The sequence below is a fragment of the Notamacropus eugenii genome, chromosome 4 (assembly GCF_028372415.1).
Source record: "Notamacropus eugenii isolate mMacEug1 chromosome 4, mMacEug1.pri_v2, whole genome shotgun sequence".
NCBI lineage: Eukaryota > Metazoa > Chordata > Mammalia > Diprotodontia > Macropodidae > Notamacropus > Notamacropus eugenii.
In genome coordinates this window covers 177,456,550-177,728,537 of record NC_092875.1, presented here as the reverse complement: position 1 = coordinate 177,728,537, position 271,988 = coordinate 177,456,550, and the positions used below count along the sequence as shown (strand labels likewise).

The window sequence follows — 271,988 nt, the reverse complement described above, 5'->3', positions numbered from 1 at the left end:
AATCATACATGAAATCTGAAACTCAAATGAGTTCCCATCTTTGCGAGTCACTGTCGATAGCATTAGCTGACATTGACCTTACATTCTCTTATGTACAAAAACAAGATAAAATACTGATATTCTGGTATCACCAAGAACAGCCAAATAAGTACTTAGGTGAAAAATCCTCAGGAAAATCAAAGCATTATTTACAATGAGAGTGGGACACTCACTGTGCAGAAGATAATTTGAATATTTGCAATGTTAATTTGGTCTTTGTGAAAATGGAAAGAGATACCAGTTGGACCTCTAAAGGAAGAGAAAGATCATTGAGCCATCTCTATCCACATAGGATCAAAGGATTTTTAAATAGAAATGATCTTAGAGATCAATGAATCCACCCTTCCCACTTAACCGAGAAGAAAACTGAGGCCCAGAGTCATCTGCCAGGTCATCTGCCAATGTTACATGAATAATCACGTTAAATGAACAAAATTACCGTTGCTAGGAGAATCCTTAAGTCCCAGATGACCTTGAGGCTTTATTAATCAACCTACAAATGTTCATCAAGAGTTTATTATTTGCTGCATGTTGTGCAGTACACCAAGAAATGTTCCCTCTTAGAGGGAACAAGTCCTCTTGGAGTTTATAATGTAATTGGAGAGGCAACACACAAACATACAAAGATATAAAACTAAAGTTCTACCCCAGAAACTTATCATGGGATTAAGCTAACCCTGAGCTCCTAAAAGGTGTATCAATAGAGTACCAAGCTTGAAAGGTTTCACGTATAGACTTGGTGTCCCTCTGTATGTGCATGGGATCACCTGCACATGTGAACACCACCAAAAGTCAGGCTAAGGTGAAGACTCATCACTGGAGAGTTAGGCACAGATGATAAATTGTGTAAGCCATGGCAACTAAAAAAAAACCTACAACAATGTGAAGAGGCAGGTCTGTGTGGGTAGAATGAGTACAGATTCTTAAAGTACATGTAGCTAAGTACTGAATGATGAATTACAGACAATTCATGCTATAAAAATACAGAGAATCATAGAATTGGAATGCTGGGGCCAAAAGAGTTTGGAGATCATCTGGTCCAATCTCCCCTCATTTTACAGATGAAGAAACTGAGGAAAGAACACTATGATCTAAAAAGACTGAGAAGCTCATGGAATTGAGACCCAAGTTGTGTTGAAGGATGAGACAGATAGGCAAGGAAGAAGTCTAAGAGCATTCCCAGGGAAGGAGAACTGTATGTGCAAAGATTCAGAGACATGGAAAGTTTTCAAGTCTAGCTGGAGTAAACCATTCATGTAGTGGAGTTACAGAGGTAAATTGGGATGAAGGAATTTGAATTTTATTTAAATAAAGCCATTGAAGGTGTTTGAGCAAGGGAAAGGAACAATGAAAGTTGTATTTTAGGAAGGCCATTCAGTGTAGTATGCAGGATGAAATTAGAGCTTAATATGATTGTCCCCGTAAGACTGAAGCTGGGATTGGTCCCCAAACGACTATTACTGGCCAGCAAAGTGCTAGTTTAGGTGTGAATATCCATCCATATATATCTAGTTTAAAAAAATGGCTGAACATCTCAGACAGTATATAGAGTATGAGAAACTGTGCAGTGACTTACACCAACTGTGTAATACTTTTATTTTGCCACAGATAAGTGATTGTTATCTGTATTCCAAGTGTAGGCTGTTCTTTCTGAAGGAGAAACTAGAAGGGACTTGAAGAATGCCTTGCCACATCCCAGGTTTTTAATGGAAGCAAGAGTGAAGTTTCAATAGAAGATTAGTAGAAAGACATCTTAGATGAAGGAGGGGAGACTTGAACCTTCTTAGGAAGTTGGAAGAGATGTTACACAGAAAAGAAAAGGAGGAGAAAAGGACAACAGCACAATTAAGTCTTGGAAATAGATTTGAGGTTCTTTTTATTTTCTTTTTTAAATTGTAAAATGTTTTTTCTAATTACGTGTAGAAACAATTTTTTTAAATTTTTTAAATTTTGAGGTCCAAATTCTGAGAAGGCAAGTCATTTGATACAGACTATACATGTTCAGTCATGCAAAACATATCCCCACATTAGCCATGTTACATGTGAAAGAAAATATAGACAAAAAACCCAATAAAAAATACGAAGAAAAATAAAGTTTAAAAAAGTATGCTTTGATCTTCATTTTTACTCCATCAGTTCTTTCTCTGGAGGTGGATAACATTTTTGATCATAAGTCCTTCAGAATTGTCTTGGATCATTGTATTGCTGAGAAGAGTTAAATCATTTACAGTTGATCATTGTACAATAGTGTTATTACTACGTACAATGCTTTCCTGGTTCTGCTCACTTCCCTTTGCATCAGTTCATATAAGTCTTCCCTAGTTTTTCTGAAACCCTCCTGCTCATCAATTCTTATAGCACAATAGCACCATTATAATAACATACCACAACTTCTTCAGTCATTCCCCAATTGCTGGGCATCCCTTCAATTTACAATTCTTTCCCACCACAAAAAGACCTGCTATAGATATTTTTGTACATGTAAGTCCTTTTCCTTTTCTTTTCTTTTTTTAAATCTCTGTGGAATATATTCTTAGTAGTGGTATTGCTGGGTCAAAGAATATACACAATTTGATAACCTTCTAGTTATAGTTTCAAACTGCTCCCAGAATGTTGAATATTCCACCAACACAGTACATTAATGTCCCAATTTTCCCACACCCAGAGGCTCTGCTTGATGAGGAGAGAGTTAGATGTTCTGAGGAAGAAGAAAGTACTTTTTCTCCAAAGAATCATATAGTGGAACCATAGAATCTCCCAAGTGAGAGATCCTTCAGTAGGGGTCAAAGAAAGAAGAGAAGTAGGAGCTGGTGATTCCCTTCTCAGGGATACTGAGGCAGCAATTTGTTAAACAGATAACAATAATAGAGAAGTGTTATTTTCTAAGAGCATGTATCCTAGATATAACAGGGTATTTCCCAAGACTTATCCTTGGATGATGACTACCCATATCTGGTGGTTCATGTGGGCACAAATGGGACTGCTAAAAGAGCCCTATGAAATACTGGCAACCATAATTAAATCTGAGATAAGAAACTGAAGACCAAAGGAGCATAAGTTGTGTTTTTCTTACGGCAAATGATGCAGAAGAGAAAAATATAATTTGAGAAGTGAACAGCTGGTTAAGAAGGTGCTACCTGAGAATATGATTTGAACTATGGCTTAAAATGTAGGGATGATATATTACTGGTCAAATGGGGTAGACTGAATAGAGGTTGATAAGAATGTCTTTGATGTCTTACAAACCTAATCAAAAGAACTTTAAATTAAAAAGGATGCGGGAAGGGGGGTGAGAAGATTTAAAATTTAGTCAACAAACAAGAAAAACTAGAGGTCCTAATGGTAGGAGACAAAATTGAACTCATAGGTACCACTGAAATTTAGGACTGGATCATAACTCTGGAGGGGTATATCTAATTCAAAAGACAAAGGGTATGTAAAAGGGAAGAGGAAACATTGTATATTGAGGTGTACTCATGTGAGGAAATCCAGGAACCAGAGGTGGGGATACAAGAGAATATTTGAGTGAAGGTTCATGGAGGGAGACACTGAAATAATTTTATTTCTGGAGTATACCATAGATCACCTCACCAGAAAGAGGAAACAGAAGGAAGTTTGGGAGATAGATCACAAACATGACACAGAGGAAAAATACAGTAATGACGGGAGCTTCAGTTATTTGGAAATATTTTGGAGTTTTCTGCCAAAAGCAAAGAAGCTAATAACCTTCTGAGTTGTCTTCATGATAATTTCAGCTTTGAACAGGTAAAAAAAATCCTAAATGGGAAAATTCTCTTCTTGATCTGATTCTCATGAACTTGGAGGAACTGATTACTGATTACCTTAGGATGTGGAAATAATGGGAATATAGGGAAGTGAACACCCTCCAGGTATGGTCTGGCATGCACCCTGGATTTTGGAAAAATACATTTCTAAGAGTTCAAAGGCAAGACATGTAGGAACCCATGGATGAAAATAATTCAGAAAAGTCAACCCAAGAAGTAAGGAAAATGCTCAAGAATGAAATTCTAGAGACAAAGGAAAAAGAGGAAAAATGGTATTTGTCAAAAGAGACCAATGTGGATGCACTAGGAATGCAATAATTATCTTAGATATTAAAAATAAATGTGTAGAATAAGGAATGAAGCAGATAGTGGCTCTGGGGATAGAGCATGAGGCCTGGAGTCAGGAAGACCTGAGGTCAAATCCAATATCAGACACTAGCTGTATGACCTTGGTCAAGTCACTTAACCTCTGTTTGTCTCAATCCACTAGAGAAGTAAATGGCAAACTACTTCAGTATCTTTGCCAAGAAAACCCCACGGACAGTATGGTCCACAAGGTCACAAAGAGTTGGACTTGACTGAACAACAACAAAGAATAAGGAAGCAGGTTCAGATAAAAGAGGATTACTATAGGAGTAATTAAGATGCCCCAAATAAGCTGAGAGTACTGAGGAAGGTTGAGAACAACCAAAAGGGTTGGAGAGATGTAGATGGATTCAGAACTGGTTGGATGGCTAGACTCAGAGAGTGAAAGGAGGTCTCTAGTGGGGTGTCCCAGGGCTCTGTGCTTATCTGTGTGTTGTCTAGCATTTTTATCAATGACTTGGATAAAGGAATAAATCGAATGCTCATCAAATTTGTAGATAAGGAGAGTTAAGTAACATACTGGAAGATAAAGTCAAGGTTCAAAAAGACCTTGACAAGTTTTCAGAGTATTGGGCTGAATCTAATAAGTTGAAATCCAGAATAAATATAAAACCTAGGTACCAAAAAATAATTAGCTTCACAAGTACAATATGAGGTACAGTATTCACAAGTCCATGTTTAGACAACAGCTCTGAAAAAGATTTGAGAGTTTTAGTGGGCTGCAGACCCAATGAGTTAGAAGCATGATATGACAGCCAAAAAAGCAAATATAATCTTGGGCTACCTTGGGAGGGATAAAGTTTACAGAATTAAGGGCAACTAGGTGGTACAGTAGATAGATCACTGGGCCTGGAGTGAGGAAGACTTGAGTTCAAATCCTGACACAGACATTTACTAGCTGTGCGACCCTGGGCAAGTTACTTAACCCTATTTGCCTCAGTTTCCTCATCTGCAAAATGAGCTGGAAAAGGCAAACCACTCCAGTATTTTTGCCAAGAAAACCTCAAATGAGGTCATGGAGAGTGAGATGTGACTCATCAACAACTACAAGAAGTTTACAGGATTAGCAATTTACAGGATCGTCCCACTGTACTCTGCCCTTGTCAGATCTCCTTTGAAGTATCTGTGTTCAGTTCTGGGGACCTCAGTTTAAGGGTACTGATAAACTGGAGAAGTAACCAGGATGATGAAGAGTCTTGAATACATGTCATATGGCATTAATCCATAATTGGCTCTCTTCTCTGTTGCTAGGGAGTCATAGCTCCAACTAGTTTAAAAAAAAATGGGCATGTTTTAGCCTGGAGAAAAGAAGGCTCAGGGCAATAGTACATTCATAATGTATTTTTGCTTATTGTCAATGTAATTTTGCTTCTTAATGGGAAGATCTTTCCCATCCATTAATAGACCCATGTGACCTGCTTATATTACATAGAAACCTGAGTCACGAGTCTAAATCACATGGAGCAGGAAGGGTGGAACAGGAAGAGGAGGGGCTAGGGCAGAGCTGAGAGAGAATTTAGTCAGAGCAGACAGAACTGAGAGAGAGAGAGAAAACAGGCAGCTGGCTGTGAGTGGGAGGGCTGGTTTGTGGGAAGCCTAAAGGATAATGTTGCCCTCTGCATTGTTATTGTGTAGATTTCTTTGTTAATATGATGAATTTGACTTTCTGGTGTCTGAATAAATGTTTTAGTTCTGTCTTCCATGTGGTGAGTCTGTAATATTTTGTGATTCAGAGTAGTGCTGCATATTCTGGCTGCCATAGGCGCTATAGCACATTGGTGCTACAGATAGGATAACTAATAGCCTTGTGGAAGAGGGAACTGACTTGTTTTGTTTAGCCCCACAAAGAAGAACCAGAAGCACTGAATGGAAGTGACAAAGAGTTCAGTTTAGTCTAGGTGTCTACACCTTTGAGAGGTGGGAGGAGGGAGGGTTTCCCTGCCTTGGAGGGGATGGATGAACACTTGTCAGTTTTGCTATACTAGGGTTTTCTTCTGTGTAAGGGCTGGACTGCTTCACTGCTAAGTTCCCTTCCAAAATCTACTTCTGTAATAATAATAAATAGCATTTATTTATAAAATTTTTATAAATTTTAAAATATATAATAATAAACTATATAAATAAATTTAAAATCAATTTTTATATGTAAACTAGTGCTTTAAAATTTACAAAACACTATATATGTGTAGGGCCCCTTCTAGTGGTAGCCTCCCTACACTTGGGATTTGAAGTTTGTTCCTAGGGTGGGATCCTGGGTTTTACCCCCAGGTTGAAGGGTCCTTTGTAGGTCCACACTCCAAAAATTGTAGCTCTCAAGCCTTCACCAGTGTACATACTTTTAATAACTAATAGACACAATCAGTTCAAAGCAACATCATTACCAAGATGGTCTAATAAAAATAGTAGCTACACAACATTCCCCAGATAACCTTGGGATCTATCCTCCCACAAATAGCCAGCATCAGTAGAAAGAGTGGGCACATATACAGGGTATACACTGGTCATGAGAGGGTCACATGGTCAAGGCAAGTTACACCTCTGACACTGCTGGACCTTAAGATTCTTTCTCTTCTGCTAGTGTCCTTACACTACCTCCTGGGTACAGCATCTTGACAAGGAAGGTCACTTAGCTGGGCTCTCTAAGCCTGGTCCTCTCTGCAGTCTGACTCCCAGCTGCTAAATGTCTCATTAATCCAGAGTTAGCTCTCCTCTCTGTTGCCAGGAAGCCATACTCCAACAGCCACCTCCCTCGATTCTTTGTCTTTCGGCCAGCTCTCTGCTGGATGTGTCTCCTGCTGGGCAAATGGCTCTACTGCCATATTGCTTAGCAGATGAAGGTAGGTGGAGAAGAGAGAACTCCTCTCCTCCCTCAAGAGGTGAAGAAAGGAGGGAATTCCCTCCCAGGAGCTCGGTTCTTCCATGGTTCTCCTTTAAACTGTGAAAGTTCTTACTCCTTGAAGCTGCTTCCTGCCCTGTCTCCAGAGCTGGCAAACTAGCTTTTTCTGGAGTATGAGCCTCATCTTCAATCAGCCAATGGCAAGCTGTTCTCTAATGCTGATAAAGAAAATTTCATACTTAGTGAGTTGATAACAAAGTGAAAGCACTTCTTTTCATTTTAACACATTAATACCTTGATGTTTCTGTATCCTGCCCTTCCCAATCAATTGGTCTGATCAAGTCCACCCTCACCCCCACCCCCTCCATACACAAACATATATATTATTTCATTTGGGCCTCACAATAACTATCCTTGTGAGATATTACAGGCACTTTTTTTTTAAGCCTGGGTCTCTCCATTTCACCCAGGCTGGAAGGACAGGAGGTCAATAAGCCAATCCCAGTACAGGTCAACCCAGAGGCTCTAACCTGCACCATTTCTGACCAGTTTGCCTCTCATTAGGCAACCTGGCGGCTCCTTCTGCTCACATTAATGCCAGACTTAATATGGATAGAAAGGCTTAACTCACTGCAGCTCAGAGCTCCAGAGCTCAGAAGATCTATCAGCCCCAGTCAGCCTTCCTAGTAGAGATTAGAGGCACATGCCACCAAACCCGCTTCAGGAACTTTTAAAAATTAAGAATTTATTGATATATTTTGTTTTTATATCACCTCATTTCCCAATGTATCTTTTCCCTTGCCTCCTTCCAGATAGCAATTTCTCACAATAAAGGGAAAAAAAATCAACAACACGAACACATCAAAAGAAGGAGAGATGAAGGGGGAAAGAGGAAAGACAACTAAATGGTGCAGTGGATAGAGCACCGGGTCTGGTCAGAAAGACCTCAAATCTCAAGTCAAATCAGGCCTCAGATACCTACTAGTTGTGTGAGCCCGTCCAAGTCAGTCCATTTCTGTCTACCTCAGTTTCCTCAACTATAAAAATGGGAATAATAACAGCACCTACCTCCCAGGGTTGTGGGAATCAAAGGAGATAATACGTGTAAAGGGCGTAGCACTGTGCTAAAGAGTAGGTATTTAATAAATGCTTCTTCTCTTTCTTCCTTCTCATAAATCTTGGGAGCCAATCTTGGTCATATAATCTCACAGTAGTCAGTATTAATTGTTTTCTTATTGTTTCCATGTACCCTGTTGTGACCATTGTGCATATTGTTTTTTTTTAAAAATTCTGCTTCCTTCACTTTGCATCAGTTCATTTAAGTCTTCCCAGGCTTCTCTATACTTATCATATTCATTGGTGCTTATGGCACAATTGGTGTTGCTATGCAGTTGTTTTCAGTCCTGTCCAACTCTTTGTGCTCCCATTTGGGGTTTTCTTTGCAAAGATACTGGAGTGGTTTGCCATTTCCTTCTGCAGCTTATTTTACAAATGAGGAAACTGAAGCAAACAGGCTTAAGTGACTTGCCCAGGGTTACACAGTAAGTGTCTGAGACTGTATTTGAACTCATGAAGATGAGTCTTCTTGATTTCAACCCCACTGCACCACCCAGTTGCCCAACAATTGTTGGCACAATTATTTCCATTCAATTCACATACCACCACTTGCATAGCCTTCCAGAGAGTCAGAGAAATAAGTAAGCACTGAATTCAGGATTTGAAGACACATATGACTCCTGGGCCAGCACTTGGCATACCAATCCTAAGAGTACAGTAAAGTACTGTACGTCTGGATTGTCCAATAAATTGCCTTTCTTCAGCTTGATTTTGCCCTTAGGTAATTCCCATGCAAATAAAGAAGTCACTTTGACCCTTCAGAAATAGCTTTCAGTATGGCAGAGTAGGGGTCAATTCCTTGGTCATAGATCTAAGAGTATGACTGGAGTAATTAAATATATAAGCAACTTATCTAAAGCATTTGCTTCCTTTTATCAAGCCCAGCTTAACAGCTATTCTACCATGAGCCCCACAGCAAAGAGAACAGATATTCAGTTATTGGTCCTGTCAACAGTTTTTATTTTTTAATTAATTTATTTAACTTTTAACATTCATTTTCACAAAATTTTGGGTTCCAAATTTTCTCCCCATTTCTCCCCTCCCCCTCCCCCTCCCCCAAAACACCAAGCATTCTAATTGCCCCTATTACCAATCTGCCCTCTCTTCTATCATCCCTCCCTTCCCTTGTCCCCATCTATTCTTTTGTCCTGTAGGGCCAGATAACTTTCTATACTCCATTACCTGTATTTCCTATTTCCTAGTAGGAAGAACAATACTCGACAGTTGTTCCTAAAACTTTGACTTCCAACTTCTCTTCATCCCTCCCTCCCCACCCATTCCCTTTGGGAAGGCAAGCAATTCAATATAGGCCATATCTGTGTAGTTTTGCAAATGACTTCCATAATAGTTGTGTTGTGTAAGACTAACTATATTTCCCTCCATCCTATCCTGCCCCCCATTGCTTCTATTCTCTCTTTTGATGCTGTCCCTCTCCAAGTGTGTTGACTTCGAATTGCTCCCTCCTCCCACTGCCCTCCCTTCCATCATCCCCCCCACCCTGCTTATCCCCTTCTCCCTCACTTTCCTGTATTGTAAGATAGGTTTTCATACCAAAATGAGTGTGCATTTTATTCCTTCCTTTAGTCGAATGTGATGAGAGTAAGCTTCATGTTTCACTCTCACCTCCCCTCTTTTTCCCTCCACTAAAAAGTCTTTTGCTTGCCTCTTTTATGAGAGATAATTTGCCCCATTCCATTTCTCCCTTTCTCCTCCCAATATATTTCTCTCTCACCCCTTAATTTCATTTTTTAAGATATGATCCCATCCTCTTCAATTCACTCTGTGCACTCTGTCTCTATGTGTGTGTGCATGTGCGTGTGCATGTATGTGTGTGTAATCCCACCACGTACCCAGATACTGAAAAGTTTCAAGAGTTACAAGTATTGTCTTTCCATGTAGGGATGTAAACAGTTCAACTTTAGTAAGTCCCTTATGACTTCTCTTTGCTGTTTACCTTTTCATGCTTCTCTTCGTTCTTGTGTTTGAAGGTCAAATTTTCTTTTCAGCTCTGGTCTTTTCATCAAGAATGCTTGAAAGTCCTCAATTTCATTGAAAGACCATTTTTTCCCCTGAAGTATTATACTCAGTTTTGCTGAGTAGGTGATTCTTGGTTTTAGTCCTAGTTCCTTTGACTTCTGGAATATCATATTCCATGCCCTTTGATACCTTAATGTAGAAGCTGCTAGATCTTGTGTTTTCCTGATTGTATTTCCACAATACTTGAATTGTTTCTTTCTAGCTGCTTGCAATATTTTCTCCTTGACCAGAGAGCTTTGGAATTTGGCCACAATGTTCCTAGGAGTTTCTCTTTTTGGATCTCTTTCAGGTGGTGATTGGTGGATTTTTTCAATATTTATTTTGCCTTCTGGTTCTAGAATATCAGGCAGTTTTCCTTGATAATTTCATGAAAGATGATGTCTAGGCTCTTTTTTTGATCATGGCTTTCAGGTAGTCCCATAATTTTTAAACTGTCTCTCCTGGATCTATTTTCCAGGTCAGTTGTTTTTCCAATGAGATATTTCACATTATCTTCCATTTTCTCATTCTTTTGGTTTTGTTTTGTGATTTCTTGGTTTCTCATAAAGTCATTAGCCTCCATCTGTTCCATTCTAATTTTTAAAGAACTATTTTCTTCAGTGAGCTTTTGGACCTCCTTTTCCATTTTTGGCTAATTCTGCTTTTGAAAGCATTCTTCTCCTCATTGGCTTTTTGAACCTCTTTTGCCAATTGAGTGAGCCTATTTTTCAAGGTGTTATTTTCTTCAGCATGTTTTTGGGTCTCCTTTAGCAAGGTGTTGACCTGCTTTTCATGCTTTTCTTTCATCTCTCTCATTTCTCTTCCCAGTTTTTCCTCCACCTCTCTAACTTGATTTTCAAAATCCTTTTTGAGCTCTTCCATGGCCTGAGCCCATTGAATATTTATTTTGAATGTTTGGGACACAGAAGCCTTGACTTCTGTGTCTTTGCCTGATGGTAAGCATTGTTCTTCCTCCTCAGAAAGGATGGGAGGAGATATCTGTTCACCAAGAAAGTAACCTTCTATGGTCTTATTTTTTTTTGGGCATATTCCCAACCAGTTACTTGACTTTTTGGGTCCTTTGTCAAGAGTAGGGTATACTCTGGGAATCTGTGAGATCTCAGTTCCTCCAAGGTGGCACAATCAAGCGTGTACTGGTCTGGACGCAGAGAGGGATTTTTATGCCCAGAATCTTAGCATTTACCTCTCCACAGCCACCTGGCCTCCAGTTCTGCTAAGTCAGCACTGGGGGCTGATTTTCAGATAAGCTGGATGGGCAGTGTGAGATAAAGACTAGCTGGGCCAGAGCCTCCACCCAGGGCTGAGGTAAGACTCAGCTCTTCAGTGCCCCCAGGGGTTTTTACGCTCCAACAACAGAGCTTCCGTATGGGCTGCTGTGTTGCCTCTGTGGCTGCTGCCTGCTGCTGGAGATATAGGAAGGCCCTTCTCCCTTCCTGGTCAGCTGATATAACCCTGTCACTGACCTTTGGCACCTGTGGGTTGAGGGATCTGAGGACCTGCTGCTGGGACTGGAGATTCTGCCCCTGAGGTGTCCTCCTCCCAGAGTCTCGTCAGGCCACGCCACTTGGCCAAGGCTGGGCTGGGCTTTGTTCTCAGCTCTGCGTCTGGTGCACCCGACGTTTCCATGGGCCTTTCAGGTCACCATGGGCTGGAAATCTCCTCCACTCCATTGTTCTCCACTTCTGCTGCTCCAAAATTTGTTAAGAGTCCCTCTCTACAGGTTATTTTATGGGCTGTGGGGGGAGAACCTGCGTAAGTGTGTCTTTCTAGTCTGCCATCTTGGCTCTGCCCCCTCTAAGTCTAATTTTTAAAGAATTATTTTCTTCAGTGAGTTTTTGTACCTGTTTTTCCATCTGGTTGATTTTTTTTAAAGAGTTTCTTTTTTCTATAAATTTTTGTACCTCTTTTTCCATTTGGCCAATTCTGTTTTTTAAGGTGTTACTTTCTTCAGTATTCCTGTGTCTTTTACCAAGCTATTGATTCTCTTTTTATAATGTTCCTCTATCACTCTCATTTCTTTTCCCAATTTTTCCTCTACCTCTCTTATTTAGTTTTTTAAATTCTTAGGATTTCCAGGAATTCTTTTGGGACCTAAGACCAGTTCACATTTTTCTTTGAGGCTTTTTGTGTGGCTATTTTGATATTGCTGTCTTCTGAGTTTGTGTCTTAATCTTCCCTGTCAACATAGTAACTTTATGCTCAAGTTCCTTTTTTGTTGTTTACTCATTTTTTCAGACTATTTCTTGACTTTTAACTTCATGTTAAAGTTGGGTTCTGGTCCAGGGGGCAAGGCACACTGTCTCAAGCTTCAGGTCTTTTGTGCTGCTATTTTCAGAGCTAGTTCTGGGGGTCTGTAAGTTTTTAGTGCTTCCAAGGCAATGATCCAAGGAGAGGTGAGGTCCCTGCTCTCCTGGTTTATACTCTGATCTTTACCTAGGAAGGCCCCATGGTCACCTGCAGCACTGTAAGTGCTAGTGCTCCCCTTGGCCCTGAAACTGACCATGTCCCTCTGTTCTCCTGCGCCTGAAAGTGATAATGCTCCTCTCTGCCTTGGGACTGCAACCAGGGGCCCTGCTGTCCTGAAGCCACAAGGACTAGTGATCTTCTTCACCCTGAAACTGCAACCCAGAACTGCACAAAGGTGATACAACAGGGTCCTAGGCCCAGTGCCAGCTCAGGGTCCCTTGTAATCTCTGACCAGTTGCCCTACTCCCTTACCATTTATGGGCTGAGAGTTCCTGACACTCCCAATAGGCCCCTACTCTAGTGTCCAACTTCCTAAATTGTCCTAGGCTAGAAAAATGTCTCATACTCAACTTTTGTAGGCTCTGGAATTCCAGAATTCTATCTAAAGCATTGTTTTAAAGTTGTTTGGAGAGGAATGTTGGAAGAGTCCAGCTAGGTTGCTGCTTCTACTCCACCATCTTGGTTCCACAACTATTTCTGATAGATACTCTCTTTTGGAACTACAGGTTACCAGGTAATCCCCACCTGTTCCTCCCCTCTCCCCACATACACATTCAGTGTTCCAGAGCTAACATCATTGAGTCCCTCTCTGAGGGCATTTTCCTTGTGGTCTATGATGGAAATGTGCTTATACAAGTAGACAGACTCATAATTGTTAGTGAAATTAAATGCTTACATGAAGCCTGTATACTTCATTATGACTGCACTTTTTTGGTGAAAATGATGCAGGTTTGAGGAAAAGGGTCTGCCATATTTAGAAATATAAGACTGGGCAGAGTCCAGTGATTCCTGGCCAAGTGCTGCCCAGTCTCTTTCTTAATTTTTTTCATTCTTTCTTCCCTTCCTTCCTCCTTCCACTTCTTTCTTTCTTCCCTCCCTCCCTTCCTTCCTTCCTTCTTTCCTTCCTTCCTTCCTTCCTTCCTCCCACCCTCCCCCTTCTTTCTTTCTTCCCTCCCCTTCTTTGTCTCTTCCATCTACCCTTCCTTCTTTCTTCCTTCTCTCTCACCCACTCTTCCGTTCTTTTTTTTAATCTTTTTAATGTTTTATTGTTGCTTTGCCTTTTTTATACATCATTCTTTTCCTGATTACTTGCTCATCCACTTATAAAACTTTCCATAATTAATAATACTACTACCTAGGATTTATACAGTGTTTTATGGATTGCAAAATGTTTTACATATATTATTTGATCTTCATAACAATCCTATGAGGTAAGTGTTCCTATCTCCAATTACACAAATAAAGAAACTGTCACTAAGAAAAGTCACTTGCTCTGACTTACGCAGCTAGTGTCAAAAGAAGAATTCGAACCTGTGTCTTCCTGGCTCGGAGTCCAGTCCTCTCTACTGCGTCTCCTGGCTGCCTTTTAACAAGAGAATCGTTATTTATATAGCACTTCCTATGTAGCAGGCACTGTGCTGAGCACTTTTGACAAATATCCCATTTGATCCTCACAAAAACTCTATGAGGTAGGTGCTATTTTTCAATGAGTAGGTGCTATTGATTTTAATAAAGAAGTAGTTATGCAAACCAAACACAGTGGGGATATCTGAGAACTCATATCTCATTTTGCACCTAGAGCGCCCCACTTCTCTGCCAAGAGGTGGGAGGCACGCTTCACCACCTGTCCCCTGAAGTTGCCAGGACTCCCTCATCCCAGCCTGCATGCAGTTGTCTAAGGGAGGAATCAGGAAACAAGTAGTTCCCTTACAGGTGGCCCCAGGCAGGAGCACAGAAGCTCTGCTACTGTTGACAACAGACCCAGTTCTCAGAGTAGATACAAAGGAAAGAATCTCAATGATTTCAACTTGCCCAGGGCTCATTGCTATAATATCCCATCAGCTAAAGTTTATCTTTAAACCAGTGCCAATCCATATCCTGGATGTATGTGCCATTTTGTAATATTTGTGGTCATCGGTCCTAGTTCCAGTGAGGCCACGAGAGACTTTGGGCATCTGAGCCTTCCTTGTACTATGGTGATCACAAGCTCCCTTTCTCTATCTGACAGCAACTTAAGGAACAACAGTAAAATAAGGGACTTAATACAAGGTACATATACAGACAAACCAAACAAGATAGAAAAACAAAGGGGGCTGAGAGTGTATATAATGTAATGTAATGTAATGTAAAGTGTAATGCCTGAGAGTGTAAAACAGACGGAGGCCTCTTTGCTCAAGGCACGGCGTAGCATTGGCAGAAGGAGCGATCACTGTGGCCTTTGAATGGAGGAAGACACCCAGAAAACCAGTCATCCTTTCCCATTAATGCTGAGCAGCAGCTGGAGTCCCGTGAGCAGCAAAGGCTTGGGATGTGCCTTCTGACACTGGGCTATTGTTTCCATCTTTGCCAAGGAAATGCATGCCCCTTTTGTTTAGGACAAACACTGGCCTTGGTGGCCTAGAAGTTCTAGGTATTTTGCACTTGTATAATCGCAACCTCTCGCCTAAAGTTTAAGGTGAATTCAATCTTATCTCAGTGGTTTCTCTTCCTTCCTCCAACAACTTGAGGTAAATGACTGTAACGGGATATTATTGTACTGTAAGAAATGATACAGGGGACATTTTCAGAGAAAACTAGGAATACCTGTATTAATTGATGTGGAGTTAACTGAACAGAATCAGAGAACAACTTACACAATAGCATTTTAAAGAAAAACAGTAAAGACTTAAGAACTTTGTCCAGCAAAATAAACAACCATAATTCCATCATGCAGAATAAGCTATACATTTTTGGACATAGCCAACGTGGGAAATTTGTTTTACTTGACTACGTATGTTTGCTACAAAGTGTTTTTTCATCTTTTTTTCCAATGGGGATGACTAATTAGGAAAGGGATAGGGGTTAGCAATAGAAGGAAAGAAGGAAGGAAGGAAGGAAGGAAGGAAGGAAGGAAGGAAGGAAGGAAGGAAGGAAGGAAGGAAGGAAGGAAGGAAGGGAGGGAGGGAGGGAGGGAAGGAGGAGAGAAGGAAGGGTAGGAAGCAGGGAAAGAAGGAAGGAAAGAAAGAAGGAAGAAAGGAAGGAAGAAAAAAGAAAGGAGGGAGGGAAGGAGGGAAGGAAAGAAAGGAAGAAGGAAGGAAGGGAGGAGTGAAGGAAGGAAGGAAGGAGAGAAGGAAGGGGGAAATAGGAAAAGAGAAAGAAAAAGAGAGCAAAAGGAAAAAAGCAATTGAAGCATTTTTTTAAATGCACAGAAGAAAACACCAGAAGGAAACACAGGGAAGTAGGAAAGCTTTGAAAGTTACATTTTGAATGTATTATATATTTAAAATAAGTAAGTTGTATATAAAAAGAACTCCCAGCTCCACATATAGTCTTGTCTGTTCTGCTATGTATGTGGAAATACTCATTTTATTTGATGTTAAATTCAGAATTCAAAAAAAGTTAAAGAACACTGGCTCCGCAGTTAGAGGATCTGGTTTCAAATCCTGCCTCTTTACTACCTATGTGACCTTGGGCAAAGCATTTAACATCTCCTGGGCCTCATCTATAAAATGAAAGGCTTGAACTAAATGATCTTTGAGATCCTTCCTAGATCTAGGTCTGTGGTCCTTTGATCTTATGACTTGAAGACTGTACGATGCTCTTGGTGACACTGTCCACGTAGCCGTAAGTTGGAATTCTTGTACCTGGGACAAGGTGGGTGTGGAACCTGGGGAGAGACCTCAAGACTTGTCACAAGAAGAGACCAAGGCAGAGGCACACCTGGGAAGACCTTGCCGAGGGTATTGGAGACAAGCTTTGGGTTTCACCTCCACCTTTGTTGCTCATGATTGACCTTCTTGTGAACCACTTGTGGTGGACTACAGTCAGATGGTAGAGGGGCAGCCTGTTCCTTCATGGAGTGTTGCCTGTGCCTTTGGCTCTTCCCAGCTCCAAGATGAAAGGACAGAGGAAGCATAGCAGTCAGCTCCTTTGACTCTGGAACATGGCAAGCACACGCAGACATGGTGGGCAGTGTACACTACACAGCTGGTTAACCAACAAATTCTGTTCCTGCATCCCTAGCATCTCTCAGATGTGTCATAAAATTACAGGTTTAGAGCTTGAAGGAATCTTAGAGGTCATCTAATCCCACCCCTTCATTTTATAAATGAGGAAGTAAGCACTGCGAGGTGAAGTGAAGTGTCCAGAGCCAGGATTTCAACTCAGGCCATCTGATTACAAACCCATTGCTCTTTCCACTTCCATTGCACCATCCTAGCTCAGGTCCTCATTTCTCCCCTAGAGCACTGCAGTCTCCTCACCACTGGTTTCTCAGGTTTCCAGTTGTCTTTTCTCTAATCCACAGGTTCTTAATCTGGGGTCTGTGATGGGTCTGTGAATTTGAATAGGGGGAAAGTTACATATGTGTTGTCAGTAACCTCCAACTGAATTTAGCAATTTTTCTCTTCAACTTAAAATTTCACTTAAAAAAAAAAAGCTTAAACTGAGGCATGTAGGTGGAACACTGAATAGAACACTGGCCCTGGAGTCAGGAAGTGAGTTCAAACACGGCCCCAGACACTTGACACTTACTAGCTGGGTGACCTTGACCAAGTCACTGAACCCCAATTGCCTTGCCATCCCCCTTACAAAAAAAGACAAAAACTTAAATATAAAAAAAACCCCAATAGAATATTTTCTCCTATTTTCCAGACTGGAAATGGGGTCCATCACACACACACACACACACACATACACACAATGGTTAAGGACTACTGTTCTAATCAGTCCTACATACAAATGCCAGGTTATTCTCTCACCTTGTAAGCCTCATTAAGTTAATAGCCTTCTCAAAATTCCTCCATGGGTCCTCATTAACTACAGAATTAAGTTCAATTCCCTTCCCTTGGCATACAGTGGACTCCACGGGTTGGCCTCAACTTACTTTAAAGCCTTTCAGTTGATCATCCCTAGACTCCAACACCCCAGAAAAATTCAAAGATCCCCAAACCTAAGTCATACTTCTATCTCTCCTTCATTTGGCTTACATCTGGAATGTCAGTTCTTCATTCCGCTTCCCTCATTTTTATCTTCTTCTCATAGCTATGATCTAGACATTAAAGAGAATTGCAAAAATAGGTGAAACAATGCACTCTTCTCACTCGATTTTGTTTTGGGAACAGTTATTTTTTCATAAAAATATGTTATTTATGTAATGGTACCTGCCTGACCAGTTCCTACTTTTCTTAAAGGTCCAGTAGTTAAAAGTAATCTTTCCTTCTCCTCTTTTGAACTTTTATTATGTTTTTGGTGTGTCCTGAGGCTGCCAGGTAGAGCAGAAAGGAATGGGACTCAGAATCCAAAGACCTGGCTTTGACTTAGCTCTACTATGTATTAGCTGACTAACCTTAGGTAAGTCATAACTTCTTTAAACCTCAATTTCCTCACCTGTAAAATGGCAAAAATACTTACACTATTTATCTCATGGTAGTGTGAGACCAAATGAGAATATATGCAGGACATTTTGTAACTTTTAAAATAAAAGTACATAAATGCAAGTTGTCTTTATTACAGTTTGTATTATGCTATACATCATATATGTTATATACGGGTGTAACAGTTTGTATAAAGTTGTATATATAATACGTATTATGTATGTATCATAGTAATACGATTCTTTTCCCATCTCTTAGGCCAGCAATTTTCAAAGGGTACTCTGCAGACCTCTGGGAGTTCCCAAGACTTTTTGGGGAATCTATGAAGTAAACACTATTTTCATGATAATATTAATATGTTATTTCCCTATATTTTAATGTTATTTCCTCCTCTGTTTAACAAATACGTATGTGAGACTAGATTTTCTTCATATACTTTACCCAAAATAATATATCACAACAGGTTGAATGTAGAAGCAGGATGTGAGAATTCAGTTATCTTCTAGACACTATGGAAATTTGCAAAAATATGTAAAAAAATGCCACTTTTTTTTGCCAAATTTTCTTTTGGAAAAAGTTATTTTTTATAAAAAAATTATATATCTTAATATGTAGTGATTTTCTAATTGTATTTTTAAAATTACCTATCTTGATTTCTAATATATAAATTAATATACATTTTTTAAAATTACCTATCCATTTCTAATACAGTAAATACTGATAGCTATAACCCACAGAAACAAAAGCTCTGTGGGATCCTCAATCATTTTTAAAGCATGTAAAAGGATCCTGAGACCACAAAGTTTGAGAACTGCTGTTTCAAACTGAAGCTTATGAAGGATGGGGAATATATTTTCTTTACATTCTACACAGGGTCTAGCATTTAAGCATTTATTAAAAACCATCTAATAAATATTTGTTAAGCAAATGAATAAATCTGAAAAGAGCTACAAGCCTGAGAAGAGAAGCATTATTATTGAGGACCCTGTAACTTCTGAGGGCCATGAGTGTGGGCAGCTTGAATTAGCAGCAGGAATCTGGGGACAGAAGGCAGAAGGTTAAAAGATTGCCCATTGTGTTCTATAGGTGTACACAGGTATGGAGATAAAATACAGCAACTTAGCTCTGTTGTCCTCAGACACGTATAATAGAAGGTAGGAGTGTGGCCTAGGTGGGCAGAGAGCAGTGGCCTTGGCTCCTTAACTAAGGTTTTGTTCAGACAGATTCCCTGGCATGCTAAATCAGAAATTCTGGAAATATCTAATGCTAATGTGAGGGGATTGTGGGTGAGGTATCCAAAGGAAACATAAACGCTCAAGGATTGCAAATTGGGCAATTAATTACGCCCAGACAAGCAAACACTTAGCTCTGTAGGCCTGCAGTCCCACAGGCAAGCCCTTGGAGATGGTTCAGGCAACAGATGAGGATGCTTACACCAGTCAAGAGCTCAGAACCCAGTCTCTCTGTCCTTGTATCTGATTGCTGTTGCTGGGTAGACTCACAGGGACTGAGAGAGAAGAAGACCTTAAAAGAAGTCAATCAGCAAGTGGTAGACTTCAGACTACTCCCACCCCCAAAAATTACTTATCGACCACAAGGGCATTGCTAATTAAGAAAGTTTACTAAACTGATTGTGATCAAGAGAGCCTAGCATATTTTGCATACCTTGATGAGACGAAGTTTGCTAAACGGATTATGATTAGGAGAGCCTTGAAGACCTTGGCTAAATGAAGTTGACTTAAAAAAAATACTGGGTACAAAGGAACTTCCCATTGTTGGGTCATCAGTCATCAAACATAGAATCACTAATGAGCCAACCCTCCTGCTCAGTTAGATAGCTATCTCTAACAGGTGACATTGATCCACCTGACAGGAATTTAAAAAAAGGAAAGAATTTTAGCCTGGGGATGCTCACCTTGACTTCACTTAGTTCCCTGTGGTGACTGTCTGTTCTTCAGAAGAGATACAAGTCACTCTAACCTGGTCATTTGGAGCTAAGATGGCCAGAGGGTGGCCCTGAAGCAATGGTATGGAGTAAGCAGGGAACAGCCATTTGAGAAGAGTTCAGTGAAAACCCCATTAGACATTGGTGGCCTTGGGATGTTGGAGGCATGAGGTGGTCCTCCATACTGGCTATGTGCTCCTTATGCACGAACCCCACAGATGTGATCCCTATTCACTTCCACTCAACCCACTTCTGTCTCCTTGTGGGACAGTGTGCTCTAGATTTACTGGGGGCAGGGGAGGATGTTCTCTTAGCATTTTTCTTGTTTTGTTTTTTCATTAAATGCTTTTACGTTGACTAGAGGAAACAAGTAAACATATTGATGCAGGCTCGTGTTTTTTGTTTTTCTATGATCATTCAACACACAGAGAGCATCCCTTAGGGTAGCTTCATGTGTTACATATACATAAACTTTAGAGCTTAAAGGGTCCTGAAGCACTCACTCCAATTCCATCATTTTAAAGACAAGTAAACTGTAAAGTTAAGTGACTTAAGAGGGACAAACAGCAAGTAAGCAACTGAAGAGCTCTGAATTCAGGTTCAAGGAAAGTCGAGCCTTCTTTTCCAAGACAGTATGTCCAAAATGGAGCTTGTCACCTTCCCCCTATATTCTACTCCTCTTCTAAATTTCCCTGTTTCTTTCAGGGATCCCACCATCCTTCTAATCACCTGGCTCCAAGCTTGAAGTTTTCCTTGACTTTTCCTTCCTCCTTCACCTCAATATGTCCAGTCAGTTGCAAGATAGAGTGCTGGGCCTGTAGTCAGGAGATTTATCTTCCTGAGTTCAAATCTGACCTCAGACACTTACTAGCTGTGTGACCCTTGGCAAGCCACTTAACCTCTGTTTACCTCAGTTTCCTCAACTGTAAAGTGGAGACAATAGTACAGGTTTTTATGAGAAACAAAAAAAGATATTTGTAAAACACTATGTAAATGTTAGGGGTTCTTCTTGTTGTTGTTGAACACTCAAGGATCAGAGATAGCACCCCATCCACAGCACCACACTGCCTAGGACCAGAGGTGGCAGATTCTCTAATGGCCCCATGTTGGCTGTACTTGAAGGCTTTCTTGGGGCTCAAGCTGTACATCTTGAGCTTTTTCTGAGCTCTGCTGTGTGACTGCACACACACATTCATTTTAGGAAAGACTCCAGCCATGCTTCCCCTCATTCTTGCCATGACTCTTCTCTTGGCCTGGATTGTTCCCCTGCCAGAACAACTGCTCCCCTCCTCATCCCCCACTTCCTCACAGATCTCCTTGACATGTTGTAAGGTCCTTAAGGTTAGGGACTGTCTCACTTGCTTTTCTCCTCCCAAAGTTTATCATAATGTCTGGCACATAGAGGAAGGGGTTAGGAAATGCTCTTGTTCTCTCTTAGATCCCCGAGATCCCAGTGTACTGGCTCAAGACTGGCCTCTTCCCTAGACAGAATGATCAGTCCCCTAATGTGGAATGGCTCCAAGGGTATTATGGCTCAAGTTCCATTACGAGAGTCTGTCACTTGTGATGTAAAGGAGCCCTGGTCAGAATCAAAACACCGTGGGCAAGGTAACACATTCAGTTGTTAACCAAACAAACATTTTGGGTAGGTATTTGCTCAGCAGACTTATATCAGCCCAATAGACAGTTTAGGTGACTGTTTAGACTGTTTAGTTTAGACTGTTTAGTTTAGACTGTTGCTACTGTTCATTTGTTTCAATCATGTCGGATTCTTCATGACCCCATTTGGGGTTTTCTTGGCAAAGATATTAGAGTGGTTTGCCATTTCCTTCTCCAGATCATTTGACAGATGAGGAAACTGAGATAAACAGGGTGAAGTGACTTGCCCAGGGTCAGTCACACAGCTGGTGTCTGTAGCCAGGTTTGAACTCAGGAAGAAGAGTCGTCCTATCCACTTCACCACCTTGCTGCCCATGTTTAGTGGAATATCTGCAAGAAAGGCACATTGTGAGTAGGCATAGAAGGAAGGGAAAAGAAAGAAAGGCTCAGTTAAGAGTTTCTCCTTGGAAGTCTTCCAAGTGCTTTAATAGGGTAGGGGATAGAGTGTTAGATTTGGAGGAGAGAAGAACTGAGTTTTGAATCCTGACTTATTATGTATGACTGAGTAAGCCACTTACTCTTAATCTCACAAGAAAAATGGGTTCAATACTAGCTAGCACTTACCTTTTTATGCAGATCCAATGAGATATGGATGTGAAGCACCATTGGAAACCTATCTAAATGTTAGCCATGACCCTTCAACAACCTCTGCTCCATCTGTCTCCTCTCTACTCCCACGGCTACCACCTGGGTTCGTGCCCTCAAGACCCGTTCCCACAGCCTCTTAAAACAGTCTTCTGGGCTCCAACTTTAAATATCTCCAGCATAAAGGCATCAACATAATCTTCCTATCGCAAAGCTCTGACATGATACTTCTTTCAGCATGAAAACCCCTAGAGCCTTCCTATTGCCTATAGGGTAATAATAATAACTAACATCCTCATAGCACTACTACTATTTATATAGCAACCACTCTGGGTCACAATTTCCTCACCCACAAAATGATAACAGCTAGCATATACACAGTGTTTTAAGGACTGTAGTGCATTTAGATATAATCACAACAATCTTGGAAGTTAGGTGCTATTACTACTGCCAGATGAGGAAACTGAGACAGAGTTTATGATTTACCCAAGTCAGATCCACTGTGCCACTGACTATCCATTTGAAGCTTTCTCTAGTCTGCATCTAAGTTGTCTTTCCAGCCTTATTTTATACCACTCCCCTTCTCCCATTCTTAGGTTCTGGTCAAATTTTCCCAGTCTCATCCTGAACTCATCTGCTCTCCTATCCTTGAGGAAAAGTGTCAAGAGACCTAGTTGGTCCTGTGTCCCAAAGTCACTTCCTCCTGTACTGGGAGTCTATGACCTCCTACTTCACTGCCTAATGTCTAGTTGCAGGGGAGAAGGGGAGCTGGACATTGTTCTGCCCAAGTGCCCTCCTTCTCTGGCTTCCTGTATCCCCTGAAGGAAGGTAGTCAGGGGCAGAGCTGGGCCAATCATGAGGAAACTTCCACAGTGTAAACAAGAGAGAGTGACCTTACCTTTGACCTTAAGCCTTCCACCTCTTTCAGCTCCTGTCCTTTGAGGGAAAAGGAAGAGGAAAGTCAATGAGGGGTGGACCTTCCTTTGGCTGTGCAGGTTTGACTCTCATCTCCCTCTGTGACCTTTACTGCCTAATTTCCAGCCTTCTTAAGGAAGAACAGTGAAATGGGGTCTCCCATTTGATCTTGTGTCTTCCTTCTCATGCCACACAGTGGGTCTCCAGCATCCTTTGGGAAAAGTGACCCCTTCTGCTCAGTGATGAACATTCTTACACCTGGTCATATCTTACACATCACAACGACTCTGAACTCCAGTAGTCATCACCCAAAACCCATTCTCCAAGCCCAACCACTGCATTCCTCATTCTCATTCTCTTCAACCTTCCCAGTACGAAGTTCCAACCAAACACTACTCTCTCTTCCTTCCACTGTGCCTTCTGGAACGTCTGTTCCATAGGCCACAAACTTCCCTTCATCCTAAAGCTTTTCCCCTCTCACTCTTTCCTTCCTCCAACTACTATTGAAATCTAGGGTCCCCTGATGAAACAGCCTCCCTGGCCACCCTTTCCAGTAGTGGATTCAATGTCCATCGTTCCCTTCAGCTCATGGGTTGAGGCAGTGCAGCTGGAATACTCCTTGCTCCCCATTGCCTCCTCACTCTTCCCCCCAACTCTTCCCACCTTTTAACATGTTTCTGTAGGGGGCACTACTTGGGTGGATGGGGTGTTCCAGTAGATCTAGCATCTCTGGTGTGGTGGCTTACCAAGGCCTTTTCAGGGCTGCTCATCCATCTCTGACAACTCTTATCCGTGACTCTAAGAAACTGTAGCATGCACAGTGGCCACACCCCAGTAAACTGTCTTGGCAGACAGGCTAAACCAGGTTGAGGGAAACTGACAGGCCTCAAAGCCATCACTGAGTTAGGGGGATGTCTATCCCAAGCATGTGAAAACTTCCCCTGACAGAATGGGATGATGAGAACAATTTATTCCAATAGCCATGAAGGTGGCTGAAGCAGGTGCTGTGTAATGTTTAGAACTTGGTCACGCATTGAAGATGCATCCACTGCATCCTGGGCCATCATCAGTCACCTTGACTTTGTCTTGCTGCTGGATTTTGATGACTCTGGGAGAGGGAGGCTGGTGATTTTGTGCCAGTCTGCCTCATTTCAATCCAATTACACATAAATCAAGCGTCATTGGCCTTCTTCAAGAAGACAGAAGACACTACAATTCTTCCAATCCCTCAGGTTCGCAATCTACATGTCATCCTCAACTCTTCACTATTTCTCACCCTATCCCCTACCATATATCCGACATATTCAATCTTGTGCCAAGTTCTACCAATGTTACTTTTGCAACATCTCTTAAATGCGCTCTATTCCAGTGTTTCTTAAACATGACCCACAGTTTAAGAAGCACTGAAGGGATCTTGAGTGGAAAGTTTAAGAAGTCACACATCATTTCCTGACAATCACTTCACTGATGCAAGCCTTTTATCACCTCATGCCTTAACTACTTTATTAACTTGCTTGTTATGTAATGCCAACCTCAGAATCTCCCTTCACCCCAATCCATCCTCCATTCAGCCTCCCGTTATTTTCCTAAAGCCTATGTTGGGATTACCACCAGACACACTCAAGTAAGTCCCAATGGCTCCCTACTGTCTCCAGGATCTCTTACTCTCCACTATATATTCTTGGATTCGGTGACACTGGTCTTCTTACTGTCCCACAAACAAAATGCTGTTAGCATTTTCACTGGCTATGCCCATGCCTGGAATCTCCTCCCTCATCTCTGCTTATTAACTAAAATCCCACCTTCTACAGGAAGTCTGTCCCAACCCCTCTTAATTCCAGTGCCATCCCTGTTGCTTATTTCCAATTTATCCTGTGTGTAGCTTGTTTTGTACATATTTGTTTGCTTGTTGTCTTCCCCTGTGATTTTGGGATGTTTTTTGCCTTTTTGTATTCCCAGCACTTAGCATAGCATCTGGCACATAGTTCGTGCGTGCTTAATAAATAGTTAGTGACTGACAGACACATTCTGTCTTCATATTTACTTGCTTCAGCCCTTCTCTTCTGCAGGTGCCACTGTGTCTGTGAAGGTTTCTATGACCTCACCTATGCATCACTCTGACATCCCAGGTAAGAAAGTGAACTACGAACCAGTGCCGTCTAGCAACGGCAGTGCTTGTAATTTATGAGGAATTCCAAGGTCAAACCTGTAGTTGAAAGAAATGTAAGCCAGCAGTGGGAGAACCACTAAAGAATTTCAGAACCAAGCTTCTTGGACCCAGCAGAATTCCTGAATAACACAAGTTCCTGGAGCACGAATGAAGTGGAGCACACTTTCAATCAACCAACAAGCATTTATTAAGGGCTATTATGTGTCAGGCACTGGAGATACAAAGACATCCTGGGCCTCAAGATTACCTCTTATCAGGGCAGACAGCATGTACATATGAGTCACATATAAAATACTAGGTAGTCTTCAAGGGTAGAAAGGTGTCTCACTGATGGTGGCGCTTGAGCATTTTATAAACAATAGATTCTAAGAGGCCAAGGGGAGGGGGCACACATGTTGTGTATGGGGGATAGAATGTGTAAAGGCACAAAGAGGTATAGAAGAGGGCCCCTCTGGATAACTTGGCAGTGCGTGGAGTAACAAAAGGTTACAAAGCAAAGTTGGGCCAAGGGTGTCTATGAACCTAAATGTCAAAGAGTTTATACTTGATCCTAAAGGCATGAAAGTTTATTAAGACATAGCCAAAGAAGAGCCTTAGAAATTGCTTTAACAGTTGTGAGGATGGATTATGAATGAGGAGAGATGAAGCACAGGAACTACGGAACTAAAGTAGTGACTGAGGGGAGAAAAGAGGAAAAGATGTAGAGAAGGTAAAACCACCAGCTGGGCATGCAACTGGTGAAGTACAGTGGATGGGATGTGGATGATGAAAGGAAAGGAGGATGAGGAGTTAGGCAAGAGGGGGAACCAAGGGAGAACGGTGTCCTGAGATCAAGACACAGTGGCCAACAGTGCTGAACGTAGCACTTAGGTCTGGAAGAATCAGAACTGAACAAAGATGTGAAAAATTAAAAGGTCACTGGTAATGGTTGCAGTGCAGTGATAAGATCAGAAACTGTAAAGTGGAGGAAAGGAGCACAGGAAACCTGCGTTTGCCTGTGAACAGAATGAGAAATATCGGACAACAGCTAGAGGAAACAGTAGGGTGCAGTAAGTGTTCTTTGCTTTGAATCAAGCAAGCAAGCAAGTGTGCCAAGTGCTGAGGATTCAAGAACAAAGAATAAAAGGAGCTCTCTTCGTAAGGGGCTTATATTCTAATGGGGGGAAAGTTCCTACGTAAGAACACATAGCATCGTTAATACAAACATGTATAAAATAACTAAGCACATGGTTATGGAAGGAAGGCACTAGCAGAGAAAGATAGGCTTAGGATAAGGATGTGTACGGCTTTCTTTACAAACTTGAGTTTACCAATTAGGAAGAGGCAGTAGCTCTGGGTGGACAGAGGGAGTTAAATTAGAAATAGCAAAGGGAAAGAGAATGAATTGTTTTGAAATGCCCAACAGGCGACTGACTGGTGTGGTACTGAAAATCAAGGGCGAGACTTGGGCTGGATACATCAATCTGGGAGTCAAATTTTTAGTGATACTGATAATCTTATTAGGGCTGATGGGCTTATCAAGTATGGGAAAGCATAGAGAAAAAAGCCTTGAGCAAAATCTTGAGGAACATTCTGTTAGGGAGTATAACATAGATGAACCAGCAAAGGAGAAATAATGGGACAGGTACCAGGAGAGAAATTAGGATGAGTCATGGAAACTCGGAGAGATTATCTAGGAGAAGCTGGTCAAGTGTCAGATGTATGTGACAAGTCAAGAAAGATGAAGACAAAGAAAGAACATCAGGTTTGGTAATTAAGAAGACATTGGTAACTTTAGAGAGTAGTTTCAGTTGATTGATGGATGGCAAAGGATTGATAATAGAAAAATAGAGGTAGTAAGGATAAATAGTTTGTTTTAGGAGTTTGAGACAGGGCAAAGAGATATGGAGCAGTAGCTTTAAGGGATGACAGGGTTCCTTAAAGCTGCACTTCTTAAACTGTGGGTTGTGACCCGGGATTGGGTTGGGGAAAAATTGACAACAGCAGGTTTCTGAATGTGAAATGACCAAAAATTAAAGATCAAATGCGTAATGAATTTGAGGTGTTTCTGGCACTGCACTGTGGCCTTGGTTCTGAACACAAAGTGTGCACACTTTGCATTGCCCAGGCCGCCACTCCACTCACCACCAACTGCAGCAGCTGAAATGCAAAAAGGGGTTATGAGTAGAAAAAGTTTAAGAAGCCCTGCCCTAAAGGATGGAAACTTGGGCTTGTTTGAAGGTTGTATGTGAGATGATCGAGGATGCAATCTGCTGGAGGAAAGGGGATCAAGTGCACATGCAAGGATGATCCTGGCATAGCAAAGGGCCAACTCTTGGGACCAAGGGAAGAGTGGGAAATGTCAAGAGGTTTTGTGATGAAGAAAACAGATCACCACAGCAAATGGATGGGGAAGACCTGGGAATGTTGGTAACCTGCAGAAATCAACAGCAAGAGGAGAGATGGTTGTGGGGAAGTCTGCTGAAGACTGAAAGGGATGGGATAAAGTGTATCTGTAGAGGAGCAAGTTTTGGCAAAAAAGGCCAGTTTCATGGGATGTTCATGTAAAGGAGAAAATTAGCTGCTCATAGTCAACATGTCTTTTCTCAGTAAAGTACGTGCTATGGAAGGCTAAGGACAGCTTCTGTGGTGGAGAGAGACAGGGAATCATTTAGGGAGGACTAAAAATATTTCCTTGTCAAGCTGAGATTAGACAACGTACTTGTGCAATGTGCCATTTTATGATTTCATTGAGACCAGTTCCATTCAGCAGAATGAGGAGCATTAGAAGCAGATGAGGCTAATTCAAGGTGGGCCTCTTGTTAGCACTGAGAGGACCTGACAGACAAAGGACTGGAGAATAAAGAACGGTCATGGATGATGTCTTGGGAGTTTACTAATTAGTAAAAAGAGATTAGCATAATATACAAGATCAAGTCTGGACCATTCCCTTCCTTGCTCTCGCTCAAAGAGGTGTACCGTGCAGACCCAGGGACAACCACAGTGCCTCTTAAGTCATTTCCTAGAAGGGAGTATCTTATCCTGAGGGTACTATGAAAACTCTGAATTGACTGTATAAAGCTACTGGAGGTGGGGGAGATGGCACAGGGTCTGACCCTACTGAAGAAAGGTCTAGGGGTTTAGGTTTAAGGTTTTTGTATGTATTTCATTTGTCCTTTATTTGATAGTTCAAATGCTTGTAGGAGAACTGGGGGCCTTTTACCCTTTCTGTAAAGATACGTAGTCAAACTTTGATGTACTCAGAGCAAACAATGGATGGGGATGGATAAGAGCCTTCATGACTGTGAAAAGCTTCTGATATTGAACTGCTTACTGTAATCCCAGAGTTTCAGTTCTGGGTCACAAGTTATTAACGTCACTTTATATTCTTGATACCTCCAAGTTCTTTGAGGGTAGAGATTACAGTCAATTTTATTCTCAGTGCTTCTGGGACTAAGGGTTTCATTTTATTGTTCCAACTGGTACAACAACATACAACAATTCCACAGAGAAGTTTTAAGGGCTCCAGTCAGGACTCTTCTAAGAGACCACCTCCAATGGAAGCTATTTGTGTAAAAGTCAGACATTCCTACCTAAGAAAGACACCACAAACTTGGATGGAGCAATGGGGCTCTACAGGTGAGAAACCGTGTACATGAGTAAGGGCCATGTCAGTCTTTCAACAGTGCCCATATTTTGGTTCTCCTCGGGAAGCTTAAGCTTAGAACATAAAAGAGTAGGTGGCCTAATTAGGGTAAACTTTCAAGAAGAGTCTCATGAATCTGGTAACCTGTAATTTTTAAATATAACATTTTATTGCTTAGATGGTTCAATACAGAACAGCTTAACTTTCATTCTGAATTTGGAAGTACTGTACAACTAAATAAAAAGAGGAATAAAAAGTACCAAAACAAAACTTGTGATTCTCTGTTCATGTGGCATAGACCAGTTTTGTACACAACTTGTAGCAGCAGTTTTAAGTTCCCTTTAGAAAAATATGAATTCTACACATTTATTATTGTTTCCTGTTTAATGCATGGGCTGAAATCACTAAGATTAACTTCCTTCTTGAAGAAAGAGAGGGAAAGAAGACACAGACAAACAAGAGTCAGAAAATATGATGAATCTTTCTGAAACTGGCATTCGACTGTCATGTAGCTCCCCAAAGCTATTAGAAAAAATAGCCCCACAGAGTTTTCTCTGCTTTGCTTCACAGTCAAGTGTTTAATGTAGTGATTGAATTATCTCAGCATTAAGTCCATTAATCAAAAAACAAAACAAAAAAAACTTGCACCTCAGACACAAAAAAAATTTCAGAAGATCCATTTTTTTTTTTGTAAAAGCCCTGAGAGGAAAAAAAAAAGAATCAAACAAAATGAAGAGACAAATTAGCTGAACATGCAAACTAAGTCTAAGATTCACCCATAGTTTAAACACATTATAAACTTCACAGTTTAATAATTGGAGGCGGGAAGGGGGAAAGGGAAGGAGACCAACGAACAACGACAAAATCTTCAAATTCAACTAATAAAAATGTCAAAAAAAAATGTGGCAAGACTTTATCATCTACTAAAATATAAAGACTAAGTAAAGCTTTAGATCAATAGTGATTATTGCTAGCTGTCGTCCCGGCGGCACTGCTGGGAGCCGATGATCTGCTACATCTCACTGCAGCACAGAGATTAGTGATGGCTTTCCCCCCACAATATTGCGCAGTTTAGTGTGGAGAGTCGCAAAAGAAACAAACAAACCGACACACACACGCACACACAAAAAAAACCCACAAGAAATCCCGAACAGTAACATCAACAAGCAAAGTAAAAACAAAGGGAGGGTGTGTGAACTGGATTTTGATTCTATAGCTTAAGTTGGAAAAGGAATCATTGGTTCTGATTTGTTTTTCTCTGGAGTAAAACCTTGTTTTTAAGCTGATTCAGACATCCTCAATACATTTTTTTTCACATATTTCACATTTCACATATCTCAACCTTTTTTCTTTTCATATCACTCTTCATTACCTCAACCACATTTATCTTCCTTTGTAAAGTCTGGGCAGTTCAGTTTCCACCTCCAGGAATTGGTGAAGAATTAGGGGACAAAAATTTAGGGGTTAAGAAAAAAGGATGTATACTTATGTGTCTACATATATACAAACATGGGAAAGAGGGAAGGTGATTTAAGGCCAAAAAGAGGAAGGAATCTTAGAAAGGAAATGAAGGAAGATGAGGTGGGAAGGGCTGCAGCTGTAGGTGCAGTGGGAGAGGGGAAAGAGGGTTCAAGTGGAGGAACGGCGCAGGGCATCCCTGGCAATACTATTGGCTCTATGTCCTAGAGGTCACGACTGAAGGACAAAACAAGACGCTGGGCATGAGCTCAGCTACAGTAGGATACATTTTTTCTACCCCCTCGGTGTTGGTGGCTGCAGTGAATTCCACCGCCTACATGGGGGATACCTCTAAGAAAATTCTTCCTCTCTGCATCTAGGGGTTCAGATTCTCGAGAGGGAATCAGAAACGACATATTCATCTTCAAGCACCAGCCCAAACTGCACTTGGAGTTTTATTACCAGTAGTAGTATTTCCTTGCTTTGCAAACAGGACAGTAGCAAAAGTGGGTTAATTAAGGCTTGCATTTCATTGAGCTGGAAGACTGAATACCTTATTTGTGAGTAACAGATTTCATCACTGCCTTTCTTTCCACAAAAATGCTTTGCAGTGCTTTCCTGATGCACTTGGAGGTCCCTCTCACCCCAATACCTCCATCACCTCCCCATGGGAACACTTTGGTTTGCATGCACACACATACTCCAATGAGCACGCTCTCATGCTCTCACTCACTGCTGAGATATTCCCCTGTACACTGGTGGTGATGACTGGTTGACCTCCCCTTTATTTATTTCTCCAGTCACTAAGGAAGGAAGGGTTCATTCAGGTTCAGTAGAAGAACTGCCACGTGAGGGCTAGTGAACTAGTGAAAGCTGAAATCAGACATTTACACAGGGATCCAAAGCTGCGTCATAGATCTCCGCGGACAAATATTGCCCATTGGTTTCTGCTGACTGCAGAGACTAGCAACTGATGAATTTTAAAATAATAATATAATAATAATAAACAATAATAATAATAATACATATATTGAAGCAAAAAAAGGAAAATCAAACATATGACAGCTGTGCATCATTTCCATAGGTTAAGTTGCTAAGGTAACTCTTCTCTGTATGTTCAGTCCAGAAAAAAAACATCCTAAAACATTGAACAATAACACCAATTCTAATGCCGAAAAGAGCGGAAACAAGTGTGAGGTTGAAGCTGGCATCATTCCTGGTTTTGGCTTGAACCAATTTTGACTACCTTCATCAACCACGTGTCTTAATACCTGGAACCAGATCAGACCTCCGTCATGTAGTAAGCACAAAAATGTCTCTGAGAGATTCACATCTCATCCAAACGTTCCTCTGGGACATGAAATTCACATCATTTTCTTCCAGTTATTAGCTGTGGTATCCAAGGGCATTGGTTTCTTTTCCCCATTTCCGGCTCACAGAACAAAACACGGCAACTATCAAAGTTCCACGCGAACAGGCTCACGCACACCGATACAAAAAGGTAACATTAATGCTTAAATGAAAAAGGTCCTCTCCAAATAATTCATTAAAATATATATTTTTAAAAATCATTTTGAAAAAAAAAAAAGGTCAATGATACCAAAAGATTTAATAAAGTAGTAAGGCACTCGGAATCAGTATATCCTGTAGTCTCTTGCATCATTATACTGAAAGGGCTATGGCACTGGAGTCAGGCTGCCATACTTCTTCCTTTCCCTCTCTCGCTTCCACTCCCCGACAACTGGAGTCACTGAGGAAATCCAGTGCGCTACAGATTTGGGGTACTTTTGCTCTTCTGGCTTTAGTCTATGTGCTGGGGACAGACAGGTGACTGGGTCACTTCCCCTGAGTCATTCCATTCCCACAAGTTGGGGTGCACTATCTGAAGAGGCAATAATGTGGTTTGCAGGAGGCCTCTTGCTGTGCATGTCCAACAGATCCTGAATGAAGCCCGATGGGCCCTCAGGATCTGTGCTACCCTGAGACTCCTGCTCCTTTGTGCTGGCCCCCGTGACCAGCTTCTGGGCACTTTTACTGGACTCGGCTAGACAAACACCAGTCGTCCTTCCACCTGATTTCTCTTCCTGACGACCCGAATCCTTGGCTGCATTGGCCAGGGTCTCTCTCCGGCTTCGAGTAATGGTGGAATGGCTGTTAAGATTTGGAGTGGAGTCTCCCTCATTTTCTGAGAGTGGATTGTTGCCACTGTGGATGGACTCGTTCTCACTGTCATCTTCACCCCGATCTTCCTTGTCACTTTCCTTCCCATGGTGCCTTGTGTTTTTTACTTTCTGATGGATACGCTGATGACGAACCAGGCTATGCTTCAAGGTGAAGGTCCGCTCGCAGGTCTGACATTTATAAGGTCTTTCCCCTGGAGTAATAGGAGAAAAGGAATTAATTTCCACTCACAGTAGTCTTGCTCTAAGAACAACATCCTCATGCTGTATTACAAAACATGTCAATGTAAAAGGCTGAATATCTACGATCCCAATTCTTCTGATGCAGACAATCTTAATTTAGGCTTCCAAGATTAATGTCCTACTGAGAATAAATACTGAATGGCTCCAAGTAGCTATCTGAGAAGCCTATGGGAATATATGCCCCTTCTTGTCCCCAGGGCAGGCACTAATGTTAAAGGCTCAAGGAGAATGCACAGAAATTACAAGTAACATTTAATAAATAAGGTACTTCCTGGGAAACACTCGTAATAGAACAGCTGCATTTCTTAGCCTCTACTGAGCAGCTGAGGACACCACCTGCTCAGAAATCTAAGAATATCTCCTCTGAAGAGGTTCACATTCCATAGGCCTTTAAAACCCCTCATGAACAAGCAGGAATACTAGGGTTTAGTTCATCAAGCATGAACTTAATGCGAGTGTGTGTGGAAGAGAGAGAGAAAAAGCAATATACAGCAAAGGTGACCTAGTCTAATTCTATGAAACTGAATCCTTTATCTTGGGGGTTTGTAATAAAAGCATCAGGGTTCATTCTACTTGTCAAAAGAACTAATTTACTAGATCTGACCATGATTTATTTGAGGATTATGGTATAACCTTGATAATGAGAGCCAAGAGGAGTGAGGTCACAAACTTATACAAACACCCCCATAATAGAATTATATGTTCTGTTGCAGACTTCCTGAAAACCCTGCTGGGGGACAAACATAACAGTACATCAGGCCAGATCAGCCACTTCCACATTCAAGAAAGCAAAGAGCCTAGATGCCCCAGGTGAACAGTGGCAGAAACTTCCCAGTGAATTTTCCCAGCTCCTTACAAGGGATTGCTGGTATTCCCACATCAACATACTTTTTTGGGAATATGCAGGAGGGGAAAGGCGTTCACCCTCCACACACACTAAGCCAAACTGTGCACTGGACCACCAACACTGGCCTTGGGGGTGGGATATTATGATAGAGTGGAAAGCAAACCAAGTTTGCTAATAATTCTCCTGGAAAAGAATAATGATAAGCTAGCATTTTGTGCTTCATCACTGACAAAATACTTTCAAACACACAACTTCATTTGATCCTCTAAACAGTCCCTATTACATAAAGACATTATTCCCTTACACTGGGGTCAGGGAGAAATCTTATTGCTAGAGAACTGAACTCTTATCAGAGTCTCTGTATGATCAAACTCACTTCACTATCAATAAACTGAAGAGGTAATTTAAATTGAAAATGGCGTGTGAAATGTTAATACACAGCACACAAAGATTTGGGGAATGACAACATAGGAGTGCCATCTTTGAGCCTGGCAGCACCGTTGCCACCTGACTGCTGTTCTGACTGACCCAATTCCAAATGAAGGGACAAGAATCAGCTCGTTTCTGTGGCAAACACAATCAAAAGTCTGAACTGGAGTGGTGGGTAGGCCAATTCTTCCCAAGAACACAAACTCTGCCACCGTCCCAAGGAAACACAGTGAGAGGGAATTTATCAGAAGTGCCCTGGAAGAGGGTGAGCTGAGTCCTTCTCAGGGACGGCCCTGTTCTGTTCATACTTTACATTTTTTGAGTCATTTCGTACTGTCGTTCAGATTCAGTGTCTTTACCTGTGTGGGATCTCATGTGCCTGGTCAGGTCTTGCAGGGACCAGAATCTCTTGTTACACACAGTGCAGACCTTCTTCCTCTTGTCGGCCTTGGTGATGATACTCTTAGTCCCATTTGTCTTTGGCTTCTTGTCATCATCGCTCTTCTCAGAAGACTTCCTCTCTGAGGCACCCTCCCCTTCGGAGACACTCTCGCTCTCCTCATTTTCCCTCCCACCGGGGGCTTCACCCCCAGAAGGGGACTCTCCCACCTTCAAATCCATCGGGCTTTCATCCTGGTCGAGGGCCAGCTCGGCAGCGGCTGGGCTGGCGGACTCCTCGGCACTGCCGCTCTTGCCTTCCTCCTCACTGGCTTTCTCCTCCTTTTGCTCTTCATGAGTGTGGGCTTTCTTGTGTCGCGTTAAGGTTCCAGGAAACTTGAAGCTCTTGCCACAACTCTCGCAGGCGTGCTTCTTGTCCTGCTCAGAGGGGCTTCCACCACCAGGGACTCCAGGGTCACTCTCGGCCAGCTTGAAGTCCATCAGCTTGCTGGCAAAGTTGAGGTCCAGACTTTTGTTGCTGACACAGTCTTCCTCGAGGCCTTCTGGATCCTCCTGCTTTTCTTCCATACCCTCCTTCTCTTCTTCTTCCTCATCTTCTGCCTGTTCATCCTCTTCTCCCTCCTCTTCTTTTGCCTCAGGTGAGGATGTTTTCTCCTTCACCTCCTCTGTGGCATGGCCTTTGGTTTCCTGGCTGTGTTCAGGAGCACCCTCTGATGGCTGCTGCTCTTTCTCCCTGGAGGTGAGGTCAAGCACTTCATTGCCTAGAACTGGGATCTCTGGGTCTGACTGGCTATCTGTATGGAAAAACACAGAAGGAAGAGGTTCAATGAAAACGTGGGCCAAGACAAGATCCCTTGACAAGGGCCCTGGGGGCCGTAGCTGGTCTTCACCAACAGACCCACAGTCCCAATAAAGCTATTTTCCTTCCTCGGCCCTAGTCCACCTCTGCTGGTCCATTGAAGGCCAAAGCATGTAAATTCTTCAAGGCCAGGTAAGCTCCGTTTTCAGAGTTAGTTTGACAAGGAAGACAGATTAGTCAGTACTTCTACACAAACTGTCCTGTCTCCTCCACTGCTAATTCTTGACCCCTAGCACTCACAACTCCCAAGATTGCTTCACACAGGAAGCCTGGCTCCCAAAGGTGGAAAATCAAGGAAGGTGTGAGTAACTCAATGAAGACAGAGATAGTGGATCTGTAAGAAAGGAAAGCTTTGTGCATTCAGGATAGTCACAGCTTTGGGGTTACTTAGTAAGTGTAGTTTAAGTTGCTTCACCAAGCATTCAGATAACTCAAGCATGCATGCACAAACATATACAAATCCTCTTCTCTCATCCACCAAAAATGCTCACATACACATTTGCATAAGAATATTACAAAAATGAACACCCAGTATGTTTTCTGAAAGTCTACTAAAATAACTTATCTACAAGGCACTCTAAATGATAAAATCCCGCTGCCAAATATTCAGAGGTAAAAGTAGACAACAGTGCCTCTAAAAAGCATCTCATTGCTTTTAAAAATACATTTATGCAATGTGTGCCATAAATCACACAAGAATAAAAATATGGGAATTACTTTGGAGTTAATAATGCATTGTGATAATCATTTTGTCATGTGAAAAGGGGAGGAAGACTTGACTGGAGTAAGGATGCACAAAATGCTGGAAGAGTGGTTTTGTGAAGCATGTGGTAAAATAAAGACTGAAAATTTTCTGGGGCTAGAGAACTTCTGGCTGAGCCCGGTACACAGTTTTGGGAGTCCCCGTCTAAGTGTCCATTTCTAATTAGATACACAAGATGAATTAAAACAGCACTGGATGCCAACCGTATCTGTAAATGATCCTGATGAAAGAAGCCTAATACATTTTATTGTGGGGCAGCTCAGTGACACAGTGGGCTTAGGGTCACAAGACTATAGCTCAAAACTCACCTCCAAAACCTCCTACCTACAGGACTCTGGGCAAGTCACGTAACCTGTTCGCCTTAGCTTCCTCAGCTACAAAATGTAGATTAAAAACACCTGCCTTCTGGAGTTGTTATGAGGAACAATTGTGCCAGAAATGTCAAGTGCTTAGCACAGGGCCAGGCATACAGCTGGTGTAATATGAATGCACGCTGCTCTCAGTACTATTATTGTCCTTATTGCTTCACTAAAGAAGTGATAAGTAACAGCCAAGAAACAGCACCACCTGCCCACAGTTAACGTGTACTTACATCATCAAATTATTCATTCCAGCATCTATGACACAGAAACAAAGATGCTGAAAATGCTATGCTTAATACAGAAAGATGTGCTATTTAATTAAATTGCTAATGGCTCAGTTAAAGCACTATCAGATTTTACAAACTGCTGGGATAAAGGCTTAGAGAAATTCTCTGCAGTCAAATAAACATTAGGTTACGTCTCTTAAAACTCTAAATATCTTATAGGTTTTCCTTTGTCAAGATGAGGGTTTAACAGTTCTAAATGTTATTATAATGTAAAAACATCAAAATGCCAAGAACTGTAATTATGTATTTTGATTCTAAATTGTACTTTCTTCCTCACAGTTCTTTGCAGCTGAGTAACACAAATTCCAAGGCATTATCACAGGATTGGCCAATTATGTTTTATAATTGAGGCTTTTTACATGAGTAGATTATGAAAGGATAATATAAAAATTACAATTAAGCTCATAGCTATCATTCTTTTAAGTTTCACATCCTGTATTGCTTATCACCCAGTCTTGTTGCGATGGGAATGAAAAATTCATGAACCATTCCTTCCTTGTATTTCAGTGATTTTCATGTATCTAGGGACACATAATTATTAATTCTACAAATATGTGTCAAGGGCTTATTATGCTCAACACATTTAATGTGTTTCCACTTAGCCCTGGAATCCAGGTAGCTTAAAGTCAGATGTCAGATGGACTTCCCATCTCCTACATGGACTTAGGAAAATCAAAGTGTGACTTGCTGAAAATCTTATTTAAATTAAATATGACTAGCTTTCCATTTTACTCTTCTTTTTTGGCTAAGCTTTACGGGAATATCCACTTTTGGGGAGAATTCTAATGCGTATTGGGAATGTACTGGTATATGTATAATATTTTGAGAATGATTTTTTTAAAAAAGAATTATTCTAATGTATGAATACCCTGGCCCAGGTCAGTGTTTGCCTCTGTGCATATAAATCAATGTTAGCCATACTGACTGATCAAAGAGGCTCCCCTCTATTTGAAACATACTAGGAAAAATTGTAAATTTAGTCAATATCCCCTTCTACCCCCCCCTGCCCCCAAAATTCCTCTATGCTCAACTGTCAAATGTTGACCTTTTCAACAGGTTCGATAGATGGTGCCTTTGTAAATATTATTTCTAAACTCAGGTTACTTTTCTTCTATCACTTATAATGTGTCTAGGCTCTCATTTCCTATTGTCACTGATGCTTTAATTTTTTTTATCATATTTAAATAACATCACCACTTCCTGTCACCCCCTCAATTTTTTAAGGGAATCTTCTGTAAACAATAAAAATTCCAGAATCAAAGATTAATACATTAACTGTGGGTAATTCTCATTGGTGTCACTCCATCATCATAGATAATTTAGTATACTCTAAATATTCTAAAACTCCAGATAACACCCACTAAAATAAAGCTTATACTAAGCAGGAATGTTTTAAAGCAGGGTAACTAAAACCAATCCTCTTAAGGTTATTGTGAGTCTAAGCAACCAAATTATTTTAACAATTTATTCATCTGATCAGATCAGTCTCCCCTACTCCTCAAATATCTAGCCTTCACCTCTATTTTAGCAATCAAATTCTGCTACGACGCCTCACAAGATCACAAAATCACAAAATAAGGAAATCACTGGTTCAGAGTCAATATGTTCTAATGTTCATCTTCCCTATTAGACTCTAAGGTTCTTGAGAGTTTTTAGCCCCAGCCCTCAACACAGCACCATGACACATTATATGCATTATATTTTATTTAATTGAAAAGTTGCTTTAAAATATTAGAAATCAATTCCCAGTCCTCTCTAACAATATTTCTTAAAAACATTTTTCTCCAAAGTCACTTTAGCTTGGTAACTCATGTGAGGATAAACCTATAGTTACTCAAGATGTGAAGCAAAGGAGGCTTCTGGAGTCACTCCAATTTTTTCTAAATTTCTGCTGTTCACTGTAAATTCATTAAACACCAAGACAACCTACTATGTAGCTTGTAAAAGTTCTTTGTGTCTGTACTTCACCTAATTTGCTCAAGTTCTTAAAAAAAGAACAAAAACACATTTCCTGAGTGAGAATGCTAAACTTACCTCAGGGAAACAGTAGGGGAATCAGTCTATCAGCGTAAGGAAAACAAGCTTCCTATTCACAGATCTCAGAATTTTTAAACACTTGACTCGAAGAGTGTGCACCTGAATGTCGTTAGCCACTCATATTCTCTAGTACTGACGTAGACTGATCCTTTAGCATGTCAGAGAAAGATCACTGATCATCGAGGGTAAACTTAAACCCAACTATCTGTTTAACTTTGACTTAGTCCAATCATTTTAAAACTACATTTTCCAAAGTTTTATTATTGTTGTTGCTTTCACTTTCATTAAAGGGGAGATGGGAGGCAGAAGTGGGAGAAGACTTGGACATCAACTTTTTTTTTAAACATCTGTTTATTTATCTTCTTACATTATAGTAAGTTTCAAACTCAACTATAAAATGCATATTTTGGAAATTCATAAAAATTATCTAGTTGATAATGTAGACAACAGGCAGTTTAGAAATTCTTAAGCCTTCCCTACCATAACATTTACAGCTCCTTCCCAAAGTTCCACTTGACAGAAATTCGGAGACAGAGTCTGTCTCTTCCACTGCCATTACCTTGCTTTTAACATCCTGTGTGGAACCTCTGAATTTTACTTCTCTGACCTCCTTGCCTTCTTCTAACCTCAGTTATCTTTTGTACTATAGATGATTACCACTATTAAAGCAAATACTTAATTTCTCTTCATTGGCTTCCCTATGTCCATCTCAGGGTCACAGTTTTAAAGGGGAGCTGTCATATATCAGGATAAACATGCTTTGGGTGGAAAAATTTAGAAACAAAACTTGCATATATCTATAACTTAAAAATAAAAACACCTTAAAATTTGCTAATTAAAATTGAGATCTACTTTTAAACAATCATGTCAGGCTTCTATTATTAGAAGGTTAAAAGTGCCCTTGCTGCATATTAAGCAATTTAATAAGAAATCTATCTTTAAAAACCAAGGGCTTCTTTACCATGCCATGTAACAGCTGAATTATCCACTGGAACTACTGTTTGTGAGTGACTTCAGAGGATCCATAAGCCATGAAATATGGAATCAGCATGAGGGCCAAAAGGTAAACATTAACACCTGCAGCATTCTCAGGGATTTCCCGGAGGATGAAGTGCAGACCAGGCTACGAGGCTACTTTTACTTTTGGCTCCTGAGGAATCCAAAAATGAGCAAAATCCCTGAATCTGTTTGTACTATGCATTAATGAAAGCTAGCTAGTCTTCCAATATAAAATGCAATTAAGCAGGAGTAAGAAGGGAATGAAGACAAAGCGTAAAAATTTTTTAGCATAATATATATAAAACATAAAATCTAAGTGGGAGTAAAGATAGGATAAAAGGCACAGCATTATGCCTGTAACGTTTAAATAGTCAGGAAGCCTAAATCTAAACCACTTTACTTACACAGTGAACTTTACTCAGGCTAGGGCAGTGGGAACTACGCACACAGAGAGTCCAAGATTCTACTTGCCTTTCCCTTGATTATTCATTCTTGTAGTACACACAAAGAATAACGAAGAGTTATTTCCGACCCTATATCTCAGTAGCATCTCCCAAGAAAACAGAAAACGTTGTTGATTGAGAAATGGGGCCCTTCCTCTCCTCCTCTTACCAACGGATAAGACTGCAGTTTCTAGGAAGGACCAGTCTGGTCTGGCCTGCTGCACATCCCGTGCTTCCAACCCCAACCAACATTCAAACCTTTATGCCCAATCAGATAAAGAAAAAGCAAGGACTATCAAGAGTCCCCAGGCTACCACTACTACTGAAAATCATTACATTTTATGGATAAAGGTGAGGACTCCCAGATTTCCGGCCAAAGGTTAAAGGTCAAGGATTTCATGACTAAAACAGTTGGAAAACTTGTATCCAGTTCTTGCAATACAAAAATAACAGAAATATTGTTACTAAACAACACCCAGCCATATTCACCGAGCAAATCTGTACCGACTTTTGGTGGGAGGTGAGGAGCAAAGAGGAGAAGGAAAGTATACGTGGTGATGAACCAGGGAAAGCAAACACGAAGGCGATCAGCAAGCTAAAGGGTAGAACTGCGCAGCCAGTAATGGTCAGGGAGGGGCTGGAAGAACAAAGCACATGTCAGCACTAGGTACCTAGTTCAGGTTGAGCAGAAAAGGGATTAAGGAAGAAAGGACATGCAGAGTGCTCTAAAATAACTACGCAGTTTTGCACTGAAAAGGGGGTTGAGGGGGAAAAAACAAACTCTCCCCTCCTCCCCCACTTGGCCAAGTAGCTTAAGCATCCCTCCAGTTTGCAGGTTCTGACCATATATTGACTCTCCTGGTACAGGGTTCACCTTACATATCCTAAAAGATGGGGAACACTGCTGAGCTAGTGTTAAAGCACACAAGCCACCTAGGCCAGAGTAAAACTTCTATATTTTTTATCTACATGGGCAAAAAAAAATCAAACAAAAACAAAACAAAAAACCAGAAATAAATATTTTACACCTTCTTTCATGAGTTATATAAAATCTCCCTTTCAAGTGCCTGTAGCACTGCTATTAGCAAGAGCACTGAAAAAAATCATAAAAGGAACTTGAGAAATCATTTCCAATCGTGCCCTGGCTTCCAGGCCACTCCTTATCCTTGTTCAAGACAGGTCTGGTGGCTCTGTCTCCCTCTAAGTAGCTTATACTTTCCTGACCTGGTATCTCTGAGGCCCCTGACAACCAGCCCCAGTGTAACTTGCACTGGCTGGTGACTTTCTCTAAAAACCTTAACCATATGCACATGAATGGTCTTTTTTTTTTTCTTTCTTTCTTTCTTTCTTCTGAACAACCTGAAAGAACTACCTGTGCTATCATGAGATCCAACATCACTTTCTTGGGACTGGGGGATAAGCCCGTTTCTTCTCAGGGAGCAGTTGGCAACTCCGTGTTTGCGCAATTGGTGCCGTTCACAGTTAGATTTGGTAGAAAAGAAGGCGTCGCATTTTTGACAAGGGTAGGGCTTCTGACCTGAAGCAGGAAAAAAGACAGATTTATCTGGCTTTCTAATGAAAGGTACAAGCCACTTTATTCTGCTGGGCAACACTGGTAGTTGCCCCCCATCCCTCTTACTTTGGTTGAATGTCGGTAAACTTTTAAAAAACAATGAAACATCTAATATGTGTCAAAAACAGAAAAAAGCATGCTTTTATTCTTTATAGTAATGAATGAAATATTATTGCACAATTAAAACATTTTTGTTTTGCCTTTGTATGAGGGGACTCCCAGTATGGAAACAAATTCTTACCACAGCTTACAAATGCCTGCTAAAAGGGTCACATAGCCAATATATGCCAGAGACAGGAGGGATTGAACCCAGCACTGCTGGACTCCAAAAGTTAGCTCTAACTCCATAATACCATCCTACGACACAGAAAATCTACTTGGAAATTATCATGTACCTGTAGGAAATTAACATTTAACTAGCAAAACAAGAGAATGTTACTTCAGACGATAAAGAACAAATGCAACTGAATTAAATACTGTAAGGAATTTCTAAATCTAGCCAAAAAAAAGATTCTTTCTCCTTCCACAGGATAAATGGACCATAAGACATTTTTCTACAACTAGAGAATATAAGAAAATATAGGAGAAAAGGGAAATGAACAGTGACTTTCAATCAGATAAGACAAAATATGATGAGCTCCTTTAAGACACCAAGGATTCTCTGGCCCCAGATCCGCCTCTGGCAGCAAACTCAGAAGAGCAAACAGGAAGCAGACAAACCACCTTGTTCCATATGCCCTTGACACCCAGGCTCACGCAGAGCGGGTCTTCAAGAGGAAGTGAAGACAGGTTGCAGAGAGATGCTGCCCTTTCAAGTGAGTCGACAGGACTGATTATCCTTGCTCTCAAAAGGCTAAGTAATAATATCTGCTGATCTGCACTTTGAGAGTATGACACTGACTCTGTCGAATGGCCCCTAAGAGGGATGCCCCCTCTGCCTACTGGGGAAAACTCCTGCTAAATCCTACTCCAACTTGAGTCCTGCCCTTTCTTAGCCAATTTTCTGTTTTGCTTTAAATCTCCAAAACACACTGATGAAAGAAATAGGTCATTCACACCAGTTATATATGTCATTTGGCTTAAAAAGGTCAGGTTATCCCACCTTCTCTTCTTATTTAGATTTTTAAAATACTGTAAATACAGTCTCTCAAAGTCCAAGTCAAGGTCTCTGTGACATAACTGTCCATATGCTAATACTTGTCTGGGTGTACGGGGTAGGGAAGGGAATATAGAAAAAGAACAGGAGTAGGAAAGCCAAGGTGGGCTTTTGATTGTGGTGGGGTGGTGACCAACTTCTAAGGTCACAGCCCCCAATCTGCCAAGAGGGAAAAGTTTCATCTGACTCTCTTGGTAACAAATACGAAAGCTTTAACAGCTGCAGCCCCAAAGCCTTTTGTCCTGTAGCCCTGGCATTGTTGGAACCAACGTACAACTCAAGCACAACGGTCTTCTTGCATCGCTTTTCTTGACACAAAAAACACAGGGGACCTTTGTCTTTACTCATAGTCTTGGATTAAAAAGAAGTGACTCCTTCCTTAACAAACAGAAGCTCAGACACTGCAGGATCTCCTGGAAATGCCCAGTTTGCACAGTTTATACAGTTCACAGAGCCAGAGCTGGTGACAGAATACTACGTATCTAAGTCAGAGGTCAGTCACCCATATAAGGGGCAGCTACAGCTGAAGTTACTCATCTTTGTAAAAAATTATTTTCATTTATTTGCTAATTCTTTCCCAATTATGTGAAAGACATTTTCAACAGTCATTAAAAAAAAAAATTCGGAGTCCTAAATTCTTTCCCTCCTGTTCCTCATGCCTTAGAAGGCAAGCAATTGGATTTCAATTATGTGTAAAGTCATGCAAAGCATATTTCCACATTAGCCAAGTTGCAAAAGAAAACATATAAAAAGCAAGAAAAAGAAAGTAAAAAAGTACACGTCAATCTGTGCTCAGAGCTCATCAGTTCTCTCTCTAAATGTGGATAGCATTTTTGGTCACGGGTCCTTTGTTGTTATTGTCAATTGTCCTGGATCACTGTCTTGATCAGAGTAGCTGGGTCTTTCACAGATGACTGTCTTTACAATACCGATATCACTATGTACAATGTTCTCGTGCTTCTGCTCATTTTACACTGCATGAGTCTTACCAGGTTTTCCTGAAACCATCTGGTTCATTCTGTCCCTGCTCTCTACAGCCTAGTCAGTGTTGGGGGAGAGGGAAAAGGCTAGCACCACCTGAATTCTTATTAAAATCATGAGACCTCCACTAGCTCCTAAATGAAGCCAGTTTTCTCAGGTTTTCTCAGGTTCAGTAGGTGTTTTATGACGTCTTTGTGTAAAACACTGTAATATTTGCTACCCATCTTCAATCAAATAAATCAAATAAAATGATTTCCTCCTCTGTAAGATGGAGTTAATATCAAAGGCTGATGTGCAGCTCCAGTGAAATAAGGTACATTAAAATGCTTTACAAACTCTGAAGCCTTATCTAAAAGTTACTCTTACACATTCGTGCACAGATGAGTGAGCACACCTTAATTTTTAATTAGTTTCATTTCTTCTTAGATACTTCAAGTTCATTTGAAGAAGAAAAAATGAACAGAAAGGGGCCAATTTGGCAAATTTTCCTTCAAATTTCAGTTACTGGAGTAAATAGATGGTGGCTTCAAATGAGAGGCCTTATTTTTTTAATACAGTTCCCAAATAAGCAGTGATATTTTTGTATCAAAGACCTGTGATATGGTGTCTCCCAATGTAAGATTAAAATAAATGGATATTTGGTTTTGACTCTCTCAGAAAAGCAACTAGGCTAAGAAATACTCTGATGCCGACTGAGGACTGGGTTCATCCGACATGTTATCACCTAGACATAGTCCTGTGCTCAAGAGCTTTTGGGTCACTGCTCCTGTAATTCCCTGCAATGTCCTCTTCACTTTTCCAATTCCTGCCCTTCCTTAAAAGCCCAAGTCCAATGAGATGAGGTGTCTCCCGGGGCCCCCTCCCTCAGGCCTTTTAGAGCATTTCTTATGTAATATGTACGTTATAGTTATGCTTGTGTTTGAGGCCAGTAAGGAAAGGGATTCTGTTTCAATTCTAGAGCCCAGCACAGTCCTCTGTGCACAGGAACTTACTGCTCTCTGAACAAATGCTGAGTGTGGAAAAGGATTTGTGTTGAAAATGCTAATTCCACAGGCGTTTTTTCCACAAACCCCAGTGTTCCTGAATGAATGCTAAATTTGAAAAATTCTATTTTTCCAAAGATGTTTTTTCCACAAGCCCCAACACTGTTAGAGAATTAAGTCTCCCAAAGTAAGCAGATAATTCAACTCTTAGTTTATTAAACTATACAAACTAGACCAAGTCTTTTGTTTCTGTAATTTTTTAAAAATAATAATGAGAATTTCCTAACAAAAAGTTAAGGGTGAGTTGCCTATCAGTGAAGAGTTTCCAGACTGTGAGGTCCCTATCCTGATGACCAGGGGCCTACACAAAAACAAATATAAATTAATATTTAAAAAAATCCAGGAGTTAAGGAGTTCATGAATTAGTTCCTAACTATGGCCTTTTTTAAACATACATGATTTCTTTAAAAATGTAAGCATAACACTAGTGCTCCTTTCTCTATATATTCAATAGTCTAGTCTTACCTTTCTATGTAGACATACTTATCTCCTATACCTGGAAAAGGTCAGGAAGGAAAGATTTCTAAGTACCTATTATGTGTCAGGCACATACACACAATATACTTACTGCCTACTAAAATATACTTACACTTAACTTCTCATTTAATCCTCAATACAGCCCTGCAATGTAGGTGCTATTATTATCCCATTTTGCAGTTGTGGAAACTGAGGCAGAGGGTTAAGTGATTTGTCCTAATCACAATAGCTAGTAAGATGTCCAAGGCTGATTGTTTTTCTTCTTTTACGGACCCATTTGGGAACCACTTCTTTTCTACGAAGCTTCCCTTCATCCCACCAATTAGGGATTCAGAACGTGGAACAGAGCGATACAAAATCATCTTGGAGTTTTGTCATTTCTGTCGGGATTCCTGGTAAATGTCCCTCCACCTACCAGGCAGGCAATATTTCTTAAATAGTTGCTTGGGGCACTAAAATACTAAGAAATTTAGTCGCCTAGTTACCATGTTAGAGCTAGGGATGGAACCCAGATCTCTTTGACTTTCTCTCTACCATGCATATGTAAAAAAAATATCGGTTGCTAATATACTCTGCAATTCTTCTTCTTAAAAACCACTTTTACTTGTATTCAGGTCCTAGTATGGAATAAATTAGGAGGCAAGGGTAGAAGAAAGGAGGCAAATGATGCCTTTATACTCAACATGGATGGTAAATAATTGCTGAACTGGACAAGTGAAAGAAGAAACAGGCTGGTTATGGAAAGACTAGTAATGTATTTTTTTTTTTTTAAAAAAGGGAAAACAAGCCAAGTCACCGGCTTCCTGTTTGGTAAAGGAGGCACTGATTCCTGGTCCTTAGCTTATGGAGCCACCATGTTTTCCTTGCCATGAACATCATGACTGAGAGAAGAGTAGATAACATGTAACTGCATTAAGGGTCCAGGAGGAGGCAAAGAACTATTCTCAACACAGGTGCTGTCAACATAATGTAATAATCTGCACAAGTTTGGCCGTTGGTTTGATTTTCAAAAATTTAAAAGCAGATTTAAATAATTCTTTATTTGTAAAACCTTGGCTTTTATAATATATTTTAGAACATAATCTTAATTTCTATACCCTAAAAAGCAGTGGGGCACAGTGGACAGAAGTGGTCTTTGGAATGAACACCTACATCTGAAAGTACTGATGCCAGGACCCCAGACAAGCCTTTTAATGTTTCAGGGCTCTAGGCAACTTCTAAGATGAAGTTTATACTAGAACGGCTGCTGAGCTCTACGTGAAGGAAGCTTTCTACCTTGACATTACAGGCTGGAGCAAAAATGGTATGGATGTATGTATATGAGTACACACACACACACACACGGCTTACTTCAAGGCTAGCATAGGGACTGAAGCATGCTACATTATGAAGTTTGATCTTTCAATGTTGAAGGAGTAGATTTCCCCCATCAAGAAGATAGGATAGTCTAAATGCAATGACAAATAAAAGTAGGAGTTTAAAAACTGAGATAATAAAATAGTACAATGCAACTCACAAAAAATAATTAAATATTATTTTATTATTGCAATTGTATAATATATTAAAAATTATTAAATAAAAGATTTTCAGAGGTAGCTTCTAAAGAACCCTGGATCCTAGTTCTTCTACACACTAGTTGTGTGACCTTAGGAAAGTCCTTTCCTCTCTAAGCTTCAGTTTCTTCCTCTAGAAAATGAGGGCATTGGGTTAGAAGACCTCTAAAGTTCCTTCCAGCTTTATTTCCTATGACTATGCTGATCCTTTGGCTTGGTGCTAAAATTCAGTTTATTTTGGAACTATGTCCAAATAAAAAACCAATCTCAGCAAAGTTCCCACTATATGAGCTTAAACTCTAACACAACTGAGTACATACATGAGTACTTCATGAAGGCTATGATGATTCATACTGTTCTGCTCTTAAACCACAGATTCTAAAGTCCTTTGAAACATAAGAGATTTTGCACAACACTTTGATGAGCATATAACCTGTGTGTATTCACACAGAGAATAGTAAGAGTTCAACACCTTGATGAGAATAATTCATTTGGGGAGACTAAGAAATGTAGTTGTCACCATTTGTGATAACCTCCCCAAAACATCGATCAGATCATCACTTCAGACTTTTCTGCCTATACAGAGCATAATCAACCATGAAAACTCAGCATTTGTATCACAAGAAAAGCTGAGGATGTCATGGACTAATCAAAACATTTCACCTCCAACAAACCTTTATTAAGGTGTCTATGCCAGTAGTGTCAAACTCAAAGAGAAATGGATCCCTACGGGTCACATACAATCTGGCACCAGCAGGGAGTTTGACAACTATGATTCACAACATAAAAGTCACAAGGGAATTAACAATGAAATCATGAAAACGTTTATTGAGCTTGTCCTTAACTCAGAGTTGTAAAGGGATGAGATGTGTATACTAGTACAATCCAAATGAGAATGAAAAAGGTATGAAAGATTGAAGAGGGAAAAATATCTTTCACTAGGGGATGGAAGGGAATGTGTGTGGACAGACGTCACAAGAAAAGGAAGCCCTTGAGGAAGGAAAAGATTTCCATGGGTATAAATATGGAAGGAGTCAATCAGAGACCTGGAAAAAGTCTATATAAATGCACCAAGCATATAGAGAGAACAATGAGATCTGGCTGGAAGGTAGGGTATATGAAGAGAAGGAGCAAGACATAAAGTTGGAAGAGTTTTCCAGAGAAGACTTGAGTCCCAGAGAAAGGAATTTGTCCTTTTTACTTCAGGTAGCAGGGAACCAGTGGAAGCTTCTAAACAGTGTGATCATAACACATACATTGAACTAGCAGCTGTGTTAAGGATGAATTTGAAAGGAAAGAGATGAGACAGTATAACTATCACTATAATAGGCTATATACACACACCCATACTGTATATAGCAAGAAAAGAAGATGCTTCCATTAACCTCTCTGTGCCTCAGTTTCCTCAACTCTAAAAGGAGGGGATTGGATCTGACAACCTTTGAGCTCCTACCCAGTTCTAAACTGGTGATCCTATGTCTTTCCGTGTAATCACTGACTCATTATAAGCCAAGGTGACATTTTGGCATCTAGAGTCAAACAATCGAAACCAACCTTGATTCACACCTTTCTAGGCAAGTAAGGACAGGTAACTTGCACCTGCACCTGCAAAGACATAAGCAAAACTCCTGAAAGGAGATGCTGGCTGCTGTAGTACCTCTGCCTACAGAAGAATGGTCAAAGGTAAAAAGTAGCTTTCACAAGGAAATGTTTTTTAATACCTACACCAAGCAAAAGATTCCTAGCTGGAGACAAACAGGTGACACAGAAGAAGCCCATCAGATGTGGTGGTATTTAACTATGACAGTGAGGGAGATGGGAGAGAAAGATGAAGAAAAACAAATGCCCATCCAGAAACTGAGTTAAATAGTCAGACCAGTGCAGCAATCTGCCTTGTGAAATGTGGAAACATGCTTCTCTGAAAGACCTACTTCTCAATAAACTGTACAAGTGATAAGGAGACTGTCATACAAAATTGCTACAGAGTGAGAATGCAGTACGTATCATATAGCATTTAATACTTCTTACCTTATCATGCCTAAATTTCACTCTTCGACGGAACTATTATTGTACTGTCAGATAAATTCCTTCGAATGGAAAGTTAATAATAACCCAAATTCAGCAGAAACCTTCATTTCATGATGAACCAGGAAACTTTTAAGTACCACGTATTCCCACCAGAGAGCGCTATACTGACAGGTTCTCCTACTGTCTCCTTGTTGCCCAGATCTGCAGCTCTTCAATCCAACAAAGACAGAAAAATGCCAATGAATGGTTGGTATAAATTCCAAGAACAGAATATGATTAGACGGAAAATATTTCCATTCGAGTGGCAACAGGGCCACTGTCCACAGCACTGCGGAGCTTTAGTCCCTGGCCCCTCCTAATGCAACCTCCTCTATCTCTTAACCCCTAGTGTGTCCATCTTTAATGTTCAGGCAAAGCTCTATCCCTCCGCACGATCCTAGATCGCTTTAGTTAGTTGGTCCTATGAGGTGGGGAAGTTGGTGTATACTGGCTCCTCTTTTATGAGTAAGGAAAAGTGAGGTTTGGGAAGATCGAATAACTTGTGGAAGGTAGCAGGTACATGTGGTGCTGCTGAGACTGCAACCTAGGTCTACATGTCCTTTCTGCAACACCCCAGTGCTCTTCTATTACTGATATCACCTCAGCCATATACGACTATCGTGCTAAGTCTACTCCACTCCCAAATTGCTGCCCTCTCTACCCAGCCCCTCCGGCTTTATCATTTGCTCCATCTGCTTCACCTCTTCCCTTTCTCTGATAGCCATCCTTCAGACTTCCCTATCATGTTCATTCTACTATCTTTTCTCATATTCTCTCTCCACTGAAGTCCCTTCTCCCCTTCCAAGACAAATGCCTCCTTAATAAGCCTTTTCTCAATAGCAACAAGGGTGTGGACTCACCTCTAACCCCAAGCCACTGCTGTTTCCCCATACATTCTGCAATCACTCATTCTACCCTAGGACTCCCGAGACTTTGAATTGTCTCAAAGGCAGGGACCCCCTGCCCCCTCCTGGGACAACAACTCAGAGCTGAATTATGGATTCTAGATGCGCCTCAAGTTTACTTTTTTATTTTTAAGGTCTTCTAAGAAGAACTAAAGTAACAAGAACAAGAACAGCCTGAAATATACTTCCCAAAGTTCTTCCAAATAACACTGGGAAATGAATTTTCTTTTTACTCCACACTGCAGGAAGCTGTTTTAGTCTTACTCCCCTGGTTGCTTTCTTTCTTTCAAGTGACACTCAAGGTACTTTTTATGGATCAAGAAGCTTCACTCTTTCTTGGTATTTGGAAGATTAACCATGGCCCAGTAGGAATTTCTCATTAGTAACAAGCTATGGCACATAAATGTAAAACAAAAGAATTCTGAGTCATAATGAAAATGATGGATAAAAGAAATCCAGAGGAACATGTGAAGATTTGAAGGAAGAGAGAAAAGGACAAAAACAACGACGGCAACAATCTGAATAAAGTCAACATGGAGAGGCAACAAAACGGGTAAAATGCAGTAGTCGGCCGTTCATATCTTCCTGTCAAAGCTAAAGATCACAACTCTCCTTTCTATTAATAATCATCAAATTCTTTTCTTGGGAGAATCTGAGGTGTCAAAACAAAATCTAGCAATACATTTACAAGACAACTAAAGGATAGCAAGGGGAAAAAGAAAGCTCAACTCCCTGCTCAAAACCTGGTAAAGGACTCTCGGATACAGTGTCTCATATAATGTACAGAGTTAATCATGCTTCAATACCTTACTACAAAGTCTCCTTTCAACCTGATTCTCCTTGTTTAACTCAAGCAATTAACATCAATAAATTCTCAAGCGAGGAATTCAGGCAAATCAGAAAGGAGATATTGCAGATTAGTGTGCAATTACTTTCACCTTCCTATACTTTGATAAGAATTTGGCATTTCACATCAGCAAGAACAGAACTGGAAGGTGTTGGACCTAAGGGAAGAAAAGTGGTCACAGTCTGAAAACAATCTTGTGGAAAATAGGATGAATTGTCAGGCAAATGCCTGGCTCTTTAGGACGTAGGAGAGAAAAGAGGTGAGGATTTGGAAAAGGGGGAAGAGGAGTCACAGGGGCATGCTCCAATATTGCCCAAAGCTTCCCTTATAGGGAAAGAGAGGTATTTATGGAGAATGTTTGCCTCGGCTCCTCTTAAAATTTCAAGATACTATCCTTCAGTGGCTCAGGGTTGGGCTGAGGAAAACAGATGGACAAATAGATAGAACGCTCTTACCAGTGTGTGTAAGCATGTGTCGCTGGAGGGAACTGGCCCATGGAAACACTCGGGGACAGTAGGGACAGCTGATTTTTTGCAGGCAGGTAGAGTACGAATTCCGCTTCCCCCTTAGGAGCTTGTCATCAGAACCATCCTGCTCATCATCACTAGGCCCATTCTGGTCAGTAGGCATGGATTCCTCTTTGACATCATCTTCAGCAGATTGGAGGAATGGACTAAACTTGTTGGTATCTGTGGTGGCCAACATCTTCTCAATGCTGGCAAATTCTCCACTGGACTCCAGATCCACACTGCCACTGCTTGTCTTAGGCCGGTTCTTGGTCCCTCTCTTTCGACCCCTCTTCTTTGACAGACTAGCTGACCCCTGTTCCATGGAAGAGGTGGCACCAGGACTGGTAGCCTGGAGAGACGGGTCACTGGACTCTTTGGGGCTGCCTGTGATGGAAATGGCTGCAGCCTTCTGCTTTGTGCCTCCTAGCTTCTCAGGGACCATAGGATTATTGGTGGTCTTGGGTGTGGGATCTGACACCTCAGTTTTCAACAAGGCAGGGGCTGATGACACGGATGAGATTATCTGGGCAATGGAAGCCAGAGGTGGCAGCTCCTTTGTCACAGGGGGCTTTGGCAAGAGTGGGGGTGGCTTGGGTCGGAGAGGGCGTAGCAGGGCTGAATTGCTGAGAAGGGCTGGGGAGATGATTGGGACAGCAAGATGGAGGGGGGCCTGAAGGGGCTGGGCAGGATGTGGAAGATTGGTGGTGGCAGTGGCAGTCGCTGCTGTTGTCACAGCTGGCTTCTCCAAACTCCCATTGGCTCCAAAAGTCACAGGCAGGGTGGGGCAAGGTGGTGGACAGGCATAGAGCTGGTCACTACAGCTGGGTCCTGGCTCCTGCTTTTTGGCTTCACCTGGCACTGTTGTATCCTTATCCCGCCGAAGGCTCTTGGGGATGGATAGATCAATGGGTTCCATGGAACAGTCATAAGGAGAGGAACCAAGGAAAGAGGGGTTCTCTTGCTTCACTTGGACCAAGGCCAAGCCCTTTCCTTTCTGTGAGAAGTCAAGAGGCTCATTGAAGTCCATCGAGAAGTTGCTTGCAGGTTCCAGCTTGATGGAGATGTGGGGAGGCAGGGACTGCTGAGTAGCCCCTCGAAGGAATCCATTCTGGGGCTCCAAGAAGGCAGTAAGGGGCTTTCGATCACCATAGGTACCACAGCCACCATCCTCGAGTAGCATTGAGGTCTCTGGGGCCTGGGCTTCCCGGGGACCCCCACCACAGTCCACTGCAAGGACATAGTTCTCGATCTCTCGCTCCTGCACATGAAGATGCTGTTTGAGGATATGGTGCACACAATTTCGCTTGGTAGAGAAGGCAGTACCACATTCCTTGCACTCAAAGGGCTTCCGCCCCTTCTGGCAGCCCGCTGTCCCTCCACTGTGGGTTCTCATGTGGATGCGCAAGGCCCGGTAGTGCTTCAGGTCCTCACCACAGAGGCGGCACACCGTGTCCGGGGAGCAGAAGGCATCAACCATCTCAGCGGCATTGCTGGAAACGTACTCGATGTTCTTCTCAATATCCTTCCGGGTGGCTTTGAGGTGCTTTTTCCTCAAGTGACGCTCACAATTGGCCTTCACGGTGAAGGGATAATGACAGATCTTACAGATGTAAGGCCTCTCTCCACTGTGGGTGCGCAGATGCCGGATGAGGGCCGCTTTATCAGCAGCGATATAGTCGCAGATGTTACACTGATAAGGGGAGATGCCCAGGTGGGAGCGGACATGGGCACGTAAGACCCCAGAGAAGGCAAACACTTGGTCGCAGAAGCGACAGGGGTAAAGGACCTTGCGCATGGCTTGTGTCTTCTTGCTGGCTGCTCCAGCAATGATGGCCTTGAGCTCCCCCTCAGTTACTTCCTGCTTGATCTTGGCCTCCATGTTCAAAGGCAGCAGGGCCTCAATGATGCTGTCCTGCTCCAGCTGAGTCTTCATCTCTGGCTGACCTGATGCCTCTCCTCGAGGCTGTAGGAAGAGCTGTGAAGATGGACTCAGCTTGGCCCCGGACTTGGACTGCAGCAGGTGGGAGTTGGAGGCCGCTTCCACCGAGTTTTTGATCAGCCTCAATGGCGGAGGGGGAAGGCTGGGGCTGATACAGACTGGAGAGGCCTGCTGGGCACTGATCAGGGGTGGGGGTGTAGAGGTGGCAACAACTGTCCGAGGAGTGACCAGGGGCTTTGGCTTCAGTGGGGGCATGTGTTTGAAAATAGACTGCATGGGGGCAGCAGGGGCCTTCGAGAGAGGCGGAAGACTAATCTGGGGAGGAACTGAGGACGCCATCTTCAGGATTTGCTGGATATCAGCCAGCTCGATGGCGGACTCACTGGAAATGGGTTTGACAACAATACTACTGTCAGGCTGGATGATGAATCCCTTCTGGAAGGGCTGCAGGGAGAGATGCTTCATGTTTTCCTTGGTTGGAGGGAGGACAGTGAGAGAACCCCCCAGGGAAGCTGCAGCAAGAGGGGACAAAGTGAGCAAGCCGGTGCTGCCAGGCTCCTGAGGTAGGCCGCTCTTCAGGGTTTCGAGCTGTATTGCTTGGTTGTCATCTAGCACGGGCTCCTCCTGGGCAACAGGCTGGAGGTCTTTGGTGCACTGGAGGCCCAGGGCTGCCATGAAGGCTTTCTGATCAAGGCTCTCATCAGTCCAGGGCTTTGACTGTACTCTCTGCTTTTCGCTCCCCTGATCTCCTACTATGTGGGTTTGCGTGTGTAGTTGAAGTGCAGAAAGCATGGGGAAGGCCTTATTGCAGGTCTCACAAATGAAACGATGAAATTCACTGAGGCATCTTCGCAAATTTGTTTCACACCACACCTGTAAGAAGCATGGAAAAACAAATCACAGTTGGGAGGACAAAACTAAAATGAATCAAAACTAAGTAGGCCAAGAACGGGAGGAGGGAAGGATGAGTTTTAGCTCCAATCCAGATGTATTTTTAAAGCATGCACATTTTTAGACTTTAGAAAGCTTCTTAATCCTTGGCATGTGTAGTCAGAGAACTCGGGCTAAAAACCTGGCTAGTGCTCAGTACTACCTGTGACTGTGGCCAGCCTCTGGGTTTCAACTTTCTCATCTATTAAATGAAGGGACTGAACTCAATAATCTTTAAGATCCCTTTTTAGCTCTGAATTTATGATTCTACTAATAAGGAGAGACCTTTTATATTCTTACCCCCTGCACTGAACTTCCTGATATACTGAGTACTGGGGTGAGACAGGGTTTCCTGCCTGTGATATATGATCAGCCCACTGGCAAAGCGTGGGCAAATGACTTAATCCTTTTTGCCTCAATTTGTTCAACCTGGAAAATGAGCAGGTTGGAATAGGTGATGTCTAAAGCCTCTGTGAGTTTTCTAATTGACCTTTTTAAAAGTGTTTTTGCAAATAAATTTCTCTCTTATTATTTTAGTTAGCCCTCTACATTTGATAGTGTGATTGGCAGAGCACTAAGCCAATTTAAAATTTAGATAGTATGTGGCACAGCTTAGCCATGAAAACCTCTCTAATAATTTTGGAAATCTGGTGACACCTCTGTAGCCCTTCTGAGAAAAAAATGTTTTCAGATGCATAAAATAAAACATGCAAGATTACAAAAGAAACCAACTATATTGAAATAATTATCAAAAGAGTAAAAAAGAACAACAAACCCAGGTTAAGAACCACTGCAATAGAAGGATAAGAAAAAAGCCAGAGAGGGAGGATGGCTTTTAGCTTCAATTGAGAGGCACTGTTTTAAAACTATAACCACTTAAGAGAGAGTAGGCGTTTGAGGGGAAAAAAAACACATTATATTTCATTTACATTAAGTTCTGATTTTCATAAACCTGCAAAAATATTTTCAGGAGCAATAAAAATTAGAACTTGTCTAAAAAAAAAGTCTCTAAACAAACCACACAACGTTTGTTTTCTCAGAAAAAAGCTTCCAAATGAACAAAAGCCAAGATGGAAATTAAGTTTAAATAACTGAACTTCTATTTCTTAAGGCAAAATTATAATTATTAAGGCAAAATACCTGAGAAATGCGAGGAAATTTCCTACAAGAGAAGTCAGTGAATCCTAAATCATGGAAGCCAGCAGGAATTGAAGGATTGTTCTGAATAAAAGGCTTTCCTGTTGGGTCTCTTGGAAACTGTTTGTGGATAACTGCATTATGACGCAGCAATCCCCGATGTGTGCGGAAGGTAATACAGCAAATATCACACCTGGAGACAAAAGAGGAAACATATTAGAAGGCTTTCCAGTCACTGTTTTCAAGTTACACATACGCATTCATAGAAACCTGAGAACCTTGTTTTATGTACTTTTGGGTTTTTTAGAATTTCACAAAAAGAAAGATAATGTAGGAACATATAGTACCGCTGCGCACTCGTCTGGTTCATCACAACTTTACACCAACAACTTCTATACCTTAAAACTGCAAGAACTGCAAAAATACACCATGATGTGCATGCCAATGGGTGGCAGACATCAGAAAGGCAGGTGAGGATCTAAATGCCCTGCCACATTTCTTAACCTGTCCTCACTGAACCGCAAAATGTACATGGATAATTTTATGCATCTTCTAACTCTCTCTATAAATGTTAACGCTGAAGAAGACACACATCAATTCAAAGATCAAAGCAATCAAATTAACACCAGTGACATCTCACACGTAAAGAAGACTTAGAATCATTCTCCAAATGACCTGGAAGCAAGTGATAACAAACCATAATGCTAATGCATTAAATAAAGTTACAATAATGTAATCAGATTCCGTCGATATAGAATGCCTTCACTTTACTACCTAATTTAACACTGTCCAGCTTCTAAGATTCAGTTTAATGCCACCTCCTCCAAGAAGGTTGCTCTTCCCTCTCCCCTCAGCAAAAATGGCTTTCTCCCTGCTCTAATTCCCATAATGCTTGCTAGGCATGTCATGTCTGACCACATACGATAAATTATTTGTGTCCATCACTAAGTTAATCTCTCCTAACAAACTGTAAACTCCTTAAGTTTATCAATCATGCTTCATTCATCTTCATTATCATCCATAGTGTCTAGCACACTGTATCAGTCAACAGGTACTCAATAAAAACCTGTGGAATTGAATGTATTAAATTGGGGAAAATCTTATTTTTATGTCCCTGCCCACTTGTGGGATTTTCTCAAAACTACTTCCAGGTATAGAGAATGATTAAAAAAATGAAAACATATGCAAATGGAGCCTATCGTTTTTGCATTTTGCCAATACAAAATGTATTTGCTTCTCTGGCAACATTTAAGTCAAATCTGTCATGTATTACAGTCCTGTGCTGAAGAGAGTTGTTTATATATACCTTCCACCGCTTATATTCACCACAGTTGCTTATGTACAACGTACTGAAACGCTTATCAAAAGAACTATGGCGCTCATAGAACTGAAGAAGTCTCCAATCCTATGGAAAGAGTTCTACTCTCCAAATGTTGTATATGAGAAGATGAACCTATGCAGCCAACATCAATAGAACGCATACTTTGAAAATTGCTTTTTTCCAAGAAGTAGTGATGGGTTTGCATCAATCTACTGTTACTCCCCATGTGACACTGGCTAGGCAAAAGAGAAAGAATGATGCCTGACATGCAAAAATGTTCTTTGTATTCTACTGCTGCTTCTCAAGACAGCCCCTGCATTGCTATGGAAAACCTCGTGTTTTTGCTTTTAAATCCCCCGCCCATGGAAATAGGCAACAAAATACTGAAAAAAGCAGAAGAACTCATTTTCATCTTATTGCTGAGAGAAATATCTCTAGTTGGCGTTAACTATTCCTCTTCTCACTACGGAGTAAGACAAGACAGAATATTATTCTCTTGAACATTAATCTGTGCTCCTTCTGCAATTTTTATCTTATCCTCATTGTTTTGTCAGTATCTAATTCCATTTAGAATAACAGGAACCCACAAGCCATTTAAGACGTAATTTGAGGTGGAAGAGATTTTGCTTGGATTGTCACTCCTCATGTATAATCTTATGGCAAATATTAAATACAAATAAATCAGAATAGCTTAAGTTTTTAAAAATTACTATAACTTTTTACACAAATTACATATATTTTATTCCTTAAATTAATCTCCATATGACTGGCAAGGTTGAAAAAAGAGGAAAATGGCAAATGCTGAAGGCAGTGTGGGAAAATAAGTGGGTAGAGTTGTGCACTGGTCCAGCCATTCTGGAAAGCAATTTAGAACTATTCCTCCAAATCTATTAAATGTGCATATACGCTGACTGAACCTGATCAGTATTAGGTCATATCCCAAAGGAATCAAGAACAAAGGAGGACCCAAATGTCCAAAAATATAAAAGAACTTCAGGGTTGTCAAAGAATCTGTCGAATGCTGGAAAGGCAGCATAGTGTCATGGTATAATGCCTTGGGAGGCAGGGAAGACCTGAGTTCACACATCATCTCATCCTACTTGTATGGCTGATCTGACCACATGCCACGATTCTTAGTTACCATCCTCTGTAAAATCAAGCTAATAAAACTGTCCTGGAGATTTGACAGCTTTATTGTGAGGCTAAAAGGAGATAAGGTAAATGTAATATTTTTACACAAACCTCATACAGCTTTATAAAAGACAGCGATTACTACTACTGTTATGGCTGCCATTATTATTAGCAATAAAAAAAAAAAGTGGGACCTGGGCTTACACAGGCAGGAGGACCTCCCTCCCTCTATGTAACAATAAGCTCATTTCTGTGGTTTCTTTCTACCACATTTGCAAAGGGATTCTGACCACTGTCCTTTGTTATCTGAAGCAATAGGTGATATTAAGTAATTTCAAACTGCCTAGAGTCAAAGTATCTGTTGAGATCATAAAGATTCAGAAAGAACCTCTGTTTGAGGAGGACTGGTAGCGTACTAAACTAAAACGTGCAGATTTTAGGACATTTCTTCACAGAATACATTCCCATGGAAGGGAGTGTTGAAAGAGCTCTAGATTTGCAACCAAAAAATTTGAATTCTAATTGCAGCTTTGTAACTCAGTCACAAGGCCTTGGAAAGGCGATTGAACCTTGAAGCATAATTTAAAATTGAAGAAGACTTAAGATCTAAAAAAGGCTAAAAATTTTTAATTAAACCCCCTCACTTTAATAATTAGTTAAAACTGAGGCCCAGAGGTTGTTAGACACACTTTCAAGGGGAGAAAAAGGGAAAAGGACCAGCGTGCCATCTTTTTGTTAAGTACCTGTGTCTGCTTACAAGGGCAGATATTCTTTCTCTCCTGCCTGGGATATCTCAGACAAGCTAAGGCCCAGCAGAATCACCTTCAAGCACTTCTGCTGAACTTCAGATCCTTCCTAGACTCTCTGCTCCTCTACTCAAAATAAATACACTCACTTAAAACATGAGACTTTACATGGTTTATAAACATACCAGATAAATTTTGGTCAGAGGAAATAAAGAGGCAGTTTTGAAAATAAAGTTGTTAACCAATCATATGGGGGTAGGGAGAGAAGGTTATATCACTAATGATTTGCAAATAATATGCAATGGTACGCAAATGAAAGCAAATCTGTGGTTTCACTCCACTGCATCAGATTGGCCAAGATGACAAACAGGAAAATGACAACTGTCACAGTAGCTACAGATTCATTAATGTACTGCTAGTGGAGCCACGAAATGGTCAGGTCCTTCTGCAAAGCAATTTGGACCTACTTTTCTCTCCCTCCCACCCCCATAGAGGCCAGCAAAATACATTTCTGAAAAAATCTGAAAACCATCCTCAGTTCTTGGACCATACAAAAATAGAGGGCCAGATTTGGCCTTCAGGCCATAGTCTGCTGACCCCCCTATACTTAAAAGAGACTGAAGAAAAAGGAAAAGGACAAATTATTTAAGATGTGAGACCAAATCCAGCCTCTGACAAAATTTTTAATGGCTGTGCAACCCTGAACAAGGTAGGGTCACCTCTGCCGGCCTATTTCCTCACCTGAAAAAGGGTCACATAATGACTTTAGTATATTTAAAAGAAGGCAGATACTATATAGTGGAAAGTTTGAGCTCAATCAGCTTTGGGTACACCATTAACACCAACCACTGTTTTTCTGTATCCTTTAAATCTTCTGGTCAAGAAGAAATCCTGAATTCTTAAAAAGTACGCGTTAATAATGGCTTAGGAGCTCAGACAAGCCCTACACCAAATTGGAAATGCTTCAGAGATTGGCCTGGTAATACTAATGTGTGTCTGCTGTCATCCCGCCTGGTTTTGGGGAGACCACGAGTCACAAAAAGTCAGGTGTGCATTGTAGACTAAAGTATAAGAGGGATTCCAAGGAGTGAAATAGGCCCCGTTGATCAATAGGCATTTAAGCATGTGTGATGTGCCAGGTGCTGTGCTGAGGTCACAAAGAAAGGCGAAAGACAGACCTGCTCTCATGTTCAGTCGTTAATGGAAGAGAACAGGTCAACAAGAATGTACAGACAAGACACGGAGAGGATTTACATTAAGGAGGTTGGGAAGGGGATAAGCTTTATCAAGTGTCTACTAGGTGTCAAGAACTAAGCTAAATGCTTCACAAACATCCTCTCATTTGATCCTCGCAACAACTGAGAGTGAGATGCTATTATTATACCCATTTTACAGAAGAGGAAACTGAGGCGGAGATTAAGTAACTTTCCCAGGGTCACTCAATTAGTAAATGCCTGATGCTGGAGTTGGAATCTGGTCCTAATTCCAGGCCCAATACACTTCCAGCATTTTGAAGGTGCGATTTCAACTGAGAAGGAAGCCAGCAAGGAGCTCAGGATCGCTGATATGAATGCTCTAAGAGCACATCTGGCTCCCCTTCAAAAACAGCGGCAGCAGTAAGAATAGCCTTGTCTGACCAGCAAACTCTGGCAAAGAGGGTTATTTCAAAAATCCTAAGTAAAAACTAAAAAGAATATATCTAGAAGGGGAGGAAATAAATACTAAAAGAAACACCTTTTCACTAAATCTCATTTCCCACTCAATACCTGTTGATAGAACTTAAATAAAAGTAATGTATTAAAACAATCACCCCAGAAACACTCATAGAGTCTTTATCAATTCGAAAGCTACTCAGCACTCCAGCAAGCCACCCCCAAGGCCTTGGGGCAGAACTGGCTGGAACCTTGTGTCTAAGCAGCTCTCCAAGGACAATGGAGGTCATTGTAAAGCTGATTGTGATGCTGAAGGATACAGAGCATGCTGCAGGCTCACGGTTCTCAGAGGATTTGCAAACCTCACTTGGACTTGTCAGTCTTCATCAGGACTTTAAACTGTTAACCATACTGAAAGCACTGGGCCAGAACAACTTCATCCTAACATCTCTAGGAACTAAAATATCTACAATTCAGCAAGAATTTATGTTTAACAGAACTATTAGGAATGTATATACTATCTACACACTGGGTAATGGAAGAAGCAGTAATAGGAGACAGGACTTTACAAGAAGGTACCCAGAAAAGGACTGCAGGACCATTTCATTCGCAATGGATTTTGACAATGGGCCACAAGGAAAAAGACTGATTTGGTGCCTGGGGAGAGCCTGCTTTTTTGTTTCCTGGGAGTAGAGGTGATCATCTTTTGAAGAACTGATACAAAATAATTTTTCTAAGTAAAAACCAATAGTAGCAGTCATGTGTGTACAAGAGAGGGATACAGAGAGAAAGAGAAAAAGAGAAGGTTAAATAAATGTGTTAAAATTCCCTTTTCCAACAAGTTTTTTCAGACCAAAATATTTTATCTCATGGCAAAAAGTTTACCTCACAGAGAAAAACAAAAGAAGCCTCGCTCTGTGGAGCCCAGGACAAAAGATGACTTAAAAGGTGAAATCACTGCTTATTTTAACAAAAAAAATGGGATGACTATCCTAAGGCTTCTCATCACCTATTTCATTCCCACAGAAGCCCTATCTAATCTCTTAAGCTATTAGGCAACTAGGTGGCGCAGTGGATAAAATGTCGGGCCCAGAGTTAGGAAGGCCTGAATTCAAATCTGACCTCCGACACTTACTAGCTGTGAGACCCTGGGCAAGTCTCTTCACAGTATTGGCAAGGAAATGGCGAACTACCTCCATATTTTTGTCAAGAAAGCCTCATATGGGGTCAGGAGAGTCAGGCAGGACTAAACAAAACTTAAGTGTGTAAAACAAAACAGCTAAGGATTGCTCTACCTACAGGTGTCCCCCAGTCTGTTAAAAGAGTTGGTTGAATTCTAAAAATCGGAAAGCATTTCCTCACAAAAACAATTTTAAAGATGGTAACTCAGTTGCCAGATCTATCCTAGCAAAAGTCTATTACACCACAAGGTCACTGGAGCACAGACACGTACTGACACAAGCTTTCCACCACCTCTGTAACGCTTCTAGGGACGATGACAGAAAAGCTCCTTTCCCTAAACCCCAGGCACGCAGTGGGCAGAAATCTGAGAGCAGCTCAAAATCACCAAAGGAACGATAGCCTGGATGCAACGGTTCCAAGGGGAAGTTAGGGTGCTGGGAGGGAGCGGAATGAGCCTCCAACTTAGTGCAACCAACCTCCAGGGGTCCCTTGTTTGGAGCCCTACCCCACCATGTCTTCTTCCTAGACTCTCAAAATTGTCCTCAGTGCTTCCAGTGGCTTGAAACTAGGATAAGTCAGTAAATAAACATTTACTAAGCACCTACTATGGTACCAATACTATGCAAAGCACTGGGGATGCAAACAGATAGCCCCTGCCCTCAAGCAGCTCACCATCTAAGGGAGGAGACAACATGCAAAGAATGGACGTAGAAATCATATGCAGGGTAAGTAAGAAATAATTAACAGAGGGAAGGCCCTAGAAAAGGGAAGCCAGGGCATTCCCGTCATGGAAGATAAGCAGAGCAAATGCCCAGAGCTAAGGGATAGGAGTCTCTTGTTAGTACAACAGTAAAGAGGCCAGAGTTGATGGCTAGAGTTAATTGGAGGGGGTGACACAAGTTGGGCCTGCATTTAGGAAAAAAAATCATTTCGGTGGCTGCACAGAGGATAGATTAGAGTGGGGAGAGATGATGCTGGTGTCTTGGGGTCTCCATTTCCCCGGTCCACTGCAGGAAAGCAATCTCTCATTTTACTTTCCTGTCCCTGATGCAGGTCCAAAAAAGAGGAAAGAAGATTGAGAAGGTTCTGACTGCTAGAAACATGGGCAGTAGGTTTAAAAGGCTCATTCTGACACTTTCCCTCAGTTGGAAAGACAAAATCATACTAAATCCAAATGACGGGACTATGCATATTTACAACCTCTAGCAAAGTATGTGATTCCAGCAGCCTCAGTTTCTTTAGTGATAAAATTAGGGGATTAGACTAAACTGTTCTCTCAAGTCCTTTCAGCTCTGAATTTAGGAGACTCAAGTAGTCTCGTTTCGCAGGGAAATTCAAGTTTGTATTATTTTGGGCATCTCCTCACATGAGCTAGGGGTGTGTGGCTGGGGAGGTGGGGAAAGATGCTTCCACGGATCTCCCTCCCCTCTCCACCCCCAAGCAGCCTATCAATCACACCTCTCCTTGGGAAAGAAGTAGAATCAAGGGAATCTGCAGTCACAAAGTGAAAGGGGAGTCTTAGCAGTGGAGAAGAGAATTCTGTGGGCTTTGAGACAATTGGCTGGGTTTGCTATTTCTATGTTGTGGATATGAAGTCAAGAACCATAGGAGTCTAGATCTAGAGTTGGGAGGGACCTATGAGATCATCCAGCCTCAAATCCTCATTTTACAAATGACTCAGAGAGGTTTAAGTAACTTGGCCAAGGTAGTTTAAAGGCAGTAAAACTGACTCCAAATCCATTGTTCTTAAGACAGATAGATGCCACAGTGGATTGAAGGGCTGGGCCTGAAGTCAGGGACCTGAGTTCAAAATGAGCCTGAAATACTTGCTGTATCTGTGTGCCTCATTTAATAGCTTATCTCCCAGGGTTCCTGTAGGAATCCAATGAGATGACTTTTATAAAGGACCCAAGAGACAATTGATAAATGATTCCCCTTCCCCCTACCCCACTGAACACCAACTAGTCAAATAGTCCTGGTGCATCTGCTTACAAGTTTTCCACAAGGTCCATAATGATGGTACAATCTCGGTTGTGAAACTTTTCATTCACAGAGGCTCCTAGGTGATGCAATGGATAGAGAACAAACTCTGGAGTCAGGAGGACCTGAGTTCAAATTAATTAATAATTAATTAACTGACAGCTGTCCAAATAATTAACTGATAGCTGACCCTTGCCTCCAAAAACAAACAAATACAAACAACAAACTACATTCATGAGATCTTTTATTTTTTTCTACCCACCAAACGAAATATATACTCTACAATGACAGGAGATTTCAGAACAATGGCCTCTTGACTGTGACCCTTTTGTTTATGGCCAGAGTTTAAGAACAGGCCGTTAAAGTCAAACTGAAGAGTGCCTTTCCTGTAGGGTCGCAGACATGAATAATCTCAGCCAGTCACTCATATTCGTGACACTGGCCACGAGGAGGCAGAGGAAGTGTGGAACCGGCGGGCAAACCTCTCACTGAGAACCAAGTCATCCTTTAGCCATCCTCAAGGTCTCCTAATACACACAGAGGATAACCAGTAACCTCCATCTGCTGACATTCTAAGTTACCAATAAATTCACTTAAAGATTTACTTTAAATTCACTTAAAATTTACTTAAAGTCGTAAGCTTCTTATTCTACTGTGCTTGACTGAGAGAAACTTTCTGACCTGTTTCTTACAGAAAACAGCATGCAGGTGTACTGTACTGCAGCCTTGGAAGAACAGATAGGTGGGAGACTTGGTCAACCTTCCACTTTATCTGCTGCCTTGACTGAAATCCCTCTTACCCATGCAGAAAGAAGTGAAATCTCTGGTCTTTTCTACATGCAACATGTCTGCATGAAAACAAAGAGTGCTGATGTGCAGTGAGAAACATGATGTGGGGCAGGAGAAAGGAAGGGTAGATGAATGGGCAGCAGGATGGGCCTGACTTAGAATGGGACCTCAGTCACTGGGTGACCTCTCTGGGACTCAAGCTTCTTCACCTGTATATTGAGGGGGACTGGATAAGAAGATGTCCAAGATCCCTTCAAGCTCTCAATCTACGATCCTATGATACTAATTAGATTCAGGAAGAATTCGGTCTCATCACAAAGTAACATTGAAGCAATCAATGTAATCACTAAAATGCTTTTATAAATCACAAATCCTAAATAATTTCTATGCTATAACATGTTTGTAGCCCTGGCACACTCATCTCAGGTTCCTCCAGAAATCTTCTCCTTCCACTATTCTCTTTATGTATTTATACATAACATATTTATGTATATTATGATTATGTTTATATATTTTTACATATTTCCAATCATGTGGCATAATGGATAAAGAGCCAACCTTAGAGACAAGAAAGACTTAGGCTCAAGTCTCATTTCTGACATGTTCTAACTGTGCGGCCCTAGAGGAATCATCCATCTTCTCTCAGGCCTCCAGGAAACAATATATAGCAGAGAAGGTACCACCCTCCCATTGGTGGGAATTTTCTTCTCAATCAGGGAGTTCCTAATGCCAATGAAAACCATGTGTCCAATCCCTACCTCCATCCTAATTAATGTTCAGCACAGCCAACCTTTGTATGAAATTTTCAGTGCCTATGAGAAGGGCAAGAGAGAGGAAACAAAAATGACCATACCTAGGGCCTGTTTTTCGTCTTCAACTGTTCAAATGTGTGCCAAGGTGAATGTGAAAGCAATGGAAATTACAGAAATGAAAAATAAGAGTATGCAAAACTCTATTTGTACGTGGCAGCTTAAACAATTTAAATCTCTAACTCACTTACCTCACTAAGAGGATCTCATCTGGGCAGATAAAAGGTGTCACAAAATCTAAACACTTAGAATCTGTATTTCATTTATTTTATGTAAAATAAGAAACCTGATTAACTGGTTTCAGAGTACAGTACATAAAAAGTAGCAGATCTGAAGTCAAGGGTCCTGATCTATCAAAATGCTTATACCACAAGTCACAGAAGAAAAGAGTGAGTGGTGGAGCTGGAAGAAGGAAAAGCCTATGTTGAAATACAGTGCTCACCTCAGCACAGCTAGATGAGCTTTTTTTAGCCTCAGTTTCCTCACCTGTAAAATGGGAATCATCATAACTGTGGTAGTGACTTCACAGGGTTAGCGTAAAGATAACAGTGAAATCATGTATGGAAAACAACTTCACAAATCTGAATCTGTGACAGTTGGCTATGGGAATGATAAATAAAAATAAGACAACTCCAAAAAGCTTAACTGTCACAGGAAGGGGCAAACAACATGCCACAAAGCAACTGCTGAACTACTGTGAGCACAGAAGTGCAGTACAGTCACGGATACCCATGAATACGGCCCATGAGAAAACTAAGTTTTGCTTTGGTATGCTCAAGGCAGGGGAGAAACAGATTGTAGCATAAAAGGTCTTGGAGTGAGAAACCCTAAGTTCATGTCCAGGCTTACATTTACTGGTTGTGTGGCTGTCAAATCACCTAAAATTTTATGGGTCTCAATTGGTTCATCTGTAACATGGGAATAATATAGTATGTACCTTACTACCTTTCACAGGGTCACAAAGTCATACAGCACTATAAAAAATGTGAGTTACTACTGTTTATATTTTAAAAACTTTTTGACATTTAAATTGCAATTTTCATTTACCTAGAAAATTCATTTCTCCCTAGCACTACATTCTTTAACCATGCAAGATCAACTGCATTTCTATACTGATGGCAACTCAAACAACAAATATCTGGCTTTAGCTCATATGTTCCTAAAACAAGAAACGCTGACTACAGACAGATGCACCCATTTTTTGCAGAACTGTCCCCCTATAAAAGTAAAATATTAAATAAAAGCTAGTCTTTCCAAAATGTCCACATCAAGGAATGAAAAAGGAAGTCCTTTCAAGTTCTCCCAAAAGCCTCATTTCTCTACTAACAGTGGAACAAAAGAAAATGTCTAGATACAGAAATAAGTATTGTCATTTAACATGAATCACCACAGGGCTTAGATCCAAATTCAGGTGAATTGGAGTTATTACTGAGAAGTCTTAACTCTTTAGCATCGTGGATGTCACATCCCCTAGAGCCAAGATGCTGGTCAGTGACTCATCTGTGGATGTACAAGGAGGAGAGGAACAGGGCAGCTGTTCCATTACCATCAGTCACAAGCTGGTCCCCACATCACCAAGTTTTTAGCATTCTCCAATTACTTCTTTAAGAAATTAAGGGTATTTTTTAATGAAGAGATTAGGATTTTAAGAGGATATTTATTTCATGTTTCATTTTATCTTTTCCCCAGTCTAGAGGAAGAGACAAGGAGTGCTAACGATTCCCCTCCTCTGTAGCCCCACCCAGTTTTCGACATTCTTCTCTTTACAGAATCTGACCCTCCCCCATTCAGCTCCCACTCTCTCCTATCCCCTCCTCCAGCTCTGAGGACAGACATCAAACAGCTGCACTAATCTCTCTTTCCCAGTTGCTGGTAGAGATGGAACAGCAATAACTCCCTAGCTGCCTGCCTCCAGGGGATCCTAGGAATCCACTCCAAGCTGCACACAGAGTTCTAACACCCAGCTGGATTTTTCAACCTCAACTCAAAGTGGCATCAAGAGTCTGACCAGTTTCACAAAGAGCTCATGTAAGCATGAGCACAGAAACTGGCAAAGTTAGAGGCCTTACGCCTCCGGTAGCAAAAGAAACCAGGAAAAAGGCTCCCTTTCCAGTACAGAGAACCCAGGATGTCTGGCATCAGACAAAAATAAATAAATATCTTCCAGGTACCCAGCTTTTTTTGGCCACTTCCCTCTTTATATTGCCCATCCGACCTCCAACTTTGCCCCACTCCCTAGATGATGGTAGAGGCTTAAGAATTCTTCACTCTATTTCCTCTATTTTTAGGATTTTGCTTTAAGTAAGGGCACAAGGCTGTGTGTGTTCCCAATACCACATTAACTTGCTTTGTACTCCAATCAATCTGCAAATTTAGAGGGGGAAATAGAAGGATGGGATCTCTGGCTGGCTACAGGAGCTGCTTCTGGAAATCCCACCTTGGGGCTCCCCCAGTGCTCATTTTCATTGTAATTTAGGAGAATCTAGGCTTCTCTGAGGTTCTTCAACTTCATAGCTTCTCTCTACCTTCTGATATAGCAACTTTTCAGCCTTGAGTCCTAGCCTAACTCACCTTTTCTGAGAGGGACTGATGAAAGGAAAGGCTGAATAAGCCCTTCTCCTCCTCCTTTATCACTTAGCCCAGGGGTTCTTAACATTTTATGCATCACAGATCAAAAATAATGTTTCTAAATTCATAAAACACATAAGATTATAATAAAAACCATTAATGTGGAAATGCAGTTATCAAAGAAAAACTTCTAAGCTCATGGTCTTCAGTTTAAGACCTTCTGACTTAGATGGACTGAAGCTTTTGTCTGAAAATTTCATCTCTCAGAGACAAATAAGATGCATCCAAAAACATAAAAATAAAATAAAGCCTTAGAACAGATATCACATGAATCTGGCAGATAACTTTTTTTCCATTAAAGGTCATGGTGCAAGAAACCACAAAGGAAATAAGTTCACCAATAGCCCTATAGCATATAAGTTCTGAACAGCCCTCAAATTAATAAATTAATAAAACATTTAAATACCAATAAACTGTTAACAACCCCAACACAGAGACCTTTGGACAGCTGTCCTACATCACAGTCAAATTTTTCATAATTCCATCTTCCACTTCCTAGCCACAAGAAAAAAAGATTTCTATATTAGTGCTGATTTAAGACATCATACCTCCTCCCTGTTTACCACCCAGACACCTAAGCCAGGTCAGCAGCAAACACAATGGTTCCCCAGGTGAATTTAGCTCTGGACATTTCTACCATAGCAATGCTTGGCCTGTCACCATCTGGTCTATTCTCATAGCCATGCTTGATATCCAACAGAAAGTACCATGTCCAACACAGCGGGTGCCCTCTTTTGCATGCACTTGCACATTGAAGCCTCTCATTCTAAATGTGAGCCCTCTGTCTGGCCCATCTATTTGTCTCCCCTTTTCTTCTCGGGCTGGAAATCAATTGCCACTCACTCCTGTGCACTGTCTATGATATGTAACCAGGTGGCCCACTAACACCAGAGTGTTTTTCAGAGTATATAATTGGTTATAACATACAAAAACAAGAAACTATGTAGTAATAACACGCTGCTAATGTGCAACGCAAAGAGGAAGAAAAAAACAGGCTCCACACTTAGCTGGGCTTGAGTCATTCCTCACATTCTGCGTAGACTTGAATTGTCTACGGATGATGGACTCCCACTGCCATGCGGGTCAACTAAAATTCTCCATTTAAACTTATCTCACTTCCTACTTGTTATTTCCTTTCTGCACCCCTAAAAGTGGTTCATTGCTTAGCGGTTACTAAGCCACCCACTCTCTGCTAAGGCTACCCTCTTAAAGCAAATGTATTAGGCCAAACAAAAGCAGTCAGTGATGAGACTTAGGGAAACTAAAGGACGGTTCTGTAATTAAGGACTCCTCTTGCTCTGTGCTATTATACAGCCGACTCCTACTACCTAACAACACTTGTCTAGAGGTTGCTTCTAACAGAAAGAAGGCTCCCCCTGCTCTCATCATGGGTAGGAGCCAACCTGCTTCCACCTAGGCAAGGACAGAAGAAGCCAGGGTGTGGCTTCCAGGGAGTCCAACAGGATGAAAGACTGCCTGGAGGGGCCATATCCATGAAGAAGCCACAATGCTCCTTCAGTCAACTCTTCAAAAACAATGAGCCCCATTATAATGTAGCTAAGGGCACCTGTCCCTGTAACCATCAGACAGATAGCCATGCAGAACTGGAGACTGCTCCTAACCCTTTTCTTCCCAGGGCCAAAGGCAGCTGTCCTTGAGAGCTCTTTTTCCTTTCTACCACTGTCCCTGGCTCCACCACGGGATGATTATCACAAAGATTCACATCAGAAAGCTGTTTATAATGTGTTCACAACAACCTTTTAAAAGGAAGCGTGGTTTGGTGGGAAAGGCTAGGAGACAGAGGATGGAGACTGGGATAGAGTCACCTGGGTGCCTACGGGCAAGTCACTGAAACTAGAAGTCTTAGTTCCTTCAGCTAAAAAAAAAAAAGACTGGACAAGATTACCCCTAAAAGCCCTTTCACTATCATTCGTTATACCCAGGTCTCTCAAACCCAAGTCCATTGTTATTTCTACCACACTTAGTTATGGCTCTTCTGGATGTGAACCACAAAGTGGATTTTCCCCTTTGATAGTTCCAATGGTTCACTTCATGAGCACATCGAGAATGGTCAGCCAACATGAACACATACACACTGTTTAATGTCAGCAGTCATGCTGGTCTGGGCACTTCCTTCTGCCCTTATTCCACATGCCTCTGCAGACTCAACCAGCCCATCAGCTCAATATCCATAAAAATGAAGCACTCCTTACCACCTTCCAGTACCTTACGTTCTGTCAAAAAAATTTTTAAAGGTTAAAAGAGATGTAGGAACAGACATCTTCCCTAGAAAGAAACCAGTGGGACACAAACGAAGTGATTTTTTTAAAAAAAGTTTTAACTTCCATGAAGTTTGTTTTTTAGCTACAAAACAGGGACTCAGAAAATGAGAGTGCAGTCAACTAAGATAATGTTTCATTCACTAAAAGATATGATATTTCTGTATTTATAAACAAATCACACCCAATTTCTCTGATATTCAACAACTACCTGACCCATGAGGTTACCCACATCAAGTGGATGTGGGTAGCAATTTTCAAGGCAAGGGAGGCTCTTTTGCTTGAGCTCCTCTGATAAAAACTACCTAAAATAAAAGTGTGCAACAAAAGAGTAGAACGCCCACCAGGAGAACTAACTTTAGCTCAGACAGTCATTTCAGAATGAATGGACAGAAGTGGAATCAGGAGTGTTATGCTCTGTTTTTGTCTTGCCACTCTATGACATTAAGCTAAGGCATTGTATCTCCTTGTGCCTCAAATCCTCCAGTGGCAGAATTATCACAATATTTACAAACCACCTTCCTACCTCATGGGGACGGGGAGTCTCATGTTCTCTGACTCCCCAAAAGGTCCTAAGTACAAACAACTATAAATATAACAAGGAAAAGATTTTCTTTGTCAAACCTGTCACTACTGGGGAATAGGTCACACAACATGGTTGGAAAAATTTGTTGTCCCCCTAATCCTGCCACCTTCCCCCGCCCCCTTATGGAAACTGATGCCCAAAGTAGGTAAGTGGCATTATCTTATTTTTCCTCATAACAAAGAAGCAGTATGATATTGTGATTAAGGATAATAATGTCTGACATGGTGCTAAGCTTCTATATAGTCGATCTTGCTTCAATAGCAAACAGGAGTTAAAAACTTTTGTAAAAGCTTTTCATTTTTAGAACTATGATTAAAAATCTATCCCCAGAAATAAAATTTTGTGAGAATACTGACTGGGAAACAAACCAAAAAACCCTGAGACATCTACTTTTTCACATGCATAAAGCTACATCCCAAGAAAATAAAATAAAAATTTACAACTACTTGTAAACATTTGCCATCTTTTCTGCTTCACTTGGTTTCTGATTTTCAAGTTGCCTGGCCCATTTCTCAAAACTATATACCTCTGAGCAAAGAGCAGTCCACCTGACAATTGTTTAAAAAATCTTCCATGGGCTAGCAAGAACCTACCCACCCTAGCCTCGGAATCGAATACTATTCCTCACTATGTAGCCTATATTGCCCCAATGTAGTTCACAATCCCTCAGACTTTTGTGCTTTCCTGTCCTCTTCTGCTCAAGATCAACACTATTTCCAATGCTCAAAGCATTTCTCGTATGCCACTCACTCTATAAAGCCCAATTCAAATGCCTCCTTCTCTGCAATGCTGCCCTTCCTGGACTCCTCCCTCAGCTTTTCCTGAATAGAGCTCAAAGCTCAAAGTTTTTGCTAGCTCTCCTGCATTTATTTTGTACTGCAATCATTTGGATTTGGGCTAATTCATTCTATTCAACTATTAAATACAGAATCAAGGATTGTGCTTTATTTCATTTCTGTATTATTCCAGGGCCTAATACAGTGCTTTGCACATGGCAAGTGCTTAATAAAAAAGCTGTTAAATCAACATTTCTGTGAGCTTGAGAAATTTAACGTAAGTATGTATATATGTGTACATGTACATTCATATATTCTATAAAACAAAACAAAAAACCCTGCAAGAAGAACTTAATACTACTGCCAATGCTTCAACATAAAATTCATTCCTTTTTTTGTTGTTCTTACACATTTAACTAAGAGTTTTGCTTCCCTGGAATAGGAATATTCAGGGGAAAAAATGCGGATGCTACCTCCAAATCAGTGATGGACAACATGAAAGAGCCTACTGACAAAGTAGTCAGTTTCAGAAGGGAACTGAAGAGAAGCTCTTTACTGAAAACTGATGAAAAGATCAAATGAGTATTTGTTACTTAATTATCCCTTCCTCCTCTTCTCTCTCCTATCCCTCTCTCCCAGCTTCCATGTTTCTTCTAGTCTTTGCTTAAGAAACAAAGAAGCCCCCTTGCCTCACCAAACAAAACAAAACAAAACAAAAAAACAGACACACACCAAAAAGAAGCAGTTTAAGCAAATTTTGGGCAAAATGGTATCTGTGGCACATGAAAAATATCATGTGAAGAAGCCAGGGTCTAAATAACCAAAGGTTAACACATGAGATGGTTTTCCTACCTCAGGGAGTTATCTGGATGGGTCTCCATGTGAGTCTCCAAGCCATACTTGCAAACAAATTCCTTGAAACATACTGGGCAGTGAAAAACTTCATCCATTTTCTTTTCTGCGTCACCTGACTGGGAATCTTCTACCACCTTAAAAAATGAATAAGAATCAAACATAAGCCACTTCTCACGGAGTCTTCTCAAGCAAGTCTACTTGCTTCAGAAATGACCAAGGGACATTAGCTGACAAAGAAAGCCAATCTATTTGATCTTCTCCTCTACTCTGTGACTGGATTTAGCCTAACTCTAGAGACCAAGATGATAAAGTAGGTGGTAAAGAAGTTCTCACTCATATTTTTTCTCTGTAAGGAGAACTCCCCAGCAACAGTCATAAATAAGGATGAAAAGCCAGAGAGCAAGACTGAATTAAAATTTAGGCATGTTAATTGTACTGTGCAACACAAGAGACCTTTTTGGCAGGTGTTAGCTCTTCTTTCTCCGAGTCAGCCTCGTGACTTAGTTTCCTTTTGGAGGTCATCCGCCTGCGTTTCAGTGGGGATGGGGGTGTTGTGGTCGTGGTACTGTTGGGATCCTTCTCATGAATCTTCATATGTCTGAAGAGAAAAAACCCCCAAAATTCTGTTATAAACCACAAAAATTCACTTCAGATATCATTTTCTAATTTTAAATTCTTACAAAGGAGTATTAAAATGTTTTACAGTCAAAGTCCAAATACAATTAATTGAAGAATTTTCAACATAATTTACACATGTGCTTTCATTTATTTCAAACTCAGAAACTTTGGTAGCTCTTTCTGTGAGCTTCCTTCCCTTTCTACTTGTTGCAAAGCTTAAACAAAAGCTATGGAATTTCTTGCTGTATGTGAGATGTTACTCTGGAATGCGATCAGCACCAACAATGTAAATAAGTTAGTTTTGTATTTTTTTAAGCAGGAGACAGAACAGACTTTACTGACATTCAAAATTAACATTAATTACTGCTGTCCTGAGGAAAAGGGGGAAACATGCTGAGATGGAAAGATGGAAAGAGAATTAGTCTTGGAGTCAAAGGGTGCAGGTTTGAGTTTAGACTCCATTACTTGCTACCTTGATAACTCTGGGAAATTCCAGGAAGAAAAATTTAAACTATTTCAAGAGATCTAACAGCATGCAGCTAACCAGAATGAGGACATTTTTTTAAAATGTATTTTTTATAAAAGTCATATTACTCAGCAATTTCCAAATCCAAAAGTTGTTTAAATAAAGATAAAGTATAGAATTAAACTAAACATATCAGTTTCTGTAAAAACCAGACAAAGATGTGAAAATGCTCTATTATTTCAAAAACGAAAGCTTGAGGTTGGGGCAGGTGATTGGTTAAAGTAATTATACCTACTGTTCTGGTCATTTGAAGATAATTCTGACCATCAGTAGGGATATGCTCTTTGATGGTTTTATGTTTGAAATCATGTGGCGGTTTTGCTTTGATCTGTTCATATTCTATCATTTGGCCTCTCTTGACCACGGGCGGGCAGGCAGGCAGGTGGGCCAGCATTCAGAAGAGTCTATGCATACATGGAGCACAGTAAAGTATAATATCCCATAGAGTTATCAAACATGGGCCCATGGCCCCAACAGCATCATGTGGTAACTATAATTGAGAAATGTGATTTATGTTCAGCTGAAGCCAATAAGACACAATTCAGAGTATTCCAAGTTTTCTCATCACCAGCACCCAGCCATCTCACTTCACTCCACAATATATCCAAATTCTACCTCTTACCCACATTTACACTTGCCAATATCTAACTTTAGATAATTAACAACATCTAGCCTACATTCCAGGTAGTATATATGTCAGGCCTATTAAAAACAGTTCAGTTATGGCCATTTCTTAAAGGAGCCAGCCTGCATAAGCTATTTGGCCAAAGTGTTGCAAAAATGGGGAAACCAAAACTCTTGTTCCCATGTGACATCAGCTTTTAATGTATAGTAATCTGTCTTCCCACAGGTATTGGATGTGTACCAAGCACAGAGAAGATCTCTTAAGTGTAATTGTGTAATTGAAAATCTTAACTCCTAATTGTGGGGAAGGCAATATTAGCCAAATGATTTTTTTAAACAACAGTACAATCTTTCCATACTTCTCACTTTACTCACAGAATCGTGTGGATCCAATATGTATAACACAGAAAGTGACTATGAATCGAAATCTACTGACATCCTGATCATCTATGTTACGAGAAATACACAATTATTTACTTTAAAAGAGCTCCAAACAAACAGTTTCAGGTTACACCACTGGAGTCTATAGACCTCTGGGGGTGATCTTATCCTTTGGAAGACTTGGGCAATGGACTTCACTTCATCAAATGCCAAAAGAAACAACCCAAGAACAACAAGATCCAAAGGTGTATACAGAAAGGAAAAGGAATCTCCATCTTCCCACACTGTAGCGCCAAAATGGTTTTACTTCCTGAAAAGCCCTGTTCAACTGGCACTAAACAGCACCAGAAACAGGACTATACTCACCATCTTTTCTTAGAAATTTCCTTTGTTAGAAGGGGGAGATCAGGGTCTCTGAAAAGCAGGTCAGGTGAGAGTCAGAGAGACAGATCAGAAGACAGATAAACAGCATTGCCTTCTGGAGGGAGAAACAGACAGACAGACACACACACACACACACACACACACACACACACACACACACACACACACACACACCAAAAGACTAAAAGACAGAGAAAGTGTGTGTACATAACAGGTGACCTTAAGCAAATCACTTAAAACTTGTTGGGCTTTATCTCCTTCATAAAATAAGAGAACAACGGTTGTTTAAGATTCTTTCCAGTTCAGAAGTCCTACAGATCTAGGTTTCTCGTTCTTAAACAATTTAAGTTCTTAGTGTGCTGCCATGCTTTGTTTACCTACCCCCTCCCACCTCTCCTTTTAGAGAGCTTAAAAAACTAGCTACTGACAAAAAGACTAATGAAGCGTTTATTATTATTAATGCCCCTGCTTTCTATTGTGCCAACATGTGTGGGTGACATCAATGGCAACCCCACAGGGCCACTTGTAATAATAACAAAGGGCAATCAATAACAGGAACTGACATTTATCTAATCCTTTTTTTTAAAAACACAAAGCACTTTCACACACTGGCCATATATGTCATTTTGAACCTCACAAGAGCCCTGTGAGGTCAGTGTTGTTATGAGCTCTAGGAAACTATTTCAGAGAGACAGAATAACTCGAGATAGGATTTAAACCCAAGTGTCTCATGACTCCAAGTCACGTGTTCTTTATACTTTTCCCATGCTTCCTATGGCAAGCTTCAAAACGCTACCTTTTCTTCCTCCCTGGCAAGACCACTGTCCCCTTGATAGAGATGGATGGAGTTGTACTATGGCCAAGCCCCTGCTTCATTCCATAAAAGCTGTGCATTTCCCATCATAAGAACATCATAAAGCAAAGCTGGTCAAACTCTTCTTTTTCAGACGTCATATCATCTTTCCACTTCCACCTTTAGTGTCCCTTTTCTTAGCTCCATAAAAATTAAATATTCATTTGGTCTAACATATTTCTTTGCCTTACTAAGGGGAAGGGGGAGGAGGAAAGGAGATGTTATGTGTGTGTGTATGGGTTAGGGTAAGATGTGAGGAAGCGAACGAAGGAGGAAAAGAAAAAAAAAAGGTTTCGGTATTTATAGGTTTGGCAAGCTCTGTACTGGCCAGAAAAAATCTTGATACTCTCCTCCAATTCCCAGTTATGCCCTAGTGTGGTTAAGTCCCCAGCTGTTTGCTAAAACATGCAATCGGTTTTTTCAAATGTTTCCAGTCCAACAGCAGCAGCTACTTTTGTACATCTAATTCACTCAACATGGGCCAATTTTAACTGCTAAGATCTGTGAGTTTCAGTTAATTCTGAAATCAGATCTGCTCCAATCTGTCTTAGGAAACTGATCTCCCTTACTGTCCAGCTATCTCCTTATAGTTGGCATACCAACAACTGTTATTCATATCCTTACAAAATATCTACAATAAACGGGATAAAGACATTATTAGGGTGCTAAGTAAGAATGGTCAGAAGGAAGAAAGAGAAAATTAGAAAAAAAGAAAATTCCATCAATTGAATTAAAGCTTCAGGTCTAAAAGATGTGTTCCCCAAATTTGAGGTGTTAAATCATGTGGCATCAATCCAATAATTGTGGCTCTTTAGAAACCTATCTAAGCAGCTGTGAATCCACCTAATCATGCTATCATCCATCATCTATAAGATAGGAAAGCTGGTCTTGAAATCCAATCTTTTTGCAGCCCAAGGTTGACAATCTGTCCACAGTGATAAGACAATTTTGTTGAAAGGCTTTGCTGAAATCAAGATAAGACTATTGAGCTTGTGGCATTCTCCTGAACCTAACAGTCTAACATATGTATATAAAAGTAACACTATATATAGAATGTAACAATTGTTTTGCATATTCTTAATGGATTCATGTTAACTACTAGTGACTCCTTCTCCATGCTCACAAGTCACTTGTCAAATTAAACAGATCCTAGAATTCTGTCAGAGATTACTGTCAAGTATGCAGCGCTGTAGGAGGATGGATTCCATGAATGTTCCCCAGCACTTACTCCTAAACTGGAGGTCTTTGCTCAAGTCATAATGCACACTCAGCAGTCTTCATGATTCCTCAAAAATATCACTGACAGGAGATCTATGATACCATCAGCAAGTTTTCTTTTTTCTGCCCACTGCCTTGGAACTAAGTCTAAGTCTGGAAAAATAACTCATTTAAAACAGCTCTAGAATATCCTCAACTATCTGAGACTCTGGTTTCCACTTAATGAGATTTGCATTACCTTCTATAACTGAAGTTCGTTTTCCTTAAGGCAGAAAATGTCAATAGTAATTAAAGGGTTTTCCCTATGCCATTTGTAAATATTATGTTCTTTCACTTTTCATTTGGAGCAAGGGTACCTAAGTGTAAGCTTCCTGTATGAACTCTGGCAAACCTCTTTACTTCTTTGCCTCAATTTCCTCATCTGGAAAAGGAGTTGGACAAAATAAACTCTCAGGTCATTTCTAGCTCTAATTCATGATACCCTTGCTCAGAATTTAACTTTGAAAAAGTCATCTTGGCAACACTTTCTGATAATTTGGGTCTTTAGCTTTCCTGAATCTATTCTTATAGTTAATTCGGTGGCACTCTTTTATAAGGCTGACCATGAAATCATACATACATATTTTTTATTTTAGTCAGTGCAACCCATGAAGCCACATTTCATAATAGGGAAAGACTGTATTCTCAGGAATTAAGGGAAAAAAAAAGGAACATACCATCTCTGCCCTCAGAGAGTTTACTTTTGACACAATACTGATTCTGCACACTCTCTCTTGGATTTGTGCATTCTTCACTTCTGCTACCACTCTAGTCCTAGCCTATACTGCCTTACTCACAATTTACTAGAGCCTCCCTAACTGGTCTCTTTTCCTTAAGACACTTCCTACTGCAATCAATATTTGGTGTACCATTCTTAAACTAATGGTCCCCAATCACTACTTACAATGTAAATGGAAGCTCTTAGAATATTTTCCCACTCAATTCAATAAATATTATCCTGAAGAACACAGAGTTTCCCTATTAGAAATAAGTTCAGGTTATCCAGTCCAACTAATAAATAATGATGAAAATGCCTGATAAAGGAATTAACATAATTTTAATTCTCCTTAAAAAGAAAAAAAATTCCCCCCTTTATATAACCTAAATATCTTAGGACCATTTCCTTCTATTCTACCTTCAGTGGAAACAGAACATTTAGTCATCTGCATAAAATCTTGGAATGACTGGGATTCAGCACCACTCAAGCTGAATGAAAATAATAAGCTGATCGCCTAAATACCAAACACACCATGTGACAAGATGGAATGGCTGTTGCCTGGAATCCTAACCCAGTCCCACTGTTTTCCCCATTACAGACCACAGGATCAAAGATTTGGAGCCAGAAGTGTCATCACAGGCCATCTAGTCCTTACAAATGAGAAATGGGAGGTCCATAGGGGTTGGCTGACTTGCACAAGGACATAAAGGTCAGTCAGGATTCAAATCCAAGTCCTCTAATTCCAAACTGAGTGAGCACCCTTTTCCACTGAATCACACTGTTCAGCATACAGCTGATTCAAGAAGACAATAAATCTCAGGGAAAGATATATCTCAAGTAATTTCACATTACTTAGTTCTCTGGGCTGAAGTATATACAGCATTTAAATCCTTACTTCCAGGAACAATCCATCAACAGTTATTTTTTTTGTGTAGAGGCCCTTCCCTAAAGCCAGAGGTTCTCAGCTTGGGATCTGTGAGACAGAAAGACAGACAGACTTACATAAAGACAATTTTTCATTGTAATTCGTTTCCTCTGCAACCTTATATAGTGTATGTATTTAAACACATTATTTTGAGAAGGGGTCCATTAGGTATTAGACTGACAAAAGGATCCATGCCACAACACATAAAAGATTCAGATTCCCTCTTTCACTCCCCGACCCTTGGCATTATGGTAAGGGAGAGGCTACTACCATCTCCACCTTCCCAAGCCTAAATATAGCTCTTAGCTGTAGCTCCCCATTTAGCCTCTCTCTCAGAAGTCAAGGCTTCTCAGTCTGGTTCCCAGGCACACTCTCACTCTTGGGCCATGCTTCTGTGTTTTTACCTAATGCACTCTGCATTAGTGCACACTGGAAAAGTCAGTATACAATCCCTACATGTTCTTATGGGCTCTTTACAACACTTCTCTCTCTGACTCACATCTTAGAGCTGTGTCACCTAGACAGTTCACCTAAGTAGTTCTCCAAGACAGAGATGGCCCCTATCTTAAGAGAGAACTCATTCCCTCATGATAAACTCTTTCCATATTTCTGGATACTGCTGGCAATGACAGCAGAGAAGTAGGAAGGAGTGAAAAACTGCATAGCCTTAGGAAGCTGTAAATCAATTCAATATAAAATTAAAAGGGATATACTGAATATACTGAAAGTATATATATATATATATATATATATATATATATATATATATATATATACTGAGTATACTGAAAGGGACCTGATCTTAACCTCTAAACCCCACCAAAAACATTCAGTGACTGGTCCAAGGTCAGATTATTATCCGAAGTAGAATTTGAAACTTTACAGTTTTGGCCTCAAAATCCATTGTTCTTTACACAGTCAAGACAGACAGAGACAAGCAGGCCTTGTCTTCCCCATCCATTTTCCAGTGAGGAGTATTCCTCCCTCAACTGTGTGATTCTATTATCTTTCTCTAACCATTTATACGACATGAAACGTAGCGTCACAGTTTTAGAGCTGAATGGGTTCCAAAACTTCATCTAGTCTACTCTCCTCATTTTACAATAGTCCCAGAAAACTTAAAATTATTTGCCCAAGGTGACAGGGAGCAAAGCCACAATTTGAACCGAGAGACTCACACTGCAAATCTAGCATCCTTTCTGATAAACCTCAAATTCCAGGCTTCAAGATACTGTGTAGGAATTTCCACCCTCACAATTGCTTTTTTGGGAATATCTTTCTGCCGCATTCATTATCAGGATTCACAAATACACCAAATTTGTAAAGTAAATGCAAAGACAACAAGGTCTAACAAGGAACACCATAATAACCAACCAATTGTTCCTAGATCCTCAAAAATAAAGATTTCTTTTTGTTGTTTTTTTTTTTTTGCAAGGGGAGGACAAGATAGAAAGTAATAAGTTCTATTCACCACTGTCAGGAAAAACTTCATCAACAAATGCTTAGAAAGAAGTGGTATCACTGTTACCCACAAGTGTTAAACCTATTTTTCAACTCAGTAATCTACTAAGTTACCTGTACAGTGTCAGTGTCCCTTACCTCAACCAATTCAAGTTCCTTAAAGGCAGGGGCTTGTCTCAGTGCCAGGAACATGGTAAGTACTTAGTAAATGCTTGCGCTTGCTTACTGACTGACTAATCAACTTTTAAGCCATGAGTAGAATGCTACAACGAATTTAGTCAAAGCCGTACATCATCCTGATGCATTCAATCAAAATGTTATAAACAAATATGTACCACGTATATTCCAGATTAACTTTTCCTTCAATCATCAGACTAGAACATGTACATTTTTTCAAACCACAGTATTCACCACTGAATTCTCCCTTTCCCCAATGTATGGGGGGGGGGGGGGGGGGGGGGGAGGAACTGGGGTTAAGTGGTTTGTTCAAGGTCACACAGCAAGTAAAGTCACATTTAAACTCAGGTCCTTCTGACGCCAGGGCCAGTGCACCACCTAGCTGCCCCTTGCCCCAATCCATTCTTCAGGCCAGGTACCAAACAAAAAGAAAATAGCAAAGTTTCCTTTTCAACCAAGACAACAGCAACAAAACTGGGGAGGAGACGGATGCTGGAAGAAAGTAGAGTCCAAAAGAAAAATCCCTTGGACACTTTGGGGGAATCTAACATACTGCTAAGAACAGGAATCACTCATTAGAAATTGGTCCTGACAGTAGATTCTCAAAATACTTCTAAGTTGTCATCTAATTACAACCACAGGCCGAATCTCAGAAGACAGCCAGATAATTCCAGTACCTGTGAACCTTTTAGGTCATAATTTCCTTACGGATGTTACCAGAGGTGCAATGATTTTATTTATTTTGAGTGGCACCATCAGGAAGTTAAAAAAAAAAAAGCTCCATTTATCATCAGTCAAGATATATACCACATGACAACTGAGCAAAAAACTGTACAACTGACCCACTGAGCTGAATTCAACAGGTCCAAACAAGTTTGAACAAATTATAACTACATTTCCCTTTCCATTAGGCAGTAACTTCCTCCTGGGACCCCTTCCCCAACAAAGTCTTTTGATAACATTAGGAGAGGTCACGTGAATATGAGAATAACAAAATATTTTATCCATACAAGCTACCTTTCTGCCCATAGCATAGAGCCTGTGGTGAGAGTCAGCATATCTTTTTGAAGAAAAGTTTCTGAGATTACAGGTGAGGACAGTGGAGAGGCGCGGTTTGTGTGAAATGCTTGGTTAAAATCGAGAACAAATGAGATGGAGTTGCCACTAAGAAGAGGTGAGGAGAACAGCCTGAGTCGTGAGGGGGAGGGGAGGGGTGGAGAGGGGAGAATGGCAGTCAAAGAAGAATTTCCCAGTGCTGCTCCACCTATGCTCTCCAACTGACTCAAAGGCACCTTCTAGCAATTCAAGAGCTGTGCTAGTCCAGTCATGCTCTTCCAGCAGGCAGGTCAGTCTGGCAATGCGAAGATTTTTAGCTATGACGTACACTACTCTGATGACTAAAAATCCAGAAGTCACCCTAGCAAGATGCTGTAAATCCCAAGGAGAGATTTCCCTGCCCTTTGGCTGTGTCTGATTGCTATGCGTACGGGGCTCTTTGTGGGAACATCTCTGCTAGTCAATTGGCTATGATGATACTGGAAATATTCCCTTGGATAATGCCAGTGAATTAAACTGATCTCAATCTTGATCCCAATTTAAAAAAAAAAAATTGAGACCCTGGCAAAATTCATAAGCAGGCTAGATGTGTCATTCATTTCTGGCTTCATTTCCTGCAACACAAAATGGAGTGTGGAACAAAGCAGGGATCAATCTACAAATGTACTTCTCTACAAAATGAGGGTTAAATGGATTAAATGATCTCAAGTCCCTTGTAGCTCAAAAGAGTGAAGAGGAAATTCTCTCTCAAGCATGAATCTCTAGGTCCTTGCCTTACCCCACTACCTCTGTCTTTAAGGGCAATGGAAAAAGTAGAGAGAGCAAGAGTCCTCTGCCATTGTGTAGATTAATGTCCGACACATATGCCCAGTTCAAGTGGACAAGGAAGCCTTGCGGGAGTGTCAGGGAATCTTGGGTTACAAGCTAGACTTTTGAGGCACACCATAAATTGAACTGCTTCACAAGAGTTATACAGAAAGCTGGCTAAACAATAAAAAACTGACGGCAGCTCAAGAAGCTTATGGTGATGTCACATCACTTCTGGGGTTTGCTGTTAGCCTCCAGAGGAATAAAATCTTTTCCTTCAAGGACTTTGGGAAGACATATTCTGGCTTCTGAAACTATTATTACTATGCACACTGCGCCCTCCCCCCGCCCCATCAGCTCCCTCAGGTGGTCTCCTCTTGGCTTCTTCCCTAGCAACCCAATTTTCCTCTCTCTTCCCAGTCCCCAAACCTTCTTGGATCCGACCCTGATTTGAGCCCACAGACAGTTCTGTGACAAGCTGCTGATGGCTTTCCTTCTTGAAATGCCAAAGATGGTGATTGTAAAAGAAGGGCTCAATGACTGCTTTTAACTTTGCAAGAGCATGGTGGTAGAAATGATTGTCGGAGCAATATGAGAAATACAAATCAATATGAACTCTAGGGACCATCTCAAAAATAGTGAAGAGGGGACTGGGAAGTAGCAACTAGTCCCAAATCACCTTATGGTCCATTTCTAGGATGCCGACCTCTACTACTTAGTAGTATTCATCACATTTGCACTTCACCGGCTTGAATTCTCCTACTCCTGCCCTTTTTTAACCTACCTTTGTTTTCTGTAAAAATATTCCATTTATTCTACATATCTGCCACTCCCTTATCACTAGCCTGCTGGGAATCAACATCACAATACTGGAAGATATGGAAGAATCCGTAAATGTCATCTTCAGATTAAAACTGAGCCCACATTCAAGACTGGTTTTTAAATCAACCTTCCACACAACATAGTGTAACAAAATCCTCTCTACAATAACCTTGTCGCACTATTTGAAAGTGATATACCTCAATGGTATATACTTTGGATCCTAACATTCCTAGATAACATGGTAAGGCTTAATTGAATAAGGCACGAGAAATTGTTGTTTCTACTTTTTTCCCCTTTTTGAAAAATCCTGAGTGTCCCAAGTTTCTGACCTCTTTTCTTCCTGCGATGCCATAGATAAGTAGTTTTGGCAGTGGTAGAGGGGGATGATTTTAGCCTTTTTTCAGCCAAATTTTAGACTCTGACTTTACATTCTACTTGAATGCCTTTTATTTCTTTCCCTTAGTTCTATTGCCAGTACCCTCAATACAACTTGTAGTATTAATGTATAGAGGCTGGCTTAATAAATACTGTTTCTAGCAAGGGGAAACCTCATTCTACATGGAAAGCCATTCAATTATCTCTCCTGGTTCCATGGGTTAGCAATATGTCTGCTTATAAAAAAGTTCAGTCTTTGCACTGTTCTCCCATTTTTATAGAAGTCTGGACTATGGTTGTAGAATACTATACAATGCTAAACTCAGCTGGTGTGCTATTTAGTTCTGCGGAACTTTTGTTTTTAATATTCTGTTATAAGAGCAGATCTTGGAGAAAAATGAGGGACAAGTTGAAAAATGAGTTCACATAGTAACAAAATAATATACACATGCCTTCCCTATAATTTATAGAAATCATACTTTTAAAGTAGGGGCCTTTCTTGGTGTCATGACTCACTCTGCAGAAGTCTATGGACCCCTTCTTAGAATAAGGAAAATGTGTAAAATTTGACAATAATTACATATGTAAAAATATATAATAAAAAGATTGCAAAGGAAACTAATTATTCTTGCGTAAATATAATTATCAAAAACCTTTAAAAAAAAAAAGCTTATGGACCCCAGGTTAAGAATCCCTGGCTCCAGAGCAACACAGAAGAAGTCCACTCTCTTACTCCTTACGACAACCTTACAAATACCTTAAGACTGTTATTATGTTCCCTACTACAGTTTTTACTTCTCCAGGTTAAACACTTCTTTAGTACCTTCAATTAATCCTCAGGTCAGTTTTTGGACCTTGGATGCTCTTTTAGAATGTGTTCAATATCCTCTCTCAGACTGTGAGGACAGAACGATGGAAGTTTTGTCAGAAGACGTGGGTCCAAACGTTAGTTCAGGCACTTAATATTCAGGCAAGTCACTGTATCTCTCTCTATACCTCACTTTCCTCGACTATAAAATGGGCCTGCAACTGCAGAGGAGTCTCACCAGGGAAGAAGACATGTAGAAGATTATTCCTTCCACTGAATCTAGCTTGTTGCTCAAAGTGCTCTAAGGTTTTTAGCATTCATTTCATTCATATGTGGACAATTACAAGTGTCCTCAGGAAAATCATTTTAGTTTCCTAAACCATAAAATGAGAAAGTGGCCTAAGTGATGCCTGAGGTGCCCCTCTTCCCACTTTGTGATGGTTCCCCATATTTGTACAATTGTCTTGATCTGCACTGGACACAATTACTTGTTAGTGATGGGTTTCCACCCTAAACTCACAGAACTCATTTAGAGACAGAGGAGACCCCCAAAATTTTAAGTCCTTTATTTCATAGGTGAGAAGTAAAGTAAGTAAAGGGAATATCCCAAGGTAACATTAAAGGTAACAAGTAGGAAAGCCAGGTAATGGAAGTCTGGTGGACTGAACACAAAAGGTACTTGGTGTACATCTTTAGCTTTTTCTGTTTTTGTGATACCAGAGCTAATACTAACTGAGGAACTTTCAGCCATATTTATCCTATTCATATCATATTCAGCCATATTTAAGTAAATCATCATGCCTATGCTTTATTTACCTATGCATTTATCAAGACTGAAAATTAAGTCTCAGAGGACAACTCTACCTTCAAGGTAAAGCAATTTACAATTTGTAAAAAAAAAAAAAGAAAGAAAGAAAGAAAAAGAAAAAGAAAGGAGGAACCATGTAGCTACATTCAGAATGGTAGGAGAGAAAAGGAGGAATCACGATAGGTTAAAAAAAAAAGAGGGGGTAGGGGTAGCCTTGACTAAGAAACTGGGCAATGCTCACCAATCTTTTTCCCGAGAAATATTTGTGCTGAGCTACACAATGACTTGACACATGACAGAGAGAAAAAACACAGAATACAAACCATCAGTGAAAGTACCTAAGCTAGTGGATGGAAAATGGCATGGGAAATTACATCATATTAATCACGGGGCAAAAACAAAACCCCAAGAAAGGGTCACAGGTCAGAGAAGGGCAGGTCAGCTCTCCTACCTTCAGCCCCTCAAAATGCAAGCGAGCTTGCCAACAAGACACAGCAAGTAAGAAGCTGATGGGCAACAGCAGAAAGCTGACAAGGTTGGAGAAAAGCCTAGTTCCAGCTCTGGACCTTCAGCAAGTCACTCAACCACCATGAGACTGCTTTGAGACCTTGATAAAACACGGAGATTACAGACACAATTTCAAGCATCCTTCCAGTTACAAAAGTTCTTATATTCCCCTCATAAGAATGTACATTACATGAGGCAAAGAGGGCCCTTGGGTCCTTTTTTCTTCACAGAAGGCACACTGCCTAAAATGATACCCCCCTGTGCCTGGGGAATGAGCCACATGGAGCTCCAAAAATGAGGGTGTGAAAGGAAATTAAGGGCACTTTAAAAGCCCCACTAAGTAGAAAGGCAAAGCAGGCAGTCAGGAGGCCCCAGATAATGGTTTTAGACCCCCAGTGACTCACTTTAAGACCTCAGGTTAATCCCAGTTAACACCTGACAGGACCTCAGTTTTGCCACCTGTAAAATTAAAATAAGACTAAGGACACATCTGAACGAACTGTTATTCAAATACAAAGACCTACTACTGTACAACAGTCAGATCCTGGCACAAGCCCATTATATAACTATACTGCCAGTTTACGGAAATGTGAATTTTTCCATACTGTAGGCCAACAACCTCGGCTTAAACAGCAGAGTTCTCAGAGAAAGGAGAGGAAAAATATTCATTAGATATACTTGTGTAAGGTCAAATGGGACTCCAATTCCACCAAATAAAATGCTAAGACTGTATCTTATGCCCCCTTAATTGGGGAGGGGGAGAAGGAGAATGTTAGATGAAGAATTTTTTGCTTCTAATGACCTTTCTTAACAAACCAGAGGGAAAAAAAGCTGACAATGAGTGGGTACATTTTGATATTTGCTAGCACTAGCTTGTTCAGCCCAAACAGGTTGGACAGGTTGGATATTTAAACAAAGGTAGTGGTGGTAGGAGGGAAGGAGGGGGTAGGGAATCCAACTCATAAAGCAAGACAAGTATGTGGTAAGGTAGAATTGAAGCCAGTCTACTGAAAAGTTTCTGACCTAACACGGAAAACCAGGCTCTCCTCCTATGGTAAATATCTATTGTTAAGCTAAACCAAATACACCATCAGGAACTTCAAAATTCCCAGGACATCAAGCAACTGGAATGATGGGGGAAAATAAGTGGGTGTGCTATACACTGAATACTTGCCAACAGTCATCATCCATCATCCCTACCCCCAAACACACACCTTTCACTGACCTGATTTCTATCCTGCACAGTTGGCCAGGTGTTCAAGTACCAGCAAGCACTTGTGCTCTAGATACTGATGCCGTGTCACAAGAAGTTTTACTGCTGTACCTGGTGCTAATTACATTTAAAAAAGTTTCCCTAATGTCTGCCAAAATGTCCATAATCTCTATTCAAAAAGCTAATTTTGCTACCTCTCTTCCCCTGGGGGGAGAGATTCGTGTGTTTGGTAGGGAGGAAAGAGAATGTGAGGCAGGGGGACATGAGGAAAAATAAATTACAAACACTCTTGGCACATTCTAGATTTATCATGTCAGGGGATGAAGGACAGTGTTTAGTTATAAACCAAGACTGAAATCTGTGAAGTAATGGTAGAAACCAAAAAAATCTGACAAACTTCAAAATCATGTGATACCATGGAACATCTCTGGGAATCTTTCTGAAACCTAATTACATAGGAAGCTCACTAAATGTCAACACCAGCTATAGATACATAGAGCAAAAAGGGTTTAAAAAAATATATTGAATGGGCCACTCCAAAGGACTGAAGATAACGAAAGTAAAAGATCATTCAAACATAAGAATGAACCAACCACTACAGCAAGTGGCAACTAATGTAGCGGAACCCTTCACTTCCAAGGTCAGATACTGATAGAAAGCTTTTCATGAAGGAACAAAACACTGTAAAATTCTTATCTAATCCATTGTCCAACCCTCAATGAGTATGGGTAACATATCATCTAGTTTTGAAATATGAGAAGGATTATTCTAAACTATCATACGCTGAAAAGGATGTTGGAATAACATTAGACCATGGAAACAGTCTGACCCTTTGGCAAGGTCAATCAAGTCAGGTCAAGGTCACACTCCAGCAAAAAAAAAAAAAAAAAATTGAAGACCCACTATGGGCAAGAAAAGGGAATCAGATTCAGGGCACCAAGTCTGCTCAATGAAAGCACACTGGGGATACTTGGTAAGAAGAAAGGTGTCCTTTTTACAAGTGCAGAGTTTAATAAACTTTAACTCCTTGGTCCTATATCAAGCTCAAACTACTGAGAACATGTGCTTCCACTGTTTGACTTTCCCTGACTAAATGGTTTTTTAAAAAGGCAAATAATATCCCCCCCCCCCCAAAAAAGCAAAACCCCAACATATAAAGTACCAAAGCACAGTGGAATGAGTGCTAGATTTGGGAGTCAGAGGGCCTAGGATTCTAACTCTTCTGTGTCACTTGCTACCTGCGACAACCTAAAACAAATGTGGCTGGATAGGGGCCCTCTACGATCCATTCCAGCCCTTATCCAACGGGTCTTTTAAGTCGCAATATACATTGTGTCAATGTATTTGGTATACAATCTCTAAGTCTCACAGCTTTCATAACTATAGATACGACAAAAAAATAGATAGGAAAAAGCACAATAACTAAGAAATTAATAAACATTTTCTATGGAAAATAAAATTATATCTTTCTATTCTCTTCAGAGAGAACTAGTTATCAGGTGTGCTACAACTAGATTCACCAGTATGATTCAATTGCTAATGAGAAAAACACATGGGATTCCCATCCTTGTCACACAAAAAAGGTACCCACATACTCTGGTTAGCGGAGAAACCTAAAGCAACTCCAGTTTGTCTGTAGTGCCTCTATCTTGTCCTTGTATGTATTGCAGTCCCCTCCCCCTGAATGCATTGCACCCTTCACCCTTAATGCTCAAACAGCAAGGGCAGTCCTATCTACCAAGGCAGGGTTAAAGAAGATAGCTAAGGTAAAGAGGAGCCTTTGCTGTTACTATCTCCAGCAACAGGTCTGTCTCATCAAAGGATACTACCTCCTCTGTTCCTATCCAACTAGCCCCCAGTAACAGCCCGGTACAATCCTAAAGTATCCAATACCTAATTCATCTCCAGCCTAAATGGAAAGCTACATAAGCTTGGTCCTTTTGTTCTTTCAGCAGTCCCCACCCCTACGGGTGGGGCTCCCTTGCTGGCAAACTCAGTCACCCTCACTGGTTCCTAAATTTCTGGTATTGGGTTTGGGTTCTGGTTGCCTCAGTAGACTGTCAGTTACACTGCCTCAAGGTCATCATCCTGAAATTAAATTAAACCAACAAACACTAACTGAATGCCTACTATCTTATCAGGCAGTGTCAAGCACTGAGATTACTATTTACTTATTTGTGTATACACACAAAACTCTGATCAACCAGAATTTGCTTAATGAACATAACATAGCTCTATAAACAAAATTAACTTTCTGATGAATGTGGGTGTGAGACCCAAGACATCACTTTTTGGAGTGATTTGTCTCTTCTTAAAGAATAACACAAGGAAACAAAATTCACTTACTCAAGTTTTACTATTATCTAGAAATTAAATTGCTTTTAAAGTTAATTTGCCATAGATTCTCTCCCCCACCTCCTCATTTTGAAAAAATCAACTACATAAATGGGGAAGCCCTGTTAAATGACCCATCACCTTTTTTTTTTCTTTTATAAGCAGAAATGTTTTTCCCCTTGTGGCTAGACCTGATTCATTCCCTCAGAAACACATGGTAAGTGAATCAAGGCACCTGATGATTAAGAGACTCTTGTTTCAAGATGCAATTGATGGGGACTATTCAGTGGTCATCTCCACCCTTCAGAAACACGGAGTACCAGAACAAGTTACAGGCTGTCCTCACTTGTACTCAGAAACTTAGTATTACTATAATGAGTTCACAAGGCCCTTACTCACTATGGGGATTGAGGGCAAGGAATGACTATCCACTTCTTTTGCAATGATCCTCCTTGGCTGCTCCTACGTCCAGAGGATGTCATTGTTCATCAAAATGATGAAGGTAGCTCAGTTTCAGATTTGGCCAATTCTGTGCATTCAGTGGGAGGTGGGTGTGCTCAAGGCAGACTCTCAACAGTTATCATCAAATAGGGCAAATATTTCCTCTGAACACCTAAGTCACCATTCCTACCCACTCTTACCATCTACTTGCAACCTTCAGGCCTCAATAATTATTACATAATTAGAAGTTCCAAGACATTTTTCCTTCCTCTTTATTCCCTTCTGATGAAACAGTGGGAGAGAGAACAAGTCTTTCTTCCACAGAGAACAAAACTGAGAAGTCAGTTGTGGTTGACTGCTACTGCCAACATCCTTACCATTTCTCTAGGTTGGTTTTATCTCCCCCTTCCCACCCACAGCTCATAAGTCTCATATTTTAAAGGGGGCAAGATGAATATAAACTACTATTTCTCCCTTCACCATATAAAAATATCCAAAAGAAGATACCACCAAAAAGATTTATGCCAAGTTGTTTCTCTCTTTTGTGCTGCTGTCTCTTGATGGGCCTACTGCCTGACACAGTCTCAGGAGTTTTGTGAATTAAAAATATTTTCAAACTAGACCTTGCTGTACTTTCCCTTTAAAATGACTTTTGCCAAAGGGTACTGACTCAGTTTCTCAAGTTTGTTTTGGAAGACCAGTATCATTAAATATATATATTTTTTAAAAATTTATGTGGGAGTGACTGATAAAGAACTCTTGGAAACCAGAAATTGGTGCTACTGTATTCATGATATATGGATTTGTACTTGATTGCAAACTCACTCTCCTGCCCTGGAACCAAATGATGAGATTAGCAAGACTTTGGTTGCAGGAGCCTCAGAATCCGCAGACAGGGAAGTGGCAGCTATTAAAACTGCACCAGGACTCGGTAATAAATCTAATACTTACCCCTTCAACTTTTTTTTTGCTAAATTTCTTTTCTTTCCTACAGAGGTCTAAAGTGACCAAGTTTTCTAAAATAGCATCCTTTGTTTTGCCTCAAAATATAACAAAGGCTCATCAACTCAAGTATTCATTCATTAAAATGAAGCTGCTGTTTTTATTGTGAAATGTATTTTAACTTACAAATGCCATGCGACATTCCAGCAAAGGACATCATTTTTATAGCTCTAACCAATAAATTTCTTTATTAGAGCAGAATCAAGTATAATAAATTGGATACTTCATAAATGCTAAACACGAGCCATGAAAACGGATTCCACATTACTGAAAAAAATGCTTGCCTTATTTGGTAACCTGAATTGATTTTATTTCATTTCACCATGTCTGATCATGTGCTGAGCCTTTCCTCATTCATAATTAGGCTAAAACTAGCATCTACCAAAGAGTAAATATGAGGGGGTAAGGCGGTTGAAAGAGACTGTGTGAATTTTAAGCAATTCTTTATTTTTAAATAATATTTCATCTTTTTCCCCAATTTCATGTAAAGAAAATTTTTAACATTCATTTTTTAAAAAATTTTGAGTTCTCAATGTTCTCCCTCCTTCCCTCATCTCCTTCTCCTTGAGAGAGTAAACAATTTGATATAGGTTATGTACATGTTCAACTACAGGCGAATCTTCCTGTAAAATGAAGAGACTGATCCAGATGATCTCTAACATTGCCCAGTTCTAAATCTGTGATCCTCTGACTACGAAACTGCAAAGTCATTGTGTTTCGCCTCAAAAAAAAATTTATACACAACGAGCAACGAATGAAAGGTCTTCCTCTTTAGGAAAAGTAGTTGCTAAAGCATCAAAAAAGCAACCAAAAATCGTTCATTTTCAGAAAATAGTATGATAAGTTATAAATAATGAGGCCTTTTAGGGACTTCATCAACTGAGCTTTCCAGGACAGAGCACTGACATGCAGAAGATCAGAATAAATACCGAACAACAGGATATAAATGAATGTAAAGTCTTTATTAAGTACCTGCTACGTGCAGTGTACTAGGTGACACAAAAGACAAAGGGAGACAGACAGTCCTTACCCCAAAGAGGGCAAAAGAAGAGAGCCACAGGGCTGGTGAGTTAATATGAAGGGCAGCTTATTGATATGAATTTAGCAGACCAAAGTAGGAAGTGGAAAGGAAGAATATACATGTAGTAGCATGACCAAAGTCAAGATGGCCAAGATGGATGAAGAGATAAGATACAGAGCACTGTGTGAACTGGGGCTAACTAGATCTAGGGAACTCAGCTCAGCTCCATGGAGGTACTTGCAAAACAGAATAACAAAAGATGTTAATTCTTAAGAGCTGGAAAGAACCTAGAACCCAAGAGCTCTCAGCTCTGTGTTCTTTGTGTGTCATAATGTTTCTGGAGGCCTAAAGTCAAAATACAAAGGTGCTTAAAAAATATTAGTGGAAGTCATTAATGATGTTGATCTCACAGGACTCAACTCCATTTATTTAAACCTAATCATGGTCTATCAGGTTTTTTTTTTTTTACATACAGTGATGTTTGGGGAGAAATTTATTTGACTAGTAGTGTAAGGGAATTGCTTTTCTCAGGTTATATTGTTAAAAAAAACTGATACATGAGCAGAATCTCGCGCATAACAAATGCACACAATAAGAGATACAAAGGACATTATAAGAAAGAGGTGGGACTGGAAAAGGAGGTGGACCAGTCACATAGAGAAAGTTAAAGGTAACTGTTGGCTAGTCCATGGGCTCCACCGAAGCCCAGGTAATCTCCAGAGACCGAAAAGAAGGTCCCAAGCACATTGCGGAATCCCCTTAAGAGAAATTTATGGAAGATCATGGGCAAGAATCAAAGAGGATAAGAATGTTAGGATGGGCGAGCAAGGTCCATCACTGAGGAAGCACCTTCTTTGATGAAAACATCAATTCAGGTATGTAAAAAGAAGTCAAGATATAATAAAGTCCTTCTGAAAGCAGGTTTCACATTTTAGAACCCCCACTAATCAGTGAGAGAAGACAGAAAATACTAGGGAAGAGAAAGTCTATGAAAAGAGGCCCCAAACAAATACAAAACAAAATAAATCAAGTGCCTACAACTACCATCACCCAAGAGATGTCTAAAGTGAAGTCTCACACCTCAGTGGACACTAAGGACCAGTAGTTAACCTAGATAGAAATAAGGGAAGAGAAACAGTAGCTAGAACTAAAATTCTGCACTAACACCTAGCTTATTAAAAGGTTTTGAAGCTCTCAAAGGGTACCTGAGATGAAACTCTCTGAGTTCTTTATGGAAGCTCTGGACCTTCTTAGCAAAATATAGACAGATGCCTAGGAGCAACCAGAAGTTTCACAACCTTTGCCATCAAAATTTCTAATTAAGCTTTGACCATTAATTTTATACAAAGAATTATTTTACCTACTGAACAGGCCTATTGTAAAGAAAAGAGTTTTGAAAACCTGATGACTATACAAAAGATAAGAAAAGGTATCATCATCCCCACAAAACTCCATTCTGCCCCATCATTATGTCATTATGTCTCAAGGGCTATGCTATAGAAACACAAGATCTGACCAGTGATAATGAAAATAATGATCACAAACATCATAATAATATAACATGGCTTAGATTATGGTCCTTGCTTTCCAAGGATGAAGAGGATCATCAGAGAATAGAGTGGCCTCTCCGTGATGATCTTTGGGCATAGCTAATCATGACACAAAGAAAATCTTACAATGGACCTCAGTGGAGCAGAGCTATGTTTATATTCACTGTGACAGTAGTTAAAAACAAAAGGGGAAGAAGGGTTTGCAAAAAAAGAATAATCAGAAAGTTTTTAGAAAGTCTATAAATCCTTAGAGAATTGTTTAAAGTTTAGCACAACGCCTGACACACAGTAGGTATGTAACACATGCTACCTGACTAGCAGTTTATATTCAGTGTGAAATCCTTGTTCAACGACTAAAGAAAATATAGAGTACAAGAGAAACAAATACTTACTGGTATGAATGGAACTAGAAGACAAAAAGAAAGCTGCAGAGAAATAAGAAGATGGCAGAATTTCTTTCTGAAGAGGTAAATAAAGTAAGTGGAGAATGAAGCTGGTTTTATTGTTCAACCAAGGGCAATAAGAAAACTGTATTTCATGATATACTTGGTCATCTCACAGCAAGACTTATGAGAAAGGGCAAAAAAGACTTATCAATCACCAGTCAATACGCCTACTACTAAATTACTTGATACAAAAATAGGTGAGCAATCACTGAGGGTATTCTAGATGAAAACGTGAGAATGAAACAGGCAGACATGAAAATGACATTCTGCAGCAGACCACTTTATAGTCACACAACTGACCAAAAAAAGGTATGTAGAACACAAGATCACATTGTGCCTTAATTTGATTTGGTACAGCACATGAATTGAAATACTGCCTTAGACATGGCTCAAAAAGCTCTGTAACTTTTGGCAGGTGATTCAAATTCTGATAAAGGAAAAGAGACTAGGGAACATCACTGAAGAGTGATGGTGGCATGATCAGATTACTTTTGGGCACCAAAAATAAACCTTTCTCAATGGTATTTAGAATGGGTGAAGAAATTACCTTTTAAGACTGAGATCAGGCTCATTAAAACCAAACAAAATAAAAAACCAAAAGAGAATGTCTGTGCCCAAGAAGTCATGGAGATTATGCTTTAAATTTTATTTTCAAGCAGTCTGTCCCACATCATCTTAGCAATCCCTCTCACTGTTCACTCCTATTTCCCAGGCAGCAATCTGATAGATCACACTATCAGGAAGTGTTTTTCTGACATGTAGCCAAGATTGTTTTCCTTTTCTTTATTTCATTCTGTTCTATTGCTCCAAGTCACTATGTCAGTTAACCGTTTACTGAAAGGGCCTGGAAATGCTTGCCAAAAAAAGAGTTCGAAGAGAATCTAATGGGTATATACAAATGCTTCAAAGGCAAGAAGAAGGACTTAAAAAAGAAAGTATTCATACTTAGAGCTACACTTTCCGATAAGCAGACCACCACTGGCACCCTCACAAAGAAAATTCAAACAGCACAATTGGAATGCCTCTTCTATTTGAGTTCTGAAGAGATTTGCAGAGCTAAAGACTGAGCCCACATACTCTAGGTTAGATGAAGTCGTGTGTGTGTCTGTGTGTGTCTGTGTGTATGTTTGTATGTATGTGTGTGTCTGTGTTCAAAAAATATTAGCAGGAGTATCAAGCACAATATTGTCAAGATAACTTAGAGAGTTCTTTCTCTGGGCAGAGAACATGCCTCATACTTCTTTGGAGAGCTAGCAGAAAATTCACTCTTCCCTCTCTTTCAAGAAGTCAGGTAGTCACTCAATCCAGCTCAAGACTCACCTGTGCATATTTCCATTGGTCGTAAAGGACTGTCCACAAACCGAACATTTATAAGGCCTTTCACCAGAATGTACCAGCATGTGGCGATCCAGAGAGCTTGCAGAGCTCAGAGACTTTCCACAGATGCTACAGGAATGGTCTGTCCCTCCAGTGTCTGTGTTATGCTAAAGAAAGCAATGGTCTTATTAAAGTCATTCTACGTCACTGCCAACACTAAAGGAACCATTATAAAAACAAAGTTTAATAAAACAGCTCCTGCAAATATTACACTCGACTCCTCTCCAAACACTCTTTTATGTTTCTTGTATTTGGTGGATTCTGCTACTGTCAAAAACAAGCAGGTTATGACCTTGGATGGACATATATTTTGGCTCTAAAGGGATGGGCTTTTGCCAGCTTTTTTCCTGAATGTTTCCCCCCCATCCTCCATTACCTCCTCAATTTCCATGTTGAAATCACTGTTTTCACTACAATACCTACAAAAAGGATAATTTATGAGACTCTCTCTTCCTGCAGAATGTATGTGTTTAAGTCAACAGACCATACTGGGATCCTCAGGGGCAGATGGAGTCTCAGTTACCCATCAGATAGCAGAATTTGGGTCTTTACAATCACAGTGGTTGCTCCATGTCAGCCTCCAGCTTAACCTCAATTAGGTACTGTCTCTTTACAACTTGATACTGCTGGTGAAAGAGGAAATGAAACTGTACGTGGGTCTAGAATATTTTTCCTCAAATTTTTCTTTAAAGAGGAAACAACTTCCAAACTGAAGGCCAAAGGATTTGACTACTTAGAAGACTCAAAATTCCAAAAAAAGAACTGTTCTCATCCACAATATCTATTAATCATCCTAAGTTAGGCAAGAGAAGTCAGATTTCTCTTTAAAAAAATGGCAAAATAGTCATGTTACAGTTCTGGAGACAAATGTCTTAGTTACAAAATTAATACAAAGATGGTTTTGCCAATCCTGGAGATTTCTGTCAACAACGATGGCTTTCTGGCATACAGTGATTTCTACCACTTTTAGGAAAGTTAAGGAAAGCTAGGTATTCTAGGCAAGCTGGAATATTCCCAAAGAAAAGCAAAATGAATTAACAAATCAAACCTGAGCGTACCCCAAATTAAATGAAATACAGTAAAAAAAGTTACAAATGAGACACTTCCCACTTCATCTGATGACGAAGAGACGCAAGAAGCCCAGCATACCTGACGAATGTGCATAGTTAGCTGATGCTGAGTAGTGCAAATCTTTTCACACAAGGGACAAGTATAGGAAGACTTTTCCTCTTTCGTTTCCTACAAAGACAGGAACAAAAAGAGAGTAAATTCTATTTATTTATTCAGTACGGTTCCTATATGAAAACACCACTAATCCTAAATGTAACAGTCACTGGGTTTGTTTAAATTGAAATTTTGATATTAACACCAACCAAAATGAGCACTTTGGATACGTAACTGACAGAAAAGAAATACTGTACATGAAATGTTAAATTTCTGTTATGTACCACATGCTTTTCTTTTTAAAAATCTATAACCAACAGCCACTTTTAACTTATTTAATGCTGAGGGAAAGTGACTGATCAAGATGAGCACTAAGTCAGAGACAGAGCAAAGAAACAATACAAGCTGGTTAATTCTGCATCCAGAGAATTCTCCTTCGCTTCAAAGGCCCCTCCGAAGACTGAAGCCACATTCAGTAGCAAGACAAACTTGTAGCAGGAGCTCAAAATACGGCCCCTTCAGAAAACACAGGAAAGGCTTCAGAATCATTATCCTCAGTGACTTCAGAGGGCTGACAGTGAGTCTCTGTTTGGAGATCTGCCCCAGAAAGCTTCCTTCTCCATGAGAAGACTTTTGGGATTGCTTCAGTGCCTGTGGCCACTCTGCTCTCCTCTGCCCCTCCTACCCTTGTATTCATTTCACATAACAGATTCCCCTAAATAGACTATAAGCTCCTTGGGGGCAAGGAGTTATTTGCCTTTGCACCCCCAGTTTCTACCACAGTGCCTAACACAATGAAAATGCTCAATTTACATCAATAAGTACGTATTTTCCTAAGCAGCTACTATGTGTCAGACCTTCTATACAAAGAGGAACTGACATACCAATGATGATAATAATATTAATAACAGTCTCTATACAGTGTGTACCTGTGCCTACACAGTACACCCCACTGAGCTGAGGGCTTCTCAGACATCTCATTCAATTCTCACAACTCTAGAAAGTAGATGCTACTATTTGCTGCATTTTAGAATTGAAAAAACTGGGACAGCGTTTAAGTGACTTGCCCAGTGTCACACAGCTAGTGTCTGAGGGAGGATTCAACTCAGGTCTTCCCACCTCCAGGTCCCTATCTCCAGCCACTCTAGACCACTCAGCTAAGAAACTAATGGTGGAGACAAGAAGTGTATACAAAAATACATAAAGGACAGGTGAGATACAAGGATGTAAAAAGATACAAATAAAAAATTTAATTTACAATACAAAGCTGAAATATAAAGTGAATTTTAAAATACACACCCCCACCCCCACCCCCACACACACCCCCCACCCCTACCCCCACACACACCCCATCCCCAGGTAACTGGGGGGAAGGGGAGACGGTAAATTAGCAGTTAGAGAACCAAGAAAAATGGTTCCAGGCCAAAGATGATGTTCTCTTCAAAGAAAAGAAGGACTCTCAGTCTCTCTGAATTGCCAGTGCAAAGGCAGAAGTGAGAAATGAAGTGTCTATCAGTGTCATTAGTAACGAGACTGGTTTGGTCAGAACACAGCGTGTAACATCCAATGAGTCTAGAAAGTTTGTTGGCCTGGAGAGCCATTTATGTTTTGAAGAATGGATGAGAGCCTCGGACACAAGTAAACCTCTCAGTGCCCCTGACAACTCTCTAGACTTTGCTGGTGCCAACCTTCATTGATACAGGGAGTTCTCTGGAAATTCTCGATGAAATCAGAGCTCTCCCCTCTTCCCCACTCCCATTTCCACTTTTCCACAAACCATATATCCTACCGAAGAAGGATCAGTCCCAAAGACATAAGAGAAGAGCCTTCAAAAATTTTGTGCTTGATTTTATATAGAAAAATGATGAATAAAAATTCTCTCCTAAGACTGTTCTCATGATGGATAGTCATTAATGGCCCAACTTCTCCCTATATAAATGAATGTAAACACCACCACCCCCAAATAAAGTAATGTTATTTGAGTCATCTCCCTCTAAAAAAACATTAGCGACACTGACCATTGGGAGGGAAGTTAAACAAACCTTTCCCATCAGACTTCCATTTCTCCCATATAATACTGGAATGTTCTTTCTGAATATCAATTTCTTAAGCTACAAATGATAACGCACGCACGCACAGCAATTCCAAACAATCAGGATTTTAGATGGCCTGCCCTCTGAGGAGACAAATTAATATAATAGAAAAATTACTAGTTCACCTTGAAGCTGAGATCAGACACCATGGAGTTGAGTGGCACTGACCCTGGGGTTTATTATTAACTAAAACCCCAACTTTCTCTGGTCTCTAGCACTTGTGTGCTACATACCATAATGCAGGTCAACCAAATCAAACATGGCATGAAGAGGATGAATTTCACTGACCCACCGGACTCTCTGTTCTACCCCATATAGCCAGAAATGGAGAGTATCACTAGTGTTGAAAAGGCATTGATGAAGAATTTAAAATCTAGCTACTGGAGTCCAGTTGGTGAAAGGAACACTTCCTGAGCTGAAAGATAAAATTAGCAGCTAATTTGATAACTCACTATTCCATAATGAAGCAATCTGACACCCTTGTTAGGCATTCAGCTAGAGGCTAATCTGTTCTGGAAGTCTGTGAGAGCACTTAGATTTATCCCCAAGGTTCTTTTTCATCGCTCTGGGACTCCCATTTTTTACTTGGGGGAGGGTCGGGAAAAGAAAGCCCTTATTGCAATCCTAATACAACTTTCCCTAAAAAACAACATCAAGACAAAAACATCAAGTAGGAAAGAAATCTGGGGATAGCAGCAAAATGGGAATTAAAGTAAGAACATGCGCCATTGGCTCTCCCCTACATTTATCAACAAGGGAGGGGTCTGGAGCTAAATTATCACATTGTGGTTGGTGTTTGGCCACTTGAATGGTGTGCCAAACACTTTAGTGGACTCTTCAGGCATCAGAAGAAAGCGAGAACTCTCTCACCTGTAGCTGGAAAGGCTGGCTGTTAAAAGAACCTTCTTTTGCTCTCCCTCTTCTTTTCCCCCACCTTTCTGACCCCTCTTTTTTGTGCCAAGAAAACAGAGAAGGGTTTGAATGAAGTGGGGAGTGGGAGTGACTGCTTTCCTTTTTAATCTCTTCTCTACAGGGGAAAAAGAGGTTTATCCTTTACCATCAAATTATCTTTTCTAATCCAAAGATCCAGGCATGCCAGCTCAGTTCCCAAGTAGCCAAATAAAGGGATAAAGGGAAGTACTGACAAGACACTATCTTCCTGAGTTCAAATCTGGACTCAGACACTAGCTGTGTGACCCTGGGCAAGTCACTTAGCCCTGTTTGCCTCAGTTTCCTCATCTGTAAAATGAACTGGAGAAGGAAATGGCAAAAACACTCCAATAGCTTTACCAAGAAAACCTTAAATGGGGTCACCAAGAATTGGACATGAGTGAAAAACGACTGAACAAGCAGACGACACCTAAAAAGACAAATGGTGTGTTCCACGATATCACAGTCCCTGAAATAACATCAGCTATTTTTCCCCTTGATACTATGCTATGATACTATGTGATACCCAGGAGAGAGGTCACAGTTATGACCTTCTCTTAAATTCCCAAAAAACACCCTGCAAAGAATGTCCAAAGCAAAGAACTTTACAGAGGAATATGCAATTTTAATGAAGAACAAATGTAAACAACCAATTAACTATATTAAGAGAACATATAAATATTTCTCTGGTTTGAAACGCCACACAAACATCGTGGTGCAGTGGAAAGAACACTAAATTTAGAGTCAGACAAGACAAGAGCAAAGCTTGGCTCAATCCTTCCTACCTATGTCACCTTAAGCCAGACATTTAGCTGCTCAAGGTTTCGGTTTCTCCTATCCATAAAATGAGATTGGACTAGAATGATCTTGAAGGTTTCTTCCAACTCTTAGAACTTAGGAAAAGGTGTTCAATGGCTTTTGAAGCCTGGGTTTATGTAAATAGTAGTTTTGAGATCAGTGTATTAAAAGGTTATTATTTGTTTTTAATGAGCATGTCACAAATTGCACAGCTAGAGAATTTCTGGATCCTCTCCTTACATCTGTAGATATTTTTAAAAGCAGGCCTTTAATTCCTCTGCCTGGATAAATTTAGAGATAAATTTTTCTTTGTCTCAGGGTGCTTGGTGACACAAAAAGGGTTAGAGAAGGATTAAGGATCATCCACTCACTATTGCTAGTACCTCATTTACACAGACAGCAACGGTGGGAGCCACTGACATAAAAGATTTGAGAGTATGATGGCTTTAAGGATAAATACTGTCCAAAGTGCTCCATTTGCATATGAACTGGGGATTCGTCTAATTTCCTAATTTATTTTTAGACCACAAGAATCCTCTGCAATCCCACCCCATTTATTCTTTCCAGCTTCTCTTGATCTACTGCCTACAGAGACATCAGTCTAACCCATGATTTTTCTCTAGACTCTGTGGAACAGAAAAGGTGGTTACCTTGAAAAGCCCAATAACCAACTGTGAGTAAGGAGACAGAACAACATGGAATCACATCACAAGCACTGAACTCTTTAGAGGAGGTACAAAGGGGAAATGACCTATAGGTTCCTAATGGAACTAATATTTAGATAAAAGGCATATTGTGCCGGTCAGCAATATTTATACTATAGGAATGGAGAAAAGTGACAAGACTGTGAGATGTGTTCATTCACAGTTAGTAAGAAATGATGTATTTATGTGATTAAAGTGGAACTAATTCCCCAACAATCTGAATCAATGACGTTCATTGGACTCCCAGAGTAGAACTTAACAGATTTCAGAGCTACATTTATCATCACTTACCTGGTTCCTCCTGCCAATCCGATTCGGTCCTGATGACTTTGTTGGGGATTTGATGGCCTGTGAGGTGCTGCCATTCTCTGCAATCTTCCCTACACTCATTACTGCTGACATCATGGTATTGATGGAAGATAAATCTGAACCTTCTAAGCTGGTGGGTGACTTTGACATCATAGAGCCACAGTTTAAGCCAAGGATTCTTTTTGCTGGAACTAAAGAAAAGGAAATGAAAAATATGAAAGAATATTAGGCAAAGAGAAGACCAAGAAGTGAACATTTATTCTTTCTGAGACTGGGAATTTCAGGAGATATTTGAAGGGAAAGGCAAAAAGTTAAGAAGGCTGGTGGAAATCAAAAGTGGTTGTTTTGAGGGCTCCTACAAAGAGCAGGGTGGCTTTCTTTACTGTCTTCACCTACAACTGGGCCAAAGAGTTGGGGAAAGTAGTAGCAGTAATGAAAACTGCTAAGCTTCTGGACCTCAAGTCAGATCTGAGACAACTCTGCCAGACCTGTCATTAATTCCACTGCCACAATAAAATCATGTTAGTAGTCTGAGACCAAAGAGAACTCAACTCATCTGTGACATATCACCTGTACATCTGTTACAAGTCACCTGTAATGAGTTATAGAACAGCAATAACCAACATTTTGTAAGGTCAAAACATTTCTCTCTGTATATACCTGTAGTAACTTAATGTACAAAATATTTGGTAACAAAAAAGCTAATGAAATTTTATTAATAAATTTCAGTGAATTTGTTTTACTTATCAATAGCATCAGAATACACTTAGAATGTATATGTATAATGTAAATTATGTAATAATTATAACAAAACATTCATTAAGCTCAAAGAATTAATATTTGCTCATTTACTATGCTGAATCAAGCTGTATATATCAAAGCTAAATACAGATAAAAAAGACAATCTTGACATCCACATAGATTCTTGGACCATTACCTTAACTTAATGGGTTCCCCCAGCCCTAATATATGGTATGCAAAATTCAGATTTTGGGCTTGACATAAGCAAGGCCCCACTGAAACTAAATGTTCACAATCAGGGAAAGGAGCATGAGGAAAAGATAAACTACTTTCACTGATTAAATCTTGAAAATGCAACTGAATAACATACATGGGTGAAAGAACACAATGAAGAGGCTAGAAGCTAATCCAAAGTCTTGAAAGAGCCATTCCACGAAAAAGAGGCACAGCAGATGAGGTCCAGTTAACCTATTTTAGTCAAACACTCTTAATATCAGAACAATTACCTTCATCTTCTCCAACTGCTGTACAATAAGATTGTCTCCTCTGAAGGCTACCTTCCACTAAAAGTGGCAGGCTAACGCTTTGTTTATCTCAGTTTCCTCCTCACTCTCAGTACCACTAATACTGGAAAAGAAGGAAAGGAAAAAATAGTCACAGTGAAGAGTTAAGTCATTATGTTCCCATTTGGCTACCTTACATACAAAAATTGGAATGAGCTGCAAAAAAATCCTGATAGAAGGCTAACTAAAATGTGCGAATATATTACAGCAGACAGCAAAAGCTATACGGTTAACAAAAAACCCTGGAATTCTACTGTGAAGCAGGGGATGAAAGATGGTGGTGATGCAAATGAACACTTTAAAAGTAAAGAAATAATATTAAACAGTGTTCATGTATAAGAATGCTTTCAAATTAACAAAAATGAAACCTAAATTTGCAATCTAGTTAAGTATCTCACACAAAGTACCTAGAGACAGTTAACAGTTAGCCAACTTGCTAATGAAAATGCTACAAAAGTTGCAAAGATTTAACCAAAAGAGAATAAAGACAAAACACCCCACAAGTATTTGTTATTTCCCATTTGGTCTGAACAGGAAGACATTTGCTAAATCGATTTCCTCCTTTGGGATAATGTACAAAGTGTGACTCTTTGGTTTACTAAAGACAAGACAATCTACATTACTTAAAAATATTAAGAAAGGGCCATTTTTAGTTAGAGCATCCTCATCTCTTGGACTTGAAAACATATGAGTGATAAAGCAAAATGAGAAGCTCAGCTACGCTGTTCAGAAAGAGGAAAAGAGGCTGGCTTCTCTACAGTGCTTTGACTCATCACAGAGAAGCTGTTTCGAAGCACTAAGCCCTTGGAGCTCTGACAAGTTTTTATTCCAGTTTGCTCAACTGTCTTGTACATGAGCTCTCCCTCTGGGACAGATAGGAAGAAGTACACAATACACAGCACAAGCAAGAAGAGAAAAAAGAACCTGATGTACATTAGAAAGCAGTTCATTGTTCTAAGGTAAAAGGGAAAAAAACCACCTTAAGAGTTAAGCACCAACCATGCACTAATTGGACCCAATAAAGTTTCATCCTGTTGACTAACTCTTTTTTCTTCTGTTAATGGAGTAGAAAACAAAACCAAAAACAAACAAACAAAATCCCACCAACCTATGGTAACCAACACTGGGGATATAATTTTTTACTGGATGTGAAAAGTACTCACATTCCTAGTCAAAGTGTTTGCAATGTCAATCTATGTCATTTTATTCCTATTAACTTCATTCCCCCAACCAGCCACATCTGCAACATAAAACTCCCCGTTAATACCCCTATGAAGTTAAAAGGATGTCTATAATTATGAGACATACTCAGAGCAAATTCCCCAACCAGATTTGAAAATAAAAGATCATCTTTGTCAAAATTAACACATGAAGCTGCTGCTGTGGATGGAAAGAACACTAGATAGTGCCAATGAATAGCTGTGATGCCCCGGCCAAGTCCCTTTAGTCTCTGGGTTTCTGTATAGAGCCTTTTTAGAGATTCTTAACCTACAATCCATGCATTATTTAGAATATATTTTGAGAACAATTCTCTCTCTATAACCCCATGTATTTTGTGTTATATGGTGTAAAAAAAATCATTCTAACAGGTAGCCTTCACTCAAATTGCCAAAACGCGTGGAACCAGCAATTCCTTCTCAGCTCTAAATCATGAGTCTTGGGACCCCTTGTTTGCTGGCCTGGATTTGGGTATCATATATTCTGAGTGTTGCCATGGGGGGGTGGGGGGGGGAGAAGGAAGGGAAGATGATAGTTAATGGTCTCTGAGTCTCCCAACCTGCAAAAGTGAAGAGGTTTAGGAATAGTTAAAATCTTTAAAACAAACTTGCAGCCAAATCTCAGGAAACCCCAGGAGAATTTTTTTTTTAAATCAGAAGAAAAAATATGGTATGTATGGTGAAGCAGATCAGAGACTAGAAACAGGTTCCTAACATTCAAAACTATGAAAATCAAAAAAGGTTTAACCAACCTTTTATCTTCTTGCTTTCTACTGAACCAGCTGACCTCACTGAAGAGCTAACACTTGCTGGCCAAAGCAGGAGAGGAACTGATGGACAGTGTCACACCTCAATGCCACAAAGGTTGGAGCACAGATAAAGGGCAACCTATAAGAAAAGAATAAAAAAATATTATTACTCAGACAGACCAGTGGTCCTTCTCAGCAAGGTTTTCGCTACCAAAAGCCAGATACACAGAATCTTCTCAGGAGACATTCCTTTCCTAGGACTTCCTCCTTGAAATGTGAGGGTTGCCTTTACAGTTCTCCAACTAAGTACAGAGTTCTAGCCTATTGGACTACATGCTAAAAATTAGTTTGAATTCATCCTTCTAGCACCAGCAAGGAAGACAACCGTTACAACTTCGACTAAGACATGTTTGGGGCAGATAGGTGGCACAGTGGATAGAGTGCCAGGTCTAGAGTCAGGAAGATAAGTCTTCCTGAGCTTCAGACACGTACTAGCTGGGTAACCCTGGACAAGTCACTTCAGTAACAAGAAAACCCCAAAGGGAGTCATAAAGAGTTGGACAAGACTGAACAACTGAGATATGAGTAAATGGCATCTTGTGTGGGTAAAAAATTCATATGACAGGAGGGGCAGCAAAAGGAGGTAAGAGAGTGGGGTAGTTGCGTATGGGGTCAAATAAAAAACAAAATAAGTCAGGCTAAAAAGTTTTAAGAAAGAAAAAAACAAGAAATCATAAAAGAGCTGTTTAAGGAAATCATAATTTCCTTAAAAAGAAAAGATGTAGTGAGGGAGGAGTTAATGATAGCAGAGAATATATAAAAAGATTAAGATGAAATAAATACTTTCTAGTCTAGAAAGAAAATGATGCTAAAGAATAGTAAAACATAATATTCAGAAACCATTTGCTGTGAAAAGAATTTAAATGACATTAAAAGAGAAGATTTTTTAAAATCCCAATACTACCAAAAACACTATTTGGAACAAATGGTTGTCTTAACGTCCTTAAAAATTAAAAGACTTGCAAACTAGACTTTGAAGAATAAATCTATGCCATCCAAATACAAATTTCTCCCCTATCTTTTTCTCTGCTGACAGTTAATTTGAATTTGTGGTATAAGGTCAGGCTTAGGATAAAGAAAAAACAAGCACATCATTTCTTCATCTCCCCTCTCGGTGAAAGGAAAAGGGACTACCCTGGACTGGACAGACTTCCCTCAGCTTGGAAATCAATGGAATTCTCACGATTCACCAAATAACAACTGTCTAACACATCTGTTGTCTCCTTTAAAAAACCAAGGAAATCTACTCAGCCCTAAGCCCATCACATATTTACCACCCTGAATTCTACATGTTCATATTTACTACATGCCTACTAAAAATAAAACATTAGAGCCAGAGATGTGGTTGGTGAGATCCAGTCCAGATAAGGGAAGTACAAGACAAGAATGATAGAATTTAGATCTTGTCAATGATCCTAGCTCCATGATTCTGTATACTGCAAGTTCTCTCCAGGCACCTATTCTTTACAAATGTTCTACATTCAGACTTTCTCCATTATCTCTAACTTTCCTTTTGAAGATCACCAAGGGTATTTTAGTATAATCAGGGAGGAATAAAGAACAGTCAAAAGGACCAGTCACTTACACACATTCACACCTTATTCTCAGGAAAATGGATGGAGGACCTCAAGTTCCCAAGCTCCTTTACAGGGCACATGCCAACATTCAAGATGCCATCAAGACAATTTACAAAAGGCTCCACCTTAATCTCAAAACTAGATAACAAAATGTCCCTTTCAGATCATCAACCCCACCCATCCAAACCAAGGAACAATGCCTAAGGTCAAACAAAATAAAAGGCACTCCAAGTCAGTCTAGGTTTCTATTTCACTTTTTAATGACTAGAAGATTGATTTGAGGGTGGGAAAGGGAGGTTAAGACTTCAGAAGAGCCTATTATATTTTCATTTCTTAAAACTCCAGTAACAGCCATAATGGAAAGACAGAACATCACGAAATCCCCCTTGCAATCTCAAAACCCTAATTCCTCTGCCTGAGAAAGAATTTATAAGACTAAAAGAACTGCATAGGATGACAGATATAGAAAGGTTATCACTTCTAATGGCTGGACATATTCAAGCCACAGATCCAAAATGCTTTTTTTAAAAAACTAGAATGGGAAAGGGATGTTTCTTGTCTGAAGTTGTGGGATGTAAGGTAGGAATTAATGTCAGTAGGGCAATATCAGGATTGTTGTGAGGAACAAATCGGCAAAACTCAAAATAAGGTTCATCTCAGCCAAATCCTCCTCCTTTGGTTAGTTTTATTAGTCTGACATAAAATGGTGATCTATCCAAATCCTCCAACTTGAAGATGAGTGAAAAGACTGGTCCAAAATTAAAGATCTACTTAATATATACTTTATGAAAGGCATTTTTGGGGGGGCTGCAGGAAAGCCTAATTCTACATTTTGTTAACAAATATCAGAAATTCAAGGTAATTTAAAGTGGGTATTTCTTTGAGGCCAAAGATCTACGTCCAAGATGAGATCGCCATTTTGTCCTTCATATAAAGGGTTTGACCTCAGTTTAAGTCCCAGAATTATCTAAAAACTGAAAGCTGGGTAAACTTCATTGTTTCCTTTGAGTCTACTGATTCAAAGACCTCAAACTAAAGTGTTCAAGGTTACAAAATAGGTAGCCCCAAGAAGAAATTCCATATTATCTCCCCCTTTTTTCAAATGAAGGATAAATTTGGGAAGGATAAAGGAATGAACCTAAAGTCCTTCTAAGGCTTCTCTCACATTAGAGTCCAAAAAGGCTGAGTCCTTGGTGTAAGTTACTTAAAGCTAAGATAAAGACAACAGGGATGGTCCCTCCCCTGCTACCAAGGATGTCCCCACCTAGAAATGATAAGAGAACAATCATATGTAAGACCAGAAAGAGAAGATTAAGGAGAGTGGTCCATCCAGACAGACCAGATAACCCTGGAAGATAACAGATAAAATGAGATGCCCCAAACAAAAGGAGCTGAGAACAAACCCACTACTGAAGAATCCCCAAGGACTAAGGTATAGAATCTACATGCTTTCAAGAGGCTCAAAGTTTAGGGTAGTTTTGTGTAGCTCTATACCTTGAATACTGCCAGAGGCCATGAGAGACTTTTGAGTAGGTTTAAGGGTTTGGAACATACTATTGAACTGATTGGATGAACAGCCTAACGGTGGTAGACTAATTCAGGGTTAAGAAAGAGACTAATTCAGGCTACAGGAATTCAGATTTTAAAATGGTCTTAACACTGAGTATTGTGATCTTAAGAAAGGGGGTAAAAACATACTTCCTGATAAGAGAAGACTGAGGATCACAGGCAGGTTATGAGGGAAAAGCAAGGAAACACTGAAAGCTTTGCCTCGCACAGAGCTTGGTAGGAACTGGCTGCTAGTTTGTGAGCACAAAGTCAGAAAAGATGAGTCTTTTATCTAATCCAATATGGCAAAGCTTATGCTCTCCCTCAGCTTGTTAACAGAGGGCACAACAGCAACACTGTCAGTCCTAATAAGTACTGCCTTGCGTGTGCTCTGAAGGCTAAGACAGCTGTGACGATGGCTTAAGTTCCAGGAAGTTGATGTGTTTCTTGGCTACAAGACCAGTCTATTCCTTGGACTAAGAAGCAATCCATGAAAGCCACACCCACCCAACCCTCCCTCTCCCCTCTCCCCCACCCCCTATTAGGCTGGCATGGACTCCATAGTAAACCAGATCTTCCGAATGACGTGCAGGGCCTTTCACCAAATGAGCGAGTACTTCATAATCCCAGGCACGATGAGTTGGCTCTTTAGCCAATTCTGGCTCTGGGCCCAGTAGGAGAGAAAAGACTACTTGGAAAAAGATGGAAGATGCATCTATTCCCAGAGCCTGAAAAGGGAAGAAAATGTCCATTTTGAAAGCAAGGAGGGAAGCACAGATTTCTACGTGTACGCAGGTAGGGTCTCCACTACTAGTACATGCAATAGTCACCACCTCGTTCTCTTCTAGATTCTACTAAATTTACTTCAATTCAAGAAATCAAATAGCCAGTTACTCTCTACAATTTGGGATCCACAGACACACTTTTGCCCTTCTAGGTATCCAGTGTCCAATCCTTAGTGGCTCCTGTTTCAGCCTCTTCTTTTTCTTTATGGTCTCCCCAAAACTCTGGGCAGCTAGGTGGCACAATGACTAGAGTACTGGGCCAGGATTCAAGAATCTTCCTGAGTTCAAACCTGGCATTAAGACTGTGTGAGCCTGGAAGAGTCATTTAACCATATTTAAATCAGTTTTCCCATCCATAAATTGATGGAGAGGGAAATGACAAACTACTCCAGTGTCTTTACCAAGAAAACCCCAAATGGGTCCATGAAGAGTTGGTCACAAGCAAACAGAAACAACAGAATCGTGGTAATTTAGAGCACAGGACTGAGACAACTGAACAAACAACAAAGCCCTTAGACCTGAATAAAAGGAAATTATTGAGACAGCACCAAAAATTTATGGTAAAAAATACTGAAATTTGATGGAAAAATAATCAAAGAAATAAGCACTGGATTTGTTACACCTTTTTCTAAAAAACTACTAGTCTGTCTTTCCCTGCTGGGAACTGAACAGAAGCTGAGCCATGTGCTATGGGCACCTTCTTCATCTAAGAAAAAAATGGACTTAAGTGAATTTGAGCAGTGAATCCACATGGACTTGATTCAGGCAGGATAAAACAAGAGCGTCAGAGGGCAACATCAAAACCGATGATGCATGGATGCCAAAAGCTAGAAAAAAGAATGTAATAGGTGCAGCAATTAGCCCAATATACTTAAGTTAACTGCAAGTTATGAAATCTTAATTCCAACCCCCACCACCCCAAAAATGAGTTCATGAAATTAAAACGATTTGAAATCAGGGGTATTGCGGAAAACTTCCCCTCAGGGCATAAGACTTGAAACAGTTTTCTCATTGTAAAAGGCAAGATAGATGGTCACTAAGGTCCCAGACCCAAGTCGTATGAACAAGTTATCAATTCTTACTGTGCACACTGTATACTTCGGTTCTTAAAAAGCAAAGAAAATGTTCAAACCTATCTAGGGTTCATTTGCTACTTCCTCAGGAACATGGACAAGTCAGATATGAAATTTAGGCTGGGTAGGGCCTGCCTGCCTATAAAATTATGTGCACAGGAAGCAAAACCACTTTGGCTGGTCTTTTGTATGGATCTCCAGGGGCTGCCCTGGTCATGACCTTCACTACCCAACCATCCTCCCAAGACTGTGAGCAACTCTAAGCAAAATGGTATTTAGCATACTCTGCTGTGAGTCACAGAACAGCTCCTTAGAGGGTGCTATAGAACAATTCTCCTAATTTCTGCAAGACTCAAGCTCTGGTAGCCCTAGAGGCACCAGATCCCTCCCTTTCCCAGAAAGGTGTGCAACTTCTCCCTTTGCACCCTCTGTGGATATAAGGTATCTTAGTGAGCAGTAGAAATAGGCAAAGGGAAAAAAGAGTTTTCCCTTAAGATTGTCTTTTTGCTAGCAAAATTCTTTTTCAACTTAAACAGAGTCCAAGAATAGCCTATGACCTATATAAACCACATGTCAGCTTTATGGGGAAAACACACACAAACAGAGTGAGAAATAAATAAATGTGGCTCTTACCTGCTATTTTTTACATTTGGATGTGCCCTCAAATGGAAAGCATCAATATAATATAGGATAGAACTGTACGATAATGATGAGATTTCAGAATTCTACAAACTTGGGACCTTAAAACATTAAGAGAAAACAGCATGTCCTAGTGTAATGAGATTTTTCCCACATATTGGTGTGATCTTTCCCCCCAAGCAATCAGCAATTTCCTAAAAAAATATTTTAAAGGAAATTAAGAAAAATTCCTTTGTTATGCTTATTTGAATTGTCATACTATTTCGTTTACTTAATGCTTTATAAAACACAGCGCTGGATTCTTGCCTAAACTTATCCTCCACAATTATAGGATCATAGATTTAGAGCTAGAAAGAACTTCAGATCTTATTTTCAAAATATTAATGACAATTTGCCTTTAAAAAAAAAAAAGTTCAATCCTCCCATTCCTTCAGGCCCTTCCTTCTTGGAAGAAAAGAAATCTTGAGCACTAGTTGTTTAAAAAAAAAGTTTTAGTTTAAGGAAAAGAAAAACTTTACTTCCATTCTCAATGCTCTTCTCCAGGGAGCACGTCTTATGGACAGGATTTAACTACTGCCAGATTCAGGAAGGCAGAGACAGCTGCCACATGGCAGCCATTTGTTTAAAATGCACCACAGGAAGACATAGCCCCCACTGCTTTTCGGCTATCAAGGAGAACCCTTCTCCCTCAGTAACTTCTCTTTCCTTAAAGACTTCCCAGTTACCTGCCATTGCGTCCCACTGTCATCATCACCATCTTGTGCTTAGACCTGAATTTTCTGCTATCATCCCAATCAAAGGAGGCTGGGGTAGTAAGGGAGCCAACGTGGTGAAAGCTGAGAGAAGGAAATCCTAGAGAGGATGCTAGGAAATGATGCTCTGACATACTGAAAGCTGAAACTTCTTGGGTTAGAACCTACCACCTCTCTATTTGTGGAAGAAATGAAGTCAACAGGAATGTATTAGGGTCAATTCAAATTGTAAAATCCCCTCCCTGCTGCTCCAGGCTACTCCTGCCAGGATGTTTACCGAAGGCCTGAAGAAGGCCGAACCTCAGTTACAATGGGAAGGACAATATAAATGAGCTGGTGTGTTTGGGAATTACATTTCATGTCAGAGTAACCAGTCTGGCTCCAACAGCCATCTAGCCTTGCAACCTCCTTCCTCCATCTCCATCACATCCTCTTTTCCAGCAAGTAACCAAAAGTTTGCTTTTATTGCCTTTCACCCAGAGTTCAAGGGAAAACAAATCTACATAAATATCTTTTATCAAACACCTTTTCATGAAAATGGCAATCTCTCCCAAAACAAAGTTCTAACCCTAATTTCACTGATACTCACATAAGTTTACAATATTTGGTTTCTAATAAACCCATACTGAATGTTTAACACTCTAAGACTGAGTATTTTCTTCACGGAAACCTTGCCAGGTAGTGCACATGACATATTCCCATTTTGTAGATAAGGAAATAGAGGCCTAGATCAGTTATATGGCTTACCCAAGGTCATGTAGCTGATTAAAAACTTGAATTCAGGTCTAAGAGCAGTCATCTCACCCCAAAGCAGGAGAAAATAAACACAGCTGTGGGCACCCATACAGCACTGTTATCACTTGCAGGAAATAAAGTTCCATTAGTCTTAAATATATTACACTTAGTCCAAATTAAACTTAAAATTTACTTAAATCATAGAAAGGTAATTTAATGCACATCACTTGCTAAATAAAGTGGAAAATGTTCCTTTTGCATCATTTTGCTGAACATGGAGTCAGAAAAAACTAGTTGTGTGTGTTAATTTCTCTGAACCCCAAAGAATCACAGATCAAGTCCTGAAAGGGACCTTAGCCCTCATCCTTCTGACCAAACAACTGAGATTTAGTAGGCAGAATCATCACAGGCAGAATCTGAATGCAGGTCTTTTGACTCCACAACTACAGTTCTTTCCATGTTATCACACCTATAAAACAGACGTAATTAGCCACTACCTACCTCAAGGGACTGCTGTGAGAAGAGTAACATACCGAACATAAATTCCTGTGAAAGCCTTAAAACTACATAAAAGTCAGCTACGATTTCCAACACTTATATGTACTATCCTTTCCACTCCAACTGTAGAACCTGGCTCCTTAAGTCCTGAGTGACCTTAAGTTTCAAAAGCAAAGCTTTCCAAAATTGTAAACTAAGTGGCCGCAGAGTGTTTTGCTGGCTGCTGTAAGAAATGGTATATAACTCTGTTCAGTCATATTGACTGCCTTCCAATGAGATCCTGGGAGACCATGAGGAAACTTCAAGAGCATGGGGCAGACAGCTTTAGGTGATTTCTCTGCAGCTCCTCCACACAGAGCTGTAGGAACTGCCCCCTCGACTCTATTGATACTTGCTTTACAGCTGGGAAAAGAAAGTTTCGACATTTCTTCCCTACCTTTGCTAAAACTGGGCTCAAGAAGAGTGAGATCCAAGGAATTCCCAAACAGAGGTGGTTGGCTTGGGTTCTAAGCATCACATTCTCATGGAATGTAGGGTTTTAGCCAGAACCAACCAAAGAATAAAGAATTAAAACTCTGCTTCAAGATTCTTTTTTTTTTTACTAGCCAATAAATATTTATTGTATAGTATATGCTAGATGCTAAGGACACAAAGATTAAAGGGGAAAAAAATAAGTCTCTTCCCTCAAAGACCTTACAGTCTAGTAAGAGTATAAAAATAAAGTTAGAATATGCTCCGAACATAGGAAATTCTAGGTGAGTGGGACCATTTCTAGCTTGGGCTATCAGGGAAGACTCCATGGAGAACATATCAACCAGAGCTCGGTTTTAAGAGAAGAACAGAAGAAACAAGGTCTAATCAATAGTGCTTCCAGATTCTTAGCATCACAGCATGCACATCCAGAATACAATGAAGTGGTGGGTGCGAGGTGGTCGTCAATGACGCCTTCCCTTCTCAAACAGGGAAGTTTTAACTTTTAGTCACAGGTTTAAAACGGTAGATAAAAAAGACATCTAGGCAGCTGGGTGGCACCACCAACCTCAGACACTTACTAGCTGAGTAACCACCCTGTCTGCCTCAGTTTGTTCATCTGTAAAATGAACTAGAGAAGGAAATGGCAAACCATTCTAGTATTTTTGACAAAAATAAAAAAAACCCAAATGGGGTCATGAAGAGTCAGGCACGATTGAAATGACTCAACAACAAGAAAAAGGAAAGGAAACATGAGTCCATATGTGCCAGGAAGTTCTACAAATATCATTTCATTTGGTCTTCACGACAAGCCTTGGAGGGAGATGCTATTATATTAACAGAGGTAAACATAAGTTTAAGTGACTTAGCCAAGCTAACAGCCAGTGCCTGAGATTAGATTTTAACTCAGATCTTCCTGACTGTAGACCTAGGAGCCCTATCAACTGAGTCACCCAACAGCCTGCTACTACTACACTAATGGCTAGTGGGCTGACCTTTATGTATTCTGAAATTTATTCTGCTTTAGTCCCATCTTTGAGAGAGAAGAGGGGGACAGAAATTGCTGAGATAAGTAGGTAAAAACAAGTATTACAATAAGCTAACATAAAATAGCATCAAATAAATGATTTTCTCAGAGTAAAATTGGTGAGACAAAAAGCTGGAGATGGTCCATCAGAGTGGGTAGCAAGTTGTCCAAGACCCACCACCTTAATCCTGGCAACTGAAGAGGAAAAAAAAGGTTCCATGCCACTGCCAGTTTTTACCCTTCTCATGTAATAAGTTTTAATACCAGAGATACATCTCTAAAGGATGGAGTCACTGTAAGGATTATCACACTACTAAAGTAAATCAGAGGCACACACTCTCTCTTGGCTCTGCTTTATACCTTAATACTTTACTCCCTGGGGTGTCTAATTGCTTCATTTTCTCTCTAATACAAAAGGCCTATATTTCCCTGCTTCACAGCAAATGATAAAAACCAGCGTCAGAGGAACATGCTAAAAAGAGTATTTGTTCATTTATGCTGATCAGCACTCATGATCCTGGCTCTTGCACAGAAGTGGTGTTGATAATAACAACAATCGCTAACACGTATATAATGTTTACAGGCCCCTTGTTAAGCACTTTACAATTATCTCATTTGACTGTCACAACCACCCTGGGAGGTAGGTTATGTATTATCCCCACTTTACAGATCAGGAAACTAAAGCAAACAGAGGTTAAGTGATGTGCTCAGGGTCAGAAGGCTAGTAAGCCTGAGACTGAATCTGAACTCAGACCCTCCTGACTCCAGGCCTAGTGTGAAGCCTAGCTGCCTTAGCTAAAATAAGAAAATCCTTTAAAATATGGACTCTTCCTGATCTTCTCCTACTTTCCAATCACCAAAAAAAGAGGAAAAGAAAAATCTTTCAGATCCCTTCCCTTAAACTCTTATATCTGCCATCAGAAATAAATCTTTGACTCACCATGGCCTTGAGACCTTAAGGAAGTGGCACCTAGCCTCACAGCAGTACACACGAAAGGCTGAACAAGAAACCAATAAACTATTTATGCAGTGGCAATGACTTCCTCAGGACTGTTCAGAAATGTCAAACTCAAACAGAAAATTATCCCTACTGGCCACATACTGATTTAAAAACCACAGATTAACATTATCTATACAGTATTATATTTTCGCTTATGTTGTTAAGTATTTCCCAATTAAATCTTATTCTTGTTCAGCCCCATCCTCTGATATAGGTCAAACAGTATGATGACAGTGAAAACTCTGCAGAATGAGCAAAGATTTCCAAGCCCTGGTGGATGGCCACTGGCAAGCAATAGCCAATATAAACAGAACTCACATCAAACATTTGACCTGTGCCAATGATCAATATACAAACTCTATCAGAGTTTAGCTGTGAATCTTTTAATGTACTTAAGCCTCACAGAATTAAGCACCATAGAATTATGGTGTCCAACTCTCTCCTATCACTTGAAGCTACATTACAGAAAGGGTACATTGTTGTTCTGTGAGACCATCTACATTCCTTTTATCTTTTCTTAACAGTTTGCCACCCAGTGTTACATGGGACCCCAGCTGCAACAGTCTACCCTTTTATCTTTAGCTGACCATGCAACACCCTGAAGCCGACTGAGGTCTAGATTTCCTGCTGCTTGCCTACAGGGGCTATTCAACTTGTTTAAATATTACTTGCCTGAGAGCCTTGGACCAAAGCCCAAGCAATACCTACCCAGCATTCATTTCAACGTGTACTTTAAAGATCTCCAAAGTCCGATGTACTATGCCCTGTTTCAAAATGGGAGGGGCTTTGGATGCTTTAAGAAAGGTGACATTTTTCAGGTTCACCTACATTTCGTTTTCCATACAAAGATTTATCGTTATATTAGTTATCAGGTTAAATTTAAATTTATGATGATTACTATTAAGTTAACGTTTGGAATAAAAACAGTAGTGTGTGCTTTTCTATCCCAAAAAAGGTGGTGATGCTTTACTTTATCTGCATTTCCCTTTAAAGGTGGGTCTGATTATCCACCTCCTTCAGCCAAGGCAAGTTCAGAAGGGCAGATGGGCTTCCTGCCCAAGGTGTCTGTAGGGTAGCAAATAGTAATGGCTGCCTTACCGATGCATTAAAAAGCTCAATGAGAAGGCTGTGCAGCATCAGTTAGCTTATAGTAAACTGAACAAACATTAAATCGGCAACACACATCAGTCAGCACACAAGGGATCTGACTTTCTTTCAAGAGGTCACACGGTTTAGTAGATAGAATGCTAGACCTCAGAGTCAGGTGACCTGGGCTGAAATCCACCTCAGAAGAGTTCAGTTTCCTTATCTGTAAAATGGTGAGGGGGTGTTGTGAGGAAAGCTCTTTGCACAACTTAAAAGTACCATATAAATCTGAGTCGATTTTATTACCATTACTTCTTCCTTGGAGATGGTTAAACTGAAAACCTGAATATTTCCTATAGCAATACATGGGCAGGTATCTGGAGAATGAGATTTTTTTTTTAAAGCAAAATGACTTTAAAACAATACTACAGTTCATTTCCTTGGAACACAGAACATTAAAATGAAGAAGGAAAGAGTAGTAAAGCTGAGGCTCACTCCTTAACCTCATCTGTAAAATGAGGAGGTTGGACCAAATGGTTCCTCCCAGTTCTAAGATGTCTGCGGCAGAGGAAAGACAGCTAAAATGGGAAGCAGAAAAGAGTAGGCATAGAGAAGTGAGGGAGGAGGAATGGGAGAAAGAAAATATGGAACTCAAATTTCAAAACAAAAGAATGCAAAAAATAAATAATAAATTTGTTTTGAAAAGAAGAGACCTGTGTGTTTAAGTCACTCTCTTGACCAGTGGGCCAGAAAAAGAACAGGAGCTAGATAACCAGTCTAGCCCCACCAGCCAAACAGCAGCCTTTAGCATCCTCAATTTCCTCCCAGCCACAGAGTTAGAACAGGTTGTTCTAAAGGTTCTAACAGGATGTTCAGACAAAGAAAAGAGAAGACTTTCGAAACAGCTGTCTCCAAAGCAGTGACACAAGGATGTTTCAGTGAATGTGCCTAAAGAAAACTTTCCCAAGGCATCTCAGAGGGCTCCATTTCAATTCTAGAAGGAAAGCAAGTTCTTCCTCCCTTCTTCCTTTCCCCACCCCCATGAACCCTGGCATACATAGAGCTGCAACACTGGTTTCAACACCCCGTCTTCCCAATGACTAAAATGCAAACAAAATGAGAGCTGTAGAACTTATTTCCTAAAAAATCTGAAAAATTATCTACACCATAACCAGTGTCCTTAAATACCTAAAAACTGCCTACTGGATATCAACTGACAGTTCATAAGCAAAATAGAGAACAATCAGCCTGACCTAAAGAGGAAGGATTGAACTATCTCTGTTTGGCCCAAGAGGGAGGCATCAGGAGTAATGTGATCGAAGTTATTAAGGTTTTTTCCTAATAGAGCTATCCAAAACTGAAATGTGTCACCAAGTAATGAGCTCTATCAATCAGTCAAAAAGCATCTATTAAGTGCCTACTATGTGCCAAGCACTGTGTTATGTGCTAGGAATAAAGGACAAGCCCTGCTCTCAAGGAGCTCAAATCTAATGGAGGGACAATATGCACATAAAGGGTAGAAACAAAAAGTCAAAAATGCTAAGGGTAGATGCCAACCTGCTGGTGGTTAAGGAACGGATAAAAGGTGAGAAAATGGAGAATACAGTATAGAGCACAATAAGCAAGTCACTAGTCTTCACTGTTACATAGTACTTTTAAGAAAAATAAAGTATTACAAGAGAACATTATTATTCTCTTTATACAGATGAGGAAAACTAAGGCTAGGAGAAGGAGGGGGGGTGAAATCATTTGCCCAGGGTCAGAGAACCAGCAAATGTCCCATGACTCATTGGAATACTCCAGGTAACAAGGCCATTTAGGGCACTTGTATATCTAAGGAAAGCTGAGACTAAGAGGCAGGCAATTTCTGGTAGGATGGGAGAGATGTTTAAGTTGCAAGAGAGACAAATATTCCATCTATTGATGAAATAGTCTGAAGGAAATGGATAAATGAGTTGCTTGGTATTAACACTGGATGGGTAAAAGCATTTAATTCGTATATATTCTCAAGATGCTTTCATAATTCAATTTTGCTTAGAAAATCTATCAGAAAAAGTGATGTGGGGAAAAGTAACTCTTTTTATAGACAACTTACAAAAAAAGTCACAGCCACAAAAGACTACAAACTATAAGGCTTTAAAGACAAACATCTTGATACAAAGAGTTTATTACATAAATAAATTTAGCCAGCATTTAACGGGATAAAAAACTAATGTAAGTGGCCCTGACCTAGGTCCTTCAAACTAATTAAGGTATGCCTGAACTTCAGTTTCTGGACCCCAAGGCTTTATTATTATTTCAAGTTTTAAAAGCCTGAGGCAAAAAACCCCAAGGATTTGGGTGTGGCCCTGGCTGAAGGCACAGGGATGTACTAGAAAATGTCTAGAGGTAATTAACTTCCTGCACTATAACTCTTCATATACTTACTCAGTCCTATGCAAGAGATTCAAAGTACAAAGGGAAATAACAAGCTAGTAACTGACAAGAGGCTGTGCCCTAAGCCATCTTGATCTCTCCAACTTGAGTCATTCCTGCCATGCCCACCCTACCTACCAAACACCAGGACCAACTTGGCTTATCTTCATAATGAAGGCAGGAGCATGACTAGTAGGCCTTAGAACCAGGAAAAAGGATGGATTCAAGTCCCACCTGGGACACGTACTGGCTCTATAAACCTGGGTAAATCATTTAACCTTCTCAGGGCCTCCTGTAATCTCTCAGGTAACTCTCTAAGTTTATATATTACAGAGATGCTAACCTACATCGGTAAAGGGAGTTCTTTGCTGGGAACCAATGACATCACAGATCCAATCCCTCTCAGCTCTCTAAAGATCATAAATCTAGATCTCTAGTGCCTCAGAGATCAGCCAGTCCAACCTGCCTCAAAGACTCAATGATAAGATAGTGACTGGCCCAAAGTCACATAAAAATAAGACAGGTAACAGAACTGGGACTGAAACCCAAACTAACACCAAAACCAGTACCCTTTTCAAACACTACATGTTGTACAAATGGATTGCTAGAAATCTAGATGTGGGAGCAGCTATCCAGGAAGACTCAGCTCCATTTTATGAGAAACTGAGATTTCCCAGGGACATTCTGACCAAAAAGTCTTCCTTTCCCTTTTCCCCATTCAATTCTAGGAGAGGCAAAAACAGAGGATAGGCAAAAGTTCATAGGATTAGGGGGTGGGAAACAGATAAACCATAGCCTCTTTGGTAAAGCAGGTTAAGGATAAAAGAGTAGGTAATGATGCAGTTTTTGAGTGGTGAAGGCAGGAAAATGAAAGATCTCAATGTTCTTTAATTCATCCGCTATGGCTGAAGGACATTAAAGAGTATGATATTAAGTGGTTAAGAGAGGGGAAAGTTTGGCTGGATAGATGGGACCAGATTATACAGTCTACTAAGTCATCATAGTAAGGGAATGGTTAATTACGAAATGGGGCTTTATCAAAAGTAGCCTGACAGTGAGATGTGAGAGGGGAGTGGGGGCAAGGACCTCTCCTAGGAGGACATTATTGTACGAGGTCAGAGGTGATAATAACAGTGAAAAGGAGAAGGAAAAGGCAAAGACATTTCAGGAAAGAAATGGCTGGACTTTGTAGTAACAGGCAATGGGGAGGTGGGGGTGGGGAGACTCTGTGTGAGAGGAGGGAGGAGCCACAAACAGAAGGGTGTGGATGCTAGGTCAGTAGAGGTTCTAAAAGCGACTGGATAGGCTTATGGTAAAGGTGAAAGTGTTCTTTGAGGAGGAAAGTAATTTGTTCCTCTGGGGAGAAAGGGAGGGAAGAGAGAGAGAGGAGAGAGAAAAGGGGGGGGGGGGAAGGAGGGAAGGAAGGAAGGAGGGAGAGAGGGAAAGGGAGAGAGAGAGAGAGAGAGAGGGAGAGAGAGGCTGAAGTGCAGGAGATACACTGTTTAAGCAGAAGGGAACATTTAAACTGATTCAATTAAATCCCACATTTATTAAGTGTCTACTACTGGTAAAGGCTATTTAAGACAGTAATACTCAAGTAAAACCTTCCCTCAGGCCTTCAAAGAACTCACATCGAACTTGGCCAGTTCAATATATAGTATATAAGTACAGTACAAAGAAAACTGAGGATCAGGAAGGATCAGTGAAGGTGTTCCAGGAAGTGACCCAGGAAGGGAGATAAGGATTCAAATAGGTGGAAATGAAGGCCAGGAGAAGAGACTGGGCAAATTTTTAGGGAGGGATGTCCAAAGTAGAATTCTGTCCTAGTGTATTTAAAAAATAGGTTAAATTATCTGTGGAGAGTTAAGGGGGAAAGGGAGAATTAACTGGGAGCTTAAGGTATGAGGGAGGGGAATAGTTTTAATTCTTTTTTTAATGTCATGGACCCCATCCCCAATGTGGCACCAAAGTTACACAAATTACACATCCTTCTTAGAATATTTATAAATGAACAAAATAAAACACATGGAATTACAAAGGAAATTAACTGCAAAGATATCAAAATATACAGATTTTTAAAAATCCTAATTCATAAAACTCAAGGTTAAGAACCTCTAATCTAGACTAAGTTGGGGAAGTATACCAGGAGTCAAGTAAAGAGGAATAAAAGGTCCTCTGATGAAGTGGTATCAAACTCAAAATTACAAACAGTCCACTATATCCCCTTACAGTACCATAAGGATCCCTGCAACCAAATATTAGAAAACCAGATGTTAACATTATCTATGTTTTGTGTATTTTTATTTTGTTAAATAATTCCCAATTACATTTTAGTCTGCTTTGGGCAGCACTAAGGAGTGCTATGGGTCACATGTATGATACTCTAATCAAGCAACAGGAGTAAGAATGGAGCTCTGAAAAGCATATAGTTTGTGATTTAACTGAAGATGGTCTCCTGGAATGGGTTTTGGCTTCTAAATGGTTAATATATCCCTGTCCTGGGCCTTCTTCTCTATTACCTCCCAAAAGTTTAATGACCACATGATTCATAAATATATATCCAGCTGTAGCCTCTCTCCTGAGCTCCCAGTATGGAATACCAACTGCCTACTCTCTCCATTTTGAATGCGATGTCCCAAAGAAAACTCTTTTCACCCTCAAATCCAAACTCCCTTGTTCTGAGGTCACCACCCCCTCTTTTAACCTCACAGCTTAGTAATTTTTCAGCATAAGCCTCCACTCTGTACTCTTGTCTCATACCACATATCCAATCGGATGATAAATCCTGTTTTTTCTACATCTACACATGAGTTTCCTTCTCTATTCAGACACAACCCTATTGAGGGCCCCCATCAGAACTCTTGGGGCTATTACAATGATCTCCTAATCTGTCTCCTTGTCAAAGCCTCTCCGCACTCCAGTACAATGTACACACCAGAGCCAAAGTGATTTTCCTTATAGAGATCTATGTTATTCTCATACCCAATAAAATCTAACAGCTCTCCTTTATCTCGAAGTTCTACCCAACCCAATCTTTCCAGTCTCCTGATCCATCACTCTGCTTCCTATATCCTACTGTCCAACCTTCTCGGTTCAGCCTATCTCCATGTCTCTGCCTGGGCTGTTTCCCATTCCTGGAATGTATTCCTTTCACATCTCTTGATTCATAAAATACCTCACACCAAGATGCTGGCAAAATCTTCTATACAAAGCCTATCCTGATTCTACCAACTTCTGATAGCCTCTCTCCAGATGTACATATTGTCTTCCCAAAAGAATGTAAGCCTCTTTAGAATAAGGATTATATCAATCTGTCAACAAACATTATTAAGCACCTACATGTACCAGGTAGCATGTTATATCCTTAGCACCTCGTTTAATAAATGTTTGTTGACTGACTGGGCATCCACCTGGAGGAATAGTATACCTAGTTTCAATTAGTTGGAGAGACACTAGGGAAAACAACATTCATTTGAAGGGTGGCAATACATTTATTATTTTTTCTCCCAGAGATTCCTGATGGACATATCTAGTGTCTACTTTTCAAATTCAGGGAATTAAGCGATGTTGAATTTACAAACAATTAAAGGACTTTCTCACAGGTTTAGCAGGTCAAAGTAAATATGCATAAAGAGGCAATTTGATTCAATTAATGCATTAAGTTGCTCTTTTAAGGTCACAACTTTATTTTCTTTTGCTTTGATTTGCATCAAAATGCATTTTCAATTATCTCCTAGTGTTCCTAAGCAAATTAAATCAAGTAAAGTAAATGGGGTGGGAGCTAAGTGAACAGAATTGATTAGACAACTCACTAATGCAAACAAGATATCCCCTTTCTCCATTTTCGTTTAAATTTACTACAATCGAGTGCAAGTATTACCTTCTGAAATGAGAATTATGAATACAAAATGAATAGATAAAAGTATGTGCTTCAGCTGGCTCCGGTTCATAGGAAATGAAAATAAAAATTTCAGCAATTCATACTTTTCTGGAATGAAATGTTAAGTTCAGAGCTATATAGAGCTTCACAGCTGTTCCCAGCCAACAAGAAAACTAAAAGGGCTGGTGCTATCTTTATCCTCTACCTCCTAAACCTAAAGGCAAAGCTGGTACTACCCAGGGCAGAACTGCCAAGAAGCTGTCTCAGTTCTAGTCTGCTGCGCACAGGAGACAAAGGAGCAGATGCATGGAGCCAGCAAAGTGGAACTAAACAAAAACAAATAAAAACCCACCTAAAAAACTTAAAAAAAAAAAAAAGACCTCAAAATGACATTAAAATTGAAAAAAAATTTGAAGTTTTCAAGGAACTAAAATTATTTCGAAAAACACTTTTATTTATCACTTGGACAAAATTTTCATCCATGTAAAAAAGTTAAGATCAGAAAAGTATTGCTTGTTCTCTCTGCAACAAGCTTCTTTTCTTGGTCTAAATTTTGTATTTTGGGGGGAGGGATACTTTCAGTTTCGTCAAAGGGCAAACATGCATCCCATTTACTATGATTCCCTAAAGACCCTCCAACTCTCTCTCAAACCAGATATACAGAGAGACTTGTCCAAGGACAAGAGGAAGGAGAAAGAATCAAGAGAGTAATAGTGGCATAGATTATTTATTATTCTTCACAGGCATCAAATTTGTACGCCCATTTAACTAGGAAGAGTTTTAGTCTAAATGAACTCCTTGCTTCTAAAAACCACCTCCCATGATCTCTTTATTCACCCCATACCCTTCACCATTTACTAAGGATACAATTGTTGCATATTTTTAACAGCAATTGCTTCATATTTTTAACAGCAATTGCTTCAGGACCACGGATGCATCCAAGGCAAATATTCTGCCATTAGCCCACTACACATCCATAAACCACCAACAAGTAAAGCTGGTATTTAAGGGCAGTGTAAATGTAACTGAAATGGACTAACTGCACAGCTCCCAAATACAATCTATTATCTTTAAAGAACTGACAACTGCTCCTAAGCCTGGTGAATTAGAATGGTAACATAAAAGTTTGTCTTTTCTGTATTGTGTGTGAGGAAACCAGTTCTCCTTAAGCTGGACAATCAGTTTAATTGGCTACACAACAAGATTCCCCAGTGCAGTAGTTAATTTTGTATTCCTTGGCTTCTAATTGTTCTTTACCCAAACCCCCTCCCTGAGTCATTTTGGAGTCTGAGTGAGAAAGTGGATGGCTGAGATACAAACCTCATCTCTACTTAAACTGCTGGAGAAAACAGCTCCATCGTAGAAGATCAGAGCCAGAAGGAGCCTAGAAAATCTCTTATAATCCCTTTATTTTACAAGAGAAGAAATATCTGAGGTCCAAAGTCACACAGCAGTCACGTGACAATGCTGAACACTCCAGTTTTTTCCACCATATAACATACGTACTTCTACACAAAGATGCCCAAATAACGTAATTATGATCAATGCCTAAAGATGCAACAAACTAGAAAGAATTCTGCCTTACTTTCACTCTCCTCTCTACAGCAGTTTTGTCTTGCTTATTCAGTGTCTAGGTTTTTCTGAAAAGAAAAATTCTTCATTGTAAAATGATGATTCTGTACCAGTTTTTCGCCAAGATAAATATACTAATAAGACATACATAATAAGTGCAAAAAAAAAAATACAAGAGGGGCTGACTGTAAAGACCCAAAAGTTTCAGATCAAAAAACCCATGGAGTAAGTAAAGTCAAATACATCATCCGCTCATGCCAGGGACTCCGAGTGAAGTGAAAACCAGCCTTGTGTAGGACAGACAGATGGCTGTCGTAACTGGCTTGTTTTGATTATTTTGACTAATTTTGACTATTTTGTCGCAGGTTAGGCTTGCTTTAGTTTTCCTCTTGGTGATGGAATAAAGGTTTCAGTACAAGACTAGGTAGAAGAAATAGCAAGATCACTGCTTTTATCCTAGGAAAATGCAATGCTTTAACATGAAAGTAACTTGCTGTCAGTATGACGCTACCAGCCAGCTAGCCAGTGTAAACAGCAGACCCTATTCTCTCCACTGGAGAAGGTGGAGGGAATGTGGACATCAACTTCTTCGTAGTCATTCATATTTTGATTAGGAATTTACAGAAACCTTTTGTATTATAATAGCCTAGCCCTTACCAGAAAAAAAGAAGGCTCTGTGGATTGACATACTGGGGGGGTTCTACTGCTCTCCAGGGGGTGGAGTTCTGCCTATCACTTTCCAGCTAGGACAGTTCAAGATCTCCCTATTTATATACAGGTACAGGCTCTTAAGTGCCTCCTAGGGAGGAAGGCTTAAGGCTCAGGCACCCCTCACCTCTTGACTGAGCTTTTGGAAGAGAAGGAGAAATGAGAAATGAGGATAGGAGTTCACAGTTCTCTGAACCTCCATAGAACCACACCAGGTGTGTCACATTCCATCACCTTTGGTGCTTCTGCTACGTGGCAATGAAAGGTAAACACTCCTGAGATAATGTAGCTTAAAAAAAATAGTGGAATTTCAAATCTTCTCCATTTTTCACCCTATTAAAAAAACCCTACAAAAAACATGGCATCTTTCATCCTTCTTTCTACATTCCTCTTCAATAGTCAGAAGTAGAGACTCCAAGAATCCCTATTTTTTTTTTGCTCCTGAGACAGCCTAAGTTTAAAACATTTAAGCCTCTTGAAAAATTAAGACAAGTTATAAAACAATCTCTCAATGCAGGAATTCACAGGCCCATTCTCCGATCCTTACCAAATGAAGGTATGTAACACAAGGCATATATTACCTTTCTTACTCTACCTGAACTGGTCTACTCCCAGGTTCCTTGTCCTTACCTAAAACTCACTTCCTCTCAACACCCAGAGTAGCATCTTCTGAAACCTCCCAGAATAGAATCTTTTGAAACCTACAGGAAAAGCCTTTACTGATCTCTCCTATTTAGTGCTTTTTACTCTCCTAATTAACTTGTATTTACTTATCTCTGTAAATGGTGTATTTACAAATGTGATCGGCTTACTATTATTACTGAATTTGATGGGCTTATTATTATTATTATTGCTACTGTTTGGGAAACATTAATAAGAAAAGAGAGACTCAAACCATTCCCTGAAGACTCCCACGGGCTATGCTTTATATTACTAAGAACTGCTTTACTCCCTCAGTTATGCCCAAAGTCTTTTATGGTTTAGGTCTCCTTCTGTACATTGCTACAGACTGTCCACCTGGCAGTCATTTATTTTCAAAGGCTAAAGAAAGAGTTACAGAACAAGTGCTGAGTTCTCTATCTACAACCAAGACTAACTATTTAAGAGGGGTGGGGAACCTGCCCCCTCAAGGCAGCATGTGGCCCTCTAGATCCTCAAGTGCAGCTCTTTGGCCGAATTCAAACTTTACAGAATAAATTCCCTTAATAAAAGGATTTGTTCTGTAAAACTTGGATTCAGTCAAGAGGCCACACTCAAGGACCTAGAGAACCACAAGTGGCCTCAAGCTGCAGGTTTGCCACCCCTAATCTATCAGCTTTCTTCTCCCTTCCCTCCCTCCGCCAAGCTTACAGAGAGAAACTTCACTTCTCCCTAGGCTCTGTTATACTAAGGAATAGCCGCCGCTGTATCATTGAGGTTCCATCTTTTGAGCACCGCTATTACTTGCTGCTCCTTTAACCTCTACCAACATGTACCCAAACAAATCTTAGGTAATTCATGTGTCATGTCCCTCCCTGCTCTGTAAAACAAATATATATGCATGCTCAGTCCTATTTCTTTATCAGAGGAACTCCAAAAGCAACACATCCTTTGGATCTTCTTTTCAACTCTCTCAGGACACAGGCTGCCAGTCCTTACTGTCCCCAAGGGGCAAGTACATGGATCATATGACTGCTGTAATCACTCCCATAAAAGCAGTCATTGTCAATATATTCCTTGAAATCCTGGCTAAAACCAACAATCAAACACATTTCCAATTCTCACCAACCTCAAATGTAACCATCTTCTTTCCCTTTTCTCCTTAATCTTTTCCCTCCAGTGCCAACATATGAACTAAGCTATCTGCTCGGTTTTTAAAGACCAACAGCAAAAATACCAAGGAGAAATGAGAAAAAAACAAAAACCTAATAACAACAACAAAGCTAATATATAAGAATCTTCCTTAAGTGTGAGGCCTAGCGCCCAAATGACAGGTCAACCAATTTTAAAGTCACTTTATCTAACAAGTCATACTCCTTCCTCCACCCCCCCCCCAGTTGGCTTTCAAAAAAGCAGATAAGCTCACTGCACCCAAGATGCAGGGAAGCCAAGCAGCTGTTCAAACCCATGTAGGAGTCCTTCCTTCCCCACTCACCCCCTCCCTGTGCCAACCTCTCTGACAGTTGTCCTTGTGGCTCTCTCTACCTATACAGCAGATGTTATGAGAACACCAACTTAAACTGAGCTAACTGAGCTTAAATAAACTCCAGGTCATTTCCACAGGTTATCAAATATAACTGTAGCATTTACAAATTACTCTTCTATATCCCCCATAACACACACTCTCTCTCTCTCTCTCTCTCTCTCTCTCTCTCTCTCTCACACACACACACACACACACACACACACACACACACACACACACAATTTTTCAGGATGCTTTCCACTTGCCTCACAAATAGAAACCATCGTTTCCCAGATGCCATTACCTAATTCTAACAAGCAGATAGAACATATCCAAATTTCAATTTATAAATTCCTTATCTCTGAGGATATTCCCAAATCCTGTCCTACCACACTACTCCTTCCACCCACAACCTGCACTGTACTGTTTTCACAAAATTTCAAAAGGGACTATTTCCAAAAGAGCACCACTTGACCTCAGAAATAAATACTATTTGATTCAAGAATTTAAAACTTTCAGTTAAACTTATTCATCGTATGGTGATTACCTCATAGTACATCTATGCATACAATTTGCTGAATGATAAATTATACCCTTGGGAAAATAAAAATTCTTAGAGACAACGTTTTTTTTTAAAAGCAGATAAAGTTAGAATGTTTTGAATGGGCATGTGAGTCCATCCACACAGAAAGAGCCTACAGACCCAAATTCGGGTCGGCCCTAATATTTAAATGACAATGACAACAACCATAAAATGGGTAATACTACTTGTATTCGGATTTGCCTGCCTCCAAGCTTCACCTCTCTAGTATACTAAACCATGAATAATTCCCAATGGGTTCAATTTTTACAGCTCAGAGCCAGTAACGGTCCATTTGGTACTTGTATTAAAAACCAACTGCTTAGGAATCAGACATATCTTACCTGTAGTTCTATCTGATCTCTTACTGTTTTCACAACTGGAATTTCTATAATGATGTCTAAAAACATGGACTTCTCAAAGGTAGTCTGAGAACTGCCAATATGACTTGGCAGTAAGTTACTGCATCAGTTTCTGTCAAATGAGTTATTGCTACTAGGAAGAACTTGGTTTACAAACCATGAGAAAACATCCAGTGTCCCCTGTTGAGACCACATTACATCTGGAGTACTGTATTCGTTTCTGGGTACCATATTTTAGAAGGGACACTGACAAATTATAGGACTATCCATAGGGTGAAAAATCAAGATGGTAAGGAACCAAGAGGTTGTTTGTTTTAGACAATGATTCTTTGAAGAAACTAAGTTCAAATCCAGTCACAGATATATGTTACCTCAGGCAAGTCACTTACCTTTGCTTGCCTCAGTGTTCTCATCTGTCAAATGGGAATATTAGCACCTGCCTCCCAGGGTTGTTTGTGAGGATCAAATAAGTTAATATTTGTGAAGTGCTTAGTATAGTGTCTGATGCAATAAGAGCTACATAAATGCCAGTTATTATTAAATGTAAGAAGTGAAATCTGGGTTGGGGGAGTCCTCAAAGAATTAGACAGTTTATTGTGCTTAACCTCAAAGGACAGACCTAGGAGTAACAGGAATTTGTAGATGGGGTTGACTTAACCTTGATATATAGAAAAACTTTCTAATAATTAGAAATATCTAAAAGTAAAATGAGCTGTCTCAGGAAATAGATATCCTTTGTTCACAAAAGCTCTTCAAGAAAAGACTGAATGACTGCTAGGTGGGTAGGGAGAAGTAGGAGGGGAGATGTAGAGGATTGTTATACATTAGCATAAATTGGAATAGATGGCTTCCAAGATTTTCTACAACTCTTGAGATTCTGCAAAGTTCAAATGAATTTTCCCCCCTCAAACTCAGGTCATACCACCCAGGAAATTAAACACTCCTTTTTCAGATGGCTTACCTAGTCTAAGTACTAATGGTTACAGAGTGCAGCTAATCTTTACCAAAGGCCATGGCAAGCAACCATAGGTTGGTTTCTTCTCTGCTATCAGTGGTTCCCAGCATGCCTTGTTCTCAAGTGTGTATCATGAATATTGGAGTAAAGAGAAGAAAAAAAATTCCAATAGAATCAGTAAGATGGGAGAAAAAGTCCCCTCCCTTTTCTGGCATTTGTTGGTTTAATGTTTACTGTTGAAATTCCCCACAAGCAAGGACCAGGTCACACATATTCTCTGTACAAATTTGAAAAGCACCTAATTGTGATCCACCCACAGTATTAAATATCTTATGATATTTTTAATTCTCCAGGTTTAAAAAATCCAGTCCATTAAGAAATCATTCTCTTTTGTTTAATTTGTTCTAAATACTAGTGAACTAGTTGAATACTACCGACAAACAACCTTCAAACTTGTTAATGAATAACTCCCTTTGGCTTACATAAATAAGGGTGAAATAAACTACTTCCTAGAACTTCTGGCCTAGTATAGACCTCAAGGAAGTGTAAACCATACACCGTATTCAGGTATACTACCACCAACATCCCTGCCTTGCCCTGCCCCAGCTTCCTTGCCCTCCTGTGGCTAAGGGAGGCTCTCCAACCTTTAGCTTCTTCACCAGAAAAATAATGTTCCTTCAAGCTGTAGAGCCTCTGATCCTATAAATGGCTGACAGAAGACTGCCATATAGCAATACTGTGTTTATCGGGCATCGGAGAATGGGGCATTCTGCCCAAGTATACTTCAAATAGCTGAAGAACTTTATTTTAACCATTTGGAATGGTAATCTTTCTAAAATACATTTTACTCTTTCAACAGAGTAAGATGGAATCCTTGACAACTCAGGGCCATCATTATGAGCATCATTACTGTCTCTTGCCATAGGAGAAAACCAGCCTTTCAAAACCAAGACTCAGCACAGTGCTTTGTATAACACATGAAGTAAGATACTGACAATGTTTGCAGCACTGAACCTTCCTGGGGTGTGTAGGCCTACCATGCTCATGTTCTCACTTTTGAGAGTTTTGTCATCATTCTTTCTCAGTATTAACACAGTTTAATTGATACTAGCAGCAATGTTACTTTGCCTTTCCCTACCACCTTCTGCCGACCTTTCCACTTTTCATCAGCTATGACCAGGGAAATCTACTGATAATGACTTTACTGGATCTAAAGTACAAGTACATGGATTCTAAATGAAAATCTATGGGATTCTTTAGAGGTAAAGTCCTGGAGCTTGCTATACAGGCTCTGTTCTAGCTACTGCAGCTGCTCAGAGACATTTTTTGACTTCCTCTGGATTTCAGCTGTGTTCCAGATGGCAGAGATTGTCTGATAAATCGGGATAAGTGAGATATTAATGTAATTATTTTGGGCAAGCAGGGTACCAGCTAATAAATTGCTATTTCCAATCCCAGTTGATACTTAAAAGCTGCATGACTTGACACTTATCTAAGCTTCAATTTCTTCAACTATAAAATGGGGATATAACTACTTATACTATTCATCTCACAGCTCTGCAGTCACCAGGAAAAGCACTTCAAGTGCTATATGACTGGGAACTATTATTACAGTGTTATTGCCCTAAATGAAATTATACCTCCTCAAAAGACTGATTTACATTCAAGTCTATTTCACTTTACATTCAATATCTTCTTATTCTCCCTGAAAGACCTCGAGACTACCTAAAATACTACAAGTTGTCTAGAGTTAAGATACTCTACACTCAAGGCTTCTGAATTACTGAATTATTTTTCTTGTTTCACTACAATTCTGATAAGCACCTGTTAAATCTTTAACAGCAGTACTGAATAGGGAGATCCAATTATATAAAGTTGTTTTTAAAAAAAGATGCACTAGAAAATCATTGTATTTCAATACGGCATTCTCCTCCAGCATTAGTAACTCCTCAAACAAAGAGGCCTGATCAAGGCAGACAGAGATGGGCTTATCAGCTTAGGAAAAGGAATGATGGTCCAATTAACTGTCACACAGTCAGATATAATTCACTCTGATTAGGCCAATGAGAGGAGACAAGTTAGAGGAAATGCTGGACCTGTCCCTTTACATGATACCCAAACATCCCACAGTAGCAAACTACCTTTCTCTTGGTAAGCCAAATTATACATCTGTAAATGGTCTGAGATGAAAATGCAGTCAATGTCCATTAAAGGGAAAGAAAACAACAAAGGTTCCTTATCAAGAGCTGTACACCCCCACTGCCAGAAGATGAGGACACCACACCCTTTAGTATCTCAGGGACAGAGAAAACTGTTTTTTTGTCTTTCCTCTCCCTCCTCTCCTTCAATCCAGACTTGCCAACAGGTGGAAAATCATTGACATCAGTCCTACAGAGAGCCATTTCACTTGCCTTCACAATCAGAAGGTGAAGGGCTGTAACATGTGAGTACTGGGAGGCTGGAGGTGGGGGTGGAGGAGCACAGACTTCTTCATTCAGCCACCAAGACTTTGTAGACAAGAGTTCACTCTTACCCAGCTAAAAAGACTAAATTCTAGAAACCATTAAACTGAATTCTATGATGCTAAAGGCAGCAAAACAACAAAATCTTCATTCTGAAAGAGATGCACACAGAATCCATGAGTTTCATCTCATGTAAGACAACTCTTCAGTTTTCACACTTCCAGAGGATCAAAAAACACTGTCTCACATGGTACAAAGATGGATTAGGGAAATGGGGTATGAAAGAGGGGAGGTGGGAGGGGAGGGATGGACGACTCAAAGAGAGAAGAAAAAGAAAATGCTTCCTCAAAGAAGAAAATCTTTGAAACCTTGCAGAGAGTATTTATACCATACACGGACACAACCTAAGTCAGTCTGCTCTTAAGGGCCAAGGAATCTGTACATTAAAAAGACCGCCTGCAAAGCATGTTATATAGTGAACACAAACATTACTATATATGGTATGTTTACTGAATGATTAGACACAAATAAGTTGCAAAACAAATGATCTGTTCACTCTTAGTGCTTCTGAACGGCTGAACTGGTCCTCAAAAATGGTTATCTAACAAGATTCAAGTAGCTACAGATACCTAAAGAAAAAAACTACACTGGACATTTAAATATTTTTAACTCCACACTGGTTCATGCTACCTTTCAGTTCTCAACACACAGACACTTTCTTCAGTGCACAAACTTGTCTCCCTCTTTTTTTCCCAAATGGCCATTCACAGAGAAGCCCCATAGAGGGCATGAATGCACAGCTAAGAATGTTACTGCTGAATATTGCCTATTTCTTATGAATGTAGAACACAGATCAGGACACCATCAGTTTTTAACAGGCAAATTTTGGAGCAATACACTTACTCCACATTCAAACTCTCCATCTTCACAATTCAATTTAAGAAGAAAAAATTTCATGGGGGAGGGCAAAGAGAAAATGGGAGAGTGCAGTAGGGTGAAACGTCAAGGACACTGTAGAGGCAAGGTGGAGTGAGGGGAGTGCAGTTTAGTGAGGATGCCTTAATGCCTGGCAAACGAAAGGCTTCATCATAGGGTTTAACAGTCTTGCCTAACCTGTTCTGTGGTATGTTCTGTTTAACTCCTTTCTGGCAAATGGATGCAAACAACCCCTTCCTTTCTCTTGCTCAGCCCCCCTTTTAACCCCCCCACCCCGTCACACCCTAATTGCAGACAAACTTGAAGAAAGAAACCACAGAGATAATAGCTAAGACTATCAGAGACTGGAATCAGACACGCAGCATCTTTATTATATGGTATTGGATCTTCAGTCACCATCTACTGCTTGGGATTGCCATCTCTCACTGTGTCACATTACTACCTCCCCAGTTCTCGACATCTTCTAGCCAGTTCCCCCCCATCCCTACTCCAAAAAAAGAATAATTAAAGATCTATTCAAATAACAAAGAACTTGAGCTACTTTCTAATTTTCAACATGTCATAACATTAGTATCCCCACATGCCCAAAGAATTATGGTGCATTTTAAGCTTCATCTTAGGTGGTTACAGGGTTAATAGACAGATAGCCTGCAGACCTGAAATTTACCTGCTTAGCAACAGAAACATCAACTAGGGCATACTGGTTGTTTTAATACAGGAAAAGCAGTTTCTGAACTGGAAGAAAAAGTTGGTGATGTTTTTCAGTGTCCATTTTAAGCAACTGACATTTGTTGAGAGTATCACAATAAAGGAGTAACAGTAAGAGGACAAGAAAATCCAAAATAAGGGTATACAGAGCACACCTGTGGATAACCAAGCCTCAAAATGAGGAAGCATCATGTATGTAAAGCATATTCCCATGTAAGTCAATACATGATATATATATAAATACACACACGTGTATGCGATATATGTGCACTTGTACATGGAGGCACAAAAACATGAGAATCCCCAACTTCCGGTTGCTTGAGTTTTTACATGTATTCCAAACAATTTTTAAGGTTGTAGGATAGACTTTTAAGCCTTCTTTTGATAATAAGTCACATTTTCCCACTGACAAGTCAATGAGGAGAGAAAGGGGGAGAAAAAAGAAGAGAGAGAAGAGTGGAGGGAGAGGGAAAAAAAAGGGAGAAGAGGAGCTCAAAGGATTAAAAATTTTCCAACAAAAAGTGTTTGCTCATCTCAACTTTACCACAACAGCCTGTGGGAGACAATGAAGGAACTGCCACTTGAGTCTAGTGCCTTTTACTGATCTTTTCCATCACTACTTTGAAACGTGAAAAATAATAAACATGTATTCCTAAAAACTGAAACACCTACTTTAAAATGCATCACAAAAAGAATCTTCATCTTCAACAAATGAGTCTATTTCCTATCTGGAAGTGCTGGATGTTCAGTGACTTGTTTTAGGGGAATCCTATTGCTATGTTCACAGAAATCAGGCCCTGAGTCAGAATAAGGTCTGCAAGTTATTAGAACAATTGTGCCCCAGTTGGTGAAAGAAAGGTACAGCAGAAGGAAAAAAAAAAGATGTCAACGTGTTCTGTACTGTAAATAAAAAATACTGAGGGGATTTCTGAGAAGATAGCAACTGAATACAAGAACAGGGAAAGGGGGAGGGCAGGGAAATTAAAAACATCACTGTTTAGCTACAATCTCATTTCAAACACAAAGGGTGAAATCTAAATTATTTCTAAGGATGGTGTCCTACTAAATCATGGAGCAACATTACATGATTCACCTTTGACTTCTCCCCTGAAATTATAAGTGATGTTGCACAACATGTTTGTGGTGGGTTTGGAGATGGGGTGGAAGAGCTACGATACTGATCTGGGAAAATGTATCTATTTTAAAAAAACATGAATTTCTCCACAATCCAAGTTTTCACAGTCAAGAAGAAGAGGAGACCAGGAATACGTGTAGTGTTAAACAACTAAAGCAGCCATTTCTCCTGGGTGGGTGAAGGAGTGAGAAGAGAAAAGAAACCCACATTTGTTTATAACCTCTGCATTAACAGTTGAGAGTAAACTCAATTTCTTCCTTCTTTTTTTTTTTGAAATACATATCTGAAAAATGTAAATTGAGTGAAAAGGAAGACTCTGATAGGGATAAAATGGTGCCATTTAGAACAAAAATCTGGCTTATGCAGAAGTCTGTGGTGATGCACGTGAGGCCCAACCAGCAGAGTGGGTTGCTGCAGCCAGTTATATCCAACAGTTGTGCCCCAAGCAACAAATGGTGCATTCATAAATTGCAAAAGCTTCTGTTAAGAGGTTGTAAACGCCTGCAAATGAAATGATGAGCGGCTGACTTTTTTGTTGTTTGGCAGTCAAGGAGAGAGAGAAAGAGCTGACTTTTCGGGCAGGAGCTGTCACTATGGGGAAAAAAATGGTACGTAAAAAGATGCTAATAAAAGGAAACACAATACTGGCATTGCGTACCAACCATATTCCTCTTACATGAGCTGGACTTAATAATTGAGTAGTATACATCTCCATTCAAGATAATAGTGTAAGAAATCATGTGAGTGGGACTGAAAAGAAAAATCCCCATTTTATTTTGAAACAAATCCTCAGCACAGAGAGATCCATAGCCTTAGATTAAATAAGTGATACTACTCCAGAGTCTGCCTGTGGCATCACTTCAGTTAGTAACCCACTAACAAAAGGAACATCTGGTAGCAGCTATGTATCATCCCAGACAATCCCATAAGAGCTCCCGCTACATAAATTATTAATTAGTGGCATTTACTCTCCTGCCACTGTAAAGGGACCTGGTAGGGTTCTACCATAGGTACCACAACACCTTAGATCACAGAAAAATTAAAGTTCAGATCTGCATTACTAGTTAATTTCAAGGTTAGATATTATTTTGTAACCTTCATATTTCATCATGCCAATCGCAAGTGGATTAAAAGCACCAATTTGCAGTCTTCAATGTTACTGGCAGTGGAGTAGGTAGACCTAGATTGGAATTCTACTCTGAATTACCTGAGACCCCGGGCAAGTCATTTAACTTTCTTTTATCTTGATTGCCTCCAAGATCTAAGGATTACATCCTCAAAATTAGTGGGTTAGAGCTGAGGAGCCTGCTACCTGGAAGAGCTGATTCCTATGAAAAGCATTTTAGCTTTTCAAGTATTAAATTCAAAACAGGCCAAATAAAAGGTATTAAACACCCCTGGAGTATGAAAGAAATAAGAAAGGGGAGAGGCTATGTGTTAAAAATCACCTGTTAACATAAATTCTCTATGTATTATAGAATCATAGACCTAAAGCTGAAAGGGGTCTTAAAAACCATCATTTTATAAGATCAGGAAAGTAAAGCACAGAAGTTATTCAAAGGCACACAAGTGGTTGACTTGGATTTGAACCTTAGGCTCTTGATTTCAAAACCAGTTCTTTTTCCACTGTATCACATGGGCTCCTGTAAGCAGAATTTTCCTAAAATCTCCCCTAGTGAGTATGTCATAGTACTACTGACCAACAGACAAAGCAAGCGGTTCATTCAGTGTTGCTTAGACTCCTTGGTACACCTGTAAATGAGGAGCTGAAAGCCCCGTGGTTCCCTCTACACAGGTGTCTGCTTCTCAGCTCTAAGGGAACTGCTATGACTGCCCAGGAGCCAAAACCTGGGCTGCATAGGCTGTATTCGAATAAAGAAAATAGACAAAATAGGCACTAAAATAGGCAGACATTCAGAGTAACATTACTATTTACTAAATTTACTAAGCTACAACCTATGGTACTTGGGTAGTTCAAGAAATACAGAACGTATCAAGAAACTGCATCTCAGCTGAAAGGCTCATCATCGATTCATTCTGCAGCATGAGGCTGGCTATGTGGAAACGGCTCAGGAGAAATGTGGCCCAATGCTTGGAGAACTCTACTTTCCTAGAGACCCACCAAAATGTAAAGCTTTGGTTGTGACGAAAATCAAGGCATAGAAACCAACGAGCCAGCCACGAAGCATTGGTACAAACTACCTGCTGAATCTGGGCCTGCCTCTTTGGCTCCCCCTGTCCCAACTCCCACTGTTCCTTGTGTAATGGAGGGGAAAACAGCCGTTGGGTAAAAGGAATAATCATCCCCCTCAAGTCTCTAGGAAGGGCAGCAGCAGCCCAGGAGAGGCTGGCCTAACTTCCAACCAGGTGGGGTCTTCCCCGGCAAGCTACCAAGAAGGTGCTCCTCCCTTCACTTCCTCCTGCACAAATTCCTTTTCTCTTCTGTTGTATGTTTACAACCTGTCCATCTTGGGAATTTTTGCTGTTGTTTTCAGGCTGATTTTACTGCTTCATGAATCATTTTGCTTTAACTAAAACCTAATCTTGTCAAAATGTAGCTTAGCTATCAGTTAAATCAGATATTGCAACATTTCTGGGGGAGAAATTTCTAATCATCTTAAAAAATAAATTCAAGTGGAAGTGGACAAGCTCTTCCATAGGCAAGGCTCCTAAACGCTGAAAACTGACACAAAGATAAAGTGGGTCAAATATCAAACGACAAAACAAAAATATTCAAAGCCAATCGTTTTTAATGCTCTTATTGCAAAACCCCCTCCCCTTCCAAGGCCCAACTAAAACCTAGCCAAATAAGGATAGGAGGGATTCTGAAAGCACTTTAAAAAAAAGATGCTAGACTCTTTATTAAGGCTTTCCTTCGGTAGCAAGTGGTAGTTTTGTTCAGTTGTCAGTACAGGGTAGGTAACAACTGAAGAGCTCAGTGCCATTAAACGGCTGGGATACTGCCTTTCTAACTAATCTTTCTTCCTCCCTAGCTCCACCCTCCTTCCCTCTATGGAGCTCGAGGCATGAAGATGCAGGCCAAAGTACAAGGAAAGAACATTAGCCAACTGTCGCAGCAGCAGCCTTCTCTCCCCCTTCCCATGTGGTGCTGGGGAACCAATCAGCCCTCTCCACCCAGCTGTTCAGCCTAACTCTCACTCCACTGACTGACAGCAGCGCTCTGTTACAGCAGAAGGTGTTATCCATCATGAAGGAGGGAGGGAGGGGACAGAGGCAGGAGGGGTGATGAGAGAGCGCAGCACCGGGAAAGGGAAGCTCCGAGCCGATCGGGCTGTCCCGGCCTAGGGGAAACTTCAGCACGCATCTGCACTTTATCTCTGGAGTTCTTCCTTCACCCCACTACACCGAAGGAAAGGGAATAGGAAAGGCAAATGAAAAGCCTAACCTCAAACCTTCTGGTTTCATATTACAGCAGATGGGTTTGCAGTTAACTATATGAAAGCAAGCTGTACCTATGATGTGCCCTCCTTCTCTCAGGATGGGAGGGTTCAGAGTATGCCCAGTTAACAAGTTAACCTCCACCTCCTTCCTCTATCCCTTCCCTTTCTCCCTTTGCCCCTCCCCAAAGACTCTCTTGTTAAGTGAGGGAGCTAACCCTTTACTAAATATGCTCCCTTGATTATCTAAATGTTTTCTATCTAAAAATCAACAGATTCACACATACACACATGCAATTTTAAACATAACTGGGGGGAGGAGGAGGAAAGCATGCCTCAGGATGGCTAAACAGACTATATGGCTAAATGGAATAAAATTGAACGACTTAAATAACCAATCTAATTAAATAGCAGAGCTTTTTAAAAGAACAAATATTTTCTCTCTTCCCTCAACAAATTTAAACTTCTCAGTTGTTTGCTAATAGTACTTAAGATAGACTTGCAAAGGGCACTAGGTCTGGAGAGACCCAACTTAGGGCAGGAGCCAAGCGTTGATTTCATTTCTTTCCTCTCTAGAGCCTACTGTGCGCTCTAATGGAAAGGGTGCCTTTTGAAATTGCACAAGGCGGTAATTTTTAATTAACTAATCTATTTCATTTTAAAGGCAAGGTCAAATATGGAAAAGCATTTTCAAAATGTAACCAAGATGACTATAAAAATAAGGAATTTGGGGGATCAAACCATGAAGAATGCCAGTAATTTCTGTTCTTCCTTTTAATATGTTAGAGTATTAAAAGATTTGAGGGTAAATAGACTTAAGCTATACTCTACACAAAATTTGCCTATATGCCAAAACAATTTAATATGCTAACTCAAGGAATGATAAAAACCAGCTATCACATACTAATCCAATAATCTTTGAGAAGTGGGAAAAGGAAATCTTTTCCCTCGTGTCCCCTAAAATTTTTTTTAAAGTTATAATTAGGAACTTAGATTTTATATCTAGAAAAGACCTTAGAACTCATCTGGTCCAATTGCCTCTAGGTACAGAAAGCCATTAAGGATCTGCCCAACACGGCAGTCAGGATTCAAACCAAGGTCTTCTAAAACTTCACATTCAGCATTCCTTCCAAAAACCACACACAGCTTGACTTAACATTATCTCTTTGCTCAGAATGCAAACCTTTCATCCAGCCCTGAATAAAAATGCGGTAAAAAGAAAAGATAATGTGTTTTCAAATAACACCATTTCATTGTTTGTTATGTAAGATGTAGCACTGAAACTAATTTACTCTCAGATTATGGAACAATTCTCAATTACACCTGTATAGTCTCACTAAAAGAAAAAAATCTTAAAATATCTAACTTTTGGCCTTGCTGATGTTAATTTTTTTAAAAATTCTATCATCCCTTTGACCTTGGACTTCATTTTCATCTGTGTCTCTCAGAACATTCTCTTTGCTAACCATTCAGCATACTGCAAGCCCTGATAAAAGTAGTTAATGTTTACTGAAACCTGCGCATGAACTGTACTAAACCTGATAGGACTGAAAAGGCAAAGTTCTGTTAACAGCATCCATGTCCAATAAAAAATGGGGGGGGTGGGGGGGAGAGAGAGTAAGGAGGAGAAAAATTTCATTTTAGAATTAACTTTCTTCACTGACCAAATAAGAGTTTTAGAAGGAGAGGGAAAAGAAAATGTATCATCAGTGTAAAAATAAACAGAATAATCTATTTCCTGTGAATGATTTCTGGGGCCATTTATTTACTTTGCCTAAAAAATGATCAACAATTTGAACCTTTGAATTTTAACTAGACCTGAGTTGGGCTTTTTCTGTAGTGGTGAGTTCTATTTCCCTGAAATCATTAAAAATTGACAGTTAAATGTTCATATTACCTAATTTACTAATACTTCTAGACTTTTTCTTTCATTTAAATATTTTTGTACACATCATCTAGATATAAAATAAAAATATCCTTTATCTCTAATAAAAATCAGAATTTAACAATTCACAGCTATTGCTTCCCTAAAATGTTTCATCACCTGAATCTCATCATTTTTTTAAAACAGAAAAGCTGCATATCAATTTCTAGTAGTCCTTTCATCTTAATTTATTTCTTAAATACAATTCATTTCATTTGGAGCACATTATACATTCAGAGCCCATGGTTTAGACTTACTGATAAAATGCTTTCTCTTCCTATTTTCCAAGTACTCATCTTTCTCCAATTTACATCACCTAAGTTTTTTTTTTAAACCCTCCAACTTCCCCAAACACACATACTCTTTAGTCTGAACAGGATGCTCTCAGGTGTTTAAAGCCAACTTTCTCTCTCCCCATCCCCCCTTGCTTAAACGGCAGCAATAGAACCACAGTCACCTTGGAAACAAACATCACCCAGTGTTTGCAGAACAAACAATGGTACCTTTTCAGCCAGTACCAGGCAGGCAGGGCAAGGGGCAGCCAAGCAATTCTGGGACTTACAGGAGTGTTAACATATTGCATTCATTCAGTGTGTCAAAAAATAGTTCAGCACTAAAAATGATGTGCTTTCATAGTGAAAGCCCCTGGCTGGAAACCAAAGACAAAGCTCATAAGGCTTAAGGTCAAATAAGACTATACTAAGTGAGAAATAATCTTTTTGAACCATCCATTTTTTTTTGGAATTGTTTTATACACCTTTTGCATAAGGTGCACTATATCAACCCATCAGTTTTACCTTTTCCTGCAGCAGGGAAATGCGGCCAAACTCTTAAGTGTAAAAATGTTTTTCAAAAAAATTTAAAGTGCATTTCATTGTTTCTACACGTAGAAAATCATCTCCTAATTTTTTTTAGTATGGTATTATAGTCTAACTTAAAATTTACTTATAGTGCTTGGCATCCTAGGCTACTTAAGAACTTTTGATGCCAGTTAAGAAATCTGACTCTAGAAACCAGAGGGTGTGAAAATTGAGAACAAGTCTAATTTTCTAAACTTGTTTTTAGTGGAGAAATGTGGTGGGCAGATGAACATATAAGAAACTACTTTTCCTGATCTTGGAAACAATAACTACTGACTGTTTATCTTCCGGATACTAATAAAAGCTAATCATTTTTGGAGAAGGAGAAAAACAGTACAAATGTTGAGAAGAAATTCTGGATGGAGGGAAAAGCGTATGTGTGTTTTTGAAAAAGGTAATCCACATTAGCTAAGAGGGAAAAGATTAAAAAATTTCCCCCAAAGCCAATGCAATTGATAGTCACTACAGTACACTTTATATTGAATTTCAGTACTAGTTTCCTCCTTTTACTTACAGGGTGTGTGCCTGAGATGTCCTTCACACTCCTTTAAAAAAAAAAAAAGCTAGACCCAACTGAATCATTTGCAGAGTAATCGGGTGTCAATTTTAAGGACTACAATAATTGGCATTTTTATTTCATCTCCAGAGCAAGGAACACATTTTTAATCAATAGGGCCCAAACAAAGAGCTTCTTGGGGAAAGTGTCTGTCTTTAAAATGCAGGTCTTTAAATTCCCTTAGCAAAAACAGCACAAAGAATGAGTAAATTAATGCCATTTGACTGGCGTATAGAAGTTCAATTAACTAACGTTCTTTTGCAATGACCATAGAACAATTAACATTACTATGCCCTTTGGAGAACTGGCACAAATAAGTGAGAAATACTTTCAAAGGAATTAAACAGTTATTTCAATTGGATCTGGAAATGTAAAGGGGCTCTGACGATGGTGATAGAAGCTGAAAAGTCCAACAGTCTGATATCCCTGAAATAATCAGTACTTCATAAAGGCAATAATAGTAACTAAGTAGCAACCAGGAAAAGGAATAAGTTTAACTTGAGTTATTCACATTTGCCTATTAAAAAAATCCACCTCATCAAATATGGTTTTTTAAGTCCCTACTCCTTACTATATTAGATGCAGAATGCCAGACTGAGGAAGAGAGAGTTTAAAGAACACAAGATCCCTACCCTCAGGGAGCTTATAATCCAACAAGCAAATGATACACAAAAAATTAACATAGGAGAGGTGAGTGGGGAATAGTAAGTAGTCACTCCTACAACGACAATACAGGGTAGAGTGATGCCTGGCAGTCAACAGACATTTATTAACCCCTTCTATGTGCCAGGTATGTGCTAAGCACCGAGGATAAAAGGAAACGTAAAAGGCAGTCCTTGCGGTTAGGGATAAATCCCTGTTCACAGTCTAATCGGGGAGACAATATGCAAACAACTACGTTCAAAGTAGATGAATACCAGATAAAGTTTGGGGGTGGGGGGATGTCTCAGAACCAGATTAAGATCAATTAGAATCCTGTCAGAGGAACCAGCATGAAGATGCCAGGATGTGGGAGGGAAAGAAAGAGGAAAGAATCAAAAATGAGCATACTAAGATTATAAACATAAAATATTGGATGAAAGGTGATACCATGAACAGAAACAAAGTCAAAAGGAGTAAATTTTCAGAGGAATTCACCAAGTCTTTATTTAGGGCCTACTATGTTGCCAGGAACTCTGGATACAAAAAAAGCAACAGGGAGCTTTCTTAAGGAGTTCTCATTCTAAGATCAGGTTGATTTGGGCCATTTAAAATTTGAGGTGACTATGAACATGCAGGAGAAGATCCTGTGAAGTGGGCAGTTAAAGATTCAAAGTCTTAAGTTCAGGAGCGAGAGAAGGAAGGGCTCCTGAGACAGAGATTTGCCAACAATCTGATGAAAAAGGGATAAGAACGCCTGCAAAATGCAGGGCTTGAGGAGAGAAGAAAACTTCATAACGATTTGACTTGAGAGGGGGAATGGGTAAATGTGTTGGAACTGAAGGAAAGATGGAAGGCTAGGAAGTTGAGTCCAGGTTCAGGAACAGTGTGAAAGGTCTAAAGTGTACAGGGCTGTGGAATGGATGTAGCACAAAACCAGTAGAAATCAAGGATTTCATCTCCACCTTAACAAGATGCTGTTTCTAAGGAAAGTTGAACAAAAATAAAGGGTTTTTAAAAATCACATTTGATTTTTTAAAAAAATTCTGACAGTAAGCTACTACAAACTTAGTCTACCACTTAATAAAGAGGGGTTGGTTTCTAAGTTTAATCTCTCTCAAACATTTAAGACTACATAGGTATTATGCATATTGTATATTAACATTAAAAATCATCACATGCCTTCAATCCCTGCCAAAGTAATCCAGATTTTTAAAAAACTGAAAGTTTCTCTCTGAACTACAATGAGGTACTAAAGGAAGTTGGCCACACCCTTTCACTGCCCCCATCAGTCTTCTCTTGCCTTTGCTCGATCTTCTTCCTTCTTCCCTCCTTCCAAGCTCCCTGTCACAACCACTCCCACTTTCCAGGAGCTATCGAAAAGCCAGCGGTCAGCTGATCTAAGTGCTTAGTCAGGAGAGGAAGAATCAGCCCCTCTCTTGCATCCTCCACTGCTCCTCTACTGGGGCACGGCAGCCATTTGCCTGCCCAGAAAACTGCCTCTCCCTAATGGGTATGCATGTTATCATACACCCTCCCCAAAGCTCCTGCTAACAGTCCTTGACCATCTTTTGAAAGTAACTCCCCTCACTTTCTGTGTTCGTAGACACTATGGTTAAAGTGAACTAACTCCCTACCTCAACCACACCCTCCCTGCCTCCCATGACCAAGAAGATATCCAGGATGATTGCTTGTACAACCTTTGCAGCTTTCTCTCATCTTCTGTAAGCTCACAGAATGGAGTGACAGGCTACACCCTTTGGAAAAGGAAGTGACACAAGTAGGAGACCCCAGGGGCCACTCCTACTTTATCTTTTTTCTCACTATTACTGTAAAGTTACTTGGTTTTTCAGCCGTTCCTTCACACCAAGGGAGGAACTGAAGCTATACACATCAATACACTTTGAAAGCCGCTGTAAGGGAGGAAAGAGTTTTAATAAACAAAGTCTTTTTACTAACTGGTTAAGACTGAAGCATTCTTGGACATCTAAGTGTTAGAAATTATTTTTTTGGAAAATCAGAAATTAACTGGATGTTTGATTTGCTGAAAATTTACTTTAGCTATATTTCAACTCACTATCCTGTGATATTTATACTCTATAAATTATCTTACAATGCATAAAAGATTTTAACATGTCCATCCATTCCTCCCCCCAGCATCTTTCATAGGAAGAGCTCAGTTATTTACTGCAATATCGAGATTGCAAAAATGAAAAGAGGTTGCAATTTCCCCCCAAAGTCTTAGGAGTATTAGAAGAAGCAAGCAATTATTTCAAGCACCAGACAACGAAAGGAAATTTTCAGGGCTAAAGAAAGTCTGAATTTTGGCATGGTATCAGTCTGAACTCGGTCCTACCAAAAAATGTAAGATCATTGCTAAGGAATATACTACAAAAAGGCCCCCCCCCCCTCAAAAGGAGGGCTCCGATGAAGCGCTGCCTTTATCTCTTTTCCTTTCCCTGGACTAGAATTAGTTACAAAATAACTTTGGAATCCTTGAAATAAGTATGAAACTTTTGGAAAGTTTTGTGAAGTACCATATCATGAACTGCACCTACCAGTTAATAGAAAAATATTAATTTCCCCTTTATATCAATATTTCCTTGCCTGTCTGGGATATGAATCCCTTCTACCCCCAGTTAAAATGCTTCCAGTATCCAGTTTAGTAACAGAGTTGAAGATTACTGGTATTTTCCCATCCCATTTTATCATCTTAAAGATTATAAAGTACAAATACTTCATGTTTCTGCAAAGTCTATTGAAGTGTGAAATAAAACAATCTGTTTAAAAAGTCATAAAGGATAGTATCTAGACCTGTTTTTCATTCATAAGGGGTTCCCAGGTAAAGACATTCCCTCTATTAATGCAGGTAAGAACTTTTCTGCAACTAATAATTTTAAAAAGTTGCCTAGAAAACTGCAAAGTTGAGTAAATGACTTGCCCAGGGTCACAAAGCCATAATGGGGCTGGAATCCAGATCTTCGGGCTTACTGGACAGCTCTCCATCCACTATGCCTCTATTTTAAAAATATAACCTCCAAAACCAATCTCTAAATAAGATTCAAAGTGTCATACATATGTAATCTGCTTCTTCTGTTCTTTTTGCTAGAAAGGCTGTTGTTTGTCAAGTTTCAACAAATAGAAAATAATTTAAAAACACATACACTCCCTTCAAAAGTTCATTTTATGTAATACCAGAGCTAGCAAGGACCCTAGAGGTCATTCAGCATGCCAGTCAAATGGTGAGTTACACAACAACTATCCATTCACTACCTCTAAGTGTGCACAGCATTGAACAATGTGCAAGGTCTTGGGAGAGATTTAGATAATGCTACAGCAGTCCCTGTCCTTACAAAGTTTATAATTTATACTGGTAAGTAAAACAGATGACTAAAATGAATGCTATTATTAAATATTCTCAGTGTTTCAAGGGTATTCATTGACATTTCTTCTGAGCTCTAGATCCTTAATTCCCAAGTACCTAAAGATCATTTCTTCATCTCTACCCAGAGCCCTCAAACTTAACATCCCCCAAACCTGAACTATGTATTATTTCCCCCAAAACTTTTTTTAACCAGTGAACTCCAACTTCTAATCTCCAGCACTTTTACTGGCTGTCCCTCATAGCTTGGAACCATCTCCTCAACTTTGGCTCCTAGCTTTCTCCAAGTCTCAGCTTAAGTCCCATCCCTCTACAAGATGCCTCTCCCAGTCCTCCTAAATCTTAGCTTCAGTACCACCAATTTATCCTATATTTAATTTGTACATAATGTTGCACGTTGTCTCTCCCACAAGGCAGGTACTTAATAAACTCACCAACTTCCATGTTCCACGTCCAAAACTAACAAGAGTTACCAAATCCTGTTCAGCTTGGCAACATCCCCTAGTACTATCATTAAGATCATGGGATCACAAAGGTACAAAAATATATTTAGCAGCTCTTTTTGTGGTGGCAAAGAACTGGAAACCGAGGACAAGTTCATGAACTGACGCACAGCTAAAGAAGTTATAGTATATAAATGTGGTGAAATACTATAGTGCTGTAAGAAAAAGAGGATGGCTTCATAAAAACTTGGAAAGATTTGTCTTCATAACACTCTTCTCTAAAATCCCTGTGACCCAACCAAACCGGATCCTGTGAACTCTGAGTATACCCTAATCTTAAAACGCAGTTAAGTGAATAGCTGGGCCTAGAATTAAGAACTGACTTCAAGCAACATACAAGCTGTCTGATCCTAGCCAAGACTTTGAACCTGTTTGCGTCAGTTTCTTCAGCTGTAGCTGAATGGGATGAAAAAGGGATAGCAAAAGGGCTGGCACATAGTGCTGTGTAAATGATAACTACTATTAATGGTGTTGATGTTTTCTGTCTCTGTTCCTTATACCAATATCCTACCCCTTCTCCAGTTTGGGTTTATGCACAAAAGTCCAATTAACATACTACCCACATCTAAGAGCCTTTCCTTGATCTCATCCTAGCTCCGTCCCACCTACCAGAAGAGACAGCCTTTCCTTTGAACCTCACTTGGTTTTGCTATACAATATTTTGTATTTATATATCTGTGTCTAAACCTCCCTAATCCACCTCTAGATTGCAAGGCCTTTCAGACTACTTCCATGGTGAGCACTTAATGTTAATTAGTTAATTACAAAAACAATATGAGTTTATTTCATACCTTATCTGAATCAATACCAACTACTAACTCTGGGCGCAAGTTCATTCAAGTTAGGTATAATTCACAGTTCCTCTCTTTTTAACTACCTTACTTTAAAGAAAATTTTATAGTTTAGAATACGGTAACAAGTTTTCTCCTACTCCATTTCAAATTAATTTTATCTATAGTAACTCCAATCATAGGTGTATTTTATTGATTACAGTGCGTTGTACAAGCATCACTACATCCTTAATAAACCCTTAATAATCCCATTTTACAGACAGACACATGGGATTTAAAATGTTCGCTGTCACGCAGCCTCCAGTCAATGTCAGACTTAGTATTAAGCCTCTGAATTTCAGAGCTGAAAGGGGTCACCAGAGTTTTTTATTTCTATCTTCACCTCTTGACACAGAGTCTGACACATAGCAGGCATTTAATACATAACCTGAGGATGAACTGATTATGTAGTATGACTGTTTTATCTTATAGATGAGAAAACTGTAGTACAAAGTGGTGAAGTGAATTGAATTGTTCCTGGTCACACAACTCATGGCTATGTAAGAATTTAAAAACAGGTTTAGACTCTCAGCTCCCAGGCCATGGTTCCTTCCATCTCTTTACCCAAATTCAACACTCCTTCTACAAGATCATAATTAAAAAGAGAAAAAGGTCTATATCATTCTACAGACTGTAAAATTAATTTTAAAATCTTGGTTGATTGAACAGGTTAATGAGGAGAGGGGAGAGAGAGAAGGGTGCTTTCTCTGCTCAAATTGCTGCTCCTGTATTTGACATTTGTTATATATATGTATATACATGTTTGCCTTCTTTTCTCTATCACAAATACACGAGCTGAAGTTACGAAGCCACATGTGGATACAGGAGTCAAAATAAAGAAACCAGAATCCAAAAGAATGCTGTAAGAAAAAAAGGAGCTATCTCCCTGCAACAGTGTTTATCTATAAGCATTTTCTTATTTTGAGTCAACAACTTTTCAAACATGGTATTTTTTTTTGCGACTGAAGAAATTCCGATTAGCGCATTATACCTAACATTTACTACCATTCTACATAAAGGAAAGCACATCTCTAGCTAGGCAGCACTGTGGATAGAGTGCCAGGCCTAGAGTCAGGAAGATTTATCTTCCTGAGTTCAAATCTGGCCTCAGACACTTATTAGCTGTGTGACCCTGGACAAGTCACTTAACCCTGTTTGCTTCAGTTTCCTCATCTGTCAAACGAACTGGAGAAGAAAATGGCAAATCACTCTAATTTCTTTGCAAAGAAAACCCCAAATAGGGTCCTGAGGAGTCAGCACAACTGAACAAACCAACACAATTTTACATTTGTTGCTATTTAAGTATCATCTATAACATTCTGGGAGGCAAGTGGGAAATGTAGGTTATATGTAAAAAAAAAAATCAATAAGTTATTTAATATTTAAAAATTATCTTGTTTTATTCATCCCAAAGTTCTAATCTGTCATTATTTTATTTAATTTTAGGCTAATGTTAATTGGTCTTCTCAGTTTTGTTATCTGCATATTTATAAAGCACACCATTTATGTCCCCTATCCAAGTAATTAATAATAATGTTCAATATATTTTTTTACCTTTTCAACCTCATCTCTCCAAAATAAAAGATGTTAAAGATTCCATTAAAATGAAGTCAATTCTCAACTATCTGATGATGGACAATTCATAGCATATTTTTAATCCCAGTCTAAAGTATCCCATGCTTTTCCTGTCAACAGGTAGCAATGCTCAGGGAACAGATGTAAATTTACCTATCCAAAACAAAATAAAGGTATATCAGTGGGCAAAAAAAAGCAAAAATACTTTTAAAATATAATTAAATTCTACAGTACTAAGTATAGGAAATATACATTGGATTCATTCAAAATTTTGCCAAAAGCCAAAGAACTGTCCATTTGTCCAAGGTCAGTAATGATTTAAGCTCATTTAAGCTCATTTCACTACCTGGGGTTAACACAGCAGAAAAGGAAGGGGGAATTAAACTTAAGATTTATTATTTTCTTATAGCTTTGGCACAGCACATCACCAAATGAAGGAAAAAGCAAAAGTTAATTATTCTAGAGCAAACAAAAAGCATTTTAAAAAATGAAGAATCTTAATGAATAACATACGAAAAGACAGCTTTTTTTCTTTCTAAAACAAAGAGGGAAAACTTTTGAGAATTTTATTCTATTCAGTTAACATACTCTGATTACCCACTCTGTGGAAGGCACAACTACATGCCTTGTCACAGAGAAAATAAAGATAAGCAAAGCAGTCCCTGACCTAAAGAAGCTTACAATTTAGAAAAGAGAGGATGAGAGGAGAGACATTCCCATATATGCAATCTACACGGCCAGAAAAGGAAACAGGAGTTTGAAGCAATAAGAGATTACATCCCCCTTCCCCCCACAAAAAAATTAGGGTTTGGAATTAATCTTCCAGACCATCTAGTCTCATTTTACAGATAAGAAAACTAAAACTCAGAGAAATTCAGTGAATTGCCCAAGGTCACAAAGCTTGATGGTAAACAAGTTAGTCAAGGCTTCTAGGACGGGACAAGAACGAGGTGGTGACTGGATGAGGGGCATGGCAATGTTAATGGGTGAAGGTTATGAGCAGAGAGAGGACACCCATATCCAGGTAGAGTGAGCAGTGTAAGCAGGGAGGAAAACACAAGGCATGTCTAAGAAATATTAAGTAGGTCAGCTGGCTGGGGCATAAAACACGTGTTGAAGAGTAACTGGTAATAAAGTTAGAAAGGCAGGCTATGACCAGACTAGAGAGAGCCTGGGATGTCTGGATGAAGGGTTTAAAGATTCAAAAAGCAATGGCAAAATCATTCAGGAAAGGTTTTCCGTATAAGAAAGTAACATGATTCAAGGTGTAATTTAGGGAGATTAATTTGGTTACATTTAGCATAAGGTATGCAAAGGAATGGATTAATGTGAGTAATATTCCAGAGGTAAAACCAAAGAAGAGGGGGACAGGAAAAGAACGAGACACAGATGACTAAGGTTTCAAGCACAGATAACTGGGTGACTGTTGAAGAGTTAGAAAGGAGTTAGGAGAATCTGGTTTTCTTCGGTGAGGAGACGGGAGAGGAAGAGTTGGGTTCTGGACAAGATGAGTCTGACACTGCCACAGGACGACCTGGTGAAGACATCAAACGGAGGATCGGACATGCCTTGCAGGAGCTTAGGGAGAAAGATCAGAGTAGCATACAAATGGTATGCCTCAGAAAAAATAGCAGATACCCTGTGAATGTATGAGATCAGTTTGAGGAAAATGAGAACCTCAAGCAGAAACAATTCTTGGGGGTGCTTTTTTCTTAGAGGGGTCAAAGAGAGAACTCATAAAAGGACAAAGAGGAATGGCTAAAGAGGCAGGATTCTATTGTCACAGAAGTCAAGAATAGTTAAAAGGCAGCCGAGTGTATCAGAACAATTACTGGATTTGGAGTCACTTTACCAAACTTTCTGTAAGTTGAAGGCCCTGGACCAGACTACCTCTTCTCCAGTTCTAAATTCCATGAAGGAGAAGGAAGGAGAGGATGGGCAACTGTGTCAAATGCCCCAAAACTTAAGAGAATGAAGAATGGAAAATCAACTGATTCATTGATTTAGGAGGTCACTAACGACCAGCTGAAAAGCTGCAGTACAAAGAGTGGGACTGAGAGATAAACTGTTAAGGAGTAAGTGGGTAAAGAAAAAGTAAGAGACAGGGAATATAGATAACTAGAATCTCCATGGTCCTAATTCTAGATAGAGGAAGAAAAAAGCAGGTAGAGAGAGATGGGAAAGAGAAGGGGAGAGGGATTCATTGTAAATGAGACCAAGAATCAAGGTCCAGGGGGTAAGCCTTGAGCAGGATGAGGGGCAGTTCTTAAAAACAAGAGGCAAAGAAGAGAGGGGCAAAAATACAAATGATAAATTTGAGGAGAGAGGGGAAGATGAGGGAGAGTGCATGTGGTCCTCAGGAAAGAAGGCACTAATCTGCTGAGGACAATCAAGGAGAGGGAGGTAGCTAAGGGCCAAAGGGAAAGGTTTAGAATACCTATTGTACCAAAGGAAATCAGAAAGAGCTCAATAAAAGTATTACTAACCACAACTGAAATTAGACAGCAAGATTTTAAAGTAGACACAATGAGCATATTTGCAAGGACTCTCCCTGGCAAGGAAGTTCCAGAGGCAAACAACAAACAGGAACAGCTACCTGGAATTGGATTTGCAAGGCAGAAAAGGTCAAGAGGGAAAGGGGCAGATTCTAAAGTGTTAAGTGAAGATAATGTTGAAATGGCTGGTCATATGGGGTCTGGGCTGAGTAGAGGGGCAAATTAAATTACAGGGGCAGCATCCAAATGCAAAGAATAAATGTCGTTTTTGTGGCAAGCAACAGAGGCTCCTCTCCGCTTCTATCTCAAAGTTAGAACCATAAGGGAGAGGAAGGAGGAAAGAAAGTGAGAGGAAGGAAATAAAATGGGCCAAAAATGGGGCTGGGCAGATCCTAGTTACCCAAGCCAAGGCTCCTAGCAAGTCATTATAAACAAGGACAGGTTAAGAATTTGATTATATGGTCATTAAAAAAAAGAATCAGTTATTTATAAGCTAATATTTAGTCATCCAAGGGCCCTTGTTTCTGATGCTTATTCTTTAATGCATTTTGCCATTCAATAAAAGTTGGGACAAAGAAAGAAAAAAAAGAAAATCAAATTTAAAACTTTTTTTAGAAAGCTTGGTGGTAGTAGAGGCTAAAATGAGTTTTGGAGATTTCCAATCAATTTCAACCCTACAGAATGACTGATTACCGAATGTTGTGTCAAGTTACCTGCAGAACAAGTGACTCATCCACATCAGGACCTGGCAGGCTACAATTGTCAGAGCTAGCAGCCTCAAGCCTCCAAAGTCTAGGCAAAAGCAACGGAGAGAAATGTGAACAGTGTTTAATTCAATGCTGTTTGCTGGAAGTAAGTGTTCCCACTTTTCAACTGCTCTTATCCTGTCTTCAGAAAACCTCCCTACAGCCATACTTTTCTAGGATTAAAACATCTTCAGGGAAAAGGGGGAAAATTAGTTAAAAACTGATTAGTTAAAAAAAAAAAATCAATTAAACATGGCCCTAAGCTTTCAAGTACACATACTTCTTTACAAAACACTATCTGATCTACTCTACTAAAGAAGTGAAACTGCCTAAACTTACACACATATTGCCTCACCTGAAGCTCATACTGAGCCAATCAGAACAGGCATTAGACAGATGAGGACTTACTCAGATACACCTTTCTGTTGGCCACTCAATCTAATTTTCTTTCTACTTTGCAATTCCATTGCTAAAACTGACCATACTTGACAAGCACTGAAAAGAGATGGCCCATCAACTGAGGAATGGTTAAACTATAGTGTATATGTATAACCATTGTGCTATATAAAAAAATAAGGGGATGATTTCAGAGAGAAACCTGGGAAGACTTGCTGGAACTGAAGCATAGAAAAGGGAGTAGAATTAGAAGAAAAATAATAAGAGCACTGAAGAGACAAATCTGAAAGGCTTAAGTTTGACTGGTCAAACTCAATTCCATATGCACTGTCTCCAGGGGACCCATGACAAAGCAAGACATCCATCTCTTGAACAAGAGATGATGGATTCGGTAACAGATTGGGGTAGAGAAAGGTTTTTTTTTTTCATCTTTTTTTTCTTCTAATGCGGAGAGGAGTGGGGAATGGGAAAAAAATATTTTTATTAATTAAAAAAAGCAAATGTTTAAAATAAATGATATTGAAGAAAGAGGGCAGGCATAACTGAACAGCACATACTGGCTGTTTATTACTCATTTCAAAATAATTCTTGGGAGCAATCCTATTAGAAAAAGGAACTAGGAAATGGACTGAGTACCCAGGTGACAGCCCTACTCCAAGTTAGGAGACATAACAAAGCGGCAGGGAAGTGGCCCACTGACAACCTCGTTCCTACAGTTTCTAGGAAGACAGGATGTCCTCTCTCCCCTGTTGCTCTTTACAAGGGTCCTTTCCATAAGCTAAGTAAGAAAACAGACACTTTTTTAAAAGGTCAATTCCTAATTTTGATAGTAGGAGAAGTAAAGAATTAGAGTACAGGCCTAAGAACCAGAAGAGAGATTTTCAGTTGTTCCAATTAACTCAATTCTACGACCTTGGGCAAACCATTTAACTTCTATAAAGTCACTCATTTTTGAAATGGGAAGGGAGGAGGAAGGAAAAGATTAAGTGACCTCTAACATTCATTATTCTGAAAAGTAGTATTTCATTCAACAAATATCGATTAAGCATATACTATATGCAAAGTATTATGCAAATATAGGTTATCACTTGAATTCAATATTTCCTTGCTACTAATTTCCAAAGCATGCCTACTACTGCTACTATAGATAACAAGTAAACAATCTGTTACTAGAGAAATATCTGGGTTTAATTTTTAAGCACAAAATAAAATTAATGTTTCAAACTTTAACATTGGGCACACAGCAAAACCATTTCCCTTCTCTAATTCTTCCAACTCTAATAGCCTTTAAGCAGCTCAGATTTTAAGGGACTAATTCCTAATTTTTTCAAAAAACAGCCTTAAATTTAAAGCTCACAAGTAGAAACCAAAGATAATTCACCTAATATCAATCTAAAGGATGAATAATCCATTCCTTCCTTTTGATTAATAAGCCTCCCATTCCATGTCAGAGGGACCAATGGGATAGGAATTGATGCCAGATAATTTCATCATCTCCTTGGCCTTTCTAATGAAAATGTGCTGCCCACACTTTATGGGTACTTGGCACATTACATCACCAAGAAAAATTAAGGCCCAAAATAAACATATAAATAAAATGAAGTTCCTCTATAATCTGGTCCACTCCTAAGTCTTACCTTCCACTACTAACAGAAAACCCCAAGGCTGGTCCCCTGACCACACCACGCTTATTCCTAAATCTGGGCTCTGGTTGTCCCTACAGTTCTCCAACCCAAATCGTACCCATATTGACCTGTCAATAAACATTAAGTGCTTACTTTGCGTCAGGCAAGGCAGTCCTTGCTCTTAAAAAGCTCACAATCGGATGGGTGGGGAGGGGGAAGAGATAATAAGCAAACATGTAAACAATAAACAGAAAACAGTAAAAAGAGGGAAGACATTCAAATTAAAGTTTGGGGAAAAAGCTTCCTGTATAATGGGATTTTTTACTTGAGATCTGAAGGAAGCCTAGGAGATAAACAGGGTAGAGATGAAGAGGGAGAGCATTCCAGGCATGGGAGACAGCCAGAAAAAAATGCCTAAAGCTGAGAGATGGAATGTGAGATGCGGAGTACCTTGTTCAGGGAACAGTTTCCTAGCTGTTAGTGGACTGAAGAAAACATGGTGGGGAGTAAGGGCTAAGGAGACTAGAAATCGTAAGAGGAGGTTAGGCTGAAGTACTCTGAACAACAGAGAATTTTGCATTTGATCTTGGAGGTTATAGGAAGCCATTGGAGTTTACTGAGTAGTGGGTGTGTGTGATATGATGGAACCTTGCACGTTAGGAAAATCACCTTGGTGGCTGAATGAAGAATGCACTGGTGCAGGCCCTCCAGCAGGCTACTGCAATACTCTGGGCTTGAGGCAGAGAGAGCCTGAACCAGGTGGTGGCAGTGTCAGAGGAGAGAAGGGGGCAAATGAAAGATGTGGGAAAGTCCGTGGCAATAGATTCAACTGGAGGAGAGAAACAGTGAGGATTCCAGAGTGACCAGTGCGTGAGCCTATGACACTGGGAGGATGGAGGTGCTGCTTTCAACCATATAGTAAGTGGGGGGAGGAAAATTTAGGAGGAAAGATAATGATAAGTTTACTTCCTTTTCTTTCTACCATTTATTGACACCAAATCACGTACACTGTTAGCTATTACTTTCATGCCTGCATGGTGACTCCCCAACTAAAGTTCCTGTAGTACAGAAGTGTCACATTTCTTCAACATTTTGCTCAGTGAGTGATACCATAACTATTTGTTGAATGAATTCATTTGTGAATTGATAGAAACTATTTTAAAGGGACTTAGTCTTGGCCATCCAAGAGCTTCTTGGCTAAAAGATATGACAGTTATTTTAATAATTTACCAAATGCCATTGGCCCAACCATTTCAGAAATCTACCTTCAATTATGCGAAGAAAGTGACTAAAATGTTCACACCCTCTGATCCAGAGATTTCAGTGCTAAGCATGTTACCCTCTTCCTCACCCCCAAAGAAGTCAATGACAAAAAAAAGGGGAAAAGGTCCCATATTCACCAAAATATTTATAACTGCTTTCGGTGGAAGCAAAAAAAACTGGAAACAAAGTAGTAGCTATCAATTGGAGAACAGCTAAAAAACTGTGGCACAAAAATAAAGTGGAACATTCCTAGGCTGTAAGAAATAATGAGTATGATGAATACAGAGAAGCAAGAAGACTCCTATGAATTGTGGCAAATTAAAATAAGCAGAACCAGGAAAACAATGTGCAATCACTACACAGCAATATAAATGGAAAAAAAAACACAATAAAACCATCAAAAGTAAGCGCTTCAGAAATTATAAAGACCAAAGTTGGCCCCAAAGAAAAGCTATGAAAAAGAGGAACCTTCCTGTCCCTCTGCGTGAAGTATGGGTGTGAAACGCTGTATAATGTTAAGACTTTTTCCATACCTTAAAACTCCTTTTTTAAGCTCTCAGGGAAAGAGAAAAGAATGGAAAACTTTGACAAATGTAGCTGAGAAGATATCAATAAAAAATTTTTAGACCACACCATGCCGTGCACAGGGATTGCTACAAATAACCTCGAGTTATAGATAACTTGTCATGTTTGCATTTCTTCTGTATTTGGGATTTGGTAATGGAACTAGGCTTGTGCTCATGGACCTCAACCATCAGTCTTACATAGCAACACTTTATTTTCTTGTCTCTTCAAACTGCCTATCTATATCAGGTTTCAGCATAAAAATTTAACCAAAAAAAAGGGGAGGCGGCAAATTTATCATTAAAAAAGGGAGAAACAAAAAAAATGCCTGCATGACTTTTCAGTTTGAGTGAGAGTTAAAGGAAATTTATGTAATGTTTTTTTCCTAGAGTATAGAACATATAGAAATCAAATTGTTGTCTATTAAACAGAAAAGGGGGGGGACGACAAGGATGTCTGTAATCTTGAAGTTCAGATTCTAGGCATTCCACTAACCACAATGGACCTCCAGAAGACCAAGGTGTTATCACTTCCAGGATCTTCTTTACTGGAAAGGTAACAGTAATAGAAATGATATTTATTCCCCCTTTGGAATTATTTTCTAACCATTAGCAATTTGACCAATCCCTAGTGCAGCACATACCGCCACCCCCACTTTTTGTTTTTAAAAAAGTACACAATTTGCTTGTTTTTTCACAACAGAGTTAACTGGGGAACAGACTTCTCAAACATCTTCATTCAAATCTACATGGAGATCTTGGGGGGATGTGGGAGGGGGAGTGACCCATTCCTGTTCTCAGTGCTTATTACAGCAACAAGATCAAACATGTTAGTACACTTAATCTCCAGCAGAGCATCCATTTTCTAAGAGTAAAACAGTTTCAACAGCATGTGTCACAATACCACACTTTTTAGCAATTTGGGAAGGACTTCTGGGGAAAAGGACAACTTACCTTAAGCAAGCAACCTTTGACCTTTCATCTGTACTCTTCTGAAAACTGGCTCAACACTTCATAATAATGATTATCACCATTCTATTAGTTTACTTCCTAACTCCTACTTCTGAATTTTTTTGGAATTTTAAGCTTCAACAGTATATACCACAGACCTGTTTCAGTACTTCCTATAGAAGTTAGCCAAGTCACTGGACCTGAAAAGGGGTTTTTTAGAGATCATCTAATTCACCTCTGCCATAGTCAAAGTTGACTTGCCCTAGATCACACAGCTGGTAAATGGGCAGGCTGGAGGTACTGCCTGAATAACAAATAACTAAATGTCCTTGGGCCTCAGATTTCCTAACTGTAAAATGAGGGAGCTGGACCAGATGTCCTCTGAGGGTCCTTCCCATTCTGCCTTTGAGCCTATGACCTATGACTCCAAATTCAGTACTTATTCCAGGAGCAAGAAAAGAGTTCCATCATACCAAAAAAACCAAACAAAAAATCATAAACACAACACAAAACAAATTAACAAACAACAACCCAGAGCAGTCAGTACTCTGCAATCTGGCCAGGCTCATACTTTTCTTAACCCCCTTTGCCAGTACTGATGAGTACCTACCTTATAGTCTCTAAGAGAGCTGCATAGGGCAATGAAATGTCTAGTGACTTGTCCAAAGTCACATAGCCAATGAGTCAATGGCAGACGTTGAACCCTGGCTACAGACCAGAGTTCTAGGCCACATTAGCTCATTTCCACTTTAATACATTAAAAAAGTAGTAAGAGTCAGTGGAAAAATATATTTTGAGAAATTTTAAAAATTAACCAAACTTTTTTAGCATCACTATCCACTCACTAATAAGCTAAGGATGTGTTTGAAGTACAGAGTACTGTTTTGTGAGGAGTCATTACAAAGTACACCAAACAGGGTCCATGTTATGGGTCATAAAGTCATACAACATGGTTTTTCTGGAACTTTAACTATCTCATAGGGTCCCAAACCATACCTCCCTCCCCTAAAAAACAATTCCAGAATGGCAGGATCAGGTGAGAACTACTGTATTTGTTAGAATGTTAAATAAGGACATTCTAGTACTACACCAGTGTAGAACTTCAATATTTAATGCGGGTGGGGGTGTTTACCTAAAAATCTGTTCAAAGAATTCTCTTTTCATAGTGCCATCTTATTGTGGGGCTACATAGTGGGGTGGGGGAGAAAAGAACAAGGTTGAAATGACTGGATGGTTTTGCCCAAATTTCTTGATTTGAAACATCAAATATACACTCAAAATAGAATACAATTTGATACTGTAAGTTCTAGTTTATATTTTCTTGTGTAATTCATGTCCCAAGTTTTCCACCTATATAAAAATGGTTTTTATATGGAAATGGAGCCAATTGCTTTCTCCCCAACTTATACATAACCCAACACTATCTGGGGTTATATACAAGTTGGGGAGAAAGCAATTGGCTTGCAAAAGAAAGATGAGATTTACCTGAGTCAGCTGATCCCATAGAGCATAGGTCATTCATCTGGGCATGCTTTAAGCTCCCTTGAGATTAAGGTGGGTCATAAAAGTATAAGAAGCAGTATAACCCCAACCAGATCAGGAGGCATCACTAAAACTTCTTCCTGAGGCTGCCTAATGGTTTCCTTACGTTTAATAGGAAGTAATTACTCAACTTCACTGGGGATGAATGAACTGTCTCATTTTTGTCTTTTTATCACCAACTGACTGCAGACATGTAGAAAATCCAAAATATTTCATGCTTCCAATGAAAACCAAATACACTAAAAGATAATTCATCTAGGTAAAGGCTAGGGATAGCATAGATCACGGCCTTAAACTGGAAGGGGCTTTGGAGGCCTTCAAGTTCAACCCCTTTATTTTACAGATGAGGAAACTGAGGCACAGAGAGGTTAAGTGAACTACCTAGGATCACACAGCTAGTGTCTAAAACAGAATTCAAACCTAGGTCTAGGTCTTCCAAACCCCCAAGTCCCATACTCTCTATCTACATTCCAATGTTACCCTTCAGCAGACAATTTCTAAAGGAGTATCTTTGCAGCAGTGTTGTATCTTTTAAGATACTATTATACTACTTTACTTGCATCTGCACAGCAACCATCTTCCCTGAAGCTAAGCTACCCATCACACAGAACAAAGAGTGTTTACTAAGCACTGTGCTAAATGCTAGGATTACAAAGAGAAAAAAAAATACCATAGTCTCTACCCTCAAGAAGCTTTATTTTATAAGAGGGAGGTGAATGCACCGCTGGGTGTAGTGAAAATTGCACTTTGCTTGGTCAGAGGCCTTGGGCTCCTTTTCCAACTCTGATTGCATGCAGAGTGATTTGGCTTATTTACTTATCTGTAAACTGGGGATAGGAACACTTACAACCACCTACTCCACAGGGGTGTTTTGAGGAAAGTTCTTCAGAAACCATAAAGCACTATGCGAATATGAGAGCTACATCTGACACCCCAAGGCAGACATCCATTGGTTTGGCCTGTTACAAATAAAACGAGCTCTCCGTATTTAAAAGGATCTGTGATCTTGTCAGTATGGGATCAGAACTTATACTTCTGCCTGCCCCTCCCATGGGATTCTTGTCGGTACCCTCCCATAAGAACCCTGACATCGAAGGGATAACCAAGGGAGCACAGGAGCTGACTTGGTTATGCCGCGCCTCATACAGTAATGGAAATGGGGGAGAAAATTTCTTTAAATAAAGTAAATCAAAACTGTAGAAACAATGTAAGGATGTTAGAGGTTAAGAATGTAATGGAAAGAAGACCAGATTTTAACCTCTAGGCTCAGTTTCCTCACTTGTCAAATGAGGAAGCTGGACTACAGGAAATCTATTGTACTTTGCATACGCTAAGGTGATGATTTGTCTGAAATGCCAGAATTCTTGATACCAAGGTTCAGCATTAGGGCAATTTTTCAATTGGGTTAATTACAGGGCAAATATACAAATTTTCAGGATAATTTGGCCCAAAACCCTGCATATTTATTATGCAGAAAATCACCTTAACCTTCTGCTTCGTAACTGCTCTGAAATACAATCACTTGCAAGCCAGCAGCTAAGCTTCCTGAATGTTGATTAAGCCCCTAACTTGCTAAAACTGGTTTTATGCTTCACCTGAAAAATATTCAAAATAAGAATCTTATATGGTTATTTGTGCAACTTATTTTCTATCTACAGGTAACAAACACTTCATTTCTATTGCAAAGAAGAATGGAATTATAAAATTCCTAAAAAAAAAACTTCACAAATACCAAATGATTCTCAAAATCATCTTTTTGATGAACTGAATATAAACTAAATCAGAAGCATATGTTTGTAGCTTCTATTAAGCTGTGCTTAGTTTACAAAACTGGAAGAAAAAAAAAGATTGTCAAATTAGTTTTAATCAAATCTCAAACCAGGAAATCTGTCTGAGGTGTTCCCTTAGCAGGCAGTAAAGACACTGCTGATGTAGTAAAGAGTACATAAAAGTAAGAGTTTGGGCTTGTTAGTGTTATTGTCTTTCTTTATATCCTCAGTGCCTAGCACAGTGCCTGGAACATAGTCAATAATTAGTAAGCTGACTGAATGACAAGATACTACTTTGAAAAACTTAATATTATGAGCTGAGAAAAGTTGCTTTACCATTCAACGTCTCAATTTTCTTATCTGTAAAGAATCGTATTTCCACTACCTCTATTAAAGGGTTGTCATGTCATTTACAATGAGTTATTACAACTCTTAAACATGGCCGAGTATATTTACTCTGAAATCTAATCATATCCATAAAGCATGGGCATTATTTATGCAGCCAAATTCCCACCTACCCACCCCCCAGGCCAGAAGAATGACTTGTTTAGAAATCCCTTTTCCACATCAGTACAAAATTGATGTAGTTTTTCTTAAGCAGTTAAGTTTTCTATACCAGAAAATTACTTTTCGATGTAATTGTAGCTAGTTGTGTACTGCTGAGCCCAAACTATAGTTTAATGGCTGAATAATGAATAAAATCAGTTAATTTTAGCAACATATCTTCAAATTTATCTCTACAGTTCCTTACAATTTCAGCAGTATATGAAAATTTATTTCATACTACATACCATACATCACTATTATATACATTTAACTATCTACTGATACTTTAAATCACCTTTCCTTTTTCTAACCTATCCAAACTTAAGAAATTGACTTAAAAACCTGAAAAAAAAATTTAATTTGGAACAATTGCTTGTGCTCAAGAGATTCAACATAAAATCCTTTAAGAAATTCCACCTGCATTCTGAAGGTAACTCAATTTATAAAAATTATCTATATCCACTCAGATTACATAATAAATAAAATAAGGCATATGTCAGGAGTTTTGTTGAATTTTTTTTAAAAGTCCAGACAGTGAACTAAGCAGAAAGTCAAACTGTGTGCAGGTCAAGACTCCTATTAACTCCTACCATTAATGAAATAAAACTGTAAGCATGGCAAATGGGCATACACACTGGAAGCTATGAAATGCACTGCCTTTGATCTGCCTGCCCATCTCTCCCAATTCATGTAAACTTCAAACAGAGAGCGGTGAAACATGGCTCTAATTAGGAAAGACCATAGTGTGACAACTCTCGAGGTAATTAGACACAGTGTAAAATTTTCCTTTTTAATTAAAAAAAAAACCCCATCCAGTAAAACTTATTTTAACCTCTCTATAATTTCCTATAAATGGAATCACAGGTCCAGTGCCTAATTCTACAATTTAAAACTCTTTTATCAACACCTAGATATATAGCCTCCTGATGTTTAAATCCAATCCGACAATAACTTCTGAGCCACATTAACATTTTTCACACATAACCTGTAGCTCCTTCAAGCCTTCTACTAATTCCTGTCTTAGAATGCTATATTACTGTAGATTTTACAGATCAGGTAGCAGTCATCATGAGGTTTTCAGATTGGTTAAAGGGATAGCTTTAAACTTGTCTATCGGTGTGAATAAATATGAAAAAGCTGCTTCTTCTAGTTTGGCTTGCTAAAACAAATGACTTTTTATTATTTTTTTGAAGTAACTCTTAAGTAAGAGCCAAGGCAGTAGATCAGTATATAAAATCACATTTCTACACAACAGGCCTGTGGCAAGTGGCATGTCACCAATTATGGGCAGGGATCAATTGCTACTTTCTACCAGGTACCTATCTCCATAGTGGTGGGATGGATTTGAAGACAGAAAATTTGGGGTTCAAATGACACCTCTTGACATATTGTGTGAAAATGGGTGAGCTCGAGCTTCTTCATCTATAAAATGGAGATAATAAACCTTCAGTAATAATAATAGTTATGTTCATATAGCATCTACTATGTGCCAGATACTGTTGCCAAGTGCTTCATATATGGTACCACATTTGAGTCTCACAACAACTCTCAAAGTGTTATTATTATCCCCATTTTATAGATGAGGAAAGTGAGGCAAACAGAGGCTCAGTGAGTTGAGGGGTAGTGCACACCTAGTGTCTGAAGCTGCATTTGAACTCAAGTCTTCTAAGATTCCAGGTCCAGTGTTCTATCCACTGCGCCACCTAGCTGCCTACTTCTCTTAGTTTTAGTGAGGCTCAAGTGTTATAAAACATGTAAATGTTACTTATTCACAACCCTCCCCTCACATCACTTCCCTCTCATCTTCCTCCTCTTTTCCCGTTTCCTTAGTCTCTCAGTGACTCCTAGGTACAATGGTGTCACATCCCAAACAATGAAGTGAGATGCTAAATGCTTTACCAATGTTTGTAAAGTTTAAAAAAACATCTCACCTGTGGACTGCCTTTTGGAATGTTAGGTCAGATACTGACTCCCCATTTTCTCGAAATAAAATACCTAAGTGAGTCTCTCATTAGTAAGTGCCTGCCAAAATTATGTTTGTGCTCCAGCATTCAATTAATGAGGAACACAGGAGTTCCTCCAATTTGGACCAGAAAACACTAAGGAAATAGTGTTTGCTTAAGGAAATGGACAAATGGATGGCTGAAAAGTCTCCTGAATGGGAACACACTCGTACACACACCCCTCTATCTAGATGTAGATATCAAGGAATGGTACTCCTTTAAAACTTTCATATATACTGTGCTGTTACATTTTATACTCATCAGTAAAAATGTGATGGAGAAGACTGAAGTTTAAAAAAAGGCCTACATCTACTACAACTATAGAATGACTTTCAAAAGAACCTTAAGTAACTGGAAAAGCTTTAATCCCTAGGTTTCAGTGTTCTGATAATCAAAGCTGACTTTCTGAAAAGTCTGTGTATAGTATGCAGCACTAAGAGTCAAGGTTAAAACTGGGCCAGGGCTGAAGAACCCCGGTTCTGATTGACCTTGGACACACTTGTAAAATGCCGGCAGCCCTACCTCGGAGGGGTTGTGAAAATAACACTGAATATGTGTTAAAAAGGGGATCATCAAAATGAAAGGGACCTATTAAAACACGATTACTTTACTGAATCTTCCCAGTAGATACTAGTGAGTGATCAAATTAAAAAGGAATCCTTTTAAAGAACTACACTATTTAACAGCTTTTCTATTCCATTGTAAAAAGTCATGGAATACTAAACAAACTAAGGTGAAAATATAAATACACAGCAGTGAATAAGGGCTTTATCTGGTCACCCCTCCTGTGACTTTTTTCTCGGGGGTGTTCAGAAGTCTGACAATGCCCGTGGGGGGAGGTTCAACTGCTTTCTCCACCCCTATCAGTACCACCCACCCTAGAGAGTAGTCCGAGGGCGAATCCTTTCAGAAATATTCAGCTACCCAAGTCTCTAGGTCTTGGAATTCTCCTAGCATTACTTGTTTGAATCACACAGAACAAACAATCTCCACCCAATTCCTACTTCTTTTGTCTGAAGCACCTATTCACTGTGAACCACCTTGATTGATTACCCAGCATACAGAACTACCATTAAAAACAAGATTCACCAAAATGAAGGTTGCCAAGGGGAACAGATTCATTTTCTCTCTCCATCTCATTCTCCAGAAACAACACAAGAACTCACAAAGACTGTGGGCAAGTAAGTGAGAACTCCCAAGGGTACGAGTGACTAGGAGAGAAATATTTACATGCCAAAGGTAACCTAAAATGACACAGATGAACTCAATTGTCTTAACTTGCATCTATTGGGTTGCAAATATAAAAGAAAAACATTCCCAGCAGAAATTCTCAGACTAGGAGCTCCTTGAGGGCAGGGTAAGTACTGCTCTCCAGCTGGTCTTTATATCCCTAGCCTAGGTCACTCTCCTCTTCAGAATTAAGTCCCAAGACTCGAAGGTCCATATTCAGCTCTTAACCTACTTCTAGAAATCAAAACTGTTAATGAATTTCACCTGATATTCTAAGAGCTTGTCCTAGTAAGAGAAGTTTATATTTTAAGCAATTCCACCACCCAATAATGTAGGTTTACCTTTCAACCAAGAAAAGATGCTGGCTATCAACTCTGGCTTCTATTAGATTCCCCACTTCATTCACCAAGGACATTTTAAGTGGAATTTAACCTTTGGCAGTAATCTTTGCCAAATTTCTCTTCCCCTACCCCCAAAATCTAAGTTCTTATTTGAAAAGTATATTTAGGCTATCACAACTACTCTCAAAAAAATTACATGTGAAAAGTTATCTCTGAACCTTTGTCCTGAATAAAGTGAGACATTGGGAGGGGGGAGAAGGGCAGAAGGAGGAGACAGGAAAAACCATTCTCTAGACCTAATCTTAGGGAATGAATGATTATCACAGTTAAAAGGGAGATTATCAGTAGAGACAGTGTCCATATTGATACTATATTGCATTTTTTCCTTTTGAATGCAAACTTTATTTTTTGTTTCATAAAACATCACTTTATGGCTTATGTGAAAGTTCTATTACTTCATGAAATAGGATGCTATTACACACATGAACCCATGTCATGTGTGTAACACAAAGTGTGTAACACTTTGGTAATATCTCCCTCTATTCAAGGAGTCTGTCTGAAGAGGCTGCCATCTGACACCTCTCCCATGGTCAGAAAGCAATAAACATCAATTAGGTACTTAGAAAAGGGAAAAGGTTATTTTCATGTAATGGCTGCAAAAAATGAAGAGCCTTTTCCCCCTTATTTCAAAAATTAAACCGAGTGCAGAAATTAAAAGTAATAAATATTATTAAAAGAGGGAATGCTCTGACAAAATGCTGGGTTAATTTTAGCATCCTTCTGTTTAGCTGCTTAGCAACACTTATCCTATGACCTTCTAAGCACCACCTACTTTTAAAAAGGATAATGAACAGAACCATGAAAGAGTTCACCTCTGAGAGTCTCCAGTGACCATGTTTTAACCAGTCTGTATGATAATGAAAATAATGGCCCACATTTACACACATTTCTCTTTCTTTTAGGGCTTTACAAAAATTCTCATGCCTTAAATTTATATTACCAACAGGGTCATCCAGAGTCCCTCAAAAAAAACTGGGAAAATGAAAAACCTTTTTAAACTAGGATATCACATTAGATAAAAATCTTACAAAAAGAACTTCTAAAATGGCAAATTCACATACCATCACAGCAAATGAGGGGGGAAAAACGGTGTATGAGCTGGGGTTTTTTGTCTTAGAACTTTCTAACTGGACTAGATCTAAATATTCTATTTAAATCTAAACATCTCAATATTAGGTTTCAGTGTGACCTTAAAATCCAAAATAAAGACCAGTCAAAGAAAAGGTCACTTGTTTGATGGGGCAAACTTTTAGGGATGGATGCACCACCTGGACTAACTGGGTCAAAATGACACACTGTACCACACTGTACACAAACTTGTCTGTTAAACAACTTCCATTCTGAAGCTCTGATGAGAAAAAAGTTACCTGAAAAAAATCTAAAACAACGTGGCAAGACATTTACTTTTTCACAACAGAGTAAGCCACAGAAGCATCTCCCATTAACTTACCTCTTAAAAAGAAAAAAAGAAAAAAATTTCCTTTTCATAGACAACCAAACTTTAAGAAACAAGAAGAGCCTATCTTTTCAATGACTGGAGAAAATATGGCTGATTTGAGTTTTCTAAACAATGAGATGTGGAACTGAAGAAAATAAGAGAGCAGGTCATCTTTATAAAGAATAGTAGAAAGCATTAACTGCTTTTAGGTGGATTACCTGATGAAGGTCCAATTTATCAACATGTTTTTTTTTTTTTTTAAGTGAATCTCCAAAATGAAATCTAAAGTGTACCAGGTAAGACAGCTAACTATTTTTGTAAGCCTCAATAAACCTTCAACAGGAAAGTTGTGAATGTCCATTTGGTTAAAGAATTGATATCGATCCATTCTGTTATAAATTAAAAATTAGTCTGTTAAAAAACTGCATTTCAGGACTTTGTGCATAGTCATAAAAAGCTGAAAAACTTAAGACTCTAAAATTATCATGGCTCACTTAAGCATGAATTACTTTAAGCATCCTTTAAAATCATTCAACCAAAACCTCTGTGGGAGTCTCCAAGGAATAGCAGGAACTAAGTATTTTAAAATCATAATTCTTAGCCAAGACCTGTAACTTCAGAACTTTATCAAATCATGTCTTTGGCTTTTTTTTTTTTTTTTAGTAATCACATCTAGAGGATGCCTTTGAAGAGTTCCCGGAATAGAAAAATATTTGATGAAAGAAGTTCCCTCCTCCATCTCTCTTTTCCATCTGATTTAAAACATGAGTTACAACAATTTCAGGATAAATTCCTGAATAGTAACTACATATATCTATAGGGCAAACCCGAAAAATACTGTTATACATCTCAGTATCCGCTGAAATCATTTCAAGACTCTCCTCCTTGCTGTTTCCAGCATCACCCATCCAAGTAACAAACTTTGTTTCCAATACTTTCCGGAAGGGCTGAAAACTTTAAGGGAAAGATGAAGGATCACTTTTCCCCGGAGGAGAACACGGTTTAGCCTGCTTTTTAGAAAGACACGCACTCTTCCTCTTCTTCATCCTCTCCCCCGCCCCTTCCCCACACTCTGCAGAAGTGCATGAGTTGTGTGCTGCTGCTGCTGCTGCCTCTGAAGCCGTGTAGAATTTCGTAATGGAATGTGAACTGCTCGTCCGGATCTGGGCTCACGTTCTATCTCCTAACCAGTAAGAGCAAGGGAGGACAAATCTGCTGAGCAAGGAGAAATGCTCTCCTCCTCTTTTTATAACCCATCAAGGATGCATTGCAGAACCCAGCCCCGGTCTACGCCAGCAGCAACCCAGGGACTCGCAGGATCCCGGTCCACCAGTGAGGTCCACTTAGAGCAGACAAAGTGGAATCTCCCTGGCCTCTACACCAACGCAGGAACACACACACACATACACACACGTATACACACACACACACACAACTTCCCCGAGGGCACCAAAAAAAGAGAAAAGTTCTCCGGCCACCAACTGGACATCCCCGTGTCCACCAGCTCCGAGGCTCTGCCTGACAACAAGCTGGGCTGGCCCCGGGAGTCCGGCGGGGCATCCCTGGAAGACCGGAGCGGCGCCGCGTTCCCACCCCACCCCCAGCTCTCCACGGCCAAAAAAAGTAACACGCAGCCGGGGAGAAGTTGGCCGCGCCGAGGGCGCAGGCTCCGGCCGCTGGTACTCACCGCCGGGCCGGGCAGGGCAGGGCAGGCCGACGGACCGAGGAGCTACATCCTCCTCGCGACCCCATCCAGAGGGGAAAAAAGTGCTGATCCACAGGGAGGGAGGAGGGAGGGAGGGGTGGGGTGGGGGCGGGGGGGTGGCCTGGGGACGGGAAGGACCTCCCCTGCTTCTTAGCAACCATTAAGGTCGCAGTTTCCTAAGAGACCGAGGGGTGGGGGTGGGGGAGAGGGCGAGGCGGACGGGGTGGGGGGGTGCGGAGGGGGAGGCCGACGAGGAAGACGCCAGGAAAACTTTGGTGGTGGTGGCGGGGTGGATGCGGAGATCAAAAGGCATCTTGCCACGTTCAATTAGCAACAGCCCTCCCCGGCTCACCTCCCCCAGTCCATCTCGCCCCCGCCATCCATCGCCCTCCTCCCCAGCGCGACCTCCCGGCCGGGCAGCGCCGTCGGTAATGGATGCGAGGAGGAAGGTGAGGTGAGGAGCCCACGCTCCCCGGCTGGTCCAGAGGGCGCAGGGCACAAGTGGTGCGAGTCCTCCCCCTCCCCCCGCCCCCGCCCCCCCAGCCGGGATCATCTATCTCCACAAGTCTCCCGGTTTCAGATGCTCCTCGGCGTCTTCCTGTACTCGTGATGTTGCGTGTGCGTGTGCGTGGCGGGGCTCTTCCTCCCCGGAGTGTGTTACACACTCAGAGATGGGCTCCGAACACAATCGCTTCCCTTGGGCACCGCGCAAATGGAAAGTAAAGTTTTTTTAAAGTACTCCCCGAATAAAGTGGATTCCCCCTCCCCCCCACCCCACTAACTCCGTGTTCTAAGTTGTACGGCTCGGGACTGCTAAACTTTGAAAACACGGAGAAGATCGTTAGAGACTAGAAGAAGCGGGGGCAGAGAAGCGCACACGCACCCCCCCACTTCGAAGAGCAGGGGAGGGAGAGACGGAGACACCCACAGACAGAGAGATCAAAGTACGAACGTGAAAGGCGCAGACGGATGCTTCCACCGAGCCGAGAAGCACCGAAAAGGGAACAAGTCAGACCCAGCTCACAGCCCTCGGTACCTGGAAGCAGGCGTCTTCATCTCCACTTGGCGAACATTTAAGAAAAAAAAAAGTTCAGAAAAAGCTCTCAAGAATGACTTTCAAATATGTAAAAGGGGGGAGGGAAGGGAAAAAAGTTTCCCCTCCCCTTTCAGGAAAGAAAAAAAAAGTTGGAGGAGGGTGGGCGGAAGATGGAGAGTGGCGTTTAAAAGAGATGTTTCTGGCTGGCAGTCCGCGCACCATCCAAGTTCTGGTGGTTGCTGGTTAAAAATAAACTTTGCAGCAGGAGAAGGAGGAGATGAGCTGGCCGGATTCCTGAGCTCAGACGGTTTAATATGGATGAGCATCAGGTCCTGCAGGCAGAACGCTGGTGCTGGTGCTGGTGCTGGTGCTGCTGGTGCTGGTGGTGGTGCTGCTGCTGCTGCCGCGGCCGCTGCAGCTCTCAGGGAGCTGGTTGGTGGAGAGTCAGCAACAGGGAAGGGAAAAGGAGCAAAGGAAGGGGAGGGGGGAGGAGGAGGAGGAGGAGGAGGAGGAGGAGGAGGGAGGAGCAGAAGGGAAAAAGGCTGCACAAACTCATCATCATCACTGCCAACCAAACTTTAGGGAAAAGAACGCGCAGCGCGCAGTTTTGGTTAAAGGTGAAGGCAGAGCGCTGAAACTGACTAACCAACTTTTGAAAACTACAAGCCTCTTATCCCCCAAATTCTCCGAAGGAGCGCTCTCACTCAGGCAGCGGATACATCTTTGCAACAGTTAAAGCTAGACAGAACCACATTCTTGTACTCACGGTTAGCGTCTCTACCGGGCAGAGTTGTTTGCGCCGAGACATGATTTAATGGTGACTGATGGGCTTGGGAGAGGGAGAGAGGGAGAGGGGGGGAAAAAGGAGAGATGCAAAGTTGTTCCGGAAAAGGAATCAAAATGGCGTTTCTGGATGTGCAAAGTTCATCAACTTCACAATAACTTCCCTTCTTCCTCTTCTCCCAGAAGGAGGAAGATGGGCAAGGCATTGGAGACAACCCCACCTCGCCCTAAAGTCGTTTCTAGGGGTCGATCCCTCTCCCCCTTCTTCTCCCCTCTTCCTTGCCCTCACTCACTCTCCCTCTCTCACTCAGTGACTCTCCCTCTCTCACCCTGATAAGTAGACACATCACGTGTTGCTCCTGCTAGTCTCCTGGGGACGTGTTACTGAGCTGCTGCTGCTGCTGCTGCCGCCGCCGCTGCTGTACTACTACTACTAAAGGTTGTCCTCTGTCCTCTCTGGGTATCCTTCAGCCGGGCTCTCCTCCCGTTCAGATGTGCCACTACTTCCTACCTCTCCCCAACTAGTACTTTGCAGAAACAGCCGTCATCTTTGGGGGAATTTTTCCCGTGTTGTTCTTCCCAGTCACACACATCCCCCCCCCCCCCCCCCCACACACACACACAACACACACATATTCACCCCAGCTTTGTCTTTTCTTTCCTGGAAGGTGCGAGAGGTAGGTTGGTGAGTTTGGTGCTGCCTGGAGGGGGGAGGGGCTGCCCTGCTGTTGGGGAAGGGAGTAAGTAACAGCTGAAGCCGATCCAAATCAGCTTCCCTCCTTGCAAACTCTACGACCTTCTCAGCGGCCACTGCAGGCACGCGAGTGGCTTTTGCTTTCCGAGCCCCTAGGAATCATGGAGCTTCTACAGTGTTTTCCCCCCCCATCCTTCACGCTGTTTCAACCTTTGGTTTCTTTTTAACTGGGTGAAAGGGGAAGAAGGGTTAGAGATGCTTCTGATTTCTGGCGCCTTTCTATAAGAAACAACACTTTGGAAGCATCCAGAGAACGTTAGCTGTCTTGAATCTTCTCGTGCCACCTGCTGCCATCGCTTCCTCCTTGATGATGGCTTAACTTTTACAGAGCACCTGAAGGTTTGCAAAGCGCTTTTATATGTTATCTCATTTGCTGTCTCATCTTGGGCAACGATGTGAATGTTTTCATAAATTCCAAGCCATCAACCCCCACCCGTAGCAGTTCCTTCTCCAGACATCCAGCTCACCATCTTAATCCAGAAAAAGTTAGTAGGTGATGGAATGGCAGATAAAGGAATATTGGCACCACTCCACCCCTACGTCAAGTTAATTCACCTCCACTAGGCCCTCCCACCACACCTCAAAGTGGAAGGAAGTTCCCAGATGAATTTGTTTTGTGGGGGTACTGTCTGACTCTCTTTTAACTTGACACTTCCTGTCAGCTCACAGCACAGGAAAATAATATTCAGGCTGGAGTAGATGGCTGGGGAGCACAAACCAGAGTTAAAAGCCCTTTAAACATGTTTTTGCCCTCCCTTTTGCAGTGACATCCCTGAGGAGAAAAACATCTGCATTCATTCCCTCCATTTTCACCTCTAATTACTTTCTTCCCAAGCCCTTGCAATCTGACTTGATACTCCCAACACTTGACTGAAACTGCTGTCTCCAAGATTAACGATGATCTCTGCTGGTCCTTTCTCAGTGCTTACTCTCCTTACTAGCTAATAGCTTGAACTGGGTGCAGTGGGTGATGCTGTTGTTAATCATGTGTGCCCACCATATTCTCTCTCCTTTGGAGTCAGTGATGCTGCTTTCTCTTATGCTGTTTCTGGTTTAACCACTCCTCAGTCTTCCTTTGCCACTAGTGGGGGATGGGGAGGAGATGTATCCTGCATCCTAGACTCCTCCCTATCTATATTGTCTCTCTTGGTAATCTCATAAATTCACATCTTTTTAGTAATCCTTACTATACAGATGATTCCTAAACCTATATATTACATAACTTAATCTCTCTTCTGAACTCTGGTCTCACACTGTCTGTCGGACATCACTGAATATCTTGTAGGCTACACAGATTAAACATCTTCAAGATGGAGGGCCACATCTTTCCCCCTAAGTTCACTTGTCTCCTAAGCTTCCATGTTTCTGTTAAGGGTACCACATCCTTCTGATCATGCTGTTTCACAACCTCAATTCATCCCTGATTCTTCCACTTCTCTAATGAGTAGCAAACCTTGACAATTCTACCTCAACAACCTCTCTTGTCACCATCACCTTATTTAGTTGGTTTATGTGACTACTACCTTTGTTTTTAACCTCTCATCATCTCTCACCTCAGCTATTAATTGTTTATTAATATTTCTCAATCATTGATCTATGTCAATCCCCAACTCAAAAATCTTAAAGGGATTCTCTACTACCTTTGTTACAAAGATGAAACTTCTCAATTTGGCATTTAAAGCCTTTCATAACCTGGCTCCCAACTACCTTTCCAGATTTTTCAGCTGGCTCTTCCTTAGTTCACTCTGCGTTCCAGCCAAACTGGACTATGTAGCTATTCCCTGTACCTGACATTCCATCTCCTGTCTCAGTGCCTGGGGTTCTCTCCCTGCCTCCCCTCTGCCTCTTACTTGATTCCCTAGCTTCCTTCAAAGGTACCACCACCTACAAGAAGTCTTTCCTGGTTTCCCCATTGATCTAGAGCTTCAGTAGACCTCAAAGTCTACCTGGTACATTTAATTAACTGGGAAGGGCAAATTGCCCCCGTTTGAACCCTAGGGACCTGAGCCATGTGGGAAAGTCCAGGAACTTTTCCTTTTTGGGGTCCAGATCCCATCACCATCAGTACAACTCCTCTCATTTTACACAGAACAGACCAAGACCCACAAAGGAAAAATGACTTGTCCAAGGCCATACACATGTAATAAGTTTCAGAAATGCTATTTGAACCCACACCCTCTGACTTTAAAGCTAGTGTTCTTTCCCGTGGTGTATCATGCTACCCAGCTATTACTTTCTCTCTCCTCAAATTATTTTGTACTGATTTATCTGGCTACATATTATATCTCCCACCAGAGTATAAGTTATCTGAGGGAAGATACTTTTTTGCTTTGGTTTTTAATTCCCGGCCTCCACCTAGCACAGTGTTTTGCATTGATAAATGTTTACTAAATAGAATTGTGCTTCCTTCTGGCCCATCTCAACCCTCCTGCAAGCTAGTAAAAGAGCATAGATGATGATTAATGCAGGCTGGCCTTTATGTCACCAATGTTAGACAGAACTGAATGGTGCCATCCATTTACTCCCCACCCCATTAGGAAAGCCCCATGTAATATCTGTTGCTCTCAGAAGGCTCCTGTTTCAACTTCATTGAGAAGCCAGGTTACTTCACAGTGTGTTTCTGTAGGAGCATGGTGTACCCTGGCCAACTACAATGACAGGGAGTATGGAAAATTACGATAGTTCCTAATGGGCTCTACTCTTTTTTGTTTTCCTCTTGAAATGGCCCTTCTTGTAGAGCTGTTGATAGTTTCTTCTGCAGTCTCCCCTAAATCTCTGTAAGCAATTTGTGAAAAATGAGGGTGTTAAGTAAATCGTAGGGGTGAGTTTATGTTCTGTGGTTTAAAGTTTCTTTAATGGATAAAAATGTATTTTCTCTTCTTCTAACTGTCCCCCAATTGGAAAAACAAAAACAAAACCCTTGTAACAAATATGCGTACTTAAGCAAAACAAATTTCTTCAACAGTCATATGAGAGGTGAATTTAGAACCTCAGAATATGCTTAATTTTTTTAAAAAGTCATTATTAGGCTCCTAACATAACTGGACATGATTTTTATTAACTAGACAATTAAGTTGCATGTAAAATTAGTTATCAGTCAGTGAGTCAACAAGCATTTATTAAGTGTTTACTGTATATCAGGCACCGTGCTTAGCCAAGGGGATTCAAAGCAAGACAAAAACATGGTCCCTATTCTCAAGGAACTCCCACTACTAGGGAGGAAACAATATGCAAATAACTATGTACATACAAGATCTATAGAGTGTAAATGAATGATAATCTTAGAAGAAAGAAACTGGGGGTGGGGAAGGGGAAGAGAGGTTGGGGAAAGCCTTTGGAATGTGAGATTTGAACTTAGTTTTGAAGGAAGCTGGGAAAGCTAGGAAGTGCAGGTGATCTGTAAGAAGAATAGAAAGGTAGGAAGAGGCTAAGATGTAAATGGCTTTAAATGCCCAACCTGATTTTATATCCAACCCTGGAGGTAATAAGAAGCCACTAGAATTTGTTGAGGAGGGAGATGGGGTAAAGGGGAATGGTTAACTGGTCAGACAGTTTAAGAAAATCATGCTGGCAGCTGAGTGGTAGATGGATTAGAGTTGTATTTTGTGTATTTAAATTTTTTAAAAATACTTCCAAATATGACTTTCTAAATATAAATACATTCACTATTCAATCAACAAGATGTTTTTAAGAGGCATGGGAAGAACATGGATTTAGAATGAGAAGATAAGTTACATTTCTACATATATGTCAATTTCTAAGTCAGTTTACCTCTGTGGGGCTCAGTTCTTCATCTTTAACATGAAGGGTTAGGCTAGATGATTTAGAAGACACATGTGTTGTACTGGAAAGGCATGAGTTGACATCAGGAGTTGAAGGATTTAAAGCAGAAAGTGACTTCAGTGGTTATGTAACTCAACTTATTTTTTTTTTAGGCAGGAGAGTGACATGATTAGACCTGTGCTTTAGAAAGAATAATTTGGAAGTGATGTACAGGGTGGATGGGAGGCAAGTAGCCTTGATTACAGTTAGACTATACAAGTGCAAGTGTAAGATTATTAGGATCTGAACTTGAATGGTTGCAGTGGGGTGGCATGAAAAAGAACAAATGTTTTAGTGGAATGTAAACCCCTTGAGGACAAAGTGTTGCTTTGTTTTCTTTTTCTGTGACTGGCTTGTGAAACAGTGCCTTGTACGTAGTAGGTGATTATATGTTTATTGAATTATGTTCCACTAGAGTATGACTTTTTAGAGAAAGGACCAGGCTAGGGGAATGTCACAAACAACAGTGGGGATGGAACAGAAAGGAAGCAACCTTATGTTTTGTCTTTGTATCCCTAGGTAAGCATCAGTGCTTTTGCAAATAGTAAGGTACTCACTAAATGTTTTATCAGATTGAACTGAATTGAAACCAAAGAGGAGAGAATTTTGAAGGATGAGGTAATAGGTAGTTCCAGTAGTATCATGCTACAACAAAAAGGATGAGAAAAGAGCTTTGGGTTTGACAAAATGGGAAATTATCAGGTGACATTCAAGAGCATGATTTTATTTGAGTGCTGGAGACAGAGGGGCAGAAGCCCCATTGTAAAATGGTTAAGAAGTAGATAGTTAAAAATTATTAGGGAAGGAGAGACTGTTCTTTTAAGATCTCTGATAGTGAAGGAAAGGACACGCAGGATGATAGCTTGATGAGTAGCAGGTTGAGGGAGAGTGACATGAACATATTTGTAACAGAGGGAAAGGGACTAGTAAACAAGGAATGAGAGACTTGAACACCTGTCCTAGCCCCACCAAGAAAGGACAGTTTACTCTTAAATGGGCAGGTAGGTGGTGCAGTGGATGGAACACTGGGTCTGGACTGAGAAAGACCAGTGTTCAAATTTGACCTTAGACACTAGCTCAGTGACCCTGGGCAAGTCACTTAATTCCTGCCCACTAAAAACTGGAGAGGGAAATGGCAAACTACTCCAAATATCTTTGCCAAGGAAACTCCATTCACAGTTTGTCCACAGGGTCACAAAAAACAACACTCTCTTAGACAAGAGGAAAGGAAGGTGGAAAACTGGGTAGATCGAGAAACTTGAGCAAAACTGCCTCATTTTGTTTTGTCTTGTTTTGTTTTGTTTTAGAGTGAGTATCTATTTCGCCCAAGCTAGAAGTGCTGAAGTGACTCACAGAGCCAATCCCAGTACTTATCACCAGTGAAGCTTTGACCTGTTCTACTTTTCCAACCTGGGACAATTCACCCCTCCTTAGGCAACCTGGTGGTCCTCCACTGAGGGGAGTGAGAGTGGAGAGGTGGTTGGGGGAGTGTTTTCATATTAGTGCCAGACTTAGTGTGAATACCTGATCAGCTTAAACCCAATACAATTCAGAACTCCAGAACTCAAGCAATCCATCAGCCTGAGCTTCTAACAATCGAGTAATAGAGTCTCCAGATGTTCTCGGCTGCCTTGCTGTTAATAAATTAAGAAGCTCATCCTCTGAAAGTAAGAAGGAATGTTAGATTTGGAGGAATTCAGAGCTGAAGGAGAAAATAAAATTTGTGTTTTTGTCAAAAATCTAATAACTAATAAATTGTTAAATCAGAATTTAAAAAAAAGACTTGAAGAGGTTAGCATAATGTGCCAAATCTAATAAGATGACATTTAGTAGCATAAATGTAAAGTCTTTACCATTGGGTTCCAAAACTAAATTGTATAAGTAGGGGATAAGGGAAGCCCCATAGCCTAACAATTCAAGTAGAAACAAATCTAAGAGGCTTACTAGATAATAGTATGATGAGGTATCCAAAATGGCTAATGACATCTTAGGTTGAACCTTAACAGAGACAGCAACCAAAATAAAAATGGAAAATGTTCTGTTCTATTCTGCCTTAGACATAATACAGCCAGAATTATCATGACCAGTCTGTAACTTGATCTAGGTGGGAGCTGAAGTGAGCACTAAAGTCCTACCACTCTTCATGATGGGGACACTGCCTTCTCAAAGGGCCGTACCATTGGAGGTCAAGGTTTGGCTCAAAAAACTTTAAGAATGGACCTGCCATTTGTCAACCTAAGACCAGTCTAGCTCAGTTTGGAGAAGGTCAATGCAAACTTGCTGTGAGGTGATAAAAATTGTGACCAGAGAAGCATTCAAAGATCATCTAGCAGATCTTTGATGGGTTTCTATTCTTTTGATGGAAAGAAAACCTGCCCTAATAAAATCACTAATCCTTGAGGTAATCAGCAAGCAAGAGAATAACTAGGATTCTGAGGTGACAAAATCATTCACTCAGTTAATTCAACAAGGATCTTAAAGTAACTGCTATGTTCAGAGCACCATAAGGAGGTACAAATTCTTGCCCTCTTGACATTTACAGTGTAATAAAGAAGGGTAGCATTTAATTGGCCATAGTATTAGGATGATAATCATACCCTTCAGTTGAAACAACTGGGGACATTTGGCCCAGGAAGAGAAGATTTAAGAGCAACATCAGGGCTGTCATGTGGAAGAAGTCTGCTAACTTCTAATTATATGGGTCAGTTGAGTAATGGAGATAGAGCACTGAACCTGGAATCAAGAAGATCTTGGTTCAAATTGGGATACTTTCTACCCACTTACCTCTGTTTGCCTCAGTTTTCTCAACTGTTAAATGGGGATGATAAGGGTGCCTACCTCCCAGGGTTGTTGTGAAGATCAAATTAAATTATATTTTGTACAAAGCATTTTAGCGCAGTGAATACTATGTAAATACTAGCTATTATTATTATAGTGTTCAAAGGTTTAATAAATGCTTTCCTCATTTACATATAACAAAATTGGAATTGAGAAAGTTTTCATAACTTACCCAAGGCCATGTATATAGTATGTGGTAAAGCTTTCTGTGAATCAAATTCCTCTTTAATGTCAGTATTCCCTCGAGATTACCTTCAATTTATCCTGTACATAACTTGTTTGTACATAGTTCCCATGTTGTCTCCTTCCCCTTTAGACTCTAACCTCCTTGAAGTCAAGAACTGTGTTTTTGTATCCCCAGCAATCAGCACAATGTCTTGCATACAGTAGTCACTCAATAAATACTTCTGGAATGATGCGACTTCATCCTTGAAGGTCTTCAGATGAAGACTGGATGGTTTCTCAGGTTCATGCTGAATCTTACGATTTAAGTTTCGATGATTCTAAGGTATGTGTGAGCCTAAAAATGACTAAAGTGAGGATGATGGGTAAAGATGGAAGTCCAGTGAAGTTGTGGAAATCAAGCTCATCAATAAATCATATGATAATATCAATAAATCAAATATTGAGTCAATAATATGAAATTAATTTGCAATGGAAGTATATTCTAGACACCGGGGACAGCTTATGTAAAAAGATAAGATTACAGAAGATGGAATATGTTTCAGGAAAAACAAGAAAACTATGGGGCTGGTCAAGTTGTTAAGTCCCAAACAGAGGATACTGGATGTGATCTTAGAGATAGCAGAGCCACTGGACAAAGACAGAGAGAAGGAAGTATTAATATATGATATATTAGGATATAGGAATTAGGGGATATCTACCCCAAGCATGTGAAGATTTCCCCCTGTCAGAATGGGTGGATGAAAATAATTTGTTCTAATGATCATGAAAGTACCATGGAGTGCTTAGAGCCTAGTCTAAGGTCTAAGAAGCCAAGGTCATCCTGACTTTTGTCTTTCCACTGAACTTCTAATAATTCATCAAAAGAGAGTGAGGCTGAGGACTTTGTGCCTCACCTAAATCCAGTTCATGACACAGGTTAAGATATCACCCCAGCTTCTTTGAAAACAAAGCAACTGTATACCCAGTATGAGAAAATTCATAAACTAGAGGATTGGGGAACATAGTGCTGGAGCATTTCAGTGAGGAGTAGTAGAGGATGAAAGAGAAACCACACTAATGTCCATGGTCCTTTCAAAAAAGAAGGGCCAACAACAGAGTGCAATCAACACCTGCCTGAAGGCTTTTTTGGTGCCCCCAGTGGCTTCTTCCCAAAATTTCTTGTATTTAACTACTTTATATTTATTCACTTTCTATTTATGCTGTGTATATTTGGCCCCTTGGATAGAGTGTTGGGCCTGAGATCAGGAAGACTCAAATTCCAAGCAGGCCTCAGACACAAGCTGTGTGACCTTAGACAAATCCTCATTTGTAAAATGGGGATAATACCACCATCTACCTCCCAGAATTGTTGTGAGGATCAAATCAGCTAATTTTTGTAAGGTCCTAGCACAATGCCTGGTATGTAGCAGGCACTTAATAAAGTCTTATTCTTCCTGTATACAGTTAGTTCTGCTATAACTTAACATATGCATTCTTAAAAATCAGCTCACTATGCAATAAAAACCACAGGGCTTATGGGGGAAATGGAGTTGGGATATAATACTCAAAAACTTCAGCAGTGACATATAAAATATAGAACTCTAATAAAAAAATAGAAGCACAGTTTTAAACATATTAAATAGTTAAGAAATTCCTAAAACTAAAATAAGTAGCAGCAGCCTCAGCCACGGGCTATTGCTGAGCCTGGACTGGCAAATTCAATAGCTGGTTATTGGTAAGATGGCATCCTCTCTGGGACTTGGGACAATCATCCTGACTCAGGTGGCTGAGGTGAAAGTGGAGGCAGGTGGAGTTCTTGAATACGACCAACCCTCCTCTTACCCATAACTCCTGCAGTATCAGAACACATATAGTAAATATGGCACCTTACCTTGAAAAAGACTCAAAGATTGCTTGTGGAAGAGGGCATCAAAAGAGTTGTGAGCTATTGTGAACTGGTACAGATTTCTTCTTTCTCATAGTTTCTCAGGAATGAAGTCACTACTTCATCAACCAAGCTGGAACAAATTCAAGAAATTTGGGGAGTTTTTTCTACCCCAAACAAGCATCATATAGCAGGACTGGATGTATACATGCTTATGGAATGGTTTTATTCTTAGTTCTTAAGAACCGCAGGGCTAGCACAGTACACTTAGTTTAGAAAGCACCTAGTAAGTGCTCGATAACTACTTGTTGATTAGTTGACTGATGCTGTTTAATCAAGCAACAAGCATTTATTAAGAGCTTACTATAGACTAATAATATTAAGATAAGATTTATATTTGGAAATATAAAGAAAGGCAGAGTCCCTGCCCTCAGAGAACTGCATTCTGATGGAAGAAACAGCACATAAATACACACACACACACACACACACACACACGATATGTAGATCAGCCTGGAGGTGGGGAGAGAGATGTTAACCTTTAGCTTTAGCTCTGACAGAGGAGAGGTAAAGAACAGTACCTTAAAGGAAGCCAGGGAGGCTAAGAAGTAGAAGAGAGTGTACCAAGCATGGAAATGGCTAGTACTTGGATTGTGAAGTTTGATTGTGAAGATTGAGAGAAAAGTGTTACAAAGCTGGGAAAGATGGGACAAGGCCTGGTTACAAAGAATTTTAAATACTAAATAAAAAATTTTATATTTGAGCCTGGAAGTAATAGGGATACACTAATAGTGATACATTTCACTGAGTAAAGAGTTGTGAAATGGAAGACCTGAATTTTGGGAAAATCACATTGGCAGCTGTGTGTGGGATAGACTAGAGTGGAAGAGGCTTGCAAAGAAAGATCAGATAGGAGCAAAAATCCCTGAAGCAGGGTTGAAGTTGTGTAACTAGAGAGAAGGGGACAAATAGGAGAAACATTGTGAAAGTATCAATGAAAAAATATGGCAACAGGTAAGACATGTAGAGTGAAGGAGAAGGAGAATGACTACAAGGTTGAGAACTTGGGTGATGAGGAGGCTGTTGACACTTACGCTTGACCATACTAGGGAAATTCAGAAGAGGGGAGGGTTTGGTGAGAAAGAAAGTTCTAGAAATGGGATTAAGAAGACATTAAAAAAATTATTTTCCTCCCAGTCTTCCAAAGGAAGAGGGAGAGAAACCTGATTCTGCTGTAAAGACTTGGAAGGGGAGTGGTGACTTTAGTGGAGAGTCATATCTTTTGGCTAAAATGTGGATACTTTTGTGACAAAGATCACCGGTAGAGAGGAATTCGTTTATAATAAAACAAGGGCTCTGTCAGACAAAAGGAAAGGGATTAGTAGAGCCCTAGGTTCTAGGTTAAATTTGATAGGGATAACCCAAAATTTTGTGAAAATAAATGTTAAAAGTTAAATTAAAAAAAAAAAAAAGAAAAAAAAATTTGATAGGGATGAGACTATGTAGGAAGTAGCAGGAAGAGGATCTACCCCGAAGGAAAATAAGTGTGGATAAGAAGGAAGCAGGTTGGGAACCAAGAGAAAAAAAGATAGGATGGAAGCAAATTTTAGGGATAATGCCTGTCAGAATTTTCATGATCTCACTCTGGTGATTTAACCAGTTAAACTGTGTCCTTCCTAGGTAACCAAGTACATCCAAAGATGAGTTACCTGATGTATATTTATAACATTGCTAATTTTAAAAAAATAGCACTACCTTGAAAGATCCATTATTGCATCACTGGGTATTTGTTTTTACCACAAATTCTCCATAATGAATCTACCAAACTGCTAGATTCCTCTTGTTCATTTAATTCCACTCATACTAGTGTTCATTCTTCCCACGTGACTGTTAGTAGCCTACTTCCTTTTACAGTCACATATGTGCTACTATCTGAAACACTGTAGAATCTCTGACATCTAGGATCTTTGGGGGTGAAAGTTGTCCTGCACTGCTGAGTTCCCCAAATAACCAAAGTTTTCACCTGTAAGTGCCAAATCATTTTAAAAAACAGCCATTTTAGTAACAATTCTTCTTAAAAAAAAAAAGTACCACATACTCCCCTGACTTCTTAAACAGAATGCACTGGACATGATTTGAGCTTTTCTTGGTGACTCATGGTCACCATTATAAACATCAGTTATTGTGCTTTGCTAGAATACAATAATGCCTTCACAGAATAGGTGGATTTGCACCGGCTGTTGTGCTTTTTGAGTTTTTGTATCCTTTTAAGAGATTCTATGTCCCTTCCACCACTATCAACTATCATTTCACACCACTGTCCATGAGCCTCCCTCTAAGCAATAAGCCCCTCTTTCCACTTCTAATTTCCTTGCTTTTAATCTCTTGAGGATTTAGGAAAGAAGTAGTCAAGTTAGTTAAAATTGTGCATAAAATAAAAGTAAATTGGCTGAAGAGATTTTCCTCAAGGCAGATGAAAATTAAAGAAAGGGAGACAAACATTAAAAAAAAAAAGTGTATTTCATTATCTACAAACCTAGCCTTTCCAGAAACTTCTTTATTGATTAGGTTGATTGGGGCATAGGGTGAAACAAAAAATGTCTCCTTGTCCATGAGCCTATCTATAGCTAGACAATAAAAATAACATATGAAGATATGCGCCTACCTTTGAATATGCAACGGTGATAAACTGATCCAAGGAAAAATATTCTTTCTAAGGTGGTATTCTCAGCTAAGAGGAGGGTTAAAAGGGATCTATTCTTTTCCAGATGTTCTTGACTCACTATTATCTTGTTCATGGAATTGTGTGGGCTCTATGTTTCTAGGTCAAATAAAGCTAAAAGGATCAGGGAGCATAAACTTTACTTTTAACCCTGAAGATGGGGTAACCTGATGCTGTGGTCAAGGGAAAAGCTACTATGACTCACAGAGCTGCTATGAGTCATGAGTGTCCATGAAAAAGACCTTGCTCTCATATATACAAGAATATTAGTAGCATCACTTTTTGTGCTGCAATATTTTTGTTCTACTATACAGAAAACAACTGGAAGTCAAGTGGGTGTCCCTTGACTGGGGAATGACTGAACAAACTGTGGCATATGAATGTAATGGAATATCATTGTACCATAAAAATTACCAACATGAAAAATCCAGAGAAACTTGAGAAGATTTGTATGAACTGATGCAAAACAAAGTAAGTAATTCGATGATCCCCATCATATAAAGGAAAACGTTACTGAAAAACTTCAGGACTTTCATCAGTGCAATAACCAAACGTGACTTTAGAATACTGAGAGTGAAGCATGTCTTCTGCTTCTCAGATAGTGGTGGACTTACAAGTGTAGAATGAGGGATATATTTTCAAACCTAGACAATGTATTGATTTGTTTTTGCTCACTTCATTCATTTCTCAGAAGAAGAATTTGGGGGAATATTCATTGGGAAGTAACATTGAGAAAGAAAAGGTGAGCATCAAAACATTTAAAAAATAAACAAATAAAATAAGAAAATAAATAAATCCTGGTCATTAAAAATTCTGAGCTTACCAGTGTTTTTTGTTCTTGGATGAACGATGTATCACTAGCAGTCAGTACAGTGAACATGAAACGTGTAGGTTTCACTTTCATTTCAACTGGAGAAAATAAGGAAGTGGGATGGTGGGATCAAGATAAAGAAGGATATCCAGAAAATAGTGTCTAGCTAGATGAGAGGATTTAAACATTTAACATTCAAATATCACTTGTAGTAACTATAATATTTGGCCTAGAGAAGACTTGGAGGTTGGGGAGAAGAGGCTATGATAACTATTTCCAAACATTTGAAGAGTTTCAACATTGAAGAAGTCTTGAACTTTTTCTACTTTTGTTTGGACCTGGGGGTACAGCTAAGAACAATGAATGGAAATTATACATAACCAAATTTAGGTCGATGGGAGGAAAAGCTTCTTAACAATTAGAGATATTAAAAAAAATGGAATTAGTTGCCAGAGGGCTAGTCAGTCTCCCTTCATAGGGAATCTTCAAATAAAGTCAGAATATTAAAGATATAAAGGGGATTGGCAGTATGACACAATGGAGAGAGTGATGGATTTGGGGTTAGAAAACCTGCGTTCAACCCCCTGGCTCTTCCTCTTAGTACCTGTGTGACTGAGGAGAAATTCTTTCCTCTGGGCCTCAGTTCCTCATCTGGAAAATGAGGGGGATAAACTAGATGATCTCTGTATTCTCCTTTGACTCTAAATCTACTTATCCTATTCTCTAATTTTAGAGGATAAATGGGGCAGGTAGGTGGTACTGTGGATATAGTGCTGGATCTGGAGTCAGGAAGACTTAGTTCAAATACAGCCTAAAACACTTAATAGCTATGTGATCCTGGGCAACTCAAAATTCCACAAAATGAATTGGAAAAGAAAATGGCAAACCACTCTAGTATCTTTGCCAAGAAAACCCCAAAAGGGGTCATGAAGAGTTGGACATCACTGATAAGTGTATTTCATTATCTGTTTTCTAGGCTTAAAGCTCATCAATATAATCCAAGTCTGGCTGTCTTTTTAATGTTGTTCTCATGTACATCGTTGTAATCATTGAGGCCATTATTTTCCTGTTTCTGCTTACTTCACACTGAGTCAGTACATAGGCATTTCCCCCTATGATCACTCTTATCTGGTAACTCAAAATGCCTTAAGAGCCCACCTTGGATATGCTACAGTGGGGGAGGAGGAGGGTTATATAAAAACAATACTGATGCTTCCATTTCTTTCACATTTTCCTTTCAATTGTTCACTTAAAATTAAAGAATTTCTCATTTTTTAGCAGTTCCTAGTCCTAATTATGATGTTTCAAGGCAAGATCATTTTTAATGTATGCTCTAATATACACAAGCTATATAAGCTAATAAACATGAATACCTTGTCTCTGAAACAGTGAAATATTATGCTTTAAAAAATTCCCTCCACAGGAAGAATAAAGAGAAGCCTATCTTGCTATTTGCTTCCTGGGGTTCACATTCTGTCTTCAATTCAGTTTGAAAAAATGGAATCTAGGAATTTAGAGGTAATTTGATATAAAGGAAAGCATGCTGGACTTCGAGGCGGGAAACATGGGTTCATTTACCAACACTGACACTTGCCTGCTATATGATTCTAGGCAAGTCACCTCTCAGTTTCCTCCTATGTAAAACTAGAATAATAATGCTCACACCATTACTTTACAGGATCATCGTGAGAGAAAATGCTTAGTACAGTGCCTGACACATTTTGTTTTGTGTCCTGTTTGACTCTTCATGACTTCTTTTGGGGTTTTCTTGGTAAAGATACTGTATGTTTTGCCATTTCCTTCTCAGCTTATTTTACAGATGAGGAAACTGAGACAAATAGGGTTAAAGGATTTGTCACACAGCTAGTAAGTTTCTGAGGCCAGATTTGAACTCAGGAAGATGAGTCTTCCTGACTCCAGGCTATGTACTATGTACTTGACACATAGTAGGTACTTAATAAATATTGATTGAGTGATTCTAAAGCTCAAGTTATTATTGGAAAACACATCTACATTCCTCTCCTGGCTCTGCTCCAGACTCAGAACTTCTTTCTCTATCATGCCTTCTATTCCCTATTTCCTTCCCTTTTCCACTTCCTTTTATGTGTAGTCTTCCCCCACTAGAATTAAGCTCCTTGAGGACAGGGACTGTTTTTCTTTGTATTTGTACTTGTGTTTCCAGGGCTTAGCACCGTACCTCTTACACAATGATCAGTCCTCCTTCTTCTCTCTAGCTATATCTGTGTTTTCCCTCCAATGGAATGAATCAAAACCTGGACCTGTAACAGAAAAAAAAAACATAAACAAGGACAACTTCTGAATGAGATGATAGGGAATCTTTAATTATTATTGTTATTAATAATAATTTTTATTATTTGCTTTGTCATCTACAAAGCACTTGTATAAAAATGAGTTTAATTGATCAGCACAATAGTCCTGTGAAGTAGATGATTTAACTATTATCATGATTGTACAGATGAAGAAACTGCAGCTCCGTAAGAATGAATGCCTTAGCCTATTCACAGTTAAATGGCAAAATCCATATCTAATGGTTTTCAGTCTTCAGACATTTCATAGCTGTGTGATCAGGGCTAAGGCATTTATCATTTCTAGTAAATAAATAAATTTATCATATGTAAATTTATCATTTCCTTGCATAATCCACATTGATCACTACGTCTAGGTTCCTTAAGTATACCCTTTCTGTAATTTCTGGTGGGGATGACTTGACCCTAAATTGCCATAATAAACCCATCCATTTCTACTCACAAATCTCCAGGCCATAACCATTTGTTTGACCCTTCTATATTCTGTTGACTGAGTTTATGCAGATGGTGCCCATGGAGAAAACTTCTTGATTCCATTTTTGGATCTTAGTCATTTCATTGTATCCATCCAGAGTTGAATCTCTTTCAGTATATTCAACAAATTCAATTCATATCAGCCTTTACTATTGCTTTGTTAAGTGATATATGCTTGTTTCAAAAATAATCACTAAAAATGGTACACAGTAATAGCAATAAGGATGAACAACTGTGAAACTCAGCTACTGTGCGATCAAGGCAATGACCCAAACCAATTCCAAAGGCTGCCTGAAGAAAAATGCTATCCTACTTCATAGAGAGAACTGATGAACTTTGAATGCAGATTGAAGGATATATTTTTTTTACTTTCTTTACTGTTCTCAGGTTTGTCTGTTTTCTTTTGTAATATGGCTAAGATGAAAATGTGTTTTGCATGACTTCAAAAAAACAGCTCTGTAGTTTTTTGACCTGTTTTTCCTGTGTTCTAGAAATATCTAACAACTCTCTTCTTCATGGTTAGTCAGAAAGTATTTACTTTGTATAATTACTTTGTAAGAAAGACCTATTACTACTATATATTAATATTGCTAATATGACAGTAGTTTTTGATAGGATGCTTCCCAAATCTCTTATGGTTCACTTTGCAGCTCCAAAACCATATACTAAGACAGGGGTTGCACAAGTGTTCATTGTTTAAGCCTGTTCTTCAACCATTTAGCTTTGATTTCAGGATGTCAATAAGTCTCTTCAACATATTTAGTCTCTGATTTCTCCTCATTGCTTTATACTTAATGTGTCTTACCTGGAGGAGAGCAACATATTTCTAATAATAATCTTTGTCCACTGCATCAATTTCACCTGAATTTAAGCTAAAAAATTTCAGTTTTTATTCTTTCTAGGCACACATTAATGTCTTCATATTTAAGTCCAAATCATATTTTGATATCATTAGAGAAAGAATTGAGCTCATGAAGGAGGTATTCAATGTGTTTTGCAGTGAAGTTATAAAGACTGATGTCATCCTTGTACAAGTGAATAATAAATTTTCATTCAAATTCCTCCTTAATATGGATGCCATATTTAATTCTAGTTAGGAAAAAAGATGAGTTTAGGGCTAGCCAGAATCACTATAAACTTTAACTGTCTCCTGAAAAATGATAGAAGTACTTCGATAAACATGAGTTTTCCACATTTCCTAAGGTACTATCAGCTTTCTATGAATTTTTCTTTAAAATGATTCCCAAAATACCTCTACACAATTCAAATGGCACAGGAAGCATCTAAGAGATGAATATATTAACTTGTCTTACATGTACTTTATAGCAATGATCATATCATTGATATGGAGTGTATGGGGTGTTCCAGGAGGACTAGCACCTCTTTGTAAGGGTTTGCCAAGCCCTTTTCAAGGTTACTCATTCACCTTTGGTGTTCACCTCTCATTCAACTCTCACCTGTCTTCGACATGTCCAGTGGCTACATCCCAGGTTGAGGGCCACCAACAGGCTTCAAACCCTTCAGTGATGTAGGGGAATGTCTTCCCCAAGCATGTGAAAACTTCCCCTGGCAGAATGATCAGATGAGAACAATTTGTTTTAGCTGTTGTGAACGCAACTGAAGAAGACACAGCGGAACACTTAGCTCTTGGTCAGACATCAAGGTCATCCACCGAATCCAGGGCCCTTGTTGGTTATTTTGACTTCTGTCTTGCCACTGGACTTGGATGACTCTGGGAGAGAGAGTAATGCTGATAACTTTGTGTAACTCTGCCTCCCTTAAATCCAATTCACAAGCAAATCAAGACATCACTCTGTGTAGTCACTGGTCTTCTTCTTGATGTAAGAATGAAGATAAAAGGAAAGTCACTGTATATTTTATCCCAAAATGATATTGGGATACACACAAATTCTAAGAAAAATCAACTGTACAGGCTACTCTGAAAGATCTTCCTCCATAGCCAAGTTGTTCTTCCTGTGCTCAAATCATTAAAAGTCAATAATGATAATAACTCTTCACATTCCTATAATGCTTTAAAGTTTATAAAGAATTTTTCTCAAATGATTCCATGAAGTAGGTAGGGCCAAATACTATTCCTATTTTATAAGTGAGGATGCTGAGGTTCGGTCATACTCACATCCATAACAAGTGTCTAAATAGGAACCAGTTGTTTAGGAGAAATCCTGGTCTGAGTACATGAGGGATTGGGCCTCTCTAGTCACAGTACCATACATTTATAGTACTGGTCCAGTGTTATGGCACCAATGCTATCGTTTAGTATTTTCCAACTATTTCCTTTTCTCTTTTATAATTTCATATTTTTTTATCCCTATGTTGAAAAATCCCAATGAACTTCATAAGGAAGGGTCAGGTGGGACTGAATCTCAATATTTCAAAGTCATCTAATATAAATCATACTTAGGTACTCCAAAGGAACCTTATCTCATTGAGTGAATATATCTATCCAGAACCACTGCATTAGCCTGCTAATTGCCCTCTGCCTCCACTCTTTCCCCTTCCAAATCCATCCTCTAATCTGTTAAACTGATAGACCTAAAATATAAGTCTGACCACATTAATCCCAGTTCAAGAAAGTTCGGTGGCCCCCAGAACAAAATATAACTATTCTGTTTGGCATTTAAAGCCCTTCGCAGTTAGACTCCAACATATTTTTCCAGACTGAGTTCATATTATACGCCCTCATACATTTCAGTCAAACCTGCCTACTTATTTATTGTTTCTTGTACCTGACATTCCATCTTTTCTATTACGCCTTTGCACAAGCTGTCTCCCCTTTCCTTTAATGCTTTCTCTTTCTCCTTCCTCCACTCTCCTTAGCTCCATCTAATACTTTGCTTAAGTGTGTCCTTTTATACAAGGTCTTTTGATTCTTTCCTTCCCCAGTTATTATTACTTCCTTGTACCCCACACTTGATATTAATTTGTAGTTTTTGTTGTTCAGTCATTTTCACTTGTGTTCGACTCTTTGTCACCCCATTTGGGGTTTTCTTGGCAAAGATAGTGGAGTGGTTCCTTCTCCAGCTCATTTTGCAGATGAGGAAACTGAGGCTAATAGGGTTAAGTGACTTGCCCAGGGTCACACAGCTAGTGAGTGTTTGAGGCCAGATTTGAACTCAGAAAGATGAGTCTTCCAAACTCCAAACATGACACTATCGACGGTATCACCTAGCTGTAGTTACTTTGTATATACTAACATCTACTTCTCTGTGTATCTATTAACCTGCCCCCTCCACTCACTCCCCTTGAAGATAGAGACTGTTATATTTTTATCTTTGTTACCACCAGTGCCTAGAAGAGTGCCTGGCATAGAGTAGGCACTTAAATGCTTACAGACTTGAAATCCTATGTCTCATGATATCAAAAGATCATCAAATAAAAGTTATCTCTATTGTTGCATCTTTCAAAGTACCTTCTATTATTTTAACATATGCATGGGAGATCCTTTTTGGAGGAGATCCTTTAATACAGCATCTTACTTGATTGCATGAAATGTTTTTATGGTCACTACACAATAAACGTAAACATAGTGTGATCTTGTAGTCTTTTTACCTTTCTGTAAATTGCATGATGACAAAACTGACATCTGCAGAGAAAGCCTTCTCATGACCTTGTCCAAGATCAATCTGCATGGATTATTCTCATAAAGATCAGAAAGTAGGCATGTATGCTGTAGTTACTGATTTTCCTTTCACTCACTTTTTCTCAGTGATAATAACCTGTGATTTTTTCCCCCAAACTTTTGGTATCTTTTCCTCTTTCAGATTTCATGAGAATCACTTTGCCAACTCTCTCCAAACCGTGCTGTTTCTAGTATTCATGTCCTTTGTATATACTTGATCTGATCCAGCTGTTCCCGTTTCTGTCTTATTTATGACTTTTCTCTTTCTTCATGTGATGATTTGGGGACTGGAAGTCTAAATCTGGTGGCTCTTTACTGATGCAAAAAATAGTTTGTGATTGAAATCTTGACATATCTTTTATTTATATATTTTTTTGTTAGTTATCCTTCCAATTTTAGACATAAAAGTTTTTGGTACAATAATAATAAATTTGGTATAAATTTTGTTTAAATTCTAACACAGTGTTGCCTTTGAGTGTGTATAGTCTACCCAGCAAAGAGACTGTTTTCTGGCTAAGCAGTTTCTAGGTTTTTGGGGCTTTCTTGTGTCAAAAATTTCTACAGGAAAAGAAAATAGTATCAATATCTTTTATATATTTCTATGCTTTCTGCTTCTGTAGCATCTCAAACAGGTTAGGTTGGAGCCCTTTTAATTATCCAACATATTTTCTCACTCTTGGTGAGAAAGTTAGTATTAATTCTGAAGTTCGTAATACAAAGTCAATGATCTGGCCATATACAGACAGTTAATTAGAAAATAGGGCAGCTAGGTGGCACAGTGGATAGAGTGCCAAGCCTAGAGTCAGATAGACTCCTCTTCCTGAGTTCAAATCCAGCCCCAGACACTCACTGGTTGTGTGGCCCTAGGCAAGTCAATTCACCGTTTGCTTCAGTATCTTCATCTACAACATGAGCTAGAGAAGGCAATGGCACACCACTTCAGTATCTTTGCCATGAAAACCCCAAAAGGGAACATGAAAAGTCAGACAGGCCTGAAAACGACCAAACAACAATTAGAAAGTAAATCTCACATTAGTAAACCAGTTGTTTCCTGACTATTAAAATGTAGTCAATTTAATTTTATGTGATATTATTTATTGCTTGCCACATCCAGAGCCTCCATATTTTCTTCCTGAAGGAAATTCTCATGATATATTAACATGAGGCTTCTGTGTATATAGCTTTTCGCATCTTTTGTTTCTTAAACATGAACCAAATTTTCCAGCCTACTGCCATTTCCCCCTGTGCCTGCCTTCATACTGAAGTCACCAAGAATCAAAGACTATAGAGTACAGTGAAAAAGAACTCAGGGTTTGAAGCTGGGGGACCAGCCCTGCTACTTCTTATGTGTAAAACTTTAAGAATGTCATTGAACTTCTCAGACTTCCATTTCCTTCCCAGTAAAATGACAGGATTGGAATTGGAAGGTCATTCATGCTCTTAAGTCTGTAAGAATATGAAAAAAAAAACATGTTGACTTGGTTTGGAATTTGATTTGGTTAAATTCTTCATAGAACTTCTCAATTTCTATATTGCATCGAGTTATGTGGTAATTTTAGGTTGGTCCTCAGACATCTGTCTCTGTCTGTCACTCGGACTGCACCCTTGCAGCACATAAGCATCTTCCAGAGATTACTTTTTGCTAGTATGGTCTTTAAGGATTTTCTGTCCGTGTCATAATGGGACAGCATAGTCAGGATTTGTGGAGGGTAAACAAACAAACAAAACCAAAATCAAACCATGGCATTTATCAAGTAAAATGCTGACTTGAATAGAAGTAATTCCAGTAGTGTGGTAAATATATGTGTGTATATAGACATATATATGTATATGTCTGCATACACAAATATATGTATGTATACGTACATTCCTGGGGTAGGTAGGATGACAAATCTTGCTGTACCAACCATGTTCCCCAGAATAAAGTTAAAAGGGTATCTCAACCCCACCCTGTTACCTAAGAGTTCTAGAGGAATAACAGATTTGTCACACATAGCTTCAGAAGATAAGAACAAGTTCATTAGAAGTCTAGTAGGATATAAGCTTGTCAAGGGTGAAGATTGTTTCTTTTCTTATCTTTGCATCTCTAGCACAGTGCCTAATTCAAGGATTCTCAATATCCTGGACCCCTTTGGCACTGTGGTGAAACCTATTCACATTGCTCAAAATGTTTTTAAATACTTAAAGAGAAAGCTAAATTTCAATAAGAGATTAGTAAAACTCAAGATGTAATTTTTCCCCTATCCAAGTTTATGGATACTTAGAAGATACTCTTTGAAATACTTTGAAAACCCTGTGAACTCAGATTAAAAATCCTGGCCTAGCACCTAGAAACTCCTTAATTGTCGAACTGAATTGAATTGAATTGCCCAGAATTCAGGAAGTAAATTAGTAAGTAAATTGGTTCTTCCCTCCTCCCCACCACAAACATACAAATATTCCAGTCGGAAGTGTTATGATCCTTTGTTATATAATTCAGTCTTTGGCATTATTAAAAGGATCCCATTGCTTCATGAATGCTGAAAGGCCTAGTCAAAAGCAGCCAATATAGTTTTGTTTTCAAATGTAAACTTCTATGATCAGTAGAAAAGTGAGATGTATCTAGACCCACAATTATTACTCCATCCTCCGTTTGTGGTTACAAACATAGATGCTTGTTTGTTTCATGTGACTCAAATCCAAGAAGATGATAAGGAAAAAACCCAACATGAGAGCAGGTAGGAAATTATTGCTCGTAGTATCTTAAAATGATGTAGGCTTTAAGGGAAATTAATAGCAATCCCCCTAGCTTCAGTTCCTCATTTTAGTTTGTCTTATGGAACTCCTAACTATTCTGGAAGGTCTCAACCTAAAGAACTCCAGAGTAATTCATTACTGAGGGGGGCGCCTTGAGGGCAGGGAGTGATTACTTTTGTCTTTGCAGCTTTGCAGTAAGCACAATGCCTTTCTAGAGAATAATAATGGCTACTTAATCGATGTTTTTTTGAATTGAATGGAAAGTTCTTTTATCTCCTCGTAGTTATCCCATCAAATTAAAAATGATGCACTCGTTCTGCTCTAAATTTGAGTTAAAAATGAGGGCCACCTAAAAAGTCAGCTGAAAGTGTGGGTTTCAACAGCTAGAACTCAACTTTCGGGGACTATTTTTAGGGCATAATTTAACTACACCCAGAAAGTCAATTGTTAATTTGCAACTAGTCTAAGTAGTCACCTGCATCTCTAAGTCAGTGCCCCTAGGCCCTATTCAACTCCATCACCATTGTTTCAAACACAAAGGTACAAGCATAATTCTTTTTGTGAGAGTCTAGCCCCACAGCCCTCTCTGGAATTGTCAGGCTTCTTCAGGCTCTTTGCCCACCTACTGCATTTGGTAGGGAGAGAGGCCGGCAGAAAAAGAGCAATTTGCTACCCTTGTTCTCAGGCTAGGGGAGAGGAGTTGCAGACAACAAGCTAGACAGAGTTGATTATTCAGCTACCCAGAGAGATTTACAAGAGAATAGCTCAGACTCAGTATGTTACTACCCTCTTCTCGTGGAAGAAGCTGGTTATTTGTACTAGCTAAAGAGTTTAGCTGGAGAGTGGAAGATAAAAGAGATCCAATGTAGCATCTTTACATAATCGAGCCTTTCAAAGGACCAAGAAACAATGGAAGCCAGATACCTTCAGCACTATATTTTTCCCCTGAAGGACCAAACGTTTAAATGACTGGTAAGCCTTCTAAGATGAAAGAATGACCAACTATTTTCACTTTCTATAGATTTTTTTAAAAAAATGTATGTTGTGCTTTGCATTTTTTTATATTTTTAAATTTACTTATTGTGCTTGGCATTTACACAAAGCTTTTTTGATTAATAATAATAAAAAAAATGCAGAGATGTTAAAGGGGGGGAACATTTCCTCATGTGAGCTCTGTTAGATGTGGTGGCTGCGATCAGATAGCCAAAGAACGGAGCTCCTATTCTTTCAGGAAAAAGCCACTGAAAACGAAAGATTCACTGAAGACAGGTTTCAAACTCTGAACGTGCTGGATGCCGATTCTAACTGGTGGTGCCACCTTCTCAGTGCACTGGTTTAGATCAGACAGCACCTGTGTGAAAGCAAACCACTTTGCACTAGTCTCATTCAAGATGCAGAGAAGCATAACGCTTAGTCTCACAACATGCTATCTAACGCTTACCCAGCATCCTAGGTTTTTAGGAAGTGCAATACTCTTGTGGTTTTTCCTAGTCCTTCCAAATCCCTCAGTTTCAGATGTTGGTGGGTTTAGGGATAGAGAAACTGAACCTTTAAAAGACCCTGCTTTCTTCAGCCAGCAAAGAGCCTGAGGCAAAAGGCTATCACCTCCTTGTCCTTCCTATTTCTTCCCTTCCCATCCCCGCCATAGCTTGCGTTCCTCCTGGGCTTTTTAAGTAAGTGGTAGGGAGGGGTAGGTTTAGGGGCGAGGGTAGGATTAGACGCCACAAGGAAGCTGGCTGGATTGTGAATGCTATAAATCGTAGCTTGGGATAACAGCTATGGGAGAAAGTGGCGTGGCCACACCATAAGTTGATTAAAATCCAGAATTCACACCAAACATGGGGAATCCCTCCAACTCCACCGAACTTTCAAAGTGAATTCACGAACTGATTTTAGCTCCCTTAGAAGGACTAGGGGGGTTAACACGTGCCAATAAATCTACTGGGCTGTGTCACATGGGCGGAAACCTAGTCCAGCCAGCTCTGAATGCCTCAGTCAGCTCTGCGCACTCAGCCCTGCGCTCCATCGTTCTGGTGAGCTCTGGGTGTACCTTAGTGATAACGGAAGGAAAGAGGGCTTCGGAAATTTTAGATGAAACAAAGGAAGAGGGTAGTTGCAAGGGTTCCTGCGCTGGAAAACAGGGGCACCAGTTTCACTGCCACCCCCCAATTCTTCTCTCACTGCACATTTACCATTCCTCTCCCCTCCTCCCAGTGGCAATACAAGTAAGGGAAAAAAAGACAGCAAACTGAAGGGCGTGGAGGATGGGGGGGGGGAACCCCAACCTTGCCAAGTTTGAAGATTCTCCTTTTAGCTGTGGTCGAGTGCAAACGGGAAACAGTTGGGGAGTGCAAAAGAAAAGTATTCACCCGCATGGAGGTATTTTGTTTTCCCCGTCTGCCCTGCTAAAGGGACATAAGCACCAAGCTCACACACAGGACAAAGGTCAAATTGAGGTTGGTAAATTGGGCAAGAGGTTTGCTGCCGGATGCTTCAGTGTGGATGTTTAAGTACGCTTCTGAAGAGAAGACAGAAGGTAGATTTAGGGGAATGCAGGAAGATGGAGCTGCAGCCAGTACCCTGTAGTGGAGAGAGGGGGTTTGGTTGACGGTTTAATGGGATTGTTTTTCACCAGGGAAATCCTGAACTCCAGTTCTGACTTGGGATCAGAATAAAAGTTCATTACATCCCAAATGACTACTCCTTCCTGAATGTTCCACTGTAAAAGGCTGACTCTTCCCTGTCCTGCTTCACCTAGAATAAATGCTTCAAATCTTGAATTAATAGGAAGTCACCTCATTTAAGGGTCAGTAGGGAAACCCTTTTCCTTTTCCTAAGACCATGAGATCTGTATAAGGATATTTGCCTTAAAAAAAGAAAAAGGGAAACCTGTTTCCAGTTCTTTAGTTTTCAAGTCTTCTCTAGGTTGGGTCTTAGAAGTCTTCAAGGGGCTGGTTCTGTGGTGTACTGGGTTTACTCCTGAGTCAGCAAACACATTCAGCTCTAACTAGCCATGTCCTTAAAGGGGAAGTAAGGGTACACGTGTAACAAACAATTCACAACTAATTCCAGGAAGTCCATATACCTAAAGTAGAATATAAACTTCTTGAGGACAGAGACTGTGTCATTTTTGTTTTTGTATTCCCAGCACAGTTCATCAAAAGACCTATGCTTTCTTCATTCTTGATAGCTCTCTACAGTGAGATCCCACCCTTCTACAACTTCTTTCCAGAGGAGTTGCTAGAGGCACATAGAGGCACATAGAAATCGTGACAGTAGAGGCAACATTGTTTTAAGAACGACTATGACTGAATAAAATATTTTGACTATTATAAATACCAAAGTTAAATATAAAGGATATGTGAAGAAAGACTATCTGCATCTAGAGAAAGACCTGATAAATCGAAGTATGTATAGAATAATTTTACATATGTGCCTATTTGTGTCTAATGGTAGTTATTGCTAGGGCAAGGTGGGAGAAAAGGTAGAAAATTAGCCATCTCTCCGGTAAGGTAAAAGAAGGGTAAAAAAAAAATGGAATTAAAAAAATGAAATTTACATGATAATTTTGTTGTATATTTGAAAGGAATAGCAAATTGTGCTTAGTAGATCTGCAGTTTCATGTACAATCATCCATTTTTATTGTCCTATGTTATGAAAACGCTTGTTTTATTCCATAAATTTGTAATAACTAAATTTTTTAAAAAATTGTGACTTGTCCAGGTTCACAAACTACCCAGGTAGAGATTGCAAGGACTGTATTTGAATTCTGGTCTCCTAGTGTCTAAGCCCAGTACACCATGCTGTTTTGTATGTAGAAAAGCCAACTATCTCTTTAAATCAATTGAATTGACAAACTTTATTGGCTTCTTATTTAGGTATCTTTGGATATGGCTCAGTAACCTCTGAAGGCAGCTAGTCTAAAAGGCAGACTACAAATTAAAACTATTTTAGAAGCCTTGTTAGGACTCTTGGAGAGAGATGATGGAAGAAGCTTCTGCCCTTACAATGTAAGAAGAGCAATGGGAGATCTTAGTATCAGCAGAGAGGCAGGCTAAGACAGCTTTGTCTTTTTAAAAATTGGTGTCCATCAATTCATCAGCCAAGGCTCTCCACTCACCCTATGGACTCTTTTGGATAATGGACTACTTGGTTAACCAAGGCTCTTCACATTTCCCAACCTCAAACTTTTATGTGCTTGGAGTTTTGCCAAGTACTTTGTAGATAAAATCACTTAGATTCAACTAGTTGCTTTTGTGGTGGCAGATCCCTACTCTGGTATGACAGTTACATCACCCTCCCTGTCTGCTAAGGTCCCAATCTACCTACCTACATTATAGAAGGAGTATTGTAACATATGATGGGAAGAAGCAGTGTGCTGTATGTAGAGAAAAGAAGAGGGTGTTTGGAGTAAAAAGGTGAAGGTTCAAATTCTGTTACTGACAAGGTGCATTGTCTTAGTTAAGTTGCTTCATGTCCCTAAGCCTCAGGTTTTCCTATATATGAAATGGGGATGAAAATAGTTTTATTACTGCCTTTATAGGGTTGTTTTTAAGGATCAGTTGGCTGCTTTCTAAAAGTATCAGTTGCCTTTCAAATATAAGCTGTTTTCATATTCTAGTGTGGTGGAAAGAGCTCTGAGCTCAGATAAATTAAATTGAGTTCTAGGATCTATGATAAAAGAAAAATCAATAAATGTCTTTTTAGCCCCAGTTTCTCTATCTGTAAAATGGGTCTAATGATATTTACTGTCTCTTGAGGTTGTTGTGAGGAAAATGTTTTGCTGAGATCCCTAAATAAATGTGAGTGATGTTATTAGGATTTGGACCCATTTTTCTTTCTGGAAAAGCATTTGCTAAGAAATTTATAAAGGGAAAGTCGATGAATGCCTTTAAGCAAGGGAAAAATCACGCCATTACCTCAGAAAGATGACTAAATAGTACTGGGTCCTTCCATCCCTTAAGGCACATATATTCTGGGCCCCAGGAAACATTTTGCCTACTTGGCCTTCTCTTGCAGAATCCTCTAGAAGTCCCTACATGTACCTGAAAGAAAGAGAAAGTTCCCAACAGTTTATCACTGTCTGAGGCCTGGGGATTAGAGTTGAAGGATCAGTAGTAACTTTTTATTTAGTACTTGAGGCAGAGAGGAAATAGATCTTCAAATCATTCTTGTTTGGGATATTTTAATTACTCTCTCCTACTTCTGGCCAGGTATAAATGTCACTAGTGGCAGATAAGAATGAGGGTAAAATAATCTGTATGTCTTCCTCTTCACCCTGTTTGTACCATGCAACTTGAATTCATAAGCTTTTAAAATGTTAGTGCTAAATGCAAATCCAATTCTCTCATTTGACAGATGAGGGAATCACAGTCAAGGGTAAAAAGGTGACTTGTCCAAGGTCATTGGAGTATAGTGAAGATTATGATACAGGTATCTTTTAACACCTAGCCCAAGAGACACTCTTATAGGAAATCTGAGCCCATTCTAGAGAAAACCAGTTTAGGAGGGGAGCCAGAAAGGACATCTCTGGATTCCTCGTTAACGTATTTCTTAGGGGGCTAGGACTTCCCGCTGTATTATAATGGGTTTTCTTAGTCAGGAAAATGCAGAGAAAGAGGTGCAAAATGGCCCTCAAATATATCAACTTCTTTAAAATTTAACTACTACTCTGTTGAGAAATGGCTACTCGCATTCTCATAGGGCTTTAAAGTTTACAAAAGGCTTTCCTCACATCAAGCCTATGCAGTTTAAGAATTTTTAGATAGGACCTCAGATTCCATCATTGTGGAGAGTTCTCAGCGATAAATACCCTCTCCTAATGTATATTAGCACCTCTTTAGTTTAGTGTCCTAGAGAGTTGCCTGGGACATTGGGAGGTTTTGTGATTTGCTCAGAATCACATAGTATTTTTCACAGGCAGACACACTTGCCTCCACCCCTTCACTGTGGCCATGCCCTATACCTGGAGTGCACTCCCTCCTTTCCTCCTCAGACACCATCTTCAGCATGAAGCCTTTTTTGAGCTCTGGCTAAACTTCTAATGCCTGTCCTCCCTCCCAGACTACCTTGTATACATTTGCATTTATTAACATTCATGTTTATGCTGTCTATTTCTTTATATGCACTTTTCTCTTCTATTAGGTCTCTGTGAGTAGGATTGTTTCATTCTTTGTACTTATATCCCCAGTGCCTAGCACAGTGTCCGAGACATAGTTGACATTTAATAAACACTTGTTGCTTGATTCTTGACCAAGGGTAGGGAACCTTCAGCCTCAAGGCCACATGTGGCCCACTAGGTGCTAACATGCAGCTCTTTGACAGAATCCAAACTTCACAGAACAAATCCTCTTAGGATTGGATTCCGAACCCCATCCCTCTTCTTAACTCTGAGGACAGTTCGCTAGCCACTACTCAGTGTTGTCTCTATAAGAATTATTGTCCCTTTTTTTACAGACGAGTAAATTAATGTTGAGATGTGTGTGTTTGTCCATTGCCAAAAAGACCATGCCATGAGAAATGATGACATGACTTGCACTTGATTTTGTTTTGAGTGAGGGAGGGCTGTGTAGGTCACCAGCCTCACTTCTCCTCCAGAGTCATCTGAATCCAGTGACCAGATATTCATCACATGACTGGAGATGACCCAGGATGAGGCAATTGGGGTTAAGTGACTTGCCCAAAGGTCACACAGCTAGTGAGTGTCTAGTGTCTGAAGTGAGATTTGAACTCAGGTCCTCCTGACTCCTGCACTGGTGGTCTATCCACTGCACCACCTAGCTGCCCCTAAAATTGAGAAGGGTAATGGGTAAATAACTTACTTGAGGTTAGGGACAGCTATGGATTCTTACCCATATGCAAGGCTTTAGCTATCACTTCCTAAGTTCTGTAAATTCCAGATTCTTGAAAATGCATGACATAGGTCAACCTCTGTTCATTCTGTAAATATTTAATTTTAAATCTCAGTTTATTTCTGTTTGTGCACAGTTGTCTCTTCTCTGCTATAATCTATGGTGAATGTGTGTGTATATATATATATATATATATGTACACACATCTGTACCCAATCAGTGTTTAAGATTAGATTATAATAGAGAACAGAAGTAGACCTACTCTGCATATCGCTTCATTAAAGATATCAAGTAAACGTTCTTTGATGATCATAAAATGGCCACACTAACTTCTAATTTTTAGGGTTGTTTTTGGTTTGCAAAGTAACACCTGACTTTTGAGCTTCAGCACTGACCTGTATTTTCTTATCATTTGTCTTTCTGTGTGTACTCTCATTCAAGAGATATCTGCAAGATACTCTTGCTTACACATCTTTACTGATAAATATTGGAACTATGTAAACTTTAAGTTGTAGATAGCAAATGAAATAAAATTGATATTCTGTGATATTTGAGTGGTTACTGCTGTGTCTGCCCATAATACTCCTGACTTTAGGTACATGGTTAATACTAATGGTACCAAGATATGATTTACATAAAAAAGGACTGGGAATTGGGTCTCTGCAGTGGAGGATTCAGTCAAGGGGCTGCACTTGAGGACTTAGAGGGCCATATGTGGCCTCCAGGCCACAGGTTCCCCACTCCTGGTCTAGGCCCAGATTCCCCATCTGCCCTACAGTAAAAAGCCCATTGGTTCGTCAACTTCAGGTTAGGAGTCCATTGTCCTAAATCAAGAGTTTCTTAATCTGAGGACAACAAACTAGTAAGTAGATTTCAGGGAACTTAATTAGGAAAAAAAAAATCTTTATTTTCACTAATCTCTAACTGAAATTTAGCATTTCTTATGATTATAAATGTAGGCCATAAATATTATTCTGATAAGGTGTCCATAAGTTTCATTATATTGCCAAAGAGGTTCATGACACAAAAAAAGCTAACAACACCTTAAGAATGCCAGATCAAAGTTTAGTGCCTGTTGGGGGTTTTGATGATTTACATAATTTCCTTTTTTTGACTCTCAGTTATCAATTTGGGGTTTCCTCTATAATATAAATTTATATTATTGACTCTCAGCCTTTCCCTAAGCAGCATCCTGAGCCTGAAATTCCCACTTCTAATCAGTTTACTAAATAATAATGTCACATTTATATAGCGTTTTATTCTTTGAGGAAAGTGTCTTTCCTGAATAGTTAGCCATTCCATAAATGTGTCTTCTTATTCACTAAAATACATTATCTTATTTTTTCCTGCTCAACAGTCTTATGAATTAATTAATAATACAAGTCTTACCAGTTCCATTTTTCAAAGAAGACCAAGACTCAGAGAGGTTAAATGATTTGTCCACAGTTATGCAACTAGTAATTGAAGAAGTTCAGACTTAAAACCTAGGTCTTTGGTGGGTTTTTTTTTTAAACAAAACCAGACCAAACCTCTGATCTTAATAAACAGCAAATAGAATGGGTATTTCCATGTAGATAGTAGAACAGAAAAAGAGTACTTGAAACTGTGGCTCTATTATATATAATTAATTTAATGTATATTAGCTTTTTTTGTTAATGTATAAACTTTTAAAGCTAACCTGTCAATCTGTAATTCCTTCTATCTTTCTTTTCTTCTCTGTGCACTTAAAAAAATTTTATTGATACATTTTGTTTTAATATTACCTATATTCCCTCCTGTACCCCTCTTCCACCCCATTTCCAGAGACTGTTAAGTGATAAGATTTTTTTTTGGAAGAAGTAGAATAAAACACTTAAACAAATAAGTGCATAAAAATATCATTCACAGCATAATGTCAGCCATGGATTCCATCTTCAGCAACGATGCGGGGGAAGTCTTCTCCTATCTCTTCGAGACTGAAGTAATTCCTTATAATTTCACAACATTCATTTTTTGTTGTTTGTGGTGGTCCTTTCCATTTATAATGTAGTCGTTGTGTATAGTTTTCCTGACTACTTCACTTTGTATCAGTTCATACAAATTTTTTCCTACTCCTTTGTGTGTCAGAAAAGAAATATTTAATTACATTTGCGTACCACAATTTCCCTAGTACTTCCTTAATCAATTGGTATTTACTCTCTAATTTTTTTACCACCATATAAAAGATACTATAAATACTTTAGTTATATGGAGCATTTCTTTTTGTCAGTGATTCTCTTTGGTCATTGCCTAGTGGTGGAATCCCTGGGTCAAAAAACATGGAGAGTTTAGCCATTTTATTTGCATAATTCCAAATTGCTACACATCCTGATTATGTCAATTCACAATTCCACAGACGATATTATTATGTCTGTCTCCACAGCCCTTTCACTATTTCTGTCTTTTGTCGTCATTGCCAGTTTGCTAGGAATGACATGAAACTTCAAAGTTGTTTGGGTTTTCATTTCTGTTATTAGTGATTTGAAGCATTTTTCATATAATTATGAAAAGTTTGCAATTCTGATTTTGAGAATTTTGGTTCATATTCTTTGACTACTTCTCTGTTGGGGAATGGGTGTGTGTGTGTGTGTGTGTGTGTATAATGCTTTTATTTTATTTTTCTCAGTTATATGTAAAAACAATTTTTAACATTTTTAAAAATAATTTTTGAGTTTCAAATTAAGTCCCTCCCCCCTTTCCTCTTCCTGAGAAGACAAGCACTTTGATATCGGTGATATATATAGTTATAAAAAACATATTTCCATATTAACCATGTTGCAAAAGAGAATACAGACCAAAAAAGAAAAATAAATAAGCAAAAAAAAAAATGCTTTGATCTTATTCAAACTCTATCAGTTCTTTCTCTGGAGGTAGACAGCTTTTTTCTTAAGTCTTTCAGAATTATCTGGGTCATGATATTACTGAGAATAGCTAAGTCATTCACAATTAATACAGTATTGTTGTTACCATATATTTCTTGGCTCTACTCATGTCATTTTGCATCTGTTCATGTAAGTTTTCCCAGGTTTTTCTGAAAGCATTCTGCTCATAATTTCTTACAGCACAATAGTATTCAATCACAATCATATACCACAAATTGATCAGTCATTCCTCAATTGATGGGTTTCCAATTCTTTGCCCCCACTAAAAAGAGCTACTATAAGTACTTTTTTATAGCATACGTATAGGTGCTTTTGCTTTTTGTTTTTAAAAAATCTCTTTAGGATACAGACCTAGTAGTGGTATTACTAGATCAAAGAGTTTGCTACTAAAAAATATTTTATGGAGTTAGGAAAAATAATAACAAAATTCATCTAGAAGAACACAAAGTAAAGAATATCATGAGAATCAATTTTAAAAATGAAGCAAGGTGGACTAGCAGTATGAGCTCTCAAACTATATTACAAAGCATTAATCATTAAAACAGTCTGGTCCTGGCAAAGAAATAGGGTGGTGAATCAGTGGAATAGATTGGGTATACAATACACAATAGTAAATGACCATAGTATATCAGTATTTAATAAATGCAAAGACACAAGTTTTAGCAAAAATTGCTGGGAAAACTGGAAAGCATTTTGACAGAAACTAGGTATAGATCAACATCTCACTGCATATAACAAGATAAGGTCAAAATGGGTACATGATTTAGAAATAAAGGGTGATAATCATAAGCAAATTAGGGGAACATTGGATACTTTGCCTGTCAGATCTATGGATAGAATTTGTGACCAAACGAGATAGAAGACACGGTATGTAAAATGGATAATTTTGATTACATTAAATTTAAAAAGTATTACACAAACAAAACCAATGCAGCCAAGATTAGAAAGTAAGTGGAAAACTGGGGGGTGGGGAGGAATTTACAGTGTGTTTCTCTGATAAAGGTCTTATTTCTCAAATATATAGAGAAATGAGTCAAATCAATAAGAATACAAGTCATTTTCCAATGATAAATAGTCAAAGGATACAAACATGCAATTTTCAGAAGAAACCAAAGCTATCAAGTCACATTAAAAAAAGTGCTTTAAATCACTATTGATTAGAGAAATACAAATTAAAAAAACTTTGAAGTACTACTTCTCACCTATCAGATTGGCTAGTATGACAGAAAAGAAAAATGCCAAATGTTGGAGAGAATGTGGAAAATTTGGTACATCATTACACTCTTGGTGGAGTTACAAATTGATCCAGTTATTTTGGAAGACAATCTAGAACTATGCCCAAAGGGCTGTAAAACTCTCCACACCATTTCACTTGGCAGTATGACTACTAAGTATTATATGTGATTGATCAAAAGAGATTAACATAAAGGGCTTTGCAAAGTTTAATGTTCTATACAAGTGGTGGTTATTAATGTTGTTATATTTCTGTTACTTTCTAGTATATCTTGAATATCAAACCCTCTCAGAGATATTTGATAGTTTTTTTCTCCAATCAACTGCTTCCTTTCTTATTCTAGCTGCATTAATTTTGTCTATGCAAATAGCTTTTTTATTCCTTACAAGTAAGATGATTTATGTTATCATTTGTGATTACCTTTATTACATTATTTGGTTTAAAAAATTCACCTATCCATGGCTGTTAAAGGCACATGATTTTCTTTTCTATTTTTTAATGGTGTGATTTGTTATTCAGATCATATATCCATTTTGAATTCATTGTGTCATATGGTATAAAGTGTTAGTCTAAGCCAGTGGTCCTCTGTATTACGTTCTGTGAACCCCTTTCAACAAAAAAGTGTTGTAAATTCCCAGTATAATTTGATATACTACTCATAGCATTGTTTTATATTTATTCATTAAGTGCTTACAATAACTACAATGTTAACTTTTGTTTCCCAAAACTTCAAATTAAAATTTACATTATGGAGTGTGATTATAAAATGTAAATTTTTATTCTACAAATAGTTATGAAAACTCTAGACATAATAATCTAAAACCAATTACAAGTACTTTATGTGATATGACCTGAAAAAATTAAAAGTAGCAATCCAGCAAGACCATATGTTTACTATTATCTATAAGAATTCATATTTATTTTTTATTTTAGAAATTTTTTTTGAATGTAAAGAACATTTTTTAATAAAATAACTTATAACTTAGAAGATGTTTACCATAATAAATAATTACATATAGACTTAATTTTGAAGTTGGATGTTTTTATTTGAACAAAGATTGGCAGTATTTGACTCAATACGAGACAAGCAGTCTTAAATGTGGTTCCACATAGAGTTAATTTTTGTATTTTGATTTAAAATGAGAATAAAGAGAAAATTGTTGGTTACACAAATATGTGGTAGAAAATGGTAGGATAAACTTATAAGCTCTCTTTGTGAGAGATGGAAATTAATTTTAAAAAATTTTAACCATCTAACTAATCAACAAAAATGAACAATGAATTGCAATATAAACTATTTACTTTTCTGCTAGCTAATTATAAGCTCTGTATTAAATGATAAATATATTTAAATTTAATTGTACATAATGCTTCATTTTAAACAATATTTATATGTATATAAACTAAACTTTGTAAGAAATAATCTCTTCAGATAGGACTTCTACCATTAGCTCACCTGCTACACTTTCACAGAAATTCTGTTGAATAAGTGATTTACACTCCTTACCAGTTCATTTAAAAATCTATCAGACAGAAGAAAAAGAACATGAGGTATTATCATGTTTATTCATTTCAGTCATGCATGATTTCATGACCCCATTTGGGATTTTCTTGGGCAAAGATATGGAGTGGTTTGCCATTTCTTCAGTTTATTTTACAGATGAAGAGACTGAGGCATGGTCACCCAACTGCTAAATGTCTGAGGCCAAATTTGAACTTATTCCTGACTGTGGTCTGATACTCTATCCACTGAACCACCTAGCTGTCCAACATGAGGGAGAACAATTTTAAATTAGAAACAGTCTTAATTCTGCAATGAGAGACAATATAAATTTTGTTTCTACAGAACATTTGTGATGGTCCATGATGGCTTCAAGATAGCTTATAAGGCATATCTCCAATTATCATACTGTAGTATACATATTTTTTTTACTATGAGAATCCACATGTTTGTAATATTTTAATCACAGCTGATGAGATATGAGCAGGGTGATGGAGAGGAATAGGGGAGTTATGGTGATGCAGTGTACAAAATGCAAATGAGAGTATATGTCTGACCATCCTTTGGGAACTGATTTATTCTCAACATCAAACAAAGATTTGGAAACAATTTGATGAATGGTTGGGAAAATGCAAGGACACATTGTGCTCAATCAGAAGTCAGATTTTTATGTAGTCACTACATGAATGCCAAAATTGTTTTGCATGTAAGCATGATGATCTCAAATTGCTGCAAATGATTTAATGATTTAAACATGCACATGCTTATTGTCACATATGAAAATACATCTGTAACATAATTGAGCATTTATTTACTACATAAGGCACCATTAAATCTCTTGGACTATCATCACAAAAATCCAGTGGATTCATGAACCCACCAAATGAGAACCATTGGTCTAAACCAAACTTGCACAACTTGGCAGTAGTTGGAGGCCAAAATTAAAATAGGCTAAACTTCTTTGGGCTGAAGATAGGGTTTTAGCGATTCACTTTGCAAGTAAAGGTAACTAGAGACAGACTGATGATACCTGGTTGCCATGGGTCACGTGACAAACAGGATAGGGTGCACAGTGGCAGGAAGCCTGAAATCTTTTGGGGGATCATATATTGTGCCGGCCTAGTATAAATCTAATTTATGCCCTATTATTTACTTCAGCATTTTTGACTCTTATTTGTTTAGTTCCACTAATCTAGAAAACAGTATTGATACTTGCTACTTTATTGTATTGTTTGAGTCTGGAAATACTATTCCACTTTATATATGTATTAAAAAATGTTCAGTGAATCTTTTTCTTTTCTTTTTTCCCCCCCTTCTTTTTGCTTCACTCTCCCTAACACCCTATTCCCATGGTGGGGATGGGGAGAAACAAATCCCTTGTAACAAATATGCACAGTAAAGCAAAACCAATTCCTACATCAGTAAGGTTCAAAGTTGAATGTCTTGATTTTATGGCAATTGATACTGGATTTCTTCTTTTGAAAACTGTTCACATCTTTTGATCATTTATCAGTTGAAGAATGGTACTTATAAATAGTTCTTAAAATTTTGAATTAGTTCTTTAAATATCCTGTGGTGATAACTTTATCAGATAAGGAGATGAGACCTTAATCAGATAAAAATTGCTTCAAAGATTCTGCCCCCTCCCCCCCTTGCCACTTACATATTTCCCTTCTAATTTTAACACTGTTTCTTTGGTTTGTACAAACAATATTTTTATTTTATGTTATCAGAACTATACATTTAATCCACTCTATCCCACATTTGGCCATGAACTCTTCCTCTCTATCCATAGTTGTGAGAAGCATTTTCTTTCTTGATCCTCTTATTTGATTATGAAATGACCTTTCATTTCTAAGTCATGTATTCATTTGGAACTTGTTTTGGTAAAGGTTGTGAGATATTGGTCTACACCTAATTTCTGTTAGATTTCTTTCTAGTTTCCCTAGAAGTTTTTGTTGACTGGTCGTTACCCCTTTGGCTTTATCAAACGTAGCGCTACTTACTACGTTTGGGTTTTTGTTGTTGTTTGCCAGTTAATTCCACTGATCTACATTTCTATTTTTTTAACCTGTACTAAAGAGTCTCAAGGATTAGTACTTTGTACTTAAGTTTGAGATCTGGTATTTAGTCCAATTTTCTACTTTTCCCTTGAAATTCTGGACTTTTCATTCCTCTAAATAAATTTTATCATTTTATCTAGCTTTACAAAGTAATCTTTTGGTAATTTGATGTTTATGACACTAAATACTGAAATTAATTTAGATAGAATTACCTTTATTATATTTTCCTGTTTTACCCATGAACAATTAATGTTTCTCCAGTTATTTAGGTCTGTCTTTATTTCTGTCAAGAATGTTTTGTAATTGGATTCACATAGTTCTTGTCTTGACTTCTTGGTAGATAAACTCTTAAGTATTTACATTTATTTTATTCTGATTCTGTTTTTAATGAAATTTCTTTTTCTAACTATTCCTTATAGGCCTTCATTAATAACATACAGAAATATTTGTGATTTACATACATTTATTTTATGCCCTGAAATTTTGCTGAATTTATTGTTTCACTTAATTTTTTTTAGGTAACTTTTGTCTTATTCAGAGAGACCTTCATATCTACAAAAAGTGGTCATTTTATTTCTTTTTTTCCCCAAATATTGTCCTTTAATTTCCCTTTCTTGTCTTATTGCTTTAGCTAGTATTTACAGAACCACATCAAATAATAGTGGTAAAAACAGACATTATTGTTTTAACCCTGATTTCATGAAAAGGCTTCTAACCTTTTCCCTTTACATATAATGATGGTTTTTGGTTTTAGATAGATACTACTTACCATATTGAAAAAAGGTCTGTTTATTCTTTTGCCTTCTAGTGTTTTTAAAAGAAAAAGGTATTGGTTTTTGTCAAAAGCATTTTCAGGATCTCTTTAGATTATTATTATAATCATGTGTAATTATAATTACTATGTTCTATTATATTTATAATTTATTTTGTTACATTTACATATTTATAACTTTTATATTGAAGCAGTCCTGCATTCCTGATATGAAGCAAACTTTATTATGTAATATATAATATTATATATATATTGTTGTAGCCTCTTTCCTAACATCATTTAATATTTTTGCGTTATATTGATTAAAGATGATGCTCTAAAGTTTTCTTTCTCTGTTTTATCTCTCCTTGGTTTAGGTATCAAGACCAAATTTGTATCATAGAAGTTTGAAAAGATCCCCTTTTAAAAAAATGTATGCGATATTAGAATATTTTGCATGTTTGATAGAATTAACTTGTAAATTCATCTAGTCCTGGGTTGTTTTTTTTTTTTTAATTCCTCCTTGGTGGTTCTTTTATTGCTTGTTTTTTTTTTCTATGATATTGGGTAATTCAAACAATCTGTTTTCTTTTGTTAATCTGAGTACTTTATACTTTTTGCAAATATTTATCTATTGCCATAGTAAGTGTTTTTTGCCATATAATTGGGCAAAAAAAGTTTCTGATAGCTTCCTGTATTTCATATTTAGTTGTTTTCTCTGTTTTTCACAGTAACAACTTGATTTTTCCTCTTTTAAAAAATAGAACTCTACATACTTTATTAGTTTCTCTATCCTTAAACTCTTTGTTTTATTTATCAATTAAATGGGATTTTTTATTTCAAGGCTGTCAAATCTCTTATTTGACTTTCAGAATTTCTACTTTGGTTCTTGATTTTAAAATTTTTATTATTCATCTAGGTTTTTTTTTTTTAGGTTGTATGCCCAATGTAGTCATGTGTTTATGTTCTCTTTGCTGAAAGCATCTAGAAAGATAAATCTTTCCCTAAGTGCTGTTTTAACTGAATCCCATATATTTTCACAGTTGCCATTGTTTCCACTTTATTTGACAATATTTTCTGTTGTCCTATTCTTTTGTCCTTTGATCCACCAGTTATTTAGGATTAAATTAGTTAGTCTTTAATTGATGTTTAATTCCTTTTTTTCCAAAGGCCCTCTACTGAATAAAATTTTTATGCATCATAGTCAGTAAATGATATATTTAATACTTTTGCTTTTCTGTATTTTTGTGAGATTTTTATGCCCCAATACATGGTCAGTTTTTATATAAGTGATATGCCCAGCTAAGAAATATGTAAAATGCACCTCCTACCCTTTTTTAACCATTCAGTAATCACTAGAGAATTATTACACATATCTTTTCTCAAGTTTTATTCAGGTCCTTAAGTTCTTTTTTGTTTATATTTTTGCTAGATTTGTCTAGGTCTCAATAGGCTTTATTAAGCTCCCCCACTAATATAATTTTATTGTCTATTTCTCCCTAAAAATAGATTAACCTTTTCTTTAAATATTTCAATGCTATTCCATTTAGTGCACTCATATTTACACAGATATGTAGAATTGATATTGATATAATGTTTTAGAATTTGAAGTGGTATCCGTTATTATATATATTTTTATTGTCTAGTTTTATTGTTTCCTTATCTGAAATCAACATACCTACACTTACCTTTTTTAGTTCATCAAAAGCATAACAGATTTTGCTCCAGACTCTTATTTTAAGTCTGTGTGAATCTTGTACTGTTGATGCAAACAGTACTTGGAATATGCTGTCTAATGCATTCGGATATCTTCTTCCATTTTATGGGTAAATTCCTCCCATTAATGTTCATAGTAATAAGGATTATTTCTCTATTTGCCCCAACCCTAGCATACTTTTTTGAGTTCAACTCCTTGAGGTATGTCCTTACCAGTGACATCCCTAGGCTAAAGGGTAAGTTATTTTTTAAGGATGTCAAGTTAGGTATTTGAATGTTTATAGAGGTAAATAACAGAGTATACTGATCTAGTGGCAGTAGAATTCTTTGGCTTTCTCAAAGGCTGACCTTTGGTTCAGTTCCCTGGAGAGGCTCAAATAGGAAGATAAATAGGAAGAAAGCCAAGGGTTTAAACCTGGTCTTTGGTATCAGGCCAGGTTAAAAAAAAAAAAAAACACGATCACTTCCATTTTGCTTGCCATTAAAAGGTCTCTCCAAACACCAAACAGTGATCTTGATGACTGGGCTTTCTAAGTATGTACTAGAAAGGTGGCAGTGCTTTCTTGGGAAAAAAAGAACAAGAATAGCTGCTTGATCTTTGTAGTTTTATAGGCCAAAACTTTTAAAATGGGGAGATGCTATCTGCATCCAGTGAAAGATGTAAAAATAGAAGTATGTATAGAATAATTTTATATGTATATTTACATATTGTGTCTAATGGTGGTCATCTATAGGGTGGGGGGTAGGGGATGAAAGGCAGTAAAAAAAGAAAAAAGAAATGTACTTGATAATTTTGTTATATTTAAAAGGAATAGCATTATACATAGTAGATTCACAGTTTCATGTGCTTCTTTTTTTCTTATAGTATATTATGGAAATGCTTGTTTTATTCCATAAATTAAAATTTTTCTAATTTAGTTTGCAAAGTCCTTTCATCTATGTATCATCAACCTCCAAATAAGGATCTCAAAATTTTCCAGTGTTTTATACTAGTGTGTTTTTGCCCCAGCTACAGTACAATGTTTTCAAGGGCAGAGAGCTTGTTTTCTACTTTTTTGATATCTCTTTAGTATCAAATACAGTGGACACACAGGAGCTTGCTGGATGACTGGACGAGTGAATGAATCAACATGTGAGTGAATGAAAGACAAGTCATATAGGTTAAAACATCATACATTATAGAACATCATACATCAAAGATATGCGTATTTTATAACGTGACTTTTTATTAAGGTGGGGAGGGAGAGAGAAGGCAGCCGTGTGTGGCAAAGGCTAGTTTTCTTCTGTAGTTCAAAGGTAAGTTAATGCTTTCTGAAAATTTTGCTTTTGGACGAAGAGTAGGACAGACATTTAATTGATATACTATTCTTATCTGTTCCTTGTATATGACTTGCTTAACATTAGTAGACATAGCAGAGAAGGAAAAAAAATATTTTCAAAAATACCAAAGCATTTTGCATCTTCTTACTAAGTTCACATGAAAATTGTTACCTGTATATTTCTTCCTGGGGCTAGGTATACATCCTTTTGCTGTATTTCATTCATTCATTCATTTACTTGAACTTAAATACAAAAAGACTTGAAAAAGATTTCCATGTACATAGCACAGCATAAAAAAGAGGATCGATATTTACTCATGCATTTGTTTCGGACTGTTCACTTTTTTAAAAAGTTACATAGTAAATACTACACATTGTTTTAAAGCTCTGTCACCACATTTTAGAGAGAACTTTTATTCTATTTGTTTAATAAATATTTACTAAGTACCTACTATATATGAAGCACTGATACTTACCTGGGAAGATAGTTTAGATAAGAATAGTCTCTGATATGAAACATCTAGTACTAGGGTAAGTTGTAATTATAAGTAACTACAATTCACAAAATTACTTACAGGAACATTAGAGAGGTACAAACCAGATTTATATGAGGTCAGGGAAAGGTTATTATAGATGGAGAAATCGGGAAAAGCTTAATGTATAAGAAGGTATTTGAGAGGTTTAAAGGATGAATGGAAATTCAGGCATAGAGAGGGAGGAAGATGTACATGTGGACATCATCATATACCTATCATTTGCTGTCTTCCCCAAGTACACTAAGACTTGATGAGGGGCGATAATTTTACCTTTATTTTTTACAATCTGTACATTAAATGTAGGTTGATTTTTGAATATCCAACCAGTAGACTGATTATCCTTCACCACAAAGCTTGATATGTATCTCCCAATTTAGCTTCAGTATCACCATGCATGGCACAGTGACCTAACCAGTACACAGAAATGGATTCATTTTACAACATATTATTTACTTTGAGGCCTTATTTGATTATCAACAGGAAATCTGGGCCCACATTTGCCTACACTGTAGGTCTTAGAATATCTTTATAAAACTGGACTCAATTTTGGGTAATTCCCCTTTTTCTCCTAGAGAAGGATTTATGGTTTGGGGTGAAAACCATAAACAACGCATTGGTTTTGAATGGTTTCGATTTGAGTTTCTCCCTCTAGCACTTCAGAGCAAACTCAGTAAGTGCTTCAGGGTCCTTGTCCTGCTGACACAAGTGATAAACTGTATCACTTGGCAGTTTGAAAGTTAAAATACTAAAACTAAAGGCTACTTATAAAGAAATTAATTAAATGATCAAGCGGAGAGGGGAAATATAACAGATCTGTAATTATAACTTCTTAGAGCCAGCTCTGGGCCGTTAAAGGTATATAACCGAAGTTATATTTCATGGTTATATCAGAGAAAACCTACTTTGGTTGAATGTGCACTTAGTGCATTCCTGATTTCCTTTAAAGCTTAGCTTAGAAAGTACCTTCTGAGGCTCTTTCCCCATCTTTCCAGTTGCTAGAGCCACTCCAAAGTTGCCTATGTATCCTGATCTGTATCTTGCCACTGGATCCAGATGACTCAGGAGGAGAAAGTGAGGCTGGTAACTGTACAGCCCTGCCTCACTTAAATCCAATTCACTTTCAAATCATGTCCTCACCTTCCTGATGTCATTCAAGAATGAAGTACAAACAACCACACCATATCTATCTCCAGTGTACCTCCTTAGGTTCATGCTGTTTTCTCCTTTGCAGTTAAGTTCCTTGAGGGCAGGGAATATCTTTGTGTTTTTTGCCTTTCCATACACTCCCAGCACTTTTCTGTTAGCTTAATAAATGTTTGTTGATATATTCTTAAAGGTTGTGGCTTTCAGAGTGGAAACAAATAATAAAGACTTCTCTAAGGCCACCTAGCACCTTATGGGTAGTGAATAAATTACAAATATTAACGTGTCATGATTATCATTAGGAAGCTAAAACATGACAGCATGATTTTAATTGATTCAGCAATAATAACCTTTGGATAAAATAATCCAAGTGAGTAATGAGAGAAAACAGTCAAAATGTTTTTGTTTTGTTTTAAAGGGCTTTCAACAACAGAAGTCAATGGAAATAAGCATATAGTTTCAAGTCACATAAAATGTGTAAAATCATCATTACACCTGAAACCTAGGAATAGCTATGATGGATGGCACCCTACTGGCCAGGGTCAAGTGTCCTGAACGCATGATGACACAAAGAAAGCAACCAATTGTAATGGTAAGAATGGCAATAAAGAGGGAGGTGGTGCAGTGTTGTGGAAAGAATGCTGGATTTGGAGTTAGTGAATCTGAGTTCAAATTCTACCTCTGCCAGTTATTATCTGTATTATGTAGGGTGAATTACTTCACTTCTGGACCTCAGTTTCCTGAGGTGGAAAATAAGGGATTTTAATTAGGTCAGAGGTTCTTAACCTGGGGTCCACAGAAAGTTTTCAGGAGGTCTGAACTTGGATGGGGGAAAAATGTACATCTTAATGACAGCATCATTGGTTTTCCTTTTAGTTCTATGTATTTTATTTTATGCTTAAAAACATTCTGAGGAGTTCAAAGGTTTCACTAGGCCACAAAAGTGGTCCACAAAATTAAAAAGGTTAAAAGGTCCTGAACTAGATAGATAGATAGATTAAGGCCCTCTTCTAGATTTGATTGTATGAATTAACAAGGCAATGTAGAGCAACTGGCTAAAACTAAGAAAGTGCCATAGACTCTCTACATATGAAACTCACTTGTGTTTTTGTTGTTTTATTAAAAAAAAACAAAAAACAGCCAAGACTTAAGCATACAAATTAAAATTTTAAAAAGTCCTAAGTTATATTGTTGTTTGTCCTCTCTTTAAGAGGACCAATGACATCACAGGGTGATTTAAGCGAGGCAGAGTTGCACAAAATCATCAAAATCAAAGTTATTGAAGTCCAATGACAAGACAAAAGTCAGGATGACTGGCAATGGCCCTGGGAAGCAGGGGACGACTTTGGTGTCTTTGATGTCTGACCTAGCTCTAAGTGTTCTACAGCTCCTGCTTCAACTTCCCATTCCACCAGGGGAAGTCATCACATGCTTGGGGTAGACATCCCCCTAACTCACCAATGAGTTTTTGAAGCTCATCAGTAATGCTCAACCTGCCTTCGCCTGTTTGCTGAGATGGTTTATGGAGTGTGGCTGCTATGCATGCTACACCTAGGGTTATGTGGAGTGTTCATGCAGGACTAACACCTCTGGTATAAGGGCTTGTTGAGCCCTTTTCAAGGCTGCTCATCTACCTTTGGTGTCTGTCTGGCACTCAACTCTCACCTTTGGTTCTAACAAAAACAACACTGCCAGTGATGACAGAGGAATCCTAGATAAGGTAAAATAGAAACAGCTAGTCAATGTGGGATTTTTGCTTCTACCTTGTGGAGAGGTAGAGGATAAAGTTTGCTAACAAGCCTTGGTATCAAGTTGCACTGCTCAGTGGAAAGGAGTTGGATGGCATGCAAATGATAAGGAAAGATGTGAAAGCTGTAGGCCAGCCAGATGCCAGATGATGTTGTATGTTCATATATTTGAAAGATTGTCATTGATTCATAAATTTAAAAGAACATGCCCCTCAATGTTACTTTATCAGCAATTTATTCCCATACTTAATATTTTACTTCAATCTTTTTAAAGTTTCCATCAAAATCTGAGACTTTCTATGCCAACCTGCATTGGCAAACTGGATCCTGTAAAAAGTAGCCTGGCAAACAAAGGAGTTTTTTTTTTTTTTCAGCCATTGGTTTTAGAAAATTCTTTTTCATTTGCTTTATACCAGGAAGCTTCTTAGATCTTAGTTACTTGTATAGCTACAAAGACTGAACCAAATGTTGGCTGAAAAAATAAACCCTGGTTTTAAAATTCTCTACTTGGGCTTCTGGATAAAACAGTTGTTTACTGAAACAAATGTTTTATTTGGAAAACTTCTGCCAGTGTGGATGCTGTCCAAGTAACACACCAGGATGTACTGGGATAGTGATGTCATAGGCTTGATGAGAGCTGGCAATTATAGGACCTATAAGGTAAGTGGTGTGTTTTTATAATACTGAGAATTCTTTTTTTTTTTTTCAAAGTTCACTTTTGGAGCTTTTAACAGAAGCTCTAAAATCAGGAAAATATGAAAAATAAACTACCTCCCCCCAGATTCAATTCTGCTTACTGTGCCATTCAACAAACTGACTCTATAACCCAGAAGCTAATTTATCATTTTAAAACAATACTAGTTACTTCTTGTGTAAGTTTATCTCTTTGGATATAGCAACCACTTTATAACGAACACAAAAACAATTTCCTATAGGGATAAACTTTTCCTTAAGTTGAATGTGTTTTAAAAACTTCAGATGAAGAATATTAGCACCTCCTTGATCTTTTATTAGAAGAAACAAAAAACTTTATGTAACATTATTCATGGACCTGTAGAATACTGGGGGGAAGGCTTCAAAAATCAAGTTTTCATTAGATCTGGCTTAAAGAAGGTTTATCATGGAACTCAGTGGGGAGATTCTTTCACTTAAGTGCTAAAGTACCTTTCAGAAAAATGTCTCAACAAAAAGAATGTGTCTATGCATGAGAGAGTGAGAGGCCTGGTTTTCCAGACAGGAAGACCTGAAGTTCTGTCCCTGACATGTTGCACCTATGTGACCTGGACAAATTATTTAATCTCTTGATGCCCCAGGCAACTCCAAGACTACAAGTTACATGCTGAATTGCTTAATGTACTTCAGGTGGAGGGAGTTTCCACCCTGGGATTTCTCTATCTATAGTGATGAAATAAGCGAGGACCAAATAAAACATAGCATTTGTAAATGCTTTGTAAATAGCTTTGTAAAGCATACCAATGACTTATACACATATCTTCTCAGGGTTTCTCTTCAAAACATATGGTTCTATGAATTTGGGAATTGGTATACCTCATAAGGCAAGAATACAAAAAAAAAATACAAAAGCAAAGAAACGCACAAGAAGGGCAACTTATAAATGACCTTTTCAGGGCTAGAAGAAACTTTATAGGTCACCTAATATAACTTTCATATTTCACAGATAAGAATAATTGAGACCAAGAGAGATCAAAAAATTTGTCCAAGAGAGTCATGACCTCTGATTTCGAATCTAGGGCTTTTTCCATGATGCATTGCTTCTAGGAAAGCTTAAAAAAATTCTAAGTCACTGATTTATTGTACGCATCAGGCTCTTGGACAGGGTGTCTTAACTCAAGGTTCCTGGATAGATTTCAAAGGGTCAGTGAACTTCAATGGGGAAAAAAAAGATACATCTTTGTTTTTTATTTATCTTTGGTTTCCTTTGGATTCCTATGTATTTTTGTGTCTTTTAACACATTATTCTGAGCTTTACCAAGCTGCCAAAGGGGCACAACACAAAAGAAGTGAAGAATCTCTACTTTAAAGTGAAATAGACTAGAACATTCTAATAAATGTTCTCTCCACCTGGCTTCCTAGGTCACTGGCACCTAGTGGTTGATGCAAAAATTTGTGAGCTGACTATTGGAAAGGAGGAAAAAGCACTAATGAATTATGAGTGGGGGATTATAACATTGAGAAAATCAATTGGTCAGTCAATAAACATTTTATTAAGCACCTACTATGTGCCAGGTACTGTGGTAAGCACTGGGGATACAAAAATATGCAACAGACAGACCTTGCCCTCAAGGAATTTATAATCTAATGGGACAGACAACATTTAACCATAGTATGAACAAGCTATATTCAGGATCAATAGGAAATAATCAACAAAGGGAAGACACTAGAACTAGAGGGGATTTGGAAAAGCTTCTGGTAGAAGATGGCATTTTGGCTGGGAAGCTGGGAGGGTTAGGGAGGGAGAGCATTTCAGGTATAAGAGACAGCCAGAGAAAATGACCAAAGCCTCTGGGGAGATGGGAGTGTACTTTTTGAGGAATAGCATGGATGCAGCGCCTGGGGAAAACAAGGGTTGTAGGGTGTAACACGCCTGGAAAGCAGATGGGGATGGGGAGGAGGAGCTGTGAATGTCAAATAGATGATTTTATATTTAATTCTGGAAGTGATAGAGAACTAGTGAAGTTTATTGAGTATATAAAGGGTGGAGTGGGGAAGGGGATGACATGGTTAGACTTGCACTTTGAGTGGAGAGTGACTTGTGGCAGTCAGACCAACTGGCCAGCAGGCTATTGCAATAATCCAGCTGTGAGATGAGGGCCTGAACCAGGGTGGCAGCATTATCAGAGAAGGTGGGGTGTTCAAGAGATGTTGTAAAGGTGGAATTCATAGGCTTTGGCAAGGGATTGGTTATGGGAGGGAGGGAGAGAGAACTGAAAATATCACCTAGGGATGGGAGGGAGGATGGTGGTGCCCTTGATAGTAATAGGAAGTTTGGAAGTGGGGTAAGGTATTAGGAGAAGAATGATGAGTGCAATTTTAAACATGTTAAGTTTAAGATGCCTACCATCCAGTTCAAGGTATCTAAATAGGTAGCTGGAAAAATGAGAACTGCTGGTCAGTAGAGAAACAGGGCTAGATAAATAGATGAGAAAATCATGGGTCTAAGTTGTAGCATAGGCAACATTACAAAAATACAAGAATATTGTTTAGTCTCTGCTATGAAGCTTTCCCTCTTATAAGAGAAATATCCTCCATTTTCCATAACTATTCCATATGTCCTCCAATTTCAACCTTTCTACAATTTAGTAACAATAAGTCTTTGGAACTTGCCAAAGACTCAGATTTATACAAAATTGAAGGGATGTAGGATTTAAACTCAGGTCTGTCTGATTTTTTACACCAGGCTGACTCTCAACTATTTCATATATCCAACTTAAGTTTGTATAGGTATTTTCATAGTACCCAGTACCATAGTTCTTAGGTCCTCTCTAGGCATTGTGCTAACATCATAGATACTCAGCTCTACTTCACTGAAACCATAAGGACTTTCTTAACATTAGGATACCTTTGTTTTTACCAAAACCTTGGACTTCTTTTTAAATCCGCTTTACAAGTCCTAGATAACACACAAGTCCATCTTTAAATATTCTTTAAAAAAACTTTTCAAAGTCTTATTTTAAATCACCTTTTACTCCATGCTCCCCACCTCTGCAAGCATCCATCATAAGGAAGAATAACAGGACATAATAAAAAGCTTAACTGCTAAACATCAAGAATCAAATGTACTGCCTGGGCAGAAATGTGTCAAATATTATGATGCTGGCTAAGGACCAAGGTAATCAGAGTACAACATAAGTGAGCTTGAGGGATGGGCAGACATTTGAAGAGGCAGAAGGATTTTTATTAAAGACAATCCTGACAAAATAAGGGGGTACAGCTTTAATACAATAAATTTACACAGAGCAAACGTGAGATAAAAGAGTACCTTTTCTCAGCTCATCATCATCATCTATTTTTTTCCCTAAAAATATTCTTTTGTGGATTTGTCTTTGACTTAAAAGTTTATATACATATGTATGATATGTATGTATATATATACACACAATGTTTTATATATAATGTGTTATATATATGTGTGTTTACACACACACACACATATATATACATATATATATTTTTTTTTTCTGGAACAAAGCATTAGAGATAAAGAAGTTAAGGCATGCTAGACTTGGGGTGGCCTTTTCTTTAAAAATTTTCCCAAACTCTCTTCCCCCTCTCTATATACTCTGAAAGTACATTCCCTCAAGTTCTGGCTGTGTTAGCAATATAGTACTGATGAGTCTATTAATTAGCTATGCGACTTTGTACAAGTCTTCTAACTCATTACACCCCAGTTTCTTCCCCTGTAAGATGAGCACTGTGGGCTGATTTCCAAATTCCTTCTCGATCTGATATTTTTATGATTATGAAAAATGAACAACTCTTCTTTCCTTGGGCAATCCTATTTGAAGCACTTTAAAAAAAATAATAAGATTGGGCCTATTCTGATCATATATCAAAAAAATAGTCCTGGAGACAAGGCTGTTGTCTCTCACCAAGCAAAAACCATCTTTCAAAGTTTGTCCTTCGTATGGTGTCTTCTTAGGAATCACATTCTATTCCAGAGTATTCAAATTAGTAGAGTTGTATGGGTAATTATAATTTGCATATGGTCTTTTCCAAGAGAGAATCTAGTAGGGGGTGGGAGGGAATACAAAATGCAGAATTACTGTACCAGGATTCAAATCTCCTCATGTTCTTACTTGCAAAGATAAAATACCTGTGCCTAAGGTCAGTTCTCCTCCTGGAGAGTGAAGATTACGAACTTCCATAATGAAATTCTTGAGTTTGTCTGCTGGATATTACTAAACTTGGAGAAATGTGTGATGAACATTCTTCTTATTTAAAAAACAGTGTTCACTTTCAGTTCCAACACTGATATTGTTTCAAAACTGTTTTCTCAAGGCCCTTTAGCACACAGCATTATGAAAAAAAAAGTTGTCAAACTGGTTTTAACACATCTTTTCAAGACCGATAAGCAAGAGTTTGACAAAGCAGTTTTGAATAGGATAAATTCAAAATTATCTTAGAAATTTGTCAAAGTGGCAATTTTAAAACTTGGGGCTGTTTAATTATCCCAGGTCATTAGAAACTAGTGAAAGGATCTTTCCCGTAATACATGAGTGAATAGTTTTTCTGGAACAGTATTCTTACATCCTGTTAGACTGTCTACCTTTAAACCTGTTTTGTGGGTATTATGAGTGACTGAGTCCAAACTGTGAGTTTGAAAATGAGTTATTCAATGTGTAAAAAGGTTGCTTCAGAGTTTTGGCATATAGTATTGTTTTTCTCTAACTGAAGATTTAATATAGAAAATCTTTAACTTTATGATACTATGTTTTACATCGCAATAGATTTAGAAATTCTTCACTGTGAATTTAGAGCATTTTTTTTTTTTGGTGGAATAGAAAAGTCTCTGGATTAAAAGCATGAAGTTCTAGGCTTAAATCTGACTTAGTCGCTTAATTCCTTTGGTCCTCAGTTTCCTCATCTGTAAAATGAGGAGGTTGGAATCAATGATATCTAAGATATCCTCCAGCTCTAAATCTCTGATCTTTATGACCTTTTCTTTTATTGTTTCTGCCAAATGACTTAACATATTCCCATAGTTCAGGTACTTATCTCTCCTGCCTCTCCCTTTCTCCCTCCTCATACTCCCTCTCTCAATTCATTCTATACGCTAGGTCTTATTAATTTCACTAAAATTCAGTTCTGATCAAACCCCTCTATAATTTGGCTTCACCCTAACTTTACTTACTGATTTCTGTTCAACAAACATTAGCACTGCGTTAGGCTCTGGGGAAAAGTCTGGAGAAGACTCAATGCTTATCATCATGGAGTTTATAATGTAATAGGGACCATGGCACATGTACAGACAAATCGAATACAAAACAACGTGTGAGGATATTAGAGACCTACAAAACAAAGTGCTCTATGAGTTCCAAGAACAAAAAAGTCTTTTTGTCTGGGCTGGGCCTGGGGGATCTGGGAAGGCTGTTCAGAAGTGGTCGATTATTTTAATACTGCCTATTACCTGTCTTTGAATAATCAATGCTTCAGTCAAACTAGACTAACTGCTGTTCCCCAAATATTGGCTGTGCCTTCCCACTTCTAGCTTTGCTCATGTTTTCCTCTGCCTGTAATGTTCCTTCTGGCCCCCTTCTTAGATCCAATCCCTACCCATCCTTCAAGGCTCAGCTCAAAAGTCATCTCCAAGAAGTGTTGCCCAAGCCCTCAAACTAGAAGTAATTTCCAGAAGATATTCCACACCTTGTCTCATTTCATTTTCATATTATTCCTTGTAAGACTTATGTATTTGTCATCTCTTTCACACTCCAAGCTCCATGAAGGCAGGGATTCTGTCTTATTCTTTATCCAATCCCCAGAGCTTATTATAGTGCCCAATACTTGGAGAAAGTTGAACTAAGGATAGGAAGCAGACCTGTGTTAAGAACCCCTGATCTAGCCCTTTACAACTTGACTCAAACCTATGTTTCCAGACTTATTTCATATTATTCCCCCCTTGCATACTCTGCATTCTAGACAAAATGACCTATTTGCTGGTCTCAAGACATGATATTCCATTTTTCAGCTGTGTCCCTATATTTGAAAAGCTCTCCTTCCTCATCTCTGGCCCTGTCAGTCCTCAACTCCATGCCAGGCTCAGTCTAAATACCACCTCCTACACTACGTACACTATTCTGGTTCCTTCCCAGTTGATAGCACACTGTCCTTTCTCCTCTCCACATTATTTTGCGTTTACTTGCTATGTATTTTGTATTTATTTGTCTATCTATGAAGATGTTTCTCCTCCAGCAGAATGGAAGCTCCTTAAAGACAGGGAATGTTTTTCTTTTCTTCTTTGCATCTCTCCTGCTTAGCCCAGGACTTTGCACTTACGGGCAGAAGTGCCCATTGCTTGCTGGATGCTGATGCTTAGTAAATGCTTGTTGAATTGAGACAGGCTGGTTTAGAGAAGTATGATAGTTTAAAAACCTTATCCTAAACCTTAGGTTGTTCACTTGCCTCCAAAATATGACTTGTGGTTATAAGAGCTAAGGTTTTGGTCCATGACTTCATTTCCCGGTCCATTGTATCCCTGAGGAATACTGCTAGTTGCCTCAAACTACCTAACTAGAAGTAGATGGACTAAATATGCCACCTCCTACGAACAATGCCAAAAACCTCTCAAGGAGGCCAAACATCCAAAGATACAGGAAGTGATTTAATCAAGCCAGAGTTATTGCATCACCTCTAGTGTCCTTATTGTACATTATTGTTTGAGTGGTTAAATATGGTACACAAAACTCCTAAGCCCACATCTCCTACCCAGCTGGGCAGAAGTCTCCTGTCATATTCACTGCATGTAAATACTGTTACATCTGGAAGGCACTGACTGGCAGGACACAGAGGAACTTCAAGCAGTGTTCATTTATGTTTGCATAACAAAATAAATATAAGAAATAAAAACCATGATGAAACCAGGACTGGTATTATCTACCCCTCTACCTACAAGAATTCTCAGGCCACACACCTTTTTTGGATTCCTAAGACAAATGGATGAGGAGGGCATATCAGATAGCTTTCCAATAGTTTTACATCTTTTGAGCTAGCTTGCCAATAACAAAACTGACATTTAGATAGCATCTTATGGTTATAAATCACTTTCACGTATAAGAACTCATCTGATGCTCACAGCAACACAGTGAGTTGTTATTAAACCATTTTACAGTTGAGGAAACTGAAGTTTAATGACTTGCTAGTGAGCAACTGAGCTAGTACTGAATCCAGGAGTTTGGGGCCAAAACCTAACACTCCTTTACCCCAGCACCAGGAATAATTGGCAAACGTTTGAGGTTTTTACCTGTTTCATGTAGAAGTCTGAGAATTTTAGAAATTATGTTTTGAAATCATGTCTTACCAGAGTTCCTTGCTCTCTTTTAACCCATCAGGCATTCATGATAATATTATTGCACTTTTATACAGCACATTAAAGTTAACAAAGTACTTTACTTATAGCAGCTATGCAAGGTAGAGAGTACAAATATTATTTTTTCCCATCTTACAGATAAGAAAACTGAGGTTTAGAGTTTAAGTGATTTGCTCACTGTCCCATACCTACTGATTACCACAGTTGGCTAACTGAATTTCTGAAGGTCTAGGTCAAGGACCACAAACCAAGCCTAGGGCAAACGGAACTCAATGAGCTCTCAGTTGAAGGTTGGGCAGGGCAGGGCAGGCAGGGTGGGGCTGAGAGGAGCTCATCCCATCCATTCCTGGTAGTTTCTTATTTGAGCTATTACTTCTGTTAATCAGGTGCTGAGCTCTGTTATTTCTACCTGCAATTGCTAACATCTTAAATTAAGGCATGTTTAAAGCTAAGAACTAAACTCAAGTCGCTTAAATTCAAATTTGCTTTTATTCCCACTAGATCAGTTTGCTTCCTCAATTCTATCTGTATCTCTTTCAAATCATTACTTCTAATTTTGGAACAGCCTTGTCAATTAGATTGTGTGATATGATTACCCCTATCTTACAGATAAGGAAACCAAAGCCCCAAAGTTTTAAGTTCTTTGCTCATGGTCACACATGTTAAGTATGACACGTCAGTAGGACAACAGGAATAACTATGAATTGTTCTAATCTTGTCTCTCCAGCTATCTACTGGGTAGTTTCACTTCTATATCCTAGCATCACCTTAAACTCTGAATGTTTAAAATGTAACTGTCCAACTCCCAATTTTGAAATTGATTTATATAAAGGGTTCTTCACTGAAACCCTGCTGTAATGACTCATCCAGATGTAGAGGTCACTTTGGATTCTCTGAGTACATACACTCCAGCAGGAAATACCAAGTTAGAAAGAATCAAGGGAGTATAGATCTCTTAGCCCAGGACTAGCCTAGCTAAGTTTGGAAAGGCTCATTATAAGAAGATTGGCTGCAAGGTGATGAATTTTCTTGGTTAGGAACAGGTTCCTTTTAAAGCTGGGATCTGAGGTGGGCTTTCTAGAATAAGGAGGATTTGGATCAGAAGAGAACAGAGGGGATCATAAGACTGGAAAGAACATTCTAAGGAAATATACATGGGGAGAATCTGTAAGGAATGGTCAGTGGATAAACAGGAGGCAAGACAAGATACAATCATTTACGGAAGATTTAAGGGAGAAGTAGAACTCAAGCAAGGTTTTGAAAGAGAAACAAGGTTTTCATATGTAAAAAAGAGAAGAGAAGGCATCGTATGTGGAAGTTTCCAATAGGAAAGTGGGTAGGTTGGACCCAATTTGTGAAGGGTCTTAAATGCCAGGCTAAAACATCAACACATAGATAACTTTGGAATCACTGAAGGTTTTGAAGGCAAGGGGATTATAGATAAGGAAAGAAAAATTTTAGGAAGATTAATCTGATAGGTTAGAGAATGGAAGGATGTGCTTTCTCACCGTGCTAAGCACATGATAAACATTACCTCATCTGATCCTTAAAACAATAATGGGAGGTGGGGTTATTTTTATTTCCATTTAATGGATGAGGAAACTGAGGCAAACAGAGGTTAAGTGTCTTGCCCAAGAGAACACGGCTAGTAAATGTCTGAGGATGGATTTGAACTGGGTTCTTCCTGACTTCAACTGAGTACGTAATTGCTCATGGAAACCAAAGACTCGGAAACCATTTAGAAACCTATTTTAATAATCTAGGCTTGAAGTGATAATGACATGGACTACTTGGCAAATGATTGGAACAGAAGGGATATATTAGGGAGGAATTATGAAAGAATAATCAATACACCTCTCACACCATTCAGTTCAGGTCCTCAGACTCAGATTATTGTTAATACTCTTCTAATTGGTATCTCATTCTCACCTTTCTCCTTTCCAATTCATCCTGCGCGTAGCTGCCAAAGTGATTTTCCTATAGTGTAGAGGTGATAATTTCAGCCCACCCCTACTTAGTAACTCCAGGGGTTTCTTATTCTCTCTAATATAAACTCCTGTGTTTGGCATTCGGAAATCTTCACATCTTTTGTCCTCCTATGGTTATGGTTTTCTTACATATTAGTCCCCTACCACACACCCCATGGTTCAGCCTCCATACTTGCTTGTTTACCCAGGAAACTCCATCTCCGTTGGGCTAGCTGTCTCCCATGCTTGGAATATTTTCCCTCCTTAACTTCTAACACTTGGAATCTCTGGTTTCCTTCAAGATGCAGTCTTAAGCACCACCTTTTGCCGGACGCCATTCCTGTTCCCCCAACTGGCTAAGGCATTCCCCACTAAAGTTATCTCATAGTCACTTTTGTATGTATCTTGTAAATGCCTGTATGTGTACATATTGTTTCATCTGTTAGAATGTAAACTCAAGGCTGGGACTGTGTCAATGCTGTGTTTGTATCCCTATCACTTAGCACAATGTTTGGCATATAGCAGGCACCTTATGAATGCTTGCTGACTGACTTAAGGATGTAGGATGTATATGTAGGATGATGAAGAGAGAAGAGATAAATTTAATTCTGAAGTCTGGAACCTAGATAACCAGGAAATAATGGTGCATTTATATGTTTACCAGTTCTTATCTGACTGTCTTTCTTGTTTGATCTAGAGAAAAAATTCAACCACACTGCAGCCAACCTTGGTATAGTGAGTTTTTCCAAATTTAGATAGGCTAGATATATACTCTGTATGCCCCAGATCCTTTCCAACTTGGCAGGATCTGCCAGGGTTCGTACTCAAGAGTACTTAGATTTACTTCCACAACAGGACAGGGCATTACAGCAGGGCTTTAGAATAAAAATCTTTTTTAGAAATCAATGTAAAAATGGGTAGGTGGTTAGTGTAGGATAGTGAAATGAGTGCTGAATTTGGAGTTGAGAACTGGGCTTCAATCTTAGCTCTGCCACTTGGGGCTGTAGGCAAGTCTCTTAACCTTGATGTATCTCACTTTCCTTTTGAAATGAGGGGCTTGCAATACATGGCCTTCCAAGTCCCTTTTAGCTCTAAATCTGTGAATCCTGTGTCGTCTAATCCAACTCATTCTAACTGCTCTCTTCCATGAACTACAAAAGTCCTCATTAGCTATACAGTACTATTAATTGAGCAGTCATAGAAAGCCTTTGGTATCGCTTATATGATTATATTTTACTATTCTCTAGCTGCATTGTTTTCAAGTTTTTTATGAGTGTAGTATACCTTGTCTTCTGAACTAGATTGTGAGGTCCATAAGACTGCAGTCTAAATATTATGCTTCAATATTTCCCCTACAGTACTATTCACACAATCAAGAAATATTTATTTAAAGAATTTGTTCAGTCATTTACCATGTATTGAATAGCTACTGAATGATTTTGAATGCACATAGGTTTCATGACAATTGCTCCCTAAATTAATTTCTACGAAAATGTAGTATGTTGGCATTATCTCATTTAATTTAATTTACTGAACTCTGTGTACATGGCACTGTTCTAGGTGTTGGAGAGATTTAGATTTAGATCAGATATAAACCCTGTGTACAGGAAATCTTACAGAAGCAGAAGATATATCCCTCTTCTGGAAAAGGGATTAATGATTTCAGGCATCAGGGAAAGGTTCCTGCATACAGTAGGTACTTCATGCTTGTTGGAGGAGATAGCCTTTGAGTTGAACTTTAAAGGCTAGGTAAGAATTCATGTATTCTTGCAATGCAAGGACTTAAAAAAAATTCCCAATGGTCTTCTAAGGCAAAATACCTTCCACATCCAGAGAAAGAACTATGGAATTCAATCACAGAATGGAGCAGATCATTTTGTGTGTGTGTGTGTATTGCATTTTGGTTTGTTATATGATTTCTTCCACTCATTTTAATTCTTCAACACAGCATGACTATAGTGAAAATGTATTTAATAGGAATGTATATGTAGAACCTGCCATCTCAGGGAGGAAAGGGGGAAGTAGGGGGGAGGGAGGGGAAAATAATAATCTAAGTTATACGGAAGTTATTGTAGAACACTGAAAATAAATAAAATTAATTAATTAAAAAAATAAATAAATGGTATACCTCTGTATTACTAAAAAAAAAAAAAAAGAATTCATGCATTCCTGAAAATGTGAATATGTGGCAATCAAATTCTTGTAAATCAAATCATGTTTTTAACACAAACTAGTTTATTGAATGTAGAAATTGTGACAAATTTTTTATAATAGCAATGATCACCTCTTAACACTCTGTTTTGTAGCTTGTTTAGACATGGATAAGTTGGAGAGTATTCAGGAAAGGATAACTGGAATGTTAAAGAACTTTTGGTAGAGTGTTTTAATTTGGAGAAGATTTAGGAGAAAAACCCTACTAGGTGTCTCCCAAGTTACTGAGGAGCTTTCATGTTGGAAGAGAGATGATTTGGCCCCAGGAGCCAGAGACTCAGGAGCAATTTGAGGCAGTTACAGAAAGGTGAATTTAGGCTTGTGATCAGGAAAAATTAACATTTAGACCTGTCTATAAGTAAGCAGAGGTGGGTTCGCCTTATTGGAGATCTTCCAAGAGTGGCTAGAGGTAAACCATCTCAGCTGTGTTGTAGTGAAGACTCCTTTCAGTGATGAATTGGACTAGTTGGCCTCAGAAGTGTCTTCCAATGCTAAAATTATGTGATTCTGTATGTTTGAATTTTTGCTTATTGGATCATCTAAAATGAGATATTTAAGTAGGTATTTAAGAATTCAAGATTCAAACTTTTGGAGGGTAAGAGAAACATTAGTCCCTTCATTTTATACCTTTTATGGTCTTCAGTTTTATTTTACTAGCCAAAATTTTGTTGGAGCCCAAAAAATTGGTGGTGAAGAATCTTATAAGAAGTCAAATTCCTTAGCAGTCTAGAAAAATCTATAATCACAAAAAGATAAAATTAAGCTTTAAAAATGTTCAGACAAGATCTTAGAAATAGTATGGCTGTGCCACATTCCTATTAAGGACAAAACATCACCATTTCATTGATGAAATTTACAAATATCAATTTTCAACTATGTGCTCTTTACCTTAAGTAAAACTGATATATGGAATTCTAGATTTTTTTTTAAATTAAATACAGTCAGATTCTAGCTGGAAGATAATTTAGGACAACGTAAGCCCCTTGAAAGCAAGAATTCTTTTATTTTCCTGATTGTTGTTTTAAAAAATCTTAGTGTCTCCAGCCCTTAATATTTGTTGAAATCAATTGAAAAATCCAATCTAGCATGCTAAGTTCAGGAAGTTAAGGTACCATTGTCCCCATTTTTAAAAATGATGCAACAAGTCTTGTGAGGTCAGCTAGCTAGTGTTTTTCAAAAAACTATGTAATGATTCCCTTTAGCAAAAAATTCACCACAGGAGGACTTCAATAGCTAACTCCTCTTATTTATTTAAAATATGATTTTGTTTATACAGTCAACTTCCAGGAATAACATCTTTTTTCTTTTTTAAATTCAGCATACCTCTATACTAATATCTGTATATAGAATGCATGCAGTCTTTGGAAACAGACATTTACATGCATTCTATGGGCAGCAAAAGTATCTCAAACTTTCTCAGCTAACTGTAATATTTTCCTTCATCACCTAAGGTAGTGTTTTCTTAATTAATTTGTTTAAAGTACAGAGCTGGGTTTGAAATACATTGATTCAACTCTATGAATACTCCTGAGATAAAGGGGTGCCAGTGAAATTTTGTAGCAAAATAGGGAAAAATTAAGCCTATTTTAGAACTGAAAAACTGCTATACCTCATATTTTTACGAGACATAAAGAATTTTACATTGTTATTTGAGTGAGGAAAGTGTTCCCTAGGATCAGAATTTGCTTATAAAACTCTTATTTACATGGTGGAGAATAAACAACTCAGAAAATGCTGATCTCAGGTTTGGGGAGGCATTTTTCTTTTCCCTGTATCCTTCCTCCTTGTCCCTCTCTGATCTGATTGTTGAATAAAACTGTAGCAGTCACACATTTCTTCAGTTTGCTGCTCCACTGCCCATACGAGTCTCACTTGGGAAGCCCTGTCTTGCCTCCTGTGACTAAGGTTGATTGAACAAAAGAAAAGACGAATGCAAAAAGTAAGTTTTGGGGGCACAGAACCCACCTACTTTTGTTTCTTCTCATGGCTCCTACAGTTAACACGACATTGACTCACTAGCATTCAAGGCCCAGTCCTTTTCAGGGATGATTATAGCTTATTGCTTTAGTAGGAATTTCCATGGGACCATTCCACGGGAGGAAACAATGTTACTTTTTGTCACTGTGATTGTAATATTAAAGGGCAGAAACTGTTACAAATGCGCCTCTCATGTTTTTGTTTTTCACATTTTCAGACCTTCCTAAAGGATGAAAACTTCCTTAGACCCTCTTCCCCCTTCTCCTGGAGATAGAAGTAGGGTATCTTTGTTTCCTCCCTACTCTCACCGAAATTTCCTTAGCAACCAATCAGCATCTTATTAAAAACTTGTACTAAATTTACGTTAGCTCGGGACTAGATTCCTTTAGTTTTAAACTCAAAGGCAAGACGTATACTACATGCCTTCTGGAACACCAGACCCCCCCCCCCCCCCAAGTATCCGTTCTCCAATTCCCCATTCCTTTTTATGTGAGAATTCAGTAATGCTGGAAGTTAAATCTACAGCCTAACGCCACTGTGGCCTCCTCCATGGCCAAGGTTCACCTATGATATTCACTGCATCACTGCATCCAAGCCAAACTTGGTTACTGAGGCAACTAAGTTTCCTTCTCCAAGGGTCACAGGGAAACATCCTTCAGGATCGCCTGGTAACCGACAAGCGATAATGCCGGGGAACATCCACAGCGAGCTGCTCGCTTTCCAGGGCTGAGGCAGCGCCGCCTCCGTCTGCAGCCAGGGGGGCGGGGGGGGGGGGGGGCAGAGTCTGGTTACATTCCTGACCCACTTTCGCATCCCCTCCCTCCTCCTCTTCCTCTCCTCTCCCGCTCCCTCCTCCTCCCGCTCGGGTGGTCAGCGAGGGCATCGGCAGCCTGGGCTTAGCAACATGCAGACCCACCCTCCCGGAGAGCCCGCACCAATGAGCCACAGCGAACAGCCGCCAAGGTTCTCCAGCGGTGGCAGCCTCGGAAATCTAGCCCGGCCGGCCACGACGGCCTCCTCCGGCTCCGTTCTGTGGCTGCCCCTTTCCCCAGTCACATGGACCGACGGCCAAGCACCTGTTTGCAGTGTCAGCCCCCAACCTTCCTCCCCCACCCCAGTTCCCTCCTCTGCGTGCACCATCCCCAGAGGGGATGGAAAGTGCTGGCACGTTCTGCAAACCCCATTTTACGGAGCGGCCCGGGAGGAGGGAGGAGGGCGGAGGCGGGCAGCTCCCTTTTGCAAAGTTTGAAAGCGCCCCAGCGCAGCAGCGAGTTAAAAGTTGACTGGATCACAGAACCCCCGGGGGGGTGGGGGGGGTGGATGGAGGGGGGAGGGAAGCTCTGGGGAAGATAGGATAACAGCCCCAGCCTTACCCCGCCGCCCCCACCCCCGGCAGCAGTGGAAACCTTTGCTCATCGCGGCTCGCGGGCCGTGCGGTTTTGCCCGGCAGGCGCCTGGCGGGGGATGCTGCGGGGCCGCTCACCCGGGGCTCCGACTGCTCGGGCAGGGTGCTGGGCAGCCGGGCACCGCAGCTCCCACGGGAAGCCGGGTCTGGGGTGGGGGGGTGGCACAGAGAAAGCTGACCCGGGTGGGGGGCGGTGCAGGGAGAGCCGACGAGGCTGGAGGTCAGGCAGTGAGGGGTGCAGGCGGGAGACGGGGGGGGGGGGGGCGCGCTGACACTGGGTGTGTGTGTTCGGAGATTAGCAGTCCCGGAATGGGGAGGGAAGCCTCCTCGTTTGCAGCTGTGACTTCTGTACCGGCCACGCCACTTTTCTCCCCTTGAATGCGGCCAGCGCCCCGCCCCTCTTATCCGAGCCCCGCACGCAGCCCCCCGGGAAGGCCGCTCCCGGGTCTGGGTACCACCGGGAGCCGGGCTCCGTGCCCAGCGGGGAGGGGGAGCGCGGACGCACGCGTGTTAGTGTTTGGAAACCAGCTCCCACCTCGCCCCGCACCCCGCCGCGCCTGGGGCGTCTCCGAGCTGGGGGCTGCTCGCGGCCGGGGCAGGGGCGGGGGGCAGCGGGCTGCTGGGCAAGGGGGGGTGTGGGGAGTCATGGAAACTGCACTTGTGGATAAATAAGGAGACGGCCGAGGACAGCGGCCGTTCCCAGGCTGCCAGCATCACCAGGGGCGGATGCAGCGCCCTCCGGAAAAAGCGGCCGAGCTTTCCCAAGTTGTTCTTCCCCAGCCACTTCGGGGCCCGCTGCCCCCTCTCCCCCCCGCCCTTCCTCCCGGAGTTACGACGGGCTTGCACTCCCCGTTCCTCCGCCCCTCCTTCACCTTGTGGTTTCACCCCTCCGATGGGATACTCCCCCCAGCTCGGCTCCCGCGGGAGGACAGCATTTTTTAACCAGAGAGGCAGGCAGGCAGGCCTGGGAAGAGGGCTTGGTTGTGTAAGAGCTACCCCGAGTGTGGGCTGGAGATAGCAGCCCAGTGTGTGGGTAAAAGTGTGTGTAAAGGTGCCCCTGACAGCCCCCACTCTGGGAGGGATAAAGGCCAAGCTGTGCCTGACTCCGTAAGAGGCATGGGGCAGGCCCAGCCCAACCTGGAAAGCCCTTTAAAATCCTTGGCCCTTTTTCCTGGAAGATGCCACTCCTAAGCAGGATTTTATTCGGAAGCATCCGGCCATTTCAGAAATACACGCTCTTTGTGAGTAGGGATTGTTTCATTTTTTATGCTCGTGGCCCCAGCGCCTAGCTTTTCATACTTAACTGATTAAGAAGACCTTGGGGTAAGCATAGCTTGGGAGTTGGTGGATAGGAGGGAAACACCCAGCAGCTCCACACAAGGGCTTCGTGTGGGCTTGGAAAGGAACTTGTCCAAGGATTTCTTTCTGACCCTTATCACTGCCAGAAATGCTTCTCGGAGCACCTGGTCGAACCCACTTAATTTTACAGATTAGGAAATCTGAGGCCCTGGCAACATTGGAACATAGGTCAGGTGAGTCACTAAATCAGGATGCTTCAAAGCTAGAAGACTACCTGCTGGCCTGAAGGATGCATTTTTGCCCAACCTTCTTACATTTACATAAGAGATATAACCAACTCCACCTTTCTTCCTGAAGCAAATTAATCAAACCCTTCCCCCACCCCAACACCATCTCATCATTTTAATCCAATCCCTTCACAGATTCTATTGATGTTTTCCCCCAGACCATAACCTCTGCTCTGAAATGTTTCGGTTTAAAACATTGATGTTCTGAAATTGAGCCACCCAAGGGTGTGGGGATCATCCATTGCAATGCATTGCTTCTAGTGAAAGTATATATACTCTTTGTAAGGTTAAACTTGTCACTCTCTTAATAATTTGATTTTACACCAAATTATTTTAATTAGATAAGGTCATTGAATGTTACTAGACATTCTGGTGTGGACTTGGAGTTTATTTTATTGATTGAACAGTGTAGATTTGTTTCAATGTGCAACATCCATTCATACAGTGCTTTCATGCAAGTGAAATCAACTTCAACTCCTTGCAATTTATATGACCTTGAGTTGGACTGAATGACCTCTGAGCTCATTTCCAATTCTATATGGTCTTATGTTAGGGGCGGAGAGAAGATGCAACATAAACATGCAACATCCCCCTCCTCCCACTCTCCCTCCTGGTGTCCTTTTATTTCTCTATTCCCTTGATGACCCAAACAGCTTCCTGGGTTCAAAGATCATCTCTATGCAGATGATTCCCAAATCTACATTATCTAGACCTAATCTTATCCAAAGACTCGATCTCTAGGCAGAAGATTCCCAAATCTACATATGCAGTCCTAATCTCATAAATTAGACTTGAAGGTCCCATCAGTACCTAAAATCCAAGAGTCCAAAATAGAACTTACTTCTCTCAAAATCCACCCCTCCTCTACAGTTCCCCATTCTGTTGATGATTTCCCTATTTTTCTAGTCACCTAGGTTCCCACCTTTGGAGCCACAGGGTTCTTTCCTTTCCCTCACCCTCTTCCACCACATCCATTCAGCTGGCAAATCTTGACTCTACCTCCACAGAATCTCCACTCATACCAGCTATACCCTAGTTCAAGTTCTCCTTACCTTTTTCTAAACTATTTCAACAGCCTTTTAATTGTTCTTCCTCATTCCAGTAATTCTCCTCCCCAGTCAATCCCCTACATATGTCAAATGGATATTATTAAAACATTTACCATAATATGTTATTTCTTTTCTATCCTTATTCCCCCTCTCCCAAATCTTCAGTGGCTGTCGGTTCGTTCCCTTTAGGGCAAAATGTAAAATCCTTACCTCAGTCTTTTAAGATTCTACAATCTGATTTTCACCTATCTTTCCCATCTTATTTCATTTAATTCTCCTGGGTGTATTTTGTTTCAGACTAGCTTTCTGTTTCCCTAACTCAACCTTCAATCCACTGTATATATTTTGTATTTACTTATATTTATACTTAGGTGTATTCCCAATTAGAATATAAGCTCCTTCAGGGCCGAGAGCATTTAATTTTTCAAACAATGTCTGGCACATAGTATATGTTCAATAAATTCTCTTAGACTGAGTTTTGTCTTAGTATCTCTAGCACCAGGAACAGTACTTTCTTCATAGTAGAAAGTTATTAAATATTGACTGAACTGAATTTAAGGATTGGTCAGTTGAATCATGGATAAGTCACTTCAAAAATAAATTAGTTTAACTAGGAATCACGAATTTGTAAACTACAATTTAAGCAGTAGAGTAGTTTTTAAATAAGATGCAGTGTTACTAAATAAAAAAGTGACCCATTGAGGAAATATTCATCAATAAACCTAATAGAACAATGCTAAACTTTAGTGATATCTCAAGAAATAACACAATTTTTTCTCTTAAGGAAATTATACTCTTAACAGTAGCATGTGTAGGGGGTATAAGATATGTATACTTAGGCTTTGATACTCTCCATGATTTTATATCAGCGTGGGTATGATCTATCAGTATGGATCACAACTCAGTCATGCTTTCCTATCCTATACAATTCTTGTCCATATCTTTCTGTAAATCCTTCATAAAACATGTCTCCAAAAGACCTGTTGGTCTTTTAATATTTTATGGGTACCAGTACAATGTTTGAACAGTCTGTCATCCTTCCTACTCGTTAGCCACATGACTTGGCAGATGCCTTTTCTAGTTGTACAGGTCCTTGATCATGTCTCTTTAATATTTCTTATGTACACAACATAACACATCAGAGCCTACTTATATCCACTATGTGTCATGCAATTGCCCTTAGAATCTTCTGAGATTGGGGTGTGCTCTGATTTAAAGTTACATAGCATTATTAGGAAAATATCAGTATTAAGAAGGTGGGCCTTAGTGACAAGGAGTAGGGGCAGCTAGGTAATGAAGTAGATAGAGTGCTAGGCCTAGAGTCAGGACAACTCCTCTTCCCGAGTTCAAATCTGGTGTCAGATGCTTACTAGCTGTGTGAGCCTGGGCAAGTCACTTAACCCTGTTGGCCTCAGTTTGCTCATCTATAAAATGTGCTGGAGAAGGAAATAGAAAACCATTCCAGTATCTTTGCCAAGAAAACTCCAGATGGAGTCTCAAAGAGTTGCATATGACTGAACAGCAAAAGTGGCTAGGAGCGGTTTAGGAAAACTGAAAGTATTACACAGTTTCCCAAAGGTGAGCCAGCCCACTTCTCCCTGTTCAGATACTCCGACCTATTCTGAGCCCAGGTCACTGTCCATTTGCAATGTTTATCCAAGATCATTGTGTTCTAGATTTAGGAAACTGGATGAATTCCTAATTTAGTTGAACCCCTTAATTTTACCGATAAGAAAAAGGTCTAGAAGTTTCAGCTAACTTCCCCAATGTAACACTGAATAGTAAGCAACAGAGGATTAAAATTCAGATCCTCTGACTCCAGATATAGTGTTTATTCTACTATCTCTCTAATTAGAAGTGCTACTAGATTAATTCTTTAGTTTGCCTATCCAATTGAATGTCATAACCTGGGGAGGGACATTGTGGGAAATGTAGGTAATGTAAAACCAATGATATCAATAAAAATCTTTTTTAAAAGGGAGATGAGATTTGTAAAGCACTTTGCAGGTCTAAAAGCACTATATAAAAGCAAGCTATTATTATTATTATTGTGTATTCACAATACGAAGCAATATGAAAGATGAAGAAGAAGGCAGAGACTGGAGGTAGGTAGGTTAATTAGGAGGGTGTCACAGTAGTCCCAGAAAAAGGTCATGAAGACCTGAAATGGTCTTATTCCATATTTAATAAATATGGAATTGTAGAGGTTGAAGAAGAAAGAAGCTAATTTAGAGGATGTGAATTCCAGTGTGTTATTTAATACAAATTAGAAAATGAAAATTTCTTGATCAAATAGCAGCTACTATTACATGGTTCTTCTATATACAGGAATATATTTATGGAGCTATCCAGTGGCAATAATGCCTTATTGGCTATCTACAGTGGTTCTAAAATGACCTTTCAATGACCATGTTACTTTAAATATTCTGTGTATAAGACCCCCAAAAGACTGATACAGAAAATTTTTTGAAAAGGGTAGTAAGGAACATGAGCAAGTGGGAGGAGAAAGTGAGAGGCTATGCCTATTCCTATTTTTTCATTTGGAAGAAAGAGAAATAACGAAAAATGTGCCAAAGATGGTGGCACCTGAATTAGGAAAGGAATCAAAGGAAGGATTCTCTGATTCTCGTTGATTTTTTTAGAGCTGTACAAAAGTAAAGTGTTTTATATGTGTGTGTGTGTGTGTGTGTGTGTGTGTGTGTGTGTATATGTGTATGTACATATATTTTTTTATTCTTCAAACAAAAGACAGGAGTAAAAGATGTCATCAAGGGAATGTATGATTGGAAGAGAAGATGGGCTAGTCATGTGGTGAGGGCAAGGGAAGAATGCTCCATGGCATCCTCAGGATGCCAGAAGAAAGTGAGAAAGGTCTCTAGCATGTTAGGTGGATATCCTTAAACAAATTTATGTGAGATCATGGGCAAGATTTACGAGGAATGGAAGGGTTGTGATTTACATCACTGGGGGAAACTCTCAAATCAATGAGACTGAAGATGCATTTGAGTCTAAAAGGGGAATGGGACACCTCAAGAACTGGTAAGTTCCTTGTCACCATAGGTCTTCAAGCGGGGCAGCAAGGTGGTGCAGTGAATAGAGCACCAGTGCAGGAGTCTAGAGGACCTGAGTTCAAATCTCACCTCAGACACTCACTAGCTGTGTGACCCTGGACAAGTCACTTAACCCCAATTGCCTCATCCTGGGTCATCTCCAGTCGTCCTGATGAATATCTGGTCACTGGATTCAGATGGCTCCGGAAGAGAAGTGAGGCTGGTGACCTGCACAGCCCTCCCTCCCTCAAAAAAAGTCAAGTGCAAGTCATGCCATTATTTCTCTGATGGCATGGTCTTCAGCAACGAAGGACAAGCACACAGGTCTTCAAGCAGAGACTGAATGATCACTTCTCAGATATGTCACGATGGGGATTCTTTTCAGACAGGTTTGACTAGATGATAACTCTCTAATTCTGTGACTCTTAACAAGGATGGGAAGCAGTATGTGGATCGGTTATCCTGATTGAATTAATGTCTTTTAACTTTGCAGACTGTATTGCTACCAAGGGAACTTATAAATTTCTAAACACAAAATTAAACAACTTCAAATCATATCCACTTTAGGGCTAAAATTAACCCAGGACTTCATTTAGTGCAACTCTCTCATTTTACTGGTGAGGAAAGAGAAGTCTAGATTGGTCAAATAACTTATGTCATAACCAGTTAGTGGCAAAACATTAGGCTTAAACCTAAGTCTCCTAACTCCAAATTCAGATCTCTTTTCACTATATATGTCTTCATAACAAAAGCTTATTAATATATGGATAATATATAATGAACATATTATATATTTATATAATAATATATAGTATTAAAACCAGAGAGAAATTAAAGGCATAAAGGTAGGCAAAGAGAAGGCAAACTAGCCTATTTGCTGATGACATGATGACTCAGTTAGAAAATCTTAATGAATCAGCAAAGGAAATAATTGAGACTACTAATAGCTTCTACAGAATTGCAGCCAACAAAATAAGCCCACAAAAATAAATATAATATCTATTTAATAATAACAAAACACAGAAATCAGTAATAGAAAGGGAAGTCTACTTCCAGCTACAAAATCATTAAAATATTTGGAAGTCAGACTAACAAAACACAATCAATACCTCTATGGATTCAATTACATGTTGTTTCTTACGGAAATAAAGATCAAATACACACTGAACAGAAACAAATGAACAATGTAGTATAGTGTCTGGCAAAAATAGTTCTAAATGGATATATGACTTAGATGTAGAAAGTCACATCATAAACAAATTAGAGGAACAAGAAAGAAAATACTTTTCACAACTCTGGACTTGGGAAGAGTTTATGACCAAATAAATGATAGAAAACATCACAGAAGACAGAATGAACAATTTTTAATACATTCAGTAACATTAAGATTTATTTAACATCTATTATTGGCGAGGCACTGTCAAAGCGTGGGACAAAAGACAGTCCCTGACCTTAAGGAGCTTACAATTGAATGGGGGAGACAGCATGTAAATAAATAAATAGGAAGCAAGAGTTTTCAGTACAAATAGGAAATAATTAAAAGAGAGAAAGCACTGGAACTAATGGATTGTGGAAAGTTTCTTGTAGATGGTATGGTTTTAGTTGGGATTTAAATTGCAAAGTTTTTACACTAAGAATTAAGAAAATGCCTCCACAGCAATTTTCTTTAATAAAAGCCTCAGAATCCAAGTTATATAAGTAGATTCAAGTAGATAAGAACAACAGTTATTCCCCAGTAGAGAAATAGTCAAAATATGAATGGGTAGTTCTCAAAGATAGAAAGCTATTCTGTTAGTAGCTAATTGAATACATGTTCTGAATCAACAATAACTAGAGAAATGAAAAATAAATAAAAATTTTGAGGTTCTACTTCAAACCCATCAGAGTGGCAAACATTGCCAAAAAGGGAAGATGTCAGTTTTTTGAAGGGTATCCATGAAGGCAGGCACATTAAAGCATTATTAGTGGAGTTTATGAATTGGTCCAACTATTCTGGGAAAGCAGCTTAGAACCATGTCCCAAACATCACTAATAAACTGTTTCCCCTACTAGGTCTGTACCTGAAAGAGTTCAGAGAAAGAGGAAAAGGACTTACGTACGTAAGTATTTATAGCAGTTTTTTATGGTAGCAAAACATGAGAAACAAAGACAGTGTCCCTCAACTTAATGGCTGAACAAATTATGTTATATGAATGTAATGAAATATTACTCTACCATATGAAATATAGGTAGTGTGATTCATCATTGGTACTCTTTAGTTGTGACTGATCGTTACATTGATCAGAGATTTTGAGTCTTTCAAAGTAGGTTTTCTTTACAGTATTGTTGCTACTGAAGGAATTATTCTCCTGGTTTCACTTACTTTGCTTTGCATCAGTTCCTACAAGTCCTGGCAGACAAGTTTTAGAGCACTGTGGCACACAAATTAATGGTGTATTTTGTGTCCTTGGGGCTACAGGTGCTTTTAAGCCTCAGCTGTAAAGAAAGTTGCTCCTGTATGTTCTATACATAGTAAAATGCTGGCAAATTCTTCAAGGGTAAAAAACACCATCTTTTTAATTACTATCAGAAAGCTGCTGTGGTGATGTTTTGCTAGAGGAAAAAAAAAAATAGAATGCCTGGGGGTTACCATATTGCTTCTTTATGGGAGTTGAAATTTTTCCAACTTCAAGGAAAGGAGATACAGAGTAAGTACCAACTAAATACTTTTCCTTTTTTTTTTAAAAAAATTAAATGTGTTATAGATTCCAGAGCAAAAAGTTGCGGTGATCATTCTGCTGGTTACGTCATAGATGGTGTGACATTACATTCTGACCATTGGGATCTTATCAGCAGTGTGTGCCTGTACTATTTTGAAATCATCTGAGACTGCTACCTGGGACATGTGTAGTGATAACAAATCAAGGTACAATCAACAAGTCTAACTTGCCAAGAAAAGAGTAACATCTACTCACCTCTCCACAACAAAAAAGATCACAAGTTTGTGAATTTGCAATTCGAAACACTTTTCATTTTGGACAGTTAAAACCCCAAAGCATTTTAAGTCATTTTCTTTTATAAACTTTGGATGCTTAGCACAAAACAAGAAAAAAACAATCATTCTACCTACTTAGATGAACAACTTACATTCATATAGATTTTAAAGGTTCAAAAATATTTTCTCCACAATATAGTCATCAATTTAACAAGCATTTGCTGAGCACCTTCTGCTGAGACACTGTGCCAAGCTCTGGAGGATATAAAGAAAAACAAAATAAAACAAGAGAGTCGCTGCTCAACAAAGGATCATCGATTTAGGGCTGAAAGGGGACTCAGACGTCATTTACTTCAATGCCCTCATTTTACAGATGAGAAAACTGAGTTCTAGAGAGGATACACAATTAGAAATTATCAGAGTCAGGGATGGAAGGCAAATCTTTTTCAAAGCTGGAGCACATTCACCCTCATTATGATCCCTTTTCATACTTATGAGAGCCCACATTCTCTAATAATCCTGCATTTTCCATATGAGGGAAATGAGGTTTAGAGAGCAAAGATGGTTAGATCAGAAACACACAGGCAACTGGAACTTAGAATAAAATCTTTTGACCTAGACACCAGGGTTATTTCCACTATTCAGTCTTGTAGACATTGCAGTATGTCCCAGAGTTGTACCCTAAAAGGTAGAGGGGGCCAAGCATGGACCTCTCAGGCAGTTAGTTATTTTAGGCCCAAGGCCTGCAAAGGCATCCTTGTCTTAGTTTTCTGGGAGATCTTGGTTTCTGTCTATGCTATTGGCAGGGAGCCAGTTCTCAGGGCATGCTCATAGCTTTTAGCTAAGCCCTCACATTTCCACAAGCTGCTGTTGCTGAGGCAGGAAAGGATTAGGAGGGGCTTGTACCCTCCTCTGTTGCGTGTTCTCCTCTCCCTCACCTTTCTCCTTTCACTGTGTCCTATGAAGTAAGTTTTCCTATAGACTAGGCATGACAAATTTGCTCCTGGGACTGTGCCTGGGTACAGGCTACCTGATACCAAAGGAGTCCATGCCTATGGGACTGCTGCCTCGCTGATGCCTCAGCTTCAGAAACCACAGCTGCTGCTCCTGGTAGTTCTGCTGTGTGATACAATCCCTGCCTGCCCCCATCTCCCAAACAAATGTTGCTTCCTCCTATCTGCCAGTAGTAAGGATTTATGTAATGAGGGTGGGGAGGGGAGGGTGCATCTTATCTGCCTTGGATCATTAAAGTTTACCCAGACTTATTTGTGGGGTTGTTTTCTATTGTTGCTGGGGTAGAGAGGAGTCCCTTATGACTATGTGTAGTCACAGATTACCTGGCTTCCAGTCCTATCTCCTTAAAACTATGGACTCTTAGAAAGGAGTGACTTTTTAAACTATACCTTTGACCCACAGATACCATTACTAGGCCTATACCCCAAAGAAATCAAAGAAAAAGGAAACTGACTTATATGTACAAAATTATTTGTGGCAGCTTTTTGTAGTGGCAAAGAACTGGGAACAAGTGGGTGCCCATCATTTGAGAAATGGCTAAAAAAATATGGTTTGTGAATGTATTGAGAAAAGATGGTTTTAGAGAAACTTGGTAAATCTTGTAGGAGGTGATATAGAGTGAAGTGAGCAGAACCAAAAAAAGTGGTGCAATAACATTTTAAGAAAAACAGCTTTCAAAGATCAGTGCACCATTTCTGGGAACCAAGATGTCAGAGTTAGTTGCCCTCGCCCTTCCTTATTGACTTCTGAAAACCCAGAAAACATCACCCCTGGAAAAACCATGGAATAGTTGAGCCAGCAGAAAGATGACGGTGTAGCAGACTTGTAGTCCAGGAAGCTTGGGGGATTAATGGGAAAGGCCCTTCTTGCTCTAGGTGGGTGGGTGAAGGAAAACAGTACAGGTCAGGAGGCATCCCAGCAATCCAGTGGAAAGCCCCACTTCAGCAAAGCAGGGGGAGATCCTGAGCCCCAGGGTGGTAGAGTAGGCAAGCACCAACACCAGGACGCCTCTCCTCCACCTCCAAGTACCTCATTGCAGGCAGGGGAATAGGTAGATACCAGCTCAGGAAACCACCACATTGGCCAAACACCAGTAGCCAAATCTCCCAGTGCTTCAGCACAACTTCAGGAAACACAGCTCCAGGAGGCACAGCTCCAGGCTGGCAGATATAGTGCATCAGCTAAACATTCAAGTGCTTTAAAGAAGCCAGAGTGAGCAGGCATCCCGAAGGGGCTAGACTTCCCACCCCCACCCTTATAGCTCCAGTGTTGCTGACTGCAGCTCAGCACCAGGTAAGCTGCCGGACCCCAATAGCTTCCAGGTGCCAGCATGTGAAGCCAAAACCAGTGACCAGGTCCCAGGCTCCCAGCACAAACAGCTTGGGTCAGTGCCCCCTGTGCTCCAGCAGGAGAGCTCAACTTTAAAAGCCAGGAAATAGGCAAACAACGTGAGCAAGAAGCAGAAACAGACAATGATCATAATAGATTCATCTTATGGGGACAGGAAAGATCACAGCACAAATTCAGAAGAGGACAGCATTGTCAATATACCCACATCTGAAATCTCAAAGGGGAATATGAACTGATCTCAAGCCCCAAAAGCCACCTTGGAAGAGCTCAGGAAGGATTTTAAAGGTCAAATAAGAAGTAGAAGAGAAATGGGGAAAAGAAATGAGAGGTGTGCAAGAGGTCCTTAAAAAATACAATTGACCAAATGGAAAAAAAAAGTACACTGAAGAAAATAACTCCTTAAAAAGTAGAATTCGTCAAATGAAAAAAGAGGCACAAAAACTCACTGAAGAGAAGAATTTCTTAAAAAGTAAAATGAGCCAAATGGGAAATCTAATAAAAGAAAACAATTTGTTAAAAAGTAGAACTGGGCAAGGGGATGCTAATGACTCTATGAGTTATCAAGAATCACTCAAACAGAAACAAAAATAATGAAAATAGAAAAAAATGTAAAATACCTCTTTGATAGAACAAGTGACTTGCAAAACAGATCCAGAAGAGAGAATTTAAAAATTATTTGTTTATCTGAAAACCATGCTGAAAAAATGAACCTGGACATCACCTTTCAGGAAATCGTTAAGGAAAACTCCTCTGAGGTCCCAGAACCAGAAGGTAAAAGTCATTGAAAGAATCCATGGATCATCTCCTGAAAGAGATACCAAATTGAAAACACCAAGGAGTATTGTAGCTATATTCCAAAATTATCAGGTCAAAGAGAAAATCCTGCAAGCAGCCAGAAAGAAACAATTTAAATATCATGGAACTATAGTCAGAATTACACAGGACCTTACAATTTCTACATTAAAAGTTTGGAGGGTGTGGAGTATGAAATTCCATAAGGCAAAGGAGCACAAGAATCAACCACCCAACGAAATTGAGCTTAATCTTTCAGGAGAGGAGATGCACATTCATTGAAATAGGGGACTTCCAATCCTTCCTGATGAAAAGACCAGAGCTCAACAGAAAACTTGATCTTCAAATACAAGACTCAGGAGAGGCATAAAAAGGTAAACAGGAAACAAAAGGAGAACCATGAAGAGAAGTCTATAGGAGTGCAACGGGGTGGGAATTGTAGAGATGATTGACTTGGGCTCCCTTCTTATGCAGGTTCTGCAAGGCGATGTCTCTGCCCTCCCATTAGAAGGAAGGAGGGCCCCAGGGGCAGAGGCCACTGAGGAGATGAGTTACAGGGCTGATGTGATCTTGCAGAATGATGAGTCAGGTGGGAAAGTCCCAAAGAGTGAAACCTGGGGGAAATGAAACAGATGACTCCTGGGGGCAATGTCACAGAGCCCAGAGAACTAAAGAGGGACAGGCAGGTCAAATTAGAAGCCCAACCACTGACCACTGCATGAGTGCCTTTGTCTGGAAAAGCTAAGGGATTAGCATTGAAGGAACTCAGATCTCTTATCAATTCAGTGTTGACTTGTGACTTTAGAGACCTTCCTCTTACCTCTCAGTCAAGAGGTTAGACTGGGGAGAGCCAACTTAAATTTTCAATTTGAACCTTTACAACTCAGAAATTGGCAAACCAGGGCTTGATTAATTCTTTTGTTGATTATCTAGACTTAAGAAACTGACAGAAAAAATGTTGATGACACAGATTGAACTTAAAAGTGTATTCTGCCTACATTTTCCCTCTGAGTTCTGATTGTTAAATTTTTTACCAGCACATCTTTGTCTATAGGGCCAGAATCAGACATACATTTTCAGACACAGCTAATGTGCTAATCTGTTTGGCATGACATTATTTATTGTTACAATGGATGATTTAGTGGTAAGAGTGACAGGATCATTGAAAAGTGACTATGATTTTTTTTTTTTAGGGAAATAAAAGAATGAAATGAAATGAATGAAATGAAAAAGAAAAAAAATAATTAAAAATTAATGAAAGACCAATGCAATGACTGACCACTACTCCAGAGGACCAATGATGGAGCATACTATCCACCCCCTCACAGAGATATAAAGGAATGAAGATGCAGAATGAGATATACATTTTTGGACAGTGTGGGAATTTGTTTTGCTTAACTATGCATATTTATTACAAGGCCTGGTTTTGCTTTTCTTTTTTTCTTTTCAGTGCAAGGGCAAAATAGGAGAAAGAGAAAATAGATTTTCATTAAACTCTAAAAGATGTTTACTTTTTTTCTGATAAACTTTATTTTCAGTTCCAAATTTTCTCCCTCCTCTCTCCCCCCAATAATATTCACTTTTTAAAGTGAGTATTTCAAAAGAAGTGTCAGGCTTGGAAAAGAGACTAGTTAAATCTTCTTCCTAGTTGTCTTCCTTTCCATTGTCAGGCAAATGATCACTAAAAGGTCTTTGTTCATTTTAGTTTTCTGAGGCTTAGCTTTTTCAAACATACTGTGACTATAGACTCTGGAAATAATCTATAATATGGATGTCAATAAGCATTATTAAGCCTCTCTTAAGGCAATTTAATGGTAGAGGACTCTAGGTTTTTAGGCTAAGGCTGATTCAATGATATCAGTGTTTAAAATGTAGATAAGGGTACCCTTGCTGATGTTTAAGTTACCATCATATCATCTATTGGGGTGACTGGCCATGGTTGGGATGGGCAGAGGTAGGAAACATTTTGTTTTAGCTTTAGTTTGCATTAATTTTTGCCTTTTAAAATGTGAGTCTATAGTATGTTTATTTATTCTTTTCATTCAACAAGCATTTGTTAAACACCTACTTTGTATGAGACATCCTGCTAGGCCCTGGTAATACAAATTCTAGTTACCTACAGTAATTGCTACCTATAGCAGATATGGACATACCTTCCCTAGAATATCCCATTGTATCATGTTCTTACATAGATACTCTTTTATCTGGTTCCATCATCTGTACATATTTTTAATTTTTAAATTTTTAACAAAGTTGTAGTTGTCTTCAGTTGTTAAACATTTATTTTTGTTCCTTCTTGCCTTCTCCTTCTCCCTTTGGAAAGAAAAAAGAATTAAAAAACATCTAAAACAAATAAGCATAATCAAGCAAAACAAATTGCCATATTGGCCACAATGTGTGTCTCATATTAGTCCCTCACTTTTCTGCCATGAGGTCAGCAGCATTCTTAATCATCATTAATCCTCTGGAATTTTCTTTGATCTTTGTCATGATTGAAGTTCTTGAGTTTTTCAGAATTTTTTTTTTACAATATTATATTATAATAAAAATTGTTCTCCTGGTTCTGTTCATTTCACTTGCATCAGTTCGTACAAGTCTTCCCAGATTTATCTGAAACTATCTCTTCATTTCCTACGTTCATGAACCATAATTTGCTTAGCCATTCTCCAATTGAAGAGCATGTGTTTATTTTCCAGTTCTTTGCCACTACAAAAAAAGCTGTTGTAGATATTTTTGTACATGTAAGACTTTTTCTTCTTTCTTTGATCTCTTTGGGGTATAGATTTAGTAGAGGTATTTCTGGATCAAAGGGCATAAACAGTTTACTAACTTTTGGAACATAATTCCAAATTGCCTTCTAGAATAGTTGAAGCAATTCATAGCATTACCAACAGTGTCATCACTAGGTCTCTTTTCCCACAATGCCTTCAATATTTGCCATTTCCTTTTTTGTCACCTTTACCAATCTGATGGATATGACGTAGAACTTCAGAGTGCTTTGCTTTTCATTTCTCTAATTGTTAGTGATTTGGAAGCCCTTTTTCATATAACTATAGGCAGTTTGGATTATAGAGTATTTGTGTGCTTCTCACAGCAAGGAGAATTGGTACTTCAGGATGCAGAAGATTGTTTTGACAAACGAATCCTCAAATTCTTCCCACTTTGATATCCTACCCCCTAATTTTTAATGAACCCCTCCATCCAAAACAAAACTTACGATCATGAAGATCAGAGTATCTTCCTTTATATTAACATTACACTTATACTTACTACACAAAGTAGACATTTAATAAATACTTTTTCATTCATTTACTCAGTCATATTGGAACCAAGTTCAACAGTGATGTCATTTGTTGCTACCTCTAGTGATCCAAAAATGAAAATTCTTTCAGAAAGGCATCCTATTTAAATGTTTTTTGAACTGCAGACATAAATGTAATATGAAAGGAGGGGTATACCTCCAGAGCAGGAAAAAACTAAGAGAATGAAGACACTCAATCTATGACAAAATTTTCTGGAAAAAAAAAAAACTCTAGTTGGTTTCTGCCCAGCACCACCCAGAGTTTGTCTTACTATAAAAGGTCTCACTGGACATTGAGATCCTGGGTGTTTCAGACTTTACTGAAGGCTACTGTGCTGACCAGAGATTGTGAAACCTTTACTTGACTTGGGGCAATGAGAGGCAAATTAGGTAAGTGTGAGTAGGTAGGTGGCTAAGAATATGTGCCTGGAACTTCCAGTTCTGATAGTTGAACAATAAGATGCATCTCATCAGTGCATAAAATGACCCCTGTCACCACTTAATAGCTTATACTATTTACCTACAGGAGATGGTTATTTTGTGTGCTAGACAGGCTAAGAGGAGACAATGAGACTGGGTTCTGTGATGGGGAAGTTGGATTTTTTTTTAATCAAAAAGATGAAAAAACTCAAGATATAATCATGATAGGAGAAGAGGCAGAAAGGTCAAAAAGCATCCTCTAATTTAAATAATTAAGTCAGATTCAAGCGAAGTACTTTCTTTCAGACATCTGAGCATATGAAGATGTCTTCAGTCTGAAAATAAATTTTGTGTATATTATGAAATCTCCTCCATGCTTAGCATAGAGCTTGGCATCAGTAAGTACTTAATTTTCATTCAGCCAGTCCATTCCTAAGTTTGTCTACATAGAAGCATAGGAAAACAGGGTGTCACTAACCCCAATGTAGCCTATTTGGCCCACCACGGTGAAATGCAGGGATCTTGCTTATGGTCAAATTGGTGTCTATGCCTTTTAATTAGCCATACTCGTGTTGTCTTTGGGATATTATGATAGTTTCCAGATGTAGGTGCTTCTGTGAATAGACGGGAAAACTCACTATGCCATTCAAAATAGAAGCAGAGCTGCAGTAACCACATGTGTTTTAAATATATTAACCGTACAATTAAGAATACAGTATTATAAACAGGCTCTATAAATCTTTATAACAAAAACAGCCACACACCAAATTCTCCTAGCCACAAAGAGGCCCTCCGTAGTACTTTGTATATTGAAATTCTGTGATGGACTAGACTGAGGCTTGGTTTGTTAACAGCGTGATTTCCCAGTATTCAGAGGAAGAAGAGCCCTCTATGCCTGGGTGAAATAAACCTAAGCACACCATCCTTTTCTGCTTATTCTAGACGAGGAAATAATCTTATTCTAAGCAAGACAAGAGACAGCCTCTCATGTGTCTGGCCTGAAATATTCCTGGTACTTCTCAGAGTTTTTATTATTACTTGGAAGCATCTAGGAACATCCCTTTTTCACAGTAAGGTTGTCAGACAAGATTTTGGTTTTTGCATGACAAGTAAGAGGATGGATTGGTCTAGGTGTTTGTTTACTTAAGTGTTTTCCTGCTCTGACATTGTGTGATTCTGTGAAATGAGGCATCATTCCCAACAAGACGAAGCTAATATTCTGCTCTTTCTAGGAATGAGTTCAAATCTAGAACTAAGTCGACAGAAAGGGTAACAAAAAGTTCTCATCTATGGGAAGATTAGTTATGCTGTAAAGATGCACTCTTTGTTTTCAACAGAATAGTTGAAAACCAGTTTCCTGAAATTCCTAAAGAGATTGGCTACATATAAGGTTGTTTTTTTTTTAATTAATTAATTTATTTTTTAATGTTCTACAATCACTACCAAAAAACTTAGATTTTTACTCCCCCACCTACTCCCCACCACCCCCCTCCCTCCCCAAGATGCCATACAATTCTATATAGGATCTACATGTACTTTCCTATTGAATATGTTTTCACTATAGTGAAAACTGTGTAGACAAACTAAAATAAATGGAAGAAATCATATAACAAGTCAAAACATAATACACACACATATACATATATACAAACATGATCTGATACATTTGCAAATGAATTCCATAGTTCTTTCTCTGAGTGTGGAAGACATGGTGTCTTAGAAAACCATTGGGAATTATTTTTTTTTTTAAAGTTCTTGCATTATTACAAAGTTCCAAGTCTACCAGAAAAGTCTCTCACACACTGTGGTCGTTGCTATGTAGAAAATTCTCCTGGTTCTGGTCCTTTCGCTTAGCATCAGATCATATAAGTCCTTCCAGGCCTCTCTGAAGTCTTCTTGTTCATCATTTCTTATGGCGCAATAGTATTCCATTACATTCATATACCACAACTTACTTAGCCATTCCTCAATTGATGGGCATCCCCTTGATTTCCAGTTTTTGGCCACTACAAAGAGAGCTGCTATAAATAGTTTTGTACATGTGGGACCCTTTCCCATTTCTATGATCTCTTGGGGATACAGTCCTAGTAGCGATATTGCTGGGTCAAGGGCTATGCACATTTTTGTAGCTCTTTGGGCATAGTTACAAACCGCTCTCCAGAGTGGTTGAATGAGCTCACAGCTCCACCAACAATGAATTAGTGTTCCAACTCTCCCACATCCTCTCCAACATTTATCATTTTCCTGTTCTGTCATGTTTGCCAATTTTATAGGTGTGATGTGGTACCTCAGAGTTGTTTTGATTTGCATCTCTCTAATCAAAAGGGATTTAGAGCATTTTTTCATATGATTATAGATATCTTTAATTTCTTCCTCTGAAAATTGCCTGTTCATATCCTTTGACCATTTATCAATTGGGGAATGACTACATATAAGGTTTTTAAGTATGTCAAAGGGAAAGAGAAGAGGTAAATTAGAAACTTAAAACATAATTTCAGCTCTTAAGGTTAAGCTTTTTTTTTTATTTAAAGAATCAGATGTAACAGACAGCTGCCTAAAATTACTCTTAGAAATATTTCTTAAAGCAATTTAGAGCTATACCCAAAGGGCTACAAAACTATGCATACCCTTTGACCTAGCAATAGCACTACTAGGTCTGTAAATACCACTACTAGGTCTGTGTCTCAAAAGAGATAAAAAAGGAAAAAGATCTATATGTATGGAAATATTTATAGAGGCTCTTTTCTAGGGGTAAAGAATTAGAAGTTGAGGGGATGCCCATCAGTTGGGGAATGGTGAACAAGCTGTGGTATGTGATTATGTGATTATGATGGAATACTATTGTATTATGAGCAGGATGATCTCAGAAAAACCTGAAAAGACTTGCATGAGCTGATGCAAAAGTAAAATGTTCTGTGTACAAAGTGACAGCAATATTGTAGGACAATCAGCTGTGAATGCCTTAGCCATTCTCAGCAATACAATGATCCAAGACAACTCTGAAGTACTTATGATGAAAAGTGCTCTGTTTCCATTGAAAGAACAGTTGGCATCTGAATATGGATTGAAGCATACTTTTTAAAAGTTTTATTTTTCTTGAGTTTTTTTTTTGTCCCTGTTTTCTTTCACAACATGACTATTATGAATATGTTTTGCATGACTACACATGTATAACCTATACAGAATTGCTTGCCTTTTCGATGGGGGTGGGGGAGGGGGGGGAGGGAGAAGAGGAGAGAATTTGGATCTCAAAATTTTAAAAACGAATTTTAAAATTATTTTTACATATAACTAGGTAAAAATAAAATACTAAATAAAAGCTAAAAAAAGAGAAATATTTCTTAAATATGTATAACCCTCATTTTGGTCAAGCAAATCAGAGCATTGACTTGGGAGGCTTGAGGAACTCATGTATCCGTCCTGCTGCCTCAGGTAGGTTTACCCAGCATTATCCTCTCATGTCATGTTCCCCTCTTACTCTGACCTTGAAGTTGAAGAGACTGGTGGTAAGAAGGAGAAAGATGCCAGAGAGGAGTCATTGGGAATGGTTGGTGAAAAGTAGCTATTTGGAGATGCCGGGAGTCATGCTTATTTTTATGAGTGGAGCAGTGATTCCTGATCTGGGGCCAGTCTGATCATGAATTATGAACTGGATGAAATCTGCACGGCTGATCCAAGTCATGGAACAGTGACACTCTTTTCCCTTCCTTTTCCCTCTCCCTAAGAGGGAGCCAAATGTTCTCATGCATTATATACCCATTTTTATTCCCTACTTCTATGTGTGCCTGCTAGACCACATGAAAAACAGTTGGGGTATCTGGAATCTTCAGTCTTTTCTAAATTTTCACTTTTACCTCTAAGCCTTTGAAGTGTAATAAACTTATTGGCCAACAAAAACCCGAAGTATTTGATGTGTTTTACTTAATGTTCAGAGAGGCATAAGAGAAAGAGACATTCTCTTTTTAGACATGAGACATTTTTTGAAGCTGGGATAGATTGGGAGCTAGAGTCAAGAGAAGTAGGGATAGAGAGCTAGTGTTGTATGTTCACTGTTCCAAAAAAAAAAGTTTGTATATGTATAACCCAAGACCAAATATACTTGAGATTCTCCTAGATAAATTTAATTCATATTTATAAGTCCAGAGAAAGCACTGAGAGAAAGAGGTCACAGTTGCTTAGCCAGAGAATACTTTGGTGGGGTGAACTCCCTGTGCACCACACATTTCAGAAAGAACCTAACAAAAGGGAAAGGGAGTAGCAAAGACATCCTACAAGGATAACACATACAGATTTGCTGCAGTGACAATGCCTTAGCAGTTTAGCTACACTACCAGAACCTATGTTCATAAGTCCTCCTAAAAGTTTGGATATGTTTACTTAACTTCATGCTAGTGACTGTGTGGAGTGACTGGTGAAAATGACTGGGTGGAGCCCACAGAGAGCCTAAATTCAAACATAGTAGCCCCAGGATAGTGAGAATGAAAACATGGTAGCACTAAGAACTTTTATTAAAGTGATGGAGATCAGAGATTAAATAAGGAAAAGTCATGACCATAGCAGCAGGGAAGCTCCATTAACAACTCTATGAGAAGTCCTTGTCTATTGTCACCAAATCAATCTAGACAGAGGCTTCAGTGAACCTAAGCAGGGCAGTCCCTCTTATGTGCAACCTAGGTACCTGGGCAGTTACAGAAAAAGGAGTTGGCTATTTGGCATGATCAAGGTGTTGATAATTCCATTGCCTAGGGTCAGATAGCAATCACTATTATAGCTAGAAACTTGAAAAAATGTTGTATAACCATAGAAAAGCTTCTCCAAATTCTCTGTATCCTACCCCAGGAAACATGTCAATTGAGCATAAGTTCATAAAGCTAGAAAGTCCTATAAAGGTTCATGTATTGGCCAAATTATGGACTGTATGTCTGTTATTTGAGGCCATCAGTAGGTAGGTAGTCACCAAGTGGTAATTTAAAGAAATTGCCTCAATTCATAAAAACCTTCTACATAGAAGGACAAGGGTATGAGAATGCTCCTAATCAATGAAATTATGCATCTATGAAGGATTAAAGATAATGCTTTTCCCCACCTCTTCAAAGTGGATGCTTACCTCTAAAAGAGTGGGGCATTTCTTTTGAAATCTCTTCTTTGGGGCCAAGCATGTTCTTTGTAATTTTAAAACATTCAGTTTTAATTGTTTTGAAGTTGTACTTTTCACTTATCTTGTGGTAGTTATTGTATATATTGTTTTCCTGGTTCTGCTTACTTTACTTTTCAGCAGCTCATATGTCTTCTTATCCAGCTTCTTAGAACACAGTAATGTTCATGTACCACAGTTAGTGTAGCAATTTCCCTATCAATGATCATCTATTTTGCCCATTGGGGCAGCTAGGTGGTGCAGTGGATAGAGAGCACCAGTGCAGGAGTCAGGAGGACCTGAGTTCAAATCTCACCTCATACACTTGACACTCACTAGCTGTGTGACCCTGGACAAGTCACTTAACCCCAGTTGTCTCATCCTGGGTCATCTCCAGTCAGCCTGATGAATATCTGGTCACTAGATTCAGATGGGTCTGGAGGAGAAGTGAGGTTGGTGACCTGCACAGCCTTCCCTCACTCAAAACAAAGTCAAGTGCAAGTCATGTCATTATTTCTCTGACGGCATGGTCTTCTTCAGCAACGATGGATGAACATATTTTGCCCATTAAAAAGTGTTGCTGTAAATATTTTAGTATACAGGGAATTCCTTTTTTCAATAATATCCTTAGGATATGTGTCGAGCAATGGAATCTGCATCAAATGGTATGTATGTTCGTTGTAATAATTTTATTTGCATAATTCCTAACTGCTTTCCAGAATGGTCAAACCAATTCTCAGGTCTGCTAGCAATGCATTAGTGTGCTTGTCTTTCCATAACCTGTCAAAACAGCTCCTCAAACACTAACTAGTCCCATCTTTTGTCATCTTTTCCCTTTTGCTGGGTGTGAGGTGAAACCTCAGGATGATTTTTATTTGCATTTCTCTTATGGTTAGTGATTTAGACCATGTTTTTGATGTGTTGGTTCATAGTTTACAATTCTTCTTTTGAGACTTGTTTGTTGATATCCTTTGGCCACTTATCTGTTGGGGAATGGCTTTTGGTTTTTCTGTTATATATAGATATTAGTTATATTTACACATATGCACACAGATACAGGCATGTTGTCTCAAAAATCTTAATGAACTTTTAAGTTATGGAAACTTAAAACAGCACTAAGACTTTTGGGACCCTGGGGTGTGTGTGTGTGTGTGTGTGTGTGTGTGTGTGTGTGTAATATAATATGAATGTATGTATCTTGGATGCCAGACCTTTATAAGAGATATTTGATATAGAATTTTTTTCCCCCAATTAACCACTTCCCTTCTTCTAGAGGCATCAGTTTTGTTCGTGCCTAAGCTTTTCAAATGCACACATCAGAATTATATATTTTATCTTTTGTAATTGCCTTTATCCCTTGTTTGTTCAAGCTGTGAAACACAGATATTCTTCTTTTCTAATTTTTTTGAGGTATGATTTCTACTATTCAGGTCACATATCCGTTTTGAATTTATTATGGAACATGGCATAAAATATTGGTCTAAGCCTCATTTCTGGCAGACTGTTTTCCAATTTTCAGAGTATTTCTTAACAAATAGAAATATACACATACAGACACATATACACACACATGTATGTGTATATGTATATATGTGACAATTCCCAATTCTACCAATAATTCATTAATACGCATTCCTGAAGCTCCTCAAACAACTGACATTTTCTTTTTTTTCTTTGGATAGTTCTAAATTTGTTTACTTCTGTGTGTTGTATATAAAATCTGTTTGACTGATCAACTCTTTATTTTGTAGATGAGGAAACTAAGGTTAATGGATTATGTAAAAATAAAATAAAATTTGATTTAAAAAAAGAGGTCATGTGGCTTGATGAACAAGGTCATAACATCTAAGGAGAATATGAATTATATCTTTTCTTAATCCAACTCAGGTGACCTAAACTTATATACCTTTTATCCTTCAGAGCTGTTGCCTCTATCTCAGAGAAATGCTATGATAGGATCTACTATGAAAGGAAGGAAATATACTCTTATATTTATAGAGAAAACCAGAAAGTTAAGACCCTTGACCTTTGTTTCCTGGTTAGCCTGCTGACTCATTGTATAACTCTTAGACAATTCCCTTAACCTTGTACCTCAGTTTCCCTGGCTCTTAAGTGAAGGATCATCATTTTCCCCTGAAGCTCCTCAAACAACTGACATTTTCTTTTTTTTCCTGATCATTTTTATTAATCTATTGCTATTGCAACATTTAATTAATGTTTATATAGTGCTTTGAAATAGTTGGGATCAAAGAGTTACTATTACTCTAAAATATTATTTCAAGAAAGATTCTATTTCTACTATATTGAGACTATACCCTTATATATGCTATCTATATCATATATATACTACATATATAGACTACTATACTTCATGCATACTTATACTGTTTTTAATGATTTTATGATTTATGCTCTCTTGCTATACTTTCTTCCATGTACAATCATTTTTACTGGCTTGAGTACAGGAAAATATTAACTTTCCTTTATCTCCTTACCCTGTCTACTTTTCCTCCTTCCCCCTCATTCTCAGTTAGGTTAAATTTTAAGAAATCTAATCATTTTTACTCCTCTTGCTTGTTTCTGAATCCTTAAGCAACATCACATAGTGAATTTGAAGTATTCTGGGCTTGGAGTCATAAAAACTGGCTTTGCATCCGGCTGTGATATTTACTGGTATTGTGACTTTGGGCATGTCACTTAATCGCTCCAGGTCTCTGTTTCTTCATCTGGAAGGTGGGGATAATACTTGCACTACCTAACCCATGGAGTTGTAGAAAGGAAAACCCTTTTACACAATGTAGAAATGGGAGCTATTTCAATTATAATGCTATTAGTTTCCATTTTCCTTATGCATTTTCTTGATAAGTATTTTTATGCCTTTTTTCAGAGTTTTGTCCTGTTTTCCACCTAAATTATGAACTACTTAAGGAAAAGGAAGAGGCCCTTGTAGTAGATTTATTTTCTATTTCCCCATGGCACAGTCCTGTGCACCAAATGAGCACCCAATAAATACTGATTGCCTCAGTACAGGGAACTTACTGTAGTTCTTAGGATAAAATCTTAGGAACTTTCCTAGAACTTCTCTTAGCAGTATCTTGGTAATGACTTTTTTGTGTAAGCAAGTAAGTTGCTTTAAAAAGGGGCATCCTGACATGGTGGTCTGCTCTCCAAACTTCCATGGGAAAAGGAGGAACACCTTTCCATCTCAAGCCACTCTCCTGCCTTTGAGGTGAGGGGGAAATGCATTATCCCATTATCTGGAATTTCTTGCCTAATCTCCAGCCTCTCCAGTTGGAAAAGAACTGCCTTTCTATTGTTTCAGGTCTCCTGCCTAGCCTTCAGTCTACCTCAGAAGGAAGAGAAGTGCCATTCCATCATCCACCAGTCTCCTGTCTTTGGGGTAGGAAGAGAACATGCCATTTCATAGGTTAGGTCTCTTGTCTGATCTCCCGCTTTCTCCTGGAAGAGAAGAAATACCATTCCATCAAACACTAGACTTTTCCTTTCAGGGAAGAGGAGAAATGCCTTTCTATCAAGCCTCCAGCCTGCTCTCCTGCCTTGGGAGCAGGGGAATAACGCTATTCCAGTCTTCTTATACTTTCTACCTCTCTTTGTACTCTACAATCCAGTGTCACTGGCTCCAAGGCTATTCCTCAAACAAGACACTCTATCTCTCATCTCTGGGCATTTTCTCTGGCTGTGCCTCATGCCTGGTATGATCTTCCTCCTCCAATCTGACTATTGAGCTCCTTGGCTTCCTTTAAATCCCAACCAAAATCCCACCTTTCCCACATAGCCTTTTCCAATCCCCTTTAGTTCTAGCACCTTGTTTCTCTGGATTATTTACAATGTATTCTGTATGTGGCTTTTTTATATGTTGTTGTTTGCACGTTGTCCTGTCATCCCTCCTGTTTCCCCCCAACTCCCCACTCCTAGCATGAGGTCAGAGACTGCCTTTTGCTTTTCATTGTGTCTCCAGACCTTAGAAGAGTTCTTGGCACATAGTAGGCACTTGATAAGTATTTGTTGAATGATCAGTACAAGAAAAAATGTTAAGAGACCTTGGGAGCAGAGATTTAACGGTCAGAAAAATTGTGATGGGATCATCCTCACTCCTTGCCATCTGCGGATGCATTGCCCAATTCTTTCAATCTACATAGACTATTAGATTAGTAATGGAACCTAGAGATCAACTGGTCTATCAGACATCTATAATCTGCCCTTGTAGTTGCAGACTACTTTTCTCATAGAGGCTGTTAGGTACCAAATGGTGGTACCAAATTCAATTCCTACCTCAGACACTTAACTAGACGTATGTGACCCTGGACAACCTCTTTCAGCCTAAATTTCCCCATCGGTAAAGTAGGAGAAACCTGCCTCATTGTGTTGTTATAAGGGCAAAATGAGATAATATATCTAAAAATACTTTGCAAATTTTAGTTAGCTATTATTTTAATTCTCTGACATGGAAAGCTCATTATGGATGATAACTGATTGTTCAATTTTCAGTGTGAGCATTTGCATCTCAGAAATTGGCAAAGTACAAATTGGGGTATGAGCTATTGTTTTAGTGATTGTCTAGATTTAAGAAAGTGATAAAAAAATGTTAATAATGCAGATTAAACTTCAAAGTGTGTGTGTCATGACTCAAAGTTTTAAAAAATGATTGTTCAAAATGTTTTTAACACATCATAATTTAATATGTAATTTAGCATGTAATATTTAATGAAATAAATACAATATTAAACTAAAGTGTGTCCTATATTTTCTGCCATTTGCTAACTACGTATCAGCATGCTCTTTATGCAGATAGTTTAAGATTGTTTGGGGCAATTTTGAGAGGTGATAGTGCTTCATTAAAATGAAGATCTGTGTTCTGGTCTCTTTCTAGTTAGAAATTACCTCTGGCCATGCAATTCAACAATCATAGTGCCCAGCACATAGTAGGTGATTAATAAATATTTGTTGAATGACTGGTCAGAGGCAATCAGGTGGTCAGTGGATGAAGTTCTGGGCCTGAAGTTGGAAGACCCAAATTAAAATCTAGATTGAGAAACTTAATACCTCTGTGACCTTTGCCAGTTCACTCAACAGTTGCTTGCCTTAGTCAGTTGTAAAATGGGGATAATAACAGCACAACAGGCTTGTTGTGAAAATCAAATAATATTTGTAAAGAGCTTAGCATAGTGCCTGGCACATAGTAGGTACTATGTAAATGTTGGATGCAGTGGGTAGAATGCTGGGCTTAGAGTAAAGAAAACTCATCTTCCTGAGTTCAGATCTGGCCTCAGACATTTACTAGCTATGTGACCTGGGCAAGTCACTTAACCTTGTTTGCCTCACTTTCCTTATCTGTAAAACTAGCTAAAGAAGGAAATAGCAAACCACTCCGGTACCTTTGCAAGAGAACCCCAAATGGTGTCACAAAGAGTTGGACACGACTGAAAAACAGTCTCAACAACATATAAATATTTATTCTCTAATGGTAAATTATCCTTTTGTCTCTGATTCCTCACTTCATATACATTTTTCCATCTTTCTCTGAGGATTTCATATTCATTCCACATGACACAGTCCTATCTTATTATATCTATACCTCACAGTTTGTTTTATTTCTGTCTTTTTTGTTATCACAAATTGTGCTTTTATGAGAGAATATGTGTAAAGATCTTTGTAAACTTTAAAAAGTTAATAGGAACGTTAGCTGCCTGCCTTCAGAGACAGGAAGACCTGGGTTTCAGGTACCTCTTCTGATACAGACTGACCATCTCACTTCACTTGTTACTCTTAAGTCTGAGTTCTCAAACTCTGCTGCAAGAAGACCTGAAATACCCCATGGCTTTTTTTTTTTAATGAACCATATGTTATTTGTTAATAGGCATTTAAAATAACAATTTGAGAGGATTTGACTACAAAGATTCCGCCAAAGTTTTGTTTAAACTGAAGGGTCCTACCACTGGAAAACTTTAAGAATCATTGCTTTAGGGAACTCTCTGAGATTATAACTTGAAGAGAAAGGGCTGATCTACTTTGGTAGAGGGAGGACACAGGTTCAGTCTCTATCCCTGTTATTATTGCATTTTTGGGTCTTTTCTCAACGTCAATAACCTCTTGCAATATCCTGTAGTTGTGGTAGTAGGGTGGGGAGATGCTATTTTCATAAGTGCTTAGTGGTCATTGGATTATGACCTGCTTGAAGGTAGAGATACTTTGTATCCCTCCAGGTGTGTATAGCACAGTGCTTTGCACATACTAGGTGTCTGATAAATGCTCTGACTTCACTTGACTAAGAATCGCTATAAAAGGAGCCAGAATTAGGCTAAGGCAGTCTTTCTTAAGCTTTGTAAAGTTTTAATAGAATATTTACTGCCTTTTCTTTGATTTTCATGGTTCTCTTTCTCCAAAAAATCCTATAACCACAGATTTAGACCTGGAAGGGAACCTAGAGATCATCTAGTTTAGTCCCCTGATTTTTACAATGAAATTAAGGCCCAGAGAGGCAGGTAGGTGGTGCATCAGCCCTGGAGTCAGGAAGACCTGAGTTCAAATTTGACGTCAGACACTTGACACTTAACTAGCTCTGTAACCTTGGGCAAGTCACCTAACCCCAATTGCCTCGACTCCCCGCTCCAAAAATAAAAAAGAAATTAAGGCCCAGGGAGGTTGAGTGATTTGTCCAAAGTTTTGTCCAAGATAACACAGGTAGTAAGAGGCAGAGTTGGGATATGAACTCTGAACCCAAATTCAGCCCTTTGTCTAATGCACCATGCTGATGCAATATATTTTCATGCTTAAAATATTATGATAATTTAATTTTGGTATGAGAATTTTTATTATTTTGAAATATTCTTTGAGATAATCAAAGTGGAGTGTCCCAAAACTAGGTCTAAATGTCCTTGGGCTAAAGGGCAACTGAAATCACATAATTCTCTCCTTTACATCTTCATATCCGTCTATCTACTATCTATCGTGACCCAGGAGACAGTTCATGCTAATTTATTTTATATTATCCTCTCCACCCATGCTCTTGCTATTTCTTCATTATTTTTCATAATGTAGTTGTGCATATGTGTATGTGTGTTTTAAATAATTGCAAAGGGAAAATTTTCTATAGCATTTTTTTTACAGGGAAAAGTTCAAATTTCTACAGAAATTGAAAACTGAAAAATGAAGGATTAGAAGTAAGAAACTCCTAAGCATTTTTCTAATTACTAAAAATATTTTCAAACAATGCCCAAGGCAGTTTATAATAATACAAGTAGTAGCTGATACTTATTCAACTCTTTTAAGATATGGTTTTTCCAGGAGCAATATATAGCTGTGAGAGTTGGACTGAGCACTGAAAAATAAATACTTTTGAATTGTGGTGCTGGAGAAGACTTCTGAGAGTCCCTTAGATAGCAAGGATGTCAGATCAGTCAATACTTAAAGAAATTAATTCAGGCTGTTTACTGGAAGGTCAAATACTGAAGATGAAGCTTAAATACTGTGGCCACAGAATGAGAAGACAGGACTCATTGGAAAAGACCCTGATGTTGGGAAAGACTGAAGACAAAAGGATAAGGGGATGACAGAGGATGAGATAGGTGATGTCATGGAAAGAATGAACGTGAGTTTGGACAGACTTCGAGAGGTAGTGGAGGACAGAAGGGCCTGGTGTGCTATGGTCCGTGGGGTCAGGAAGAGTCAGACATAATTGAACGATAACAGCAAAGAGTTTGCAAAGTTATTTACATCCATTCTCTCATCTGATCTCACAACTAACCTGGGAAATAGGTCTTTCAAAAGGAATTGCTTAATACACTAGTTGATTAGAGGGGGATAAATGATGACCACCTTCCTTTTACACAGGAAATTTTGTAGAAGGAGAAAAGAAGGTGGAGTCATTTTTTTTCCTGCCTTTATAGCACTGAACTGTTTCTTTTCTCTTAATTGTTTGGCAGGGACTCTTGTAATACACTGAGTTGCCTACATTCTCATAGTAGTTACAACGATCATATTTTCCAACCCTCAAATTAGGGTTGTCACCTGACAAAAGTTAATCATTTTGCAAAATTTCATATGCTTTCTTTTCTTGAAATTGAATCTTCCCTGGACAAATCTGATGTTTGTGATCACTATAACTACATCTGGCTTTTTTTCTTTTTCAAAAGAAATAAGGAAGAAGGGAAAGAAGAAAAAATGAAGGGCTAAGGCTAGGATTGCTTAATGAGTCTATCCAGTGCTGATCTCTCTCTCCTTTCTTTGGAATTCATAATATACCCATTGTCTTTAGCACACATCTTAGTAATTATGTTTTTGTCCAGGATTGTTCCCTCCTTGTTTCACAACCATATTTTTTCTCTTCTCATCCAGATTGTGAACTCCTTCAGAGCAGTACAGTATCTTTTACTTTTTCTACTTTGCCTAGCACCATATTAACTGGTACATAATAATTACTTTCTGACTTTATGCAGTTCTCACAAGGTAAGTAAAAAAAAATCTCTGTGAGTTGTTAAAGAGTTCCTTTGACAAGATTCTACCATAAATATAACTTTTTTTTTTAATCAGGTGGATCAATGTTCGTCTAAGGTGTTTCCCATTGTCATGGAAGATGTCCTAAATGGAGTCCAAAAAAAAAAGAATTCTTTTTCAAAGGCTACTATTTAGAGTGGTAGTTGTACTAATTGCAGGGAACCCTGGAATACTATAAAACCTCTTGGGTAAAATTCATTGTTACGTGAAAATTATGAACTTAATTACAAACCCTGGACAAACCAAGTTCATGAAAAAATGTATATTGCCCAAATCATGGTATGTGACTGGCTAGGTAGCTCATTGTGTTTGTTCATGTTTTTCTCTCTCTGTCTCTCTGTGTCTCTCTGTCACTCTCTTTCTGTCTCTCTCTCTTCCTCTCTCTGTCTCTTCCTCTCTCTTCCTTTTTCTCTCTCTCCCTTCCTCCTCCTCTCTCTCTCTGTGCCACTGTCTCTCATTCTGTCTCTTTTTTTTTGTCAAATAACAAGTGTTTTAAAAATTAATCAGTTTCTTTCACTCCCTCCCTCTTACCCAGCAAATTAAAAATAAATAAGTACGTCTAAAGGCCAAATTCCTTAATACATGTCTACGCAGTACTTGACAGAGAGGTGAGTGGGTGTAGAGATGAATCTTCACTCTTTCACATTCATGGTTTATTGTTACAGTGATCAGAATTTTAAAATCTTTCAGTGTTATTTTACTCTTTAATGATGTTATGATCATGTAAAATATTTTCCTATTGTACTCATCTCACCTTCATCAGTTCATAGAAGTCTTCCTGGTTCCCTCTGAAACTGTCCATTTCATCTTTTCTTATGGCACAATAATATTCTATTACACTAATATAGCCACAATTTGTTTAGTCATGCCCAAATAAGACAACATTCCCTTAGTTTCCAGTTTTTGGCTACCACAGAAAGAACTGCTATAAATATTTTTGTACACATAGACCCTTTTCTTCTTTGTTTGGTTTCATTAGGACATAGGCCTCATAGTGGTAAAGCTGGTCAAAGGGTATGCACAATTTGGTAACTTTCTGGGCTTAGTTCCAAATTGCTTTCCAGAACGGCATTAATGTACCTGTTTTCCCACAGTCTTTCCAACTTACTCTTTTGTTGTCTTTGCCAGTCTGATGAATGTGAATTAGAACCTCAAAGTTGCTTTAATTTGAATTTCTCTAATTATTAATAATTTAGAGCATTTTTTTCCATAGGATTGTTGAAAGTTTAGATTTCTTCCTTTGAAAACTATTTGTTCATATACGTATCTCTTGGGGAATGGTTCTTAGTCTTATAAATTTGAATTAATTCCTTATGTATCTTGGAAATGAGACCTTAATCAGAGATACTAGTTGCAAAGATATTTTTCTTAATGACATGCTTCCCTTTTAATTTTTTTACTACATTAGATTTGTGCAAACAAAAGGTTTTAAGTTTTATGTATAATGAAAATTGTTCATTTTATCCTGTGTGATCTTATCACTTGTTCAGTTATGAATTCTTCCCGTATCTATAGATACATTTGTGATGTGATTTTTTTTATTTCAAAGTTACATATCCATTTGGAGATTATCTTGATGTGTAGTGTGAGATGTTGGTCTAAACTTAATTTCTGTCAAAGTGCTGTTCAGTTTTCATGGCACTCTTAGCCCTTGGTCAAGTAAATGGGATCATTGGGTTTATCAAATACTGTGTTACTGTGTTTGTTTGCTTTCGTATGTTATGGACCTAGTCTCTTGCACTGATTGAGCTCCTTTTTTTAACCAGTACGAAAAATAGAACACCACAGTCTCAGGAGAGTTAAAACTGTAAGTAACCTGAAGAGTGGTAGGAAAAATAAAGAATTTAGAAATGTTTTGTCAGGAATGATGTGGCAAGGAAAAAAATATTATAAAAGATTTTAGACTAGCTGCTTTGTGGTTCCTTATATTCAACATTTACTCTTCCATACTCATGCGTTTACACAGGGTGTTTCTTGTACCTGTCATACACTTTCTCCTCACCTCCATACTTCAGAAAACTTTCTTTAGGGCTTACCTCAAGAGTCACCTTCTCCATCAAATCTTGCCTGATTCCTTCAGCTTCCAGGTCCTTCCTACCAAATTACTTCATATTTATTGAATATATTTTTGCATATACTTATATAGTGTTGGATCAAGGTCAGCTATATCTTCATTCTAGGGAAATCTCTGAGAAGTTGGAGGTACTTTTCTCAAATGCTCCATTTTGATATGTTCTTCTCACTGTTAAGGGCCCAGTTCCATTTATCCAGTTAACTTGAATTAGAATCCAATTAGAAGGAGATATTTACATTACAGATAAAGCAAAAATTTTTCTTCTTCCTACCAATACCTGAGTGTGTATATTTGGGGGCAGGAGTGGCAATACTCTCCTTTATGCTATCTCCATCCCTGGGGAGAATGGGTTTCATAATTCACGCACATTCTACATAACCTTGGTCCCACCAAGTTTATGTCCAAGTATGGCATCACTGTTGAATGAGTCTGAGTCGCAGCTACCACTGGACTAGGTCCTGAACATTATTACTTTGAACCTTGATGGTAGTCTGACTGGTCTCCATTCTTAGACCTTTGGGTAGTTTATATTCCTGAACTTTTGAAGCTCACCAAATCATCGTTATCTCTAATTTCCTTTTTGAGAAGCAACAAAGAATGAACATCAGAAACAGAAGCAACAACAGGGCCATGTACTCTTGGTTCTGGATGGGAGAAAATGTCTTCTCTCCTATCCAGAGCTCTTCAGCAGATCTATCCATCTTCTCCCATGCCAGAAAGTTTGGAAAGAGTCTTTGCCAAGAGACGGACCCTTGCCGACTAGTATTATTGTTGCTTTTAAAAATGTACCCCAGTTCTAATTCCATAGCAAATCGAAAAGGCTCTTCTGTACCACCTGGTTAGCAAACCAGAACCAGTTACAGAATGTCTGCGCATGTTCCAAATCAGGGAGAAGGGACTTCTGTTGCATATTATTATACCTTTCTAGAAGTAGGCTCCCCAGCCTGTTCCAGTCTTCTGGGTACATGGGCGCGCGCGCGTGCACACACACACGTTATTTCTTCCTATAGAATATAAGCTCCTTGTGGGCAGAGACGCCTTCATTTCTGTCTTTACATTTCATCTTCCTTTTCAGACTGTGAGCTCCTGGTGAGCAGGGTCTTTTGCCTTCTTTTTTTTAATCCCTAATGTTTAGCACAGGGCCTGACACAGAGTAGATGTTTGATAGGTATTTATTCACTGACTGGCTTGTGAGGACAAACTTTCTTGAGTGTTTAAAATCTACCGCTTAAATAAACTTTTACTGGTTTAGCGTATAAAAGTGAGATGGATTAACAATCACTTTGCACAAAATCCTTCCCTAGACTTGCCAATAATTTGCATTTATCTATTTCAGTATGTTAAGTACAAACATTTTTAAAAAGACAATTAACATAGTTTAAGCTTTAAGTATTATTTAGGAATACATAGTAGTACTATTTTCACTTTATATTTTTGTAGTTTTTTCCTTTTGTTTTATTTCTTCTTTCAAAACAATATGGAAATATGTTTTACATGCTTGTGCACGTATAACCTCTATCAAATTGTTTACTGTCTTAGGGAGGAAAGAGGAGAGGGAAGGAAAGAGAAATTTTAGAACTCAAAATTTTATTTTAAAATTGTCTACATATAATCGGAAAAAATAAAATATTATAAAGAAATGTGTGTATGTGTGTGTGTGTAATTGAATTGATGCGAAGTGAAGTGAGCAAAACCAGAAGAATATTGTGCACAGTAAGAGCAATGCTGGATGATGAGCAACTGTGAATAACTTAAGCTGTTCTCAGAAATATAGTGATCCAAGACAAGTCTGAAGGACTTAAGATAAAAAATGTAATCCACTTTCAGAGAAAGAACTGATAGAGACTCAATGTAGATTGAAGCATACTTTTTTTTACATTTTCTTTTTCTTTCTTTTTTGTTTGTGCGTTTCTTTTGGGACATGTTTAATATATAAATATGTTTTGCATGACTGCGCATGTCTAATCTATATCTAATTACTTGCTATCTCAGGAAGGGGGTAAGAGAGGCAAAGAGGGAGTGAATTTGAAACTCAAAATAAAAAAAAATGACAGCTAAAATTTGTGTTTGCATGTAATTTTAAAAAAATAAGATTTTTTTCACCAAAAAAAGAATATGTATGAGTATCTCTATCTAGCTGTCTATCTATCTATCTATCTATCTATCTATCTATCTATCTATCTATCTATCTATCTATCTATCTTTTAGTATTTCCAAGTGACAGTTTTTCTGATTTTATTTTTTAGTTGCTTTTTTGGGGGGGTCTTATTTTTTCCCTCAAGCATTACCAGCAATTACTCTTTTCTTATGGTGTTGCTGGATTGAGAGGTTGGTAAAGTTAATGAGGTGCCATCATGCTTCTTTCTGGGGAATGGGAAATGTTTGTTCTCTCTTCCTAATATCGTTTAATAGAGAATAATAAACCTACAAAAATTGGCGATAGGGAAAAAGTGGAGCCAATTGAATACTGCCTTCCTCTGTTCTCACTGGTGACTTTTTCCATCTCCTTGAAAACCATTCACTAGTTAACCTATCCAGAATTTGGGTTACAGGAATACTATGGGATGGTGGAATATAATTTGTGGATTTTGGAGTTAACAAATACCCTTCCCCCCCAAAAAGTTGATAGCAGCACTGGATTTTGAGGGAGAAAGTAAGTGAAAAAGATAGATGATTACTTCTGTAGCAGCATACATTTGTACCATAGACAAAGTAAGCTCAAATCATAAAGACTGGTGGTCTGTGGAGCTTGTAGAAGTGACTTGGGAACAAGGTGCTCTGGAGCATGATGGAAACCTACATTGCATGTTGTTTATAGGAGAAGAGATTTAGGGCTTGGTGGAATCTTGAAGCCTCACTTTACAGGCAAGAAAACTGAGGCTCAGAGAGATTTTTGATCAAGGTAGTAAACTCATTGTCAAACTCATGTTTGACTTAGAATCTCAGCATCTTTCTTCCGTACTATGATGTTTTCACTAAGTACCCTACCTGTTCCCCACTCTGTTCCTTGAAATTACAAAAAATTAAAATTCCATATCTCTGAAATACTCTTCCAAAACTTGTTGGCAGCTTAAAAGTCTTGTTTTTATTGTGTTACTTTCACGTTACACTGTAGTTTGCTCAGATCATCTTCCTGCTCCCTCTCTGCTCTGCTCCCCTTTTGGAGCATCTCGTAGCACTTTTCAAACAGATTGAGCTGAGACAAAAGGTTCTCAGGCCTTTGTAATCACTGGGACCTAAATGAACCCTTTTTTTTTTTCTTTTCTTTTTTTCCCCCACCTCCTGGCTGGTTTCTCAACTTTTAAGCCCTACACTTGTAGGCCTTGGCTAGGATGGATGTCTCCTTTCTCAGGGATCTGCCCTTTGGCATTAGATCAGCAGCGCTAAGTCAGAGAGGCTGCCCACGCAAATTAGGACCTCCTGCAAGGACAGATGTGGAGGCTTTGCTCAGGGTGGAGCCTGGCTCCTGCCATTCACAAGATCCTGCCTTAATCCATCAATAATCATGTTTGTTTCTGTGCCAAACAGAAGCTGTGGTGTTGCCACATGTTTTTGTACAGCATCTAATACCTCTAAGCCTTGATTTTTGTTTTCCCATTTATGTTTTCTCCCATGAGGTAGAAGCACCTTTTCCTTTTTAAAGTTTCTGAAGGAAGGTTAGGTACCCCTGCCTTTCATAGTTTTGACCCTAAACTGAACCATGTCTCTTGTTCAGAAGGACGCAGTTTTCCTCTTCAGAAGGACGAAGTTATCCTTCCTCCTTCCCTCCCCTTTCCTGTGGTTTACTAGCTTGCTTACCAGGAAGGCTCAGATAGATTAGAATCCCTCTGATCTCTAGATATCACCCTCAGCAGGCCCAAAACTTGTATTCCCCGTGGCTTCTTCAAAAGTTACTTTTTCCTTTCATACTTTTTTGATGGCCCTAATTTTCATCTCTGTGCATCACACTGTGGCTACCACCCTAGCCCAGATACAGGGAGAAAGAGATGGATCTGGCTGTGATCCCAGACTTGTGAATGCTGAAAACTCCTGCCTGCCCCATGCCTCTTCCCCCATTTCCTCAGTGGGGATTGCTAGGAATGAATGACAGGGAAGAAAAAACAGTGTGAGCAATAGATAGGACCAAAGAGGGAGTTACTATAGCTTAGGAAACAGGGTTCAAGATTTGGAGAACTTACTTGGCATCAGCCGCTTTGTTATTTAGGCTTGCCTCACTTTTAGCAAGCCCAGTTTATGAAAATACAGGTTTATTTGCTAACTGAAAGGCAGCTTGGTGGCTGGCACTGGAGGGTGGAACACTGGACCTGGAGTCAGGAAGACCTCAATTCAATCCCACCGCAGTCACTTATTTAGCTGTGCAATCCCAGACAAACCACTTAACTTTTATCAGTCTCAGTTTCCTCATCTGTAAAATAGAGATAATAATAGTATTTACCTCCTAGGGTTGTTCTGAGGATCAAATAAAGTGCCATTTGTAAAGTGCTTGGCAAACCTTAAAGCACTGGGTAAAAGCTAACTATTATTTTTGCTAGCTAACTGCTTTCCACTCTTTGATGGTTCCGTCCTGTGAATCCATACTTTTATCAGTATGGGTGCTTCAGAGGCAGATTTTCACAGAAGATGAGAATTACAGGTCTTCCATGCCTTCTCGTCTTCTGTGATCCTTATCCATGTGTTTCCATAAATTCTTGAGGATGCACTGAAGATGCTAGAGGCCTTCCTCCCCTTTTCCCCCCTCCTTTTGATGTAGCCTTAGGCTGGCTGTTGTTTCTTTTTTTTCACTATATTACCAACTTCTTTATAGTCACAAATAGCCTCAGTGATGCATATTTAAAAAAAAATCATATATGTATGTATTTATGTGTATGTAAGTGTATGTACACACATATATTTAATATTGTCTTCATTCAAAATAAGTGCCTGGGATACAAAGAAAGGCAAAAACAATCCTTGTCCTCAGGGAACTCATATTCTGATAGGGTAGACAAATGTGAAAATAACTAGGTACATACAAGAGATATGCAGATAGAAGGTAATCTCAGACAAAAAGACAACTAACATCAGGGGGATGGGGGATGGCTTCCTGCAGGAGGTGGAATTTGAGTTCAGACTTGAAGAAAACCCAGCATATATTCTCAAATATATATTTCCTTTCCCCTATCCAGAGGACTTTTTCTTATAGTTAAGAATAAAAAAGAAAAAGAAGTGGGAAAAAACATTTCAGGTAAAACTAACCAACACAGCAACTGTGTCTGCTAATATATGTAATATTCTTCCTTTATTGGTTGAGTTGTTTTTCAGGAGTTTTCTTGGCAAAGATACTGGAGTGATTTGCCATTTCCTCCTCCAGCTTGTTTTTACAGGTGGTGAAACTGAGGCCAACAGGGTTAAGTGACTTGCCCAGGGTCATAAGTATCTGAGGCTAGATTTGAACTCAGGTCTTCCTGATTCCAGGCCAGGTGCTCTATCCATTGAACCACCTAGCTGCCCTTCTTTATTCATAGTCTTCTCCAACTTCTTCAAAGTAGAGAGGAAAATGAATTTTTTTCATTTTCTTACTGGGGCCAGAATTGGTCATTATAATTCTATTGTGATCAATTAGTTCTGTTATTTTTTTTCTAACAAATTTTAAGTTTTCTCATTTTTGCCACATACATTTTTCTTTATTATTTTTTTAAATTCTGAATTTAACACAACAAAAAAAGAACATTTCTATATACAAAGTAGAAGAGAAAAAATAGCATCATATACTGCTTGTTTATTAAAGCATATAATAAATTTGGCATATTACTTTCAAAACTATCTTGCTTATCTGTTTCTTTCTTTTTCTTCCATGAATTTAAAAAATGCTTCAAAATTTAAAATTCAGAATCAGAATTCAAAATTTTAAAAAATATCTCCTTTCTATTCTTATTTTTTTGGACAACACTGTCTCCAACTCCTTTCTCCCCATTTAACCTTCCCCATTCAAAAAAATAAAATCACAATCCTTGTTGCAATAAGTATAATCAAGCCCAACAAAACCATTTGTCATGGCCCAAAATGAATGTCTCTTCCGTACCTTGTGTCTATCACCCTTCTGGCAGGGAGAAGGTAGCACATTTAATCATGAGTAGGTCCTCTGAAGTCTTAGTTGTTGATTACATTGATCAAAGTTCCTAGGTCTTTTCAAGGTGTGTATGTGTGTGTGCGTGTGTGTATTTTACAATGTTGTTGCTCTTGTATAAATTGTTCTCTTGGCTTTTATATTTTGCATTATTTCATACAAGTCTTCCCAGGTTGTTTTTTAAAACCATCCCTTCTGTCATTTCGTCTAGTGGGATGATATTCAGTTACACAACGTATCACACTTTGTATACTTTATTCTTTTATACCTCAGTTGATTTTTTCTTCTTCTGTACTACACTGGGTGATCTCTTCAATTTCCATGGCTTTAATTATTATCTTCATGCTGATGATTCTCAAATTGCCTATCCTGCCCTAACCTCTTTGAGATGTCTAGTTTCGTATCTCCAACTACCTTTCAGACTTCTCCAACTGGATGTCCAATAGACATCTTCAACACAGCATTGTCCAAAATTGAAATCATAATCTTTTCCCCTCCATACTTCCCTGTTACTGTTAAGGTCACCACTATCTTCCTAGTCCTCCATGCTGGCAACCTAAATGTCATCCTTGATTGATGACTGTCTTCCATCCTCCATATCTGAACTGTTGCCTATTGATTTCACATTTGTAACATCTCTTAAATATCCTCCCTTCTCTTCTCTGATACTACCAATACTCCAGTGCGGACCCTTATCTCCTTATGCTTGAATTATTGCAATAGCCTGCTAATGAGCTGCCTCAAGTCTCTCCTTGCTCCAATCCTTCTTCTGCTTAGTTACCAAAGTGATTTTCTTAAAATACAGGTTTGACCACGTCACCCTCCTACTCAATAAACTCTGGTGGCTCCCTATCCCCTCCAGAATTAAATACAAAATCCTCAGTTTGGCATTCAAAGCCCTTTATAACCTACTCCCCAGCCCCCACTTTTCCAATCTTATTAAACATGATTTCCTGCCATGTACTCTTTGATCCAGTGACACTGGCCTCCTGGCTGTTCCTGGAATGGGATATTCCATCTCTTGGCTCCAAGCATTTTCTCTGGCTGTTCCGCATGTCTGGCAAGTTCTCCTTTCTTGTCTCTGCCTCCTGGCTTCCTTGAAGTCCCAATTAAAACCCCCATCCTCTACGAAAAACTTTTGTCACCTCTTTAAATTCTAGAGCCTCCCCTCTCTTAATTACTTCCTATTTATCCAATATATAGTTTGTTTCAGGGACAGCCAGGTGGTGCAGTGGACAGAGTGCCAGGTCTGAAGTCAGGAAGACTTATCTTTCTGTGTTCAAATCTTACCTCAGACACTTACTAGTTGGATGACTCTGGGCAAGTCACCTAACCTTTCTGCCTCAGTTTACTCACCTGTAAAATAAGCTGGAGAAAGAAATGGCAAACCACTCCAGTATCTTTGCCACGAAAACCCTAAATGTGGTCACAAATAGTCGGATGTGACTGAAAAATGAGTGAACAACATAGCTAGTTTCTATATATTTCTGTGCTTCTTGCCTCCCCGATTAAATTGTGAACTTCTTGCAGGTAGAGTTTCTTTTGCCTCTTTTTGTATCCTCAGCGCTTATGGCACATAGTATGCACTTAATAAACACTTATTGACTTATTTATGAACTATTGATATACATGTACTATATTTGCCTGGTAGGTATGCATCGATGGCTTCCCCTTTCCCCATTTCATTCATCACCATCAACTGTGTATGCACATGTCCAGTTTAGACAACTAGTTTTTGAATCAGCCTGTGAAGTAATAATGCTTTGCATTAGGTTATATTTCTTGCAACATTCATCTGGCTGAGATATGAGTGGAATCATAGGAAGATTATCTATTATGTTGGGATAATGACCCTGGTGTATTAAATGCTAACAATTATACTGCTCAGTTATAAATGTTCATGTGTACATCAAATCATTTGTTCCAGGGAATGGAAAATTTTTGTCTGGGAGAAAGTATGTGGCTAGAGCTTTTGCATGTCCTTTTTATCTCTATAGAAAGACAAAGGCACAGAAAATTTCTCTAGAAGGAGACAGATGGAACAGAAATTTTGAGACTCACCATTGCAAATGAGACTATTTTATCCCTTTCTATTACAGAGAGGGGAGCTAAAATGTAATACCCTAAGTGCACTTTGGGGCAGGAGATCCCACAATAGGAGACAGAGGCATGTGATCTCTGTGCTGCTACGTCCAGGATTTAATTCTTATTTTCTTTATGATGGCGTTGGACTTAGATTTCCAAGCTTCCATGAGAAGGAAAGTAATCACCTACTGTTGTGGCTGCAGTGGTTGCTGTTGCCAGAGATGTGAGTAGCTAATCATTGAGATTATAGGAGGAAGTACAGAGAACATCATAAACTCTGCCCTAAAGGTATAGCACCCTTAGAGAGTGGGAGAGCCAGAGGCTGTAAAGAAAGACGTAACTGTGTCGCTAAGATTGCCAGCTATTGTCAGTCATTTATTCAATAATCATTTATTGAGTAGCTACCAAGTGCCACTCACTATGCTAAATCCTAGGAGGGAAGAGAGGGGGATGAGGAATGCAAGGAAAGGCAAAAGACAGTCCCTGCTCTCAAGGAACTCATGATCTAATTGTGGATTCCATCTGATTGTATTGTTGAGCTGAGGGAAATTGTTTTCTTCTTCTGTCTTTCCTGCTTTCCCTTGTTTCTAGGCCATAATCCTGAGATGAAATGCAGACATCTCTCCCCTTTATTTGTTTCTTCTGAGCCATGGGTGCATGTGGTTAGGAGTTCTTCTAACCATGTCTAATTCACTTGCAAGTTATGGCCATCACCTTTCTATGCCATGGTCCTCATCGAGAATGAAGGACAAACAATAGTCTGTGAATAGTAGAAGCTGTCCCACTGGGGACCCAACTGGCCAGTTTCAGTTAGTCAATGCAACTCCTTCCTTCCTTCCTTCCTTCCTTCCTTCCTTCCTTCCTTCCTTCCTTCCTTCCTTCCTTCCTTCCTTTCTTCCTTCTTCCCTTCCTCCCTCCCTCCTTCCTCCCTCCCTCCTTCCTTCCTTTCTTCCTTCTTCCCTTCCTCCCTCCCTCCCTCCTTCCTTCCTTCCTTCCTTCCTTCCTTCCTTCCTTCCTTCCTTCCTTCCTTCCTTCCTTCCTTCCTTCCTTCCTTCCTCTGTCCACATAGGGTAACATACTGTTACCCTGTGGGTGATCTGCCCAAAGGAATGTAAATTTTGGTTCCCAAAACCTCCCAAGATATCTTGGGATTTATGGGCTATTTTTTTTTTAAGTACCATGTCTTAAGCCTGAATCACTCTGGTTTACATTAAGTGACCAACATTAGGTCCCAGCCCAAGCCCTACTTGGTCATTGATTGGGTCCTGATGACTTAGAGTGAATGTAAATAGTAATTGTTTCTATTTTTGCTAGAGATCCTGAGGATCTTCCCCTCCCAGATTGATTTTATTTTTAAACTAGGTAAAAGAGATCTTTCTTTGACTCATGTCTTACTGAGCCTTAATCACTGAATGGGCCTTGCCTCAATCAAATTGAGACCTAAGAAAGACCTTAACTTAAAAAGGCCAAGGTCTCCCATAGCATCTGAGGCCATCTCCAGTTGTCCTGATCTATATCTTGCCCCTGGATCCAGATGGCTTCAGAGAAGAGAGGTAGGCTGGTGACTTTGCACCAGTCCTCCCTCACTTAAATCCAGTTTACTTGCAAGTAAATTTACTTGCATTATCTTCCTGATGCAATGGCCATCTTTGAGAAGTACAGCAACTCAAAGATCTAGGAGGGCAACTAGGAGGAGGTTTAGGAGGCAACTGAAGATGAATGACACCATGTAAGACTTTTTGATAATTTCCTGTCCATTTTGTTCTAGATGCAATATATACAAAAAACTAGGATATCACAGAATGCTGAGTTGAGTCTCTGAGTCCTGCAAATATAGGGGGGTGCGAATTGAGGGCAAGAAGCCCAAAGGAGATCAGATCTCATAAGCAATTTACAGAAAATAGATTTTGCATTTTAATATTTTGAGTACTAATCTATTATATCTAATAGAATGATTTTAGTCTGCTATCAAAGCATGGACTTGTGGCAGAAGGAGCAGTCTAGGTATTTTCAGACTCATTACTCTCATTTGGCTAGCAGGGATATCACAGACTTTTAGGAAGGCTATCTAGCACATGAGCCGAAAGAAACTGACAAAGCCACTGAGTCGGGGGTTCTAGTAGAATGCCACCTGGTGAACAACTCAGATTTTGTAGTCCATGTTGGATAGTAAATATAGTTAAACATCGTTTTCCTGTAATATTAAAGAAGGGTTCACTCCAGCCATGGCCCAGGTAGAAGACCAAAATATGACACATAAGATCCAAAATCTATTATTTATTTTCATGCTAAAGGAGAGAAGTTGCAGCTAGAGGAAGCTTGGATGACTGCTGTCTGTATCATTTATATAACCCAGGTTTTAAAACAGGAGCAATTTTCACAAGACTCTCCTTATTGGTGGAGAGCATGATGATATGACCGCGTGAGCTTGTGAGGGATAGAATTGGTGAGAGAGCTTTGGAAAGGAGGGACATCCTCTGTTTTGAGATGGAGAGAGAGACATGATTCCAGACTCTTTTAGGTTATCCATGCATCCCATATTGATAAACATATCATAAATGAGCAGCACACACCTTACACGTATTGTAATCTTCCTTCATTTTTGAAGAGGACCACAGGGTGATGTCACTTTCAAGTGAATTGGATTTAAGTGAGGCAGAATTGTGCAAATCTTGTCAGCCTCTCTCTTCCTGAGTCACTGAAGTCCAGTGGCAAGACAAAAGTCAACATGACTGGCAGGGGCCCAGGATATAGTGAATGATCTTGGCATATTTAAAGTCGGACCAAGCTCTAAACATTCCACAGCACCTGCTTCAACCATCTTCATAGCCATTGGAATAAGTTGTTCTCATCTTGTCATTCCTCTGGGGAAAATCTTGATATGTTTGGGATAGACATTTCCCCAACTCACCTTTGGGTTTAAGGTCTGTTGGTTATCCTCAATCTGGTTTAGCCCTTTGGTTTTACAACATGCTACAGTTTCTTGGAGCCAACAGTGAGAGTGAAATGGCAGGTGAACATCAAAGATGGAAGAGCAACCCTGAAAACGGCTTTTCCTTCCTGAACACCCCATATACCCCATGTATCACTAATAGTTATCACCAAATAGCTATTTAATTATAATTTATATAGCATTTTAGGAGTTACAAAGCACTTTATCAAAATGATCTCAGTTGATACGGGAAATCTTGCCTCAAAAAAATCTTTGGAACTTCCTTATTGGCAAACACTATACCGTAGAATGTAATAGAAAGAGCAGGTGATATTTGTGTAAGGTATTTCCTTTGACTGATCTCCACATTATCTATGTAACCCTGGACAAGCCTTAACCTCTTTGAGCCTCAGTTTCCTTATCTGTATGATGAAAGGGTTGGATAAAAAGGCCTCTAAGATCTCTTACAGCTCTAAATCTGTGATGCTATGATCTTGTTTATATAATTCTATTTGAAAAGTTAAAGCTTTTGCTTAGGTGTGTGATTCTAGGAGTAAATTAATCATCATTTGAGGACAAGTATAAATATTCCCCCATGACAGTCTCTTGAAAAGCTTGTTGTTTAAGTTACAGTTAAAAGGTGATTTTGGTACTATGAAGAAATGGTTTACTGGTTAAGTCTAGGTTTCTTATTTCAGAACATCTCTGAAGTACCATTCTTAGATACAGAATACTATATACCATAGGAGGCTCTTTCCCTGGGGGACGGGGGGGGGGGGGGGGGGGGGGAAGGGGGGGGAGGGGGGCGGAGTTGTGTAGCAAGCAGAATTCACTTCCCTTTTCAGCCCCTCTCATTCTGTCTGGTGCTTCCTTCTCTCAATACCTAGTAACTTCATACTGTCACCTGATTGTCTAAAGCATCTCATTAGAAATCTTAATTTGATTTGCCCTCTCTGTGCAGTGGCCCAAGTTCTGAAGTCATTTCTTTTTCTGACTTCCGTCAAACTGTGATTTTCCTGTACCACATTCTCTCAGAGTCCTGCACCAACAAACTATTCTCTGGGAAACTAATCCAATTAAGTATTAGACTGTCTCTTTTAACTCTCCACTCCCCATATTATAGATAATAATAATATGGAGGGTGGAACCAGGAGGAGGGGTCAAAGTTAACAAAGTTAAAAGAGGAAGCCTTTGTTCTGGCCAGATAATGAGTTCTTAAAGGGTGTCGTCACATTAAGAGTCCTGTTGCTTTAGGCTTGATCTTTAAAAGACCCAGAGCTGGAGAAAGTTGAGAGAATCCAGAGCTGAGACAGACTGAGAAAATAGAAATCTAAATTAGCAGAGACTCCAGTTCCCTGCCCTCCCACTTGCACCGCCCCCCCAACCCCTCAGGCAAAGCCCAACTGGAGAACATTGGAGAGAAGGAATCCTATGGCCCTGGGTGCTAAATAGCACCCATCTTGAAGCAGTTTTAGAAGGGCAAACTGAAAATTCCTAGATCAAGCCCCGTGGATACATAAGAGGTGTTCCTGGAGAAAGTTTCCTTCTCTTTGAATCCTGTAGCAGAAATTTATACTTTATTCAATAGGTAATGGGGAGTCACTGAAGTTTTTTGCATAGGTGAATGATCAAACAGTACGCTAAGATTATTTATGCATGAGTGTGGAGGACAGATTAGAGGTGAGATAGACTAGAGACACAAATCCCAGTTAAGAAGTTATTACTATAACCTAGGCAAGAAGAGCCCAGAACTTGGGTGGGATTGAAGATGAGATGTTGGATGTGAGAGATCATTCTCTAGGAGCGGGAATTTTAGGTCACTTCCTGGGTAGAATGTAAACTCCTTGATATCAAGAACTGTTTTGTTGTTGTTGTTGTTTGTTTGTTTTTAATAGGTTCCTATATAAAGGTTTTAATGTAATTGACTCCAGAAGGTTATTCAAGAGATACTTTTGGGTGAGGATGGGGAGGCTTTACCATAGACTCTCACCCTGATTATATGATACAGATAACTTTGAGCAATATACTTCATGTTTCTAAGACTTCTTTATCTCTAAAAATTGAGGGTTATATCATCTGTATGAACTTGGTCAGACCATTTAACCGTCTCATGCCCCAATTTCCTCAGCAGTAAAATGAAGGAATTGGAAGGGACAATATTAATATGGCACCTACTGTGTGCCAAGCACTCTGCTAAGCACATTTTACAAATATCTTATTTGATCCTCACAAGGATGCTGTGAGATAGATGCTATTATCATCCCCATTTTATAATTGAGAAAACTGAGGCACACAGAGGTTAAGTGAACTCAGGTCTTCCTAACTCTAGGCCTAGTCCTCTGTCTGCTTGCACCATTGGCTACCTTGACTAGAGGGTTGGACCAGATAACCTCTGAAGTCCTTTACTTCTCTAGATCTGTGATCCTCCATGATCTCTGTTATGTCTTCTAGGCCTAACATTCTAGGATTCTGTGATATAATATTACTTCTTGGCAGGGTGAGATATTATAAGGGCAATGTGCTCTATACTCTTGTACATGCCTAGAGAACTACTTCTCGTGACTTTTAATAGTTTGCACCTAATAGACAGTCAACAAGTATTTATTAATACTGGGGTGTATGGGGGGCTGTTCAGGGATGACTAGCACCTCTGGTGGGGGGCCTGCTGAGCCTTTTTCAGGGCTGCTCATCTACCTTTGGTGTCCTGCCCTGCCACCCAACTCTCACCTGTGGCTCCAAAAAGCTATAGTGTGGGTAGCAGCCACACCCAAGCAAAACTAATTGCTAAACCTAGTGGAGGGAACCTGACAGGTCTCATACCTGTTGGTGAGGTAGAGGCATATCTAGTCCAAATATGCGAAGACTTTCCTTGAAGGAACGGCAGTTTTTCCAGCACCATGAAGGTGGCTGAAATAGGCAATGTGGAACATTTATTTATTTATTATTAATTTATTTGTTTTCGGTTT

At 39.3% G+C, this 271,988-nt stretch overlaps 1 protein-coding gene across 4 annotated transcripts; it reads right to left on the bottom strand.

Annotated features, from left to right (window-relative positions):
• Positions 1-30,773: 30,773 nt before the first annotated feature.
• RREB1 (ras responsive element binding protein 1) lies at positions 30,774-167,440 on the bottom strand. 4 transcript variants are annotated; one of them, XM_072603746.1, is made up of 13 exons: positions 167,085-167,440; positions 103,818-103,953; positions 101,792-101,912; positions 100,527-100,735; positions 95,696-95,785; positions 94,490-94,653; positions 72,509-72,653; positions 72,053-72,189; positions 55,325-55,514; positions 51,262-54,127; positions 41,577-41,741; positions 34,415-35,248; positions 30,774-32,730 (listed from the first exon to the last, which is right to left on the bottom strand). In XM_072603746.1, exons 4-13 carry the CDS (start codon positions 100,695-100,697, stop codon positions 32,207-32,209), a joined length of 5,286 nt encoding a protein of 1,761 aa, XP_072459847.1. In that variant the 5' UTR covers positions 100,698-100,735; positions 101,792-101,912; positions 103,818-103,953; positions 167,085-167,440; the 3' UTR covers positions 30,774-32,206. The 4 variants fall into 4 exon arrangements, with proteins under 4 accessions (XP_072459847.1, XP_072459848.1, XP_072459849.1 ...); XM_072603747.1 differs by lacking the exon at positions 167,085-167,440 and adding an exon at positions 166,319-166,729; XM_072603748.1 differs by lacking the exon at positions 167,085-167,440 and adding an exon at positions 165,265-165,341.
• Positions 167,441-271,988: the final 104,548 nt, after the last annotated feature.

Bases quoted from the DNA above. Each gene is read 5' to 3' on its own strand.
- RREB1 (XM_072603746.1), bottom strand. From the start codon at position 100,697: ATGATGTCAAAGTCACCCACCAGCTTAGAAGGTTCAGATTTATCTTCC. The intron at 72,190-72,508 runs GTCTCTTGTGTT...TCATTTTTTAAG, and splicing joins AGCTAACACCTGCCAAAAAG to GTGGTAGAAGATTCCCAGTC. The intron at 35,249-41,576 runs GTAGTTCTTTCA...TTTTCCATACAG, and splicing joins TGGATCTCATGATAGCACAG to ATAGCCAGTCAGACCCAGAG.